Source organism: Salvelinus fontinalis, chromosome 18 (assembly GCF_029448725.1).
Source record: "Salvelinus fontinalis isolate EN_2023a chromosome 18, ASM2944872v1, whole genome shotgun sequence".
Classification (NCBI taxonomy): domain Eukaryota; kingdom Metazoa; phylum Chordata; class Actinopteri; order Salmoniformes; family Salmonidae; genus Salvelinus; species Salvelinus fontinalis.
Genome location: NC_074682.1, coordinates 1,823,397 through 2,107,500, shown reverse-complemented (window position 1 = coordinate 2,107,500; position 284,104 = coordinate 1,823,397). Strand labels below are relative to the sequence as shown.

Sequence of the window (284,104 nt, the reverse complement as noted above, 5' to 3'; positions counted from 1 at the left end):
AGTATGGGGAAGGCCCTTTCCTGTTCCAGCATGACAATGCCCCCGTGCAGAAAGCGAGGTACATACAGATATGGTTTGTCCAGATCAGTGTGGAAGAACTTGACTAGCCTGACCTCAACCCCAGTGAACACCTTTGGGATGAATTGGAACGCCGACTGCAAGCCAGGCCTAATCACACAACATCAGAGCTCCACCTCACAAATGCTCATGGCTGAATGGAAGCAAACCCCCGCAGCAATATTCCACCATCTAGTGGAAAGCCTTCCCAGAAGAGTGGAGGCTGTTATAGCAGCAAAGGGTGGACCAACTCCATATTAATGCCCATGATTTTGGACTGAGATGTTCGATGAGCAGGTCTCCACATACTTTTGGTCATGTAGTGTATGCTACACTTGTGAGAAACAAGTTTTTGTTTATTTCATTACATTTACGAGTTTTGTCAGTTCATTCATTGTCTTTTGTTTGAAACGCTCCCATCAATGTTGAGTAAGGACACGCACCTGATTACGCATATAGAAGTAGGACTAGTCTACCTGGCCTGCGCGCAAATGTAGGCCTATAAATGTGCCCATTTGGGGATGTCTGAGAGTATTTCTGATTGTCTTAACTCACCACCACTAATGAGCTGTGGAGCTTCAGTCTTTTTTTCACCTCAAACAACAAGCAAACAAAATCTGTTTTTCGAATCAATTGAGAATGACAATCGTTCTTCAAAGTATTTGAACAATATTTCTAGCTCCCTTTCAATAACTATTCAGCATGAAAAGGGAAAAATGTAATGCTCTGATCCATTGGAAATGTCATAAAATACCTTGATTCCTTGTCCCTTGCACAAATAGCATACAGCTGTGTCTGTCCCAAGCTCACAGGCACGAGCTGTGTCTGTCCCAAGCGCACTGGCCCAGAATATTTTATACAAATTTGCTAGCACGAATTTTGGGGCGACCCAGTTGATAGTTGATACAATATTTCAAGATCGTTGCAGACAAGCCATGCAATGTGATTTATTTAGGATATTTATTTTATCTGGATATTTTCTGCCTGCAGGATACAATGTTTTTATGTATGTAAACCCCCCCCCCCCCCCCCACTTCTAAATCCAAAGTTGCGCCCCTGCACTGAATCATAGGACCTACTGAAGAGATGAGTGTTCAGTAAAGACTTAAAAGTTGAGGCCGAGTCTGCGTTTATCACATGGATCGGCAGACCATTCCATTAACAACTCATGGTGTAATTGTAATAACATACAGGAACGCAAGTCCTTTTGTTCACCCAAACTAGAATAACCCAATCAATTGCCGACCATATTATCTCCCAAGAGAATTCTCTTCGGTTATTGTCACAGCCGTGTATATCTCCCCTCAAGCCGATACCACGACGGGCCTCAAAGAACTTCACTGGACTTTATGCAAACTGGAAACCATACATCCCGAGGCTGCATTTATTGTAGTAGGGGATTTTAACAAAGCAAATTTGAGGAAAAGGCTTCCTAAATTCTATCAGCATGTCGACTGTAGCACTCGTGCTGGAAAAACACTTGACCATTGCTACTCCAACTTCCAGGATGCATACAAGGCCCTCCCCTGCCCTCCTTTCGGCAAATCTGACCATGACTCCATTTTGCTCCTCCCTTCCAATAGGCAGAAACTCAAACAGGAACTACCCGTGCTAAGGACTTCTCAATGCTGGTCTGACCAATTGGAATCCACGCTTCAAGATTGTTTTGATTTCGAAGACTGGGATATGTTCCGGTTCGCTTCTGAGAATAATATTGACGTGTACACCGAGATGGTTACGGAGTTTATCAAGAAGTGTATAGGAGATGTTGTACCCACTGTGACTATTAAAACCTACCCTAACCAGAAACCGTGGATAGATGGCAGCATTCGTGCTAAACTGAAAGCGCGAACCACCGCATTTAACCATGGCAAGGTGACTGGGAATATGGTAGAATACAAAGTGGTCATTCCCTCTGTAAGGCAATCAAACATGGGAAACGTCAGTAGAGTCGAGTCGCAATTTAACGGCTCAGACACGAGCTGTATGTGGCAGGGTCGACAGACAATCACGGACTACAAAAGGAAAACCAGCTACGTTGCGGACACCGACGCCTTGCTCCCAGACAACCTAAACACGTTCTTTGCCCGCTTTGAGGATAACACAGTGCCACCGACGCAGCCAGCTACCAAAGACTGTGGGCTCTCCTTCTCTGTGGCCGATGTGAGTAAGACATTTAAACGTGTTAACCCTCACAATGTCACGCCCTGATCTGTTTCACCTGTCCCTGTGATTGTCTCCACCCCCTCCAGGTGTCACTTATTTTCCCCAGTGTATTTATCCCTGTGTTTCCTGTCTCTCTGTGCCAGTTCGTCTGGTATGTTTTCGAAGTCAACAAGCGTTTTTCACGTTCTCCTGCTTTTTACTATTCTCCTTTTTCTAGTCCTCCCGGTTTTGACCCTTGCCTGTTTCTGGACTCTGTACCCGCCTGCCTGACCTTTCTGCCTGCCTTGACCACGAGCCTGTCTGCCACTCTGTACCTCCTGGACTCTGATCTGGTTTTGACCTTTAGCCTGTTCACAACCATTCTCTTGCCTACTCATGTTGGATTAATAAACATTGTAAGACTCCAACCATCTGCCTCCTGTGTCTGCATCTGGGTCTTGCCTTGTGTCATGATACACAAGGCTGCCGGCCCAGACGGCATCCCTAGGCGAGTCCTCAGAGCATGCACAGACCAGCTGGCTGGTGTGTTTTACCAACATATTCAATATCTCCCTATCCCAGTCTGCTGTCACCACATGCTTCAAGATGGCCACTATTGTCCCTGTTCCCACGAATGCAAAGGTAACTGAACTAAATTACTACCGCCCCGTAGCACTCACTTCTATCATGAAGTGCTTTGAGAGACTAGTCAAGGATCATATCACCTCCACCTTACCTGTCACCCTAGACCCACTCCAATTTGCTTACCGCCCCAATACGTCCACAGACGATGCAATCGCCGTCACACTGCACCCTGCCCTATCGCATCTGGACAAGAAAAATACCTGTGTAAGAATGCTGTTCAATGACTTGCAAAAGTATTCACCCACCGTGGCATTTTTCCTATTTTGTTGCCTTACAACCTGGAATTAAAATTGATTTTTAGGGGGTTTGTATCATTTGATTTACACATGCCTAGCACTTTGAAGATGCAAAATATGTTTTATTGTGAAACAAACAAGAAATAAGACAAAAAAACAGAACTTGAGCGTGCATAACTATTCACCCCCCCAAAGTCAATACTTTGTAGAGCCACCTTTTGCAGCAATTACAGTTGTAAGTCTCTTGGGGTATGTCTCTATAAGCTTGGCACATCTAGCCACTGGGATTTTTGCCCATTCTTCAAGGCAAAACTGCTCTAACTCCATCAAGTTGGATGGGTTCCGCTGGTGTACAGCAATCTTAAGTCATACCACAGATTCTCAATTGGAATGAGGTCTGGGCTTTGACTAGGCTATTCCAAGACATTTAAATGTTTTCCCTTAAACCACTCGAGTGTTGCTGTAGCAGTATGGTTAGGGTCATTGTCCTGCTAGAAGGTGAACCTCCGTCCCAGTCTCAAATCTCTAGAAGACTGAAACAGGTTTCCCTCACGAATTTCCCTGTATTTAGCCCCATCCATCATTCCTTCAATTCTGACCAGTTTCCCAGTCCGTGCCAATGCAAAACATCCCCACTTCATGATGCCGCCACCACAATGCTTCACTGTGGGGATCATGTTCGCGAGGTGATGAGAGGTGTTGGGTTTGAGCCAGACATAGCGTTTTCCTTGATGGCCAAAAAGCTAAATTTTAGCCTCATCTGACCAGAGTACCTTCTTCCATATGTTTGGGGAGTGTCCCACATGCCTTTTGGCAAACACCAGTTGTTTTCTTTAAGCAATAGCTTTTTCTGGCCACTCTTCTGTAAAGCCCAGCTCTGTGGAGTGTACGGCTTAAGGTGGTCCTATGGACAGATACTCCAATCTCCGCTGTGGAGCTTTGCAGCTCCTTCAGGGTTATCTTTGGTATATTTGTTGCCTCTCTGATTAATGCCCTCCTTGTCTGGTCCGTGAGTTTTGGTGGGCGGCCCTCTCTTGGCAGGTTTGTTGTGGTGCCATATTCTTTCCATTTTTTAATAATGAATTTAATAGTGTTCTGTGGGATGTTCAAAGTTTCAGATATTTTTTTATAACCCAACTCTGATCTGTACTTCTCCACAACTTTGTCCCTGACCTGTTTGGAGAGCTCCTTGGTCTTCATGGTGCCGCTTGCTTGGTGGTGCCCCTTGCTTAGTGGTGTTGCAGACTCTGGGGCCTTTCAGAACAGGTGTAGATATACCGAGATCATGTGACAGATCATGTGACACTTAAATAAATTCCACCTGTGTGCAATCTAACTAATTATGTGACTTCTGAAGTTGATTGGTTGCACCAGATCTTATTTAGGGGCTTCATAGTAAAGGGGATGAGTACATATTTTGAAACAAGTTATTTTTTTCATTTCACTTCACCAATTGGACTATTTTTTGGATGTCCAGTACATGAAATCCAAATAAAAATACTTTTAAATTACAGGTTGTAATGCAACAATGTAGGAAAAACGCCAAGGGGGATGAATACTTTTGCAAGGCACTGTAGCTCAGCATTCAATACCATAGTACCCTCCAAGCTCATCATTAAGCTCGAGGCCCTGGGTCTGAACCCTGCCCTGTGAAACTGGGTCCTGGATTTCCTGACGGGCCGCCCCCCAGGTGGTGAAGGTAGGAAACAACACCTCCACTTCGCTGATCCTCAACACTGGGGCCCCACAAGGGTGCGTGCTCAGCCCACTCCTGTACTCCCTGTTCACCCATGACTGCGTGGCCATGCACGCCTCCAACTCAATCATCAAGTTTGCAGAAGACACAACAGTAGTAGGCTTGATTAACAACAATGATGAGACAGCCTACAGGGAGGAGGTGAAGGCTCTGCGAGTGTGGTGTCAGGAAAATAACCTTTCACTCAACTTCAACAAAACAAATTAGAAGCTTGTGGACTTCAAGAAACAGCAGTGGGAACACGGCCCGATCCACATCGACGGGACACCAGTGGAGAAGGTGGAAAGTTTTAAGTTCCTTGGCATACACATCACCGACAAACTGAAATGGTCTACCCACACAGACAGTGGGGTGAAGAAGGTGCAGCAGCGCTTCTTCAACCTCAGGAGGCTGAAGAATTTAGCTTGTCACCTAAAACCCTCACAAAACTTTTACAGATGCACAATTGAGAGCATCCTGTCGGGCTGTTTCACCACCTGGTACAGAAACTGCACCGCCCACAACCGCAGGGCTCTCCAGAGGGTGGTGCGGTCTGCACAACGCATCACCGAGGGAAAACTACAGCACCCGTTGTCACAGGAAGGCCAAAAATGACAACAACCATCGAAGCCACTGCCTGTTCACCTCACTATCATCCGGAAGGCGAGGTCAGTACAGTTGCATCAAAGCTGGGTCCGAGAGACTGAAAAACAGCTTCAATCTCAAGGCCATCAGACTGTTAAATAGCCATCACTAGCCGGCTACCACCCGTTTACTCAACCCTGCATCACTGATCACTTTAATAATGGAACACTAGTCACTTTAATAATGTTTATATACTGCTTACTCATTTCATATGTATATACTGTTTTCTACTGTATTTTAGTCAATGCCAGTCCGACATTGCTCGTCATAATATTTATATATTTCTTAACTCCATTCTTTTACTTATGTCACGTTCTGACCATAGTTCTTTTGGATTTTCTTTGTTTTAGTGTGGTTAGGGCGTGAGTTGGGTGGGTTATCTATGTTTTGTGTTTCTGTGTTGTTTTTCTCGTTTGGCCTGATATGGTTCTCAATCAGAGGCAGGGGTTAGTCATTGTCTCTGATTGGGAACCATATTTAGGTAGCCTGTTTTCTGTTGGGTTTTGTGGGTTGTTGTTTTCAGTCTTTGTGTGTCTGCACCAGACAGAACTGTTTTCGGTTGTTTCTTTGTTATTTTGTTATTCAGTGTTCTGTTTTGATGATTATTAAACATCATGAACACTTATCACGCTGCACCTTGGTCCTCACCTTCTTCCACCGACGACAGCCTTTACAACTTAACATTTGTGTTTATTGTTGTGAATTGTTAGATATTACTGCACTATTGGAGATAGGAACACAAGCATTTTGCTACACCTGCAATAACATCTGCTAAATATGTGTATGTGACCAATGCATGTGATTTGATTTGATTATACATGGTGTCATTTCATGGGGCTCTGAATAATACGTAATGTTGCTGGCCTTTTACTCTGTGCTTTAAGCGGTGCTTATGGCACCCTTTATAAAGCACAGGTTTATGTCATATTTGACATAGTGTGTTATGTCACATTTGATATTGGTGTTATGTCAGACAGTTATGCCACATTAATGAACCCTTTATAACTCATGATATGGTTATAGATGAACTGTAACACATGTATGTAGTGTTTATGAAGGCTTTATTAAGGCTTTATGAAGTCTTTATCAGCTGCACAGCATTTCAAACCGGACCAAAATTATTAAAATTATTCTAAAAAAATTTGACTCAAGTTCTGATGACACAACTCCCAGATGCCACAAGTCCCGATGACACAACTCATGCTGAGAGTGTCCTAATATGGACACTATAGGGTCAAGCCTCCCTGAAGACAATTTGCTGGTAATACAGTCTCAAACCATGTTTTTACTTAAATTGAGTGTTTATTATTATGTTTGGAGTTCATTGTGAATTGAAATATGAGTTTGTACAGCAACAATACAGCAACTTTATCTCATTTATTGTGTCATGACTTCTGCCGAAGTCGAAGCCTCTCCTTGTTCGGGCGGTGCCTGGCCGTCGACGTCACCGGTCTTCTAGCCTTCATTGATCCATTTTCCATTGGTTTTGTCTTGTCTTCCTACACACCTGGTTTCAATCCCACTCATTACCTGTTGTGTATTTAACCCTCTGTTTCCCCTCATGTCTTTGTCAGAGATTGTTTGATGTTCGGTTGCGTGTTGGTTTGTATTGGTGTGCGACGGGTCCTCGTACCCACTTTGTTTCATTGTTATTATAGTTTTTGAGTTATGTTTTATTTATTGTTATTAAACAACTCCATTACCTTAAGTTTGATTCTCCTGCGCCTGACTTCCCTGCCACCTATACACACGACTCTGACATATTGTCGAACGCTCAAACATTCTCCTGTACTGGGTGTGGTTTCTGAGATATGTGTGGGTGATGGCAAGCGTCGATCCATCTTCGGATTTAAGAGATGCTGGCACAAATCAAAGCAGATGGCAGAGGAAAGAGTTTCTGCTGACACGGCTTTGAACTGTGCAATACATGACATTATAATTTGCTCTGTTTTCCACTAACAGACAAAACAAGAAGAAAAAAAGAGAGAAGAGGTGAGAAAAAGAGAGAAAATTAAAGTTGGAAACTCCTGAACAATGCAACAGTAACCGAACCCCCTGGGGGAAGTGAAGGTTGTAGCACACCATAGCAATACATTACGAGCCGGTTTCACAGACAAGGCTTGAGCCTAGTCCCAGAATAAAAGGCCTGTTTGAGCTCTCTTAACTCAAAGCGACTTGCACAGACTTATCTTAAAATAGTCATCAATTTAGCCTGTTCTGGATTAAACAAAGCCGATTGCAAGAGGGAGGATAAGAGCTACTCGAGTACTATATTAGAACTTAAATTAATCCTTCAGAGGCAGGTTTAACTTCTGCTTAGTGCTGTTTGTGAGGGAGCATTTCACTATTTGGAATATCTAAATGAAGACCAACATGCACTACAGAGGCCAGCCAGACAAGTACTTGTGGAGAGGAGTAATCTATTAAATGACTTTGATGAAATAGCTTTGAGACCGCTTTCTTATGTACAAAGAAAATGCATTGGAGATAATATCTTTGCTTGAGCCTAGACTTCCCTCTCTGTCTCAAAGAGGAAGGCCTTTACCCAATTCTCTCCAAGTTCTGATCACTTTGAAGTTTTTGGCATCTGGAATGTTTCATCTTGAAACTGGTTATTTGTGTGGTGCCAGTGAAGCAACTGCATGTACAGTCGTGGCCAAAAGTTTTGAGAATGACACAAATATTAATTTCCACAGTTTGCTGCTTCAGTGTCTTTAGATATTTTTGTCAGATGTTACTATGGAATACTGAAGTATAATTACAAGCATTTCATAAGTGTCAAAGGCTTTTATTGACAATTACATGAAGTTGATGCAAAGAGTCAATATTTGCAGTGTTGACCCTTCTTTTTCAAGACCTCTGCAATCCGCCCTGGCATGCTGTCAATTGACTTCTGGGCCACATCCTGACTGATGGCAGCCCATTCTTGCATAATCAATGCTTGGAGTTTGTCAGAATTTGTGGGGTTTTATTTGTCGCTTCTTGAGGATTGACCACAATAATTCTTAATGGGATTAAGGTCTGGGGAGTTTCCTGGCCATGGACCCAAAATATCGATGTTTTGTTCCCCGAGCCACTTAGTTGCCTTATGGCAAGGTGCTCCATCATGCTGGAAAAGGCATTGTTCGTCACCAAACTGTTCCTGGATGGTTGGGAGAAGTTGCTCTCGGAGGATGTGTTGGTACCATTCTTTATTCATGGCTGTGTTCTTGGGCAAAATTGTGAGTGAGCCCACTCCCTTGGCTGAGAAGCAACCCCACACGTGAATGGTCTCAGGATGCTTTACTGTTGGCATGACACAGGACTGATGGTAGCGCTCACCTTGTCTTCTCCGGACAAGCTTTTTTTCCAGATGCCCCAAACATTCGGAAAGGGGATTCATCAGAGAAAATGACTTTACCCCAGTCAGCAGTCCAATCCCTGTACCTTATGCAGAATATCAGTCTGTCCCTGATGTTTTTCCTGGAGAAAAGTGGCTTCTTTGCTGCCCTTCTTGACACCAAGCCATCCTCCAAAAGTCTTCGCCTCACTGTGCGTGCAGATGCACTCACACCTGCCTGCTGTCATTCCTGAACAAGCTCTGTACTGGTGGTGCCGCAATCCCGCAGCTGAATCAACTATAGGAGACGGTCCTGGCGCTTGCTGGACTTTCTTGGGTGCCCTGAAGCCTTCTTCACAACAATTGAAGCGCTTTCCTTGAAGTTCTTGATGATCCGATAAATGGTTGATTTAGGTGCAATCTTACTGGCAGGAATATCCTTGCCTGTGAAGCCCTTTTTGTGCAAAGCAATGATGACGGCACGTGTCTCCTTGCAGGTAACCATGATTGACAGAGGAAGAACAATGATTCCAAGCACCACCATCCTTTTGAAGCTTCCAGTCTATTATTCAAACTCAAATCAGCATGACAGAGTGATCTCCAGCCTTGTCCTCGTCAACACTCACACCTGTGTTAACGAGAGAATCACTGACATGATGTCAGCTGGTCCTTTTGTGGCATGGCTGAAATGCAGTGGAAATTATTTTTGGTGATTCAGTTCATTTGCATGGCAAATATGGACTTTGCAATTAATCTGATCACTCTTCATAACATTCTGGAGTATATGCAAATTGGCATCATACAAAGTGAGGCAGCAGACTTTGTGAAAATTTATATTTGTGTCATTCTCAAAACTTTTGGCCATGACTGTAGAATAGTTCACAAAGTCAGCAGGGCCATTTGTGAACTGATGAGTCTTTACATCAAGTTTCCTGATGCTGCTGGCTAAGCCAACTATAAAGTACAATTCTATGAATATCGGCACTTCCCAGGAGTGATGGCTGTATAGATGGATGTCATGTTCCCATCAAGTGTCCATCAACTCCTGATGCTGAGGAGTACAAGAACCGTAAGAACTGGTTTTCCATCAATGTTCAGGGTGTATGCACTCCTAATTTAGAGGTCTCAAACATTATTGCCCGTTGGAAAGGTGCAACTCACGATTCAAGGATTTTTCTCAACTCTTCATTGTGTGCTCAGTTTCAGAGAGGACAACATAGTGGACTACTACTTAGTCACTTCATACATAAATCCCACAACAACTGAGCAGCAAAGATACAACAGAGCTCATATCTGCACGAGAGGGATGGTCGAGCGTATGTTTGGAGTATGGAAAAATCGATTCCAGTGTTTACGCAATACACTTTGTTTTAAGCCAAGAAGATGCTGCAAGTTGATCATTGCTACAGGTGTGCTGCACAACAACCTGAAGCAGCATTGCTGTCCTGTTCCTCCAATGGAAGATCAGGATCATGCAGATGTGCCCATGGCTGAGGCAGGCAATGACCAACGAGGACTTGCTTTCAAATGGCAGCACTTCACTAGATGAGATGCATTTAAATATGGAATGTATTCATTATGGCTTATTTTTGCTTTGGAATTGTTTGTTCTGTACAAAATTCAAAGTGTGCAGCAAAATTAAATGAGTGACTAAACCAAGGCTAGTTTAAAATGTAGTTTGTGGTGGTTAAAATACTCTCACTCGTGAATATCCAAATGACAAGACTTTTATTTTTCACATGTAATGTTGTTCACCATGGCTGGTAATCACAATTGTCTCATTACTGTATCTCTTTTGGATCATACCTCTCTCTTCCAACTTCATATCCAATTCAATCTGTAGAATTCTCATAATTTGGGGGGGGGCCCTATCTGGCATGCCGCTAGTTCGGCATGACGGGAGATACCGTTTCTGGGTCACGAATTTGAAACATATTTTTCAGCAGTTTTTCATGAACATGGCCGAAAATCTTTTTTTAGGCTCTATCCAGCATGACACTAGTTCGGCATGACGGGAGACACCGTTTCTGGGTCACGAATTTGAAACATATATTTCAGTCCTTTTTGAAGATGGCCGAAAATATTTTTTGTGGTAAAGAATCGCCAGCAATCGCCACCAATGTGAGCGCACAATGACGTCTCACATCTGTAACAGCTGGTTACATTTCATAATATCCAACCGATCTCAAGTGATTGGATATCGTTGTCTCGTTCGAATTAACAAGAAAGTTAAATTGGAGACAACCAGGACACACAAAAAAAAGAAGAAAGTGAAAAGATACTGCTAGCCGAGAAACTGCGTTTGAAAACAGAACAATTTAAAGAAATGGCAAAAACTTATGACGACGAATGAGCACAAACTTCAAAAAAATATTCTAGAGGAACAACTCGATTTAGCTCAAAATAAATAAGAAGTCCACGCAAACTAGATAAATCTGATGAGTTAGCTACAAACGGGTGCACAAATTCATAACATGCGTACAGTTGTTGAACAAAGCAATAATGGTCGAGTCCAAATGCTGCAGACCAAAGACGATCAGTTAACGAACACAATGTCCAAGTTGGATGACAAAACAGCGAACTCATTGAAGTCGCTGACCAAATGAATGATGAGGACCCAGGTGAGGAAGATGGAAAAAATTTACTTCAAGCAAGCGGAGAAAATCTCATCACTGAATCTCTTGCTCTGCACCCAAGACCTCTACCTGCAAACCATGACAGATAAGTATGAGGCCAAACGGCGCAAGTGCGTCACTCACGTGTCTAAAATAAGTACTAAGTGCCCAAGTGGACTCTACTATGCAGAAGAATACCACCCTTCGGCACTGAGTAATATGTCGCCTCCTTGCCAACAAAGCCAAAGCTTGGCTTCTCCTCTTGGCCTTTCGGCCCAAAATTCAAAACAGGATGAAGCCAACCCTCTCCGCGCTCTTAGCACGGAGTGCCTTGACAAAATGGTCCATAACTTTTGCACCTTTGACCCCATTCCAGGGAAGCCAAACAACACTGAGACGTTCTTATCAGACATAAAATATGTCTTGGATGGCTACCCAAACGCTACGGGTACTGAAAGGCTTTACTTGTTGAATCAAACATTGAATAGACACGTGACAAGGTTCATCCGTCTACAACTATATTTTAACATTACAGTTACAGTTTTTGGGTAATCCCTTACATGTAACTGTCACACTTACATGTAATCCGTTACTCCCCAACCCTGTCCGGAAGTGGTCATAATTACAATGTACACTACCGTTCAAAAGTTTCAGGCTTTTTCTTTATTTTTACTATTTTCTACATTGTACAATAATAGTGAAGACATCAAAACTATGAAATAATACATATGTTATTATGTAGTAACCAAAAAAGTGTTAAACAAATCAAAATGTTTTTTATATTTGAGATTCTTCAAATAACCACACTTTGCCTTGATGACAGCTTTGCACACTCTTGCCACTATCTCAACCAGCTTCACCTGGAATGCTTCTCCCTACAGTCTTGGAGTTCCCACATATGCTGAGCACTTGTTGGCTGATTTTCCTTCACTCTGTGGTCCGACTCATCCCAAATCATTTCAATTTGTTGAGGTCAGGGATTGCGGAGGCCTGGTCATCTGATGCAGCACTCAATCACTCTCCTTCTTGGTCAAATAGCCCTTACACAGTCTGTAGATGTGTTTTGGATCATTGTCCAGTTGAAAAACAAATGATAGCCCCACTAAGCGCAAACCAGATGGGATGGCGTATCGCTGTAGAATGCTGTGGTAACCATGCTGGTTAAGTGTGCCTTGAACGTGAACTGACGACCGGATGAACCCGTGAGGTATGTTGACTCTGCCTGTCGGTGGTGGATCAGATAATGTTTCCCTTTCTGCTGGTCTGCCTTCAATGACTCGATCTCGATCTTCAAAGTTTGAATCAGATCCATGTGCACCTTCATCAAATGAGCAGAATGGTACCGCCCTGAGCCCCCATCGATTACAGTGGCCTATGATAGAAACGGTAGATAAATTAACAATTAAAAGTGACTCTAACACACAAGTACTGCATACAAATTCGAAGAATCTAGAAAAACTAACCGCTTTCTTGGCAACCATGCGTTTTTTCGGTGCTGCCTGTTGTCCAGCCCTTTGTCCACTGATGTCCACGGATGATTGTCGGCATGGTTGTATGCTCTACAAAAACGCATTCACGTTTTCAGTACACAATGTTTAAAAAAAAAATTATTTGTATTTATCCTGTATTTAATTATCGATTTTATTACACAGTATGTGCCACGGCCGTCGTAGGGAGGAGACCAAGGCGCAGCGTGATAAGTGTACATTCTTCTTTATTTAAAGAATGAACACTGAACAAAATAACAAAACGAACCGTGAAGCTAATATGGCTAGTGCAGACAGGGAACTAAACATAGAATAAGAACCCACAAATACCCAAGGGAAAATGGCAACCTAAATATGGTCCCCAGTCAGAGACAACGATAAACAGCTGCCTCTGATTTGGGAACCATAATCAGGCCACCATAGACATACAAATACCTAGACTGTCAAAAACCCTAGACAATACAAAACAAGCATACCCACCCTCGTCACACCCTGACCTAACCAAAATAATAAAGAAAACAGAGATAACTAAGGTCAGGGCGTGACAGTATGCCTGCACATTGATAGGCTATATACCTTTTTTTAAAGAAAATGCACTGAAACCAAAATACCTTTTAGTTGTGGTGATCCTCTCAGCTCTGGCTCATTTTCAAGTCCTCTGGTGGTTACAGTCCTAACCCTGGAACGGGTAGCACCATAGAAAGAAGCTGGCTTGATGAAAACGATGTCATTTCTTTTTTTTTTTAGCAAAACAACTCGTTTTTGAATGGTAACTGTTGAGGGTGGAGTTTGGGGCGCGATGAGGAGTACTGGAAAGGTGTGACTTTCACACCTACAGTACAGTAGCCTGGCTATAAAGAGTCTATTGTTCTGCTAATCGGGCTACAAGTGTACTTTTAGAGTTTAGGATTTACAAATGTGTGCTTTTCATGTCATTTTTCGTTAATTCCAGTTAGGATTTAAGTATAACATTTGAGTGGTGGCTTTAGTGAGAGGTCTAATGCTTTAATATTTAATAATATCTACCCTCCAAATTCATATCTAAGGGGAATTTTTCACGCCCTTATTAGTTACATTGTTTAAGTCTGAACGTGCAGACTGGCACTAAGAACAGCGGGAACGTTTCCCTAGTCAGCACCATTATTAGCGCAATGCCCTTCCCCATGGGCTAGGTCCGTCTTCTGTGCGCCGCTCTGTGGCCCATCCCATGCCCCCTGCCTTGAAGCTTGCGCGCCCACGGCTATTTCAGTGGATACAGCTGGAGAACTGCAAGGCAATCCCATTGTGCGCCACTCAGGAGCCATGACCTATGAGCCATGACCTATATGACCAATAAATATTGTCCTGCAATAACAGGGTTAATAATATATCTGTGAGAATATCCAAGGGGCTTTTGTATAATTCTAAATTAATCATAATAATCGCTTTGTTTAAAAAAATATATATTTTGGAGATGATTTTGTTTTCAAATAACGTAAAATGAACGGTCATTCTTGAACATGGGGTGAAACATTGTTACTAATTTGTAATTAAAGCCAGTTTGTTATTTAGAATGATTTATTTGGGTTTTTAGAGGAAGAGAAACCAAAAACCTTCAGTCATCTCATGGATCTGCCAGTCGAGGCCGGCATGTGTGTTGAATAAGCAGCATCTGTAGCAACACAGCTTGCACTGCGATGCAGTGTCACCGCTGTGCCACTAAGGTGCTGTACAATATAACCGGTCGGGAGTAGGCCACAGTACTACAGCGACACAGTAGCGCCTTGGGACCCAAAAGCATAATCAGTGCTCTAACGCCCCCTTGCGCTGGTCTGGAGTAATGAAGTAGTGACTCAGGGTACAGTACTAAACCACAAATTACCTCTAAATCCCAGAGAATAGTCACAAAACTTTAAGTGGAGCAGCCACTGTACTTAGCAGTCAAACGGCTCCAATTTTTCCACCATTCATTTTTCCCATAGGGAATTTTAGAAACACTTAAAATAAGGGCTGTGTTTTGTGTAGGTTTACCCTGGCTTGACGTTTTGATAACCATGTAAATCTCTCTCGGACAAGGTGACTTTTATTATTATATTCGGCTCTATTTACGCTATAGATTCGAAAAATGCTAATTAGCGTCAACGTAGACATCATGCAAGACTACAAATCCCTGCAAGCTCCTTGCACATCTTCTCTAGCTGACACCTTTGCTAACAGGTATTGTGTCAATTTAAAACTTGCACAAGACAGGTCAAAGAATTGTCAATTTAATCCAATGAACCATTGCATTTCTGTTCAAAATGTTGTATCAAGACTGGCCAAATGTGCCTAATTGGTCTATTAATAACTTTTCAAGTACACTCTCCTCAAACAACATCATGGTATTCTTTCACTGTAATAGTTACTGTAAATTGGACAGTGCAGTTATATTAACAATAATTTAATTGCCCGTATCAGATATGTGTATGTCCTGTGAAATGTTCTTGTTACTTACAACCTCATGCTAATCGCATTAGCCTACGTTAGCTCAACTGATCCTGAAGAAGTTAAAGAAATGTAGCCAATTTATTAATAATTTATTACTACATGTAACTAACATTAGATAGTTAATCCAGAGATTCTTACCTTTGCCTAGATTCGGCAGTCTCATCCAGATCATCATGGCATTTGCAGCTATTTATGATAGCCACAATAGCATCTAAATAGCGTTTCGGTTTTTTTTTTTTAGGGGGGGGGAATACAGGCGAATATATCGCTATTTTAGAGATATACACGGTTATCAAAATGTCACGCCAGGGTAAGCCTACCTACATGAAACACAGCCCTTATTCTTAGTGTTTCTAAAATCCCTTATGTGAAAAATGAATGGTGGAAAAACGATTGGAACCACTTCCTTGTTTGACCTCTAGGGTTTATGGGTATTATGACTCATACTGTGGTACTCTATTGAGTGTTAACATAGCAATTAATGGTTTTGTCCTTCATATACAGTATATTGATACATACTGTACCATAGATCTGGCAGACGACTGCAATGAATTTTGTCTGGAACGCGACCATAGATTATTTATAGCATGCGTCATTAGATGAGCACGGGGAAAAAGAAGCAACAACAGTGTTTCGCACTCATACATATTTCTCAGCACATCAAGGTTGTTTATATTGTTGTCTGTTTTCACAGTGTATACTGGTTTGGGATTTAAAACATGTACCTTTGAAGTTACATGTAGCCATTGTTAGTTTGTATTAGCAACGTGGAAGAAAAGATATTCGTAGCTTCAAAACGTGAGGCCTGCTAGCTACTGTTTGCTTGTTGCAACAAGAACACGTTTCAAGAAACCCTCACGAGTTGGTCTTGTTTGAGCAGAAACGTTTTCAACAAATTTCAGGTACGTTAATGTTCGCTACTTGTATATCTGAACGTTGTCTTTCGTAACACAACTAGTTAATTAACTTGCATACAGTATCTTAGTACAGTAACTATCTACGTTTGTGGTCGCAGATTGCTACAGTTGTTACCTCCCCTGTCCATCTGTGCTAGCTAGCTAGCTAACGTGGTCAAGTCAAATAGAGGTCTCTGGTCAAATGAACAACCTTAGCTAACCAAGATCAGCCGGTATGTTAAACACACAGGCCGGTCGGATTTAAATAGCTAGTAACGTTAATGTTATGTGGAGTGAACTGAAACGTAACTGTTCGCTAATTAACTAACTATGTTAGCAGCATGTGTTGGCTAGCTAATGTTAGCGTAGGCAGCAAGTTGTGGTTCAATAACTGCAAACAGACTTGCATCAACGGGATGGAAATCCACGGTTCTCGTAATACTAACGTCGTTTATTATGACCGTGTTTAAATGATGTTTATCTTCCCCTCTAGTGCTCAATCATCATGGCTGATGACTTTGACATAGAAGCAATGCTTGAGGCTCCATATCGAAAGGTGGGTTTTGGCCTAAGGTATTGTTTGTGATTATAATGTACTTTATTGTAAATACTGTGGTGGTCTATGTCACTTCTTTGCCCCAGACTCAACATTTCTAGCCTATTATGTGTGTTTCTGATGTGATGCTGCAGTTCCTTTTCAGACTATGAATAAATGCCCATCTATCTCTTTTTGTAGACTTGCCTAACGATATCTCACCTCTACTTCCATGAATTCCAGTGTGATCTGTCAAAAAATGAAGGTAGTAATTGCCCCAATGTATTGCTGTACTGTGGTCCCCTTGGTAACATAATTGTGGTCATTGAATGGCCAGTCTACAAGGCGAATGCAGTGGATGCACAATAATATTTAATTGAGGGACTGGGTTCTTGATCAGGCCTAGTTGGCATTCTCCTTTATCTCAACAACTGGGCTAATGTTTTGTGCATGGACTATGCCGAACCTGTCAGCAAATGCCTAAACCATCTTCTGAGCATGTGGGTGTTAACCAATAATTTGACAGCTGTCAAACAATGTCTGTCACGTGTCTGAGAAGTTTGTCAAAAAGTAGAGAAGTGTTCAGAATAGATTCCATATTTTATCCTACATGGCAGACGATTGTAGGCCAAACCTTCTGACTGTTTCACCTCACATACAGCCTTTCTGCTTTGTGATAAACTGCAGAACGTTAGCCAGGTCGATTAGAAAAACACAAATGCCCATCGGGCCTGGTCGAGAAGCCAGTTCCTTTAATTTAAAAGACATACCATGGAGACAGTATTCAAATATCTGTATGCATGGTGTGGTTGTTCCACATGATTGACTCTACCCCGCTATTGATTGAAGACCGATTTAGTAAAATCGGCCTCTGTAATGATACAGGTTTGGTAAGCTGACACATTATTGAAAACATGATTGCATGTCCTTTACTTTCAATACATGAGATGTGTATGGTTAAGTACAGGAAGCAGGTATGTTATTTCACAATGTTCACTCTCATTTCTCATTCTAGTGAGGGAGGAAGTGTGGATTTTGTCGTTACACTGCATTCATCAACAAGTTATACATTTTACATAACCTGTATAACTGAAAATTGCTTTTTCTCCATGGTTGACCAGAATGTAATTATTTTGCATGCTCATTCACGAGGAGTAAATGTTTATTTAATCATATGTCCATTTGCCACAATTTGATGTAAGGCCTATATTTAATAGAGTACAAACAGTAGGAAACATGGAACTCTTCTATGCTGCTGGCGACAGTACCGACTAGGGAGTTTCATATACCTCATCTTATATTTAATCATGACTTTCCTTGGTAGTTGATATTACTAAGCAGTGTGAATCCCTGTTTGCTTCAGGGCGAGATGTGTGACAGAGGTGGCATCGAGCTCTTACAGTCCACGAACGAAAATTGGTGAAGATCACTGGAATGGCATCCCCCCACTGGAAATCAATCAGTTTTTGGTTGCTAGCATGGCCACATTGGTCTTAGGCAAAGAATAGCCTTGGAACTGATCTGGATGGGGCTGCTTAAGAAAAATGCACCAGAGATATGACTTTAGATATGAATAATTACTCATAGAGCTTGACTAGATGCTAAATGTCTCATCGACAGTATGATTGGAGAGAGAGAACAAGTGAATAGACACTCTTTAAAAACCCCTAACTGTAGATCTCAGTCCCCATGTAAACTTTTGCATGAATACTTTTTTAAACAATTGTTATATTTTCTCTTGTTCCCACCCCCGTTTATCCTGACAACTTGAAATGTTGCCTCTTCGTCCTCATGCTGTTCTTCTATCGACCCTGCTTAGGATGAGATCAAGCACAGTAGTCCAAATGGACACAAGGAACGCAGCAAGAAGTAAGTGAAACAGACATGGTTTAGTAACAAGCAACGCTCACCCAAATCTATTTATTATTTTGACAATTGTTCTAAAATGTTTATTGGTCTTTACTTATTCACTGCCTCACATTGAGTCATTCTCTTTCCTCAGGAAAAAAAAGAGCAGGAGCCGAAGCAGGGACAGGAAGAGAAGCAAAAGCCGGGATCGCAAGAAGAGCCATGACCACAAGCGGAGCCGCAGCCACGAGCGAAAGCGGAGCCGCAGCAGGGAGAGGCGCCGGAGCCGCTCTCGGAGCAGAGAGCGCAGCGGCCGCTACAGGGACCACAAGACCACCTTGTATGTATGCATGCCTCATCTAGTGTCGGCATTTCCCTTCAGTCTGCATTGCCCTAGTCTTAGAGGCAGCTGCCCTATGTACATAGTCATGGAACACTGGTCACTTTAATAATGTTTACATACTGTTTTACCCACTTCATGTATATACTGTATTCTAGTCATGGCCTTTCCTATTTAACTATTGCTGTACATATACTATTCTTCAGATATTCTGTCCATATTGTCTATATATATATATATACAGTGGGGCAAAACAAGTATTTAGTCAGCCACCAATTGTGCAAGTTCTCCCACTTAAAAAGATGAGAGAGGCCTGTAATTTTCATCATAGGTGCACTTACACTATGACAGACAAAATGAGAAAAAAAATTCCAGAAAAACACATTGTAGGATTTTTAATGAATTTTATTACAAATTATGGTGGAAAATAAGTATTTGGTCACCTACAAACAAGCAAGATTTCTGGCTCTCACAGACCTGTAACTTCTTCTTTAAGAGGCTCCTCTGTCCTCCACTCGTTACCTGTATTAATGGCACCTGTTTGAACTTGTTATCAGTATAAAAGACACCTGTCCACAACCTCAAACAGTCACACTCCAAACTCCACTATGGCCAAGACCAAAGAGCTGTCAAAAGACACCAGAAACAAAATTGTAGACCTGTACCAGGCTGGGAAGACTGAATCTGCAATGGGTAAGCAGCTTGGTTTGAAGAAATCAACTGTGGGAGCAATTATTAGGAAATGGAAGACATACAAGACCACTGATAATCTCACTTGATCTGGGGCTCCACGCAAGATCTCACCCCGTGGGGTAAAAATGATCACAAGAACGGTGAGCAAAAATCCCAGAACCACACCTAGACCTAGTGAATGACCTGCAGAGAGCTGGGACCAAAGTAACAATGCCTACCATCAGTAACACACTACGTCGCCAGGGACTCAAATCCTGCAGTGTCAGACGTGTCCCCCTGCTTAAGCCAGTACATGTCCATGCCCATCTCAAGTTTGCTAGAGAGCATTTGGATGATCCAGAAGAAGATTGGGAGAATGTCATATGGTCAGATGAAACCAAAATATAACTTTTTGGTAAAAACTCAACTTGTCGTGTTTGGAGGACAAAGAATGCTGAGTTGCATCCAAAGAACACCATACCTACTGTGAAGCATGGGGGTGGAAACATCATGCTTTGGGGCTGTTTTTCTGCAAAGGGACCAGGACGACTGATCCGTGTAAAGGAAAGAATGAATGGGGCCATGTATCGTGAAACGTGGCTGGGTCTTTCAGCATGACAATGATCCCAAACACACCGCCCGGGCAACGAAGGAGTGGCTTCGTAAGAAGCATTTCAAGGTCCTGGAGTGGCCTAGGCAGTCTCCAGATCTGAACCCCATAGAAAATCTTTGGAGGGAGTTGAAAGTCTTTTTTGCCCAGCAACAGCCCCAAAACATCACTGCTCTAGAGGAGATCTGCATGGAGGAATGGGACAAAATACCAGCAACAGTGTGTGAAAACCTTGTGAAGACTTACAGAAAGCGTTTGACCTCTGTCATTGCCAACAAAGGGTATATAACAAAGTAATAAGATAAACTTTTGTTATTGACCAAATACTTATTTTCCACCATAATTTGCAAATAAATTCATTAAAAATCCTACAATGTGAATTTCTGGATTTTTTTCCCCTCATTTTGTCTGTCATCTTTTTAAGTGGGAGAACTTGCACAATTGGTGGCTGACTAAATACTTTTTTGCCCCACTGTATATATATATACACACACACACACACACACACACACACACACACACACACACACACACACACACACACACACACACACACACACACACACACACACACACACACACACACACACACACAGTTGAAGTCGGAAGTTTACATACACTAAGTTGACTGTGTCTTTAAACAGATTGGAAAATTCCAGAATATGATGTCGTGGCTTCAGAAGCTTCTGATAGGCTAATTGACATAATTTGAGTCAATTGGAGGGGTACCTGTGGATGTATTTCAAGGCCAACCTTCAAACTCAGTGCCTCTTTGCTTGACATCACGGTAATATCAAAAGAAATCAGCCAAGACCTCAGGAAAAAAAATTGTAGACCTCCACAAGTTTGGTTCATCCTTGGGAGCAATTTCCAAACGCCTGAGGGTACCAAGTTAATGTGTACAAACAATAGTACGCAAGTATAAACACCATGGGACCACGCAGCTGTCATACTGCTCAGGAAGGAGACACGTTCTGTCTCCTAGAGATGTGCTTTGGTGCGAAAAGTGCCGATCAATCCCAGAACAACAGCAAAGGACCTTGTGAAGATGCTGGAGGAAACAGGTACAAAAGTATCTTTATCCACAGTAAAACGAGTCCTATATCGACATAACCTGAAAGGCTGTTCAGCAAGGAAGAAGCCACTGCTCCAAAACCACCATAAAAAAGCCAGACTACTGTTTGCAGCTGCACATGGGGACAATGTACTTTTTGGAGAAATGTCCTCCGGTCTGATGAAACAAAAATAGAACTGTTTGGTCTTAATGACCATCGTTGTGTTTGGAGGAAAAAGGGGGAGGCTTGCAAGCCGAAGAACACTATCCCAACCGTGAAGCACTAGGGTGGCAGCATCATGTTGTGGGGGTGCTTTGCTGCAGGAGGGACTGGTGCACGTCACAAAATAGATGGCATCATGAGGAAGGACAATTATGTGAATATATTGAAGCAACAACTCAAGACATCCAGTCAGGAAGTTAAAGCTTGGCCGCAAATGGGTCTTCCAAATGGACAATGACCCCAAGCATACTTCCAAAGTTGGACAACAAAGTCAAGGTATTGGAGTGGCCATCACAAAGCCCTTACCTCAATCTCATAGAAAAGTTATGGGCAGAAATGAAAAAGCGTGTGCAAACCTGACTCAGTTACACCAGCTCTGTCAGGCGGAATGGGACAAAATTCACCCAGCTTACTGTGGGAAGCTTGTGGAAGGCTACCTGACACGTTTGACCCAAGTTAAACAATTTAAAGGCAATGTTACCAAATACTAATTGAGTGTATGTAAACATCTGACCCACTGGGAATTTGATGAAAGAAATAAAAGCCGAAAAAAGTAATTCTCTCTACTATTTTTCGGACATTAAAATAAATTGGTGATCCTAAGACAGGGAATTTTTACTAGGATTAAATGTCAGGAATTGTAAAAAACTGAGTTGAAATGTATTTGGCTAAGGTGTATGTAAACTTCCGACTTCAACTGTATATGTCCTTGGTATTGCATAAAGATCTTGTTTGTGTTTTCAATAGGAAGTCCAAGGACTTGCCAGACAGTGACAAAGTGTGTGACTTTTCAGTAGCATACCGAATTGCATCGATAAGAGAGCTGTTCAATTGGCTTTATAATTTGCATACTGATAGGCTTTTTGGAGATTTCCTGCAGATAAATTATGATGAAGATGGTAAATCCACATCTGCAGGAACATTAGGCAGGCTAGTGGAAAGAGAGCCTCACTTGGGTCGAAAAGATTGAAATGTTTTAAAAGCTATTGATAATTATATGGTATTTTCAAAGATATTGATATATTGTGGGTCTACTGATTTAATCAAAGTGTTGACAATGGAGTAGAAAACTGCTGCTTTTTGCGTAGCAAAGCCAATGTTTAACACCTGCTTCATTCTTCAATCACACCTGTATTGCAGATAGCTGAGATTAATGCCTCTGAAATGAAAGCTTGAAAAAAAGTGCAACTGCCAACCCTACCACTGTGTAGTGAGGTCAAAAACAAGAGCCGCTGTATAGTGGATAGGTACAACAAATGTAGAGGATTTCTTCTTTATCAACCCGTTCTACCTAGAGAGATGTCTATGCTGAACTGGAGAGCGGGTAGGGCAAGGAGCATGGAGTTCTTTGTGAACTGCCTCTTATAGGCTAGGGTGCTACTCCTAGGCTTTCCAGTCCTCCAGCCTACCATGGGTCTTGAGAGGTCAGAATTTCACTGTGATAGCAGCAAAGGACTGTTTGTGTCCGTGCTGCCCTGGTTCTGGGACTTCGCCTGGGTATTAAAAGTCGGCTTCTCCGTTGTCCGCTTCCAAACAACCCCACAGGACCCAAAAATCCGCCACGGTGCCCGTGTCTGCAGGGTATGCAGAACTATAAAACTTTATCCTCTGTCCTACGGATTTTGCATTTCTGACGCATGTCAATGACCGATGCCCCCAAACAACCCACTGGGTGTAATAGGTGCATCATAGAAGCCAGGTTTTTCCTGACCGTAAGACTTGCCAAGTCCAGCCAAAGGGCCCTCTTTCCTACTACCTACAAGGCTCATGTTACGGCCAAACCGTCTCGAGAGGTGCCTTGTCATGTTTTCCAGCATCTCGGATTGATAGGCCGTATGTAAGGTGGACACGTTAAGTGCTCTGACCGAGTGGACTGCATTTCTGTACATCTTATGACAGATGGTGGCGAAAAAGCATCCCATCTTGTCTGTGAGGGAGGTGTTAACCCACTGGAGGAGGCTTTTGGAAACAGGATTCCTCCATATCCTGAATGTTCAGGGGACCATAAGGAGTTAGTCTACTTGAGAAAGGATTTTCCCAGAACCTTTTCACCTCCCTTAAGCAAGCCGCGACCACCGTAATGCTAAGTTTGGTCGGGCCATTTGTGGTGGGAGTCTCCTCCCATCGTACAAATCCCTTCCTCCCCCTTGGTCCGGCGGGACATTGGGCCACTTGATGCTGAGTTTGGCCGCGGCTTGCTTGCAGATGTCGATGAGCGTGTAACCTGGGAGGGGATTGGCAACCTTGTTACTGTCTGTGCCCTTGGCTTGGCGCCTGGGGACAGGTGCTGTGCTTGGGAGGGAGGTTGCGGGGGCTCCCCCTCACTTGCTCAATGTTGGAGAAGCTGCTATTAGCTTGAGCCTCCTATCTCACCTTCTCACGAGATCGTGTCTTCGTTAATTGAGGGAAGAGAATTAAGGTTATCCATCTCCTCTGCCCAGCTTTGTACAGATGAGCGCTTGTCCCCTATCCTGGGGGGTGGCTCGGAGGCGGGGGTGCCCGGAGCAGGAACAATCTTTTTGATTCTCCTTCTCTTGCTAACCTTAGACAGTGTGCTGCTGTGCAGACACAACTCTGGGTAGTCGACTGCTTCTTGAGTATGCTTGTGTCCTAAACAGGCAAAGCATAGAGAATTCTCTTTCTCTGAGATGCGAGAGCAGCAGGGGGTAGAGCTGGGGCTCAGATGCCTGTCTTGGGTCATCCTGGCAAGGGTAAGCGGTAGCAATTACTCTGTGGAGAGGCTACAAGCCTGTTGTAAATGGCACCCAGTAAGCCAGAGAGCCCCGCAAGGTGGAGTTGCTCTGGAGGCTAGCAGTGGTGTAAAGTGCTTTAGTTAAAATACTTTAAAATACTACTTAACTTCTTACGGCTGAAATCCCGTTAATGGGATCGATATGACAACAGCCAGTGAAAGTGCAGGGCGCCAAATTCAAGCAACAGAAATCTCATAATTAAAATTCTTCAAACATACAAGTATTATACACCATTTTAAAGATACATTTGTTGTTAATCCCACCAGTGTCCGATTTCAAAAAGGCTTTACGACGAAAGCATACCATGCGATTATGTTAGGTCAGCACCTAGTCACAGAATAACACAACCATTTTTCCAGGCAAAGAGAGGAGTCACAAAAAGAAATAGAGATAAAAATGAATCACTAACCTTTGATGATCTTCATCAGATGACACTCATAGGACTTCATGTTACACAATACATATGTATGTTTCGTTCGATAAATTTCATATTTATATCCAAAAATCTCTTTTGCTTCCAAAACATCCAGTGATTTTGCAGAGAGCCACATCAATTTACAGAAATACTCATCATAAATGTTGATGAAAATACAAGTGTTATACATGGAATTATAGATATACTTCTCCTTAATGCAACTGCTGTGTCAGATTTCAAAAAAGCTTTACGGAAAAAGCACACATGCAAAAATCTGAGTACAGCGCTCGGAGACCTAAACAAGCCATACCGATACCCGCCATGTTGTGGAGTCAACAAAGTCAGAAATAGCATTATAAATATACACTTACCTTTGATGATCTTCATCAGAATGCACTCCCAGGAATCCCAGTTCCACAAAAAAAATATGTTTGTTAGATAAAGTCCATCGTTTATGTCCAAATACCTCCTTTTTGTTTGCTCGTTTAGTTCACAAATCCAAATTCACGAGGCGCAGGCCAGACAAAGTCAAAAAGTTCCATTACAGTTCGTAGAAACATGTCAAACGATGTATAGAATCAATCTTTAGGATGTTTTTATCATAAATCTTCAATAATGTTTCAACCGGAGAATTCCTTTGTCTTTAGAAAGGAAAAGGAACGCAACTACCTCTCACGGGCGCGCGCCTAACTGAGCTCATGGCATTCTGCCAGACCTCTTAGTCAATCAGCTCTTATTCTCTCCCCCTCACAGTAGAAGCCTGAAACAAGGTTCTAAAGACTGTTGGCATCTAGTGGAAGCCTTAGGAAGTGCAATATGACCCCAATAGACACTGTATATTGGATAGGCAAAGACTTGAAAACCTACAAACCTCAGATTTCCCACTTCCTGGTTGGATTTTTTTCTCAGGTTTTTGCCTGCCATATGACTTCTGTTATGCTCACATACATCATTCAAACAGTTTTAGAAACTTCAGAGTGTTTTCTATCCAAGTATACTAATAATATGCATATCTTAGCTTCTGGTCCTGAGTAGCAGGCTGTTTACTCTGGGCACCTTATTCATCCAAGCTACTCAATACTGCCCCCGCCATAAGAAGTTATTAAGTAGTTTTTTGGGGTATCTTAACTTTACTATTTCTATTTGAAAACGTACTTTTACTTCACTACATTCCTAAAGACAATAATGTACTTTTTACTTCATACATTTTCCCTGACACCCTAAAGAACTTACATTTCAGATGCTTAGCAGGACAGGAAAATGGTCCAATTCACACACTTATCATGAGAACACACTGAACACAGGACTCACTGAACACACATGCTTCGTTTGTAGATTGTCTGAGTGTTGTAGTGTGCCCGTGGCTATCCGTAAAAATATATAAACATATAGTGCCGTCTGGTTTGCTTAATATAATGAATGTGAAATGATTTATACTTTTACTTTTAATATTTAAGTATATTTTAGCAATTCCGTTTACTTTTGATACTATATTTCAAACCAAACTCGTTTAGACCTTACTCGGGTAGTATTTTACTATCACTTTTACTTGAGCCATTTTCTATGAAGGTTTTTTACTTTTACTCAAGTGTGACAATTGGGTACTTTTTACACCACTGTAGGCTGAGGGCTTTCAAGACCGCAGTACCGGAGGGTAGGATCAGTCAGCCTAGCCAGCTGGTAATTAAAAAACCTTTGAACCTTTATTTAACTAGGCATGTCAGTTAAGAACAAATTCTTATTTACAATGACGGTCTACACCGGCCAAACCCGGACGCCGCTGGGCCAATTGTGCGCTTCCCTATGGGACTCCCAATCACGGGCTGTTGTGATAAAGCCTGCTAAGCTAGATGATAGAAGAATACTATTTTGCAGGTAGAGCGAGCTAGCAAAGGAGCTTGTTCTAGTTGTGTGCTTTGCCGATGCTTAGCTGTTTAGCCAGCTAGTCCTGGCGTTTAGCTAGCCAGTTATGTGGAGTTCACCTCGAGGGTTAGTAGCCTAGCTATAGCAAGCCCACAACTAGCTGAATAGAATTTGCATTCTTCATTAGCAAGCTAGGTTAGCTTAGTGTGGCTAACCAAATCTAAAAAGTATCTTTCCTTTCTTTCACCTTGGTGGGAATAGGCAGCACAAAGCAGGTAGCTAAGTGGGCTTGTAGGGCGAGAGCTAGCTGTGTGGCACTAGCTAAGCCAGAGACTGAGAAGTAGCTGTCGTGTGAGCTCAATCCGCTTGACGAGATGCTGCTATCCTACGCTCGGCGGGGGAGTTAATGTGAAGGGGAGTGGTCCAGTATTGGCCGTTGCTCCTGTCTCTACGAGAGATGTGTGATTGGATATTCCTGGACTCGGCTCCTAAAAGGGGACGCTACCCATAATTGAGAGACCTAACGAGTAATTGAAATAGAATGACTCATTCTAGGTAATGCAAGTCAACGTCACACTGGCTTCTTATCTGGTGAGCTCTCATTGGCTATTGCTTACCACCGTTGTCAAAACTTGTCGTTGCACATCTCACACTACAAGAGCATTGCATATTTTGTGCTGATAAAATAAAAGGTTGAAAAATATCTGGACGGTTCTAAGACTGGATCAGTGGCACTCAGATTGCGTCTCTGAGGGAGGAGAATTAACACTTACATTAAACGAGTGTCGGTGACGGCCGCGTGCCTCGAGTAGGCAATGACATGGGGATTTTGTCTTCAATCTCTAAAACTTGTCTGGCAAAAATTGTGCAGTGTACGTCTGACTTAAGGGTTTTGTTCAAGAGAAGAGATACGGAATAAAGAATTCCGACCCTCAGAATTGACTTGGCCAAGATAGAATTGTTTAGAAAGAACAGAGCCATCACATGGTCCCCAATACCCCCCACTCCCGCCTACAGTGTATTGACTGGCATACTTTAAGGTCTGGAGTGCCTTTTCCCTCTTATGAGATCAGAAGTAGTGGACTGAGATTAACCTTGTTTTCAATTGCAGCTCTGGGCTGAAATTTAACGGTGGTTCCAGAGGGAAGATTGGTCCCCCGCCTGTCATCAAGCTAAGGTTTCTATTACACAATTTTTCTGTTGTTTGTGTGGGTAGTTTTTTGCTGTGTCGTTTTGTGCTGTGTATGTGATGAATCAACTCAAATAGATGCTAATGGAACCCTTTCTTTCAGCCGAAGACGTTCCAGAAGCCAAAGCCCTTTCAAGAAAGAGAAGAGTCCTTTGAGGCAAGTGTTCCTTGGGGAGATGACGCAAAAGAGTTCTATCAGGTTGACGTTCCACTTTTAAAGCTTGTGTACCCTTGTTCGACAAAGTAGGCTCACCATTTTGATAATACCTTGTTGACAGACATATGTAACGTAGATGGTATCGTAACATATGTCACCATACTGGGATTTAGAACGTAGGCCCACAGTAGATTTGACCGAAACTTGCAGACAGGAGCAGGCACAAGATTTTAGTTCTGGGTTATCCAGATTACCATTTTGCTGACAAGATATAGTAAAATAAATACACAAATGCTTTTACAGTGCTTTTACAACTTTTACAGTGATAATACAAGATTGGGGCCACTGGAAAACAAAAAATTGCTTTACCACATAAAAGTAATTTAATGCTTCTACAGGCAGCCAATAGACAACCTGACTCCAGAGGAAAGGGACGCTCGCACAGTGTTCTGCATGCAGCTGGCAGCTAGAATCCGACCACGAGACCTGGAGGAGTTCTTCTCTGCAGTGGGAAAGGTGAGTGTCTTTACTTGTAATGTCATTGTCATTCCTGACGAAAAAAAAATGTGGCCACCGATTTGCTGAGCATTTGCACCAGGTGAGAAGTTTGCTCCAGTTTTTTTTCAGAAAGCTATTTAACACCAAAGTAAACATGCAACTTTGCAATTTACAATAGTTTTTAATTTATTTATTCTAACCTTTTTGTTCAAGCCTCAATATTTAATTTAGAAAAGATGGGTGTTTAAAAAAAAAATGTATTTAGGTGTTATTCACAGCCAAATAGCAATGGATTTAGCAATGTCTTCTCTTCTTATGCTCCATCCATTCTAAAACAGATTAATTTGTTAATTTTCAAGGTGAGAGATGTGCGCATGATCTCTGACAGAAATTCGAGGAGGTCGAAGGGGATTGCTTACATCGAGTTTGTGGAGGCCAACTCGGTGCCTCTGGCTATAGGATTGTCTGGCCAGCGACTTCTGGGGGTGCCAATAATTGTTCAGGCCTCACAGGTAATGGTCAGTAATCATCTCACAGAGATTTTACATTTTCTATTTATTTTAGCTAGGGCTGTCAATGTTAACGTGTTAATTACAGTTACATTTTGAAATCTTCATGCCGTAATGAAAAAATAACAAATTTAAATAGCAACTGCCCCTAAAAAACAACTTCTCATTTAGAAAACAGTCATCAATATGAGTCAGAAACATTTATTCTGTCAAAATGGACTACTAAGTGTAAATAGAACAATTATATTTAATTCAAAACCACTACTGGTCTTGACTGCTTCATAACATAAATGAAGGTTGTAATACCTGATCGTAATACCTGTGGTAAATTTGAGTTGACTTTGGATATCCTTATTGGGCTAATTGGGAACCATTGGCAAATTACACAATGTACATGGGACAATGTGTTAACTATAAATTGTAGACATGCTTATACAAATATTAAAAGCATTTAATGAGAACTAAAAGGTGTGCAACATGAAAAGATTGTCTCATATACATTGTGTAATTTATTGATAGTCCTTAACTAGCCCCGGAGATGGTCTCTCCAAAGTTAAATTAATTTTCCCACGGTCGCACATCAACCGGCTGAAGCTAATTAGCTAAATAAGTTGGCTAACTCGTCCCACCTACGAACACACACATGAGTCACCCACATCAAACCACCCCCTGAAACAAACTCACGTTTGAATTGTCATGGCCACTAACTAGCATTTCTCAATTAACCAAATCTCAAACGAGGCCAAATTATGAAGTGCAGTCACCCTTTAATCGCATATCAATTTTTTTAGACCAAAGTCTGTTTCCGCACACATTCCTTTGAGCTCACACACTCTTTGCTCTCGACAGCTAGCAACCTTTCTTGTGGTGGAGAAACCATCCACTATGCGTGCAGCTTTCAGCTACAAATGTTAAGGAAAACTTACATAAAGTTCAACCATAAACACTTTCTCAGGTATTTCTTTAGATCACAGCAAAAACGTATTTGCACAGAAGTAGCTAGTCAGTTATGCTAACATTAGCTAGCTGGCTAACCAAACAAGAATGTTTAGAATGCCATGGCTGATTGCCTCTAGATTCAACACTAATTTCCCACAATAATTAGAATTTAAACAGTACTTCAATTCCATTTAGCTATTGTTTTTGTTGTAGTTCTCAGGTCAAAAGATTTAAGCAAATGATCCCATTTCTAGTACAGTAGCAGCTTGTGACTAGTTCAACGTCGGGCATGGATAAGAAGTAGCCTAGGCAAGATCTAATAGCTGTATGATATTTTACATTTATATCACACGTGAGGCGAGTTACATTTACATTTAAGTCATTTAGCAGACGCTCTTATCCAGAGCGACTTACAAATTGGAAAGTTCATACATATTCATCCTGGTCCCCCCGTGGGGAATGAACCCACAACCCTGGCGTTGCAAGCGCCATGCTCTACCAACTGAGCCACACGGGACCACGAGTTCAACAAGGCTACTGTTTGTGGTGAACATGTTGCCAGAGTAACACTTTTAGTTGAATGAACATTGCAAAATGTTACGGTGAAGCATCAAACATTTACTTTTTGTAATGATTACTGTGACTTTTTAGCGACAATGTTCAAACTGAAAATGACTTCGCTATTCCTACTAAATATCGTGGAAAGTCTACATAGCCAATTTATATATTTTTTTTGTGGCAGTTAAATGGAAGAATGATGGAACCACCAAGACTCTTCCTCGAGCTGGATGCCCGACCAAACTGAGCAATCGAAGGAGAAGGGCCTTGGTCAGGGAGGTGACCAAGATCCCAATGGTCAATCTGGCAGAGCTCCAGAGTTCCTCTGTGGAGATGGGAGAACCTTCCAGAAGGACAACCAACTCTGCAGCACCACCAATCAGGCCTTTATGGTAGAGTGGCCAGACGGAAGCCACCCCTCAGTAAAAGGCACATGACAGCCCGCTTGGAATTTTCCAAAAGGCACCTAAAGACTCTCATACCATGAGAAACAAGATTCTCTGGTCTGATGAAACCAAGATTGAACTGAATGCCAAGCGCCACGTCCCTTGGAAACCTGGCACCATCCCTACGGATCAAGGGAAAGATGAACAGAGCAAAGTACAGAGAGATCCTTGATGAAAACCTGCTCAGGACCTCAGACTGGGGCGTGGCGAAGGTTCCCCATTCCAATAGGACAATGACCTTAAGCACACAGCCAAGACAACGCAGGAGTGGCTTCGGGACAAGTCTCTGAATGTCCTTAAGTGGCCCAGCCAGAGCCCGGACTTGAACCCAATCGAACATCTCTGGAGAGACCTGAAAAAAGCTGTGCAGCAACGCTCCCCATCCAACCTGACAGAGATTGAGAGGATCTGCAGAGAAGTATGGGAGAAACTCCCCAAATACAGGTGTGCCAAGCTTGTAGCGTCATACCCAAGAAGACTCCAGGCTTTACTCGCTGCCAAAGGTGCTTCAACAATGTACTGAGTTAAGGGTCTCAATACTTATGCAAATGTGAAAATTACAAAGCAAATAAAAACGTGATTTCTTCCCCTATAATCAAAATATATTATACTTAATTAGCGTCAAATTTGAACAATTTTTTAAAGTTACGATTAATCTCTGCGGTTAACTCGGTTCATTCTTTTAAATCATTTGACAGCCTTTATTTTAACAGCCTGAGGCAATCTGCACCGTTTCCCTACGTTCACTTTGTGTGTGCTTTCTCTAGGCTGAGAAAAACAGGGCTGCTGCCATGGCCAACAACCTGCAGAAGGGCAACGCTGGCCCGATGAGACTCTACGTCGGATCCTTACACTTTAACATCACAGAGGAGATGCTACGAGGAATATTTGAGCCTTTTGGAAAGGTGAGAGGCATTGTACAATGTACCATAGGCGTCGCATGAATTTCAACTTTGGGGAAGCTGTTTTTTCACACACACCACAAAATCACCTTTCTAATAACGCATTGCATGCATCCATCACATTTGCAGACTAACATAAGGTAAAATGCCTAATGTGATGAGTAGATTTGTGGACCGTAGGCCAAGTCATTGTTTTAAGTATATGTGACTCACTCAATGTTTGCAAAGATTACTGTTCTGAACAGAATGCAGGTGAGCGATTGCAGGTGTTAAAATTCTACATCACTGCAATAAAAATCTCTGGGAGGTGGTTTAGAGATGACAACCTAATCCAGAAGCATCCAGAAACATGTCTGTTCTACAAAATATATTCCCAAATATTTATTTTCTCTGTTAAGCTGTGTACACTGAACTGACATGCGTGAATGTTACTGACGAACGTCTCTTTGCGCAATACCAAGTGTCGGCTGGAGTGGTGTAAAGCGCACCGCCTTTGGACTCTGGAGCAGTGGAAACGCGTTCACTGGATGGTGATGAATCACGCTTCACCATCTGGCAGTCCGACAGAATAATCTGGGTTTGGCGGATGCCAGGAGAACGCTACCTGCCCCAATGCATAGTGCCAACTGTAAAGTTTGGTGGAGGAGGAATAGTGTTCTGGGGCTGTTTTTCATGGTTCGGGCTAGGCCCCCAGTGAAGGGAAATCTTTATGCAACAGCATACAATGAAATTCTAGATGATTCTGTGTTTCCAACTTTGTGGCAACAGTTTAGGGACGGTTCATTCCTGTTTTAGCATGACAATGCCCCCTTGTACAAAGTGAGGTCCATACAGAACTGGCCTGCACAGAGCCCTTATCTCAATCCCATCGAACACCTTTGGAATGAATTGCAATGCTGGCTGCGAGCCAGGCCTTACTGACACTACGATGTTCAGAAGAAGGGAATTAAATAGTCTATAATGTGGCGCTCATCTCAACTGTGTAGCCTACTGCAGCTGCTTGCAAAGCAATTCAAAGCCACTACTTTTAGCATTCAGGTCAGGATGTAACTTTCCAGTGCTACTATTTTTGCCATGTAATACTGTTATTAAAACAAAATCAGACAACCCCATAGTAGAATAGTTTACCTATTTACCTAGTCAGCTTGTTGTGTGTTCTGTAAGATGTATTCCTCTCGAGGCGCATTCAAGTTGCGATAGGGAGGCGAACCTGCATTCTGACAAGCAGTCAATGCACAACAATTCTTAATAAATGTACAAAATGATCCTCTTTCCCGAAAAGCATGATGGTCATCATCACTTTCTTACATGGAAGGGGAGGTTAACCCTGCTCCGTGTGTTGCATAGAGCAGACCTAGAGCTGAGCAGAAGTGTTTATTAGGATATGCATGCAGGGCCTGGGGAAAATATATTAACCCAATTCATCCAATTCTATGTCATTTCACATGACTGGAGACATGAGCATCTTTTTAATACCACAACATGACCGACAAGACAGGCTACCCGACAAACTGAGATAAATAAAAACGACCTAGTCTTGAATGCAACCAATAGCGTAGTCCTACAAAAAGAGGGGGGAGACAGATTGTAGGTCTACAATATATCAGTGCTATGTCGACTTTAATCTGTTATCCATTTCCTTCCACCAGATTGAGAGTATTCAGCTCATGATGGATAGTGAGACGGGGAGATCCAAAGGATATGGCTTCATCACTGTAAGTAGCGCATTCAATCCAGTCAATGGATGCACACAATACTATGATTATTGTGAATACTCAGAATAACAAAATGGTTCGATTAAAACGCTTACATGCTTTGCAAATAGAACAATTTCCCTTACAATCCGGTTTCCATGGACATATATTATAATCTGATGGGAAATAAACGTTATCACAACGACCATATTATTTATGGCTGGGAATTCCCAGGGTTCTCATTTATACGATGTTATCACGATAATTAGATGCTGATACGATATATATTGCGATTCTATATGTATTTAGATTGTATATGAACACTATTTATACAAAAGTATGTGGACACCCCTTCAAATTAGTGTATTTGGCTATTTCAATCGCACCCGTTGCTGACAGTTGCACACATGCAATCTCCATAGACAAACATTGGCAGTAGAATGGCCTTACTGAAGAGTTCATTGACTTTGAATGTGCCACCGTCATAGGATACCACCTTTCCAACAAGTTAGTTTGGCAAATTTCTGCCTTGCTAGAGCTTCCCGGTCAACTGTAAGTGCTGTTATTCTGAAGTGGAAACCTCTAGGAGCAACAACCGCTCCGACCGCGAAGTGGCAGGCCACACAAGCTCACAGAATGGGGGTGCTGAAGCGTGTAGCGCATAAAAATTGTATGACCTCAGTTGCAACACTCACTAACGAGTTCCAGACTGCCTCTGGAAGCAATGTCAGTACAATAACTGTTCGTCAAGAGCTTAATGAAATGGGTTTCTATGGCCGAGCAGCCGTCCACAAGCCTAAGATCACCATGCACAATGCCAAGTGTTGACTGGAGTGGAAACACGTTCTCTGGAGTGATGAATCACGCTTCACCATCTGGCAGTCCGACAGAAGAATCTGGGTTTGGCGGATGCCAGGAGAAGGTTACATGCCCCAATGCATAGTGGCAACTGTAAAGTTTGGTGGAGGAGGAATAATGGTCTAGGGGCTGTTTTTCATGGTTCGGGTTAGGCCCCCAGTGAAGGGAAATATTTAAGCTACAGCATACAACGACATCCTAGACTATTCTGTGCTTCCAACTTTGTGGCAACAGTTTGGGGAAGGCCCATTCCTGTTTAAGCATACCAATGCGCCTGTGCACAAAGCGAGGTCCAATCAGAACTGGCCTGCACAGAGCCCTGACCTCAACCCCATTGAACACCATTGGAATGCCGGCTGCGAGCCAGGCCTAATCGCCCAACATCAGTGCCGACCTCACTAATGCTTTTGTGGCTGAATGGAAGCAAATCCCCGCAGAATCGTTCCAACATCTAGTGGAAAGCCTTCCCAGAGAGTGGAGGCCATTATAGCAACAAAGGGGGGACCAACTCCATATTAATGCCCATGATTTTGGTATGAGATGTTCGACAAGCAGGTGTCCACATACCTTTGTCATGTAGTGTTTCACGATATATGTATTGCAATTCAATACTGCAGTTTTATTGCGGTTCAATGTTCCAAACATATTGCTAGTCTGTTGCGCTCATTGCGGTAAAACCATGTGCCGACATTATAAGCAAGAAAACATTGAATGTTGGGTTCAACTTGGCTTTCCATGGAATGCGTTCCATTATAACATGATTAGCTACCGCTACATGGACAGTGTGTTTGTGTCAGGAGCATCTTCCAGTATAAAAAAAAAAAAGAAAACGCCAAAAATGCATGTAGTCCATTTATAGAGCCCACATTATTCTCACATATTTTAGAATGTAATAATAATGTGATCGTCAATGCTTAATGCCATTGGGAAGAACATTCATTATTATTTTTGTTATTGCATACTTTTTTGCATGCATTTTTGGGTGGGCTGCTTTTTCTAAATTACTACAATTTAAATATATAATTGAGGTCCTTGAAAAGGACAATTAAGTACTTGAGAAACTCCTTGAATTTGACTCTTCAATGTCTTTATGAATCCTGATTAGTGTGCATGTAAACATAGTCAATTCATTTGCATGTGTTTTCTCTCCAGTTCTCAGACACAGAGTGTGCCAAGAAGGCTTTGGATCAGTTGAACGGCTTTGAGCTGGCTGGCCGGCCAATGAAGGTGGGCAATGTGACTGAGCGCACAGACGCCTCCACCGCCAGCTCCTTCCTGGACAGCGACGAGCTGGAGAGGACAGGCATCGACCTGGGCACCACTGGGCGCCTGCAGCTCATGGCCAGACTGGCTGAAGGTAAAGCGAGAAAGAGCCCAGGGCCTGTATTCACAAAATAATTTTGAGGACTCATGTAAAGGATGGTTCAAAATGTACAGAATGGGGATCTGCAAGGAAAGGGGGAGGGTCATGTCATTTGTAATTGATGAAAGCAATGTCAGCACAATAATAATTTCAACATTTCTCCGTGTTTTAGAATTAGCTTATTAGGCCTGATGCCGCCCGTCATCTCTGATTCTGAGCTGGGCACGCAATATCAAGTGCTCCTTTAGGGTATTTAGTGTGGTGTCAATGAAATGATCCATAGGCTATACGAAGTGCATGCTCGGAGAAGCAGAGAGCAAAGTAATATTTTCATGAAAACAAACTTAATTGAGTCATTTGCACTGCTGGTATGGCGTAAATAAAACGAGGCTGCGTTACACACTACAATGGATATTCCAACCCTGAGCCCGGACTGCTTTTTTGCGTGCTGCCTAACCAGTGGCTGTACAGTGTAGGCCTTCAGTGGCAGTTCAGGCGGAGAGACAAAGGTTTTTTCCCCAAATATAAAAAAAAAAGATCATTCTAAAAGCAATATCGTGCTCGCGGACTAGCCTATATATTCTGTTCAGTTTGAGAAGGAGAGCGCTTTAGATGGTAAGTAGGACCGGAGGTGAACTTTGATAGCTTGCTACTACTATAATTGATGTGATTTTAAAAAACAATGTTTCTTGCTCATGATGTATTTATCAGCGTTATTGACCTCACAATAAGCCAGATTCGAGTGGCGAAATCTATCGGAAATCGACAGCTCATCAAATCAAATTTTATTGGGCACATACACATATTTAGCAGATGTTATTGCTGGTGTAGGGAAATGCTTGTGTTCTAGCTCCAAAGGTGCAGTAATGTCTAACAATACACACATCTAAAAGTAAAAGAATGGAATTAAGAAATATAAATATTAGGACGAGCAATTTCAGAGGGCATTGAGTAGAATACAGTATATCACAAAAGTGAGTACACCCCTCACATTTTTGTAAATATTTGAGTATATCTTTTCATGTGACAACACTGAAGAAATGACACTTTGCTACAATGTAAAGTAGTGAGTGTACAGCTTATAACAGTGTAAATTTGCTGTCCCCTCAAAATAACTCAACACACAGCCATTAATGTCTAAACTGCTGGCAACAAAAGTGAGTACACCCCTAAGTGAAAATGTCCAAATTGGGCCCAAAGTGTCAATATTTTGTGGCCACCATCATTTTCCAGCACTGCCTTAATCCTCTTGGGCATGGAGTTCACCAGAGCTTCTCAGGTTGCCACTGGAGTCCTCTTCCACTGGTGGATGTTAGAGACCTTGCACTCCTCCACTTTCCATTTGAGGATGCCCCACAGATGCTCAATAGGGTTTAGGTCTAGAGACATGCTTGGCCAGTCCATCACCTTAACCCTCAGCTTCTTTAGCAAGGCAGTGGTCGTCTTGGAGGTGTGTTTGGGGTCGTTATCATGTTGGAATACTGCCCTGCGGCCCAGTCTCCGAAGGGAGGGGATCATGCTCTGCTTCATTATGTCACAGTACATGTTGGCATTCATGGTTCCCTCAATGAACTGTAGCTCCCCAGTGCCGGCAGCACTCATGCAGCCCCAGACCATGACACTCCCACCACCATGCTTGACTGTAGGCAAGACACACTTGTCTTTGTCCTCCTCACCTGGTTGCCGCCACACGTGCTTGACACCATCTGAACCAAATAAGTTTATCTTGGTCTCATCAGACCACAGGACATGGTTCCAGTAATCCATGTCCTTAGTCTGCTTGTCTTCAGCGAACTGTTTGCGGGCTTTCTTGTGCATCATCTTTAGAAGAGGCTTCCTTCTGGGACCACAGCCATGCAGACCAATTTGATGCAGTGTACGGCGTATGGTCTGAGCACTGACAGGCGGACCCCCCACCCCTTCAGCCTCTGCAGCAATGCTGGCAGCACTCATACGTCTATTTCCCAAAGACAACCTCTGGATATGACGCTGAGCACGTGCTCTCAACTTCTTTGGTCGACCATGGCGAGGCCTGTTCTGAGTGGAACCTGTCCAGTTAAACCGCTGTATGGTCTTGGCCACCGTGCTGCAGCTCAGTTTCAGGGTCTTGGCAGTCTTCTTATAGCCCAGGCCATCTTTATGTAGAGCAACAATTTTTTTTTTTTTTTAGCTCCTCAGAGAGTTCTTTACCATGAGGTGCCATGTTGAACTTCCAGTGACCAGTCAGTATGAGGGAGTGTGAGAGCGATGACACCAAATTTAACACACCTGCTCCCCATTCACACCTGAGACCTTGTAACACTAACGAGTCACATGACACCGGGGAGGGAACATGGCTAATTGGGCCCAATTTGGACATTTTCACTTAGAGGTGTACTCACTTTTGTTGCCAGCGGTTTAGACATTAATGGCTGTGTGTTTGAGTTATTTTGAGGGGACAGCAAATTTACACTGTCATACAAGCTGTACACTCACTACTTTAAATTGTAGCAACGTGTCATTTCTTCAGTGTTGTCACATGAAAAGATGTACTCAAATATTTACAAAAATGTGAGGGGTGTACTCACTTTTGTGATATACTGTACATATGAAATTAGTAAAACAGTATGTAAACATTATTAAAGTGATCAATGATAACAGTGCATTTGGAAAGTATTCAGACCCCTTGACTTTTTCCACATTTTGTTACGTTACAGCCTTATTATAAAATTGATTAAACACACAATACCCCAATAGCTACTTTCAGGTCTCTCCAGAGATGTTGGTTCGGGTTCAAGTACGGGTTCTGGCTGGGCCACTCAAGGACCTTCAGAGACTTGTCCCGAAGACACTCCTGCGTTGTCTTGGCTGTGTGCTTAGGGTCATTGTGCTATTGGAAGGTGAACCTTCACCCCAGTCTGAGGTCCTGAGCGCTTTGTAGCAGGTTTTCATCAAGGATCTGTCTGTACTTTGCTCCGTTCATCTTTCCCTTGATCCTGACTAGCAGGATGGAAGGAGGAGGCGCCGTCACAAGAAAGCCTATAACAACATGGACAGCTGTTCTACCATTTGCAGTACCATTAGAGACAGCTCCAAATTCACAGACTGCTAAATACTTTCATCCAAATACTCCTGCACCTTACAAACACAACTGCTGCCATTTTACCACTGCACTATTCAATTTATTTATGTTAGACACAACTGCACTGGACTTTATTCTTCATTTGGAACCCAATTTAGTACGTGTTTTTTATTTATTTATTCAGGGTCTGAGTGATATCGCATCTGTCATCTAATCAGTTGTCATAGTTTTCCTGTCTGGCTTCTGGGCCTTGCACAGCACCGAAACAGCTCTGTAACTTTAACCAAACTAACTACTGGTGGCTGCTGATTCTGGATCTCCTAGCATCCTCCTCCTCTTAGATCTCAGTGCTTCTTTTGACATCGTCGACCCTATCATCCTCTTGTGGTGTCTCAGAGAGCACACTACAGTCTCTGGAACTGCTCTAAACTGAATCTCTAATAGGAAGCAATACATCACTATTGAAGAGTCCAGATTGGAGGAGTTTGCAGTCACATGCGGTGTCCCACAGGGGTCTGTGCTGGGGCTTATCCTGTTTTTAATTGACACGCTCCCTCACGGCCAAATCCTCAAATTATAACATCAACTTCCACTGCTACGCTGACAATACCCCGGTCTACATTAATACCAAAACAGACACCATCTCTGCCCTTGCAAAACTCAGCAGCTGCCTAGAAGACATCAGGGCATGGATGAAAGACAACTTCCTTTAGCTGAATAGTAGAAAGACTGAGGCTATGCTTATTTGGGACACCCAAGCAGGTTACCAGTGCTGGAAACATCTGCCCTACAATCAATGGCCATCCACCTGTCATGTCCAATCTAAGAGTCAAGATAAAAACAAAATGTAAACCATAATTTTTGCACCTTTTAAAACATTGACCAGGTCATACCATCACTCTCCCAGCCAGATGCAGAGTAACCCATCCACGCCTTCATCTTCTCTTGCATCGTCTACGGCAATGCGCTGTTTGGGGGCATCCCAGCCAAATCCCTACAGAGGCTCCAGTTAATCCAGAATAGTGCTGCCAGGGTCCTTAACAAGAAGTCAGACCTCATCACCCTGATCCTGGTAAAATAACGGTAAAATAAAAATAAAATAAATAAATAAAAATCCTGGCCCAAACCACTGGCTACCAGTCAACTACAGGATCAACTTTAAAATGCTCTCATATTTGTGTTTGATGCCCTGACTGAATCGGCCACCTCATCCCAATCAGTGAGCCACCTAGCACTCTCCACTCCAGCCACTCCCTACTGCTTCAAGTCCCCAAGACACATCTCCGAACTATGGAGGACTGAGCCTTCTGCTTCCTTTCCTCTGGCCTATGCAATGCTGTCCCTGAGCATCTGAAATTCGCTCTGAACTTTTAAAACAGGCCTTAAAACCCACTTCTACACTCTTTCCTAGTCTTAATCTAAAACATAGTATTTAGCACCTAGTACGCTATTGCTATTTTACCAGCCTTCATTCTAAATTTGTTGTTTTTATTGTAAATAATTATAAGAACTCTAATGAAAAGCGCTATACAAATTACATGTATTTTATTATTATATCAGTTCAGTAAAGTTTCTGTACCAGTTCAGTTAAATAAAATAAAATAAAAAGTATACCAGTTTCATATAGATTGCAAATAGTTGGGAAGAGATTTTCGATGTACCGATTCCATGGCACGTGGTAAAACTTCTTTGGGGTATGGGGCAGTATTTTCACGTCTGGATGAAAAGCATGCCCAGAGTAAACGGCCTGTTCCTCAGGCTCAGAGGCTAAGATATGCATATTATTAGAATATTTGGATAAAAACACTGAAGTTTCTAAAACTGTCTGAATGATGTCTGTGAGTATAACAGAACTCATATGGCAGGCAGAAACCTGAGAAAAAAATCCAACCAGGAAGTGGGAAATCTGAGGTTGGTTGATTTTTAACTCAGCTCCTATTGAAGATACAGTGGGATATTTAGTACTGTTGCACTTCCTAAGGCTTCCACTAGATGTCAACAGTCTTTAGAACCTTGTCTAATGCTTCTACTGTGAAGTGGGGGCGAATGAGAGGGGATTGAGTAAGGTCTATCATGAGCTGACCATGCACTGACCATGCGCGTTCATGTGAGAGCGAGCTCTGTTCCATCGCACTTCTGAAGACAAAGGAATTCTCCGGTTGGAACATTATTGAAGAATTATGTTAAACATCCTAAAGATTGATTCAATACTTCGTTTGTCATGTTTTTACGGACTGGAATTTAACTTTTTTAACTTTTCGTCCGTACTTTCCGCTGGACTTGCCCGCGCGTCGTGAGTTTGGAAAATGTACTGAACGCTAGAACAACAAGGAGGAATTTGGACATAAATGATGGACATTATCAAACAAAACAAACATTTATTGTGGAACTGGGAGTGTATTCTGATGAAGATCATCAAAGGTAAGTGAATGTTTATAATGTTATTCTGACTTCTGTTGACTGCACAATATGGCGGAAATATTTGTGTCTTGATTGAGCTCTGAGCGCCGACCTCAGACTATTTGCATGGTTTGCTTTTTCCGTAAAGCTTTTTTGAAATCTGACACAGCGGTTGCATTAAGGAGAAGTGCATCTAAAATTCCATGCATAACAGTTGTATCTTTTAGCAATGTTTATTATGAGTATTCCTGTAAATTGATGTGGTTCTCTGCAAAATCAAAGGATGTTTTGGAACTTCTGAACGTAAGGCGCCAATGTAATTTTTTTTATATAAATATGAACTTTACCGAACAAAACATACATGTATTGTGTAACATGAAGTCCTATGAGTGTCATCTGATGAAGATCATCAAAGGTTAGTGATTAATTTGGCCTATGTTTCTGCTTTTCGTGAATCCTCTCTTTGGCTGGAAAAATGGCTGTGTTATTCTGTGAATAGGCACTCGCCTAACATAATCGTTTGGTTTGCTTTCGTCGTAAAGCCTTTTTGAAATCGGGCACTGGCTGGATTTACAACAAGTGTATCTTTAAAATGGTGTAAAATACATGTATGTTTGAGGAATTTTAATTATGGGATTTCTGTTGTTTTGAATTTGGCGCCCTGCAGTTTCACTGGCTGTTGAAGAGGTGGGACGCTACCGTCTCACGTACCCTAGAGAGGTTAAGTGCCTTTTGGCAAACTCCAAGAGGATTTTCATGTGTCTTTTACTGATGAGTGGCTTCTATCTGGCCACTCTACCATGAAGGCCTGATTGGTGGAGTGCTGCAGAGATGGTTGTCCTTTTGTAATATTCTCCCATCTCCACAGAAGAAGTCTAGAGCTCTGTCAGAGTGACCGTCCCCCGATTGCTCAGTTTGGCCGGGTGGCCAGCTCGAGGAAGAGTCTTGGTGTTGGTGTCTCTGAGCTCTATGGACAATTCCTTTGACCTCATCGCTTGGTTTTTGCTCTGACATTTACTGTCAGCTGTGGGACCTTATATGTGACCAACAGGCTCAAATCGGTCTTATGTAGCAAAATTTTGTTTTTTACTTTGAGCTACAAAATGGAATATCATACACTGCATTTTTGAGGAACGATGGGAAAGTAATTCTGCTTTGAAAGCTGATAAACTTGTAAAATCATTTTTGAGAAAATGGCCTTTGAATGTTTTGGTACCTACTGGAGAGCTCTCCTTTGTCTACACCCATTCAGCATTGTTCACACCCTCTTAAGCCAGCCCTACCCATCGCTATAAGGATTCACATGTGAGCTCATGTGCTAAACAGTTTAGTAAAGATTAAGACTAAAAGTAGTAGCCTACAATAAGGAAAAATTAGAGGTAAACAAAGTGTCCAGATAAAAATCATTTATAGATATTAGATGACGCTTACCCAGACACACTTGTCTAAATTTGATGGGTCATGTGAAAGAAATGCTTTATAACCTCCAGCCACATTTTGCCAAGTGGATGGGTCTCTACATAAGGTGTAAACGGTACAGCCAAATGGTTACTTGCATAGTAGCAATATCAGAAATAGATACTGTATATATATTTTTTTATATTGACACCATGTACAAGAACAATATCAGTGATAGATGAGTAGTAGTAGTTATATGCATACAATCAGGGGTAAAGTGGCTAAGCAGCAGGATAAAAAAATAAAAAATAATTTTAGCAGCAACGTATGAAATCAAATTTTATTGGTCACATACACTTGTTTAGCAGATGTTATTGTGGGTGTAGCGAAATGCTTGTGTTTCTAGCTCAGACAGTGCAGTAATATCTAACAATTTCACCACATATACCCAATAAACACAAATTTAAGTAATGGAATTAAGAGTATATAAATATATGGACGAGCAATGTCAGAGCGGCACAGACTAAGATACAGTAGAATAGAATACAGTATATACATATGAGATGAGTAAAGCTGTATGTGAACATTATTAAAGTGACTAGTGTTTCATTTATTAAAGTGGCCAGTGTATTCAAGTCTATAGGCGGCAGACTCTAATGTGATAGTGATGGCAAATGTGCTAGTGATGGCCTAATGGTGTGTGTGTGTTAGGAGAGAGTCTTTTGAATAGAGGCACTGCAGATAGTGCTGATGACGGGTCCCTCCGAACCACACATGAACAAGGGAATCTATATTCGGAGAGCCTGTTTCTGTCCTGCCCGTGACTTTGGTGAAGGGCATTTGATGTCCATATCCTCTTCGTTGCAAAACTCCCTGATGATCTCCAGAAACATATGTTTGTCTAGCTGTGTCCAGTCCAGGTGGTGCTTGTACAGGCAGACCATCTATGGGAGGGAGGATGTCAGCGTTGCACAGCAGCTGAAACCTGGTCCGACTGAGTTGGAACACTCCTTGCTGTCAACAACACCAGGCTCCAGAGCATCGATGCTGTAAAACAGGAAATAGCAAAAACATGTAGGACATTACAATTCATGACAGTACAACATGACAGTACAACATCAATTCACCGCCCAAGTTTAAATAATAAGAATAACCTCATAATGCAATGAAAATGATATTCAGCTGAAGTGCTGGTACTGCTCGAACTGTGGCATCAGCCTGAAGTACGGAGTCAGGTGTTGTTGCCAGCCGTAGCTTTCCACCAGCACCGTACCATCCTCCAGTCCAACCAGCTGTGGGATGTTGACACCTGTCACAGTGCTGTCCTTCACAACACCAGCAATCTCAGACAGTGTTCACTGGTCTTTCTGAAGTGCTGCTTGATGGGGCCAAAGCACCAGTCAGCGAGCAAACTTGATGTGGCCTGTGATCAGGAAGTGAAGGTCCAGACTGTTGGAGCTTGTGTGTGGTCCGCCAGGCACAAAACCAGAGCACAATTAAAACAATGAAAACGTAAATTAAATAATGAAAACGTGTTGTTCATGCTTTTACATACCAAGTGTTGTCATCGATTCCTTGTAGAGACACACTGCTGCTTTTGTCACATGGGATGGCAGCAGCTTTCCACCAAAGTGTTTGTGTCCTGGGAGGAGAGTCAGGCGTGTTCTACTAATGCTGAAAGACAAATTCCAGATACAAATATTTTCGCATTATTAGCCGTAATCACCGTCAGACACACCTGGCTAACTTGGTGGATCATCTGGCGAGGTGGAGTCTTTTGTTTGTTTAGACATGCTAGCTAAACAGTGAACCCTAATCCATAGAGTACTAGCAAGACAAACCAATTGTCATAGCTAGCTAAAGTTAACAAAATAGGTTCTATTTTTTCATATTCTTGCATACTGAAGTCTTTTGTTTGGCCCTAATGTGTCTGATACACTTTTTTTTTTTTTTACCATCACCCACTATCCTGGCACTACGTCATGTCCCCCCTCGGGTGTTATTCCCCACGCCTCTCTTACTTACTTGTATGCAATAGTTAACCTCACTAGGGTATGTGGGACGCTAGCGTCCCACCTCGTCAACAGCCAGTGAAAGTGCAGGGCGTTAAGTTGAAAACAACAGAAATCCCATAATTAAAATTCCTCAAACATACAAGTATTTTCCACCATTTTAAAGATACACTTGTTGTAAATCCAGCCACAGTGTCTGATTTCAAAAAGGCTTTACGACGAAAGCACACCAAACAATTGTTAGGTCAGAGCCAAGTCACAGAAAAACACAGCCATTTTTCCAGCCAAAGAGAGGAGTCACAAAAGCAGAAATAGAGATAAAATTAATCACTAACCTTTGATCTTCATCAGATGACACTCATAGGACTTCGTGTTACACAATGCATGTATGTTTTGTTCGGTCAAGTTCATATTTATATCCAAAAATCTCAGTTTACATTGGCGCGATATGTTCAGTAGTTCCAAAACATGTTAACCGCGTCGTGAAATCCTTAGCAACAAAACTTTTTAGTTCTGATCAAAATCGATTTAATGAAACAATTTTAGTATAAACAACAAACCGAGTGTAGACAGTACAATGTTCTGTTGCGTACTCTGATGACATATCTGATAACGTATATCCGGCTCTCAAAATACACAGATAATTTACAGGGGATGCTCAAAGACGATCTGGGCTTTATAATACTCTAATGTACTTGTCCTCTTGCTTAGTTGTGCACCGGGGCCTCCCACTCCTCTTTCTATTATGGTTAGAGCCAGTTTGCTCTGTTCTGTGAAGGGAGTAGTACACAGCGTTGTACGAGATCTTCAGTTTCTTGGCAATTTCTCGCATGAATAGCCTTCATTTCTCAGAACAAGAATAGATTGACGAGTTTCTGAAGAAAGTTCTTTGTTTCTGGCCATTTTGAGCCTGTAATCGAACCCACAATTGCGGATGCTCCAGATACTCAACTAGTCTAAAGAAGGTCAGTTTTATTGCTTCTTTAATTAGCACAACAGTTTTCAGCTGTGCTATCATAATTGCAAAAGGGTTTTCTAATGATCAATTATCCTTTTAAAATGATAAACTTGGATTAACTAACACAACGTGCCATTGGAACACAGGAGTGATGGTTGCTGGTAATGGCCCTCTATACGCCTATGTAGATATTCCATAAAAAAATCTGCTATTTCCAACTACAATAGTCATTTACAACATTAACAACGTCTACACTGTATTTCTGATCAATTTGATGTTATTTTAATGGACAAAAAATGTGCTTTTCTTTCAAAAACAAGGACATTTCTAAGTGACCACAAACTTTTGAACGGTAGTGGATGTGGATACCAAAATATGTTTCAATTTCAACCGTTTTCTGGAAGAAATTGTGCATTATTTGGAAAAAGTGCAAGGGTGCCAATATCTTTTCAACAGAAAATAAATCTTCTCTTGGTCGGATTTGAGTTGAGCTAGCTAGCCCAGTTTGAATGCAAATCCGAGGTTCAGTATTTTTGGGCTGGTTTCTAAGGTTATTTTGGTGTGGCAGGTAACCTAGTGGTTAGAGCGTTGGGCCTGTAACCGAAAGGTTGCTGGATCGAATCCCAGAGCTGACAAGGCAAAATTCTGTCGTTCTGCACCTGAACTAGGCAGTTAACCCACTTGCCTAGTTCAATGAAGGTTGAAAAAATAATAATAATGTTTTCTGTTTTTGCCTGTTGGCTCGCCAAAGTTCCCAATTTCTTTGTGTTTGATTGCGCAGCTGCCATAACTGTAAGCTATACACTAGCGAAAGCGAAGACTCTATGGCCCGAATATATTAAATTGCGTCAGCTGAGCTCATAGTGGAACTCATCATTCATTACGTTATTCAGTATGCGCAGCACTAAATCTGGTGGGAAAACTGACAGGGAAAATGAATGGAGCCGTTTCCACGCAGGCTGGTGGCGCAAAATGATCCCAGATGAAACACATTGGCGACTTATTATAGCTTTTGAGCGTTAAAAAATACTAAAAGCTACATAATTCAGCTTTAAGAACCGTATCATAAAGTGTGAACAAGGACGTATGTCGAGCCCAATGTCTTCTGTCTTTCAGGCACGGGACTGCAGATTCCCCCAGCAGCACAGCAAGCCCTGCAGATGAGTGGGGCCATTGCTATTGGTGCCATGGCCGCTGTATCAGGTAATAAAAGGATGATCAATTGGACAAGCCTATCTGACTGCCATGATTGCTTTTCTCTAAGCTATTTGGAGAAGGCCGATATCATCCAGCATTGATCAAATCTGTTGGTTTGCAAGTAAGACACTGATTGGTTGATTTGGTGCGAGGAGCTGGTCTGTTGTGAGACTCGTGTCAGAATTGGGCTGGGTTGAACATACATTTATTCATGTTTCTTATTATTTATTGAACATTTCTAGCACATAGTTCAGTTAGTGTGATGTGTTTTGACACTTTCTTTTTAAACTTTTAGCTGCCATGAATCCTGCTATGAACATGAATATGAACATGAATACAGCGATGAAACTACCCTCACAGCCACTTGCTACACACTGTTTCCAGCTGTCTAACATGTTCAACCCTCAGTCGTAAGTATTTAACATTTAATCAAGTTCAATCTAGCGTATTTGTATCCCAAGGGGGCCAGCTGATGAAAGTACACAAACTTAAGACTTCTTAGACCTTAAGATGTTATTTGTTCCCATAGACTGGTTCCCAATCACTAGTCCATTGTGGGTGATACTTTTCCATCTGATTTTACAGTGAAGATAACCCAGGCTGGGATGTTGACATTCAGCATGATGTCATTGAGGAATGCAACAAACATGGAGGAGTTGTGCACATATACCTTGACAAGAATTCCACTGAAGTAAGACTTTTAAGTGTATTTGAATGGTTTTGAAATGGTGGCCATCTTAAATAGCAACTCATTAAAGTTATTATCATTTTTTTTTAGGGCAACGTGTATGTGAAATGTCCATCCCTTCCTGCTGCCATGGCTGCAGTAAACGCATTACATGGTCGATATTTTGCAGGTAAGAGGGACTGACTAAAGAATGTGGTACTCAATTATGAATTGTCATTGACGCAGTCATTTAAAAAATATATATATATGTTTTGTCTAAACTGTCATCATTTCCTTAACATTTTCTTCACAGGTAAAATGATCACAGCGGCATACGTCCCTCTCCCAACATATCACAAACTTTTCCCTGACTCTGTGAAGGCTATCCAGCTCCTGATCCCTCCTGCTCTCCGATGATCTCCCACAGCAAGACACGAAAAACCCAGATTGGTGGGACACTGTATAATAGATTTCTTTTCCCCCTTCAATTTTCTCTCTTTAAAAGTTAGACTTTTTACAGTCTGTGGTTGTTTTTTCATTCCTGCAAGTTATGGCAGTATGTCTTTCTTTTATGTTAGTAGATGAAGTAAAATCATTTTTTCCCCCCGCAACATGTTTTGTTGGCTTTCCATACGTTGGCTTTCCATACGCAAAAATAATCAAAGCTTTACTTGCATAGTCACATCCAAACATGTGTTGGGCATTGAGGGTGGAGTTTCAGCCAGTCTAATAAAGGGATTGTAGTCCCAGAAGAGTTTTATTGGTTGAGCTGGACAATTTACCATTTTATATTTTGTAAAGCTTATTCTTGTTCATACATTCTTGTGCTTGAAAGCTTTGACGGGCATGTTTTCCCTGATGAAGTATACAACTTACAGTTGAAATCGGGAGTTTACATACACTTAGGTTGGAGTCATTAAAACTCGTTTTTCAACCACTCCACAAATTTCTTGTTAACAAAAAAAAATGATAGACCTTCACAAGTCTGGTTTATCTTTGGGAGCAATTTCCAACAAAATAGATGGAATCATGAGGGAGGAAAATTGCGGATATATTGAAGCAACATCTCAAGACATCCGTCAGGAAGTTAAAGCTTGGTCGGAAATGGGTCTTCCAAATGGACATTGACCCCCAAGCATACTTCCAAAGTTGTGGCAAAATGGCTTAAGGTCAACAATGTATTGGAGTGGTCATCACAAAGCCCTGAACTCCATCCTATAGAAAATTTGTGGGCAGAACTGAAAAAGCGTGTGTGAGTAAGGAGGACTGCAAACCTGACTCAGTTACACCATTTCTGTCGGGAGTAATGGGCCAAAATTCACCCAACTTATTGTGGGAAGCTTGTGGAAGCCTACCTGAAACATTTGATCCAAGTTAAACAATTTAAAGGCAATGCTACCAAATACTAATTGAGTGTATATAAACTTCTAACCCACTGGGAATGTGATGAAAGAAATAAAGCTGAAATAAATCATTCTCTACTATTATTCTGACATTTGTGGTGATCCTAACTGACCTAAGACGGGGACTTTTTACGAGGATTAAATGTCAGGAATTGTATAAACTGAGTTTAAATGTATTTGGCCAAGGTGTATGTAAACTTCCAACTTCAACTGTAGATACCCAGACATAAGAAAAGAGGATAATGAATCTTTTTGGAGAGCAAAAATAAAATTCAAACATTGCAGTTTCGTTTATACATCAGAATATTATTCAATGTTTTAAGCTCCATGAGCTCTGGAAACGTAATGACTGATTTCATTTGTGGTCGTTTAGAGACTATTTGGTTTTTCAGTATGTTTTCTAATCAAGATTAGATTTTATTAAAATGTATTTTAGTTACACTCAAGTAGTTTCTTTCCTTGCTCAATACTGTCTGTAGCACATCATTCTAGTATCCTCCCATTTGGTATAAGCATACATAATATACCCACAAAATACACTGCTCAAAAAAATAAAGGGAACACTTAAACAACACAATGTAACTCCAAGTCAATCAGACTTCTGTGAAATCAAACTGTCCACTTAGGAAGCAACACTGATTGACAATAAATTGCACATGCTGTTGTGCAAATGTGGAATAGACAACCTCCAGCAGTGGTCTGCTGGAGGTCATTTTGCAGGGCTCTGGCAATGCTACTCCTTGCACAAAGGCGGAGGTAGCGGTCCTGCTGCTGGGTTGTTGCCCTCCTACGGCCTCCTCCACGTCTCCTGATGTACTGGCCTGTCTCCTGGTAGCGCCTCCATGCTCTGGACACTACGCTGACAGACACAGCAAACCTTCTTGCCACAGCTCGCATTGATGTGCCATCCTGGAGGAGCTGCACTACCTGAGCCACTTGTGTGGGTTGTAGACTCCGTCTCATGTTACCACTAGAGTGAGAGCACCGCCAGCATTCAAAAGTGACGAAAACATCAGCCAGGAAGCATAGGAACTGAGAAGTGGTCTGTGGTCACCACCTGCAGAATCACTCCTTTATTGGGGGTGTCTTGCTAATTGCCTATAATTTCCACCTTTTGTCTATTCGATTTGCACAACAGCATGTGCAATTTATTGTCAATCAGTGTTGCTTCCTAAGTGGACAGTTTGATTTCACAGAAGTGTGATTGACTTGGAGTTACATTGTGTTGTTTAAGTGTTCCCTTTATTTTTTTGAGCAGTGTATATACACTTCTAAGAAAATCAAAAACTTAATTGGAAAGAATGTCAATGCTGATGAGACATAGAATCCCAAAGATGCAAAACTCGAGCTACGTATTTACTGGTCAGCCGAACAGGCAATATTGAACTGACTGTTATAAAAATAACTTCTGTAGGCAACAGACTAACGTAGAGGTTGCTTTAAAGGGGCAATCTGCGAATATAACTTAGCTTAGTTCAACTGTCATGCCCCATCCCTCATCTCTTTACCAAAACGGTGCTGGGGTGAAACATTTTGTGAGGAAAAAAAACTTGTGAAAAAGCAATATTCGGCTAAACAGTTAAAGCATGTTAACACAATTTAAGGTTTTCCACAAAATGTACTCTGTTCATTTCAAAGTAACAAACATTTCAGTATTACAAACAACTTCCATTACCAACTTATCTGAGATCCTACTGTAATTAAGCTTTGGTATGAATTTGGAGCAAAACTGGACTCTATTTAGGCCGTCATTGTAAATAAGAATTTGTTCTTAACTGAATTGCCTAGTTAAATAAAGGTTCAATAAATAAATAAAAAAATGTAATAAATAAAAATATATATATATTAACAAACCTAGCGCAATGGTCAGTCTTACCGCAGCACTGTCGAGTTGTGGGTGTCAAATATATTTTCTTTTTTCAAAGCGGGAATCATGGGCGCAATAGTTAGTTTGACGAGGGCTTGACCACTTACAGGTCAATGAACGTCCTCTATGGCTTACAGTTTTTATTTATCACTTTGGTGCAATTTTCACAACTCTTCACTAAAAACTCAAAACAGATAATCGAAAAGGCAGTTGCTTCAAAACTCACTTTTTCTCAACTTAATCAGTGTTTCATCTAGAAATACATGTTTCACATTGCAATACCGGATCATATAAAGTAATTGCCTCGAATGTACTACTATGATGATTTAACTTCAAATGAAATCAAAGTTTATTGGTTGCATTCAGAGATTAGCTGGTTTTGCAGCAGGTGCTGTGAAATGCTTGTGTTTCTAGCTCCTACAGTGCAGTAACACAATATCAATACAATATCAATATGCAAATAATCCAGAAATTCCACACTGCTTTCCTAAAATTTAATTGGCCAATACAGTACTGTAATACTGTAATATATGCAATTTACGTAGCAGACACATTTATCCAAGTGATAACAATCCACCATTTTGGTATGTGACCCCAGTTGGATTCAAACCCACAACTCTGGTGTTGCTAGTGCCATGCTCTTATCTACTGAGTCACATACAGACCACTACAATACATGCAGTGTCTTCAGAAAGTATTCATACCCCTTGACTTATTCCACATTTTCTTGTGTTACAGCCTGAGTTCAAAATGGATTAAATATATTTTTGTTTCTCCACCCATCTACACACTACCCCATAATGACAAAGTGAAAACATGGTTTTCATAAATGTTAGCAAATTTATTGAGAATGAAATAGAGAAATATCGAATTTACATACAGTAACAGTCAAACGTTTTTCTTTATTTTTACTATTTTCTACATTGTAGAATAATAGTGAAGACATCCAAACTATGAAATAACACATATGGAATCATGTAGTAACCAAAAAAGTGTTAAACAAATCAAAATATATTCAAAGTAGCCACCCTTTGCCTTGATGACAACTTTGTACACTCTTGGCATTCTCTCAACCAGCTTCATGAGGAAGCTGGAATGCATTTCGATTAACATGTGTGCCTTCTTAAAAGTTCATTTGTGGAATTTCTTTCATTCTTAATATGTTTGAGCCAGTCAGATCTGTTGTGACAAGGTAGGGGTGGTATACCGAAGATAGCCCTATTTGGTAAAATACCAAGTCCATATTATGGCAAGAACAGCTCAAATAAGCAAAGACAAACGACAGTCCATCCTTACTTTAAGACATGAAGGTTAGTCAATCTGGAAATTTCAAGAACTTTAAAAGTTTCTTCAAGTGCAGTCGCAAAAACCATCAAGCACTAGGATGAAACTGGCTCCAATGAGAACTGCCACAGGAAAGGAAGACACCTCTGCTGCAGAGGACAAGTTCATTAGAGTTCATTAGAGTTACCAGCCTCAGAAATTTCAGCCAAATAAATGCCTCACAGAGTTCAAATAACAGACACATCTCAACATCAACTGTTCAGAGGAGACTGCGTGAATCAGGCCTTCATGGTCGAATTGCTGCAAAGAAACCACTACTAAAGGACACCAATAAGAAGAAGAGACTTGCTTGGGCCAAGAAACACGAGTAATGGACATTATTCCCAAGGCAATCTCTCCTTGGGTCTGGAGTCCAAATTTGAGATATTTGGTTCCAACCGCCGTGTCTTTGAGAGACGCAGAGTTGATGGATGATCTCCATGTGTGTGGTTCGGACCGTGAAGCATGGAAGAGGAGGTGTGATGGTGCTTTGCTGGTGACACTGTCAGTGATTTATTTAGAATTCAAGGCACACTTCACCAACATGGCTACCACAGCATTCTGCAGCGATACGCCACCCCATCTGGTTTGCGCTTAGTGGGACTTTTATTTGTTTTTCAACAGGAAAATAACCCAAAACACACCTCCAGGCTGTGTAAGGGCTATTTGACCAAGACGGAGAGTGATGGAGTGCCGCATCCGATGACCTGGCATCCACAATCACCCGACCTCAACCCAATTGAGATGGTTTGGGATGAGTTGGACTGCAGAGTGAAGGAAAAGCAGCCAACAACTGCTCAGCATATGTGGGAACTCCTTCAAGACTGTTGGAAAAGCATTCCAGGTGACTACCTCAAGAAACTAGTTGAGAGAATGCAAAGCTGTCATCAAGGCAAAGGGTGGCTTCTTTGAAGAATCTAAAATACATTTTCATTTGTTTAACACTTTTTTGGTTACTACATGATAACATGTGTAATTTGATAGTTTTGATGTCTACTAATATTCTACAATGTCTAAAATAGTGAAAATAAAGAAAATCCCTTCAATGAGTAGGTGTGTAAAAATTATTGACTGGTAGTGTAAGTATTCACACCCCTAAGTCAATACTTTGTAGAACCACCTTTGGTGGCGATTACAGCTGTTAATCTTTCTGCATATGTGTCTAAAAGCTTTCCACAACTGGATTGTGCAATATTTTCCCATTATTCTTTTCAAAATTCTTTCAGCTCTGTTAAATATGTTGTTGATCATAGCTAGACAACCATTTTCAGATCTTGCCTTAGACTTTTAGGTAGATTTAAGTCAAAACTGTAACTCGGCCACTCAGGAACATTCACTGTCTTCTTGGTAAGCAACTCCAGTGTAGATTTGGCCTTGTGTTTTAGGTTGTTGTCCTGCTGAAAGGTGAATTCATCTCCCAGTGTCTGGCAGACTGAACCAGGTTTTCCTCTAGGAGTTTGCATGTGCTTTGCTCCATTCTGTTTCTTTTTTTATCCTGAAACTCCCCCTGAAACACTCCACGATTACAAGCATACCCATACCATGATGCAGCCCCCATTATGCTTGAAAATAGAAGAGTGGTACTCAGTAATGTGTTGTATTAGATTTGCCCCAAACATAACACTTTGTATTCAGGACAAAAAGTCAATTGCCCTTCCACATTTTTTGCAGTACTATTTTAGCGCCTTCTTTGCAAACAGGATGCATTTTTTAAAATATTTTTTCTTTTGTACAGGCTTCCTTTTTTCACTCTGTCAATAAGGTTAGTATTCTGGAGTAACTACAATTTTGTTGATCCATCCTCAGTTTTCTCCTATCACAGCCATTAAACTACTTACAGGCCTCATGGTGAAATCCCTGAGTGGTTTCCTTCCTCTCTGGCAACTGAGTCAGAAAGGACCCCTGTATCTTTGTAGTGACTGGGTGTATTGATATACCATCCAAAGTGTAATTGATAACTTCACCATGATCAAAGGGATTTTTAATGTTGTTTATTAACATTAATAGGTGTTGTTTTTTTGCGACGCATTTGAAAACCTTACTTGTCTCTGTAGTTGAATCTGTGTTTTAAATTCACTGCTCGACTGAGGGACCTTATAGATAATTGTATGTGTGGGGTACAGGGTTTAATAGGCGACCAATCAGCCTGTTACCAACCCTTAGTAAACTTATCGAAAAAATTGTGTTTGACCAGATACAATGCTATTTTACAGTAAACAAATTGACAACAACATTTCAGCATGCTTATAGGGAAGGACACTCAACAAGCACTTATACAAATGACTGATGATTGGCTGAGAGAAATTGACGATAAAATAATTGTGGGGGCTGTCTTGTTAGACTTAAGTGCATTTTTTGACATTAAACATAGTCTACTGCTGTAAAAACGTATGTGTTATGGCTTTACACCACCTGCTATAATGTGACTAAAGAGTTACTTGTCTAACAGAACACAGAGTGTGTTCTTTAATGGAAGCCTATCAAATATAATCCAGTTAGAATCAGGAATTCCACAGGGTAGGCCCCATGCTTTTTTGATTTTTTACTAACGACTTTGAGTAAAGCCAGAGTTTCTATGTATGCGGATGACTCAGCACTATACACGTCAGCTACTACAGCGACTGAAATGATTGCAACACTCAACAAAGATCTGCAGTTAGTTTCAGTGGGTGGCAAGGAATAAGTTAGCCCTAAATATTTCTAAAACTAAAAGCATTGTGTTTGGAACAAAACACTCACTAAACCCTACACCTCAACTAAATCGTGTAATAAATCATGTGGAAATTGAGCAAGTTGAGATGACTAAACTGCTTGGAGTAACCCTAGATTGTAAACTGTCATGGTCAAAAAATTGATGCAGTAGTAGCTAAGATGGGAGAAGTCTGTCTATAATAAAGTGATGCTTTGCCTTCTTAACAACACTATCAACAAGACAGATTCTTCAGGCCCTAGTTGTCGCACCTTGACTACTGTTAAGTCGTGTGGTCAGGTGCCACAAAAAAGGACTTAGTAGAATTGCAATTGGCTCAGAACAGGGCAGCACGGCTGGCCCTCGGATGTACACAGAGAGCTAATATTAATAATATGCATGTCAATCTCTCCTGGCTGAAAGTGGAGGAGAGATTGACTTCATCGCTACTTTTATTTATGAGAGGCATTGACATGTTGAAAGCACCAAGCTGTCTTTCTAAACTACTGGCACACAGCTCGGGACACCCATGCATACCCCACAAGACATGCCACAAGAGGTCTCTTCACAGTCCCCAAGTCCAGAACAGACTATTGGAGCCACATAGTACTACATAGAGCCATGACTACATGGAACTCTATTCCACATCAAGTAACTGACGCAAGCAGTAAAATTTGATTTAAAAAAACAGATTAAAAAAACACCTTATGAAACAGCGGGGACTGTGAAGCAACACAAACACTGGCACAGACACACACATGGATTTACTAATGTTGATATGTGGTAGTGGTGGAGTAGTGGCCTGAGGGCACACAGTGTGTTGGGAAGTTTGTGAATGTATTGTAATGTTTTAAAATTGTATAAACTGCCTTAATTTTGCTGGACCCCAGGAAGAGTAGTTGCTGCTTTGGCAGCAGCTAATGGGGATCCATAATAAATACAAATACAGATGAAGTAGTCATTCAAAAAGCATGTTAAACAGTATTATTGCACACAGAGTGAGTCCATGCAATTAGTATGTGACTTGTTAAGCACATTTTTACTCCTGAACTTATTTAAGCTTGCCATAACAAAGGGGTTAAATACTTATTGACTTGGGACATTTCAGCTTTACATTTTTATTAATTTGTAAAAAGGAAAAACATAATTCCACTTTGGTATTGTATGTAGGCCAGTGACAAAAAAAAATCTCAATGTTATCCATTTTAAATTCAGTCTGTTACACAACAAAATGTGGAAAAAGTTTTAGGGGCTCCCGAGTGACGCAGCGGTCTAAGGCACTGCATCTCAGTCCTAGAGGTGTCACTTCAGACCCTGGTTTGATTCCAGGTTCACAACTGGCCGTGATTGGGATAGGACGGTGTACAATTGTCCCAGCATCATCCGGGTTATGGTTTGGTCGGGGTAGGCCGTCATTGTAAATAAGAATTTGTTCTTAATGGACATTTTGTTACGTTACAGCCTTTTTATAAAATTGATTAAATAAAACAAAGCCTTATCAATCTACACACAATACCCCATAATGGAAAAGCAAAAACAGTTTTTTAGAAATGTTTGCAAATGTATTAAAAAAACAAACAGATACCTTATTTACAAAAGTATTTAGACCCCAAAATTGAGCTCAGGTGCATTCTGTTTCCATTGATCAGCTTTTTGTTCAGCCTAGAAACAACATTCCATTGATGTTTCTAAAACTTGATTGGAGTACACCTGTGGTAAAATTGAATGATTGGACATGATTTGGAAAGGCACACACCTGTCTATATAAGTTTTACAGAGTTGACAGTGCACGTCAGAGCAAAAACCAAGCCACGAGGTATAAGAAATTGTCCGTAGAGCTCCAAGACAGAATTGTATCGAGGCACAGATCTGGGGAAGGGTACCAGAAAATGTCTGCAGCATTGAAGGTCCCCAAAACCACAGTGGCCTCCATCATTCTTAAATGGAAGAAGTTTGGAACCACTAAGAAAGACTCTTCCTAGAGCTTGCGACCCAGCCAAACTGAGCAATCGAGGGAGAAGCGCCTTGGTCATGGAGGTGACCAATAACCTGATGGTCACTCTGACAGAACTCCAGAGTTCCTCTGTGGAGATGGGAGAATCTTCCGGAAGGACAACCATCTCTGCAGGACTCCACCAATCAGGTCTTTATGGTAGTAGAGTGGCCAGACAGAAGCCACTCCTCAGTAAAAGGCACATGACAGTCCACTTGGAGTTTGCCAAAAGACACCTAAAGGACTCAAAACAAGATTCTCTCCTCTGATGAAACCAAGATTGAACTCTTTGGCCTGAATGCCAGGGACTGGGAGATTAGTCAGGATCAAGGGAAAGATGAACGGAGCAAAGTACAGAGAGATCCTTGATGAAAACCTGCTCCAGAGCACTCAGGACTTCAGACTGGGGCGAAGTTTCACCTTCCAACAGGACAATGACCCAGGAGTGGCTTCAGGAAAAGTCTCAATGTCCTTAAGTTGCCCAACCAGAGCCCGGGCTTGAACCCGATCTAACATCTCTGGAGAGACCTGAAAAAAGCTGTGCAGCAACGCTCCCCATCCAACCTGACAAAGCTTGAGAGGATCTGCAGAGAAGAATGGGAGAAACTCCCCAAATACAGGTGTGCCAAGCTTGTAGCGTCATACCCAAGAAGACTCGAGGCTGTAATCTCTATCAAAAGTGTTTCAACAAAGTGCTGAGTAAAGGGTCTGAAAACGTACGTAAATGTGATATTTGCGTTTCTAAAAACCTGTTTTTGCTTTGTCATTATGGGGTATTGTGTGTAGATTGATGGGGGTGGAAAACTGTTTAATCCATTTTATAATAAGGTTGTAACACAGCAAAATTTGGAAAAAAGTTAAGAGGTCTGAATATTTTCCGAATGCACTGTATGATTGCCATCCCCATCAGCGTACCACCCTCCTTCAGGCCATGGATGAGGCATGCAATGACTTCAATCAAGATCTATCTCAGGCTTAGATTCGCCAGGCCAAAATATTTTTTCCCGGGTGCATGAACAATGAGGATATTTACTGCGATTTCAATGAGAACCTATGGCCAAAGGCTCAAGACAGGCTTGATTCAAACTAGTGCCTGTTAAATTTCTTTCATTTGATTACATCGTGAAAGATGTCTTCAATGATCATTATGGAAATGTGATGCTCAGTAAATTTGTATGGGTAGTTCAAGTGTATTGCCTAATTTGAAAACAGTGTAATGCACTGTAATTTACAGTGCTGTAGCATACTACTTTCAAAGGCCAATTTAGATAATGTTTTGCTATTGGATTAACTGGTTATTACAATAACTTAATTCAAAATATCTAATATTTATTATTATTTATTACAAATGCCATTTTACTGCTTGCATGAGTTACTTGTGGAATAGAGGAATAGTGATGTGGAATAGATGTGATATGAGTAGAGTTCCATATACTGTGCACCTCCCATAGTCTGTTCTGGACTTGGGGACTGTGAAAAGACCTCTGATGTCATTATGTTCTGTTTTGGTGAATAAACCAATGTACTCATTATATTTCACAGTAAACATATGTTTTGGATCAATAGTCGTGTGGTGAAAGATGTCTACAAAGAAATTGAATGCACAATGAAAGGTTTTGAATGTAAGAGTGGCTGCGTTGAAAGTGTTACACGTTTGAAGTTTTGTACAAAGAAGTTCACCACATACTTGTGAAAATAATACCAAAGCGATTAAAAAAACTGTAATACTGATTTGTGGTTGTCTCAAGTTGTGTATGCAATGGACGGTTTGCGTTATCAACTCCAATTTGTCTTGAGGGCACGGAATATTCACATATTAGTGGATTGATGCCTTTATTAAATAGCATACAGTAACGAATAATAGCAACAGTAGAATTGCATCCAGTTTTGCTAAATATGTTTGGTGTTTGCAGTCCACACTGTTAAAGATGGCTTCATTATGTACTGTTGGTATTTTACGCATTACATTCACACATCTCCAAAAGTAAAAATATTAGGCTTCTATAAATGGTATTGTATATGTGAGGTACATTCTCAATAGGCAAGATATATTTTGTTGAAATGGTATTATAGGACTGAACAATGTAAATAAGTTGGATGCACCCCAGCTAGCAATGAGGAATCGGCCCGAAGCCTCTCCCGGGGGGCTGGAACTGATTGAATCGGCCCTAATCGGGTGTCGGACTCGGCCAGGAATCAAGATAAATGACTGCTCAGAATCGGCTAAGTACATCGGGCCGTTTCTGTCTATCGGAATTCAGCCCACTTTGTCCACAACTTATCAGAATCCCATAGCAGCAGCCCGATGCAAATTATCCGATTTAGTCATTAAAAAAATTACTATTAAACCTTAAACTTTTATACATAGAAATTATACCCATCCACAAAACATTTTGTTGGAGGAAACACCATACACCTGGTGACCGTGTCAGCGTGCAGGCACCTGGGCCGCCACAGGAGTCACTACAGTGCGATGGAACAAGGACATCCCGGCCGGCCAAACCCTCCCCTAACTCGAACGACGCTGGGCCAATTGTGCGTCACCTCATGGGTCTCCTGGTCGCGGCCAGCACGGGTCTCGCCATATAACTCACACCGGAATCGGCCCGAGCTCAATCCCCACATCCTAGCCATAAGTAATACTGCCGAAGGCGGCCCAGACTCGGGCCACATGACGTCAGCCGAGTCTGACTCTCAGCTGAGTGCCCCGACTCTCAGCCGGAATCGGCCCAGATCCACTGTGCTAGCTGGGGTGCATATATGAAAATGGGGATAGATGCAGAAACAGGCGAAATGAAGAAGGCTATGCAGGTGTGAAAATTGTCTAAACCTCCAAAACGGCACTCACGAGTAGACAATAAAAAAATCTAAAAATCTTGATAGGCTGCTTGGCACATGCATAGCCAGGATAAAAAAGACGCAATGACGCATTGCTATTGAACACAGCTTCGTTATACTTTTTAATCAAATAGAACAGAAAACAACTGAAATCTTTCAAAAAATGAGGGTCATCGGCATCATCACATCTCTCTTGGAAAATGTCAGAGCCCCAGTTTGACAAGATCGCCGTTCTTAGCGCCAGCTGAAAATAGAGCCCCTTAGCCCCTTTTACGTCTGATCTTTGATTGGCTTACATGTTGGCACTATTTAAATGGATTACAACAATTGTTATGTCATCCCTGTACATCCTTGCCAGGTCCTGAGGCAAGCTGAGCATTTTCGACAAGCGCCTTGAGTCCACAGTACCAAAGCCATCACTCCCTAAAGCATGTCGGATCAGATGTGTTGCAGAGTTCTCATCCTCTAAAGCCAAAATGGCTCTGCTTTTCCTCTCCTGGAGCAACCTGTGCATCTGTCCCAGTGTGAAAGACAGCCCAGATACAGGTTTCTGCCAGTGTAGACCAGTCAGATGTTCTCCTATGACCTGCACCACAGTTTGCCTGTGCATCAGCTCCCATAGTCCATCAGTTGCCAAGATCAGAAACTTGTCCTTTGGCCTCAGTGTGTGGATTGTCACCTCTGGCTTAGCAATGAGATATGGCGGCGTGTGGTAGTTAGGTGGGAGCATCTTAACAAACTCATTGGCCGACAAGATGTCTGGTCTTGTTTCATACACTCGGTTCAACATTTCACCGCTCCATTTAAACTTCATGTCTCCGAACCCTCTGAAGGGCATGAGGAGGCCCAGTAGCCTGTCGTGTTTGACTACCGTCTTGCGTTCGAGCGCAGGGTGCTCAGATAGAACCCTCTGCAACTCAACTGCGTTTTGGGCATTGTGGTCATTACTGATGGTGTGTGCTGACCAGGTCCCGTTCTCCTCTTGGACTCCCAGCACGGCCCTGCTATCCCCCAGGTTGGCCACATGCAGGTCGTCTCCATCCACATGGACGACACATGCTGTGCACCCTGACAGAGCCACTCGAAGAGGGGTGAAGTGGGAAAAGAGGTCCCCAAAGTCCACCTGGGCCTCAAGTGAAATATCATTGTCCAACCTTTTGAATGCATTCATCAAAGCTGTTTGGACGTCCCTGTCCTCGTCCTCCTCTAGATCGATCCTCTCTTGCCAGTACGTCCTAAGGCTGTTGAAGTAAAGCTTCCCAGAGTCTCTGCTGGTATGGTCATTTGGGTGCTTGTGCCACTGTAGCATGGGTAACACCGGCCTTTCATTCTCAACTGCATCCTCAATGTCCATTAAGGTCTTCACTGGGAGTAGAGCCACAGCAATGTAGTAGAAGAGCCTTTCACTGACTGCCTGGGCGCACGCATAACCTGCATGTCCATCGAAAACCCCAAAAAGCATTCCCCTACTCTGGAGACAAGTCGCTGCACTCCTGCGGTCCTCATTCAGAGCATTTGATGCCAAGATGTTACTGTCAAACCCTAAAATTGAGTGAACAGAGTTTCGTCCATCATATCCATTGACTTTATAACTGTACTCATTAGCTTTTAAGATGTGGTTTATTTTAGAAAGAGGCATCTGACTGGTCTGATGGTCGTCTCTGTATTTTCTCCCATTGATTGTTTCTGCTGGGTAGTTGATACTGATCAAATCTACTGGAGGTCTGGAAGAATGACACAGTCTGGTATCAAAGCCAAGTAATTTAATTTGGGTCAAGCAGCTTTTCCTAATCAGTCTTAACCTGTACATGGCCCAGTATTGTTTGAGGTGTTGAAAGCAAAGCGGAGGTACCATCTTCAGAACAATGGAGTTTGCAAACGTCACCTGTCAATAAAGCAAGCATGTCAATAGAATTGAATTGAATGTGCTCCTGTGATTTACAGTACTCTGAGGGTTCACCTCAATTGAAAAATTCCCCCCCCCCCCCCCCCCCCCAGGACTCTTCTTCCAGAGAGCTAAAGAACCATATCACGTTCACGTTAAAATGCCTGAAGCATGGTGGATGCCCTCAATGACACTGCCCGTGCTAAAATGGCCACTCGAGGCCTCTATCATTCTCTGTGGTTAGGGTAGACAAAGAAGTTTGTACAACATGCCTTCCACCGTAAAGTAGCACATGTGCAGAAGGTACAGTTGTTCAGCTATTGGGAAGAGGCTTCGACACAATCAGGTCACGCAGCCACTGCATTGTTTTTGAAGTACATTCTTTCCAAACGTTTTTTTCTATCCAAACTATTTGTTCTCGAAATGATTTCATTGAAAGAATGTGTAAATGATTGCCAATGACCCTTGAGACATGATTAGACTATTACATACTAGACTACATGTAGACTGTAGTAGTAAACCGGTGCAACAGACAACAATTGACAGTTCTGTGTACCGTTACAGCACTTTATTTTACTGTTTGAAGTTGAAGTTCTGTACCCATCCTCGCCACATAATTTTCCATTGACCACAGAGCTTGAACTTTTCAGACATTCAACTTTCGTGTTTTAAATGTCCTTATACATTTCCAAAGTATACACAAGAACACCTTTAGACATTTGGCTCATACTTTGTCACCTTACCTGCTGTAGCCGATCAGTTACTCTGAGCAGTTCTTGAGAACAGAACAGTTAGGTTATATTTTAACTTGGGTAGACTACTTTGTTCCCGTGCTTAATATAACAGATTAATCTGTTTTGTACGATTATAATGTGCTGTCAGAAGCTGATATTTCCTCCCCAAAATGTGACTATAGACAGGCTCTCAATTGTAAGAATTGGTTTGAGTATATACAACACCACATGTGCAATAAAGTGTGACCTTTGAAATGAGCATATTCATATCTGGTCTACAAATAGGTCATCTATAAACCAATGGAAGCTTGAAAGACATGCATGGTAAATATAGCAGAAAATCCATGGGACAATGGACGAATGGCATGTAAGGGCATATCATAGTGAATTTTAAAAGCCTCATATCATCCCAAAGTTCTCTGAATTCTTGACTTCTCTTTTATACTTCTGTACGTGTTTATTCCTTCACTCACACACAAAATAATCAATTTGGCCAATATTTAAGGACGACGAACCAAACAAAGGGGTTTGCGAACTCTGGACGAATCCATATGACCTCTATTTCAATTGGTGGATATAATAAACTTCCGTTAAATGCCACGTCCGTAAACGCACAAACATTGAGAATGGACCAATTAAATGTCTAAATATAAGCAGTCAGTACACCCATGTCTTGTCCTTTCCGTCTTGTGTTGGGAGAGGCGATTCACCTTATTTAAGGGCCCGGAAACAAAACTGCTATGTTTGTTCTTTATATAATGACAAACCGGGGTGTAGGTTTAACTACTTTTAATGAACATATACTTCAGCTAGAAAACTCTATGTTTAGCCATGCAAGGCGTTCTTCAACCACCTGCCCCCCCTGCATAGCCTGCTGGGTAACGTAGTCTAAATGTTATTAACACATAACAACACGTCTTCTTTCCTGTAAAAGGAAACTACTTTTCTATGTAACTACACGTCACATCACATTTGTTTACTCAACCTGCATAACATGCAAATTTCAATAACACACATTTCTTTCCCCCAATTTTTTATTTCTTCATTTTCTTATTTTATATTATTTTTTCAACTAAATATAGTCAGTCCAACAATACTCTATTGTGGCTCTATTTCTTTTCACATAAACAAAACATTCAGTCCAGGTGCCCTTTTTTTGTCCTTTTTGGTCGTTCTGCAAGAGGACTTCCTGAAACAGTTGAACAGCGTTCATTGTCAGTGAGGGTGTTCTGACTGAATTGTTCATTTCTAAAGACATTTGACGCTTCATCAGTATCCTCCTGATGATCCTCAGTCCCTTGAGTTGAATGGCTGAAGCCTTAGATCCACTCTGTTTCGTCTCAGTTGTGATCCATGCTCCGTTTGGATCTCATAGGATTGCGGTGCAACTTCTCTCTGCACACACCCTTGCTGCATCCAGGTTCCTGTAGTGATGTCTCGGAGTCGTACATTATCTCCAGGTTTCAGTTCAGGTAAGTGTCTTGCACTTTTGTCGTGTCGCTGTTTTTGTTTGTCTTTCTGTTTTTCCTTTGCGAGTTTGACTTTGTGAGCACCTCTGGGTGTTAGCAAGTCCTCTTGGATGGGTAGGTTGGTTCTGATGCAACGTCCCATCAACATTTGTGCAGGTGAAAGTCCATTCTGCAGCGGTGCGCTGCGGTAGATCATTAGATTTTTTAGGAAATCCTACTTTCCATTGTGTGCCTTTTTCATCAGACCTTTGACAATCTTGACTGAACTCTCTGCTAAGCCGTTGGACCTTGGGTAGTTGGGGCTGGAGGTGTTGTGTCGGAATCCCCAGTCGTTTGCGAATGATCGGCATTTGGAACTTGAGTACTGCGGGCCATTGTCCGATTACAGTTCAGACGCAATCCCATGTCTTGCAAAGACTGATTTCAGGTAGGTGATTACAGCTCTGCTGGAGGTAGTTGGCAGTGTTGCTACTTCAGGGTAGTTTAAGTAGTAGTCGGTAACAACAATGTGACTTTTGCCAATGTAGTCAAAAATGTCAACTCCAACTTTGTAGTAGGGTCTGTTGGGTACTGGATGAGGCGTTAGTGGCTCTGCTTGCTGCTTTGGCCTGTAGGTCAAACACAGTTCACATGAAGCAGTGGTCTGGCTGATTTCCTGGTTCATTCTTGGCCAGTACATTACTTCTCGTGCTCGTCGTTTGCATTTTTCCTCACACAAGTGGCCTTCGTGTATTTTCTGTAGCATTTCTTTGCGTAGTGTCATGGGAATGACAATCTTGTTGCCTTTGAACACTATGTCATCCACAACGGTGAGCTCTGCTCTGCACATCCAGTAGTCCTGTATTCTCCTTGGACAGTTGTTTTTCTGTGCGGGCCATCCTATCAGTGTTGTTTCTTTCAACTCTGTCATTGTTTGGTCAGCTGCTGTCTCTCTTTTGATCTGCTCCATTCTCTCAGAAAACACAGGAAGTGATGCTACGATCATGTCGACGTAGGCCTGAATCTGTGTTTTTCTGTGTGTCGAAGCTCTCCTTCTTGTCGACTGCTCGAGAAAGAGTGTCGGCGGCGAACATGAACTTTCCCGGGGTATAGATCATCTTCCCATCATACTTTTGCAGTCTGATCAACATTTCTCTGGATTCTCTTTGGACAATCATTCAGTGGCTTAGACATGATTGACACCAATGGTTTGTGGTCGGTTTCTACTTCGAAGTCTCATCCGTAGACGTATTGGTGAAACCTTTCGCAAGCGTATGTGCTCGCCAGTAGTTCTTTCTCTATTTGTGCATACCTTGTCTCTGCGCCTGTCAAGGCCCTGGACGCATAAGCGACGGGTTGCCATATGTCGTCATGCTGTTGCAGAAGAACTGCTCCCAGGCCAAACTGTGACGCGTCTGCAGAAATCCTTGTGCTTTTCTCTGGATCATAGAACCTGAGCACTGGCTCTTCTGTGATTGTCTTCTTTAGGTTTTTGAAGCAGTTTTCCTGTTCATGGGACCATTCCCATTCGTTTTTCTGTTCCAGAAGACATCTGAGTGGAGCGGACTGTGCTGACAGTTGAGGTATGAACTTTGCAAGGTAGGTGATCATGCACATGACGCGTCTCACGTCATCCTTGTTCTTCGGGCGCTCCATGTTGTTGATGGCTGATGTTTTCCTCGGGTCTGGTTTGACTCCGTCCTCTGAAAGTACGTCTCCCACAAAGGTAAGTGTTTTCACACCAAACTCGCATTTGTCCTTGTTTAGTTTTAGGTTAACTTTCCGTGTCATCTCCAGCACTTGTCTAACTCTCGCATCGTGTTCTTCTTTTGTGGACCCCCAGACGATGATGAGCGCTGAAAGAATCCCATATGGTAGACGAAGAAATCTGTACCTGCCCTCAGGTGTGTTGAATGTGCATAGCCTCGAGCTTGCATCATCTAGCTTCATTTGAAGGCATCAAGCTTACTGAACCACTTTGCTCCAGCAAACTGCGACATTATCTCTTCTCTGGTTGGCAACTTGAAATACTCTCTCTTGATTGCTTTGTTGAGATCTCTCGGGTCTAGACATATCCTGAGATCGCTGTTCTTTTCACCAGAATAAGCAGTGAGCTTACCCAGTCTGTAGGTTCATCCATTTTTGTGATGATGTCCATCTTTTCCATGCGTCCGAGTTCCTCTTTAAGCTTTTTCCTCAGTGCAAATGGAAATTTTCTGCATGCACAACTGGAGTAATTTTGTCATCAGTACATATTTTGTGTTCTCCTGGTAAACATCCAAGACCCTCAAACACATCCTCATATTCAGCCAGTAGTGATTCTTGGTCATTTCAGTCTGTGATGTCACTACATACACTCTTTTCAACAAATTGAGCTTTTCACATGCATTGATTTCTAGAATAGGCTGTACACTCTTTTCCACAATCAGCAGCTGTGCTCTGAACTGTTTTCCTTTGTGCTGTAAAGTTACTATGCAGCTACCTTTGACTGGTACGTTCTCCCCAGTATAACCAGTAACCTTCATTTTCACCGAGTGTATTTTGCTCTTCACCTTCAGTGTTTTGTAGTCATCCAGCGATAACAGGTTTACCTGTGCTCCAGTATCAAGCTTGAATGATATTATAGTTTCATTCACAGTCAATGGCACAATCCATTCAGCATTTACTGCATTGCATATTTCCACAGAATCAACAAAGAATTCTCCAATCTCCTCGCCTATGTGAACCTTTTTCTTTGTAGCCTCAGCTTTGCAGCATTTTGAGATATTATTATTTTTCCCACAGTTTTTACATGATTTTCCATATGCAGGGCATTTTTTGGCTTGTGGATAAATACACATTTTCCACATGTAGTGTTTTAATTTCTCTCTTTTGCTTGTTTTGTAAGGCGTTGTGTGTGGTGCTCCTCTCATTTTATTGCATACACTGACGTCTCATCCCTGCACAGCTCTTTAGCTTGTGCTCTGCTGGTTTCAGCTGCTCGACACATATTCACTGCTTTATCCAAAGTAAAATCTTGCTCACGCAGCACTCTCTCCTTGAGTCCATTATCAAGTATGCCACAGACTATCCTGTCTTTCACTAGTGAGTCTTTCAGATTTTAAAATTCACACAAATTTGCTCAGTGTGTTCACCTCAGCCAAATACTGGTCAAAACTGACCCCCTGTTTCTGATCATGAGAGAAAAACGTGTATCTCTCAAACGTGACATTCTGGCTTGGTACAAAGTACTCCTCAATTTTAGCGATTAGCACAGTCAATGTCAAGTTTGCCTCGTCTTGCTGAAAGCTATTGTAAATGTCCAATGCATCCTCTCCAATAACATGCAGAAAAATGGAAGCTTTCAATTTGTCATCATCTCCCCCTGCTCCACTGGCTGCTAGGTAGATATTGAATCTCTGCTTGAAACGTTTCCAATTGTCAGCTAAATTGCCTGTTAACTGCATAGGAATAGGAGGACTAAGCCTTTCCATGACGGAGAACAGGAACAGTGTCAATTTCTCTTACTTCAGTATGTTGCTCATCAACTTGCTCGTCAACAGATTCCAATGCAGCCTCGCTCTCGCTGCTGCGGCTCGTTGCCCTTGCTCTTGCAAGCTAGCATCTTCGACTACTCACGTCACTTGACTTGTGGTAGAATGTAACATTTTCGTCGCGGAAATTTGCAGAGTTACTCCTTTCTTTTCTCTGTCTCGTCATAGCGACTACCAATCTGACACCATGTTATGTTTGTTCCTTATATAATGACAAACCGGGGCGTAGGTTTAACTACTTTTAATGAACATATACTTCAGCTAGAAAACTCCAAGTTTAGCCATGCAAGGCATTCTTTAACCACCTGCCCCCCGCATAGCCTGCTGGTGTAACAGTATAACTTCCGTCCCACTCCTCGCCCCTACCTGGGCTCGAACCAGGGACTCTCTGCACACATCGACATAAGCCACCCTCGAAGCATCGTTACCCATCACGCCACAAAAGCCACGGCCCTTGCTGAGCAAGGGGAACAACTACTTCAAGGTCTCAGAGCGAGTGATGTCACCGATTGAAGCGCTATTAGCGCGCACTCCGCTAACTAGCTAGCCATTTCACATCGGTTACACTGGGTAACGTAGTCTAAATGTTATTAACACATAACAACACAAAAACAATGTCCGAATGTTCTGTTTTGTGGAGGTCTTCCGTCGTGGCGTTCTTGTCGTTTTGCGAATGTCAGCTAGCTAGCTGCAATCTGCAAATCCTGACAACTTTGTGCGGGAGCATCTCTTCCCAAGGTTCCATGGGAACTCAGCAACCACATATGGCAAGGAGAACAAGCAGGTGGCCTGCACCTGGATGGAGAGCTGTGAGTTTAGTCTGGAGAGTAGAGGCACAGTAGTGAGTGGCAAGGAGCCATTGCTTTCTGCAAGCGCCGATGGAGTGTTCAACTCTGAAGAACTTCTAGAAATCAAATGTCCTGTTCTGAGTAAGAAGTGTGAGTCTGACTGAACTGTGTGAGTCTGACTGAACTGATGATGTTATCCCTAAACTGAAGGCATTTTATGTCACAGATATACTACCAAGGATTGAATAGGAGTTCCAGTCAGGCAGACAAACTTTGTGCTCCAAACATGTTCATTTGTGGTATCTGTGCTTGGGTCATAATACTTTGTTTTTGAATAGTTCTTATTTTGTGCCTAGTAAAGCTCACTCTGTTAGCTCCACCTTATTATCTAAGCATAACTCTTGTTTTTTTTTTGTCTTGCACAGTTCTCTTCATGTGCACATTTACCTGATAATATTAGCATAATTCTCCTTGTTTTTTTTCTCTCTTGCCTTGTACAGCTTGCTTCATACATGTTTATCTAATGCCTACAGATAACTCCTTATGATTTATGAATATTTTTTATTGTACCTTGTATAGCTCTTTCTTCTCACATGGCACTTCATGAACTTACCTAAGCATACCGTAACTCATCTTGCTCTTAGCAAATAATGTTGTTAATAAAAACACTGAAATTCCACTTTGTTGACATTTTCTTTGATATTTAACATTTCGAAATGAAGGACGAGAAGACATGTCTAAGGGTTTCAAATGTGTTTTCAGTTTGATTCTGGGTTTGGTTTTCAAGGGCACAAATGAACAAAACAGTGTGGCACTTGATAAACAGTTGTCTTCCTTCTTGGTCTGTTAGACATGTGTTGAAGAAAATGTATTTGAAATAGATTTAAGAAGGCATGATAGTGGCACCTAGTGGATGCCTGTAATTATCAGGAACAGTTACAGTACATTTCAAATGTAGGCCCATTAAAATGATTCAGATGAAACAGGAAATATATATATGTATATATACACACCCAGTATCTTATGTGGATGAAATTATAGTGTATAAAGTTACATTTCAGTTGTATGAATATTCTCACGGTTCAGTCGGCATCCTCATGGATGATCTCACCCTGCATGTTAACAAGTGCTGCACAGATTCTAAGGATTTTGTCCATTTTGTGTGTCAGGTTGATGAGAACAGTCTGGGAGAGGATTTAACACGTGTCGTCTGATAACTCCCTCAACATGTATACGCACATTAGCTATCCTTCTCGTGCTTGTGACATCCTCATCAGACAGCTACGCCTGCATTGTGTTCTGGATCGTCTCCCTCGGGAGTCATGGAATGTAGATCCTCATGTGCTCCTCCATTTGTGTCAATCCAATAGGAAAGGATTCTGCTCACTACTCCCTGGGACACAGCAAAGCGTTCAGCAAAATCACCCTGGAGTAGATTCAGCTTCATCAAGGTTATCAGTATTTGATCAGTGATATGCATCTTGAAGTTAGCCGTGTAGGATTTTAACAGATATGCTACATGGTCAAAGAAAACACCAAGAGGAAGGCCAGTATACAACACTGAGCTAATGTCATTCTTCAGGACGGTGTGGGTCAATGGCTCTGCACCACCACATTGGATTTGTTTGTGGCAGGTGGGCTTGTTGATTGGTTCTCTTGACACATAACTGTGATCAGTCAGTGCTGGAACCTCCCATTAAGTATCAGCATCTTTATGCTGCTGTGGCATTGGCACACTCAGATCAGAATCTGCATCACCACAGTTGTCTTCATCTGTCAAACAAACATAAGAGAGACCACAAGTTTAACAAAATAAAATACACTTAATATAGCTTACTGGTCATGGTTAGGTTGAAAAAAAGAAAACACTTGAACCTTTAATAATTTAGCTAGTTTCATGAGCATCCCCAGTGGCATGCCAGAAATGATGGGGATAATCATGGCATTGGGGAGACATTGTCAAACAGAAGTTGTTGGATAGCTAACACTGTGAGGACTAACTAGCTAGGCTAGTTAGCAAGCAACTCTGTATCAACTCTGTATAGCTAGCTATGTGAGTACGTTAGGCAACAGTTAGCTATTTACAGTATGTTAGGACTTACACCATACCCAAATGGACGCGTGTGTGTGCCATCATGCGCAAATAGTTTTTGTCCCCCCACACCAAACACGATCACGACACGCAGGTTTAAATATCAAAACAAACTCTGAACCTATTGTATTAATTTGGGGACAGGTCGAAAAGCATTAAATATTTATGGAAATTTAGATAGCTAGCTTGCTGTTGCTAGCTAATTTGTCCTGCGATATAAACATTAAGTTGTTATTTTACCTGAAATGCACAAGGTCCTCTACTCCGAAAATGTATCCACATAAAACGGTCAACCAAATCGTTTCGAGTCATCTTTCCTCCTTCCAGGCTTCTTTTTCTTCTTTGGACTTTATATGGCGATTGGCAACTAATTTTCATAATAAGGTGCATTACCACAACCTACCTCAGTTCATCTTTCAATCACCCACGTAGGTATAACCAATGAGGAGATGGCACGTGGGTATATGCTTGTAACAACCAATGAGGAGATGGGAGAGACAGGACTTGCAGCGCGTTCTGCATCACAAATAGAATCAACTTCTTTTTTAGAGCCTGGCAACGCAGATGCTCGTTTGCGCGCGCGAGCAGTGTGGGTGCAATGATTGAATAACATGTATGTGTACATTTATTTTGCAGCGCTCGTGCACGCGACCAGTGTGGTCAGCATGTTTGGAGTCGCTACCTACTACTAATATAGTTAGCTAAGCTAACTTCTGCCTGATTCAGGACACCCCATCTGTGACAATAGCTAATGCGAGTAGCAGCTAGCTAACAGCTGTACAGTACCTGTGTTTGTTAATGTCCTGATGATACGTCGCCTTCTGGTCTGTACTGGAGCATTATAGCCCAGACACTTTTCAGGGAAAGGATAGGCTGGACACATTACATTTTTTAAGCTTTTTTAAAATAAAAACTAGTTCATTGCATCCGCCGTGGAGCCCAGTTTCATAATATGACCATATTTCCCAGATGCTTGCCATCTTTTTGAGGTAATCACGAAAAAACTGGCCTTATTTTAGGACATTTTTCACCCTGCCAGCTCCTATTATTTATATTGAGCACCTTGACACCAACTCGCCTTTCGAACGCTCAATTCCCAGTTTATTGTTCTACGTCACAATGCCTGCTTCGCTATTGTTAGCAATGAGACCTGGGGCCTGTTGCACAAAACTAGGATAAGGGATTAAGCCAGGATATCTTGGTGATCCTGGCTCAATTGATCCGTAATCCGGTTGCACTAAAGATGGATAGGGGGCAGGAGGATATGTTATGGTATAAATTACCATGGAGATTTATTCTGTGGAGCTAGCCTGCTCCAGACCAGGCTAAATTCCAGGATCTATTTAATCTCATCCCTAATGTCAGTCAGCAGTCACCACAAATGGAAACCAATAGTTATTTCACTGCTCACTATACATTGTTATCACATATAACTAGACCCACTGTCATTATTTAAACGTTTGTGATCATTAATTTCAATGATTTTGGATAAAAAATAATTTTTAGATGATGTTGCTATCATTAGATAATTTACAGTTTCCCATAGACTATAAGGCTATATATAAAATGATAGAATATTAGGGCCACAGAGGGGAAAAAAACACAAGTAATAATATTGTAACCAGTTGTTTTAAAGGAGGACAGTTGTTAAAATGACAGATGTGGGGCATTTCGTGAAATTGTACTTCAGTATGGTTTCATAAACAAAGACATGCTGATGTGCCAGAATATTAAGTATCATTGTCATAAGTATCAAAACTGTAAAAACAATGTAGCTTTTCTGCAGAAAAAACCAGCCTCATAAATTTATGACTTTATCCTTTTTCTTCAGTGTGGCCCTAGTACTCTGTCATATAAACAAATACACATTCCATATGAATATAAAAACACAATGTGTAACATTATGTTCCTTTATTGAATAAGGACAAAACAAAGCAGGTAAACCATCAGCTCCTTTCGAAACTGAAGTCACAGTGACTCTATAAGATGGAAAGCACAGAATCCAAGCATATTATACAAAATGATACATACACATTCAAAGGTCTGTATATAACACACCCTGCATGTCTGCACACTAAAATAAATGCAGGACAAATCCATACACATCAACTGAACAGACAAATGAATGGATGCAGTAGCCTCCCTGCAGCCTTGTATTACACACAGTATACCGCACAAACATCATAAGAGGCCAAATTCGTAAAAAAACGAACCCAAAAAAACCCAAATTCCTCTGCCACCGCAGGACATATTTAACCAAAATTGAAAGCACACATACTAACTAAAATAATTCAACACATATTGGTCCCTCAGCAGCCGACCACTGTCGTCATCAGGGAAGATTGCCGGATTGTCCCAGTCCATGGCTGGTGGCACTCTGGGGGCCCTCTCCTTCCTCAGGCAGGCCACATTGTGGAGGACAGCACAAGCCACAGTAATATCACATGCCCTAACAGGGCTGACCCTTAATTTGTGAAGGCAGTGAAAGTGTGCCTTCAGGAGGCCAAAGGTCATTTCAACTCTGGCCCTGGTCCTGGCATGGGCATGGTTGTAGGCCTGCTGTGCTTCCTGGGGGTCTGTGAAAGGTGTCAGGAGAAAAGGCTGGCAGCCATACCCCCTGTCTCCCAGCAACACACCAGAGAATTCACCTGTCAACACAAAATCTCATCATTACTACCTCATAAACACAGTGATATTCTTGACACAGCCAGGATGGTTATAAATAGGGGTTGTGTGGCTTACCTTGTGATAGGCACTGATAGATTTCAGAGGCCCGAAAGATTCTGGAGTCATGGACTGAGCCAGGCCATTTTGCCACAACATTGCTGATCACACAGTCAGCATTGCAGACCATCTGAAATCATAAGATGAGGAATATTACACCAATCAATGCACATCACTGGCAATGCAGAGTGTTCGTCAATGGACAATATCAAAAAGTGATGTTCACCTGAACATTAATGCTGTGAAATGATTTCCTATTCACAAAATCGGCCTCATGGGCACCTGAGGGGGCTTTTATCCTTATGTGTGTGCAGTCCACTGCACCAATGACATTGGGGAAACCTGTCACACAAAGTAATGAGTATCCTACTATGTGTTAACAGTTGTCCTGTAATTTGTAGATCCTCTTACCTGCAATCCTATAGAACTCCTCTTTGATGTCACAGAGTCTTCTGTGGCCAGGGAAGGAGATGAAGACATCTGCTAATGCTTTGATAGCCAGACACACACTCCTTATTGTGCGGCAAATTGTGGCCTTGTTCAGCATCCCCCACTGAGTACAGGAAGGCTCCACTAGCAAAAAAGCGCAAGGCCACACAAACCATTTGCTCCACACTCAGTGCATGGCTCCGTGCAGTGCGGTGCTTAATCCTGGGACCCAGTAGTCTGCATAGATACCTGATGCCATCTGCAGAAAACCTGTATCTTTCATATAGATGGTCATCAGGGAAGGCCAGTGGGTCCAACCGGTCCCTGAAGACCCTTTCTCGCCTGAAGGCTCTCCTCAGCACAAGTGCTTCTTCATCCACCACATCTCGCACGAATGGGCATGCCATTGTCAGAGCAGAAAGGAACACACAATTTTGGGCCTTCATATAGGCTAGTGGCCACACCTGGTGCTGGGGGGGTGGGCAAAAGAGGGCGATGCCTTATAACGATGACTTGGTTGTACTGATTGCTGGGAAAATAAAAAAAACCTTAGAAAGATGCCACCGTCCTGTGTGCTCACAATAAGAGCTCATATGTCATGGCTCACTTGACTTTACGAGAATATACCTAATTTTTATTTTGAGCTGTGTCATCTTCTTGGAGCTGGGGGAGGAAAGAAAAATAATGATTAATACATTTGTGTTACAGTTAGCATACAGTGTACATTGAAGGCATATCTCACCTCCCTCTCAAGTTTTTTTATTTCAAGGTCCAGTTTCCTAATTGTCCTCTTTTTTATTTCGGACTCCAGTGCAAGATTTTCCATCTTTTTCTTCTTGTACTGAATGTCTATGTCTGCCAGTTCTATTTGGCGCCGGAGGTGGTTGCCATACAACTTTCTGATAGCTTGTGAGCTCTGTGAACACAATACAATTAGCGCAGCTGGAATTTGGCAGGATGTGGTGTCCTTTTATTAATACGCACTATGTTGCCAGGCTGGTTTTCCCACTGTATAGCATCTGGGTCCTGTAAAAGAAATTAGATTTTTTGATTTTGATGAGGACTCCTCACCATTGTAGAGTAAATAGTACTTTCACAGTCTTAACATGATACCTCATGCCTTCTGGAATCCAGAGAGATGGTCTCCTCCTCATCATCGTCTCCATCATGTGCTGTTGCTGCTGCACTGGGGCCTTCACCCTATCACATTTAATCGGATTCATATTGAAGCTAGTAGACAAGACATGCCAGGCCTACAGTATGCCTTTGATGGAGTACTCACTGGATCAGCATCGTCTGGTGCTTGTGCTGGTGGCTCTAACAGGAACACAGTGCTGCCAGACACTGCAAGGCAATAGGTAAACCAAAGTCAGACAGTCCAAATTGATTCAATATGAATGTGGTTGTATCCCATGTAGAGATGGAAGGACATACCTTGAATGAAGCGGGTGGCATCTTGGGAGGAACCTATGCTCGTCTCTTTCCCCCCAGGGATCCCCTCTAAGACGGGCCTGCCTTTATTTAGCTCCAAGGCCATGTCCTCTGCTGGGGTAAGGTCAGCCTTTGGTGACCCACCACCCGTGCCTTGTCTGTGGGTATTCTTTTTCACTGCTAAAACAGTACAGACAATGTGTGAGCAGGCACCTTCTGGGTACAATATATGCTTGTGCTTTGTTAAATATTAGTCAGGGACCATACCATTCTGCAGAATGTTCTTGTATTTGATTTTGACCTGCTGCCATGTCCGTTTTGGCCCGTTCATGTTTAATCTACACACACACACACACACACACACACATTTAATGGAGTCACACTGCAAAAAATTACTTGGTATTTTTGTCTTGTTTTCAGTAAAAATATCAAAAAATGTATCATAGCTTTATACAGTGTGATGGAGTTACTTTACACAATTTCACTCATATCTGCAGTGCATTTCAATTAAAAATTTAACCGTTTCATAATTACAGTACAACTGCATTTTTGGAGATGTGAATTAAATATTTGAATTGTAATTGTGATGTTTCAGCGGAGCGGTGACTGTGTAATTGTGCACTACTTACGCATTCAGGCGGTCTGCAATACTTTGCCACGCTTTTTCTCTTTGCTTTATCACTGTGGCGGTGTTGCCTTTCTTCTTAATTATATCTTTTACCTCCTCGTATGCCTCCATGAGGATTTGTGCTTCCAACGGGGAAAAGTACGCGGCTCTAGTTGCCATGGTAAATCAGTTAATCTGTGATCTGTGGCGGGGTCTATTTGAGTGAGCCGTGAGCGCGCACCTATCCAGGATTGGTTTCACCTGGCTTAATGAATCCGTGTCTGCTCATCCTGGCTTGGTCTTTGTGCAACCAATTAAGCCTGGACGCACATGTTTTGGCTTCATTGAGCTCAGCTGAGTCATTTATCCCGGATGTCTTAATTCTACTTTTGTGCAACAGGCCCCTGCTCACATTGTTTATAGTTCAAATGTAAACAATAACAACAACAAAATACTCATGGAACTCTGAGGTCGTCCCATTGTTTCTTATAGGAGAAATATAGGCATGTCTGTCTATTTCGCTAAATATCTCGCAATGTGTATATTTAGATTTTTTCAAGTCGGACGCCATTTTAGTCATGAGAATCTCCTCTTCCTAATTATGTAAGTCTGGGCAGCGAGCTCGGTTGTCATCAAATGCTAGCCCCAAAATTCTTTTTGCCCTTGGAACGCTGAGCTGACCCGATTGTTTTCCTAGGTAGAGGCGTGCCGGTCTATTTCGCCAAATATCTCACAATGTGTATATTTAGATTTTTCAAGTTGGGCACCATTTTAATCAAGAGAATCAAGAGAATCTCCTCTTTGTAATTATGTAGACCAGAAAGTCAGAAGTTTTCATTTTCCCCTACTTTCTCATTACGCAAGCATAAGCACAGTTGACACCATCGAGGTGCGGATGTTACGAACAGATTGTTGTGGTAAAATAAAAAGGGATACATTTTTTTGTGCCATTTAAGCGAAATATAATTCTAAGCATCACTCCAGTCAAAACAGGCTCTGCGAACTTTTGATTCCATTCATTTTCTATGGGCTCGTGCTAGTGTTCCAGCTTAGCCAACATTCTTTTGCTGTTTTTCAGCCTCGTTCTATTGTCCAGTCTAGAAAGGATGCTCTTCAGTCGGCCTCTTGTCCACAAAGTGATAAAAACAGATAGGGTCGGTTTGGTGGTTTCTTCAAGTTCAATGCTCAAAGCCAAGAGACTCCTCATCCTTAGGAGGTGGCTGCAAATCAAAAGGCGCTTCACAACTGCACTCCAATCTCAAAAGAGTTTGGTGGTCAAAACCCTCCTGCTCCATAAACAGCTTCCGTTTCTGCCAGTTATTGTGGCATTGTAACGATCGTCCTGGGAAGAAGGTGACCAAAACGCAGAAAAGTTTGGTAAGTGGTAAGTGTTCATTTTAATTGAATAAATAACCTGAACACTGAAACAACAAAAACAACAAAGAGAGTGAACGAAACGACGAAACAGTTCTGTAAGGTGAAAACACACAAAACAACTACCCACAAAACCCATGTGGGCAAGAGCTACCTAAGTATGGTTCTCAATCAGAGACAACGATAGACAGCTACCTCTGATTGAGAAACACACCCGGCCAAACAACAAAGAAATACAACACATAGAATGCAAAACATAGAATGCCCACCCCAACTCACACCCTGACCAAACCAAAATAGAGACATAAAAAGGATCTCTAATTGTCGGAGTAGAGGACCTTGTGCATTTCAGGAAAAATAACAACCTTATGTTTAAATCCCAGGACAAATTAGCTAGCAACAGCAAGCTAACTAGCTAAATTGACATAAATGTTTAATGCTTTTTCGACCTGTCTCCAAATTATTGTCATTGGTTCAGAGTTTGTTTTGATATTTGAACCTGCGTGTCGTGATCCCATTTGGTGTATGGGGACAAAATACATTTATGTACGATGTCGTACAATGGCGCACGTACGCAGCTGGTTTGGGTTCCGTGTTAGATTGAAGATATGACAAATAGGAGTAGCAACATCGTCCGCTATTATCCTCAGTAATTTTCCATCCAAGTGGCTTGTCATTGTTTATAGACAGCAATAATGTTTTCACCTCTTCCACACTTACTTTACAGAATTCAAAATTACAACTCTTGTCTTTCATAATTTGATCAGTTATACTTGGATGTGTAGTGTCAGCGTTTGTTGCTGGCATATCATGTCTAAGTTTCCTAATCTTGTCAATGAAAAAATAATTAAAGTAATTGGCGATATCAGTGGGTTTTGTGATGAATGAGCCATCTGATTCAATGAATGATGGAGCTGTTTGCCTTTTTGCCCAAAATGTCATTTAAGGTGCTCGTAAGCTTTTTTATCATTATTCTTTATATCATTTATCTTTGTTTCATAGTATAGTGTCTTCTTTTTATTCAGTTTAGTCACATGATTTCTCAATTTGCAGTATGTTGCCAAATGGCCCCGTGTGGCTCAGTTGGTAGAGCATGGCGCTTGCAACGCCAGGGTTGTGGGTTCGTTTCCCACGGGGGGCCAGTACAAAAAAGTATGAATGTATGTACTTGTAAGTCGCTCTGGATAAGAGTGTCTGCTAAATGACTTAAATGTAAATGTAATGTAAATGGTATGTTTGCAGTATGTTTGCCAGACTTATTTGCCATACCTTTTGCCTCATCCTTCTCAACCATACAATTTTTCAATTCCTCATCAATCCACAGGGATTCAACTGTTTTTACAGTCATTTTCTTAATGGGGGCATGCTTATTAGTAACTGGAATAAGACATTTCATAAATGTGTCAAGTGCAGCGTCTAGTTCCTCCTCATTACACACCACAAACCAACAAATATTCTTTACAACATAGGAATCAAAACCTATTGTATGACCTCTTATACACTATATTAGGCCCAGCCACATACTACATACTTTTCTATATATAGTGTACATTTGGAGAAGATAAAGGCCATTCTCCTAACCTTGTTGACCCTGTCATACTTTGATAGCAAGGGAGCCTTGTTACCACATACAGCTGTGGATAACAAGCAATCTAGAAAACATATCAGGATGCTGTGGCTCATGGCAAATTCATGGCTAAAATTACACAGTGAAACATCTATTTTATTATTGTTATTTTCATCTGTTTTACCTTTATTTTACCAGGGAGTCATACTGAGTCCCATATCTATTTTACAGATGAGGCCTGAATTACATAAATTACAGAAAATACACACGTCAAAATATAAATCCAAAACGGAAGCAGAAACAAAAACAGGGTCATAAAAAACAAACACATTCAGTAATACCCGAGAGGGACCAGAACATCACATGTAAGAACATTTTGAAGATTGAGTTTTCTTGCACGTTATTTGTGGAACAAACTCAGTAGAGACCAAAGGAGTTTCCAGAGTTAGCCATCCCTGAGACCAGGTGTGGTAACTCGTATGTCTAAAGTTTAGTAATGATGTAAGGTACAGTGGGACTTTTTGTAAAAGGGCTTAATACATGGTTGTGGTAGGAAGTTTCTGTTGTCAGACTGGAAGAGATGATGGGCAAACTGGAGGCAGACTGTTGGGTTCATCTCTCAATCAGTGGGTAGAGGTTGAGGGTGCTCATGTTTAGCTGCTGTATCTTGGTCCAAGGAAATTCCAGAATGCTCGCTTCTGTATTCCCTCCAATTCTCCAGTCATGGTTGAGGTGTGGTAGTAGCGCCATGCAGGGGCTCTGTATTCTAGTACAGGCCCAAAGTTGGTGGTGTAGATGGTGACTAGGCCGGGTTTGGGAATGGAACCCACGATCCTGGCGTTGCACACCTCATAGGCTTGTTCTACCAACTGAGCCACAAAGAACCACACCATTTTCTGTATTCCAGCAGTTTAATATCCAATGTTGTTTGCAGTGTCCATTTAGGTACAGGGGTTCCAAAGAGGGTGGGTTGTTTGTAAAGCAAACATGCAGGACTTTGCATTTGTTTGGGTTGAGCTGCATGGAGTGTTCATCCAACTAGGAGCACATCTTTTCCAGACCATGTTGAAGGCTGGAGAGCTGCCCCACCCAAGTGCACTCTGCGATGTTCATGCCATCAATGTATTTCCAACTGTGATCGAACTTCTGAAGTGCGTTGTCAGTGAGGGCCAGGAAGATAAGGGGTCCAAGAAGTGTACCTTGAGTCACAACACAGGTCAGACGTTGACACGGTGAAAGGGTGCCTTTGTCCCTCACCTTCTGCTTCCTTTTGCAGATGGAGCTACAGACCCAGGGGATAAGGGACTCTCTGACTCCTAGCTGAATCAAGCACTTTGTTACCACTATAAGGGCAACTTTTTAGTAGACTAAATCTGCTGTTATTATAGTGCCTCTACAGTATATAATGATCTTCACAGCATCAATGGATTTTACATCATGTCCAGGAGGCTGATCAAGACATCTGTCGCCGACCTACCCTTTTTGTATCCAAGCTGTCTTGGGTCAAGCTTGTGGCAAAACTGTCAGCCCCCTTAGCTGCAGTATTACAGAATTGTTCCACTGTTCTACAGCTTTAATGCCTGTAGAACCATTCAGGCTGTTTTCATGGTGTTTCTTAATTATGTTTTCTGAATTATGTTTATGAATTAAGTTCTGGCCAAGAAACAGCAGATGTTCCATTTCTCACGCTGCCAGTCTATTGAAAAATAGGTAAATGTCATTATGTCAAGTATAACAATAAATGTCAAGTACAATATTATTTTGTTATTTGACAGATTTAGTGACAATATAGAGTAGGTCTGTAAAATAATACATTGAGGTTAACAGATAATTTGAACTTATCTAAGAATATGTTCAAATAGAATATAGCCTATATTTGTGAATTTACAAGTGTATTTAGATCACATCGATAAAAGGACAGGATATCTTGTGGTAAACAAGGTCTTTGAAGTCAAAATATTACCCTTTTTGGTAAATGTAGAAAGGAATAACATTCACAAAGTTCTCCAAATTCTCCAAATTAAGGCATGATCATTGTTGGGGTGAGGGTTTGGATGTAATCATGGAGAATATACTACAACATTTGCATTAAATAAGATGGCGCCGGAGAAGAAGGAAGACATTTTACGGGCCCACAATCTATTGTGTTTTTTGTTTGTTTATTTGCATTGTATAACTTATTTTTTTAATTATTTTGTACATAATGTTGCCGCTACCGTCTCTTATGACCGAAAAGAACATCTGGACATCAGGACTGCGATTACTCATCACAGACTGGCAGAATCCTTTTTTTCATTTAACGAGTCTGACGAGGCCGAAGCGAACGATATACTGCTTTCTCAGGAACAGGCCCAGATCCCCGTAATTTGCGTGAAGAGGAGGCAGAGAAAAAGGGGCCGGAGGGTGGGCTGCCTTCTGAGAATTCGTAGGCGATCGAATAAACCCCCACTTCCTTCCATTCTGCTAGCAAACATGCAATCTTTGGACAATAAAATAGATGACCTATGCGGAAGATTAAGCTATCAACGGGACATTCAAAACTGTAATATCTTATGCTTCACGGAGATGTGGCTGAACGACGACACTCAACATACACATGGTTGATAACATTTTCAATGTTACCGAACAAATATGGCTAACATCGAATGACTAACTTCAATTATTCAGTTATACACCAGCTTGATAGAACTATGTATTTTTGTAAATAACAGCTGGTGCACAATATATAAGGAAGTCTTGACCTATTGGTCGCATGAGGCAGAGTATCTCATGATAAACTGTAGATCACACTACCTACCTAGAGAGTTTATCTGTATTTTTCATAGCTGTTTACATACAACCACAGTCAGAGGCTGGCACTAAGAAAGCATTGAATGAGCTCTATTCCGCCATAAGCAAAGAAGGAAACGCTCACCCAGAGCGCCTATAGCTCGAGACATCTTTAGATATCACGCACCACCTGCTATTTACAAAAATACATAGTCCGCCGCCCCTTGTCTTACTAGACACCGCTATTCTATCCTGCTGGTGCAGCGTATAACCAGCCAGCTGTATGTTGATAGTGTCGTCATAGCCGGGGACTTTAATGCAGCGAAACTTGTCTGTTTCACCAAATTTCTATCAGCATTGTTAAATGTGTAACTAGAGGGGAGAAAAAACGAATCGATGACGTCGTCCCAACAGTGACCGTACGTACATACCCCAACCAGAAGCCATGGATTACAAGCAACATCCGCACTGAGCTAAAGGCTAGAGCTGCCGCTTTCAAGGAGCGGGACTTTAACCCGGAAGCTTATAAGAAATCCTGCTATGCCCTCCGACGAACCTTGAAACAGGCTAAGCATCAATACAGGACTAAGATCGAATCGCACTACACTGGCTCAGATGCTCGTCGGATGCGCGGGGCTTGCAAACCCTTACAGACTACAAAGGGAAGCACAGCCGAAAGCTGCCCAGTGACACGAGCCTACCAGACGAGCTAAACTACTTCTATGCTCGCTTTGAGGCAAATAACACTGAAACATGCATGATAGCACCAGCTGTTCTGGAAGACTGTGTGATCACGCTCTCCGCAGGTCAACATTCACAAGGCCGCTGGCCCAGGCGGATTACCAGGATGTGTACTGCGAGCATGCGCTGACCAACTGGAAAGTGTCTTCACTGCCATTTTCAACCTCTTCCTGTCCGAGTCTGTAATATAAACAAGTTTTAAGCAGACCACCATAGTGCCTGTGCCCATGAACACTAAGGTAACCTGTAAATTGACTACTGACCCGTAGCACTCACGTCTGTAGCCATGAAGTGCTTCGAAAGGCTGGTCATGGCTCACATCAACACCATTATCCCAGAAACGCTAGACCCACTCCAATTTGCACACCGCCCCAACAGATCCACAGATGATGCAATCTCTATTGAACTCCACACTGCCCATTCTCACCTGGACAAAAGGAACATCTACGTGACAATGCTATTTATTGACTACAGCTCAGCGTTCAACAACATAGTGCCCTCAAAGCTCATCACTAAGCTAAGGACCCTGGAACTAAACACCTCCCTCTGCAACTGGATCCTGGACTTCCTGACGGGCCAACCCCAGGTGGTAAGGGTAGGTAACAACACATCTGCCATGCTGATCCTCAACACGGGGGAACCTCAGGGGCGCGTGCTCAGTCCCCTCCTGTACTCCGTTCACCCATGACTGCATGGCTAGGCACGACTTCAACACCATCATTAAGTTTGCCAATGACACAACAGTGGTAGGCCTGATCACCGACAACGATGAGACAGCCTATAGGGAGGAGGTCAGAGACCTGGCCGTGTGGTGCCAGGTTAACAACCTCTCCCTCAATGTGATCAAGACAAATGAGCTGATTGTGGACTACAGGAAAAGGAGGACCGGGCACTACCCCATTCTCATCGACGGGGCTGTAGTGGAGCAGGTTGAGTTGTGAAGTAGGCACGACAAAGCCTATTCCCCCTCAGGAGACTAAAAAGATTTGGCATGGGTCCTCAGATCCTCAAAAGGTTCTACAGCTGCACCATCGAGAGCATTCTGACTGGATGCTCTCGATGGTGCAGTTGGGAACCACTATGTCAAATTCTCTAAACATGTTTAATCCATCATGTGACAGCAATCCTTATTTTCATTATATAAAGGGCTGTGAAAACAATGAACACAATATATTTGGGGATGTAAACCAGAAATATGGTTAGGGTTAAGCATGAAATTCCATGTCAAGCTCTTCAAAGCCACGTTTCTCAAGATCTTAGGCCCCAAATGTTGTTAATTAAACATTTTTAAGCTATATTTATTTTATAATATTTTGCTATAATAAGCTATAATTAAGCTATAATATTTTGACAGAAGGCTGAAAGCCTCAGCCAAATGGGTTACAACTGACAATTTCTCACTAGATATCACCTTTTACACAATTTCACAGGCAAAAATTGAACATTCTACCACAAATCAAGTTACGTGAGTAGTCGAAGATGCTAGCTTGCAAGAGTGAGGGCAACGAGCTGCAGCAGCGAGAGTGACAGCAGCAAGAGCGAGGCTGCATTGGAATCTGTTGACGAGCAAGTTGATGAGCAAGATTTTACTTTGGATAAAGCAGTGAATGTGTTGAGTAGCTGAAACCATCAGAGCACAAGCTAAAGAGCAGGGATGAGACGTCAGTGCATGCAATAAAAAGAGAGGAGCAACACACACAATGCCTTACGAAACAAAAACAAAAAAGAGAGAAATCAAAACACCACATGCCAAAAAATTGCCCTGCGTATGGCAAATCATGTAACAACTGTGGGAAAAATAATCATTTCTCAAAATGCTGCAAAGCTGAGGCTACAAAGAAAATGGTTCACACAGTCAAGGAGGAGATTGAAGAATTCTTTGATGATTCTGTGGAAATATGCAATGCAGTAAAAGCTGAATGGATTGTGCCATTGACTGTGAATGAAACTATAATATCATTCAAGCTTGATACCAGAGCACAGGTAAACCTATTGTTGCTGGATGACTACAAAACACTGACATTGAAGAGCAAAATACAACCGGTGAAAATGAAGGTTACTGGTTATACTGGGGAGAACGTACCAGTCAAAGGAAGCTGCATAGTAACTTTACAGCATAAAGGAAAACAGTTCAGAGCACAGCTGCTGATCGTGGAAAAGAGTGTGCAGCCAATTCTAGGAATCAATGCATGTGAAAAGCTCAATTTGCTGAAAAGAGTATGTAGTGACATCAGACTGAAATGACCAAGAATCACTACTGGCTGAGTATGAGGACATGTTTGAGGGTCTTGGATATTTACCAGGAGAACACAATATGTACTGAGGAAAAAGCTCAAGGAGGAACTCGGACGCATGGAAAAGATGGATGTCATCACAAAAATGGATGAACCTAAGCTCACTGGTTATTGTGGTGAAAAAGAACGCCGATCTCAGGATATGTCTAGACCCAAAATATCTCAACAAAGCAATCAAGAGAGATTATTTCAAGTTGCCAACCAGAGAAGAGATAATTTCGCAGTTTGCTGGAGCAAAGTGGTTCAGTAAGCTTGATGCCCCATCAGGATTCTGGCAAATGAAGCTAGATGATGCAAGCTCAAGGCTATGCACATTCAACACACCTGAGGGCAGGTACAGATTTCTTCGTCTACCATTTGGGATTCTCTCAGCGCCAGAGGTCTACCACAAGACAATCCACATGATCTTCGATCACATTCCAGGAGTGGAGACCATGATGGATGACATCATCGTCTGGGGGTCCACAAAAGAAGCACACGGCGCGAGAGTGAGACAAGTGCTGGAGATGACACGGAAAGTCAACCTAAAACTAAACAAGGACAAATGCGAGTTTGGTGTGAAAAAACTTACCTTCGTGGGAGACGTATTTCAGAGGATGGAGTCAAACCAGACCTGAGGAGAACATCAGCCATCAACAACATGGAGCGCCCAAAGAACAAGGACGACGTGAGACACTTCATGGGCATGATCACCTACCTTGCAAAGTTCATACCTCAACTGTCAGCACAGTCCGCTCCACTCAGATGTTTTCTGGAACAGAAAAACGAATGGGAATGGTCCCATGAACAGGAAAACTGCTTCAAAAACCTAAAGAAGACAATCACAGAAGAGCCAGTGCTCAGGTTCTATGATCCAGAGAAAAGCACAAGGATTTCTGCAGACGCGTCACAGTTTGGCCTGGGAGCAGTTCTTCTGCAACAGCATGACGACACAGGGCAACCCTTATGCGTCCAGAGCCTTGACAGGCGCAGAGACAAGGTACGCACAAATAGAGAAAGAACTACTGGCGAGCACATACGCTTGCGAAAGGTTTCACCAATACATCTACGGACGAGACTTCAAAGTACGAATCGACCACAAACCATTGGTGTCAATCATGTCTAAGCCACTGAATGATTGTCCAATGAGAATCCAGAGAATGTTGATCAGACTGCAAAAGTATGATGGGAAGATGGATGGATGCAGCAAGGGTGTGTGGAGAGAGAAGTTGCACCGCGACCCTATGAGATCCGAACGGAGCATGGATCACAACTGAGGCGAAACAGAGTGGATCTAAGGCTTCAGCCATTCACTCAAGTGACTGAGGATCATCAGGAGGATCCTGCTGAAGCGTCAAATGCCTTTAGAAATGGACAATTCAGTCAGAACACCCTGACTGACAATGAACGCTGTTCAACTGTTTCAGGAAACACTTCAGCAGAACGACCAAAAAGGACTGTCAGAGCCCCTGAAAGGCTTTTTGAGAATTGCTAAAAAAAAGGGGCACCTGGACTGAATGTTTTGTTTATGTGAAAAGAAATAGAGCCACAATAAAGTATTGTTGGACAGACTATTTTTAGTTAAAAAAAAATAAAAAATACATCAGGGGGGCGGAGCAGGTGGTTGAAGAATGCCTTGCATGGCTAAACAATGAGTTTTCTAGCTGAAGTATATGTTCATTAAAAGTAGTTAAACCTACGCCCCGGTTTGCCGTTTTACAAGGAACAAACATAACACTTGTCAAAGCAACATTGAGGGTTAGGTGGTTAACAGTCTAATATTGGCTATCAATGTTGATATAAACTAACTATAACTTGTTTTAGCGAGCGACATAAGACACGTTTAGAGTTCGCTTTTGTCAAGTTAAATGGGAAGAACAAGACAGAAAGACAACAGTAGATGGAATATCCAAGCCTCACAGAAGATGGCAGGCATGCTAGCTAGCTACGACGAGAGCCAGCACAGCATGGATACACAAGATGTTGCGAGCTCAAGCAAGAGAAAGAACAAAACTGACCAGGATGAAACCCTTGCAACCTCTTTTCCTCAGACCCCATTTCAAAATGTAAAAAAAGTGAAATAGGACATTTCTACGTCTGAACTTTTCTCTGCAATCCAGTCCCTGTCCACTAAACAAAACGCCACGTTCTCCAAAGTGTCCATCATAGAGCGGGCTACCGAAGAAACATCAAAGAAGGTCGATAATTTGTCAGAAAACTTCAATCAGCTTCACAAAATGATGAGTGAGAACAAGGAAAAGATCATGTTCCTAGAGAATGAGCTGAAGAAACTGCAATCCCAGAATAATGAGCTGTGTGAGAATGTAGCTGAACTTCAAAGGTACTCTCGCAGGTGGAATCTGAAAATCCAAGGTGTAAAAGAGGTAGAGGATATTAGGGAAGCAGTCATTAATATCCCAGATAAGGTCGCTCTGCGCATCAAAGACAAGCTAAGAGACGTGATCGACGTGGTACATCGACTTGGGAAACGAAGATCTGATGGAACCCCTAGCAATGTCATCTTGCGCTTAACTATGCACCATTACAGGGACATCATCTGGAAAATGGCCAAGGGGAACAAGTTTCTGGACGAGAAGAATCAAAGAGGCTCTGATACGGCAGGATCAGACTGACAGGGAGACACTGTGGCCGCTTATACAGAAGGCACGACAAGAGGGAAAGAAGGCTGGGTTCAAGTGCCCGCACACGTTTATCGAAGGAAGAATGATTACTGGGCAACTCTGTTGACATGAACCATACTGGAACTGTGAGTACTGCCAAGAGTACATTTAATGTACTGCCACGAGTTAAGGTACCGTGCGAACTACAATTTATGAACACTTGCCAACAAAAAATATATTTAAAAAAATTGAGATTTGTAATACTGTTAACCACTGCTACCTCGGCTGAGCGTAGTTTTCCATCATAGTAACCCTCTCAAGGTTCACTGTTTGTTTTATTGTTCACGTTACTACTTCTGTTATCTAGTTTGTGTTCTTTCTTTTTTTTAATACAGGAGTTCGTTTCCAACTCACTCAATATTGTTAATCTGAATGCTAGGGGTTTGAGAGATCTTACAAAAAAGGAAAGCCTTATTTTTATATTGTAAACGCAGTAACGCAGATTTTGTCCTTCAGGAAACTCATTCGTGTGAAAGTGATGAAAAATGTGGGAAATCACAATGGGGAGACAGCCTATTTCAGTCATGGATCAAACCATTCTGGTGGTGTTCTGACACTTATTCACGAGTTTAAAGGTGACATTATAAGATCAACATATTCACAGGATGGGAGATGGTTAATAGTAACTGTTAAACTTGACAATGCTATTTTCATCATTTGTAATGTATATGGACATAACTCACATGCTCCAAATAAGACCCTTTTTACCCAATTTACCAGAAAATTACAGGATTTACGCAACAAATACTCAGAGGCTTTTCTAATTATTTCAGGGGATTTTAATGAAACACCTGATGAATCTGTTGATCGTTTTCTTCCTAGTACGAGTCAAAATAGCAAAATGATCACTACATTATGCAAGGATCTTTCTGTTGATGATGCCTGCCGTTATTTCAATCCAGATGCTAAGGGTTATACCTGGACCAACAAAACGATGTCACGTAAATCTAGAATAGATTTATTCCTAATTTCCCCCGTTTTGTTACAATTTCTTATAGATGTAGATCGGTTGGCTCTCTTTTCTGATCATCACTTGATTTCCCTGAATTTACAAGCTACTAAAAAATCTAAAGGTACTCGAGGATATTGGAAATTAAACAATACACTTCTTAAAAATCCTATTCTCACTGGAAACATCAAATCGTTAGCCAAAGATATTTTTGCAAGAAAAGACTTGGGTCATGGAAGTAGATGGGAATTTTTCAAATATAGAGTCAGAGTTGTAGCCATTAAATGCACTTAAAGAGCTGATGCACTTAAAGAGCTGATGCACTTAAAGAGCTGATGCACTTAAAGAGCTGATGCACTTAAAGAGCTGATGCACTTAAAGAGCTGATGCACTTAAAGAGCTGATGCACTTAAAGAGCTGATGCACTTAAAGAACCTTAGAGAAAAATAGTTGATGAGTAAGCTTGACAGTGTTCTAAAGAAAGATAATCTATCTCAAGAAGAAGAGTCTGTATTTAAATCTTTACAACTAGAATTAGAACAGCTTTACACAGATCTGGCAAAGGGTGCCTTTGTCAGATCAAGAGCAAAATGGATTGAAGAGGAGGAAAGAAACAATAGTTACTTTTTTGCACTTGAAAAGAGAAACTTGAAAAGATAATCTATTACTGCACTTAAAATAAATGATGTGTTATGCAAAGATCCCATTACAATATCAACATTTGTCAATTGGTTTTATGAAAACCTTTACAACTCACAATTTCCGGAAGATGGTTGTGAAAGGTACATTTGCCACATTCAGAATTATGTCCCTGTAATTGAGGATGATTTCCACTCAGTTTGCGATTCACCTGTGTCAATTGAAGAAATTAGAGAGGCCATGAATTCAATGAAAAAAGGTTAATCACTTGGCCCTGATGGCCTGTCAGTTGAATTCTATAGACAGTTTTGGGAGTTACTAGAAGACCCTATTCTTAATGTTTCAAGATTGCATTGAAAATGGGGAAATGGTCTCCACTATGAAACACGGCCTTATTTCACTGATTCCGAAGCCCGATAAAGACACTTCTCTCATTGACAATTGGAGACCAATTACTTTATTAAATATTGATTACAAATTGAATGCTCTGGTTTATGCCAAAAGATTAAAGAAAGGAATAGATACGATTTATAAATGAGACTCAAACAGAATTTATGAAGGTCCGTCACATAAGCTCTAACATTCGTTTAGTCTTGGACTTTATAGATTATTCAGATGCAATTGACTCAGATGCGGTTGTCTTATTTTTGGACTTCTGTTAAGCCTTTGACACAATTGAACACAAATTTCTCTTTAGGTCACTTTAACATTTTCACCAAAGCCAAACAGTTTATCTGTAACGGCTGTCCTCCTCCTCCTCTGATGAAGAGGAGGAGTAGGGATTGGACCAAAGTGCAGCGTGATATTTTGACATAATGATGTTTATTAAAGTAAAGACGAAAACCGAAAACACTTCAACAAACTACAAAATAACAAAACAACGTAGACAGACCTGAACATAGAACTTACATAAATACACGAAGAACTCACGAACAGGAACAGACTACAACGAACGAACAAACCGAAACAGTTCCGTATTGTGCAACATACACAGACACGGAAGACAACCACCCACAAACAAACAGTGTGAACAGCCTACCTTTATATGGTTCTCAATCAGAGGAAAAGTCAAACACCTGTCTCTGATTGAGAACCATATAAGGCTAATTACAAATGACCTAAACATAGAAACACAAAACATAGAATGCCCACCCCAACTCACGCCCTGACCAACTAAACACATACAAAAATAACAGAAAACAGGTCAGGAACGTGACATTATCAAAGTCATTCGCATGTTTTACAAAGATATAAATAGTTCTGTGTTACTGAACCTTAACCCATCCAAAATATTCAGTATGAACAGAAGTGTATGACAGGGATGCCCAATTTTGCCATTTTTATTCATTTTGGTTGTGAAACTTCTATCTCTAGATATTCTGAATAATGTAACTCTGTATGGCTTAACCATTTTTAACAAACAAATCAAAATTTCCCAACTGGTTCATGACACTATTATTTTTTAAGAGACAAAGACCAGGTCGCCCATGTCCTTAATGCTATAACTGCATTCTCTATTGCATCAGGATTAAAACTGAATGTTTCTAAATGTGAAATCTTATGTTTATTTGACTGTGATGATAAAGAAATAGAAAATATTCCTGTAAAGGACATCTGTCAACAAAAAAAAACACTTAGACAGACAACATATTAATTTCTCTCCTAAAATTAAGAAAACAAAAAATATGTTTAATAATTGGCTACAAAGATATTTTTATACTTGGGAGAGGACTTCTGTCCAAGGCAGAGAGACTGTCTCTGTCACGCCCTGACCTTAGAGATCCTGTTTATGTCTCTATTTTGGTTTGGTCAGGGTGTGAGTTGGGGTGGGTATTCTATTATTTGTATTTCTATGTTTTGGCCGGGTTGGGTTCTCAATCAGGGACAGCTGTCTATCGTTGTCTCTGATTGAGAACCATACTTAGGTATCCCTTTTTTCCACCTGTTTTTGTGGGAAGTTGACTTTATTTATGGCACATAGCCTTTAGCTTCACGGTTTGTTTTGTAGTGTTTATTGTTTTGTTCGGCGTCTTTTTCAAATAAAAGGAAAATGTACGCTCACCACGCTTCTCCTTGGTCCTCTTCTTTTAACGGCCGTGACAGTCTCGCTTTGTGTACATCTCATTATCTTTATTTGTAAAGAGATCAACAAGACCTTTCTTGACTTCATCTGGAAAAATAAGTCTCACAAACTAAAAAAGTCAGTCCTCTTTAATGAAAGACCTTAAGGTCTGGAAGTGTTGGATTTTGTTGACATAAATAACACTTTCAAGATCAACTGGTTGAAAAGATGTCTGATCAATACTGATTCAATATGGTATTTCATTCCAAATAAAGTTTTTAATAAGTTGGGAGCTCTTCAATTTTTTTCTGAAATGTAATTATATTCCTGAAAGAAAACCCACTAAATTGGCTAGGTTTCAACAACAAGCTTTAATGGCCTGGAAAATGTTTCCTGCACAATTTTTCCCCACATAAAGCTGTTTTTGTGGAATAATTCAGACAACTGTAAGGAACAAGTAATGGTTCTACCCCAGCGGCATGAGAGGAATATTGACTTTGTTCTTGATGTTTTCGACAATAAGGGTAATATTCTTACATATGAACAATTTATAACATTGAATGAGTTTCCAATACATCAGAGAGTTTATTTAAGTGATCAAAGCCATTCCCAGTGGTCTAACTACACTAATGAAAACTCATCTTAGCTTTGGTAATGATCACAAAGCTTATCCAAAACTCAATTTCGAAGGCGTGGGCTTACTTGAGAAATCTTGTTGTAATATATTTATAAGACAAATTCTCCATTCACAGAAACAACTTACGCCTAGAGGAACATTTTTCTGGAACATGCTTATTCCTGACATTGTTTGGAAAAAAGCTTACAAATATTGTAGACCAAACAAATTTAAGGAAGTGCACTTTAAAATTCTACGTAATATCCATGTAATTCTATGTTGTCCAAATTTGTGGCTATTGATGATTTCTGCGTTTTCTGTGAAAAAGGTGAGAATCTGACTCACTTGTTCTTTGAATGTTTATTTGTGTCACAATTTTGGGAAAACCTTGCAGAATACTTATTTAACATTATGAACTCTACCCATGTTCATGCAGGATATATTATGTTACTATTGCAATGACAAGGCCATTGAAATGATTGGGGCAGCAGGTAGCCTAGTGGTTAGCGCATTGGACTAGTAACAGAAAGGTTGCAAGATCAAATCCCTGAGCTGACAAGGTAAAAATCAGGCCTGGTTCCTAGGCCATCATTGAAAATAAGAATTTGTTCTTGAGACTTGCCTAGTTAAATAAAGGTAAAATTAAATTGTGACTTTTTAAATTCTTGTTGCCAAATACTTTATACACAAACAAAAATTCCAGAAATGTATACCAAAATTACACACATTTCTGATTGAATTTAATTATCTTAAGACATTATCCCTAGTGAATAACAACAAGAAAAACATAAGATTTGAGTGAATACAATTGCACTAGAATTGTTTATTTCTTTTTTATGTTTTTAGTATTTTGTTGTTAATGCCCGTTTTGTTTTGTTAGACATGTTTGATGTAGCAATGTAAATATGTATTAAATGTAAATATTATGAGTAAAAACGTATTTAATAATAAAAAATCTAAAAAAGGTATGGAAAGCCGTTTGGGTCTTTGCGTGTAAAAAAAAAAAAAAAACACTATTTGACCCGTTAAATAAGCTTTTCATTTGACACAATCCTATTATAGAATATCGTGTGTGCAAGCCAAGCGCCACCACTATGATCAGTAGCACTGTCAAAGATGTAGAAAAAAAGTGTACACACATCGGCCATGATGTTTACAATACCGCGTTGCATTATTGCATAAGGCATTATTTGTTCGACCGAATAGGGAAAACGTCTGTGTGAGCATTTGAAATAAGAGCAGGATCAAAAATGTGTGCAAATATAGTTGATACAGATGTTATTAGAAACTTCTGGGCTAGCTTATGCGTGGTACCATCCTAGCTTGCACCAATGCAAGCAGCCTGAAAACAATGACAAGAAACTGCAGTCATTTTCAATGTTCATAGCAATGATTTAGGAATCCACGTAAGTATTAGCTAGGTAGCCACTTCCATCTCCTATGGAAATTGAACTTCAGTTTATGAAAAGAACTACCTAGCCAGCTACTAAACCCTTTTACCCAAGCTCACGTTATAAGCACCCAGCTAGCTTCAGTGAGGCTTGACCCTACCTGGGTTATGTGTTGTAAAGGTAACAACAATAAGGATGAACCACAATAGTGGAATTGGCAGTATGCCTTCAAAGTAAAAGTCCCCCTTTGAAAGTGACGCAAATGGTTACTTTATGGAATCAAATCAAATGTTATTTGTCACATGCGCCGAATACAACGGGTGCAAACCGTACCGTGATATGCTTACTTACAAGCCCAATGCAGTTCAAGAAACAGTTAAGAAAATATTTACTAAATAAACTAAAGTAAAAAATAAATAAAATAACAATAACAAGGCTATATACAGGGGGTACCAGTACCGAGTCAATATGCGTAGGTACAGGTTAGTCGAGGTAATTTGTAAATCTAGGTAGGGGTAAAGTGAATATGCATAGATAATAAACAGCGAGTAGCAGCTGACACCGCCTAGTATAAAGGTCCTGGATGGCAGGAAGCTTGGCCCCAGGGATGTACTGGGCCGTACGCACTACCCTCTGTAGCACCTTACGGTCAGATGCCAAGCAGATTTGCACGCCCCTCCCTCCACCACGCTGCTGCTGCTGCTCTCTGTTATCTATGCATAGCCACTTTAATAACCCTAATAACACCGGTGCCCCTGTACCCTGTATAGCCCCGCTATTGTTATTTACTGCTGCTCTTTAATTATTTGTTTTTCTTATCTCTTATTATTATTTTTCTGAAAACGGCATTGTTGGTTAAGGGCTTGTAAGTAAGCACTTCACTGTAAGGTCTACACCAGTTGTATTCGGCGCATGTGACAAATAAAATGTGATATGTCTAGGGTTTCCGGCATAGTGGTGTTGATGTGAGCCATGACTAGCCTTTCAAAGCACTTCATGGCCAGCGTTCTCAGTGCTACTGGGCGGTAATCATTTAGGCAGGTTACCTTTCGCTTTCTTGGGCACAGGGACTATGGTGGTTTGTTTGAAACATGTTAGGGCTTAAAAGTTGTCTTGCTCACTTGCTGCACTTCAAACTCTGGGACAGTGCTGGGAATACAAAAAGGAAGCTAGCTGATGCATGTAAATAATGTTTTTCCCCAAAAACATTGCAACACGACATCTGTTTCAGTAGTTATAGTAAACTAGCTAACTATCTAGCTAGGTGTCTTAATCTAAAATAGCCCTAACATGTTTCAAACAAACCACCATAGTCCCTGTGCCCAAGAAAGCGAAAGGTAACCTGCCTAAATGATTACCGCCCAGTAGCACTGACAGCATCATAACAATCGTTGTGACATATGAAATACGAGGGACAGTGTAATCTATGTGCAATAACTACGTACATTTTTTATGAATGTGTTAAATTATTATGTCATGTGCAGCCATATCCCGGTCCTGATTGGTCAACAAGCTTATGAAACGTCAAACAGGGTTATTTGATGTATCTTTTTTTTTGACACGCAAAGACCCAAATGGCGTTCCAAAGTATGGTAATGAGTATGAATCTCTGTTTACTCCTGCAAAAGTGAATGCTTTTCATATACAGGCTTTATCTACATTCCCAATGAAAATACGAACATATAGTTTATGGAAAAGAGATGTATGTTTCTGGACGATGCACCATGCTGCCTTGTTGACAACATGACCAAGCGGTGCAGATTACTGTTCGATTTGAGATTGGCGCGCCTCCCTCGCCGCTTTTGCCCATTCCCGTCACTGGCCACAGACCGGTGCACCGCGGCTCAGGTTAATAGAACTCCCTCGCTGCCATTTTGGCTATGCCTCACATGATGACTGTGTCGACAAGGATTTGAAGCGTCTTAATAATTAAACCAGCTTGTTAATCGAATAAATTGTTATACCTGGGTCTCACAAAACCAGGCAAACATAGAGATCTGCAAGCTTATTTTCCTCGCTACGAATCCTGTTTGTCACTGGTGAAGGTTAGCTACAACTGTAAAGCAAGGTTAGCAAAACATTACCCTACTGTGAAGATGATGAGGAAGACTGTTACGACGAGGCTTCTGGGATCCATGCGAGGGTTCCCAAGCCACCGAATGAACTATGCTGTGAATGCTGTTGCGAGAGGTATTTTAGTTTATGCTGCTTCTTTATCCAATATTTTATTTGCTAATTATCATCTAGCTAGATCACGAGCTAATGACACTCATTCGATGACGCATCAAGTTAGTTAGATAATGCGGTGTTTAAAATAACTGGGAACTTTGGGAAAAAACGAGCTCCGACTGGGAAAAATCGATTTCAACGGTCAGCCAACTCGGAAACTCTGACCTCTTTTTAGAGTTCAGGTTTTCCGACTTGAAGGTCGTATTTGTCCGATTTCCTAGTTGTTTTGTAACCAGTTACTCAACTTTTATGCCGTTACATCACGTCCGTGTGACAGTGTCTTTCTGCCCTGAATGCATATTAGACATTTTCCAATGAATTCTCAGATCAATGTGTATGGTTTCTGGACCCAAATGACACTTATGGTGTTTTTACAGAATCGATCAAAAGTAGGGAACTGGAGAAAGATGAGTTGCGACCTCTGTACATGGATTTTCAAGCAACAACACCAATGGTATGTGGCTCTTTAACGTTAGCTCCCAGCCTATAGGCTCTCCCACGATAATTATACCAAACTGGTGGCATGTCAAATCTGTAAAACATTGCATTGAAGCGAATTAAAAAGATCCAATGCCATCTTTGAGAAATGCAACCTGCACAGAATCTTCAACTCAATATATTTTTATCTCATGACTCTAGGATCCAAGAGTTCTGGATGCAATGCTTCCCTATCAAGTTAATTATTATGGTAACCCTCACTCCAGAACACATGCATATGGCTGGGAAAGTGAAAGTGCAATGGAAAAAGCTAGAAAGGTAATTAATTTACAATTGAGTAGCTATTGCGTCATGTAATTTGATGATAAGGCTAACATATCTTCATTTGATTTCTCCTTACAGCAAGTGGCAGACCTGATTGCTGCAGATCCTCGTGAGATCGTGTTCACAAGTGGTGCCACTGAATCCAATAATATGTCAATCAAAGTAAGTCTCCCTTTTACCGCTTTAGTAGTCAGATTAACGGCAAGGATTTCGGAGGGTGAATAATACATGCCAAGAACTGCCAGCTGATGGAAAGATTAAGACATAAGAATGAGCTAAGGTCAATCAACTGTTCTGCTGTGTAATTTATTTGTAAATGAGGATACATGCTAACAATTAAGAGGAAAGGAATTGAGTGGTTGTTTTTGTTTCTTCGTACAATGCATTCCTCCTAGGGTGTGGCCCGATTTTACAAATCCAAGAAGAAGCATGTGATCACCACTCAGACGGAGCATAAGTGTGTGCTGGACTCCTGTCGAGTCTTGGAGGCAGAGGGCTTTGACATAACCTATCTTCCCGTGAAGACTAATGGCTTGGTTGACCTACAGGCAAGCTCAATTGTTTGGTTGTTTTACCTAAATGTGGCAATGTGCTATGTTTTATACAGCCCCATTGTATGAATCCACTCCACAATCTGCTCTTGTACCAAGAATAAGATAAATTAAGTTCTCATGGCCTATTTCTTCAATACGTTTGCATGTCTTGAATACCTCACATGCTGATATAAAAATGTTGCTATTTTTTATAGCTACTGGAGGAAACGATTCGTCAAGACACAAGTTTGGTGTCTGTGATGACCGTGAACAATGAGATTGGTGTGAGGCAGCCTGTCGAAGACATAGGTAACCTTTTTAGCCAAAATAGATTCAGAAGTATATCAACTATGAAATTGAGACATTTCATTTGATCTTTGTTTTATCTTTTATAATCCGCTATTATTTTCACACACACTTCTCCAGGTCGAATCTGCCGGTCAAGGAACGTGTTCTTCCACACTGATGCAGCTCAAGCTGTGGGAAAAATCCCCATCAATGTATCTGACTGGAAGGTAGACCTGATGTCCATCAGCGGGCACAAAATATATGGTCCCAAAGGTATATTGTTGAATATCAGATACTATCAGTGTTGGGGTTCAATTCCATTTTCATTTAGGAACAAATCTGAAATTTCTGTTTTCATCACTGAAAAGCAAGGAGAGAAAATGTAATTGATATGTCGGTTTACTTCCTGAGTTGATATGGAATTGACCCCAAGCCCGACTACTACATTGAGCGAACTCTTTTGTCTAGCCACATATTAAACTCCTTTAATTGTTGGTGTTTTATGTAAGAACTGTGCGAGCAATTGAGTGACTATAAATAATTACAAGTGAAATATGTTTATGATTTGACAGGGGTCGGGGCACTGTATGTGCGGCGCCGGCCCCGGGTTCGAATGGAGCCACTGCAGAATGGTGGAGGCCAGGAGAGGGGGCTTCGCTCAGGGACAGTGCCCACTCCTCTGGCTGTGGGACTGGGCGCAGCCTGTGATATAGCCCAGCAGGAGCTAGAGGTAGACAACTCATTACTGCCTGAAACAAACTTACACAGGATGTTGTTCATCAATCCTGGCTTCTGTTTGTTTTTACTGTTTTTTTTATTTAAAAAAAAATGTAGCTTGAGTTCAAAAGACATTGGAAAAAACAGTCGGAATGTTGAGGCTTGCACAGCAAACTGACAAATCCCCACTGCATTATATGAAAGGTTCCATCATATATTTTTTGCTGCATGTTGTGTTGATGGGTAAATGAGAAGTGTTTACTGTAGTAGTATAGTAGTGTATTCTTTATAGTGAAAGAATAAGTTAACATATTATTTTTGTTGCTTATTGATCTTCTCTCCTTTCCAGTATGATCACAGCCGGGTGTCCATGTTGGCAAACCGCCTTGTGAGCAAAATCATGTCAGAGATCCCTGATGTTGTGATGAATGGTGATGCAGAGCAAAGATACCCAGGTGAAGTGCAGAACAAGGGATTTGTGGACAGAATAATAGATACAGGCATATAAGTGTGTGGAAGTGGAATTCATATTTTTCATAATAATCATTTGATGTGATTGGCTGGTAATCTGTTAAATATATTCCTTATGTGTTGTGTATGAGTTAAATCAAGTACTGTGCTGGACATTATCATAATCACATTAGAGCAATAGTATTTTGCATATGCCTACAGATGAAGTGAAACGCATAATAGTTTGTGGATTGTACTTTAGTCAGTTGATGAATCGGTGAAGAATTCCTTAAATGTTGATGCTCTATTATTAACTAGAATTTTTGTCGGACACAGGATGCATTAATTTGTCCTTTGCCTACGTGGAGGGAGAGAGTCTGTTGATGGCCCTGAAGGATGTTGCTCTATCATCTGGCAGGTCAGTAGCAAGTAAAGTGCTATTAGATGCTTTTATTTATATACAGTACCAGTCAAAAGTTTGGACACACCTACTCATTCCAGTGTTTTTCTTTATTTTTTACAATTTTCTACATTGTAGAATAATATTAAAGACATCAAAACTATTAAATAACCCACATGGAATCATGTAGTCACCAAAAAAGTGTTAAACAAATCAAAATATATTTGAGATTCTTCAAAGTAGCCACCCTTTGCCTTGATGACAGCTTTGCACACTCTTGGCATTTTCTCAACCAGCTTCATGTGGAAGCCGGAATGCATTTTGATTAACAGGTGTGTCTTGTTCATTTGGAATTCCTTTCCTTAATGCGTTAGAGCCAATCAGTTGTGTTGTGACCAGGTAGGGGTGGTATACAGATGATAGTCCTATTTGGTAAAAGACCAAGTCCATATTATGGGCCAAAATTCACCCAACTTTTTGTGGGATGCTTGTGTATATATGTGTGTGTGTGTGTGTGCATACACATACATATATTTATTCATTAGAGATGAAACGGTATGAAAATTTCATATCACGATTAGTGACAAATTATCACGGTTATCAGTATTATAGCGGTATTATTAAAGTGTGCTGGAAATGTTAAATGTACTGAAACACACACTGAAATCATTTCACCAAGTTATATTGAAAGCCAACAAACAACAAATAAAATTAGCAGCACTTTGTGCATAAACATTAAAGATGGCGTCATGAGTCAAGTTTCCCTAATGCATGTTTTAATGAACACAACCTTAAGTAAATAAAATTTGCATATAAAAGCAACACAAGCAATGTGCAAGTAAGATCAATACAACTATGTAAACAAGTCCAATGTGCAGGTGTTGACATTAAAATAACACTATGTAAACAAGTCAAATGAACAGCACTGATTGTATGTCTGTTCTCTCCTTCATAAAGAAACAAGGTGCTGCTGGTCTAACATCCTGTATGTCTGTTCTCTCCTTCATACAGAAACAAGGTGCTGCTGGTCTAACATCCTGTATGTCTGTTCTCTCCTTCATAAAGAAACAAGGTGCTGCTGGCCTAACATCCTGTATGTCTGTTCTCTCCTTCATAAAGAAACAAGGTGCTGCTGGCCTAACATCCTGTATGTATGTTCTCTCCTTCATACAGAAACAAGGTGCTGCTGGCCTAACATCCTGTATGTCTGTTCTCTCCTTCATAAAGAAACAAGGTGCTGCTGGCCTAACATCCTGTATGTCTGTTCTCTCCTTCATAAAGAAACAAGGTGCTGCTGGCCTAACATCCTGTATGTCTGTTCTCTCCTTCATAAAGAAACCAGGTGCTGCTGGTCTAACATCCTGTATGTATGTTCTCTCCTTCATAAAGAAACCAGGTGCTGCTGGTCTAACATCCTGTATGTCTGTTCTCTCCTTCATAAAGAAACAAGGTGCTGCTGGCCTAACATCCTGTATGTCTGTTCTCTCCTTCATAAAGAAACAAGGTGCTGCTGGTCTAACATCCTGTATGTCTGTTCTCATTCATAAAGAAACAAGGTGCTGCTGGTCTAACATCCTGTATGTATGTTCTCTCCTTCATAAAGATACAAGGTGCTGCTGGTCTAACATCCTGTATGTCTGTTCTCTCCTTCATAAAGAAACAAGGTGCTGCTGGCCTAACATCCTGTATGTCTGTTCTCTCCTTCATAAAGAAACAAGGTGCTGCTGGCCTAACATCCTGTATGTATGTTCTCTCCCTCATAAAGAAACAAGGTGCTGCTGGCCTAACATCCTGTATGTATGCATCTTTGTTCACTTGAGATTGCAAATTAAATATGCTGACATTTTTACATTTCAATGTAATATGAAAGGGCTGCAGTGAGGTCTTGAGCATTTTGATGTGGGTGCATAAGCAGCCTGCCTTTTTAAATGCTTGCTTGAGGTCCTGTTTCACAACTGTAGATGAGGGGCCAGTAGCATCACTGGGTTTGCCTGCTGCATGCCCATTCTAAACAAGCGAATAGCAAATATATTATTATTATTGTTACATTATAATTATTCACTTCCCCACCCACCCACACAGTCTATCTTCTGTGTTGCATTTGAGTATATGCTATGACCCCATGCACAATTTACATAAATACAAATGAGTCTTTAGACAGTGATAGTAATTGCAATGAGCCCAAACAATTTACATAAATTCAGGAGTCTTGTACAGGAGTCTATAGTGTTTCTCCTGTTGGAACACTTTTACAACCAAGTCGATGACTTCCGGATTTTAAATGAACAAAATGTTGGTTGGGTGACTAAACTACATAACATGTTATCGTGTGCAATGGGCGAATAGACTCTGCAGACACAAGAGTAGGTTCCACTGAAAGCTTCAGTTTACATTATTGACAAGCTATTAGCAAGTTACAGACAAAGCATGACACGTTCCCCCATTCTGAAGTCCCCACATCATGCATTGAGCTAAAAGTTAACTTACCTTGCATTCACTATAAAGTGGAGGTCACAAAGATGACTCGAGATTTGAAGTGTTGCCCCCTTTCACAGCGTTTTCTTTTTGTTGCTTGTTCTGCAGACGGGGTGACCATCTTCAATTAAGTTTCCCTCTGCACTAATGTAAAACCCAAAATACGACCCCACTTCAGATTTGATCCTCTAAGAAGGCTGAAAAATCTCCAGAGCGCTGTCACTGCCTTCCGCCATGTTTTCACACAAAACAAAACCCACGTTGCATGCTGCGCCTGCGTCAGACTTTTGCTAACTGTGGTTGATGCTGGACAGTATTTACCGTGAGTTTTTCAAACCGCGGTAATCAAACACGGTTTTAATCATAATAAAAATGTGAAATTATAATACTAACCTTCTGGAATTTTACCTTGGTTTATCGTGAAACCGGTAACCATTTCATCCCTAATATATACATTGAGTACCAGTCAAAAGTTGACACACCTACTCATTCAAGGGTTTCTTTATTTTTACTATTTTCTACATGTAGAATAATAGTGAAGATATCAACTCTGAAATAACACATGGAATCATGAAGTAACCAAAAAAAGTATTTTGAGATGCTTCAAAGTAGCCGCCCTTTGCCTCGATGACAGTTTTGCACACTCTTGTTCTTCTCTCAACCAGCTTCACCTAGAATGCTTTTCCAACAGTCTTGATGGAGGTCCCACATATACTGAGCACTTGCTGGCTGCTTTTTCTTCACTCTGCGGTCTAACTCATCCCAAACCATCTCAATTGGGTTGAGGTTGGGTGATTGTGGATGCCAGGTCATGTGATGCAGCACTCCATCACTCTCCTCCTTGGTAAAATAGCCTTTACCCAGCCTGAAGATGTGTTGGGTAATTTTTCCTGTTGAAAAACAAATGATAGTCCCACTAAGCACAAACCAGATGGGATGACGTATTGCTGCAGAATGCGGTGGTAGCCCTGCAGGGTAAGTGTTTCTTGAATTAGAAATAAATCACTGACCGTGTCACCAGCAAAGTGCCATCACACAACCTCCTCCATGCTTCACGGTGGGAACCACACTTCCGGAGATAATCCGTTCACCTACTCTGCATCTCACAAAGACATGGCAGTTGGAACAAAAAATCTCTAATTTGGACTCATCAGAATAGAACAGATTTCCACCGGTCTAATGTCCATTGCTCGTGTTTCTTGGACCCATCAAGTCTCTTCTTCTTATTGGTGTCCTTTTAGTAGTTAGTGGTTTCTTTGCAGCAATTCGAACATGAAGGCCTGATTCACGCAGTCTCCTCTGAACAGTTTATGTTGAGATGTCTGTTACTTGAACTCTGAAGCATTCATTTCAGCTGCAATTTGGCTGGTAACTCTCATGAACTTATCCTCTGCAGCACCGGTAACTTTGGGTCTTCCTTTACTGCGGCGGTCCTCATGAGCCAGTTTCATAACACTTGATGGTTTTTGCAACTGCACTTGAGGAACTTTCAAAGTTCTTGAAATGAAATGTATTGACTGACCTTAATGTCTTGAAGTAGTGATGGACTGTTGTTTCTCTTTGCTTATTTGAGCTGTTCTTGCCATAATATGGACTTGGTCTTTTACCAAATAGCCAAATCTTCTGTATATCACAACTGATTGGCTCAAATGCATTAAAGAAAGAAATTCCAAAAATTAACTTTTTGCAGGGCAAACCTGTTAATTGAAATGCATTACAGGTGACTGGCTCATGAAGCTGGTTGAGAGAATGCCAAGAGTGTGCAAAGCTGGCAAAGGGTGGCCACTTTAAAAATCTCAAATATATTTTGATTTGTTTAACACTTTTTTGGTTATTACATGTGTTATTTCATAGTTTTGATGTTTTCACTATAATTGTACAATGTAGAAAATAGTAAAAATAAAGAAATCATGGAATGAGTAGGTGTCCAAACTTTTTTTTTTTCTTCTTCATGTTACACAATACATGTATGTTTTGTTCGGTAAAGTTCATATTTATATCCAAAAATCTTAGTTTACATTGGCACGTTATGTTCAGTAATGTTTTGCCTCAAACATCCGGTGATTTTGCAGAGAGCCACATCAATTTACAGAAATACTAATAATAAACATTTATACAAGTATGAAACATGGAACTTTAGATAAACTTCTCCTTAATGCAACCGCTGTGTCAGATTTCCAAGAACTTTATGGAAAAAGCACACCATGCGATAATCTGAGTACAGCGCTCCGAGCCCAAATAAGCCATAAAGATCCTCCATTTTTTGGAGTCAACAGAAGTCAGAAATAGTATTATAAATATTCACTTACCTTTGATCTTCATCAGAATGCACTCCCAGGAATCCCAGTTCCATAATAAATGTTTGTTTTGTTCGATATAGTCCATCATTTATGTCCAAATACCTTCATTTTGTTTGCGTGTTCCGTCCAGTAATCCACATTCATGAGGCGCAGGTCAGACAAAGTCAAACAATTCCAATACAGTTCGTAGAAACATGTCAAACGATGTATAGAATCAGTCTTTAGGATGTTTAACATAAATCTTCAATGTTTCAACCGGAGAATTCCTTTGTCTTCAGAACTGCGATGGAAAGCAGGTAACTGTCACGTGAGCGCGCATGTTCAGCTTGTGCCAGACACCTGACTCAAAGAGCTCTCCTTCCCTCCTTCACAGTAGAAGCATCAAACAAGGTTCTAAAGACTGTTGACATCTAGTAGAAGCCGTAGAATGACCAATATCCCACTGTATATTGGATAGACAAACCTCAGATTTTCCACTTCCTGGTTGGATTTTTCCCCAGGTTTTTGCCTGCCATGAGTTCTATACTCACAGACATCATTCAAACAGTTTTAGAAACTTCAGTGTTTTTATCCGAATCTACTAATAATATGCAAATCTTAGCCTCTGAGCCTGAGTAGTAGGCAGTTTACTCTGGGCACCTTTTCATCCAAGCTACTCAATACTGCCACCCAACCATAAGAAGTTAAAGTGACTATGCATAGATGATAAGAGTAGCAGCGGAGTAAGGGAGGGGGGGCATCGCATATGGTCTGGGTATCCATTTGATTAGGTGTTCAGGAGGCTTATGGCTTGGGGGTAAAAGCGGTTTAGAAGCCTCTTGGACCTAGACTTGGCGCTCCGGTACTGCTTGCCGCGCGGTAGCAGAGAGAACAGTATGTAACTAAGGTGGCTGGAGTTTTGACAATTTTTACGGCCTAACTCTGATGCTGACTGGTATAGAGGTCCTGGATGGCAGGATGCTTGGCCCCAGTAATGTACTGGGCCGTTCGCACTACCCTCTGTAGTGCCTTGCGGTCAGAGGCATAGTAGTTGCAATACCAGGCAGTGATGCAACCAGTCAGGATGCTCTCGATGGTGCAGCTGTCGAGCCTTTTGAGGATCTGGGGACCCATGCCAAAGTCTACTGAGGGGAAATAGGTTTTGTCGTACCCTCTTCACGACTGTATTTGTGTGCTTGGACCATGTTAGTTTGTTGGTGATGTGGAAACCAAGGAACTTGAAGCTCTTAACCTGCTCCACTGTAGCCTGGTTGATGAGAATGGGTGCGTCCTCGGTCCTCTTTTTCCTGTAGTCCACAATCATCTCCTTTGTCTTGATCACATTGCGGGAGAAGTTGTTGTCCTGTTACCACACGGCTAGGTCTCTGACCTTCTCCCTATAGGCTGTTTCGTCGTTGTCTGAACAGGCCTACCGCTGTTGTCATCGGCAAACTTAATGATGATGTTGAAGTCAGTCGGGCCTGGCCGTGCAGTCATGAGTGAACAGGGAGTACAGGAGGGGACTGAGCACGCACCCCTGAGGTGCCCGTGTTGAGGATCAGCGTTGCGGATGTGTTACCTACCCTTACCACCTGGGGGCGAACCGTCAGGAAGTCCAGGATCCAGTTGCAGAGGGAGGTGTTTAGTCCCAGGGTCCTTAGCTTATGAGCTTTGAGGGCACTATGGTGTTGAACGCTGAGCTGTAGTCAATGAATAGCATTCTCACGTAGGTGTTCCTTTTGTCCAGGTGGGAAAGGGCAGTGTGGAGTGCAATAGAGATTGCATCATCTGTGGGTCTGTTGGGGCGGTATGCAAATTGGAGTGGGTCTAGGGTTTCTGGGATAATGGTGTTGATGTGAGCCATGACCAGCCTTTCGAAGCACTTCATGGCTGCAGACGTAAGTGGTATGGGTCAGTAGTCATTTAGGCAGGTTACTTTAGTGTTCTTGGGCACAGTTACTATGGTGGTCTGCTTAAAACATGTTGGTATTACAGACTCAGACAGGGAGAGATTAAATACCAGTGAAGACACTTGCCAGTTGATCAGCGCATGCTCGGAGTACACGTCATGGGAATCTGTCTGGCCTTGTGAATGTTGACCTGTTTAAAGGTCTTACTTATATCGGCTGAGGAGAGCGTGATCATTCTCCAGAACAGCTGGTACTCATGCATGTGTCAGTGTTATTTGCCTCGAAGCAAGCGTAGAAGTAGTTTAGCTCGTCTGGTAGGCTCGTGTCACTGGCCAGCTCTCGGCTGTGCTTCCCTTTGTAGTCTGTAATGGTTTGCAAGCCCTGCCACATCCGACGAGCATCAAAGCCGGTGGAGTACGATTCGATCTTAGTCCTGTATTGACGCTTAGCCTGTTTGATGGTTCGTCACAGGTCATAGCGGGATTTCTTATAAACTTCTGGCTTAGAGTCGCGCTCCTTGAAAGCACCACCACTAGCCATTAGCGCAGTGCGGATGTTGCCTGTAATCCATGGCTTCTGGTTATGTTGGTAGGTCACTGTGGGGACGACGGCATCGATGCCATTGGAGGAATCCCAGAACATATTCCAGTCTGTGCCAGCAAAACAGTCCTGTAGTTTAGCATCTGCTTCATCTGACCACTTTTATTGACCAAGTCACTGGTGCTTCCTGCTTGAATTTTTGCTTGTAAGCAGGAATCAGGAGAATAGAATTGTCAGATTTGCCAAATGGAGGGTGAGGGAGAGCTTTGTATGCGTCTCTGTGTGTGGAGTAAAGGTGGTCCAGAGGTTGTTGTTTTTTCTCTCTCTTTCTCTCTTCTGGTTGCACATTTAACATGCTGATCGAAATTTGGTAAAACGGATTTAAATTTCCCTGCATTAAAGTCCCCAGCTACTACAGCGCCTCCTCTGGGTGAGCTTTTCCCGTTTGAATGAGCTGTATTCCACCATAAGCAATTATGTCTTCGTGCCAGCCTCTGACTGTGGTGGTATATTAACAGCAACGAAAAATACAAAAACTTTAAGTAGTTAGTGTGGTCTACAGCTTATCATGAGATACTCTACCTCTGGCGAGCAATAGCTAGAGAGTTCCTTATAGTGCTCTGGCCTTTGTCTTACCAGACACCGCTGTTCTGTCCTGCTGGTGCAGAGTATAACCTGCCAGCGGTATGTTGATAGTCTCATCGTTCGGCCATAACTCCGTGAAGCGTAAGATATTACAGTTCCTCGTAAGTCATCTAGTTTATTGTCCAAAGATTACACGTTTGCTAGCAGAATGTAAGGAAGTGGGGGTTTATTAGATTGCCTACGAGTTCTCAGAACGCAGCCCGCCATCCGTACCCTTTTTTTCCCGCCTCCTCTTCACGCAAATCACTGGGAGCTGGGCCTGTTCCTGAGAAAGCAGTGTATCGTTCGTCTTATCAAAGGGAAAAAAGGATTCTGCCAATGTAATCACAGTCCTGATGTCCAGAAGTTATTTTTGGTCATAAGAGACGGTAGCGGCAACATTATGTACAAAATAATAAAAAAATTAAGTTATACAATGCAAATAAACAAACAAACAAAAAACACAATCGGTTGTGAGCCCGTAAAACGTCTTCCTCCTTCTCCAGCGCTACTTGCCTCAGCATTGTACGAGCTCTTCAGTTTCTTGGCAATTTCTCAACAAGAATAGAGCCTGTAATCGATGCTGATACTCCAGATACTTAACTAGTCTTTAGAAGGACAGTTTAATTGCTTCTTTAATAAGCACAACAGTTTTCAGCTGTGCTAACATAATTGCAAGAGGGTTTTCTAATGATCAATTAGCCTTTTAAAATGATAAACTTGGATTAGCCAGCAGCAAACCACCCTGCATACCACTGCTGGCTTGCTTCTGAAGCTAAGCAGGGTTGGTCCTGGTCAGTCCCTGGATGGGAGACCAGATGCTGCTGGAAGTGGTGTTGGAGGGTCAGTAGGAGGCACTCTTTCCTCTGGTCTAAAAAAAATATCCCAATGCCCCAGGGCAGTGATTGGGGACACTGCCCTGTGTAGGGTGCCGTCTTTCGGATGGGACGTTAAACGGGTGTCCTGACTCTCTGAGGTCATTAAAGATCCCATGGCACTTATCGTAAGAGTAGGGGTGTTAACCCCGGTGTCCTGGCTAAATTCCCAATCTGGCCCTCAAACCATCATGGTCACCTAATAATCCCCAGTTTACAATTGGCTCATTCATCCCCCTCCTCTCCCCTGTAACTATTCCCCAGGTCGTTGCTGCAAATGAGAACGTGTTCTCAGTCAACTTACCTGGTAAAATAACGGTAAAATAAAATAAATAAATTAGCTAACATAACGTGCCATTGGAACAATGGAGTGATGGTTGCTGATCATGGGCCTCTGTACGCCTATTTAGATATTCCATAAAAAATCTGCAGTTTCCAGCTACAATAGTCATTTACAACCTTAACAATGTCTACACTGTATTTCTTTCAAAAACAAGGACATTTTCTAATTGACCCCAAACTTTTGAACAGTAGTGTATATCAAATAGATTAACAGCTATTAAGTTGGATCCAAATTAAAATACTGTACGTTGATGATGCTATCTTCCTGCAGTGCCTGCACTTCTGCTTCATTGGAGCCTTCATATGTTCTGAGAGCAATTGGAACAGATGAGGACCTGGCCCACTCCTCAATCAGGTTAGGAACACAACTCAAGAAGCTCAAATGGATGGTCATGGGATTTGAATGATTTAAATGTTTCTTTTTATCATTCCTAATTACAAAAGAGCAGGGTCAAGAATAACATGTTGCAGCTGAATGGTATTATTTTGGTGTTTTACCTAGTCTGTTTTTGTTATTACTCCATAACCTATAGATTTGGAATCGGACGATTTAGCACAGAGGCAGAAGTGGACTATACAGTGGACAAGTGCATTCAACAGGTTAAACGCCTGAGAGAGATGAGGTGAGTGAAAAAGAGTAGAATAGCATACATACAGTGGTTTACCAGACACAGATTAAGACTAGTCCTGGACTACAAATCAAGATTCATGGAGAATCTCCATTGAATGTGCTTTTTAGTCTAGGACTAGGCTTAATCTGTGTCTTGGAAACCACTGCAAAATGTACATGCTGAATGTCACTTAACTAGGCATTTACTGGTGAAAAGACATTTTAATATTTTTTGTACACAGTGTTAATGATCGAATGAAATACTTTATAATAAATAGCCTTTTAACTTGCAATATTATCAATGCACTCATAGGTTAATGTATTCATTGTTGTCCAACTTGTTTTTCTCTTCAGCCCCTTGTGGGAGATGGTGCAAGAAGGAATCGATCTGAAGAGCATCAAATGGACGCAGCACTAAAGAAAGCCTTCAGGAAACATACCTGAGAGCATTGTGAATACTAAACTTGTTTAGTTTGCTGCATACTATGCCACTCCTGTGATGACTGGTAATTATTTCTACTGTCAAGAAACACGCACAACTTCCTGACTTACTTTAGTGTAGGCTTATGACTAGATTTTGTATTGGCAGACCTGAATAATTTGTTCCTTTGTATTTGACAAAGTATTTTTATTGATGCATATATTGTGCTCTTAAGTAGTTAGAAAAGTTTGTGTCCATACGCACATCCTTAATGTGTGTGCTGGGCTAATAAAGAAACCTTGTAAAGAACAGAAAGTCCCTTAAAGCATTGAATTGGGAGCATACATTTGTGTGCATGCCTTCCTGTTCTTTACAAGTGCTCTTAAGTAGTTAACATAATTTATCAGCTGCTTTGACCATGGGATTTCATGACTGAGAGCAAGTTACAGAATGGTTCATTCATGTAGTAGCATGTGCTACATTTCATTTAGTTAATGGAGAAGTCATTATTCGTTGACAACATACAGCATGCTAACAAGGTGAAAGTCAACAGTACAGGTTTCATTCACTAAAGGAGGAAATTGATAAAATATTTCCCTAGGTCTCATTGTGTGAAATTTAATGCCAATCTTGTGGGTTAATAGTCTTCCAATCATGGAAATTCTCCCCAGTTGGTTTGTATACAGTCTCTGGCAAAATGTGTATTGTTTGTATGAATCTTGCATGTTATCATTTAAACTGATTTGAGCATTTTTTGTGAGGGAAGTATGCAAACCAATTTACATGGCCAGCTGTTTTATGACATCAGTATAATCTACCACCACCGTGACTGAACATTTACAGTGCTTGTTGTTTTTGCTTTGTACATGCAGCAGATAGCACAGCAGACTCATTACTCTTCCCAAAATGTCTTTCCACAATGTCCAACAGCAATCTAATCTCACATAATGTATACATACATGCATATGTTTGTAGCTAGCGCTCCAATAAAAATGACTAGGCCTGACCCTGAATTATTGTTAGTATTTTATGTAGTTGGTCGATTGGTTCTTAAATTATTCTCCACGTGCTCTGATTGAATTATAGTATCCTGGGTTAGTACAGCATTTTGACAAAATATAAAATGTTCTGTCTAAAACATCATGTTTGAGTCCACTAGATGGCGGCATTATATCATGAGCGCTGAGAAGTTCTACGTCACCATTCCAGTTCGTCGCGCGACCGACATTTTACTACCAGCTACAAGAAGAGAGAAGAGCACGGAATGGAGAGAACTCAACACAAAATAAAATAAAGATCTTTTAACAGATATTTCGGTAAGGACAAAAGAAAAACAGCAAACAAATGCCACTAATGTTGAAAATGTTATCCATCAGTGAAATATAATCCTGCAGACATGCGGGGACTATAGCGAGAATGAATGGTTAGCTACCTAACAGCGTATTTTTTTATCGGCATTTTAAATGGTTGGCCTGCCCAAATGGGGTAGCTAGCTATGTTCTTCGCAAACAGGATATATATAATGTTAACTACCACTCTGATCCTAGTTATGGTTTACGTTTAGAATGGTTGTGGGGAAAGATTTAGCTAAATTGTTATGTCTTGTTTTGGTTGTTTAGCTAGCTAGCTACTGTGATGTTACTAATCTGAAGTACGTTGAAGTGCAATTGTTCTGTTTTTAGGAAATGTTGCTTCTAGTAACTACCAATCTTGTTTGCCCCAGTTAATTATAAGGATCTTATGGCTAAGTTAATCGTTAGAACCATTAAATGGTTCTAACTATGATCTTAGCCGTAATATACGTTTAGGAAACCAGGCCCTGGTTAATTAACTAGCTAGCTTCTATAAAGCATTTTCGATGAAGGACCAGCGCCATCTTGACTGTGCTCTTTTACATGAATCAGACTAGCTATCTAGCATGACGCTTTTCCATAAGTAAATATCAGTGGTGCACATCCAACTGGACAATAATGGCTAAAATGATTAAACAATTCTGGATGTAATTTGTATGCGGTCTTCCTGTAGTTTTGCAGAATTTGCGGTCTACCTGCAGCCCTTCAGATTGGCAACTGCTTTTGTACTCTGACGGACTGAGCTTTTAGCTAACGGTACGTTACTGGCGAATGTGTTTTACAATGAAGTCTTACAGCGTTGTTCATGTTGACAGCGTTTTTGTGCACATACAATTTCATTGCTGCTATTTCATCAACTTACCTGTGTGTGCTATTTGTCCTGTGTAGAGATTGGGGAACAACAAGTATGGATAGGGCAGCCCAGGTCCCTCTTCAATGTAAGAGGTTTTAACGTCAACTCAAATGCCTTTGGAGACCTCAAGTCTGGGTTGTTGTCTACCACTTATTTGTATGGGCAATAACCTTGATGTTTAATTGTTACTACACAGGCTATTCTAGGTCTAGTTAACATCAAGATGGAATACAGATAGAAACATACTGGTATGTGGATCATCTGAATCAATATGTATCCCTCCAGTTACCCTAAGAATAGGCCAACATTTTGAAATTATTTCATTTGAATGGCAAGACTAGAAGAAAAGCCCATATGCAGGTCTTGCCATTCAGATACATTTGCCAGTGGCACACTGGGCCAGTACCAAGTGAAAAGGAGTGGCCCGAATGAGAAATTAACTTGCCCAGGCCAAGTATACAGGAAAACAAGTTATGAACCAGAATTTCAATCATGGGTTCTTTCATGTTTAATTTGCAGCCCAGTTTTTTTTCTAAAAATGAATCCAAACAACTGTTTGGAAAATAAAAAATACACTCTCCTGAGCCCAATAAGATATTGATGAACACTTTTTTCTTTTTTTTCCGGTGCCTGTACATGGTCCATATTGCAGGCTGGTGTGCTATTTTAGAAATGAGCATTATCACATGTAGGGGAATATTACATTTTTAAACTGTTTTCAGCATAGTGGCCACATGGCTGAAGTATGGGGATGCTCATCTGCATTTACCCCGATCATTAGCTAGATATCAGACTCTAAATATGACCTTGTTTCTTGTTAAATATCCAAAACTTCCACTAGCCTAATAAAATCATGTGATTTTACAGTGTTTAAATTGTGTGAATTTTACATTCTAGGCTTACTGTTTACAAACTCTAATGACTCTGCTTCCTGCAGTTATTTTTTTGTCATGCCAGACACTCGGATTTTAAAACGCTGCAATTGTGCAAAAATTGGAGTTGCGAAATAAAACTGCATGGGGAAAGCTGGGATCCCGCTCTTTTCTATAATTGCCATCTATTTTCCCTAGATTGCATTTAGGAATGTTACACAGTGACTGGGTTTATTAGAACACGTTTCTTTCCATGCAGCAATCGGCTGTATGAGGAGCTGCACGCTCTTGCCACCCGACAGTGGATATTCCGCGGATAAACCACAGCTCATTAACAGCTTCTGTAAATTTAATCTGGTTTTTAAACAATGCTATAGACTACAGAGAGCAGAATTAGAAAATATATTTGTCTTTTATATTTTTTTACCAACAAGTGATTTTGTGTAAATCATTTTCATGTTTGGACAATCAGGCAGCTATATAGTATATGACTTGGCCTACGAATACCTTTCTTTGTTAATAAAGACATTGCTCTGTAGGATGTATGATATGAAAAAGGGGAGGTGGAGGACTTTGATTCTGTGATTGTGGAATGTGCGTGCAGTTGTTCAACTCTGCGGGTCTGGAGCGAGTATCCAGGCCGTACTAAGGCGGGGCTCACTCGAGACGGAGAGGGAAGGCTTTGACGTTCTTGCCTTCGCTTAGGAACCGTATGCTGATTGATAACAAGTGTGAAGTGTCACGTGGGGAAGATTAAATAGACCCCATTTTCTGTTTTGGAGTTTGAAAATGTACTGGCCCAAGCGGGCCATATGAAAGCTTGCTTAACTGGCCCGGTGAGCTCGGCAGATTTTTCTGGGCCAGCGGACAGCCCTGGATGTCGAACCCTTGCCATATGGCATTAGTAGTCGTTTTAAAGTCCTAACAGTGGATATGCACTACTTGAATAGACTGTTACAGCTTATCTTTTGATCTCCATGGTCAACATTTTCAAACAACGATACTTCCTTTTTCTCGATTTGGAAGACACTGTCTTAATTTGTGTATCCAGGAGTGGTGGAACTCCCATAATGAGAGAATATTAAACCCCCCCCACCCCACCCCCCCACCCCCCCCCCAAATGGCGGCATATGCATTGATGGATTATTTTATGGCGCAACAAACCTTTACTTGGCAATACTTCCTTAAATATTAACCGTAGCTAATATTAATCTGTTGCTAATATGGCATGTGCATTAAAGGTAACTTTCTCTCTTCTAGTTTATTTCTAGCGTATTATAGTTGCAAATGACTTCACATTTTGTCATCCAAAGGGTTATGTTCTGCTTTGTCATGTTGGAGTGCACACGTGTTTAAAAGTAAGCCAGTTGATGACCTCTCTCATTGTCCATTGTTGCTGATGTGTACCAGGTGGTTAGGTGCTCTCAGGAGTGACCTTTGTCTCCTGTATGTTTTGTAGAAAGATTCCCACACAATTGAGAGATTGTAGTGTGCTGAAGCTTTGAGGTTACATTGATGAGTGTTAAAGTGCAGGTGGTTGTTTTTTCTCTAACATTTTGTATACGATATAAGGAATATGGGCGGCTGCATTCCATTGTAGGCCCAGGCTTATATTTTTCATGGGGCAGGCTCTGAATACAATCCTCAGTGCGAGACTGACACAACGGGCCTGATTCAGGGTTTGTCCATAGACTGGCTGGTTGTTTAGCAACAAAACCGACTCATGCGCAATAGTGATGCGCGGGTTAACTCATAACTCGCAGTCCCCGTGGTGATGTCCGCGGGGGGGATTGGTTTCGGGTAATTAAATATTGTGTGGCTGAAGGGCGGGTGGATGGCAGGCGAGTTGAATATAGAGCAACAACGCCTTAAATAAACCATAAATGTATCATTGTTGTGCAATTTATTTAGCCTACGTTAATGTTTTTCTTTCATTATTTTAGGCTATCTATTATTAGTGCGTAAGCTTTAGGGCTTAACTGGCAGAAAAAGACAACTTCAATCCACGGTGGCAAAAAGTTTAATTCAATAAGACAAAAGCTGTGAATGGAGAGTTTAAAATAAGGAGAAGGGAGGTCCAGAAAAGTCATGTTCGGAAAATATTTGGTAAAGTGGTAAAAGAGGATCATGTTATGTGTGATGGTTGTGAGGCGCTATACAAATTAGACAGTCACAAGACGGGACTTCAAATAGGCCTGTGACATTTCAAGGAAACAATGGCCAACTGTTTAGATGGGTTAAATGGAAACTGAAATCTGGACATTGACTAACCAGAATAACCTACTGTTTATTGGCAAACTCCAAAGTCCTCTAATACTAGCCCAGTGTGAATCGACATCCCTGTGGTTTGAGAGGTGTTGCTCGCGGTTTGAGCAAGAAAACAATAACTGGTTCAATAAATTGAGCGAAGTGCTGCCTATATATATGACGGGCCTACATGTATTAACTTTTACAGTGCGTGCTTTTGTTTATATGTTTTGTGCAAATTTAATTGAACATCGCCAATTGCATCATTAAAAAAAACATTGCGCCTAAATAATGCAAACCTTGCTGTTAATAGATCGCAAAACAGCATACAACTGAGCTAAACGTTTGGAACAAGTTCACTTTCTCATCCATAGCCCCCCCCCACCCCAAAAAAAACATATGAAGTGCAAGTTAGCTGTTTAGCTCAAATCTGAAGGCTGGGGGGCATTTCGGAAGTCTTCTACTGCGGATCGCTAAAATATCCTAATGATTATGATCACACTTCCTCAATTCAAATTTTATGGTGACACTATACCAAAGATGGTTTAGAAACTTGAGCTTGGTTACCAAGTTATCAGTGTAGCCTGTTGTGGCTTGGATTTGTTGAAATATCTAAACACAAATCTCCAGACTTCCATCAATTTATTTAAAAAATAATAATTTAAGGGGGCAGTTTGGGGAAGAGAAAAAACGTGTCTCGTCCTAATCGTCCACTGGAATGGCAGACATTCTGGAGTAATAAACACATAGCCAACGCTCTCTAATAGTACTAGTCACGTGCGAAATAGGGCTATAGCCTTAACTCCTGCAGAATTAAGCATTTCTTGCAGATTTTTTTTTACACCAAATGTAGGCAAAATTTGGACTTGGGAACAGGAGTGGAGAAATATAATTGATTTATTTCTGTATCTTGAGAGAATGCAGTGCTCAGTTATTAGATATGATCTGTAGAGGTGCTGTCTTCATAAAAGCTGATACTATTTCAACCACATAATATTGCAGTTCAGCTTCGATGCATATTTTTATCAGAAACGTGTCGTTTTCAAAACGTAATTTTTCCTTACAACCAGCCAAACTGTCATTTTTTGACATTTTTTGACAGAAAATCTTTCCTGTTTGTTTTTGCTTTATTGTAATTTCTCCCCGTCCCTAAACGTCTTTGCTCCACAAAAGATGACAGATGTCCAATGTCAGATTACCAATGTCAACTTGATTAAAGCATTCATTCTTTTGATCTATTACATTATTCTGTTGAGCAAGGGTTTATTTAGTAAATAAAATCATCTTAAATTGAGGCAATTAGGGTTAGTTATGGTTATGATAAATTAGGCATTGTTGCTCACTGTTGGCATATACTGTATATCGCTAGAGGTTGGTGGGAGGAGCTATAGGAGGATGGGCTCATTCTAATGGCTGGAGTGGAATTAATGGAACGGAGTCAAACGTGTGGTTTCCATATGTTGGATGCGTTTGATACTGTTCCGTTCCAGCCAGTACAATGAGACCGTCCTCATATAGCTCCTCCCACAAGCCTCAACTGCTGTAGATAAATGCGCAAACACTTTTCCAGTGAGAAAATCCACCCTTGTTCTAAAAACAGCTTCTTTATTATAATTGTTGTACTTGAATTTAAAAAAAGAAAAAATCATGCACGTGCTCAAACAGCCACATATGGTCAAATGCACATCCCTACTCCCGACCAGCAAACAATGAACTGAAAACTCGAAAGAGCCATGGTTCTACAAACCTGTTCACAGGGGGCTTTTTTAGAGGTGTCATTTGTGACTTAGACTTGCAAAACTGTGCTTTAAACAATGTATAGTTGATTGCTAGGCAATCTGCACATTGCTAGGTGAACTGCACATCCCTCATTTACATTTAGAGATGTTATCATTTACGTTTTATATAGAATACTTTAGAAATGTACCTAAGAATAATCTATTCCGTTAGAATGGGGGAAATTCTGTATTTCACTGCTGAAGTTTCTCAATGGCATGCAAGTTTATTTTTTTTATTTTTGCTGTTATGGATTGCTGTGATGAATGAAATGTCTCTTTATGCTTGATGTCAACATGAGAAATGATGAGATGCATGATTTGTATTATTGTTGTGTGGCTTTTGGCAAGGCAGCCATTTCAAAGAGTTTGCTCTTATTGTTGATGTCAATTTACTACATTTCTCTGACCATCTACTGACGCAAAACAGCTGATATGGTGCTGGGGCTGAATCAAGAGTGTTTTGTACATGTTGTTCACTAAGGATGCCTACATTTGCCTGCTGTTTGCTCATGTTTTTGCTTCCATTTCCTATTCTTTTGTTACAGTCTAGAATTGATTTAAATTGCTTGCCGTCAGGATTGGCTTGGATATCCTGTGCCACAGTTTTAACGAAGCACCACTTATTATTACAGGTAAGCTTGTAAATATGTCTTGAACATAGGTTCATTCAATTGACTGCCAGTCCAACTTTCACAGCCTCCTGTGTGCTCTTGGTGTTTTTTTTTACCAGTAATTATTCGCTTTGTTAGGCTATATTCATTGACCTTATTGATTCCCTTTGGGCTCGATGTTCACTCTATTGTGGAAACCTATGAAGGTGAGGAGAGATAAGAATGACCTACCAAGGTATGAGTGGTATAGAGGGAGTGCATGGTATGTTAGTGTCTTTCTTTGGCAAAATACCGCATCCACAAAGCCTTAAGTAAATGTCTCCACTTCATGTCTCCACTGCCTTCTGTGGACCACATTCTCTCTACTTGCTTTTTGTCCAACACTTGCTCTAAACAATGCTTGAGACTCAGGCCTAAGCATAGGCTAATTGTTCTGCTCTTTTAATGTTTTAATATGGTTGGTGTCGTGATCAAACAACATTTTCGACTGGTATTTAAATTATTCATCAATGCCTTTTTATGTTTACCAGTTGCTACTGAGATGGCACAGTGTCGTCCAATGGCTTAGAGATACTGCATTGCAGTAATATCAAATTGACACGCTTTTATATTTTAAAGGTTGAGTAAGTAGTGTTTTCGTCCACAAACGTACCCAAATTCCTATTGTATGTAAATAATTTAGAATTAGTGACTGCCATAGTGTAGGTATTTTGTTAGATACTTTTCCCTATTAGCTGAGGTCTTACTTTTTCAAAGCCATTTTAGCTGTCTTGCTGATTGTTCGAGACAAATCTAGCATAGAATCATGTAAATTTGTCGCTCTGCCAGCATTGTCTCCTTTGAGGAACTCTAGGCAACACTGGGAATTTCCTGTACAGGCCTGCTGACTAAAGACAGTGTGAAAAACGTGCTAGCCAACGTTTGCACTATGTAACTAAATACTGCACTCTGAACCACGGAACTTCTTTGCTACTTTCAAGACAGTGTAGTTAGACAAAGGAAAGTCAACTTCAGAACGTGATGTAGTTTTATTAGGATTTGTCAGCTGTTGTTGTTGGTAAGTAATGCATCCTGCAAGCTTCGAAACTTACTTACTCAGCCTTTAAATTCAGGGACCTTCTTCCACCTGACCTTTACTGGACATAGACCTCACGATGCGTCAGATTGATAAATTGGAAGTAGGGCTACAGGTTAATCCCGAATTTACAGCATTGAAATGTGTGGTACTCTGGGTCTAGTTATGAGCAAGATTTAGGCCTACGAGCTAAATTTCTCAACGATTTGCGTGTTAGACCTTGGGCCTACATAATCTCCTTGAGCCAAGGCTGATGTATGTGGTAAATGAAGCAATGTGTGGATGGCTGTGTAAGAGTGGTGATGAGTGGACCGACGGCCTAATACTTGCACATGTATTTTGAATTCCTCTATTGATGCATTGGCCTCTCATCGAATACCTCAAAAACGTAAGCTGTGTTTCTAAATCATGGTTTGTCTCCTGCTCTTTTTGTTTTGTCTGTTCTTTACTCTCTCCTCTAGTCTTACGGTGGTTGCCTTTTTTCACCTGCAGGTGTGTGTTGTTTCGCCTCAGCAGCATGGCTGTGGTCATCCGCTTGCAGGGTCTCCCGATAGTGGCGGGCACCATGGACATACGCCATTTCTTCTCTGGATTGACTATCCCGGATGGTGGGGTGCATATTGTAGGGGGTGAACATGGTGAGGCTTTTATTGTTTTCGCCACAGATGAAGATGCCAGGCTTGGCATGATGCGTACAGGGGGAGCAATCAAAGGTTCTAAAGTGTCACTTTTGCTGAGCAGCAAGACAGAGATGCAGAATATGATCGAACATAGCCGCAGGCGTTTTGAGACAGGCAATGTGAAGGGAGCCGCGGGAAACGGTAGCAGGCCAGGCCCCACGATAAGCTCAGGTGGGAGGGGCAGTTTACCCACCACTTTACAAGTCTTCAGCAACACCACACCAACCGCAGTCACCACAGCTGCATCTGCACATGAAACTATAAGCAACAAAAATGTGTCCACGTTTGCCACAACTAGCATGGGAAACATGCCCCCCAGTTTCAGCAACAACTTCAGCAGTCCAAATCTTACCATGGGATCCACTATGACAACAGCCATGTCCTCCCTCAACTCTATACCACCACCTATCCCCCCTTTGCCAACCATGCCATCCCTGCCACCCATGCCTTCCATACCCCCCATGCCACTTCCACCACCTGTGTCCTCTATGCCTCCTCTTCCCACTGTGTCACCTTTAACCCAAGGCCCCCCTGTCCTTCCCATGAGTCATCTGTCCCACATGGGCTCAATGCCACCATTTAACCCAGGCATCCCACCCCCTGGTGGACTTGCCTCAGGGCTGCCTCTGGGAACCCCAAACCACATGTTTCTGGGCCATATGAACCCTCTGTTAAATCTCCAGGCACACATGAAGGCAGCAATAGGTAATCCAGACGAGTTATATGTCCACCTTCAAGGCCTGCCATTCTCAGGTACAGAAATGGATATTAGGGAGTTTTTCCGTGGGTTAGCGGTGGACTCCATCCGACTGGTCAGGGACAACATGGGCCGGAGTAGTGGCAGGGCGCTGGCCAAGTTCTTTTCCCCTCAGGACACTTTTGAGGCACTCAAAAGAAGCACCGGAATGTTAGGGCAGAGGTACGTGGACATCTCTCCGGCCACAGAGAGGCAGTGGATGAGTGTCAGCGGTGGTGGCAACGGGGCTGGAGGGCAAGCCCACTCAAAATTCAATAACGAGCCCCAAGACCAGCACCGCCGCAGCAATATGAGTTCAGCGTCCCCGTCAACCAGAGACCGTGCGAGGTCTCGCTCCCCTCACAACCTGGAGTTCTGTGTTTACCTGAAAGGCCTGCCCTACGAAGCAGTAAACAAACAGATCTGTGAGTTTTTCAAAAACTTGGATATTGTGGAAGACAGCATTTACATTGCTTATGGACCCACTGGCCGAGCTACAGGCGAGGGCTTTGTCGAGTTCAAAAATGAAATGGACTACAAAGTTGCCCTCGGCTGTCACATGCAGTATATGGGTAGCCGATTCATACAAGTTCACCCCATCAGTAAAAATGCTATGTTTGAAAAGATTGGTTCAATTCGTCAAAGGATGCAGGGTAGTGATAAGAAAAACAACTCAGAATCAGTCAAGAGCCCTAGAAACTGTGCTCACATCTCAAATATTCCATATAATGTGTCAAAGAAGGATGTCCGTCAGTTTCTAAATGGCATTTCAATATTTGACGAAAGTCTTCAAGTTCTGGTTGACAGCGGTGGTAACGGTCTAGGTCAGGCCATTATGCAGTTCAGGGCAGAGGAGGATGCACTAAATGCTGAGAGACTACACAGGCAGAAGTTAAATGGCAGAGATGCCTTTGTACATTTGGTCACCTTTGAGCAGATGAAGGAAATTGAGAGAAACCCACCACCACAGGTTAAGAGAGGCCAGAAACCCCAAGGGAACACTCAAGGCCCGGCACACAGCCATGTTCAGGCACAGAATCCAGTTCAAGGTCACCCCTTTGCCGGTATGACAGGAGATGAGTTCAACTTCCTCAGAAACACTGTAGGCCATTTAGGCAATGGTCCTTTTACGCCGTTTAATGTCCCAGGTAATGGACTAGCGGGCCCCCCTCCACCCCCACTTGCAGCAAGTCTAGGGGATGTAGCCCTTAGCATTCCCCCACCCATGGTTGCCGGTCACTTGCCTGGAGCAGTTCTGGAACCCCCGGGCTTCCGACCAGGCAGCAACAATGGCCCACCTGGGTTTGGGCCAGAGGGATTGAGGGGCATGCCACCTTTTGACAATGGCCCTAGAAAGAGCAGAGGCCTCAACAACAACAACCGAGGAGGTGGCCATGGGCAATCAGGAGGGTGTCCTCAGTCTGCTTTTGGCCCTGGCTCTGAACCTCTGAGAGGGCAATCAACCGGAGGCCCTGGTAACCCTCGTGGACCTACCATTGTAAAGATCCAAAACATGCCTTTCACTGTAACAGTCGATGAGATTCTAGATTTCTTCTATGGGTATCAGGTGCTGCCTGGTTCAGTCTGTCTGCAGTTCAGTGAAAAGGGCCTGCCCACTGGTGAGGCAATGGTTGCCTTTGAGTCGCACAAGGAGGCAACGTCTGCTGTCATGGATTTAAATGATAGGCCTATTGGGGCTAGGAAAGTGAAGATAACCCTAGGATAAGACTCCCAATTTTCCCCTCTACCAATAATGATTAAGTGAAACATGTGGTTTCATTAATGCAATGGTAAGAACTTGGATTTAGGATGCATTTAATCTCCCAGCTATCTTTAGTTCCTTTACCAAAGTTTGTAGCGTAGGAATGAAATGGGAAACTGCTCTATCGATTTGATGTATAATATGATTACAAAGTAGGGTGTGGATTTTCAAATGGCAAAAAGCCAACTGTTGCCATGTTGATGTAGCTTGAGTCCAATCCTGTTTCGAGCAAGAGCGCTGAAATTAATTTCAAAAGTCCAAATAATATGGTTGGAGTAGGAGGACAGTCTCTTATTGCTGTGCTGAGACATCACTTTCACTTGGAAGCATGTATCATTTTCAAATGCCCTGACACATTTTGTGTTCTTGTATTTCTTCCATAGATTTAACATTCTCTTTTACCTGTGCTTTGTGACGATATTCTAAAGGGGGTACTCACCAAATGCTGCCATGCATGGTGTAAGTACAGAGAACACTTATTGTGCCATGGTTAAAGCGTTTGCTTATTTGCTCTATGCTGTTTTTCACTGTTAATAAATGTTAATGTTAGCTATGATGTGAGATTGTACTGCTTGTTTCTGAGAAAAAAATGTTGCATTTGGTTTAATGGTCTGCAGAGCTCTTTAGAACGTTTTGTATCTGCCAACCCTCCCACTGCGATATGTTATTTTTGAAAGTATGAGCTGTTTGGAATGTCTTAGATTTGTAGTGTTGCCTGACAAGATACATTTTTATGTTTCATTTTTGGGGACGTTCCAGTTTATTATTTCACAAGTGTGTGTATATAGCCTACTGTTTAGCTTACACTTTTGTCAATAAAATGACATTCCTGACATAGATCTATCTACAAGGCATTCTATTTTTCTCCAATGCTTTTTCATTGCTTGCTGATTTTCCATATGAACAATTAAAATGGTTTTGGAAGGGAAGGCACCAAGTTTTTCACAAGCATGTTCCAGGTATGAAAGAAAGTTTAGATAGGCCTAAGTATTTCTGTTAGGGTTAGGTTAACCTTAAAGGGTCATATAGGCTTGGCTATATCTAGGTTTTGCAAGTGAACATATAGGGGTTGAATGGGAAATTCAATTGGATCTTACCAAGAAACCTATTTACCCGGTTTCCCAGACCCAGATTAAGCCTATTCCTGGACTAAAATACCTTTTCATGGCAATTCTGTTTCGAATAATTTTTAGAACAGGACCAAGCTTAATCTGTTATAGAAACCATCCTTTAAAGTAACTCGCCAATGAAAATCTCACTTTTAAAAGTGAATTCTGTTAACTGTACCCAAATAATGTTTTTGACCCGTCTTATACTTGTATTTGTGGCCAAAGCATATATTAGAGAGAGAAAAATGAATCCCCAACTCAAAGTTGTATCTCAAACAGACTGTTTAAAAAATGCTTGCTATTTCCTCATAGAACATGTCATGTTGGCTCATTGGCTGAGCTGGCCAATCAGCGGGCTACTTGCATGAATATTTGAGAAGGGGGGGGGGGGGGTATTTAAGATACTCTTTGAAGAGGTAGGGTTTCAGATGTTTTCGGAAGATGGGAAGGGACTCTGCTGTCCTAGCTTCAGGGGGAACCTGGTTCTACCATTGGGGTGCCAGGACAGAGAAGAGCTTGGACTGGGCTGAGCGCAAGAGACCAGAGGTGGCAGAACGGAGTGCTGTGGTTGGGGTGTAGAGTTTGAGCATGGCCTGACGGTAGGGAGGGGCAGTTGCTCTTGCTGCTCCGTATGCAAGTACAATGGTCTTATGGACCATCCAAACCCATAAAAGCTGCATTTTTAGCAAGGCCCAATGCAGCGGTTTTTAGCTCACTATCAAATCATTTCTGAGTAACAATTACTGTGACTTTTCAATTAAAATTGTCAAAAAGAGCTTCTTAGCAAGCGCAATATCTCAAGCAAGAATTTCGCTTGGAGTGGAGGGGAAAACTAGCTCTTATTGGCAGAGTTTTCGAACTCCCTTATTGGTCTGTTAACTAATTTACCACATGGCAATGTCACCGGGCAGGCAAACTCCATCCCACCAAAAAAGCATGATATTTCAAGAGGTCTTTTCAAACAGCTCTTACACTAAAAGGGCATTCTCTTTTCCACAGTATTATTCCAACCTCGTAGTGTGGAAATATATAACACAGGAAAATCTACATTTAGACTGCACTGGGCCTACAAGTACCTTTTTTTATGGGCAGAACTATTTGGCTCATAGTAATTTTAATAATAGATCAAATTTCATAGAAATCTGGAAACACTGGACAGTTACTTTAAAACACGTGTCAAACTCCAGTCCTTGAGGGCCAAGTTCTGCTTGTCTTCACTCCTCCCTTGTACTTGATTGATCAATTAAGGTCATTGATTAGTTAAGAACTAGTTAAGTACTCACCTCACCTGGTTGTGTAGGCCTTAATTGTACAAGAATGAAAATAAAAAACATCAGACACATGCCTCTCCGGGAATTTAGTTTGACACCCTTGTCTTTACAGGGATACTTCAGGATCTTGGCAATTAAGCCCTGTCTAGTTCCACAGAGTCAGATGAAGCCGTGGGTATTATTTTTGTCTCAGCGTGCAGTTTGAAGTTAGTTGCTAACTAGCGTTAGCACAATTGCTAACTAATGTTACCACAATGACGAAGTCTATGGTAACTGCCAGCATGCCAGTAGATACCATAGACTTCCAGTCATTGTGCTAATGCTAGTTAGCATTTGCTCGCCAAACTACCTTTAACCGCCTTCATACTGGATGTAGAAAGACACACATATCCATCCATGAGTTTGTTCATCTGGGGAAGTAGATAAAGGGCTTCATTGCCAAATCTCAAAGTATCTCTAGGGATCACTTCACTCAAATGTTTTTTGTTTAAAGTATTTAGTAGGACACTTGATATGGTCCCAAACATGTTACATTACAGCAGTAAAATTGTCAAGATGGAGCACTATATATAATTCTGTTCATAAATTGTATCTGTGTTTGTGTTGAGAGTGGAATAAATCGTGTACTGTCACAAGGCCCACTTTCAATCCCACAATAGATGCTAGTGGCAAACATGCCTACTGCAAGGCTAAGAGAGTCTTTGTTTCTTGTGTGTTACAAGCTAGCCTACTGCTAAACCTACATTTTGTCTTGTTTTTATAACGCGGTTTAATGGAAAGTAATAACTTTTTAACTAATAACAGTCAATAGACTGAGTTCCAATAAGTTCTCTGAACATGAATTATATATGTTTTAGATGTCATTATGTATACAGCCTTGTTTTATTTTCGGTCTCCATAAATCAGGCAGAGTAATCATATAGGGTGCTCATCAAATAAGTTGTTTACTTCATGTTTGAAAGAAGAGGGAAATGCTGGGGGTTCTAACGAGTCCACGGATTGAGAAGGGCCTAGTATACAGCACTGGGGTGAAGTGGTGGGTTGTTGGGGACAGACATGACAACCTAGGGCATGGTGTGAACTAAATTGGCCTGAAAGATGCCTTTGTGTCTGTTAGAGAAAGCCGATGGAAAGAGCTGATGAATTGCGATGCAAAGCAAGTTGGGACTTACCAGTCATTCAGTATTCATACTTGCCTATTTTGGTTTGCTTCCTTTCAAAGTCACTGAGTGTGCTTCTGGATTGAACTTTTTGAATATTATGCATTACACCTACTTTTTGTGTTCCAAGCTGTTGGGTATAAGGCAATATTAGCCACTTGGTTCACTATTGGATTTACATGCAAAGGTAAGTACTAGTTATTTTTTTATCAATCGTGCGAGGTGACACGTGGTGTGTAATAAATTAAGTATTTGAGCCATTATGCTTATCTAGGTTTGCTGGACTTGCTTTATTGTGGTTTGACATAAGATGGGGAAAGCAGGAATATAGTTCTCACACTCTTGAAAAGAAGCAGTCAACCGGATTGTTACCTAAAGCAGTAAGCTACACTATATATACAAAAATATGTGCACATCCCTTCAAATTAGTGCATTCAGCTATTTCAGCCACATGTATAAAATCAAGCACACAGCCTTGCAATCTCCATAGCCAATTATTGGCAGTAGAATGGCCTTCGTGAAGAGCTCAGTGACTTTCAACGTTGCACCATCATAGGATGGATCAGCCGCAAAGTGGTAGGCCACACAAGCTCACAGTACGGGACCACCGAGTGCTGAAGTGCGTAGCGTGTAAATATCCTCAGCTGCAACACTCACTACCGAGTTCCGAACTGCCTCAGGAAACAACGTTAGGACAAAAGATTATCATTTGCAATGCTAAGTGTTGGCTGGAGATTCTGTGCTTCCAACTTTGTGGCAACAGTTTGGGGAAGGCCCTTTCCTGTTTCAGCATGACAATGCCCCCGTGCACAAAGCGAGGTCCAAACAGAAATGGTTTGTTGAGATCGGTGTCAAAGAACTTGACTGACCTGCACATACATATCCCTGGCCGCAACCCCATTTAACACTTTTGGGAGGAATTGGAACACTGACTGTGAGCCAGGCCTAATCGCCCGACATCAGTGCCTGACCTCAGTAATGCTCTTGTGGATGGATGAATGGAAGCAAGTCCCCGCAGCAATGTTTTAACATCAATCTATCAAATGTATTTATAAAGCCCTTCTTACAACAGCCTATGTCACACAGTGCTGTACAGAAAACCAGAAAAACCCCAAACAGCAAGCAATGCGGGTGTAGAAGCACGGTGGCTAGGAGAAACTCTCTAGAAAGGCCAAAACCTAGGAAGAAACCTAGAGAGGAACCAGGCTATGAGGGGTGGCCAGTCCTCTTCTGGCTGTGCCGCTGGCGATTTATAACAGAACATGGCCAAGATGTTCAAATGTTCATAAATGACCAGCATGGTCAAATAATAATCACAGTGGTTGTCGAGGGTGCAACAGGTCAGCACCTCAGGAGTAAATGTCAGCTGGCTTTTAGCCGATCATTCAGAGTACCTCTACCGCTCCTGCTGTCAATAGAGAGTTGAAAACAGCAGGTCTGGGACAAGTTAGCACATCCAGTGAACAGGTCAGGGTTCCATACCTGCAGGCAGAACAGTTGAAACTGGAGCAGCAGCACGACCAGGTGGACTGGGGACAGCAAGGAGTCATCAGGCCAGGCAGTCCTGAGGCATGGTCCTAGGGCTCAGGTTCTCCGAGAGAGAGCGAGAGAGCATACTTAAATTCACACAGGACACTGGAAATACTCCAGATAAAACAGACTGACCCTAGCCCCCCGACACAAACTATTGCAGCATAAATACTGGAGGCTGAGACAGGAGGGGTCAGGAGACACTGTGGCCCCAGCTGTCAGATACCCCCGGACAGGGCCAAACAGGCAGGATATAACCCCACCCACTTTGCCCAAGCACAGCCCCCACACCACTAGAGGGATATCTTCAACCACCAACTTACTATCCTGAGACAAGGCTGAGTATGGAAAGTATGGACACGAAGAGTGGAAAGCCTTCTCAGAAGAGTGGAGGCTGATATAGCAACAAAGGGGGACCAACTCCATGTTAAAATTTCACATTTACATTTTAGTCATTTAGAAAACACTCTTATCCAGAGCGACTTACTCTGGATAAGACACACTTATCCAGAGTGCATCCATTTTTTTGTTAATGCCCATGATTTTGGAGTTTGGTGAGCAGGTGTCCGCATACTTTTGGTCATGTAGTGTATATCGAATATTGCCATAGCTGGTATTTGTTGATATAATAGAGGGCCACACAATCCTAAATCCTGATTGAATCTGACATGGGACACTAGGACAGCCTTCTGCAGAATAAGCCACGGTTCCATCACTTCCAACTGACACTGGATTTCAAATGGGGATTTTTTTTCCATTAAATTATTTTCCTTATGTGTCGTTCCCTATTAGAAGTCTCAATCAAGTCTACAACGAAATAAATGTATAAATGTAACAGTGTTGGTCCCATGTTTCATGAACTGAAATAAAAAATCCCAGCATGATCATTACAGAGGTGCACCTTGTGCCGGGGACAAAAAAAAAGGCCACTTTAAAGTGTGCAGTTTTGTTACACAACAGAATGCCACAGATGTCTCAAGTTTTGAGGGAGCGTGCAATTGGCATGCTGACTGCAGGAATGTCCACCAGAGCTGTTGCCAGAGAATTTAACGTCATTTTTGAGAATTTGGCAGTATGTCCAACCGGCCTCACAACCATAGACCACTTTCATGGCGTCATGTGGGGGAGTGGTTTTCCGATGTCAACGTTGTGAACAGAGTGCACCATGGTGGCGGTGGGGTTATGGTATTGGCAGGCATAAGCTACGGACAACAAACTCAATTAGCATTTTATCTAAGACAATTTTAATGCACAAAAATACCTAGATGAGATCCTGAGGCCTGTTGTGAAGCTCACTTTTTTAAGGTATCTGACCATGGATGCATATCTGTATTCCCAGTCATGTGAAATCCCAAAATTAGGGCCTTGTGAATTTATTTCAATTGATATATACAGTTGAAGTTGGAAGTTTACATACACTTATGTTGGAGTCATTTAAACTAATTTTTAAACCACTCCACATATTTCTTGTAAACAAACTATAGTTTTGGCAAGTCGGTTAGGAAATCTACTTTGTGCATGACACAAGTCATTTTTCCAACAATTGTTTACAGACAGATTATTTTACTTATAATTCACAGTATCGCAATTCCAGTGGGTCAGAAGTTTACATACACTAAGTTGACTGTACCTTTAAACAGCTTGGAAAATTCCCAAAAATTATGTCATGGCTTTAGAAGCTGCTGATAGGCTAATTGACATCATTTGAGTCAATTGGAGGTGTACCCATGGATGTATTTCAAGGCCTACCTTCAAACTCAGTGCCTTTTTGCTTGACGTCATGGGAAAATCAAAAGAAATCAGCCAAGACTCTGAACCAGACTCTCTCGAGTCTGGTTCATCCTTGGGAGCAATTTCCAAAGGTACCGCTTTCACCTGTACATACAATAGTACGCAAGTATAAACACCATGGGACCACGCAGCTGTCATACTGCTCAGGAAGGAGACACTTTCTGTCTCCTAGAGATGAACATGCTTTGGTGCGAAAAGTGCAAATCAATCCCAGAACAACAGCAAACGATCGTGTGAAGACGATGGTGTAAACGGGTACAAAAGTATCTATATCCACAGTAAAAGGAGTCCTATATCGACATAACCTGAAAGGGCTGCTCAGCAAGGAAGAAGCGACTGCTCCAAAACCGCCATTGACAAGCCAGACTACGGTTTGCAACTGCACATGGGGACACAGATTGTACATTTTGGAGAAATGTCCTCTGTTCTGATGAAACAAAAATAGAACTGTTTGGTCTTAATGACCATCGTTATGTTTGGAGGAAAAATGGGGATGCTTGCAAGCTGAAGAACACCATCCCAACTGTGAAGCACGGGGGTGGCAGCATCATGTTGTGGGGGTCCTTTGCTGTAGGAGCGACTGGTGCACTTCACAAAATAGATGGCTTCATGAGGAAGGAAAATGATGTGGATATATTAAAGCAACATCTCAAGACATCAGTCAGGAAGTTAAAGCTTGGTCGCAAATGGGTCTTCCAAATGGACAATGACCCCAAGCATACTTGCAAAGTTGTGTCAAAATGGCTTAAGGACAACAAAGTCAAGGTATTGGAGTGGCCATCACAAAGCCCTGACCTCAATCCTATAGAACATTTGTGGGCAGAACTTAAAAAGCGTGTGCGAGCAAGGAGGCCTACAAACCTCTGTTACACCAGCTCTGTCAGGAGGAATGGGTGAAAATTCACCCAACTTATTGTGGGAAGCTTTTGGAAGGCTACCTAAAACATTTGACCGAAGTTAAACAATTTAAAGGCAATGCTACCAAATACTAATTTAGTGTATATAAACTTCTGACCCACTGGGACTGTGATGAAAGAAATAAAAGCTGAAATAAATCACTCTACTATAATTCTGACATTTCATATTCTTACAGTAAAGTAATGATCCCATCTGACCTAAAACAGGTAATTTTTACTAGGATTAAATGTCAGGAATTGTGAACATCTGAGTTTCCCTACACCTTAGCCAAATACATTTATTCTTCCGACTTTTAAGGTAAACTCTAACTTTGGAATTGTTGCATGTTGCGTTTTATTAATTTTGTTCAGTATACATTGTGCAATGTTTCCAACAATGTTTAATGTCTGTTTATTGAGCGAAGTTGATAGGCCTACAATGGCTACATAATTATTATTGAGAAAAATAATTTGCCTCCTCAGTAATGCAGTGAAAGGCTAACACTACAGTATTGCTTGTATTTCATGAACTTAATTCCTATACTTATTTGTAAAGTAATTGATGTGCTAAACTTGCTGCACTGTCTGTTGCCCTGTATCATTAGAGCTGAATAGACCAACTGTCCAAGGATATGTGCAGAAATGTATGTATAGCTATCAAATGTATACTGTAGGTGTGGAGAAATGGATGTGTGGGAATGTTAGTAGGCCTACATAGGAAATGCAGCCTTGCTATATACAGAAAGTGAATTGTTTGCCCATTGTGTGTGGTATAACATAACACTAACTGTTATTTGTAAGTATGAATATTGTCCTTTATTGAAATGTGATAAGATTGTTTTTAACATTTAGACGAGTAGTAGTGCAGAAATTTGTAGTTTCACGATCTCTGTTATTTGTATTAATGATTTTGATAAGGACCGAATTAATTTGCATATTCGCAAAGCATGAGTGATCCAACAATAAAATAAATATTACGCATACATTTGTATCTGGTTTAGTATCTACGTTTCCAACGGTGATTATGGCTGTTTATTGAGCAGAGTTTATACGTTAACATTGTATACCAGAACATCGGCTGTATCGGCTAATTGTAAAAGGCTACATTGGTATTATCTCTAGGGGTGCAACAAAATATTTGAGTGCAGCCTGAATAAGGTATGTGTGTGTGTGTGTGTGTAGTCACTTCCTGCACTGGGGGCACAGCGTGAGTCACGTTGCCTCTTGTCCAATAGGAACGTTTTTATGCTGGCGGCTTATCCAATTGTTGAGCTATCATGCTCACTTGACCATCTGCCACACCTTTTTGTCAGATAGCAAATTTAGTAAATCTTAGCTCGACTCGACATTTATATCGCGTTACGGCGGAGTGTAGTTTAGAGTTGCATGGCAAGTACAACTGTTTCATAGGTCACCCGATATATTGCCGTTTCGTGCGACAAGGTAATATTTGTAACATTTGCCTACTTATATTTCGAAAGTTAACCAAAGCTTGATTTGAGTTTGAAGAGGCACATCCGGTGATTGTTCTTTTATGGGCGTTCATGTGACCATGGAATTCTTGTCAGTCTCTTCAAAATGGGTTTTTGATGAAAAATGGTTGTTGCCTTCATAGAAAGCTCTCACTCCTCCAAGTCGAGTCTTTACTGTAAAATACGCACTTGGTAGGTTGCATACAAGGTGTCTGGTTCAATGACAAGTTGACAGATGTGAACTAGTAGGAAGTAGGCTACCTGTCCAGTTTTAATTGTCCCTGTGCTTATCAGGGTGAGAACCGTTTATTCGCAAAATTGCGATTTTACTGAGTAGTGTACGTTAAAGCTTAGCCTGGGATATGGGAAGCTATTTTAATGGTCATTTCAATTCATAATTTTATTTTTTGTATTTAACCTTTATTTAACTAAGCAAGTCCAGTTAAGAACAAATTCTTATTTACAATGATGGCCCACACCGGCCAAACCCAGATGACTTTGGGCCAATTTTGTGCTGCTCTATGACAGTGGAAACGCGTTCTCTGGAGTGATGAATCACGCTTCACCATCTGGCAATCCAACGGGTGAATCTGGGTTTGGCGGATGCCAGGAGAACGATACTTGCACGACTGCATAGTGCCAAATGTAAAGTTTGGTGGAGGAGGAATAATCGTCTGGGGCTATTTTTCATGGTTGGGGCTAGGCCCCTTATTTCCAGTGAAGATAAATCTTAAAGCTACAGCAGACAGTGACATTCTAGATGATTCTGTGGTTCCAACTTTGTGGCAACAGTTTGGGGAAGTCCTTTTCCTGTTTCAGCATGCCAATGCATCTATGCACATAGGGAGCTCCATACAGAAATGGTTTGTCTGCATAGAGCCCTGACCTCAACCCCATCAAACACCTTTGGGATGAATTGGAATGCCGACTGCGAGCCAGGCCTAATTGCCAAACATCAGTGCCCGACCTCACTAACGTTCTTGTGGCTGAATGGAAGTCCCTGCAGCTATTTTCTGTTATAGCAGCAAAGGGGAGACCAACTCCATATTAATGCCCATGTTTTTGGAATGAGATGTTCGACGAGCAGGTGTCTACATACTATCTATGCATTTGAGAGGATTTTCCTTTCCCTGGCCCTATCCCTCAGCTTTATACCAAAACAAGTGGCAGGGCCCCTATTGTTTATAATTGCATAGAAGACTGTGGATTTAATATACAGTCATCATAGATCCATTTTTTTCCCCCCTGTGTTTTTCAGATGGATACTCAATGTGTGTCAAAAGTAGAGCTTTCCATCTCATGCAGCAATCTCCTCGACAAAGACGTTGGATCCAAGTCCGACCCCCTCTGCGTGATGCTGCAGAGCATCGGGGATGACAAGTGGACCGAGGTTAGGGAGAAGGCACTAACTAATTCAAACATCTAATAATTGTTCATGTATATAATGAAATGGCCTATGGTTTGTTCATGAAGATGCCTTCTGTCTCACTATACAGTTGGACCGCACGGAGAGGGTGAAGAACTGCCAGGACCCTGAGTTCTCCAAGAAGCTGCTCCTGGACTACCACTTTGAGAAAGTGCAGACGTTGAAGCTGGGTGTCTATGACATAGACAACAAGTCTGTTGATCTGAATGATGATGACTTCCTGGGGGGTTTTGAGTGCACACTGGGACAGGTTAGGATAAAAGAAAGTGTTAACCAATTATTCTCACATCATTTTGTCCTTGTGTTGAATCTTTTATTTTCTCAGGTATTAACTTAACCAGTAGATGATGCTGAGGGGAGGACAGCTCATAATGTTGGCCCGGAACGGAGCAAATGGAAAGGCATCAAACGCATGGAAACCATGTTTTTGATGTATTTCATACCGTTCTGCTCCAGCCAATACCACGAGCCCGTCCTCCCACATTAAGGTGCCACCAACCTCCTGTGAACTTAACCCAATGTTATTTTGGAATTTCTTTACGTATGGTGGTGTGCCTCCAACGAACAACCATTTGCCTTTCAGATTGTGTCCAGCAAGAAGCTTACCAGACCTCTACAAATGAAGAAGGGTAAGCCTGCAGGCAAAGGCACCATTACTGTAAGTATTTAAGTGGCTGTGTAAATGTAAAATGGTCCCACTTATGTAAATTGTGATAACAGCCATAAGGCGAATGCAAACAGTGTCTTGAGATGATCGTATGAATTCCCTAATTTGTGCTTTATTGTGTGTGTTAAAGATTACTGCTGAGGAGATAAAGGATAACAGGGACATAGTGCTGGAGTTGGAGGCTAAAGGCCTGGATAAGAAGGTACAATAAATGTTCTACATTTATTAAGGAGTAATAAACAGTTTTCTGAATTCTCTTCCGCCCATTATTCATCTGCCAGTGCTCCTATTTGTCTCTCTCTTGCAGGACTTGTTTGGGAAATCTGATCCATTCCTAGAGTTCTTTAAGCAAGAAGATGATGGCAAGTGGCAGCTGGTTCACAGAACAGAGGTACTTAATCACAGTATTTGTTTGTCTTAAGTACCCAGTGGCTACCGTTGACTGGAGGTGTCGAAAGAAATGGGGGTGTAGAATACAGGTGTATCGAATGCGCAAATGTAATTGGTCTGACTTTGTCAGTTCTTGCCAGCGAGGGCAGAGATTTGTGGAGACCAGGCTTGTAGAGAAAGGCGCATCAAAATAAAGTTGTGGAAACTCAGAATGAACTTGTCATAAAATCACTCATACTGTGGGAAAACAAGCATGTAAATTAGCACTGACCCCAATTAGTTGACTGGATGATATACAGTACCAGTCAAAGTTTGGACACAGCTACTCCTTCAAGGGTTTTTCTTTATTTTGTGACAATTTTCTACATTGTTGAATAATAGTGAAGACATCAGAACTATGAAAACACAGAATCATGTAGTAACCAAAAAAGTGTTAAACAAATCCAAAAATATTTTATATTTGAGATTCTTTAAAGTAGCAACCCTTTGCATACTCTTGTCATTCTCTCAACCAACTTCATGAGGTAGTCAACTGGAATGCATTTAAATTAACGCGTGTGCCTTGTTGATTTGTGGAATTTCTTTCCTTAAAGCGTTTGAGCCAATCAGTTGTGTTGTAACAAGGTTGGGATGGTATACAGAAGATTGCCCTATATGTTAAAAGACCAAGTCCATATTATGGCAAGAACAGCTCAAATAAGCAAAGAGAAATGACAGTACACCATTACTTTAACACATGAAAGTCAGTCAATCAGAAAATGTCAAGAACTTTGAAAGTTTCTTCAAGTGCAGTCTCAAAAACCACCAAGCGCTATGATGAAACTGGCTCTCATGAGGACCGCCACTGGAAAGGAAGACCCAGAGTTCCTCTGCTGCAGAGGATAACTTCATTAGAGTTACCAGCCTCAGAAATTGCAGCCCAAATGAATGCTTCAGAGTTCAAGTAACAGACATCTCAACATCAACTGTTCAGAGGTGATGTGCGTGAATCAGGCCTTCGTGGTCGAATTGCTGCAAAGAAACCACAACTAAAGGACACCAATAAGAAGAAAGGGCTTGCTATGGCCAAGAAACACGAGCAATGGACATTAGACCCCAGGAAATCTGTCCTTTTGGTCTGATGAGTTGAAATATGAGATCTTTGGTTCCAACCGCCGTGTCTTTGTAAGACGCAGAGTACGTGAACGGATGATCTCCGCATGTGTGGTTCCACCGTGAAGCATGGAGGAGGAGGAGGTGTGATTGTGTGGGGGTGCTTTGCTAGTGATACTGTCTGTGATGTATTTAGAATTGAAGGCACACTTAAACAGCATGGCTACCACAGCATTCTGCAGTGATACACCATCCAATCTGGTTTGTGCTTAGTGGGGCTATCTTTTTTTTTTTTTACGGGACAATGACCCAACACCTCCACAATCAATTGTGGCCTCCACAATCACCCGACCTCAACCCAGTTGAGATGATTTTGAATGAGTAGGACCGCAGAGTGAAGGAAAAACAGCCAACAAGTGCTCAGTGAATGTGGGAACTCCTTCAAGACTGAAAAGCATTCCAGGTGAAGCTGGTTGAGAGAATGCCAAGAGTGTGCAAAGGGTGGCTACTTTGAAGAATCTCAAATGTAAAATATATTTTGATTTGTTTAACACTTGTGTGTTATTTCATAGTTTTAATGTCTTCACTTATTCTACAATGTAGGAAATAGTAAAATTTAAGAAAAACCCTTGAAAGAGCAGGTGTGTACAAACTTTTGACTGGTACTGTGTGCATACGTGCATATACACTGCTCAAAAAAATAAAGGGAACACTTAAACAACACAATGTAACTCCAAGTCAATCACACTTCTGTGAAATCAAACTGTCCACTTAGGAAGCAACACTGATTGACAATACATTTCACATGCTGTTGTGCAAATGGAATAGACAAAAGGTGGAAATTATAGGCAATTAGCAAGACACCCCCAAAAAAGGAGTGATTCTGCAGGTGGTAATCACAGACCACTTCTCAGTTCCTATGCTTCCTGGCTGATGTTTTGGTCACTTTTGAATGCTGGCGGTGCTCTCACTCTAGTGGTAGCATGAGACGGAGTCTACAACACACACAAGTGGCTCAGGTAGTGCAGTTCATCCAGGATGGCACATCAATGCGAGCTGTGGCAAAAAGGTTTGCTGTGTCTGTCAGCGTAGTGTCCAGAGCATGGAGGCGCTACCAGGAGACAGGCCAGTATATCAGGAGACATGGAGGAGGCCGTAGGAGGGCAACAACCCAGTAGCAGGACCGCTACCTCCGCCTTTGTGCAAGGAGGTGCACTGCCAGAGCCCTGCAAAATGACATCCAGCAGGCCACAAATGTGCATGTGTCAGCATATGGTCTCACAAGTTGTGAGACCATATGCTGACACATGCACATTTGTGGCCTGCTGAAGTGGTCTGTGGTCACCACCTGCAGAATCACTCCTGTTTTGGGTGGTGTCTTGCTAATTGCCTATAATTTCCACCTTTTGTCTATTCCATTTGCACAACAGCATGTGAAATGTATTGTCAATCAGTGTTGCTTCCTAAGTGGACAGTTTGATTTCATAGAAGTGTGATTGACTTGGAGTTACATTGTGTTGTTTAAGTGTTCCCTTTATTTTTTTGAGCAGTGTATATATATCTGAACTAATGCATTGCAGAAGCCTAGACTAAAAGCCAATTTTTGTTCGGTTCGAAAATGTGGACGGAGGCTCCATATGGAGGGTGTGACGCAATTGTGGAGCCTCTAGAGGAATGCGGAGGCCAAATCAAACTCTTTACCGCATTGCCATGCGCCTCCTAAATTGTGTAACAATGCGGAGGGCTCTGTATAGCTCCGCATTGACATGATTGGTTGACGGTAGTTGGGGGCGGTACATCCTGTATAAGCTCACTCCCTTGACAACAGCTCAGCACTGCTCCGCGAAGCACAAGTAGTATGAATGCCCTGACTTCTGCTTAGGCCATACCACCGTAAATGCTGCATGGCCAATGCAGATGTCGGATTGACCATGCGCCCAGAATGCACTTCTCTCTCCAGAATGCGCTCTCTCCCGCCAATTTGTGCACATTCATTGTTTAATAACTTCGTAGTGTGAATTGTTTGCATTTCATTGTTAGTGTATATCAATTCCCCATTTACATATATCACCAGTCGTACATTTACTGTTAATTCCTGTAATTTGTAATCTACAATGTTTGCAACTTTGGTTATGGTCATTTATTTTAATGCATTCAATATTATTATAATTATTATTATAATTAGTCTTCCTGTTCTCATTGCAAACAATGTGTCCACTCAGACAGAGTGCAGAACCTATGCCACACTTGTGAGAAACAAGTTTGGTTTTATTTCATTTAATTTACAAGTTCTGTCAATTTAGTCATTGTCTTTTTGTTTGGAGCGCTCCTGTCAATGTTGATGCATAGAAGTAGGCCTATAGGCTACCTGACCTGCACGCAAATCTCGGCATATAAATGTGCCCATTTGAGGATCTGATAGTGTTTCTGATTGGCTTACCTGTGGAGCTTCTCAAAGTAATGTTTTCTTCACCTCAACCAGCAAACAAACAAAGTCTGTTTTTACATCCATTGAGAATTACAATAGTTCCTCAATTTAAACTCTTTTCGATAACCACTCAGCGAGAAAGTGAAACATGTCGAGCCCTGATCCAGTGGAAACGTCATAAAATAGGCATCTTATCAGTGCATGATTTGGACTGAAATAGGTTCCGGTACTCATTTTGGGTGCTGGTACTGTTTTTATATTTAGGTGCAGGAGCTCCACAATACCTTTTAGCTAATATTCTATAAGAGGCTCCGATGAGCTCCTGCCAAATTCAAGCATGGATTCTTATCCCTTGAGCAAACAGCCTACAGCTGTGTCTGTCCAGAGCTCACTGGCATGCTAAACTGAGGGCACAGAATATTTTATGTGATGTTGCAAGTTCGCTAGTGCAAGCTTCAGGCTGGACCCAAGTTAATAGTTGATCCAAAGTTTCAAGTTCTTTGCAGACAGGCCATGTATAGCTAATGTGATTTATAGGATGTTTATTTTCATCAGGATATTTTCTACTTGCAGGCTGCAATGTATTTCTTTGGCTTTATGTAGACTATCTTTACATAGTTGGCAATATAAGTTACTTTTTTAGGTATTTCATTTTTGATAGAATTTTGATTAACTACATGACAATGATTTTGAGATGTTATACATTTTAATTAAACTGTTTTACGAAAATGTGCATATGAATACCGTAACTGGCACGCAGATCGGTAGAAATGGTAAGATAAATTGGCGTTCACATGAGGAAGGTTGCCGACTCCTCATGTAGCCTATTACTGGCAACTTCTGGAGAGTAATGGCAAGAGTCTGTGAAAGCCAACAGGAGCAGTAGGATGGTTAAGGTTTTTTCTTCTGGTTATCTAGATCTCTGGCGCCCTCTTGAGGCATCAAACTGTAAGCTTAAATGGTCAGACAAGCTCAATGCGTACAGTTGATTTTATTTTATATGGAAAACTACACGTTAAAAAAATGTACAGAAATTGATGGGTCGAAAGAACAGACGACTTTCGGTCGAACAATATATATATATTTTTTTGTCGGGGCAGCCCAATTTGTAAATGCTCTTACCGTAACATGCTTTGGTGTTGTGAACATTTTACATTATCACGTTTCATTGCGGTTGTGTAGGTTACTGTGCCTAATGTTGAAGGTTAAACTTGTCAATGTCCCATTTCTAAACACCACTAGCAAGCTTGCGCAAGGGCAGACCTATTGGTTTGCCTACCAGGCTAGAAGTTTGCTGGCAGAAATATCCTACCGTCTGATATCAAGACATTAAAATTAGATTACACATCTTCATGTTTCATCACGATTGTGTTTTTTTTTTTTTTCATTTTTTTTTTTTCATGTGAACTCATCCTCTTTAGCAGTCATGCATTTCCTCAAGGAAATTGACTAGGGGACTGAATAAAATACTCTTCGGATGTTCATGATGAATAGTGTACCGGTAATAATTTGTCATGTTTGCTTTCATAAAAGTTTGAGTTGTGTATGTAATTAAAACTGCTTTTGGCAGTTAACCTCCATGCATTTCATTAAGGAGAGGGAACAAAATAGGAGACTCTTCTGAGCAGTGATAACAATGTTCAATCAAGAGACCATCCAATAACGGTGCGCTTTCGCCACGCCCATTTCTTTTGATACACTCGCTTCTTTCCACCCGCCCATTACTCCAAGACCAATCAGGGACACAGCTACCGATACTGTATTTTTTTATTATCTTTCTGATGAAGTTACTTTGACTTGAACGGTGTGCTTGAAACATTCTCTAATAAAGTGGAATTTGTTTTATGGTAAAGCGTATCGTGCCTGACCTTCTAATTTGTCTGTATTGTTATTTTGGCATAGTACAATTTGTAATTTCTATTTGTTGTGACGTGTTGCTCTCAGCCATTTTGTAAAAAAAAAAAAAAAATTACTTTTTTTTTTTTAGGTTATCAAGAATAATCTGAGTCCATCATGGAAGAAATTCAGTGTGGCTTTGCAAACATTCTGCAATTGTGACATGAGCAAACCAATCAAGGTAAAAGACCATGGCATTTAGACCACATACCCACCCAAGCAAATCATGTAGAGACCTCCCAAAAAAACTTATGGTGTCCTATAGAACCTGTTGAATGACAGATATTGTGACTACTATGTTATGGGGAAAATGAGATTCCTCAAAGTTGTGTGTGCCTTTTTGACTTGACATAACCTACAGCCCTTTTGTTATGTTACTGGCAGGTCACGTGTTACGATAAGGACAAAGACACAAGTTCAGATATTATAGGCGAGTTTACTTGCACAACCGCCCAGCTTTTGCATGCTAAAGACCGTCCAGCGAACCCAAGGGAACCCCTCTCCGTCCTTTCTTCTCTCTTAAACTCCCTCTCCTGTCTCTCTTTCTTCGCCAGGTCCACTGCTCTGATTATGATAGTGATGGCTCGCATGAACTTATCGGTGTTTTCCAAACTAATGTGTCGGAGCTACAGAAAGCTGGTTTGCCGGTGAGACCATTTCTTCCTTTTTCTTCTAGCAATCTTAAACTTTTTGGTTACCTGGGTCCCACTTGACATTAAGTTGTAAAGATACCATGTTACGTGCATTTTTAAAGTTGTATGTGTAATTATAATTACACAAACTTCACTATTTACAAATTGGGACAGTTTCTGTTTACAATTGAATTATTGTTCTATGTGCCTTTTACAGTATAAATATTATATGTTTTACATTGCGTTTGGAAAGTATTCAGACCCCTTGACTTTTTCCACATTTTGTTACATTACAGCCTTATTCTGAAATGGATGAACTACTTTTTAATGACCAAGAAAACTGTTTTTTTTAGATAGGTTTGCACATTTATTTAAAATCTAACTGAAATATCACATTTGCATAAGCACCTTTGGCATCGATTACAGCCTCGAGTCTTCTTCGGTATGACGTTACAAGCTTGGCACACCTGTATTTGGGGAGTTTATACCATTCTTCTCTAGAAGTTGACCGAATATGATTTTTCAACGCCGATACCGATTTATTGGAAGACAAAAAAAGGCGATACCAATTAAATCGGTCGAGAGATATATATATATATATATATATATATATATATATATATATATATATATATATATATATATATATTTGTAATAATGACAATTACAACAATACTGAATGAATGAATGAATTTTAACTTAATATAATACATCAATAAAATCTATTCAGTCTCAAATAATGAAACATGTTCAATTTGGTTTAAATAATGCAAAAACAAAGTGTTGGAGAAAGTAAAAGTGCAATATGTGCCATGTAAGAAAGCTAACGTTTAAGTTCCTTGCTCAGAACATAAGAAAATATGAAAGCTGGTGGTTCCTTTTAATTATAGAAATTATAGGACTATTTCTCTATACCATTTGTATTTCATATACCTTTTGACTATTGTATGTTCTTATAGGCACTTTAGTATTGCCAGCCTAACCTCGGGAGTTGATAGGCTTGAAGTCATAAACAGCGCAATGCTTGAAGCACAGCGAAGAGCTGCTGGCAAATGCAGGAAAGTGCTGTTTGAATGAATGCTTACGAGCCTGCTGCTGCCTACCACCGCTCAGTCAGACTGCTCTATCAAATATCTAGACTTAATTCTAATTATAATAACACACAGAAATACGAGCCTTAGGTCATTAACCTGTTGGGGATGGGGGCGCTGTTTAGACTATTTATGCTAATTTGGCTAATTTTTTAAACGGCTTCCCACAAAATCCTTGATCGTACAATATGCATATTATTATTATTATTGGATAGAAAACAGTCTATAGTTTCTATAGGAGTTGAAATTTTGTCTCTAAGTGGAACAGAGCCCATTCTACAGCAATTTCCCTGACATGGAGTCAGATTTGAGAAATGTTGGCCACTCTTCTGAAGTCAGTTATAAGGGCACTGTCGTTGCTATGACTATACGGACACTTCTTACGTCTTCCCCTGGATGCCTTTACGTGATGACGATTCCAACGGGGTCGATTGCGCGTTCACAGGCCCTACAAATGAAAAAACCCTGAAGCTAGTCATTCTTTGGGAGCTGCGTCATGAGCCTAGAGGACACCGGCGCGCACCTGTTCCAAGCGTTAGTTTAGCCTGTTATATTTCTCCGGTCATCTTTTCACTCGTTATAGGAGTTAAAAACATCATAAGGTAGTTAATTTAAAGCGTTTTATAGCAATTTATATCCGTTTAGTGCGATTTTGGGACATTTATTTTTGCAACGATGTGAAAAGTTGGGCACGCTTTTCAGTTCATCCCGAACGCAGTTGACATTTCCACATGGCAAGAGGACAGCTTTCCACCAAAAGACGATTTCTCCCAAGAAAGGATCCTTTGCCCAAGATACTGATGGAAGAACAGCTCAAGGTAGGACATTTTTATTATGATAAATCGTGTTTCTGTCGAAACATTTTAGTGGCTTAGGACGCCATGTTTTTTGACGTAGCTTCGCTTGGCGCAAACTGTATTGAAAAGTAAGGATAAATTAAAAAATGTAATAACGCAATTGTATTAAGAATTAAATTGTCTATCAATCCCTGTCCACCCTATATTTTTTAGTCACGTTTATGAGTATTTATGTATAAGAGTAGATCACTGTCTAAGTGGCGCAAGGACTTTTTCTTTACCAGCTTGTCTACATTTCACATTGTCTAACCATGATTTTGGTGGCTAAATATAAACATTTTCGATCAAACTGTATATGCATGTTGTAATGTGATGTTACAGGAGTGTCATCGGAAGAATTCTGAGAAGGTTAGTGAAAAAATTAATATCTTTTGGCGATGTTGACTTTTATCGCTCACTTTGGCTAGAATCAATGCTGGGCTGCTAATTGCTATGTGCTAAGCTAATATAACGATTTATTGTGTTTTCGCTGTAAGACACTTAGAAAATCTGAAATATTGTCTGTATTCACAGGATCTGTGTCTTTCGATTCGTGTATGCTGTGTATTTTTACGAAATGTTTGATGATTAGTAGTTAGGTAAACACGTTGCTCATTGTAATTATTCTAGTCCATTTGTGATGGTGGGTGCAATTGTAAACTATGCCATCTACCTGAAATATGCACTTTTTTCTAACAAAACCTATCCCATACCATAAATATGTTATCAGACTGTCATCTAATGAGTTTTTTTGTTGGTTAGGGGCTATAAATATCTTAGTTTAGCCGAATTGGTGATGGCTACTGGTGTTGGTGGACAAATAAAAGATGGTGGATTATGCTAATGTGTTTTTAGGTAATAGATGTACATCTTTACATATTGTGTCTTCCCTGTAAAACATTTTAAAAATCGGAAATGTTGACTGGATTCACAAGATCTGTGTCTTTCATTAGCTGTATTGGACTTTAATGTGTGAAAGTTAAATATTTAAAAAAAAATTTTTTTTTTGAATTTCGCGGCACTGGTTTTTCAGTGGGGGGGGGGGGGGGGGGGTGCCGCTAGCGCCACGCTGATCCTAGACAGGTTAATATGGTCGAATCCGGAAACTATCATTTCGAAAACAAAACATTTATTCTTTCAGTGAAATACAGAACCGTTCCGTATTTTATCTAACGGGTGGCATCCCTAAGTCTAAATATTGCTGTTACATTGCACATCCTTCAATGTTATGTCATAATTATGTACAATTCTGGCAAATTAATTACGTTCTTTGTTAGGAAGAAATGGTCTCCACACAGTTCGCAACGAGCCAGGTGACCCAAACTGCTGCATATACCCTGACTCTGCTTGCACAGAACGCAAGAGATGTGACACAATTTCCCTAGTTAAAAGAAATTCATGTTAGCAGGCAATATTAACTACATATGCAGGTTTAAAAAATATATACTTGTGTATTGATTTTAAAATAAGGCATTGATGTTCATGGTTAGGTACATTGGTGCAACAACAGTGCTTTTTTCGCGAATGCGCTTGTTAAATCATCACCCATTTGGCGAAGTAGGCTGTGGTTCGATGATAAAATAAACAGGCACCGCATCGATTATATGCAACGCTGGATAAGCTAGATAACTACACATGGTTGATGATATTACTAGTTTAACTAGTGATTATGTTAAGATTGTTTTTTTATAAGATAAGTTTAATGCTAGCTAGTAACTTAACTTGGCTCCTTACTGCACTCACGTAACAGGTAGTCAGCCTGCCACGCAGTCTCCTCGTGGAGTGCAATGTAATCGGCCATAATCGGTGTCCAAAAATGCCGATTACCGATTGTTATGGAAACTTGAAGTCAGCCCTAATTAATCGGCCATTCCGATTTAATCGGTCGACCTCTATTCTTCCCTGCAGGTCCTCTCAAGTTCTGTCAGGTTGGTTGGGGAGTGTCGCTGCACAGCTATTTTCAGGTCTCTCCAAAGATGTTAGATCGGTATCAATTCCGGCCTCTGGCTGGGCCCTTCAAGGACATTTGAGACTTGTCCCAAAGCCAATCCTACATTGTCTTGGCTGTGTGCTTAGGGTTGTTGTCCTGTTGGAAGGTGAACCTTCGCCCCAGTCTAAGCTCCTGAGTGCTCTGGAGAAGTTTTTCATCAAGGATCTCTTTGTACTTTGCTCTGTTCATCTTACCCTCAATCCGACTTGTCTCCCAGTCCCTGCTGCTGAAAAACATCCCCACAGCATGATGCTGCCACCACCATGCTTCACCGTAGGGATGGTGCCAGGTTTCCTCCAGACATGAAGCTTGGCATTCAGGCCAAAGAGTTCAATCTTGGTTTAATCAGACCAGAGAATCTTGTTTCTCATGGTCGGAGAGTCCTTTAGGTGCCTTTTGGCAAACTCCAAGCGTGCTGTCATGTGCCTTTTACTGAGGAGTGGCTTCCATCTGGCCACTCTACCATAAAGGCCTGATTGGTGGTGCTGCAGAGATGGTTGTCCTTCTGGAAGGGTCTCCCATCTCCACAGAGGAACTCAAGAGCTCTGTCAGAGTGACCATTGGGTTCTTGGTCACCCCCCTGACCAAGGCCCTTCTCCACCGATTGCTAAGTTTGTCTCGGCAGCTAGCTCTAGGAAGAGTCTCGGTGGTTCCAAACTTCTTCCATTTATGAATGATGGAGGTCACTGTGTTCTTTGGGACTTTCAATGCTTCGGAAATGTTTTGGTACCCTTCCCCAGATCTGTGCCTCGACACAATACTGTCTTGGAGCTCTACGGACAATTCCTTTGACCTCATGGCTTGGTTTTTGCTCTGACATGCACTGTCAACTGTGGGACCTTATATAGACAGATGTGTGCCTTTCCAAATCATGTCCAATCAATTGATTGAATAATGTATTCATATATTAATTTGCTAAAGGTATAACCTGTTTTCACTCTGTCATTATTGGGTATTGTGTGTAGATTGATGAGGAACATATTTAAGAATAAGGCTGTAATGTAACAAAAAAAAAAAAAAAAGGGAAGGGGTCTGAATACTTTCCGAATGCACTGTATTAACTACATGTATAAGATCTGAGCAACTTAATGTAAAGGGTTTCCACCTCATTTATCTAATCATGGTGAAGGTAGTTTATTATTTGAGTTAGGTTTATATTAAACCTTTTTTATTGACGTTTAATCAGGTGGAGTTTGACTGTGTCCATCCAGAGAAACAGAAGAAGAAGAAGAGTTACAAAAACTCTGGAATAATCAGTGTCAAGTGCTGCCAGGTCGGTTATAATTCATTGCACAGTAGCTTATCATTAGCCCTTAGATTTGACCTTCTAAATTGTGTTACTTCTAAAGCTATTTGTAATTTCCCCCTAGATAGAGGCACGGTACACATTCCTGGACTATGTCATGGGAGGTTGCCAAATAAATTTTACGGTAAGTGCAAGCTCTTCGGCCACAATTAGAAATAATAGGTTGAAGTTGTGCTTATTAGTTAATGTCCTAAACTCAAGCATTATATTTGATGGATTGAAAATGCACTAATGAAGATAGGTTAAAGGGGCAATCCGGGGTTCAAAAAAACACCCCACCATTTGTCTTGGTAAACAGCTGAGGGATGGGGCTTTGGAAATGTAACCACTCTCAAAATCATAGTCTGAGTACAGTTTTTGTTTACAATTACATTGATTATAAACAATGGAGTAAAACAAGCTTATATTTTGGGTTCTGATGGGGTATGACAAATGGACTAAGATCGTAAGGTATTTACACGTTATATTCTTTAAAGGGCAATTTCATAATTTTTCAACCTCCTTTTTAAGTATCTCCAGCACAATACCAGTGTTTACATATGTGAAAACGGTGCATTTCTACATTGTGCCGAAAAACTATGAAGTTCTACCCGAAGACACCATCAAAAGTTAAAACATTTTAGAAGCACTGTGACATGGGGAGCAAGAAAATACCCTCGCTCTGGCTAGAAACTCGTTGCAGGTTTTGAAAGTCACTGTGTAAGTGGGACCACTGTCTTTCTTTCTTTTAATCCTACCCTGTGAGCTGGTCAGAGGATGGATGGGAGGGAGGGAGGGAAGGAAGGAAGGAAAGGGGGATATCTAGCCAGTTGTACAACTGAATGCATTCAACTGAAATGTGTCTTCCGCATTAACCCAGTGAGGAAGTCCGCTGATTGTCTTGTGGAGGGCAGCCACTTGACTTCTAACCACAGATCATAGAACCGTGTTGTTTTCACGTATGTAGACACTGGTTTGGTGCTAGAGATAAATAATGAGTATGAAATGTGGCGGAATTGCCCTTTTAAGAATCAATGGCTACATCTTTTAAACATTGCTTATTTTAAATTAGTATTTTATATTTTTTGTGCCAATTGGACTTCATCACTCAGGGTTCCTATATTTCTCTAAGGTGGGCATTGACTTCACTGGGTCGAACGGCGACCCTCGATCCCCACAGTCCCTGCATTACCTGAGTCCTGACGGTCTGAACCAGTACCTGGCGGCCACCTGGTCAGTGGGCCTGGTGGTCCAGGACTATGACACGTAAGAAGAACACTCTTTCTGCTCTGTAGAACGCCCAAGAGGGAAGAGTCCATGAGTAAATGAATAGACGTTCCCATGCTTGTTCAATGAACCATAAACAATTAATGAACATGCACATGTGGAACGGTCGTTAAGACACTAACAGCTTACAGACGATAGGCAATTAAGGTCACAGTTATGAAAACTTAGGACACTAAAGAGGCCTTTCTACTGACTCTGAAAAACACCAAAAGAAAAATGCCCAGGGTCCTTGCTCATCTGCGTGAATGTGCCTTAGGCATGAGGACTGCAGATGTGGCCATGGCAATAAATTGCAATGTCTGTACTGTGAGATACCTAAGGCAGCGCTACAGGGAGACAGGATGGACAGCGGATCATCCTCGCAGTGGCAGACCACGTGTAACAACGCCTATACAAGATCAGTACATCCGAACCTGCGGGACAGGTACAGGATGGCAACAACAACTGCCCGAGTTACACCAGGGACGCACAATCCCTCCACCAGTGCTCAGACTGTCCACAATACACTGAGAGACGCTGGACTGAGGGCTTGTAGGCCTGATGTAAGGCAGGTCCTCACCAGACGTCACCGGTAACAGCGTCGCCAATGGGCACAGACCCACCATCGCTGGACCAGACAGGACTGGCAAAAAGTGCTCTTCACTGACGAGTCGCGATTTTGTCTCACCAGGGGTGATGGTCGGATTTGCGTTTATCGTCGAAGGAAATAAGCGTTACACCGAGGCCTGTACACTGGAGCGGGATCGATTTGGAGGTGGAGGGTCTGTGTCATGGTCTAGGGTGGTGTGTCACAGCATCATCGGACTGAGCTTGTTGTCATTGCAGGCAATCTCAACGCTGTGCTTTACAGGGAAGACATCCTCCTCCCTCATGTGGTACCCTTCCTGCAGGCTCATCCTGACAAATACAAATATTTACACATGTTAAGTTTGCTGAAAATAAATGCAGTTGACAGTGAGAGGATATTATTTTTTTTTTTTAATTGCTGAGGTTTATACTCCCATAGTAGCCTCCCATAGTCTGTTCTGGGCTTGGGGATTGTGAAGAGACCTCTGGTGGCATGTCTTGTAGTTTAACAGAGAGCGCGGTGCGTTCAACATGTCATAACACTGCATAGAGAGAAATCTAAGACGACAACATAGCATGGCAGCAACACATGAAAACACATGACAACAGCATGGCAGTAGCACCAAACATGGTACAATCATTATTGGGCACATACAACAGCACAAAGGGAAAGAAGGTAGAGACAGCAAACCATCTTGGCTACTGTTGCATCAACATGTTTCGACCATGTAACACTGCATATCTAGCACTACATGAAGAGAGACCTAAGACCACAACACAGCATGGCAGCAACGCATGGCAGCAGCACAAAACATGGTACAAGCATTATTGGGCACATGCAACAGCACGAAGGGCAAGAAGGTAGAGACAACAATACGTCAGAGACGACAAACCATCTTGGCTACGATTGCGTTAACATGTTTTGACCATGAACGTTTACAGTCCAGGGTTACTCCCAAGCAGTTTAGACACCTCAACTTGAACAGTGTCCACGTTATTTATTTCAAGGTTTAGTTGAGGTTCAGGGTTTAGTGAATGATTTGTCCCATATACAATGCTTTTAGTTTTGGCACTAACTGTTGTTGTTTTTTGCCACCCGTTCTGAAAACTGACTGCAGCTCTTTAAGTGTTGACTGTTGAGTCCTCTGGACACACACAGGCACACTGGCTTTACTCAAAGTTCCATTATAGAACACCCTTTTGTGTTCTGTTAGACAGGTAGTTCTTCAACAATATAGCAGGAGGTGTAAAGCCATAACACATACGTTTTTCCCAGCAGCAGACTATGATCAATAATGTCAAAAGCCGCACTGAAGTCTCACCAAAAAAACTCCCACAATCTTTATAATCAATTTCTCTCAGCCAATCATCAGTCATTTGTGTAAGTGCTGTGCTTGTTGATTGTCCTTCCCTATAAGCATGCTGGAATTCTGTTGTCAATTTGTTTACTGTAAAATAGCATTGTATCTGGTCAAACACAATTTTTCCATAGGTTTTCAGAGGGTTGGTAACAGGCTGATTGGTCGGCTATTTGAGCCAGTAAAGGGGACTTTACTATTCATGGGTAGGGGAATGACTTTTGCTTCCCTCCAGGCCTGAGGACACATACTTTCTAGTAGGCTTAGATTGAAGAGATGGCGAATAGGAGTGGCAAGTTGTCAGACCCAGGTAGCTTGTTATTGTTGATAGACCACAACAAAAAATGATCCTCTTCCACACTCACTTTACGGAATTCAAAATTTCAACGCTTGTCTTTGATAATTTGGTCAATTATACTTGGATGTGTAGTGTCGGTGTTTTTAGCTGGCATGTCATGCCTAAGCGTGCTAATGTTGCCAAAGAAAAAATCTAAGTAGTTGGCAATATCCAGTAGGTTTTGTGATGAATGAGCCATCTGATTCGATGAAGCCAAAATAACCGATTTCAACCTTAAAATAAATAGTAAGGGGAAACAATCCTCTGTACATAAAACATGAAATAAGATAAAGGATGTGTTCAGAACACATTCACACAACGTGGGGAAGGAAATGTACGTTTGATCACATGAAGTTCAATCAACAGATTGAAATGGGACATGACACTTTCTAGCGGACCAAACTAATGCACAGTACACTGGCCTGAGCCAGTTATCACTTTTGTTTTCTATTCTTTTTAAAAACGTTTTTTAATAAGTAGTAGAAGGTGGTGTTGAGTTTGCCTTTTTGCCAAAAATGTAATTTAAGGTGCTCCAAAGCGACCTGAGGTCGCTGCTTTCGATTTCCACGGCGAGTGACATATCCATGGCTGGATGGTAGGATTGATGTGCTTTTATTTTTATCCCAAAAAACGGCCTAGTCCTTGATGACAAGCATACCCATAGCATGATGCATGCACCACCATGCTTGACAATATGAGGTGGTACTCAGTGATGTGTTAGATTTGCCACAAACAACGACTTGTATTCACAACATAAAGTTAATTATTTGGCTCATTTTTCTACAGTTTAGTGCCTTATTGCAAACAGGATGCCTGTTTTGGATTTTTTTAAATTCTGCACAGGCATCCTTATCACTGTCGTTTAGGTTAGTATAGGGGAGTAATTGCAATGTTGTAGATCCATCCTCAGTTTTCTCTTACCACAGCCATTAAACTCGAACTGTTTTAATTGGCCTGAAGGTAAAATTCCTGAGGGGCTTCCTTCCTCTCCAGCAACTGAGTTAGGAAGGATACCTGTATCTTTGTAGTGACTGGGTGTATTGATACACCGTCCAAAGTGTAATTAATAACACCATGTTTTAAAGGGATAGTCAATGTCTGCTTGTTTTCTTTTTACCCATATACAAATGGGTGCCCTTCTTTGCAAGGCATTGGAAAAAACCCTGGTCTTTGTGGTTGAATATGTTTGAAATTCACTGCTCGACTGAGGGAGTCATTAAAAAATCATGTTAAACACTATTATTGCACACAGTGAGTCCATGCCAGTTAAGAACCTTTTTACTCCTGAACTTATTTAGGCAAATGAACTTATTGAACTTATTTGCCTTATTTGCCTAACTTATTTGCTTTAGGCAAATGGGTTGAATACTTTTTGACTCGAGACATTTCAGCTTTTCATTTTTTAAAATTAATTTGTAAACATTTCTGAAAACATATTTCAACTTTGACATTATGGGTAATTGTGTGTAGGTGACACAATCTCATTTTAATAAATGTAAAATTCAGGCTGTAACACAACAAAATGTGGGAAAGGTCAAGAGGTGTGACTAATTTCTGAAGGCACTGTAAATGGACTAACATGGCAAGTTTGCCCTGTTACTGTGTTCCTCTCTTGTATTGAGGAGTGGACAACATCCGTCCAATGTTTTCATGTTTCCTCTGTCATTGTGATAGTCTACTCAGATCTCATGTTGTTTTATCTGCTTTCTCAGTGACAAACTCTTCCCTGCCTTTGGATTTGGAGCTCAAGTGCCCCCAGAATTCAAGGTAAAAAATAAACTATTTAACTAAAAAAAGAGAAAAACAGGTTTTGTAAGTTAGTTAATCATTGTGTTATTTACCCTGCAGGTATCCCATGAATTTGCACTGAACTTCAACCCAAGTAATCCTTACTGTCAAGGTAAATATTTTCCTTCCGTGAAGTGTTTGTTAATATAATGCATGTCTATCGCCTCATGTTTTTTTAATCTAACCTGGCTAGATACAATTTAAAATTGAACCCATACTCGTTGCTTGTTGTTAGGCCAGATGCAGAATTATTTATTCATTATTTTTATTTTTTTTGCCATTTGCAATTTTTAACAAATATACCTACAGGTGCCATACTCAATGCGGACCATACCCAATACGGGCCGAATAACACTGGGTTTTGTGTTTTCTTCAGTCAACTGAATGCACCGATTAGTTCATAGAACCATGGTTTCTTTATGATCATTCCTCATGTTTTCCTGAACTTTCCAGTAACTTTCTGTGCATTTTAATCACCCAGGAACAGGGTTTGTTTACTTCATAATATGCTTACTTTTGGCACAGAGAGGAGTTAGCATTATTAGTATCATCCCAAAAATGTATGTAATCCATGGTACCGACGTTAGCAAAACTGCATAGCAGGCCGAAACTTACAAAGTTTAGTAGCATTGATACTCGAGAAAAACCTGTTCAAGTTTTCTTCCCTCAGAGAATGTCGTTATTTTTGCAGTAATATCTGAATATTCCAATGGTCTGTTAGTTCCATCAAGCCAGCTGAAATTTGTTCACAGCTGGTAATCAATCTAATCTAAGTGCCCAATGGAAGATTAAATTACAATACAATAAAATTGTATTGTCCATGTTACAGCAAACAACAAACAGATGTGGCTGTGAGACTACAGGAATAAATAGTTTGTTTTGAATAACAAAATTACAGCAATTATTCCAGCAGTGTAGGAAGAGCTAGTTAAAAAGCTAAGATTTTTCCTAATCTTCTTTAGAAACAGATCTTGCATCTCTCTAAACAGCAGGAAACAGATTGTACAATTAACGTTCTTTCCAGTTTTGGACTACGGTGACACCATTTATCAAAATGTAGCAGACCTAGGGCTGTTACGGTGACTGTATTACCGCCACACCGGCGGTCATGAGTCATGACAGCCGTCAAATTCCATGTGACTGTTTAGTCACGGTAATCAGTCATTTCCAAGCCCCGATGCTGCTTTTGGTCATTAGTAGCAAACCAAACTTGATAACTGCCTGGTCCTCTGCACTCTTGTCCCTCTAATCACTCTGACATCAATGCAAATGTAATCGAATATCTAATCAAACACTTAATGTGAGCTCATGTTGGTCAACATTTCTATAGGCTATGCAATTGTGTGAGAAAACAGAGTGATGGCTTCTATTGTCGATTATGGCAGCCTCTCTGAATCAGAGAGGTTGGGTTAATGAACTGCATATGTAATGCATAATGTGTTGCAAAGAAAGAGCCATATCTCAGACTGGTCAATAAAAATAAAAGATTAAGATGGACAAAAGAACACAGACACTGGACAGAGGAAGTCTGCCTAGAAGGCCAGCATCCCGGAGTCGCCTCTTCACTGTTGACGTTGAGACTGGTGTTTTGCGGGTACTATTTAATGAAGCTGCCAGTTGAGGACTTGTGAGGCGTCTGTTTCTCAAACTAGGCACTAATGTACTTGTCCTCTTGCTCAGTTGTGCAGTGGGGCCTTCCACTCCTCTTTCTATTCTGGTTAGAGCCAGTTTACGTTGTTCTGTGAAGGGAGTTCAGTTTGAAGATCTTCAGTTTCTTGGCAATTTCTCGCATGGAATGGCCTTCATTTCTCAGAACAAGAGTAGACTGACCAGTTTTTCAGATTAAAGTCTTTGTTTCTGGCCATTTTGAGCCTGTAATCAAACCCACAAATGATGATGCTCCAGATGCTCAGCTAATCTAAAGAATGCCAGTTTTATTGCTTCTTTAATCAGCATTAATCAACAGTTTTCAGCTGTGCTAACATTATTTCAAAAGGGTTTTCTAATGATCAATTATCCTTTTAAAATGATAAACTTGGATTAGCTAACACAACGTGCCATTGGAACACAGGAGTGATGGTTCCTTATAATGGGCCTCTGTACACCTATGTAGATATTCAATAAAAAATCTGCTGTTTCCAGCTACAATAGTCATTTACAACATGTACAATGTCTGCACTATTTCTGATCAATTTGATGTCATTTTAATGGACAAAGTGACCCCAAACTTTTAAACAGTTACGTATTTTTTTAGTGATCATTTTGTATTGCTGTGCTGGTCTCAATGGGTTTCCCCTGACTAAAAAGTAGAATAAATGTGTTTTTTTTAAAGTTAGAAGTATGTACGTTAATAAATCCCTGCAAACTCCAACTACCGAACATAGATTTTTCTAGGAAGTTCTGGCTTGCAATGCGGCTTTGTTAACATCGGTACCATGGATTACATTCATTCTTGTGGACAATGCAAATCATGCTTACTCCTGGTTGTGCCAAAGTAATTTATTGTGCATGCTGTCACTATTTGGACCTTCTCAAATAGTGTTTTGGTACCATTGCTCTACAGTATATACAGCAGTTCTAGCTCAAACTAATGTGGCCCTACATGTTGTGTTGCAGGGGTCCAGGGGATTGTGGAGGCCTACCGCATGGCCCTACCTCAGGTGAAGCTCTACGGTCCCACCAACTTCTCCCCCATCATCAACCACGTGGCAGGCATCGCGTCAGGGGCGGCACAGCAGAACAACGCATCGGTGAGTCTAGACCACTTTAGAATCCTGCATCGGGTTTCGACCCACAGAAAATGACAACGTTGGCTCGCGGTTAAGAACAATTTTTGCACGTCGGAAACGTTTTAAATAAAGGTTTTAAAAAAATAACACAGGAGCTTGTTGCATTTTGTTGAGAATTCCATCCTGTGAGAGGTGTGGCAGACATATATGCTACCAGCCATGAAACTTATGTTTCACCCCCCCCCCCCCCCCCCCCCCCACGTGAGAATACGTTGCCAAGTTTATTTTCCCTGGCTAGCCTAACATCTCACACAAATGGCTAACGTCAACGCAGAAATAAAAAAGGTGATGATAGGGAAATAGCCTACACCCCTCAAGCTCAACTCCAGACTTCGAAGACAATTACACTGCATTTTGTAATTGTTTCCTTCTAATGAGAGATAGATTTAGACCTGGGACACCAGGTGGGTGCAATTATTTATCAGGGGGGGGGGGGGGGGGGGGGGGGGTTTATTTACACAACATGCCTACCACTTTGAAGATGCAAAATATTTTTTAGTGTGAAACAAACAAGAAATAAGGCAACCTGAGTGTGCATAACTATTCCACCCCCCCAAAGGTAATACTTTGTAGAGCCACCTTTTGCAGCCATTACAGCTGCAAGTCTCTTTGGGTATGTCTCTATAAGCTAGGCACATCTAGCCACTGGGATTTTTGCCCATTCTTCAAGGCAAAACTGCTCCAGCTCCTTCAAGTTGGATGGGTTCCGCTGGTGTATAGCAATCTTTAAATCATACCACAGATTCTCAATTGGATTGCGGTCTGGGCTTTGACTAGGCCATTCCAAGACATTTTAATATTTCCCCTTAAACCACCCAAGTGTTGCTTTAGCAGTATGCTTAGGATCATTGTTCTGCTGGAAGGTGAACCTCCATCCCAGTCTCAAATCTCTGGAAGACTGAAACAGGTTTCCCTCAAGAATTTCCCTGTATTTGGCGCCATCCATCATTCCTTCAATTCTTACCAGTTTCCCAGTCCCTGCCAAAGAAAGTATCCAAACAGCATGATGCTGCCACCACCATGCTTCACTGTGAGGATGATGTTCTCGGGGTGATAAGAGGTGTTGGGTTTGCACCTTACATAGCGTTTTCCTTGATGGCCAAAAAGCTAAATTTTAGTCTCATCTGACCAGAGTACCTTCTTCCATATGTTTGGGGGAGTCTCCCACATGCCTTTTGGCAAACACCAAATGTGTTTGCTGATTTTTTTCTTTAAGCAATGGCTTTTTCAGGCCACTCTTCTGTAAAGTCCAGCTCTGTGGTGAGTATGGCTTAAGGTGGTCCTATGGACAGATACTCCAATCTCCGCTGTGGAGCTTTGCAGGTCCTTCAGGGTTATCTTTGGTCTCTTTGTTGCCTCTCTGATTAATGCCCTCCTTGCCTTGTTTTGGTGGGTGGCCCTATCTTGGCAGGTTTGTTGTGGTGCCATATTCTTTCACTTTTTTTATAATGGATTTAATGATGCTCTGTGGGATGTTCAAAGTTTTGGATATTTTTTTATACCCAAACCCTGATCCCTTGCTTAGAGGTGTTGCAGACTCTGGGGCTTTTCAGACTTAGATTGCACACAGGTGGACTTTATTTAACTAATTATGTGACTTCTTCTGAAGGTAATTGGTTGCACCAGATCTGATGGAGGGGCTTCATTGCAAAGGGTGTGAATACATATGCACTCACCACTTTTCCGCTTTTTGGGGAATTTTTTAAATACAAGTTATTCTTTCCATTTCACTCCATCAGTTTGGACTACTGTGTATGGCCATTACATGAAATCCAAATAAAATTAAATCTAAATGACAGGTTGTAATGCAACAGAATAGGAAAAACACAAAGGGGGATGAATACTTTTGCAAGGAATTGTTTTATGTTAATTCCGGCATTTGTTCATTTAGACCAGGGATGGGCAACTTTGTAGGGGGTGGGGGCCACAAAAAAAAGAATCGGGGCTGCAGTGGCTCGTGGGTCTTCCTACATTTATACCCACTCATGCAGTCAGAGCCGACCGTAGCCTTTTGGAGACCCTAAGTGAAATTTAGTTGCGAGCAAAACATTTTTAGAGTTAATTTCCTGCAATTCCACACATTTTGTCGTAGACGTAGAGAGGATTTAGCCTTTTTTTTATTTATTTTTTATTTATTTTTTTAACCGCTGCGGCCCCTGCCATTTCTATTTAATTTCATGCAATTCTACAAATTTTGCCATGGATCTGAGAGAGAAAATTTGCAGCACATTCGCTGCAATTCTATACATCTAAAAATGTTTTGCTAATTGAGTGACTGTCAGTGGTTGACACACAACAACAGAAACTGCTGATGCACAACCACATTTCGAAATTGCACCTTGTGTATTCTAACTCTCAACATTAAGTTGAGAACCACAACTGAGTTCCAAATAAATAATTCATAGAACGCCATTTGCCCATCCCTGATTTAGACCATATCAATTTGAAACCGGTGTGCGGCTGGTAACGGTGTGAGTAGGCAATAGCCTTCAAAATACATATTTTTGATTATCTAAACAAAATGGTGGTGTTTTATGACGGCTATAGGCTTTCTGTGAGAATGATGACGCGTCCTCACTAAAATACGGAACATTCCACATTTTGTGTGTGAATTTTTTATTGTTAAAGGGCCCTGTTTTCAGTCATTTTTCATATCCTGCCATAAACACGTTAACCACTACAAGAACGGTGGGTCCCCCGCAGGACGGTTGAGCTAACGTAGGCTAATGTGATTAGCATGAGGTTGTAAGTAACAATAAAATTTCCCAGGACACAGACATCTGATATTGGCAGAAAGCTTGAATACTTGTTTATCTAACTGCACTGTCCAATGTACAGTAACTATTACAGTGAAAAAATACCATGCTATTGTTTGAGGAGAGTGCGCAGTTATGAACTTAAATGTATTTATAAACCTATTAGGCACATTTGGGCAGTCTTGATTAAAAAATTTGAACAGAAATGCAATGGTTCATTGAATCAGTCTGAAACTTTGCACATACACTGCTGCCATTTAGTGGCCAAAATCTCAATTGCGCCTTGGCTGGAATAATATATTTAGGCTTTTCTCTTGCATTTCAAAGATGACGGTACAGAAAAAATACCCCAAAAACAATTTTCTTTGTATTATCTTTTACCAGATCTAATGTGTTCTATTCTCCTACATTAATTTAACATTTCCACTAACTTCAGTGTTTCAAATGGTATCAAGAATATGCATATCCTTACTTCAGGTCCTGAGTTACAGGCAGTTAGATTTGGGTATGTCATTTTAGGCAAAAATTGTAGGAACAAAAAGGGGCGGATCCTTATTAACCAGAACTGGTCCTGGACCAAAAAATTGCTGCCCCTACAAGAATAGTCCCAGTAAGAAGAATTACGTATTTTCCCAGATGTTAAAGTTAGGTTCTGAATGAAAGGTGAAAATACTTATTTTCCGGATTTTGAAATCTGGTTCATTTTCGATTCTGAATGAAAGTTGAAAATATGTCATTTGTGACCCGATTCATGAAACTAGGCGTATGTTGCAAGTCACTACATCACAGGAGAGCTGTTTGAACAAAACATTTTTTTTGTTTTTACGTCAAAATGCGTTTTTGGCAGAAATGTCTTCTCGAACATGTGAACTTTCATGTGCCTTAATATCAAACTTGTATGTCATCTGTAAATACGAATACAATTGTTAAATTACGAGCCTAGTTTGTTTAGCCACAGAAAAAGAGCGGAACCTTCCCACGAGCCAGGGTTGGCTGAGATAATGAGTGGGCTGGACATTACGAGAGATGAGTTTGTATTGGTCTGCCATATAGCACATGTCTGTCTATTGGAGCTGGTCAGTATGTATAGGTAATCGTGTCAAACACAGCCTTTTTTCAATTGTATCGCGTAGTAAAACTGCATAAACCTAATGTCAAGTTAAAGTGTAATGTTAGCTAGTTAACGTTAGCTGGCTGGCTCGTTGGCTAACGTTATGTGTATGCTCTCCACTTTCTGGAAGACCGAGTTTTGAAATCAGTGGAATTTGAGTATGATAGCTAAGGAGATGGAGAGAACACCAGTCTGGATTACATCGTCAAACTAGTAAGGGCAACCATGAATGGCATCAGACAGGAGACGCGTCCAACCATGATGTATACTGGTAAGATAGGCTAGCTAGCTACATTTTCAGATATTACACGTTTCTAATTTTGACAGTGGTTTCATTTCAAGTGTACTGTTAGATAGCTAATGTTAGCTGATGGGGTTGCTAGCTAACGTTATGCGTATGATCTTATTCTTCGTATCTCAGACACATTTGCTTGATTAGTTATAGCCATATAACCTGGTTGGTTGGTTAGAATAACTGATTAATTTTTGAACGCTCAACACCGGTTGAATATGTCCTGTGTCAGTAAACGTTGGCAACAAAGCGTAATTAAATTGTAGCCAGCAGCACTGTTAGTCACCAACACTCTGGGTAACATGAAAACTGCCTAACCAGCTCTGCTAGGGTGAGTAAAATGGTCAGAGTGGGGTGTTCTCTCATTATGTGTATGGAAGTAGCTAGCCAATGTTAGCCAGTTAGCTTGGGTGCTTGACTGTAGTTGTGAGGTCAGAGCTTTTGGAACAACCCTACTTATTGGCCAGAGCGTCCAGTGTGAGCTTTCAACGCGAAGCGCTCTGAATTTACGAATGGACAATCTGACAGCACAGTTGCAGTCACCAACGCTCTGGATAACAAAGCAGCCTAACCAGCTCTTCTAGGGCGTGTAATGTTCAGTGAGCTGTTCACTCACTCACTCATATATTTATATATAGTAGCTGGCAAGTTAGTACAGAACGCTCGGATCAACCCTTAAAGAGATTGGTGAGGCTAAGGCTTAAGAGGGTGTGAACAATGCTGAATGGGTGTAGACAAAGAAGGGCTCTCCAATAGTAGTACTAAAACATTGAAAGACTTTTCTCAAAAGTGCGTTTACAAGTTGATCAACTTTTAAAGCATAATTACGTTCCCATTGTTTCCTCAAATGCAGTGTATGATATACCATTTTGTAGCTCTGCGTCTATTTTTATCCAATGTAAAAAAACAGATTCATATGTTGCTACATAAGACCGAATCCAGGCGGTGAGTCATATTTTTTTAGGAATGCCCATCTCTGTGGTAGGCCTACCTTTTGTAAAAAAAAAAACAAAAGACGTCCAGACAGTACCAAAAAAAGACGTCTGTCTATGCTTCCTGGGGTCTAGCCTACCATGTCGGTCCGCAGTTACATTTTATGAATGCCCATCCATATGGTAAGCCCACCGTTTGTAAAACAGGCCATTGCATTGGCTTTATTAGTCCTGATTCCTGTGACTAATCAATTTGGCTATTTAAGCTCTGAATATCAGCAACCCAACTTTATCAGAAGGAGTTATCTTGAGCAATATGTTTACACGTGGGAAATGCAGACTTTAAAAAAATATTTTTCTCTATGATCAGCTCGTAAAATATTTATGGATACAAACTTGAAACCACTGATCATGACAAAGTAGCCCACTAGATGAAACCCACTAGATGAGTAGCCTGATTGTTCATTCCATATTGTAAATTTTTACTTTGTCCTGTTTTTAGGATATGTTAGTTAACATGTCAGCTCGTGTTATATTTCATTGGGCACCATTTCAGGTTAGGCTATTTGATCGTAGAAACCTGCATGATGCAAAAAGTTTCCGTCTCATTACATTGACATACATTTTATCTCCAGCGTGTAGGCTACAGAAAAGGCCACATTCTTTCTACCATATGCTATACGATTTATGGTCATTTCTTTGACGGAATGTTGGTCTCCAACAGCACCCTGGAGAGGCGCGCTGGGAATGGACAAGATAAATCATTTGCATCCCTGCCTTTGACAAAGTGGGCAATGCTTATCATAGAACATCAACACTCACCTAAAAAGCCCATATGCCACTGGTTGAGAGAAATGAAAAGTTGTTGTTGGAGGTGCGTCTTGGTCAGTTTAACCCTGTTTAACATGTTTAACATGTTTTTTCACCATTTCACCTGCAGCAGTTAAATGGGTCAATTGAATGTGTGTGTAAAATCAGGATTGGCTGATTGTAACTGTGTGCCCCTCCCACCAATTTGAGTTGATGAAATACAGGTCTATATGTCTTTGGAAGGAGAGAGGTAGTTGGAAGCAAGGATAGAGGAGAGCGGTAGTTGGAAGCAAGGATTGAGGAGAGTATGTTTGCTAGATTGAGCTTTTTGATCTTCTAATCCTTGTTTTAGCTCTTAGCCTAATTTTTTACCTGTTGTATTGATCTAATTAATGACAATATATTAGATGTTTTTGGAGTAAAACTGTTCCTGACTTCAAGGAAACTTTTTTATGTGTACAAGGTATCCGCCAACTTTGTCACACTTTCTTTAGTCAAGAAGGCTAATTTAAAAAGCAATTTTTTTCCTAAGCGTTTTGAGTTGTCAATGTGGCGTATCTCATTGTGATATATATATATATATATATATATATATATATATATATATATATATATATATATATATATATATATATATATATATATATATACCAAATGTTGAATAGACATGCAGGGAAGAGGATTAATAGCCAACTAAATAATACATTTAAGGGTTCACGGATCGGCTCTCGGGAAACAATTCTATGTGAATGGGTCGGGTTATGGAGAAAAATCTGTCCTGATGTCGGGTTTTGGGTGGTGCTTGAAATGTGGGTGCGGTTTAAAACAAAACGGACCCATGCAGGACTCTAGACCACATGCAACACCTCTCTTCCCCCCTCCTTCCTCTCATGAAAGAAAATAGACTGGAGACCAGGAGAAACCGTCATCCATGGTTCCGGTTTTCGTAAACTGAGACTCTGGCATATGATGTTGCCACGAGCAGCATGATACTGTACATGAGTGTGATGTAAAACGTTGCAATATCAAAATACGTGCGCGTCATGCTTTTTGAAAAGTGATGGCCGCAAGGCCAAAACAGTTGACGTTTAGCCCCGCGCTTCAACACTCTTAGTCGTTTTGGAAATCGACCCAATGTTGCGGTTTACTTTGCATTGCTGGCTCTACCTTTTAAATGGCTACTGCTAAGTTGAATAAACTTTAGCCACTGCTAATCAAAAAATAATGGGTGTGCGAAGAGCAGAGGCAGAAGGACAGTGGCAAAAAATAAGTAAAGGAACCTAGGAGGAAAACCTAGAGGAGAGAAAGGGAGCTTGATCAGCACGGGTCCGGGATATGGTAGCACGTACTCCGAAGTCAGGCCATGGTTTCGAAGCTGCAGTTGGAACAGCAGCACGGGATCAGCAGCACGACAAGGTGGATTGGGGACGGGAACAACCAGGAATCATTGTGCCAGATTGTCCTTAGGCACGGTCCTAGGTGCTCAGCCTCCTGGAGGGGAGACTGGGAGAGAGCAAAATAGAGTGGATTGATTTATAGTTACTGTTTTGGCCACACAGTTGGAACATAATGACTTCCAATCAATCCTATTGTTTTTGTGCAGTGTTGGATAAAGTTGACTCAAGTTAGCGGTGACTATTTCAAATAATCCAAACCATGAATGAAAGTTTATCGTAGCGCTATAGACCCTCCCTTCAAAAAATAAAATATGTTCTTTAGCTATCTAATAAACTGATCATGGCTGGGGTCATATTTTTCCATTTAGAAAGAGGATGCCCAATGCAGATGACCCTCTTAGTGCCTTTATGGTAGTCAAACAATAGATAGATTTTGATATATAGTGCCTTCATAAAATATTCACACCCCTTGACTTTTTCCACATTTTGTGTTAGAGACTGAATTTAAAATGGATTAAATGTTGTCACTGGCCGACACACAATACCCCACAATGACAGAGGAATCATGTTTTGTTGAATTTTTACAAATGAATAAACCATTTAAAGCTGACTCAATAAACCCCTTTATGGCAAACCTAAAAATGTGCTTTAATCAGTTGCAATAATAGTATATCTTTTTTTTAACATACTTTTACCCCTTTTTCTTCCCAATTTCGTGATATCCAATTGGTATTTAGTCTTGTTCCATCGCTCCAACTCCCGTACAACTTCAGGAGAGGCGAAGGTCGAGAACCAATGCGTCCCCCGAAACATGACCTTGCCAAGCCGCACTGCTTATTGACACACTGCTCGCTTTACCCGGAAGCCAGCCGCACCAATGTGTCGGAGAAAACACTGTACAACTGGTGACCGAAGTCCACTTTCAGGCGTCCTGCCCGCCACTAGGAGTCGCTAGAGCGTGATGGGAGAAGGACATCCTGGCCGGCCAAACCTTCCCCTAACCCGGATGACGCTGGACCAATTGTTCGCCGCCTCATGGGTCTCCCGGTCACGGCCGATCGAACCCGGGGCTGTAGTGACACCTCATGCACTGCGATGCAGTGCCTTAGACTGCTGTGCCACTCGTGAGGCCCCAATAATAGTGTTTAACATGATTTTTAATGACTACCTCATCTCTGTACCCCACACAATTATCTGTAAGGTCCCTCAGTTGGGCAGTGAATTTCAAACCGATTAAACCACGAAGACCAGGGAGGTTTTTTTAATTTTTAAAGTAGACATTTGAGCATGGTGAAGTTATTTATTACACTTTGGACTGTGTATCAATACACCCAGTCACTACAAAGATACAGGCGTCCTTCCTAACTCGGTTGCCGGAGAGGAAGGAAACAGCTCAGGGATTTTACCACAAGGCCAATAGCAACTTTAAAACAGTTAGAGTTTAATGGCTGTGATAGGAGAACTGAGGATGGATCAACAACATTGTAGTTACTCCACAATACTAACCTAATTGACAGAGTGAAAAGGAAGTCTGTACAGAATAAAAATATTCCAAAACATGCATCCTGTTTGCAAAGAAGGTACTAAAGTAAAACTGCAAAAATGTGCCAAAGCAATTCACTTTTTGTTGTGAATCGAAACTATTATGTTTGGGGAAAATCCAAGACATTACTGAGGAACACTCCATATTTCCAAGTGTAGTCATGGCAGCATCATGTTATGTGTTTGCTTGTAATCTTTAAGGACTGTGGTGTTTTTCAGGATAAAACTGAATGGAACAAAGCACAGGCAAAATCCTAGAGGAAAGCCTGGTTGTCTGCTTTCCAACAGACACTGGGAGATGAATTCATCTTTCATCATGACAATAACCTGAAACATAAGGCCAAATCTACGCTGGAGTTACTTATCAAGACACTGAATGTAGGGCTGGGCGATATATCGAATTAGAGTGTATATTTTTGCACGATATTCCAAATGCCTCTATTGCAGAATACATTTTTCGTTTTTATGAGCGTTTATTATATGTCCGCTTGTTCTCATGTCTTTTTGGTCTCGTTCGCTCCTTCTGTGCTGGGCACCCTCCCATTTACACCAGAGATATGTATATAATGACAAGAAGCCCATGTCTCCGCCCTAACAATGGGAGTCGTTGTCCGAAAGGCAAGAAAGCAGGTGACCAGCTTAGTTTCAAAATAAGCGCATATAAATAGATTGGGCTTATTTTGAACAGATTTTGGTGAGAGTGAAACCTCTGGCTCCTCCTCCCAAGCTCTCCCCCTACCACTCACAAATCAAATCAAATCAAGTGTATTTTATATAGCCCTTCGTACATCAGCTAATATCTCGAAGTGCTGTACAAAAACCCAGCCTAAAACCCCAAACAGCAAGCAATGCAGATGTAGAAGCACGGTGGCTAGGAAAAACTCCCTAGAAAGGCCAAAACCTAGGAAGAAACCTAGAGAGGAACCAGGCTATGAGGGGTGGCCAGTCCTCTTCTGGCTGTGCCGGGTGGAGATTATAACAGAACATGGCCAAGATGTTCAAAATGTTCATAAATGACCAGCATGGTCAAATAATAATCAGGAATAAATGTCAGTTGGCTTTTCATAGCCGATCATTAAGAGTTGAAAACAGCAGGTCTGGGACAGGTAGGGGTTCCATAACCGCAGACAGAACAGTTGAAACTGGAACAGCAGCAAGGCCAGGTGGACTGGGGACAGGACTGGGGACAGCAAGGAGTCATCATGCCCGGTAGTCCTGACGTATGGTCCTAGGGCTCAGGTCCTCCGAGAGAGAGAAAGAAGGAGAGAATTAGAGAGAGCATACTTAAATTCACACAGGACACTGGATAAGACAGGAGAAGTACTCCAGATATAACCAACTGACCCTAGCCTCCCGACACATAAACTACTGCAGCATAAATACTGGAGGCTGAGACAGGAGGGGTCAGGAGACACTGTGGCCCCATCCGATGATACCCCCGGACAGGGCCTAACAGGAAGGATATAACCCCACCCACTTTGCCAAAGCACAGCCCCCGCACCACTAGAGGGATATCTTCAACCACCAACTTACAATCCTGAGACAAGGCCGATTATAGCCCACAAAGATCTCCACCACAGCACAAACCAACAACAAAGATGAGCGATCACGGGGAGGCGCTAGTGCGCACCACATGGAGTAGACGCTTCTCCAACTAACTCCTCTTCACCCTTGCTTAAATTTGATTTAAATTCTATTTTTACACGAGGGGCCAAGGGGAAACTAATTCATCCAAAAACAACCGGAAAGAAACACGGCAAGTCTCCACCACAGCACGAGGAGGCTTGCGTTAGCCTGGCCGTAATGGCTAGCATGGCTAACCCTGACTCGGAGCCCTCACCGACTATTATACACTGCTCAAAAAAATAAAGGGAACACTTAAACAACACAATGTAACTCTAAGTCAATCACACTTCTGTGAAATCAAACTGTCCACTTAGGAAGAAACACTGATTGACAATAAATTTCACATGCTGTTGTGCAAATGGAATAGACAACAGGTTGAAATTATAGGGAATTAGCAAGACACCCCCAATTAAGGAGTGGTTCTGCAGGTGGTGACCACACACCACTTCTCAGTTCCTATGCTTCCTGGCTGATGTTTTGGTCACTTTTGAATGCTGGCGGTGCTTTCACTCTAGCGGTAGCATGAGACGGAGTCTACAACCCACACAAGTGGTTCAGGTAGTGCAGCTCATCCAGGATGGCACATCAATGCGAGCTATGGCAAGAAGGTTTGCTGTGTCTGTCAGCGTAGTGTCCAGAGCATGGAGGCGCTACCAGGAGACAGGCCAGTACATCAGGAGACGTGGAGGAGGCCGTAGGAGGGCAACATCCCAGCAGCAGGACCGCTACCTCCGCCTTTGTGCAAGGAGGAGCACTGCCAGAGCCCTGCAAAATGACCTCCAGTAGACCACATGTGCATGTGTCTGCTCAAACGGTCAGAAACAGACTCCATGAGGGTGGTATGAGGGCCCGACGTCCACAGGTGGGGGTTGTGCTTACAGCCCAACACCGTGCAGGACGTTTGGCATTTGCCAGAGAACACCAAGATTGGCAAATTCGCCACTGGCGCCCTGTGCTCTTCACAGATGAAAGCAGGTTCACACTGAGCACATGTGACAGAGTCTGGAGACGCCGTGAAGAACGTTCTGCTGCCTGCAACATCCTCCAGCATGACCGGTGGGGGGTGGCATTTCTTTGGGGGGCCGCACAGCCCTCCATGTGCTCGCCAGAGGTATAGGGTACCGAGATGAGATCCTCAGACCCCTTGTGAGACCATATGCTGGTGCGGTTGGCCCTGGGTTCCTCCTAATGCAAGACAATGCTAGACCTCATGTGGCTGGAGTGTGTCAGCAGTTCCTGCAAGAGGAAGGCATTGACGCTATGGACTGGCCCGCCCATTCCCCAGACCTGAATCCAATTGAGCACATTTGGGACATCATGTCTCGCTCCATCCACCAACGCCACTTTGCACCACAGACTGTCCAGGAGTTGGCGGATGCTTTAGACCAGGTTTGGGAGGAGATCCCTCAGGAGACCATCCGCCACCTCATCAGGAGCATGCCCAGGCGTTGTAGGGAGGTCCTACAGGCACGTGGAGGCGACACACACTACTGAGCCTCATTTTGACTTGTTTTAAGGACATTAAATCAAAGTTGGATCAGCCTGTAGTGTGGTTTTCCACTTTAATTTTGAGTGTGACTCCAAATCCAGACCTCCATGGGTTGATAAATTTGATTTCCATTGATAATTTTTGTGATTTTATTGTCAGCACATTCAACTATGTAAAGAAAAAAGTATTTAATAAGAATATTTCATTCATTCAGATCTAGGATGTGTTATTTTAGTGTTCCCTTAATTTTTTTGAGCAGTGTATTAGCAGCTATCAAGAAAATGGAAGAGGACATGAACGCTCGGTTTAATCATCTCGACTCATCCATACAATCAGTGCAAGCCTCCCTGGCTGAACATACAACCCGCATTATTGATCTGAAAGAAAACACAGGTGACCACGAGACACGAATCACCACCCTCGAGGGACAGTATGAAAAGCTACTAACAGCAAACAAAGCTATGAAACTCAAGCTAATTGACCTAGAGGGACGTTCAAGGCGTTCGAATATCAAAATCACAAGCTTGGAAGAAAAAATTAAGAAGGGCAGACTAACACAGTTCGTGGCAGAATTTATACCAAAACTGTTAGGGATTGACAATTTCCCCCAAGGCCTAAAAGTGGACTGAGCGCACCACATCGATGTGCGCTACACGGCCTCACGTCATGATTGCCAAAATACACCACGACCCCGAAAAGGACAAGATTCTGCGCCTGTCCCGCCAGCAATTCCCCGTCCTTCAACGGAGCTCAGGTTAACATATACCCAGACTACACTGCTGAGGTAACCAAGCAGCGCCAGGAGTTTGATGGAGCTAGGAAGAAACTCAGAGATGCGGGAATCAGACACGGTCTCCTCTTCCCTGCTTGGCTGATTCTTACCCATGGTACGGTAGAGAAGGTGTTTGAAAAACCACAGAATGCCTAGTCTTTCATTGACAGGATTACTACTATAGCCACCAACTCCTAGGACCGATAGGGCTGTCCCGAGTAGCTGTTCACTGTGATGCGTAGGACGGATTATCCCACCATTTTCAGATATGACAGCGCTGTCATAGTCCTACCGGTGGGTAAAACTGCACCTGACCGATTTCCCTGTTCCACTAGGGACATGTTGACTACATTGTTTGGCTCAATTCAGTTATTTTATAAGAGCAATTGTTATTGACATAAGGGTGAGGGGGCCCAGTCGGTCCACCTGAAGGTACGCTAAATTAGTTTAATTATAAATTGGTTAGCAAGCCTATGCCTCCCTGTAGTGTCCAGCAGTTCCACATTGTTTATGGCGGAATTTATATTCCACTTCGTTTGTGTTTTTCATTTGTCCTTTGCTCTTTACGTGTTGCTCCAACACTTATGCTACAATTGTAATGTATTTGAGGAGCAAATAATAATTTCTTATGGCTATTGATATCTCTACTACTTCGCCACAGTGTGGCGACACTAGCCTTTCATGGAATGTACGAGGTTTGAGAACGAATTTGAAAATAGTTTTTTTCCCCATTTGAAATCTTTATCTAGAGATGTTTCTATAAGAAACTCAAATAAAGCATAATGAGCAATGGAGATTAAAATGTAGTTGGGTATCACAGATTTATCAATCAACTTTTTCATCCAAGGCTAGAGGTGTAGCCATATTATTTCGAAAAACTGTCTCCTTCAAACAAATTTCAACTAGAAGCGCTTTATTATAGTAATAGGCCATATTCTATCACGACATGTAACATTTTAAAATCTTTATGCACCGAACTTTAATGACCCAGGGTTCTTTCGGAATGTCTTCAATCGCTTACCAGATTTAGCAACCACACGTTTCATTATAGGCGGAGATTTTAACTGCATTTTGGATCCTTATATGGATAGGCTTCCTACTTGCCCTACCACTTCAAAGAATTCCACTACTGTCTTGAATTATTTAATTGGCGACTCCAGGTTGCTGGCCTTCTAGGCAGAGTCGTGAAGAAAAAGCCATATCTCAGACTGGCCAATAAAAATAAAAGATTAAGATGGCCAAACGAACACAGACACTGGACAGAGGAACTCTGCCTAGAAGGCCAGCATCCCGGAGTCGCCTCTTCACTGTTGACGTTGAGACTTGTGTTTTGCGGGTACTTTTTAATGAAGCTGCCAGTTGAGGACTTGTGAGGCGTCTGTTTCTCAAACTAGACACTCTAATGTACTTCTCCTCTTGCTCAGTTGTGCACCGGGGCCTCCCACTCCTCTTTCTATTCTAGTTTGCGCTGTTCTGTGAAGGGAGTTCAGTTTGAAGATCTTCAGTTTCTTGGCAATTTCTCACATGGAATAGCCTTAATTTCTCAGAACAAGAATAGACCGAGTTTCAGAAGAAAGTCTTTGTTTCTGGACATTTTGAGTCTGTAATCGAATCCACAAATGCTGCCGCTCCAGATACTCAACTAGTCTAAAGAATGCCAGTTTTATTGCTTCTTTAATCAGGACAACAGTTTTCAGCTGTGCTAACATAATTGCAAAATGGTTTTCTAATGATAAATTAGCCTTTTAAAATGATTAACTTGGATTAGCTAACACAACGTGCCATTGGAACACAGGGGTGATGGTTGCTGATAATGGGCCTCTGTACACCTATGTACAATAGAAAATCAGCAGTTTCCAGCTACAATAGTAATTTACAACATTAAAAATTTCTATACTGTATTTCTGATCGATTTGATGTTATTTTAATGGACAAAATATATATATTTTTTAATTAAAAAGCAAGGACATTTCTGAGTGACCCCAAACTTTGGAACGGGAGTGTATATATTTTTGTCTTTGTTAGAACAGACTCTGGCACACTTATTTAATGTTTACACTTTTTTTTAACCATTTATAACAGTGTAATCTAACAGCAACCGTTCGGCGAACATAATACTCAAGAAACGCTTGCTTGTATACCCTCCTTTTTCTTGATCTCCAGTATTTTACTTAGTTTCCACAACAGTCTTCCACAGATCTGACTTCCCCATTCCCTCCTGAGCAACCAGTAAACATACACCCGCTTCGAGTTTCTTATTCACGTCCTCCACATCCATTTTGCTGTCACTTGTTAAAGCATGTGTTTGACGTTTGTGATAACCAATTTATCGATGTGATTATGACAGGATAGGACAGGACCTGTTGGTCACATGCATGCGATGCTTCCATGTTTCACGTAAAGAGCCGAGGGTTGCGGGAATAGGAATTTCTGCTATTTGGAATTTATGTTGCAGCTTCAGCATGGACAGCACAATAAACACTTGCAGTGGTGCCTTTTTTGCTGCAGTAGGGAGGAGAGCAAGACAATTCATTATTTAAACAAACAGTGTGCTTCAAGCATCAGACAAGCTCAGTGCATATGTAGTTGATTTTATTCAAACACATACTGTGTGTGTCTATATATGGAAAAATATGTTTAAATATTTCGACCAATCAATTGGTCGAAAGAACAGAACGACTCTCGGTTGACCTAAGATTTTTGTTGTTGGGGACAGCCCTAATGTACAAACATGATACAAATCAGACATTTGCAGGAGACGGGCTACGCAACCATTTTGAAAATAGTGTCTCAGAATGAACACAGTGGATAGCGGAAGAATTTGCCTTGTCTACCTGGTGTTCATTGCAAACTGAATGAAATTTAACAAACTTTTCTGTCCGCTGCTTTTAATTTCCCTCAGCAATACTTTGTCCTGCTCATCATCACCGATGGGGAGATCACGGACATGGACCAGACCCGGGACGCTATCGTCAAGGCCTCACGCCTGCCCATGTCCATCATCATCATCGGGGTGGGCGAAGCCAACTTCAAGGCAATGGAGCTGCTAGATGGAGACGAAGGCATACTCAAGTCCCTGAGTGGCGAACCCGTGGCCAGGGACATTGTACAGTTTGTGCCCTTCAGGCAGTTTGGCAATGTATGTTTCTTTTAGTCTGTGGTTGTGTTATTGTGCAGTGTGTTGTCAGTACCACTGAGAAGATTCTCGATGGAACATCACTTTAAGTCTGTAATAGTATCAGTGGGTAGTGAAGCACCATTCCATACCACTTTGGTAAAATATTGACAGATTTGACATACTTTTCTATCTTGAGTTTGTTTTGTTGCCCCGCTGTTGGCACTCTTCCCATCACACTGTTATTCTGTCCTCTGCAGGAACCTAAGGAAGCCCTCGCCCAGAGCGTCTTGGCTGAAGTGCCAAATCAACTCGTGTCCTACTTCAAGATGCTGAAACTAGATCCAGTCAATGTTGCTGCCCTCAAGGCTTAGTGGAGCAAGCAGAACTGCAGCGCTTCCCCCTCCTAGCCACACGAGGGCGCCAACACACCACACAGGGAAATGAGTAGGCCCACTATCAGAAGTGTAAATCACATCCTGGAATTCCTGTGTCAATAATCATTGTGCCTTTTTGATACCAATTATGACCACATGTAACTGTATTTTCTATTTTATTTTCTACAATCATAGATATTTCTTATTATTTTCTGCTTCAGATATTCTTCTTTCATTCCTCTGAGTCTGGAATTAACAAGGAGTTCAACAAGGGTGATGATCCAAAATTGGGGAAAAGGAGGGCTTTAATGCATTTCATGAAATGCACCTTCAAAACATTTGATGGAATAAAGTAGGCTACTCGCGCAACAAGAAAGGTTTAACTGGTGCTGTGTGTGTGTGTGTAATATATGCACTACCATTCAAAAGTTTGGGGTCACTTAGAAATGTCCTTGTTTTTGAAAGAAAGGCACATTTTTTGTCCATTTAAACTAACATCAAACTGATCAGAAATACAGTGTAGACATTGTTAATGTTGTAAATGACTATTGTAGCTGGAAACGCCTGATTTTTAATGGAATATCTACATAGGCGTACAGAGGCCCATGATCAGCAACCATCACTCCATTGTTCCAATGGCACGTTGTGATCGCTAATCCAAGTTTATCAGATTAAAAGGCTAATTGATCATTAGGAAACCCTTTTGCAATTATGTTAGCACAGCTGCAAACTCCGCTACCAGATGCCTCACAAGTCCTCAACTGGCAGCTTAATTAAATAGTACCCGCAAAACACCAGTCTCAACGTCAACAGTGAAGCCTTCTAGGCAGAGTTCATCTGTCCAGTGTCTGTGTTCTTTTGCCCATTTTAATCTTTTCTTTTTATTGGCCAGTCTGAGGTATGGCTTTTTCTTTGCAACTCTGCCTAGAAGGCCAGCATCCCGGAGTCGCCTCTTCACTGTTGACGATGAGATTGGTGTTTTGCGGGTACTATTTAATTAAGCTGCCAGTTGAGGACTTGTGAGGCGTCTGTTTCAAGTCCGTTAAGATCAAGTTCTTACAATGACTGCCTACCCCGGCCAAACCCGGACGTCGCTGTGCCAATTGTGCGCTGCCCAATCACGGACGGTTGTGATACAGCCTGGAATCGAACCAGGGTCTGTAGTGACGCCTCTAGCACTGAGAAGCAGTGCCTTAGACCGCTGCGCCTCTTGGTAGCTATCTTATGTGCCTTTTACTAAGGACTGGCTTCCATCTGGCAACTCTACCATAAAGGCCTGATTGGTGGAATGCTGCCGAGATCGTTGTCCTTCTGGAAAGTTCTCCCATCTCCATAGAGGAATTCTAGAGCTCTGTCAGAGTGACCATTGGTCACCTCCCTGGTCAAGGCCCTTTTCCCCCGATTGCTCAGTTTGGCCAGGCGGGCAGCTCTGGGACGAGTCTTGGTGGTTCCAAACTTCTTCCATTTAAGAATGATGGAGGCCACTGGTCTTGGGCAGACATTTTTTGGTATCCTTCCCCAGATCTGTGCCTCGACACAATCCTGTCTCTGAGCTCTATGGACAATTCCTTTAACCTCATGGCTTGGTTTTTGCTCTGACATGCACTGTCAACTGTGGGACCTCATATAGACAGGTGTGTGCCTTTCCAAATCAATTGATTTGACTCAAATCAAATTGTAGAAACATCTCAAGGATGATCAATGGAAACTGGTTGCACCTGAGCTCAATTTCAAGTCTCATCGCAAAGGGTCTGAATACTTATGTTTTATTTTTTTAAACATAAAAATAAATACTTATGTTTTATTTTTTATAAATGTGCAAAAATATCTAAACCTGTTCGCTTTGTTATTATGGGATATTGTGTGTAAATTGATGAAGGAAAACATCTATTTAATCTATACTGAAGTGTCATACCTACAAAAATGACTGTCCCCAGTTATGTTTACATGTTGGCGTTTGTGACGTATCCACTTTCCAAGCATATTAACTGCAAGGTGGTGTATAACATCAGCTCTCATACAGTGCATTCAGGAAAGTAGTCAGGCCCCTTGTTCTAAGTTGTGGAAACAGTCAAGGAGTCTGAATAGTTTCTGAATGCAGAGAGCTGAGCTTATACACCACCTTGCAGTTAATATGCTTGGAAAGTGGACGTGTCACAAATGCCAAAATGTTAACCTAACTGGGGACACAGTCATTTTTGTAGGTTTGAAAGAATAGCTAGCAAAATAATACAGGTAACTAACTCGAAATCAATCTAGCCAGCTAACTAACTTTGCTAACTGAAACAAAACTGACGATGAAGTGAACGTTTTGGATGTATCCACTTTACAATGGTGTTCTCATGCTTGAGTTAGAATATCATAGAATGCTAAATCATTTTCATACATCTGCTGCAATAGAATGTATGCCATGGATTATACCAAAGATGAATGAGAATTGCCTTAAGAGTAGCACTGTAGAACTTTTCATGGAATGTGTACTACTCCCATTAAAAAACATATCATTATCAGGAATTGCTATTGGTCCAGATGTTGTTAGATACTTTCACCCATTCTATTGTCTTACTTTATAGAGTTGTTCCACATGAATTAAAGAAAGTGGCTATGTTTGAGCGTGCCCCATTTGATTAGAACAGAACTTGCACGCATATTTACTAGGGGTGAAACGGTTCACAAAACTCACGGTTCGGTACGTTTTCAATATATCGACAAAATAAATGCCTGAGAAATATGTCATTTGTATTTAGATTTTCCATTTGTTGTGATGGTGAACATGGGTAGCTTGAATTCCCAGGAGCATATGGAAACAAAGGGACATCAAAAGACAGCAGTGCCTGCCTTATAATGTGAAATAAGATCGTAATTTAAAACAGAACTTCAACAAGAGCAGCATATATCAAATAACATTTTTATCAGATTTTCAAGTTTTTCTTTTAAGAAGATTAGTTTATCCACGTTTAGACCCCTCGCTTTTTTTCAATTTTTACTAACGACATGCCACTGACTGAGTAAAGCCAGAGTGTCTATGAATGCGGATGACTCAACACTATACACGTCAGCTACTACAGTGACTGAAATGACTGCAACACTCAACAAAGAGCTGCAGTTAGTTTGAGTTGGATGCACAGAATAAGTTAGCCCTAAATATTTCTAAAACTTAAAGCATTGTATTTGGAACAAAACACTCACTAAACCCTAAATCTTGTAATAAATAATGTGGAAATTGAGCACGTTGAGATGACTAAACTGCTTGGACTAACCCTAGATTGTCTAAGATGGGGAGAAGTCTGTCTATAATAAAGCGATGCTCTGCCTTGTTAACAACTCTATCAACAAGGCAGGTCCTACAGGCCCTAGTTTTGTAGCACCTTGACTACTGTTCAGTCGTGTGGTAAGGTTCCACAAAAAAGGACTTAGGAAAATTGCAATTGGCTCAGAACAGGGCAGCATGGATGTACACGGAGAGCTAATATTAATAATATGCATGTCAATCTCTCCTGGCTGAAAGTGGAGGAGAGATTGACTTCATCACTACTTTTATTAATGAGAGGTATTGACATGTTGAATGCACGGAGCTGTCTGTCTGAACTACTAGCACAAAACTCGAGCAGCCAAGCATACCCCACAAGACATGCCACGAGGTCTCTTCACAGTTTCCAAGTCCAGAACAGACTATGGGAGGCACACAGTACTACATAGAGCCATGACTACTTGGAACTCTATTCCACATCTATTAACTGATGCAAGCAGTAAAATTTGATTTAAAAAACAGATATAACAACTTATGGAACAGCAGGGACTGTGAACACAAACATTGGCACAGACACGAGATAACATACGCTCTATACAGGTACATGGATTTAGTACTGTAGATATGTGGTATGTTGTGAAATCTGAATGTATTGTAATGTTTTAAAAATTGTATAAACTGCCTTAATTTTGTTGGACCCCAGGAAGAGTGGCAGCTGATGGGGATCCATTACAAATACAAATCTGCAGTGAGCACAGATTGACTTGCTGTGACAATGTCAGCAGCTGTGGAGAATACTTTTGCTAGGGACAGAGGTCCCAGGTACAGCCAGGGCAACATGAGGGTATATTAACTCTTTGGTCTTCCACCATGTAAGTGGATCAGCATCCAGGGGAATTACAGTCCACTTCCCTGTATGAGGACACCTCTATGACCTTGACCTTTGACTTGGTTCCTGTCAAGAGAATTATGTTCTCGATGTTCATAAACTGAACTTCGATTAACTACTCAGTCTGCTAATCAGGATTTGTAAGATACTGATTGAAATGAAACAGATGGAGGCCCAGCTAAAATAGTCAATAAGGTATATTCAAGAGAGCGCTGGTTAGTTGTACAAAACCATTCATTTTATACCAGCTCCTTACGCACATACTCTTGCAATCAAACAGAATTTATACGCACATACACTGTCCTGCTACCCAGCCGACAAAGATTAGGGGAGTCCGTGAGAATCACTCCCCGTCCTCCCTCACGATAGGAAGACCCTGGGAAGTACTCTGGCCCCCAGCCAAGGTCGGCACCGAATCTTGCTCAGTCTGTTTTTAAGATACTATAATAGACATATTGTACCGATATATTGTTATACCCTAATTCTGACTAAAAACTACACTCACAGATATATAATTCTACTGACTAAAACCACACCCATCATTAATTAATTATGATTCTAATCAATTTCATACAATTATATGGTTTCAGGGTGGAGTATTCTAATCATTAATTTAAACCTATAAATTCCATCAACAGTTCCCTGTGTAACCGATGTGAAATGGCTAGCTAGTTAGTGGTGGTAAGCACTAATAGCGTTTCAATCGGTGACATCACTCGCTTTGAGACCTTGAAGTAGTGGTTCCCCTTGCTCTGCAAGGGCCGCGGCTTTTGTGGAGTGATGGGTAACGATGCTTCGTGGGTGACTGTTGTTGATGTGTGCAGAGGGTCCCTGGTTCGCGCCCGGTTCGGGGCGAGGGGACGGACGTAAAGTTAAACTGTTACACAGCTACACTCCCAATCCAACCTGACAGAGCTTGAGAAGATCTGCACAGAAGAATGGGAGAAACTCCCCAAATACAGGTGTGCCAAGCTTGTAGGGTCATACCCAAGGAGTCTCATATGTAATCGCTGCCGAAGATGCTTCAACAAAGTGCTGAGTAAAGGGTCTAAATACTTATGTAAATGTAATATTTCAGTTTATTTGTAATACATTTGCAAAAATTTCTAAAAGCCTGTTTTTGCTTTGTCGTTATGGGGTATTGTGTGTAGTTTGAGGGGGGGGGGGAACAATTTAATACATTTTTGATTAAGGCTGTAGACAGTGATGTACCCATTAGATTAGAAAAAAGCACTTACTGACTTGTAATTCCACAGTAGCTCAATCACCCAAATCAGTGCTGCTATGAATATGTGTCACGTTCGTCGTTTGGAGGAAGAGAGGAGGACAAAGGCGCAGCGTGATAGTAATACATTCTTCTATTTATTTACCGAAACGAAGAACACTTGACAAACTATACAAAAAACAACAAAACGAACGTGAAGCTATATACGAAAAGTGCAGACACAGGCAACTTACACATAGACAATAACCCACGAAATACCCAACGGAATATGGCTGCCTAAATATGGTTCCCAATCAGAGACAACGATAAACAGCTGCCTCTAATTGAGAACTAATCTAGGCAACCATAGTCATACAAACACCTAGACTAGTAAACAAAGAAGGGGAGGGTCCGGGTGGGCCTTCTTACGGCGGCGGCTCGGGTGTGGGACGTGGACCCCACTCCACCATAGTCATTACCCGCTTTGGTGGCGCCTCTGGAGCGGGGACCCTCGCAGCGGGACTGAAGACCATCGTAGAGAGCGCCACTGGACAGAGGGGCAGCTCCGGACTGAGGGGAAGCTCCGGACTGAGGGGCAGCTCCGGACTGAGGGGCAGCTCCGGACTGAAGGACAGCTCCGAACTGAGGGGTAGCTCAGGACTGAGGGGTAGCTCAGGACTGAGGGGTAGCTCAGGACTGAGGGGTAGCTCAGGACTGAGGGGTAGCTCAGGACTGAGGGGCAGCTCAGGACTGAGGGGCAGCTCCGGACTGAAAGGCAGCTCCAGACTGGCGGGCGGCTCTGGCGGCTCCTGACTGGCGGGCGGCTCTGGCGGCTCCTGACTGGCGGGCGGCTCTGGCGGCTCCTGACTGGCGGGCGGCTCTGGCGGCTCCTGACTGACGGACGGCTCTGGCGGCTCCTGATTGGCGGGCGGCTCCTGACTGGCGGGCGGCTCTGGCGGCTCAGGACAGACGGGCGGCTCTGGCGGCTCAGGACAGACGGGCGGCTCTGGCGGCTCAGGACAGACGGGCGGCTCTGGCGGCTCAGGACAGACGGGCGGCTCTAGCGGCGCTGGACAGACGGCGCTGGACAGACGGGCGGCTCGGACGCCGCTGGACAAACGGGCGGCTCAGACGGCGCTGGACAGACGGGCAGCTCAGGCGGCGCTGTACAGACGGGAGCAGGAACAGGGCATACTGGACCCTGGAGGCGCACAGTAGGCCTGGTGCGATGTGCCGGAACTGGTGGAACCGGGCTGAGGACATGCACCTCAGGGCGAGTGCGGGGAGGAGAAACAGGGCGTACAGGGCTCTGGAGACGCACAGGAAGCCTGGTGCGTGATGTTGGCATTGGTGGTACTGGGCTGGGGACACGCACCTCAAGGCGAGTGCCAGGTGCTGGAACTGGAGGCCTGGTTCGTGGCACCGGCACCGGAGGACTGGTGCGAGGGGCTACCACAGGAGAGCTGGTGCGTGGGCCAGACATTTTCCATATTTTCCATATTCCATTCCAATACTTATTTCTCTCATTTTGTCAATTTTTATACATCCCCGTTAGTGAGTATTTGACCTTTACAAAAATAATCCATCCACCTTACAAGTGTGGCATACTAAGAAGCCAATTAAACAGCATAATCATTACACAGGTGCACTTTGTGCTTGGGACAATAAAAGGCCACTCAAGTGTGCAGTTGTCGTCACACAACACAATGCTACAGATGTCTCAAGTTTTGATGGAGCTTGCAATTGGCATGCTGACTGCAGGAATGTCCACCAGAGTTATTGCCAGAGAATTACGGGATTGTCTGAAGAGGGGAAGTGGGGGTGCTCAGGAGTATTTCTGTCTGTAATAAAGCCCTTTTGTGGGGAAAAACCTATTCTGATTGGCTGGGCCAGTAGGTGGACCTGGCTCCCAAGTGGGTGGGCCTACCCCTGCCCAGTCATGTGAAATTCATAGCGTAGGACCTAATGCATTTATTTAAATTGACTGATTTCCTTTAATGAACTGTAACTCATTAAAATATTTGAAATTGCTGCATGTTGCGTTTATATTTTTGTTGAGTATATTTATGAACTCAAGCCTTGAGGCGAAGGAAGCTGTATCTCCAGTCATAACTTTAAAAAAAAATGTTTTTATGTGTTTACACCAGTTGTTCTAATATGAGCAACTTAATTTATTCTAAAAACATTATTTGGAATCCAGTTGACATGGACAGACCCTCAAGGTTTACACAGGCAGGCAGCCCAATTCGGTACCTTTTTTTTATTACTATTTGGTCTTTTGATCAGATCAGCTCTTGTGTCAATAATTGAGCAAGAGATCAGAATTGTGCTGCCTGTGTAAACGTAGCCTATGTGTTCTGTCTGATTGTGACTAACCAGGCTGGGCAACTCCTACCTCACATTCCTCAAACATCAGGAACTTCCCCTTTAGAAAAAATACACCGTTATAGTCCCTCATTGAATCAACACCTATGTGGATAGGAGATTTTGTTCGAGGTTCAGTTGACAGCATGTGAGCTACTGGTCTCCACACTGAAACAGATCAGAGCTGTACGATGATATCTATTGGATACAGTTACATACTCAAACAGAAACATGTCTATCACTGTCAACCTGAAGAGGATCACCAATTTACCTGGGACGTATGATCGAAAAGTGGAGTTATCCTTTAGAGGTACATACGTGCAGTTATTTTGAGCTTTCAGGGATTCATCTTTCATGAATATGTTTGATGTGATTGTTTGCCATGAATGCAACTTATCCTCTGAACATTTATTGTATTTGATTGACATGAAAGTAAATGTTTGCTTTACCTGGATATGAAACCTGAGGTTTAACTAGATGAAAGAGGATAGTTTCATATTGGGTGGTGGTGTACATTTAGTAATCTTGTAGATCCACAAGTGTATTACAGTTGTTCTTGAATTCTGGTGACATTTGAAGCCATAAAGTGTTTGTTTATAATTACATTGTTAACAATGGAGTGAATGCAACTTATCCACAAGCTTTTGGGTTCTGATCAAGTTAGACAGTTGAACTAAGTTATATTGTTTAAGAATCAATGGCTATATACAGTTGAAGTCGGAAGTTTACAAAAAACTCGTTTTTAAACCACTCCACAAATTTCTTGTTAACAAACTGTCATTTTGTCAAGTCGGTTAGGACATCTACTTTGTGCATGACACAAGTAATTGTTCCAACAATTGTTTATAGACAGATTTCACTTATAACTCACTGTATCACATTTCCAGTTAGTCAGAAGTTTACATACACTAAGTTGACTGCCTTTAAACAGCTTGGAAAATTACAGAACATGATGTCATGACTTAAGAAGCTTCTGACAGGCTAATTGACATCATTTGAGTCAATTGGAGGTGTACCCATGGATGTATTTCAAGGCCTACCTTCAAACTTGGTGCCTCTTTGCTTGACATCATGGGAATATCAAAAGAAATCAGCCTAGACCTCAGAAAAAAATTGTAGAGCTCCACAAGTCTGGTTCATCCTTGGGAGCAATTTACAAATGCTTGAAGGTACCACGTTCATCTGTACAAACACTAGTACACAAGTATAAACACCATGGGACCACACAGCCGCCATACCGCTCAGGAAGGAGACACGTTCTGTCTCCTAGAGATGAACGTGCTTTGGTGCGAAAAGTGCAAATCATTCCCAGAACAACAGCAAAGGACCTTATGAAGATGCTGGAGGAAACGGGTAGAAAAGTATATATCCATAGTAAAACGAGTCCTATATCGACACAACCTGAAAGGCCGCTCAGCAAGGAAGAAGCCACTGCTCCAAAACCGCCATAAAAAGCCAGACTACGGTTTGCAACTGCACAAAGATCGTACTATTTGGATAAATGTCCTCTAGTCTGATGAAACAAAAACACATCATTGTGTTTGGAGGAAAAAGGGGGAGGCTTGCCAGCTGTAGAACACCTTCCCAACCGTGAAGCACGGGGGTGGCAGCATCATGTTGTAGGGGTGCTTTGCTGCAGGAGGGACTGGTGCACTTCACAAAATAGATGGCATCATGGGGGAGGAAAAGTATGTGGATATATTGAAGCAACATCTCAAGACATCAGTCAGGAAGTTAAAGCTTGGTTGCAAATGGGTCTTCCAAATGGACAATGACCCCAAGCATACTTCCAAAGTTGTGGCAAAATGGTTTAAGGACAACAAAGTCAAGATATTGGAGTGGCCATCACAGAGCCCTGACCTCAATCCTATAGAACAGGGGTGTCAAACTCATTCCACGGAGGGCCTAGTGTCTGCAGGTTTTTGGTTTTTCCTTTCAATAAAGCCCTAGACAACCAGGTGTGGGAAGTTCCTAACTAATTAGTGATGTTAATTCATCAATCAAGTATAAGGGAGGAGCGAAAACCCGCAGACACTCGGCCCCCCGTGGAATGAGTTTGACACCTGTGCTATAGAAGATTAGACTCAGTTACACCAGCTCTGTCAGGAGGAATGGGACAAAATTCTCCCAACTTATTGTGGGAAGCTTGTGGAAGGCTAACCAAAACGTTTGACCCAAGTTAAACAATTTAAAGGGAATGCTACCAAATACTAATTGAGTGTATGTAAACTTCTGACCCACTGGGAATGTGATGAAAGAATAAAAAAGGAAAGAAATAATGATCGCTACTATTATTCTGACATTTCACATTCTTAAAATAAAATGGTGATCTTAACTGACCTAGACAGGGGATTATTTACTAGGATGAAATGTCAGGAATTGTGAAAAACTTAGTTTAAATGTATTTGCCTAAGGTGTATGTAAACTTTTGACTTCAACTGTATCATTCATTTAAAACTCAGAACATTTATGTAGATAGCAGATTGCCCCTTTAAATGACGATCAAACCTAAGGTCATTAACCACTTAAAAATAATTTAATAGAGTGATATGATTAAGAATTTTGCTCACAATGTAATTTCCCTTCATTTAAATTGAGTTATACCAATGGCAATCAATTAAGACATCAAATGATCAATGCGATTAGCTAATAATCCTCTTTAATATAGACACCTCCCCCGATAACAGTTTGCCACTCAAGGTCCTTGTATATCTTTGTAATAGGTGATTTTCAAGGCGATAACACCAACAACAAAATTAAGGGATGATTTATATTTTTTAAACAAAGGTATTTTTAATAGGATTTTGTTTTTATTGATCTGTACAATACTTACTTTCTTGCATTCAAAATGATAGATATACTATAAATTCCCTAATGTCAGTACAACTGTACTGGATTACTACTGGGATGAGCCAAGTACCTTAAGTAAATCATAATGTTTTGTAGTTTCAAGGACCTTCATTATGTTGTATCAATGGTAAACAGTTAAATATAAACAAAAACATGTATGATGTGTAACTATTTGCCATTTTAAAGTGTGTTTCATGGTTGCAAAGGAGGGGGACGCAAATGCCACTGCAATTCAAGAACTACCCATTCAATTACTTACAAGAAAACAGTGTCTTATTAAAACTACGGTGGTTAATATACTTATTTTCGAGTTTTTCCAGTGTAATTATGTCTACTGTTTGTTTTCTGTCCTACAGTATATTCATACAGTGTGTGTAATATGTCTCCAGTCTTCTCAGCATATTTATCCATTTTCTAGGTTTTACCCACAAAACCAAGATTCTTCAGTGTGAAAATTTAGCCATTTTCAATGAGGTAAGATCCTTCTTGAATTAAATATTTGGCCCAGTATCAGGGTTGTAGTCAATTTGACTTGGAATCATTCAATTCAGGATTTTCAAAACATTTTTTAAATCTCCTTTTCAGTTTATTAAAAAGAGATGCCTTTTTCAATTATTGTAACGGAATTTCAGTTGACTTCCTAAATGGACTTCAATTCGAATTGACCCCAACCCCAAGCCTACAGTAGGTACCAGTCTCTTTAGCTTATCCACTCCCTGTAATCCATGTCATGTGTCAAAGAGACTGGCCTTTCTGCCATCGTTAAATATAAACATCGATTATCCAAAAATATTTGAACTCATCACTTTTTTTCTCCACAGAACACGTTGGTATCTGGTTGCGCTAAGCAACCATTTGCTTGTCCAGACGAAACCAGTTTGTCAAAAGTTGCTAGCTCACGTTTTAATTCTCAAACAAAATAAATACTGCAATTCCAACCACAAAACGTCTTAGTTTTAAGCCTCAAAATACAGCTTAATCCATCAGCCAAGCAATTTATTAACTTGATCTCCACTATAAAAAACATATAGACATGATCTAACACTTATTTTAGACTAATATTTAGTTTTCAACAGCGGATTTGTATAAAACTTGCTGTCTATCTCCGACATTTTCAACATTGTTTCAAGATTCAAATTCGATCTCCAGCTGTCCCATAGTAATGAACGAGTCGGGACGAGACATGCAGGCAGCGTTTCTCAGCCAGTCGAAATCATGAATCAACAGGCATAATTTTTATGGATATATACAAATAAATGTAAATTGAAAAAAGGTCAAGTGAAACAAAGTGTAACTAGTTTGCAGTCTCCAGCATCAGTTTGAAGTGATTGTGTTAGCTGTGTTGTTGGCTAGCTCCTCGGAACAACAGTGTCCTGACGAATGAGCAGATTTTCTACGGCAGGCGAAATTGCGCCTCATTAGCTCATTGTAATGGATGTATCCAAATAAATGTCACTAGAAAACAGTTTAAACAAATGCAAATGCAGCTACTTTGCTGTTATTCTGGCTGTACTTTTTGACGTGACTAAGTTAGCCGTGGTTGGCTAGCTACCAAGCAAGGGATAAGAACTTTGCCAGCAAGTATATCAATGGAATTTTTAGCCAAGATTTAGAACGAACGACTGGGATACAGTCCATGGATACAGAACAAAAAGACTGAAAGACTGGGTCGCTTCTCTGGCAACCAGCCGGCTTGGGTAGCAACCCTAGATTTGTGTCGGGACTATATATTGTGGACGGATGTATGTATGAATACATCGAATAGTATGAATACATTTATCAAAATAACGTTTTTAATGAAAATATGTCTATCATTATTTGAATATATTGGTAACCCGTTGTATAAAAGTGATAATGCCCTTGGAGCTGGTGTTTGGAGGATATATTGGCACGGTTTGCCGCACACCCGTGCCAATATATCCAACCAAACACCTGCTTTTCGGGCTTTATCACATAATTATATCATGGTATTGTTGAATACTCGTTTCTGATTGGCTTGAAGGGAATTCTAGAGCATGCAATATTTCCCGATAACGCACAGTATATCAGCACGGTAGAATTCAATGGCTTTAGTTCAATCTTACATGTTCTATGTTTAAGCTGCTTTTGAAAGCAAAAGTCGGATTGAAAACATTATTGGCATTGTTGAATTCAATTTCCATAATAGCAAGCTAGGACTGATGGTTTGGTTACCAAAACAACTACTGTAGCTAGCTCTCTAGTGAACCTGCTACCTACTTCAGTGGATGTTGAACACATTTTTACCTGCAAAATAAAAAAATTCTTGCAGCAAATGTGTTCAATTATAGCCATGGTATAATGAGGATAATCAACTCGGGGCTCTATGCGTTCTCTGGAAAATAATGCAACTTCTGTGGAAAGTTAGTTCCACTCCGTTATAGTGTTGTGGAACACCTTCCAAATGGTTCATTATTTTCCATAGAACACATAGCCAGCCCCTCGTTGATTATCCCTAACGCCTCATGTCCACCAGATGCATCCAACTCTTTGCCTTCAGGTGGAAGTCATTCATTGTCAATGGAGCAGTCCAAAATGCTACGTAGCACTAGTCGCGGTGCTTTCTGTGCCTGCATGAATTCAATATTTTCAACTTGTGCATTGTTTTACCCTGCGGTGGTACAAACGGATATACACACACAGACTCCAACTAGCTAGCATTTAGCTAGTTGATAAGCAAAGCATGTGCGTCGTACGGAAAATGTGGGTTAGACATCTGGCAGAACAAAACGCATAAGCAGCTGGTGAACATCGAGGATATTACACGACGCAACTTGCACACAAATGTAGTTGCTTTTTGATTGCTATGTGAAACACCCCCCTGCAACTAATAAGCAAATTATCTGCAACTTGGTTGGATTCAGTTGAAACTTTTCAACTTTGGGCAACTAGTTCCACTACTTTAACCTGATCCTACCCCAGGCCAATGGTCTGAGAGGACAGGACACTACCACTCAACACACTCTGTAACTCTTCTTAATTAAAATCTTGTACCCTGTCACGATAATTATGTTCTCAGTGTTTATAAACCCAATTCAATTAACTACTCAGTCTGCGACCCAGAATTTGTAAGATACTGGTTGAAATTAAACAGACGGAGACCCCTGCTATGATAGTCAAAATGTTTATTCACGGGCGTGCTCCCTCGTTGTACAAAACCATTAATTTTATACTAGCTCCTTACGCAAATACTTTTGCACACAAACAGAATTCATACGCACACACATTTGCACACAAACAGTAGGTATCCTACGCACATACTGTATCAATACCCAGCCGACAAAGATTAGGGACCGTGAGAAGCACTCCCTGTCCTCTCCCAAATCTCTCAGTGGCCCCTAGCCAAGGTCGGCACCGAATCTTGCTCAGACAGTCTGTGTCTAGAACACCTTAGAGACGTATTGTACAGATATATTGTTTTACCCTAATTCTGACTAAAACTACACATATCATTTATTATAATTTTACTGACTAAGACTACACCCATCATTAATAATAATTTGATGATTCTAATGTATTTCATTAATGATTCTAATCAATTACATACAATTATATAGTTTCAGGGTGGAATATTCTAATCATTCATTTAAACATATAAATTCCAACAACATACCCCCAAGTACTTCTCTGCAGCTGCCACAACAACACCTAGTTTCTGTGATTTAAGTTCCATTCCTGCTATAAACGCTAAGAAGCCAACCTTACTGAAGCATATTTCACTCATTGGCTTATCCCTCTGTGTTCGCACAGATCTACTATTCACAGGGATCCTCTCAGAATCCCTCACCCTTGACGTATCATCCTCTACTTTCATCACTGCTTCAGCACTTTTTGCACTACTCTGACTTTAGCCACCTCAACCTGCCTCTCTCGCTCCGATAACTTCCGATCCCCAGCAACATGTGCAGTTGACACACACAAATTTATCCACCGAGTCTACACAGTCCTCTATCCCATGCCCTCCTGCACACTTCCCACATCTTAGAATCTCCCTCCTACACACTCCTGTGACATGACCATAAACGTTGCCCTGAAACAGCGCAGTGGATTCGCCACAAAAGCTTTAATAGGATAATTGATATGTCCTAACGTGACCTCTTCTGGTAAAGACTGACTCAAAACTCAAAAGGACTGCCAGTGACTCCTCTGTTTCACCATGCTCCCCACCGGGTCAAACGGTGGGCATCACCAACATCAGGAATCTTCAACTTGAATTGTTCCACCTCCACACTTAACACTACCACAGAAATCTCCCCTCAATGGAGCCCTGTACCTAAGCGCAAAGCAAGATGCAGGTCTTTCCCCAAGTTACATCGCACGGAGCGCCTGCTCCCTCTGATCTGAAGACACACAAACAAACATCACAAGTCCACTTTGGATTTGTGCAACTAATTGCAAGCAACAGCCAATCAAAACGAATGTTTTGTCACATGATCCATTCAAAGGTTCGGAACTCCGGCCCAGTTGTCATGTCAACAACACAGCTGTCAGTGCTGCAGAACCGTAATCAAGGTGGACATATGAGACATTACCCAAACGGAAGCTGTATAAATAAATACTGGCATGAGGGCTAGTGAAGGTTTATGTACATGGTTTGGAAGTCAGTAGCTTTCCATCCAATTGGCGACGGATTTTCATGAGAATATTCTCGAATCTGCATAAAGAAAATATGAGCACTTTCCACCAAATGAACTTGTTGCAGATAAAATCAGTGCGTTACGTTCGATATGCTTCCATTGTATTTTAAAGTCTACCGATAGTTTTGTCACAAAAACGGTTGCATTAAATAGCAAATGTGCCTACTCTGGTCTTGGCACTTGCGCTCTAGACAGTAGCCCGCAGATACAGTGCGGGTAGGCTGTGCGGGTTGTCTAGTCTACATGGGGATATTATTACATATCTGACTGTTAATCTAACTGCACTGTCCAATTTACAGTAGCTATTACAGTGAAAGAATACCATGCTATTGTTTGAGGAGAGTGTGCAATTATGAACTTGAACAATAAATCAATTAGGCACATTTGGGCCGTCTTTATACAACATTTTGAACATGTATGCAATCGTTCATTGGATCAGTCTAAAACTTTGCGCATACACTGCTGCTATGTAGTGGCCAAAATCTAAATTGCGCCTGGGCTGGAATAATACTTTATGGCCTTTCGCTTGCATTTCAAAGATGATGGTACAAAAAAATATATATATATATTTTTTTTCTTTGTATTATATTGTCTTTTACCAGATCTAATGTGTTATATTATCCTACATTAATTTCACATTTCCACAAACTTCAAAGTGTTTCCTTTCAAAATGTATCAAGAATATTCATACTTGTTACTTTTATCTCTTATTCTTATCCGTATTTTTTAAAACTGTACTATCGGTTAGGGGCTCGTAAGTAAGCATTTCACTGTAAGGTCTACACCTGTTGTATTCGGCACATGTGACTAATACAATTTGATTTGATTTGAAGAATATGCATATCCTTGCTTCAGGTCCTGAGCTACAGGCAGTTAGATTTGGGTATGTCATTTTGGCGGAAAATTAAAAAAAATGGATCCGATCCTTAAGAGGTTTTAAGCATTGGTCATCATGACATCAAAAAGTATTGGAAAGCAGCATCAAGCTGTATTTACAATGGTGTTTGTTCTTCACTGGTTGCCAATTTCTTGTGTGAACAGGTCACAAATCTTGCTGCCGTGATGGCACTATGGGAGTTTATCAAAATGGGGTTTGTTTTTTAATTCTTTGTGGCTCTTTGTAATATGAGGGAAATATGTGTCTCTGATATGGTCATACATTGGGCAGGAGGTTAGGAACTGCAGCTGTTTCCACCACATTTTGTGGGCAGTGTACACATGGCCTGTCTTCTCTTGGGAGCCAGGTCTGCCTACGGTGGCTTTTCTCCGTTGCAAGGCTATGCTCACTGAGTCTGTACATAGTCAAAGCTTTCCTTAAGTTTTGGTCAATCACAGTGGTCAGGTATTCTCTCTGTTTAGGGCCAAATAGGATTCTAGTTGACTAAGTTTTTTTGTTAATTCTTTCCAATGTGTCAAGTAATTATCTTTTTGTTTTCTCATTATTTGGTTGGGTTTAATTGTGTTAATGTCCTGGAGGTCTGTGGGGTCTTTTTGTGTTTGTGAACAGAGCCCCAGGAACAGCTTGCTCTCTCTCTTCTTACTTCTCCAGGTTCTTTGTATGATCTTTTATTAGCAATGCTATCACTACTTGTAGGTTGGATGGAGCTCAAGGCTCTTCTCTGTGTGAGTCATCAAGTTGTCATTTACCTTACTGGTAATGGGTGGACATTCTCCACACATAGCAAACACGGGTGTTACGCTCACAGTGGCACTGGGTGACACAAGCATGCACACACCAATACAGACAGAGAGAGAGAGAGACTGGGGTTAACCTTTCACAAACACAAATGGAAGGTGGTACTGAATCAACATCAGGAGTCTCCATGTCCCTCGTAAAGAAACAGTTTCAGTTTCTTGTTTGCATTCGCAGTTGTTGAGGGTTAGTTAGTGGCAGTTAGCGACTGCCAATGATGTTTGATTGATGCTATTATACAATTTGAACAGACACATGCATGATCCCATTTTTATGGTGTTACTGTTTTCGTGAACAGTTTTTTTACAAATATATTTACAGCGGAACAACAATGAACTAATGCCTGAAAAGTTTTGCAGAAATTCCAATCATGTTGGTCCCTCTTTAGCAAAACTTTAAATACAGATGTCATCAGTGACTTTTAAGTGTTTTGTTTACAAAATACAAAGTTCACTTCTGTCCTGGGATACTGGAAAGGGCAAGCAAATGTGTGATTGATGAGAGAATATCGCCCCCTCACAAATTACTAACAGCTGTTACTCTTGAATGTCTCCATTTCTGCAGCACTTCAGGTGGCCACACTATGGGAAGGTCATCAAGCACGAGGTACTCTCTGTCAGTGTGTACAACTGCAGCAAGGTTTTCAGCAACAGGTCAGTCTACAGATCATATGACGTAACTGTGAAATGCAAGGCCACACATATCAATAGTGGTTCTCTTTCAAATAATTGTTCGATATCTCACAATATCTCTCTTTGGGCTATCACCACTTCTGTCGAAGACAGACAGGCTGCGCTGCGACCGGGAGGGACCCTTCTGACCCTCCTCCTTTATAAGTCGTTGCGTGTGAAACAAAGAGGCTCTCGAAACTAGGCTAGCTAACACTGCAAAGTTAAGATAACTAGGCTAGCTAAAACTGCAAAGCGAGCTAACCAAGCTAGCTAATTCGTCAAGGCAAACTAGCTAACGTAAACTCACCCCATTTCGTACAAATGTGCGCAACCGCGACATTCAAACGAGGCTGCAAAGAAAACTAATGGGACTGTAGCGACTGTGTTGACTTCAAAATCTGGGGTGTGAACTACGCTTCTATTCAAGCGTTGATCGACATGGTAATGGTTCTGTAGTATTGGAGAAAAGTTGAAAAAACTGACCGTTACATTGTGATGTGTCATGCCGTAACATACAGCACGCAAAAGGCAACTATTTCTTACAATCTCTCTCCACCAGGTGTAGCACTTCTCTCATTGTTTAAAAACAAGAAATGGACAGTGACATTGGTAAGGGGGGGGATACCTAGTCATGTTTTGCATCATCACTGCAAGCGATCAGGACTCTCAAAGCCACTGTTTACTTCTGAAGATCACTTTAGCATCGCCCTAAAAACCCAATTCAAATTCATATTGACACATTATATAAACTCTTTATAGTGTTTTATTTACATTTTAGAGGCGATAAGGTGATAAGTTGGACAGATCGAGTGAAAAAAAGACGTTTCCCCACACGACATCTCTCCTTCTCAATATTATGCATTAGTTTTGCTTCCCCACCCGCCATTTTTAAAAAGACACGACGGAGCTCATTGCCTTCCTGTATCATGCAGAAACAGGCAGCGTGGAGGTCTCGACATTGATTTTGTTGGAAAGGGGAGAAATTGTGCTTTACAATGGTATTGACATTACAGTTGATCTGGAAAGTTATGTTTTTTGGGAGCTAAAATAAGGTAAATTGTACGATGTACAAAAGTGAGTGAATTTACGTTACCGCTTCTAGCTAGTCCTACCCACCAATGGTGGAATTACTATCCAGCTCCCTTGTTTAGTGCACCTAGCATTCACTCATTTTGTGCTAACTGCCCTGTCCAACCGGTGCTACAGTCAAAGGGACATGCAAGACCAGAGAAAGACGCCACCTACGCGGCTTTCTTCGGCTAGCTTTGTGCTAGCTCAAGCTAGGCTACTAGCAGTTTAATTAACTAACAGCTTAGCTAAAACTAAAGCCTCACAGCTAACCTTGCGCTTACTAGACTGACCCACCTCATGGTGATAAGGTCAGAGAAACTCCAAAAGTGAAGGAAGATGCAATCCATGTTGCTTTCCCGCGGCTTAAGCTAGGCTACTAGCCCACACAGCTAACATCAGCCAGCTAACTGCTGTCTAGCAACTGATAGCTTAGCTCTCGTACTTATTTCACCTAGCAATCAGTTGCTTTGTGCTTACTAATGGAACCAGTCCCATCACCCGGTGATCTGGTCTGACGAGATTACGAAAAACAGGCTAGCTAACGCACCAAGGCGAGCTGTGCCACTGCTAGCTTAAGCTAGGCCAAATGCGCACACGGTTTACCTCTGCTAGCACACTACTAGCTTAGCTTTCTTGTATGGGCTAAAGCCCACACGGCTAATGTCAGCTAGCTTACAAAGCTACCAAACTTTCTCCCTGCTATATGGCTACCCTCACCCCATTCACAAGTCAACTCTAACAAGGCTAAGGACCCTGCACCTCGTCCGTGCGCATGCAGGTCTTTGATTTCAGACAAGGATTCATATCCCTTTTGTATTTCATGTCTGGGGATTGAGCAGGGCCAAGTCTTGTTCAATAACCCTGAATCTTGCTCACATTGTAGTGTGCTGCTAGAGGAAAAAGTCTACAGCTTTTTTTTTACCAACAGAGTCCCTGTCAAGGGCTGCTCTAGTTCGGATATGTAATTGAATAAAAGAGCTCAGACTGCTGACAGCTAGCTAAATACTGCTAGCTCAGCTAAATTAAACGCTGTGTGTTACCACGCTCAAGCCCATGGGTAAGGGCATGTTAAAACAGCCCCAGGCTAACACTAGCTGGGCTAACATCACAGTTGTCACCAAGCACTGTTCCTACTCCAAGGGCCTAGTTATTTAAATGTAGAGGGTTAATCTCTAGAACGCCACCAGAGTGTAGGAGCACACCATCTCTGTCATCAAGCTTGTGGACCGCTCACTGCCAAAAGGGAGAATGGATGCGCATGTGCAGTTCATCCCTGTGCACTATCCACGATTGCGAGGGGATGCAGGGTTCAGTTCGCCATTAAACCACCCCTTTTCTACTAGATAAATCTTCCATCCTCATCCAGATCAGCTAGCCCTCTGGACCTGTGTGGCTCAGTTGGTAGAGCATGGCGCTTGCAACGCCAGGGTTGTGGGTTCATTTCCCACGGGGGGACCAGGTTTCAATTCCCAAGGGGGGACCAGGATGAATATGTATGAACTTTCCAATTTGTAAGTCGCTCTGGATAAGAGCGTCTGCTAAATGACTTAAATGATGTAAATGGACCTGGCCCGTGAATGGATGAATCTAAATGTGTCAGGCCTGCCACTTAAGGTTGTTGTGGGTGCCAGGGCCCCTTTCACATGTTCACTGTATGACAATAAGTGCTGTGTATCCGAAGTGATATGCTTTTTACAAAACAATACAGGAGGAAAACATCCACTTGTATGCCATTTTATGAAGGGTGTGCATCGTTTATGCCAAGTATAAAGCCTTTAGTCCCGCCATGGGACCCCAAGCCGAATACAACAGGTGTAGTAGACCTTACCGTGAAATGCTTACTTACAAGCCATTTACCTACAATGCAGTTTTAAGAAAAATTAGTTAAGAAAATATTTACTACATAAACTGAAGTAAATAAATGTAACACAATAAAATAACAATAATGAGCTATATATAAAGCATTGGGAAAGTATTCAGACCCCTTGACCTTTTCCAGATTTTGTTACATTTCAGCCTTATTCTAAAACTGATTAAATAAAGAAAGATCTTCATCAATCTACACACAATACCCCATAATGACAAAGCGAAAACAGTTTTCTAGTTTTTATTTTAGCAAATGTATTAAAAATAAAACCAGATATACCTTATTTACATAAGTATTCAGACCCTTTGCTATGAGACTCGAATTTGAGCTCAGGTGCATCCTGTTTCCATTCATCATCCTTGAGAATTTTCCTCAACTTGATTGGAGCCCATCTGTGGTAAATTCAATTAATTGGACATGACCTGTCTATACAGTATAAGGTCCCACAGTTGACAGTGCATGTTAGAGCAAAAACCAAGCCACGAGGTCAAAGGAATTGTCCGTAGAGCTTGGAGACATGATTGTGTCGAGGCACAGATCTGTGGAAGGGTACCAAAACATTTCTGCAGCATTGAAGGTCCCCAAGAAAACAGTGGCCTCCATCATTCTTAAATGGAAGAAGTTTGGAACCACCAAGACTCTTCCTAGAGCTGGCCACCTGGCCAAACTGAGCAATCGGGGGAGAAGGGCCTTGGTCAGGGAGGTGACCAAGAACCTGATGGTCACTCTGACAGAGCTCTAGAGGTCCTCTGTGGAGATGGGAGAAACTTCCAGAAGGACAACCATACCTGCAGCACTCCACCAATCAAACATTTAAGGTAGATTGGCCAAACGGAGGCCATTCCACAGTAAAAGGCACATGACAGCCCACTTGATAGCCCACGCAAGAGCCCGATCGCACATTTCTGGAGAGACCTGAAAATAGCTGTGCAGTAACGCTCCACATCCAACCTGACAGAGCTTGAGAAGATCTGCAGAGAAGAATGGGAGAAACTTCCCAAATACAGGTGTTCCAAGCCTGTAGCGTCATACCCAAGAAGGCTCAATGCTGTAATCGCTGCCAAAGGTGCTTCAACAAAGTGCTGAGTAAAGGGTCTGAATACTTATGTGATATTTCATTTTTTATTTTATAATAAATGTGCTAAAATGTATAAAAACCTGGTTTTCTTTTGTAATTATGGGGTATTGTGTGTAGACTAATGAAGAAAATATACAATTTAATACATTTTAGAATAAGGCTTTAACATAACAAACTGTGGAAAAAGTAAAGTGGTCAAGTCAATTTGCGGGGTTATGGGTTAGTCGAGGTATTTGAGGTAATATGTACATGTAGGTAGGGGTAAAGTTACTATGTATACAGTTGAAGTCAGAAGTTTACATACACTTAGGTTGGAGTCATTAAAATTAGTTTATCAACCACTCCACAAATTTCTTGTTAACAACTATAGTTTTGGCAAGTTGGTTAGGACATCTACTTTGTGCATGATACAAGTAATTTTTCCAACAATTGTTTGCAGACAAATTATTTCACTTATAATTCACTGTATCACAATTCCAGTGGGTCAGAAGTTTACATACACAAAGTTAACTGTGCCTTTAAACAGCTTGGAAAATTCCATAAAATGATGTCATGGCTTTAGAAGCTTCTGACAGGCTAATGTTTAAATGTATTTGGCTAAGGTGTATGTAAACTTCCGACTTCAACTGTAGATAATAAACAGCGAGTAGGAGCAGCGTAAAAAAAAGGGGGGGGGGGGGGGGGGGTCAATGCAAATAGTCCAGACAGCCATTTGATTAGATGTTCAGTAGTCTATGGCTTCGGGGTAGAAGCTGTTAAGGAGCCTTTTGGACCGAGACTTCGTGCTCTTGTACCGCTTGCCATGCGGTAGCGGAGAGAACAGTCTATGACTTGGGTGACTGGAGTCTTTGAAACATGTTTGGGCCTTCCTCTGACACCAACTGGTATAGAGGTCCTAAATTGCAGGAAGCTTGGCCCCAGTGATGTACTGGGCCGTACGCACTACCCTTTGTAGCACTTTGAGGCGGTGATGCAACCAGTCAGGATGCTCTCGATGGAGCAGCTGTATAACTTTTTGAGGATCTGAGGACCCATGATAGTTTGTTGGTGATGTGGACACCAAGGAACTTGAAACTCTCAACCTACTCCACTACAGTCCCGTCGATGAGAATGGGGGCGTGCTCGGCCCTCCTTTTCCTGTAGTCCGTGATCATTTCCTTTGTCTTGATCACATTGAGGGAGAGGTTGTTGTTCTGGCACCACACTACCAGGTCTCTGACCTCCTCCCTATAGGCTGTCTCAACGGTGTCGGTTATCAGGCCTACCACTGTTGTGTTCTCAGCAAACTTAATGAGGATATTGGAGTCGTGCTTGGCCACAGCAGTCATGTGTAAACAAGGAGTACAGCAGTACAGGATGGGACTGAGCACACACCCCTGTCTATTGTGCTCTAAGCTACAGTATTTCACAGCGGCCTTTAGAGCCGATGGAAAGCGAGAGTGCCTCTCTTTCAAAACAGCTTTGCTACTTGCCCTTACTTCTGCAAATCAATACGTGTGTGAGCTGCATGCAGTTCATCACTCGTGTCTGCAATTTGCCCTGGGGTTATCTAAGGTTACCCTACAGACTGTCCTACAATTGCTTCAGATTAGAATGCTTTTCACCCACCGCCTTTCTCCTCTCTGGAGGAAGAACAGCTCTATCATTTTTGTCCAGTGCGCACTTTACGCATCTATATGGACAGGAGGAGAGTTTTAAGGAGGAGTAACCAGCTTTTTGTCTCCCCGGCACCTCCTCACACAAGTAAACCTCTCCGCTGTCCAACCTGTCAACCTTACAGTATGTAGAGTTTGTGACCAACCTTTCTTCACTGAGGGGAAAAATAAATCCCAACAAAAGACAAATGCTGAATTTAATCTAATGTTTAATTCAATTGATATATATATAATATGCATATATGGAGGGGTGGTCCAACGCTGTTTGACCGTGATGTCTCCCTCAGGCTCCTGGGTAAATTAATCATCAGCCTCCAGCATGTGGTGACCTCTGGGAGACTGATACTCCGAGAGCCACTGACAGACAGCAACCACAGCCTGACAAATGTAAGTCAAACACATACACCAGTGGAGGCTTCTGCAGGGAGGTTACCGAGAATGAACCTCCACTTCACTGTAGAATGCATTTTTTAAACGTACGATCCTGGTACACACATACACAACACATACACACACACACACACATGTTTATTTATCTATAAAGGCCCTTTTTTATATACTTCATGTGTTCAGATATACATTGAGCTGGACGTACGATACCACCCTGTGCAAGGTGCTGCCGGTGGATGGGAGGGTGAGGAATTCCTCAATGTGGAAGACAATGATGAGTGAGTGAAAGAATAGTATGTAGAATACTGCACCATTTCGTCCACCATATTTGTCTATATTTGATAACAGATTGCATACTCACCGACGTTGTTATGTTATTCCTAATGTTGATGAATTAATATATCATTATATTTCAAAAAAAATCTTCAAGTCACATATCAAACTCTCTTCTCATTTTCTCTCCTTTCCCCCTTTCTCAGCTCAGGCCTTGTTATCAGAAACTCAGGTTTTGCTGAGCCTAGGTAAGTCCTAGACACTGTAATTGAGAGATTATTGAGGAGTGCTCAAATTTGATTGATTGATGCCATTCTGAGATTAGATCACATTCAGTGAACTCTAGTCATATGGAAAGTTTCTGTGGACGATTTCTCAAGTTTTAGACATTTTGTTCATTCGTCCAGACACCTGTATTTGAAATTCTTGTTGTGTTTCATATGACAATGATCCAAATTATAATACTCTGACTCTCAGGTCAAAGCAGAGTCTGCGACCCGAGAAACTCGACCGAGAGACCAGGAAATTAGGGCGCGGTCTGGTCAAAACCGGGGACGAGGATGATGAAGACGATGACGAGGATGATGACGATTATGATATATCAGACATGGAGTCTGCCAACATAATTTTCACTCCCATTTTAAGGTGGTTTTTTTCTTTTCATGTTTCTGTAGAGGGATTTTTAGACACAGTTGAAAACGATTATATTTTTATGCTGAGTTGTCTGTGTTTTAGTCGTTGCAGACCTCTTTCAAAGCATGTGCTTGCCGCCATACCTCGAGTACAGAGCTTCCAGGTGAGTGATGGAGGAGAAGGCAAAGGAAAAGTTTCCCCCAACACCATTATTAAGAGATGCTTATTTCACCATATAAAAAGCACTGGTTTATGTAATATTTGACATTGGTGGTTATGTCACACAGTTATGTCACATTTATGAATCCTTGCTAGAGCATGACATACAGTTCTAGATGATTTGTGACACAATAATATAGTGATTTTGAAGCCTTTATTAATGCTTGATAAGGCCTTCGTGAATTGCACTTCATTTAAAGCGGGACAAAGTTGAGTCCATCTAATCTTTATGATCACACCATTATTTGTCCCATGAAAAACTTAATTTCAAGACCAGCATCTTAAAGTCTCTTTCGCTCTTTCTCTCAGGTTAATGTGAATGTGTTGGAGGCCCAGAAACTGGTGGGCGTGAACATAAACCCAGCCGTATACATCAGAGTGGGAGAAGTGAAGAAGAAAACCGCTACACAGAAGTCCACCAACTGTCCATTCTACAATGAGGTGGGCTATTTAACCCTGCGTCTCAGGGGTGTAGAATATACACTCAACACCATTTGTATTTGGACAGTGAAGCTAAAATGTTAAATGTGTCTTTATACTCCAGCATTTTGAATTTGAAATCAAATATTTCATTTGAGGCAACATTTCAGAATGTCACCTTTTATTTGAGGGTATTTTCATGCATATCTTTTTCACCAGATATTGTTTTGCTCAATAGGAACTGAATGGTGAATAATGTATTGTGTCATTTTGGAGTCACTTTTATTGTAAGTAAGAATAGAAGATTTTTCTGAACACTTCTAAATTAATTTGGATACTAGTGCTACCATGATTATGGATAACCATGAATGAACTGTGAATAAGGATCAGTGAGAAAGTTACATGGGCACAAATTCACAATTTCAAATTCACAAATTCCCCCCAAAATGCTAAACTCCTCTGTCATCATTATTCATGATTTATTCGTGATTTTTCTTAATCATGACATTATCAGGATGTCACGCCCTGGCCTTTATATCTTTGTTTTCATTATTATTTTAGTTAGGTCAGGGTGTGACATGGGGAAGTTTGTGTTTTTGTATTGTCTAGGGTGTTGTATGGTTTAGAGGGTTTAGGTGTATAGAGGGTTTAATGCTGTGTGTAGTTGTCTAGAAAAGTCTATGGTTGCCTGAATGGGTTCCCAATTAGAGACAGCTGGTTTCTGTTGTCTCTGATTGGGAGCCATATTTAAGGTAGCCATAGGCTTTAGTTTGTTGTGGGTAATTGTCTATGTCTAAACGTTAGTAGCTTGTGTGTGCACTTTCGTTTTGTAGCTTCACGGTCGTTTGTTGTTTTGTTAGTTTGTAAGTGTTTTGTTTCGTTTTTTCCTTCTTCACAATAAAAAGAAGATGTGTTATTTTTCACATGCTGCGTTTTGGTCCGTCTCACCCCCACACGATCGTGACACAGGATTAATTTGTGTTCAGAAACATCTTATCTACCAAACGTAGAAAAAAAATGACCAGTCATTATTCACCGATCAGCTCCTATTGGGAAAAACATAACCTAAAACACAACTAAAACAAATTGCAAATACTTATGACTTCTTCAAATGGGGGGACTAGATAATGCTTTCATTTTGAAACAGTAAAACCGATATGTATGAAAATACCCTCAAATAATACCCTCGTATGCAACATTTGATCTCAAACCCAAAATGCTGGAGTATAGAGACAAATAAAAAATGTTTGCTTCACTGTCCAAATACATATGATGTTGAGTGTAATCGAATAAGATAATTTACTTTATATGTGGAGGTGTCCAAGAGACTCTTTACTTAAGGTTTCAATTCCCCACACGTTACTTCAATGTTTCTTTCCTCTCTCAGAACTTCATGTTTGAGTTCCAGGAGACACAAGATGTTCTGTTTGATAAAGTTATTGAGATAATGGTAAGTTGTCAAATTTGTAAGTTGTATGTCTGGACTTGACATTTTTGATCATCAGAATTTGATTCAATATACAGTGGGGAGAACAAGGATTTTGCAGGTTTTCCTACTTACAAAGCATGTAGAGGTCTGTAATTTTTATCATATGTACACTTCAACTGTGAGAGACGGAATCTAAAATAAAAATCCAGAAAATCACATTGTATAATTTTTAAGGAATTAATTTGCATTTTATTGCATGGCGTAAGTATTTGATACATCAGAAAAGCAGAACTTAATATTTGGTACAGAAACCTTTGTTTGCAATTACAGAGATCATACGTTTCCTGTAGTTCATGACCAGGTTTGCACACACTGCAGCAGGGATTTTGGCCCACTCCTTTTGGCCCACTCCCTCCTTCAGGTTTCGGGGCTGTCGCTGGGCAATACGGACTTTCAGCTCCCTCCAAAGATGTTCTATTGTGTTCAGGTCTGGAGACTGGCTAGGCCACTCCAGGACCTTGAGATGCTTCTTACGGAGCCACAGGAAAACCTGCAAAATCGTCAGTGTATCGAATACTTGTTCTCCCCACTGTATATATCAGTGTAAAGTGAAAGGAGGTATCTTTGTCCTGAAGCAGCATTTGCACACTGGAACCACAGGATCATGTGGTGTGATACATAATGTCCTGGGCTCACCGGATCAGTTAAGATAATGTGATGTTATCCTTGGATATACTGAGCCTTTGTTTTACCACATAGGTTGTTCACAAAAAGATGCTGGGATTTATGATGACACTTATCGGCACCTTCAAAATTGACATCAGCACTGTGTACAGTCAGCAAGGTAAACAGGATATGATACAAAAACTTGGAAGCATGTATTAAAGGGAAGATAAACTCTGTGGTGCCCTGATAAGACTAGGATTTAAAGGTTACAGGGAATAGTGCTTATTCTTTCAATATTGTAATTTTAGGGAGTTGGGATAGTCATTCATTTTGACATCACTATTCAATAGAAATATCAGCCCTGTATTTTTTTACTCATTAAGAAGTGTATCTTTCTGTCGCAACAGATCACAGGTTCTACCAGAAGTGGGCTCCCCTTACCGATCCCAGTGACACCCGGACAGGGATAAAAGGCTTTGTGAAGTGCACCTTGGGTGTTGTGATGAAAGGAGACGCAATGGGAATGCCCAGTTTGCCTCCTTTAGGCAGTCAGAACAATGACATTGAGACGTAAGTCATATGCCTCCTAAGACAAATGCTTAACATTTTATTAGCCATGTAGACTACTCCTTGGTGAGTGTTGTTTATAACTCACTTTAAGCTAAACGCAGCAAAAAATGAAACGTCCTCTCACGGTCAACTGCGTTTATTTTCAGCAAACGTAACGTGTGTAAATATTTGTATGAACATAACAAGATTCAACAACTGCGAAATAAACTGCACAAGTTCCACAGATGTGACTAACAGAAATGGAATAATGTGTCCCTGAGCAAAATCAAAAGTAACAGTCAGTATCTCGTGTGGCCACCAGCTGCATTAAGTACTGCAGTGCATCTCCTCCTCATGGACTGCACCAGATTTGCCAGTTCTTGCTGTGAGATGTTACCCCACTCTTCCACCAAGGCACCTGCAAGTTCCCGGACATTTCTGGGGGGAATGGCCATAGCCCTCACCCTCCGATCCAACAGGTCCCAGACGTGCTCAATGGGATTGAGATCCGGGCTCTTCGCTGGCCATGGCAGAACACTGACATTCCTGTCTTGCAGGAAACCACGCACAGAACGAGCAGTATGGCTGGTGCCATTGTCATGCTGGAGGGTAATGTAAGGATGAGCCTGCAGGAAGGGTACCACATGAGGGAGGAGGATGTCTTCCCTGTAATGCACAGCGTTGAGATTGCCTGCAATGACAACAAGCTCAGTCCAATGATGCTGTGACACAGTGCCCCAGACCATGACGGACCCTCCACCTCCAAATCGATCCCGCTCCAGTGTACAGGCCTCGGTGTAACGCTCATTCCTTTGACGATAAACACGAATCCGACCATCACCCCTGGTGAGACAAAACCGCGACTCATCAGTGAAGAGCACTTTTTGCCAGTCCTGTTTAGTCCAGTGACGTTGGGTTTGTGCCTGTAGGGCGACGCTGTTGCCGGTGATGTCTGGTGAGGACCTGCCTTACAACAGGCCTACAAGCCCTCAGCCCAGCCTCTCTCAGCCTATTGCGGACAGTCTGAGCACTGATGGAGGGATTGTGCGTTCCTGGTGTAACTCGGGCAGTTGTTGTTGCCATTTCTGTACCTTTCCCGCAGATGTGATGTTCGGATGTACCGATCCTGTGCAGGTGTTTTTACACATGGTCTGCCACTGCGAGGACGATCAGCTGTCCGTCCTGTCTCCCTGTAGCGCTGTCTTAGGCGTCTCACAGTACGGACATTGCAATTTATTGCCCTGGCCACATCTGCAGTCCTCATGCCTCCTTGCAGCATGCCTAAGGCACATTCACGCAGACGAGCAGGGACCGTGGGCATCTTTCTTTTGGTGTTTTTCAGAGTCAGTAGAAAGGCCTCTTTCGTGTCCTAAGTTTTCATAACTGTAACCTTAATTTTATTTATTTATTTACCGTTATTTTACCAGGTAAGTTGACTGAGAACACGTTCTCATTTGCAGCAACGACCTGGGGAATAGTTACAGGGGAGAGGAGGGGGATGAATGAGCCAATTGTAAACTGGGGATTATTAGGTGACCATGATGGTTTTGAGGGCCAGATTGGGAATTTAGCCAGGACACCGGGGTTAACACCCCTACTCTTACGATAAGTGCCATGGGATCTTTAATGACCTCAGAGAGTCAGGACACCCGTTTAACGTCCCATCCGAAAGACGGCACCCTACACAGCGCAGTGTCCCCAATCACTGCCCTGGGGCATTGGGGTATTTTTTAGACCAGAGGAAAGAGTGCCTCCTACTGGCCCTCCAACACCACTTCCAGCAGCATCTGGTCTCCCATCCAGGGACTGACCAGGACCAACCCTGCTTAGCTTCAGAAGCAAGCCAGTAGTGGTATGCAGGGTGGTATGCTGCTGGCTTGCCCACCGTCTGTAAGCTGTTAGTGTCTTAACGACCGTTCCACAGGTGCATGTAAATTAATTGTTTATGGTTCATTGAACAAGCATGGGAAACAGTGTTTAAACCCTTTACAATGAAGATCTGTGAAGTTATTCAGATTTTTACGAATTATCTTTGAAAGACAGGATCCTGAAAAAGGGATGTTTCTTTTTTTGCTGTGTTTATTTTGAATTCATTGTCTGATTTCCCATTTTATTTTCCTTCTGCCCGTATTGTTCATTCATTCAACAACAACAAAATATTGATGCAGGAAAGCTATAACTGCTCACTATTCCTGGATTTGCCTTTCTTAATTGCCTCTGAGAGGATAAGTTAAGTTGTATTGATTTGAATTGAAATTGGGCTCATGTTGCTTTCCTCTCTGTGTAGGAACCTGCTCTTACCCAAGAGAATGCCAATGGAGAGGCCCTGGGCTAAGTTCCTGGTGAAGATCTACAAGGCAGAAGGTTTACCCAGTATGAGTGCTGGCTTCCTGGGTAGCTTCTCTAAGATGATGGGGGACAAGAAGGTCTTCATTGACCCTTACGTGCAGGTCACATTCGCAGGCCAACAGGTACAGGTTCTTTTAGATTTTGAATAACAAGGTTTTGATCAATTACATTTAAATTCAGTCAATTCAGGAAGTAAACTGAAATTCCAATTCCATTTTCGTCATGAGGAAAATTGACTTCCTGATTTGACTGAATTTAAATGGAATTGACCCCAATCTGTTGGTTATATGCTAGAAATAAGGTATATCAAATCAATTTCGGTCGCATTCATATAACAAATAGTCTATTAAATGGTTTTGTTGGTTTTGTGTATTCAGTCATTAGTGTAGTATAGTGTAGTATACCATTTTTTTTAACCTTTATTTAACCAGGGAGTCATGGCCTATTTTGCAGATGGGCCCTGCATTTAAGTACTGTAGTATTCACTGTAGTGTTTTTGCTGTACTGTAGTGTTTTTGCTGACTTTACTGTAGTATAAATAAATAAAAGAAAACTGCAATATATACTATAGTAATTAATGTAGTGTTTTTGTAGTATACTGTAGTATTACAGTTAACAGTTAACGGTAAACTATAGTATAAATAATAAATAAAATAAATTAATAAAAGAACTGTAGTATATACTATAGTGTAATGTAGTGTTTTTGTAGTATACTGTAGTATTTCCAGTTATCAGTTAACTATAGTATAAATAAGAAAATAAATGAATAAATAAAAGAACTGTAGTATATACTATAGTGTAATGTAGTGTTTTTGTAGTATACTGTAGTATTTACAGTTAACTATAGTATAAATAATAAATAAATAAATAAAAGAACTGTACTATTGTGTAATGTAGTGTTTTTGCAGACTGTAGTATAATCTAGTATTTACTGTAGTGTTTTATTATATGTGACATAGAAGTGGAGGCTTTCTCCTTCAGGAAACCTACTGGAGAAATACTAAAATAGCACATTTTCTATAACCTGTAAGTAGGTTTTGGACATTACTGTAGTATATACTACAGTGATTGTTTTGCGTGGATATTCTACAATATACTGCAACATTCTATAGTTTTTATTTTTGTATTTTTTATTTAACCTTTATTTTGACAGGGTGTCAATTTTTTATTACATTTTTTTATTTAACTAGGCAAGTCAGTTAAGAACAAATTCTTATTTACAATGACGGCCTAGGAACAGTGGGTTAACTGCCTTGTTCAGGGGCAGAACAACAGATTTTTACCTTGTCAGCTCGGGGATTCGATCTAACAGCCTTTCGGTTACTGGCCCAACGCTCTAACCACTAGGCTACAACTATCTCCTGTGATAAAACGGCATCCAAGGGATTACAATTAAAAGCAGTTGCACTATGATAAATAGTATCACCATAATCAAGACCAGGTAGAAAGATTGACTGCACAATCTGCTTCCTGCTGACTAGAGAGAGACAACATCTGTTTCTGTAAAAAAAAATAACTTTCAATCTTAGTTTCTAAACAAGCTCAGTCGTACGTTGTTTAAACAATAAATCATTGTCATTCTACATACCAAGGCATTTGTATGCAGGGACTCGTTCGATTAAAGAGCCATCCGATGAGTAAAGATGTAATCCAGCTGAGACAATCTTACATGAACTTGAAAACAACATGTATTTGTTTTGCACGTATTAAGTACGAGTTTTAAATCAGTAAGGACTTCCTACAACTGAAAAATCAGACTGTAGTCTTGCCACAGCCAGGTCAGCAGTTGGGTAAATTGCGTACATAATAGTATCATCTGCATATAGATTCAATTACATTTTGATTCAATTACATTTTGATTGACCAATAGCATTTATATAAAAAATGAAAAGAAGAAGTTCTAATTTCAACCCCACGAAACACCTTTACGTACTTTAAGAATTTCGGACTTCGGAATTTCGGAACATTCCACCCAAAACGATCTTTTGGTATTTGTTTCATTAGTCCATTGTTGACATAGTCCACAATAATGTTTTGCTTGTCAGCAATCACGTTTTCTAAAGAAATAGAAAAACATTGTTTTTGGGTGGAGGTTTCCTTTAACCCCATCAATCACGATGGCGTGAGATCTGTCACTAAGATAATCATGAAACCATGAACAGGCGTCAGAGCTCAGGCCTATCGAGGACAACTTATTTAATAAAATGTTCAATAGTATCAAAAGATTTTGACAGGTCCACAAACAAAGCAGCACATTTCATTTTAGTGTCTAAATCATTGACAAGATCATTAACAACTAAAGTGATTGCTGTAATAGTGCTATGCCTAGGCCTAAACCCTGATTGGTTTACATTCAAAATACATTTCTCAGATAGAAAAGAGAAAAGTTGTACATATACCAAGGATTCAAGAATCTTAGCTAGACAACGAAGCCTTAAATGGGGCTATAATTAGGGCCCGAGTGGCGCAGCAGTCTAAGGCACTGCATCTCAGTGCTAGAGGCGTCACTATAGACCCTGGTTCTATTCCAGGCTGTATCACAACCGGACATGATTGGGAGTCCCATAGGGCTGCGCACAATTGGCCCAGCGTCGTCCGGATTAGGGTTTGGCCGGGGTAGGCTTTCATTGTAAATAAGAATTTGTTCTTAACTGGAATGCCTAATTAAACATAATGGAGTCTCAGCACAAGAGCTGATTTCCATACTTTTGGAATATTTCTTGACAACAATGTTAATTTAAAAATGTGGGTTATTGAGCCAACATTGATGAGCGTTGCACACTTAAGCAGACCAGGATCCAATTTGTCAATAGTAAGTTCTACACATGAACGAGGGACACTACAGTGTGTAGTATAGTATTCTACAGTATACTACATACTTTTCTAGTAAGTACAGCAGTATTATATACTAAACTGTAATATTTTTTAATATGGGATGTCTCTTCCTTATTTGAGTTCCTCTCAACTCTACCCGCCTGGTGTCATACACGCCATCTATGTCCTCCCTGTGATATGCTTGTGTTTCTATGACTCAACTCCCAACAACACTCACTCTTACAATACATCCACTATTTGTTTACTGGGTTGTGGTCCCTTTATTTGTACAGTACACTCAGCCTTTCCTGGTAAGGTAATGGCAAACACACCACGGTTTCCAAACAAATGGAGTGTGTCACTGTGGCTGCCTTGTCACCTCATTCACATCATGGCACAACCCTATATTTCCTTTACTGCATTCCTTCTCTTGATGTACTGTTAGACTAGGATTACAATAGCACTAAACCGCTCTCCGGCTTTTGGGAGTTTTTTAAAAATCAAATAATTAACCTTTATCTAAAATGAAATTAGCCTGATTTTTATAATTTAATTGTAAGACCTACAGTATGTGAATGTATCAATGGACTGCTTCAATTGAGAAATACTGCTTTTTATTAAAGGGTGAGACGTCAGTGGAGTCCAACACCAACACTCCTGAGTGGAATGAGCAGATCTCTTTCATCGAGCAGTTTCCTCCCCTTGCCCGGCGAATCAAAGTGCAGATCCTGGATGATGCCAACATTGGCGATGTGGCAGTGGGGACACACTTTCTTGACATGCAGCAAATCTCCAACCCCAACAGAAATGGTAGCGTCTGCAGCAGAAGACCTAAACTCGCCATAGCTTCTTACCACAAGTTGGATCCTGACCACAACTAGGATATTGATGGGACTTTGGGCTTAGATGGATCCTAGTTGCGTGAGGTGACAGTGCCTGCAGTCCGAAATCAATACAGACCTAAAGTGTGAAAGGTTTCATCCCCCCAAAAATCCCTTCAACAAAGGCATATCCATAATCTCTAGGAACAATACTTCCCACCAAGCAGTTTTAAATTGACAGGCTTGAAAATCAGTTCAGTTCGCTACCCAAACCAGATCAAACCAGACACATCTGGTTTCAAGTGGCCAAGTCACGTCATGTGATCTGCTACTGCGGTTAGTGGACGCACTGGGAATTAGACATGAGATCTGATTACATCAGTGATTACATCAGCTTTTCTTCTATGTACTGTCATTCTTGTACTACGAAAGATTAAGGCATGGCTCGTTGTACAAGCCCTACACCTATGGGAACTGTACATGTTTAGAGCGCCACCATGAGTTAAAAGATGTCACTTTTTTTCCCTCTTAAAAAAAATCTACAATCCTTTTAGAATAGTGATTTACCCTATGCTAAGCCGCGCCCCAGAATTTGTGGCAACCAATCAACTGTTGTTGAGTCCGACACCTTGGGAAAGCTTACATTTTAAACGCATGGAAGCCATTGAGGGCATTGCAAAAATTGATTCTTTGTCATCCAAAAAACGAATTGTTTAAATGGCTAAATAATTAAACGGTGCACCAGGGGTACATGCTACTGGGATTCCTGAAATATTCCTGGAATATTTTTTAGAATCCGAAATTATACTTTTGTTACATTGTTTGCTAGCTCAGCTGGTTAGCTAGCTCTCAGTCTTATTGACCACCCAATGTTGCTAACACTAGCTAGCTAGCCAGTTAATATAACTTATAAAAAAAAAGAAGTATATTAGCTAAGTTATTCATGTTATGAATACAACTTTTATCTGCTGTCGACATTAGGATACAATTCGAGAGTCCCAGTTAGCTCCAAAAGTGGTTAGTAACTTTGGCTGGATGCTAAGCACAAACCAGATGGGATGGCGTATCGCTGCAGAATGCTGTGGTAGCCATGCTGGTTAAGTGTGCCTTGAATTATAAATGATTCACACACAGTGTCCTCAGCAAAGCACCCCTAAACCTTCACACCTCCTCCTCCATGCCTCACGGTGGGAACTACACATGCGGAGATCATCTGTTCATCTACTCTGCGTCTCACAAAGACGTGGCGGTTGGAACCAAAAACCTCAAATTTAGAATCATCAGACCAAAGGACAGATTTCCACCGGTCTAATGTCCATTGCTCGTGGCCCAAGCAAGTCTCTTCTTCTTATTGGTGTCCTTTATTAGTTGTTTCTTTGCAGCAATTCGACCATGAAGGCCTGCTTCACGCAGTCTCTGAACAGTTGATGTTGAGATGTGTCTGTTACTTGAACTCTGAGGCATTTATTTTGACTGCAGTCTGAGGTGCAGTTAACTCTAATGAACTTATCCTCTGCAGCAGAGGTAACTCTGGGACTTCCCAGAGACAGTTTCTTCATAGCGTTTTGCGTTTTTTTAAACTGCACAAAGTTCTTGACATTTTCCGTATTGACTGACCTTTATGTGTTAAAGTAATGATGGACTGTCATTTCTCTTTGCATATTTGAGCTGTTCTTGCCATAATATGGACTTGGTGTTTTACCAAATAGGACTATCATCTGTATACCACCCCTACCTGGTCACAACACAACTGATTGGCTCAAACGCATTAAGGAAAGGAATTCCACAAATTAACAAGGCACACCTGTTAATCGAAATGCATTCCGGCTTTCTCATGAAGCTGGTTGAGAAAATGCCAAGAGTGTGCAAAGCTGTCATCAAAACAAAGGGTGGCTACTTTGACAAATCTCAAATATATCATATATTTTGGTTTGTTTTAACACCTTTTTGGTTACTACATTTGGTTTACTATGTTACGTAACCCTGAGTCCAGGTTGAAATTCCAGCAAAATTTGGAAAGGACAGTTACTTCTGACTAAGAGCTACCAACGTAAGTACATTTAGACTGAAAGACAAGTTAATTTTGTCAAACTTGTGAGGCTCTCCATGCTCATTAGTTGCTCATTCAACCTATTTGCTGCTACTTTACTCAATCCCATTTCGAACGGCTCCATTCCTAACTGTTTTACATTCCCTGAGACCAACCAAAAATATTTCCTTGGCTAAATATTCCCAGATTTTCATAAAACAGCCACACGCGGTCTCTCGTTTCTGTATCACCAAATTTTGTGCAAGGCAAAATAGTAGTACTTGGTGCTCATCAATTAGCTTGTTTGGTGCAGCAGGAACAGGGGTGTGATGCTCCTGGAGCGCACTGCACCCTCACAATGGTGCTCATTTAGTAAAGTTAGATCAAAGCTGAATCAATGTCTTGGAAGATCACATAATGATTATGAGTGTTCTACATAACAGAATCAGATATAATAGCATAGCCTTGCTGTTACATCAAAAACACCACCTCGTTTCTAATTATATTTTAGGATGGTTAGCCGTATAGTCCAAAAATTATTTGCATGCATCCAAAACCACTAAAAACCGCCACTAGGCAGAATGTGCTTTAATTTAAACAAAATACATAAAGGCTATATAAGTTTGTTAACGCCATCTGCTCTAATTGGCTTACAAAACAGTAATTCCAAGAAGATCTAAATGCATATTCCCATAAAAATGATTGAGATCAAATGATTGGCATGCAGATGTAGCTTGGATGTTTCACAGCAAAACGTGAAGAATTATCATTTTGAAATTAGGTATGCCTTATTTGGGGTTTGAGCATGTCTTCTTATTTTAAATATATTTTTTTACTATGTTTCGGCATAGGCAGACGTTGCAATATATGTATGCGTTTTATGCATCTTCCAACGGGGGGAGTGCTGCTTCTAAAAATTATTCATGTTGGATACACTGGCCCATGAATGTCCCACAATATCATCCTGTTGTCCCCCATTTGGGTATTTTAAATGTGGTCACCCTAAATTAGTGAGATATTTTATTTAAAGCCTAGACTTTCAACAACAAAAAATTCCCCAACATGGTGACAAAAATGTTTAAAAAAATTATAATAAATAGCTTTTCTTTGCCTGCTGTTGCTCTGGCTCTGTAATAGTCAAGTTGTGGGTGACACCTGTATCAGAATCCCATGGTTCTTACCTTTCTAACAGTACTAAGCATGTTTTGATACGATTTATATAATCTAGATGTATCTAATGAGTCAGAGTTGAACATGTTGCCTGGTGGTAAGTATTGTTCTTGGAGATTATGAATATGCCTTTGTTGACAGGAAACATTTTTTGGGGTGAAACGGCATACTTTAGGTCTGTATTGATTTCAGACGCCAGGCACTGAAGCTTCGCACAACTATGATACATCTAAGCCCAATGTCCTGTCAAGATCCATGTTGCGGTCCAAAGCTACTATCGACAGAATGATAAAGGTCTTTCTTGGGGGAAGGGATTTACTATAAAAATATAGGAATTGTCTTAAGTAACACTTACCTTATAATAACTTCTTTATAATGCACATTTATATTGTAATCTGCATAATGCTATGCATGCACAACATGGGTGTTTATAACTGCGGATAAAGATGTATAATCAGGGGTGGAAATGGAGAAAAAAAATACTCTGGGAACCAATTCTTACGAATCAAAATTATTTCACTAATTGATTTCAATGTAGAATTCCCATTTCTTTTTGCATGTCACAAGGATTTCCCAGGGTTCTCCCTGGGATTTCACTCCCAGAACCCGCCCCCCCCCCATTTCCACCCATGTATAATACAATATGTACTGTCATAATGCCTTATAAAAATTATAATCAAGGGATATATTCACATTCCACCCTCTTCCTCAACAAATATGTATCACAATGTTAATTAGGCAAAATTTTGCCTGTTCATAATGCTGTATGATAAAATTACATAACGGAATTATTATGCTGTGTATTATATTGCATTATGCATAGCTCATAACATTAATGCACTTATAATGCATGATGGAGATGGTATTTGTAGGAGGTGTTACCGTCTTTGGTCCTGTCTATTACAAATTTGATGTAAACATCCATCTGTCAATTATACTGCATCGCTCAGTAATGACATTATCATTCCCCTCTCTCTGGTGTGGTCTCCCTGGGTTCATCCTTTCCATCCTCTCCAGGGTTCAATCCCACCTTTGGCCCGTCCTGGATCAACCTGTACGGCTCCCCTCAGAACTCTGCCCTGGGTGACATCCACCAGGTTCTGAACGAAGGTCTGAGCGAGGGCATCTTCTACCGGGGCCGCATGCTGCTGTCTCTCAGTGTGGAGGTCTACTCCTCCCCCAACACTGCTGCCGGGGAGAACAGCAAGGCCACATCCGGTGCCAGGAGCGCCCTTGGCAAGCTCTCCCTCAAGAAGAAAAGCCGGAAGTCCAAGGAAAAGAAGCAAGAAGGTAGCAAACAGTTATTGTACAAGTTACAATGGTTGTTGTATTTTGCATTGCAGTTTAGTATGTTGTTAGTTGGTCTGTGTGATGTTGTTTTATGGTATAGTGCGGTGCCATCAGTTAAAGGCTAAGCATATGAAGGGATGTGTTGTTCTGCAAGCTTTGGTGATTTGTTGTTGTTGGTGTGATGTGTAGCAGCACCAGGCTCTGGGGGGCCTGCAGAGGAGTCTGAGGAAGCAGGTACAGAGGTACCCGGGGCTGTGACTGTGGAGGTGGAGGAGATTCATCCCTTGCCTGAGGTCAGCACCGCCTACATCCCCCAGAAACCTAACACGATAATAAACCCACTCTGGCATACCATTTGCTGCATTATTAGTGCCTGATTGTTTAAGTTTGAGTACTTAAGACCCCTCTTCTTGTGTTCTTGTTACAGGAGACTACCTGGTGTATTTGACAACTTGTCTTATTTTGTCTTACAGAATTTCTTTGGAGAAAAGGAAGAATTTTTGCTGTTCGCATCTCTCTTTGAAGTGACCATGATTGATCCCATCATTGGAAGCAAGCCAGTGACCTTTGAGTTGTCCATTGGTAATACTGTGACATTTTGCCCACTTTTTCAAGATAAGAAACTAGACATTGCTGGGATTAGTGCCAAGTTAATTAGCAATCATCTAACTATAACCTATGTAATGAAATACATTACTGAAATCTGCCCCTGGTGGTGCAGTTACATCCACCTTGAAGTGTTGCAATACAGGTTCACTTTTCAGTGCCCATAATTGTTTTTCTATCAAACATGGATTTTGTCAAGGTCTTTTCACTGAGATATAGTCTGTGTGTTGTGTATTTTTGGATGTGAACAGGGAACTACGGTAAGGCAGCAGAGGTGGTAGTGAATCCAAAGAAGAGTCAGAGCAGAGAGGATCTAAGCAGTGAGAGACAGTCTCTGTTGGAATCATCAGAAGATGAACTGGAGAGGGAGGATATTCCAAGCCCTGGGTCACAGAATAGTTCTATCACTGCTCCGAGAAGACCACAGTTTACTGAGTATGACAGGTAACTCAAAGTCTTATTCGTCTGATAAAATATCAACAGACAAACTAACAATGGATGCACCCCAGCCATCTTCCAGATAGATACCAGGGCAGTGTAAATCTTATTTTCTTTATTTTTTATTTTTTACATTTACAGATCATTTAGCTGTGTCCCGATGGTATATGAGAAGCCTTGTATGTTTCTGTGGACCCATTTCGAGGACCACTGCTTCCGTTACCACAATGTCAACTGGCTGCACAAGATGGCTGATAGGCTGGTAAGTGATCTCAGATCTAAATACTGTAACCTGTGCTTAACTTGTGACCTGATCTCCATCGGTTCCCTGGAAGCCGCAAAGATACTGAAGTTGAGGGCTGTTCTCTCTTCGTTAGGAATATGGCATTGATGAGGTGGAGAAACTTCTAAAGAGACCAAGGAGCAATGCCAAGGAGCGCTTAGGGGAGGTGCTTTTGGAGTTTGTCACGAGTTGCAAGTGAGTTGCCACAATACCATCTCAGCATTTGGAAACAACAAGTGGACAACCTGTAGCATTTTAGTCAATTGCTTACAGTAGGTTACCATGATGCTTTTAAATGTTTATCAATCATCCCCAGCTGACAATTGGCTCATTCATCCCCCCCTCCTCTCCCCTGTAACTATTCCCCAGGTCGTTGCTTTATATGAGAATGTGTTCTCAGTCAGCTTACCTGGTAAAATAAAGGTAAAATAAATAAAACTATTTAATAATAAAAATAACCATGTCTCTCGCTGCCCTGAAGGCAGTACAACTCCAACTCAGATAGGAAGACACCGGCGAAGCGCAACAACCTGGACAAATTCCGCAAGGAGTTTATCAAGAAGAACATTGTGAGTGAGGCAAAAACATGAGCCACTAATCTCATCCGTTATTATCTCAATCCACATTACAAACACAATTCTCACGGATTATATTGATACTATGTTTCTATCCTGTGATATGGTATCTATGAAGAGACATACACAGGTACAGACACATGCATACGCACTCTACACACACGTACATTGTAATATTGTTGTATGGCGGTATTATGCATTTTGTATTGTAGATATGTAGTAGTGTAATAATGTTATACAGTGGGGCAAAAAAGTATTTAGTCAGCCACCAATTGTGCAAGTTCTCCCACTTAAAAAGATGAGAGAGGCCTGTAATTTTCAACATATGTACACTTCAACTATGAAAGACAAAATGAGAAAAAAAATCCAGAAAATCACATTGTAGGATTTTTAATTTATTTATTTGCAAATTATGGTGGAAAATAAGTATTTGGTCACCTACAAACAAGCAAGATTTCTGGCTCTCACAGACCTGTAAAAATACTTTCTTTAAGAGGCTCCTCTGTCCTCCACTCGTTACCTGTATTAATGGCACCTGTTTGAACTTGTTATCAGTATAAAAGACACCTGTCCACAACCTCAAACAGTCACACTCCAAACTCCACTATGGCCAAGACCAAAGAGCTGTCAAAGGACACCAGAAACAACATTGTAGACCTGCACCAGGCTGGGAAGACTGAATCTGCAATAGGTAAGCAGCTTGGTTTGAAGAAATCAACTGTGGGAGCAATTATTAGGAAATGGAAGATATACAAGACCACTGATAATCTCCCTCGATCTGGGGCTCCACGCAAGATCTCACCCCGTGGGGTCAAAATGATCACAAGAACGGTGAGCAAAAATCCCAGAACCACACGGGGGGACCTAGTGAATGACCTGCAGAGAGCTGGGACCAAAGTAACAAAGCCTACCATCAGTAACACACTACGCCGCCAGGGACTCAAATCCTGCAGTGCCAGACGTGTCCCCCTGCTTAAGCCAGTACATGTCCAGGCCCGTCTGAAGTTTGCTAGAGAGCATTTGGATGATCCAGAAGAAGATTGGGAGAATGTCATATGGTCAGATGAAACCAAAATAGAACTTTTTGGTAGAAACTCAACTCGGCGTGTTTGGAGGACAAAGAATGCTGAGTTGCAGCCAAAGAACACCATACCTACTGTGAAGCATGGGGGTGGAAACATCATGCTTTGGGGCTGTTTTTTTGCAAAGGGACCAGGACGACTGATCCGTGTAAAGGACAGAATGAATGGGGCCATGTATCGTGAGATTCTGAGTGAAAACTTCCTTCCATCAGCAAGGGCATTGAAGATGAAACGTGGCTGGGTCTTTCAGCATGACAATGATCCCAAACACACCGCAACGAAAGAGTGGCTTCGTAAGAAGCATTTCAAGGTCCTGGAGTGGCCTAGCCAGTCTCCAGATCTCAACCCCATAGAAAATCTTTGGAGGGAGTTGAAAGTCCGTGTTGCCCAGCAACAGCCCCAATACATCACTGCACTAGAGGAGATCTGCATGGAGTAATGGGCCAAAATACCAGCAACAGTGTGTGAAAACCTTGTGAAGACTTACAGAAAGCGTTTGACCTCTGTCATTGCCAACAAAGAGTATATAACAAAGTATTGAGATAAACTTTTGTTATTGACCAAATACTTATTTTCCATCATAATTTGCAAATAAATTCATTAAAATTCCTACAATGTGATTTTCTGGATTTTTTTTCTCATTTTGTCTGTCATAGTTGAAGTGTACCTATGATGAAAATTACAGGCCTCTCTCATCTTTTTAAGTGGGAGAACTTGCACAATTGGTTGCTGACTAAATACTTTTTTGCCCCACTGTATGTTGTACTGTTTTATCTTTTTTTTTTTTTTTAATTTTTTTTTTTTTTTTATCCCCGTTTCTCCCCAATTTTCGTGGTATCCAATCGCTAGTAATTACTATCTTGTCTCATCGCTACAACTCCCGTACGGGCTCGGGAGAGACGAAGGTCGAAAGCCATGCGTCCTCCGAGGCACAACCCAACCAAGCCGCACTGCTTCTTTAACACAGCGCGCCTCCAACCCGGAAGCCAGACGCACCAATGTGTCGGAGGAAACACCGTGCACCTGGCCCCCTTGGTTAGCGCGCACTGCGCCCAGCCCGCCACAGGAGTCGCTGGAGCGCGATGAGACAAGGAAATCCCTACCGGCCAAACCCTCCCTAACCCGGACGACGCTAGCCCAATTGTGCGTCGCCCCACGGACCTCCCGGTCGCGGCCGGCTGCGACAGAGCCTGGGGGCGAACCCAGAGATTCTGGTGGTGCAGTTAGCACTGCGATGCAGTGCCCTAGACCACTGCGCCACCCGGGAGGCCAGTTTTATCTTTTTTTAATGTAAATATATACATATCTTTCCTCAGATTGTCCTAGCCAAGCAGTCTCTGCGAGTGAAGCGGAAGGTGACCAGACGTACAGTGAAGGAAAGACTGACAGACACCAAGAGGATCCTAAAGAGGCTACAACTCCTGACGAAAGAAGTGAGTCGAAGCGAGGGCTTTGCAGGGGTGGGATTGGGTCTTTCAATCGAATTCAAACAAATGTATTTATAAAGCCCTTTTTACATCAGCAGATGCCACAAAGGGGACAGCCAGGAGTAATTAGGCCAGATAGTCCTGAGGCATGGTCCTAATGCTCAGGTCCTCTGGGAGGGGAGAGAAAGAGAGAGAAATGGGAGAATTAAGAGCATACTTAAGCTCACACAGGACACCAGATAAGACAGGACAATTTCACCAAATAGAATAGACTGACCCTAGCCCACCGGCACATAGACTATTGCAGCATAGATACTGGAGGCTGAGACACAGGGGGGGTCTGTGGACACTGAGTTTGACAATACCCCCCGGATAGGGCCATCCAGGCAGGATATAACCCCATCCACTTTGCCAAAGCACAGCCTCCACACCACTAAAAGGATATCAACAGACCGCCACCTTACTACCCTGAGACAAGGCTGAGCATAGCCCACAAAATTCTCCTCCACCGCACGAGCCCGAGGGGGCACAAAACCGGACAGGAAGATCACGTCAGTGACTCAACCCACTCAAGTATAGTGTATAGTGAAGAAAACCTGGTGTGATGCATCCCTCCTAGGGACGGCATGGAAGAGCGCTAGTAAGCCCCCTTAATAGGTTCAGAGGCAGAGAATCCCAGTAGAGAGGGGAGACGGCCAGGCAGAGACAGCAAGGGCGGTTCGTCACTTGCCATTCACCTTCGCACCACTGGACCAGACTACACTCAATCATAAGACTTACTGAAGAGATGAGTCTTCGGTAAAGACTTAAAGGTCGAGACCGAGTCTGCGTAACTCACCTGGATAGGTAGAGCATTCCATAAAAATGTAGCTCTACAGGAGAAAGCCCTGCCTCCAGCTGTTTGCTTATAAAATTCTAGGGACAATATGGAGGCATGTGTCTTGTGACCATAGTTTACGTGTAGGTATATACGGCAGCACCAAATCGAAGAGAGACACTACATGACCAAAGGTATGTGGACACCTGCTCGTCAAACATCTCATTCCAAAATCATGGGTATTAATAAAGAGTTGGTGCCCCCTTTGCTGCTATAATTGTCTCCACTCTTCTGGGATGGATTTCCACTAGATGTTGGAACATTGCTGCGGGGACTTGCTTCCATTCAGCCACAAGAACGTTAATGAGGTCGGGCACTTGATGTTGGGCGATTAGACCTGGCTCGCAGTCGGTGTACCAATTCATCCCAAAGGTGTTCGATAGAGTTGAGGTCAGGCCTCTGTGCAGGCCAGTCAAGTTCAGAAACAGGGAAAGGCCTTCCCCAAACTGTTGCCACAAAGTTGGAAGCACAGACTCGTCTAGAATGTCATTGTATGCTGTAGTGATTTCCCTTCACTGGAACTAAGGGGCCTAGCCCAAACCATGAAAAACAGCCCCAGGCCATTATTCCTCCTCCACCAAATGTTATAGTTGGCTCTATAAATTTGGGCAGGTATCGTTCTCCTGGCATCCGCCAAACCCAGATTTGTCAGTCGGACTGCCAGATGGTGAAGCGTGATTCATCACTTCAGAGAACGTGTTTCCCCTGTTCCAGAGTCCAATGGCGGCGAGCTTTACATCACTCCACATAATTTTGTATTTACACTACCGGTCAAAAGTTTTAGAACTCATACTCATTCAAAGTATATTTTACTATTTTCTACATTGTAGAATTATAGTGAAGACATCAAAACTATGAAATAACACATATGGAATCATGTAGTAACCAAAAAAGTGTTAAACAAATCAAAATATATTTTATATTTGAGATTCTTCAAATAGCCACCTTTTGCGTTGATTGCACACTCTTGGCATTCTCTCAACCAGCTTCATGAGGTCGTCACCTGGAATGCCTTTAAATTAACTTCTTATGGCTGCGGGATCAATATGGGGATCGATAACGGGATCGATATGACAACAGCCAGTGAAAGTGCAGGGCGCCAAATTCAAACAACAGAAATCTCATAATTCAAATTCCTCAAATATACACTTATCTTATGCCATTTTAAAGGTAATCTTGTTGTTAATCCCACCACAGTGTCCGATTTCAAAAAGGCTTTACAGCGAAAGCACCACAAACGATTATGTTAGGTCACTGCCAAATCACAGAAAAACACAGCCATTTTTCCAGTCAAAGACAGGAGTCCAAAAAGCAGAAATAGAGATAAAATGAATCACTACCCTTTGATGATCTTCATCAGATGACACTCATATGACTTCATGTTACACAATATATGTATGTTTTCTTCGGTAAAGTTCATATTTATATCAAAAAATCTCAGTATACATTGGCGCGTTATGTTCAGTAGTTCCAAAAACATCCGGTGATTTTGCAGAGAGCCACATTAATTTCCAGAAATACTCATAATAAACATTGATCGAAGATACAAGTGTTATACATGGAATTTAAGATCCACTTCTCCTTAATGCAACCGCTGTGTCGGGTCCAAAAAAAAAGAAGCTTTACGGAAAAAGCAAACCATGCAATACTCAGAGCCCAATCAAGACAAAAAGATATCCGCCATAGTGTGCAGTCAACAGAAGTCAGAAATTACATTATAAACATTCACTTACCTTTGATGATCTTCATCAGAATGCACTCCCAGGAATCCCAGTTCCACAATAAATGTTTGTTTTGTTCGATAATGTCCATCATTTATGTCCAAATAGCTACTTTTGTTAGAGCGTTTTGTAAACAAATCCAAAGTCATGAAGCGCGTTCACTAGGAGCAGACGAAATGTCAAGAAGTTACGTTACAGTCCGTAGAAACATGTCAAACGATGTAGAGAATCCATCTTTAGGATGTTTTTAACATAAATCTTCAATAATGTTCCAACAAGAGAATTCCTTTGTCTTCAGAAAAGCAAATGGCACAGAGCTCGCTCTCACATGAACGAGCGTCACAAGCTCAAAGCATTCTGCCAGACCTCTGACTCATTCCCCTCTCATTCGGCCCAATCCACTTCACAGTAGAAGCATCAGACAAGGTTCTATAGACTGTTGACATCTAGTGGAAGCCTTAGGAAGTGCAACATGACCCATATCCCACTGTATCTTCAATAGTGAATGAGTTGAAAAATGACCAACCTCAGATTTCCCACATCCTTTTTGGATCTTTTCTCAGGTTTATGAGTTCTGTTATACTCACAGACATCATTCAAACAGTTTTAGAAACTTCAGAGTGTTTTCTATCCAAATATACTAATACTATGTATATATTAGCAACTGGGACTGAGTAGCAGGCCGTTTACTCTGGGCACCTCTGTGCACCTTTCATCCAAGCTACTCAATACTGCACCTGCAGCCATAAGAAGTTGACAGATGTTTGTACTCCGACGTCCTTGGGTAGGCGGAGGGAGTCTGGAAGGCCGTCTTGGAATCTTTGGCTTGTCCAATAATTTATAGCGCAACTTTTGATATTCCTTGGTTGGGGGTCAGAGCAGATTATTTGTTACGATTTCAAAATTAATAAAATGGTGGTCCAGGTTTATGAGGAAAAACATTTAGATCCACAATATTTATTCCATGGGACAACACTAGATCCAGGGTTTGAATGTGGCAATGTGTAGATTTGGAGACAGTGGGTTTTGTCCGATGATGATGGCTCCAATAGCTTTTTGGAGTGGGTCTGTGGACTTTTTCATGTGAATATTGAAGTCATCAAAAAGATCTGCCATGACTACGAAGTCCGAAAGGAATTCAGGGAACTCAGTGAGGAATGCTGTATATGGCCTAGTAGTTCCCTCTATATTTATTTCTTCAACGAAGTCATAGGTTTTCCCATATGTGGGAGTCTGACCAGCTGCTGCATTTTGACAGGCTTCCTTTTCTCTGCAAGATTCTTCCTCCCTTCTTCCTGCTGCCAAAGCAGCAGCTACTCTTCCTGAGGTCCATCAAAATTAATTAACCTTGTTGATAGTTTTTTTTAGAAGGCAGAGCATCGCTTTATTATTGACAGACTTCTCCCCATTTTAGCTACTACTGCATGAATATGTTTTGACCATGACAGTTTACAATCTAGTGTTACTCCAAGCAGTTTAGTCATCTCAACTTGTTCAATTTACACATGATTTATTACACGATTTAGTTGAGGTTTAGGGTTTAGTGAGTGTTTTGCTCCAAATGTTGATTTGTAACAAAGGGGTTTAGGGTTCAATGAGTGTTTTGTTCCAATGCTTTTAGTTTTAGAAATATTTAGGGCTAACTTATTCCTTGCCATCCACTCTGAAACTAACTGCAGCTCTTTGTTGAGTGTTGCAGACATTTCAGTCGCTGTAGTAGCTAACGTGTATAGTGCTGAGTCATCCACCTACATAGACACTCTGGCTTTACTCAAAGTTAGTGGCATGTCGTTAGTAAAAATGTAAAAATTTAAAAAGCATCAATATAATAAAAAAAAAATAATTATAATTTAAAGTGACCCAAAGCTTTTTACTGTCATTCTTTATATGATTTATCTTTGTTTCATATTGTAGTTTATTTTTATTTAGTTTAGTCACATGATTTCTTAATTTGCAGTATGGTTGCCAATCAGTTAAGCTGCCAGACCTAATTGCCATACCTTTTGCCTCATCCCTCTCAACCATACCATTTTTCAAGTCCTCATCAATCCAAGGGGATTTAACCGTTTTACAGTCATTTTCTTAATGGGTGTGTGCTTATTAGTAACTGGAATAAGTAGTTTCATAAATGTGTCAAGTGCAGCGTCTGGTTGCTCCTCATTACACACAACAACATAGGAATCACTACAAAACTTACTGTATGACCTCTTATACACTAGGCCCAGCCTTTGGAACTTTGGTTTTCCTATATATGGCTACTATATTGTGATCACTACATTCTATGGGTCTGGATACTGCTTTTAAGCAAATATCTGTAACATTAGTAGAGATGTGATCAATACATGTTGATTTCATTCCTGTGCTGTTTGTAAATACCCTGGTAGGGTGACTGACAACCTAATCCAGGTTGCAGGCACTGGTTAGAGTTTAAAGTTTTTTCCTGAGTGGGCAGCTTGATGATAGCCAGTCTATTTAAAGCACCCATAAAATATACTTCTCTGTTGATATCACATACATTATCAAGCATTTCACACATATTATCCAGATACTGACTGTTAGCACTTGGTGGTCTATTGCAGCTTCCCACAAGAATGGGCTTTTGGTGAGGCAGATTAACCTGTAGCCATATTACTTCAACAGTATTTAACGTCTGTAATCGTCTGTAATCTTTACAGGATGTGGTTCTGAATATAGAACGCAACGCCGCCTCCGTTGGCATTTCTGTCTTTTCGGTAGATGTTTTAACCATGTATTGCTACCACTGTATCGTCAAAGGTATTATCTACTGTAAGTAAGTTTCAGAGATAGTCAGAATATGAATGTCATCAGTTACAAGCAAGTTATTGACTTCATGGACCTTGTTTTATAGGCTACATATGTTAAAAACCTCTTTGGGCTAGACGTGGCGCTAGCGACCCACCTCGACAACATCTGGTGAAATTGCAAAGCGTAAAATTCAAATTTCAGAAATAGTCATATTTAACATTCATGAAAATACAAGTGTCATACATCAGAAAAAAAGGGTAACTTCTTGTTAATCCAGCCGCTGTGTCAGATTTCAAAAAGGCTTTACGGTGAAAGCACACCATACGATTATCTGAGGACAGCACTCAGCAAACAAAAGCATTTAAAACATTTTCCAACCAGGCAGGTGCGCCACGAAAGTCAGAAATAGCGATCAAACTTAAGACGGAGAATCGTTATTGTCTTTACCGGAGATAATCAACAAAGTACTCGCTCTCATCCATGCGTGTGAAAACACTACAGCCAAAATGGGAGCCACTTAGAACAACTACAAATTCTAGCTCATTTTTCCAAAAACAAGCCTGAAACTCTTTCTAAAGACTGTTGACCTCTAGTGGAAGCCCTAGGAATTGCAATCTGGGAGGTTTTCCCTTCATATTAAAAATGACAGCCATTGGAATCAGTGGTGGGCTGAATTATTATTGTTTTTTCCTGGATGGTTTTCGCCTGCCATATCAGTACTGTTATACTCACAGACATTATTTTAACAGTTTTAGAAACTTTAGAGTGTTTTCTACCCTATTATATGCATATCCTAGCTCCTGGGCCTGAGTAACATGCAGTTTACTTTGGGCACGCTTGTCATTCAGACGTCAAAATACTGCCCCCTAACCCAAAGGGCTATTTTTAGCACTTTACTGGGTTGCTTGATTGTTTTTATTGCTTTACTGAGAAGCTTATCAGAAGTAGACCTACTCATGGTATTTACATTGGAGCCGATAGTGCAGGGTGAGCTGCATCAAGTGGTCTTCCTACTATTGCACACCGCCTCAGTGCTAACAGTGTATCTCTGGATTATAGGCTCATGATTACTGCTTACAATAGCTGTAGGATAAACAGATGTATTCGGTGCAATTAGCGGTACATAAATTTAATTACTTACATTGTGTTTGCCAGTGCCCCTAATATCATGTACATTTGATGCAGCATTATGACGACTCATTGTCACAATGGTAGGGATTAACTGAGCTGGTCTTGGATCATTTACCAGTCATTGTTTCAACGCAGCCTTGAAATGCGTGGACAGAGTCCAGGAGCCAAGATGATTTGGATGGACTCTTCTGTTTCCAGAAGATGTCAAATTTATCAACAAAAGTGACTCCAGCAGAGCAACAGTAGTCTTTTAGTCAGGTGTGTAATGTCAGCAGTCTACTGAATCTTTCACACCCGCGGCCCAACGATGGTACTGGACCATTTGCATTAAAATGAAAAATAAAAAAATACTTTTGGAGACTATTAATTCTAAAATCAGTTCTTTAAATCAAATGAAATCAACGTTTATTTGTCATGTGCTCCGAATACAACCTTACAGTGAAATGCTTACTTACAGGCTCTAACCAATAGTGCAAAAAAAGGTATTAGGTGAACAAAAGGTAAGTAAAGAAATAAAACAACAGTAAAAAGACAGGCTATATACAGTAGCGAGGCTATAAAAGTAGTGAGGCTTCATACAGACACTGGTTAGTCAGGCTGATTGAGGTAGTATGTGGTTAAAGTGACTATGCATAATAATGAACAGAGAGTAGCAGTAGCGTAAAAGAGGGGGTGGTGGGTGGCGGGACACAATGCAGATAGCCCGGTTAGCCAATGTGCGGGAGCACTGGTTGGTCGGCCCAATTGAGGTAGTATGTACATGAATGTATAGTTAAAGTGACTATGCATATGTGATAAACAGAGAGTAGCAGCAGCGTAAAAAGAGGGTTTGGGGGGGGGCACACAATGCAAATAGTCCGGATAGCCATTTGATTACCTGTTCAGGAATCTTATGGCATGGGGGTAAAAAATGTTGAGAAGCGTTTTTGTCCTATACTTGGCACTCCGGTACCGCTTGCCATGCGTTATTAGAGAGAACAGTCTATAAAGGGGTGGCTGGGATCTTTGACAATTTTTATTGCCTTCCTCTGACACCGCCTGGTGTAGAGGTCCTGGATGGCAGGCAGCTTAGCCCCAGTGATGTACTGGGCCATACGCACTACCCTCTGTAGTGCATTGCGGTCAGAGGCCGAGCAATTGCTGTACCAGGCAGTGATGCAACCAGTCAGGATGCTCTCGATGTTGCAGCTGTAGAACCTTTTGAGGATCTCAGGACCCATTCCAAATCTTTTTAGTCTCTTGAGGGGGAATAGGCTTTGTCGTGCACTCTTCACGACTGTCTTGCTGTGTTTGGACCATGACAGTTTGTTGGTGATGTGGACACCAAGGAACTTGATGCTCTCAACCTGCTCCACTACAGCCCCGTTGATGAGAATGGGTCCTCCTTTTCCTGTAGTCCACAATCATCTCCTTTGTCTTGGTTATGTTGAGGGATAGGTTGTTATTCTGGCACCTCCCGGCAAGGTCTCTGACCTCCTCCCTATAGGTTGTCTCGTCGTTGTCGATGATCAGACACTGTTGTGTTGTCTGCAAACTTAATGATGGTGTTGGAGTCGTGCCTGGCCGTGCAGTCGTGGGTGAACAGGGAGTACAGGAGGGGACTGAGCACGCACCCCTGGGGAGCTCCAGTGTTGAGGATCAGCGTGGCAGATGTGTTGCTACCTACCCTCACCACCTGGGGGCGGCCCGTCAGGAAGTCCAGGATCCAGTTGCAGAGGGAGGTGTTTAGTCTCAGGATCCTTAGCTTAGTGATGACCTTTGAGGGTACTATGGTGTTGGTTGCTGAGCTATAGTCAATGAATAGCATTCTCAGATAAGCGTTCCTTTTGTTCAGGTGGGAAAGAGCAGTGTGGAGTGCAATAGAGATTGCATCATCTGTAAATCTGTTTGGGCGGTATGCAAATTGAAGTGGGTCTAGGGTTTCTGGGATAATGGTGTTGATGTGAGCCATTACCAACCTTTCAAATCACTTCATGGCTACGGACGTAAGTGCTACAGGTTTCCTTTGTGTTCTTGGGCACAGGGACTATGGTGGTCTGCTTGAAACATGTTGGTATTACAGACTCAATCAGGGACAAAATCAATTTTCAACTGTTTTGAACTAGCCCTCCTGATGTCGTTTGACCCCACATGGACTATGACAGTGTCAGCTTCCAGCATCTGTGATAGAACAGTCGTAAGCATCCTTGTTATGTCCTGTACTCATGCTCCTGGGTAGCACCGGGTTTTTGCCTTGGGGACCGAGATGTTTCTCACTATAGAGCTGCCTATGATGACGGCTGGTGATGTTGAATGGGCCGATCTCTCAGGCAGCCTCACGGTCCTGTGAGGCTGGGAGCTCCGAGGATCTGAACCCGCGGTAGAAGCCAACGGAGAGGGAGACAGAACTGAGGACGAATACGCAGGTACCTCCGGATCCGATCTTGATTGGGAAGCCACCAAGGACGAAGGCGCCGGAACCTCTGGATCCAGCGCGGCAAAGCTGTTTCTGGTCTGTGTCAACATCTCCATGGAGAGCCCTGTTGCCAGAGGACGCCTTCTTCGATTTCCATGGCGTGTGACATACCTCCATGGCTGGTTGGTTGGGTCGAGATCAGCTCTGTTCTCCAGGGAAGGAGGAGACCCCTTCGGGATGGAACTCTGCCTAGCACCGGCCAGTCAGCTGTGGAGAGCCGACATGGCGGCAAAACTTCCACCAGACCAGAGCGGCGTCCGGCTACTTGGGTGGAAGAAAAATAAAAAGTAGGTGGGCGTGGGTTCCCCAGTAGCTTATGTAGGTTTTCTACTTGCTTGCTAAGATTAGCTACTTTGCTCCTGTAGTCCTCCAAGCAGTTGCTACATTGAAAGTCAACGCGGTCCACATTGTCCAGGAACAAAGCAAAGTAAACACAGCTCCTGCAACGCTGGAAACGTTCAATAGCGGCCTCCATCTGAGACCGCCGAGCCAGTTAGGCTAGCTGGGCTTTCGCATCTCTCCCCTTATATGGAATCTGACAGGATCCCGGGACGGATAGCAGCGCTCACAGCAATTTAGCCCAACAGAGCCACAGGATTGAAAATATAATACAAGTATAAAAACACTGTCAGCTTTTAAACCGAGGTCTTTAGTTCAGGTTTCAGCATAAGACAGGTTTCAGTTTCGGCGTTTGACAACGTTGAACAACAACAAACATACGAGGCGCTCTGACGACGTGCTCATGTTATTTATAATGAGAGACCTCATTTAACACAGTAAATTAATTAGGCTTAAGCCATGTTTCAGTCAGGCCAATCACATCAAGGTTAGGATCAGTGATTAGTTCATTGACTGTGACTGCCTTGGAAGTGAGGGACTCTTCAGCAGACCAGGCTTGGTCCTGTTTGTGTGGGAGTCCCAGAAAGAGGGACAGTTATCTACTAATTCTGTCTTTTGGGAGGGGCAGAAAACAGTTTTCAACCAGCGATTTGGTTGTGCAAGTCTGCTGTAGTGCTCATCACTTCCCCAACTGGGAGGGGGCCAGAGACAATTACTTGATGTCAACACATCTTTTTAGCTAAGTTACACACTAATGTTATGTTGCGCTTGGTGACCTCTGACTGTTTCATCCTAACATTGTTAGTGCCGACGTGGATAACAATATCCCTATACAATCTACACCTGACAGTTTTAGCCTTAGCCAGCAACATCTACAGATGAGCCTTTATTTTGGTAGTCCTGCCCCCTGGTAAACAATGAATGATCGCTGGATGATTTTTTTAAAAGCATAATATTGCGGGTAATGGAGTTGCCAATGACTAGGGTTTTCAATGTCAGAACTAATGGTGGGAGGCTTCGGTGGCTCAGGACCCCGTAATGGGTGGAGAAGGCTCGGGCTCTGAAACCGACTCCTTGCTTAGTGGGGGAAATCGGCCTTTGCCTAACGGTTGCGTCTGAAGCCGAGCTTGCAACTCGGCTATCCTCACCGTAAGGCGATAGTTCTCCTGTATATTAAGAGTACAGCAACTGCAATGAGACGGCATCATGTCACTTAGCTTTTTTTCGGCCTGAGGACGCCCTGCAGATCTATGTTCAGATCAAGCGCCCAGGGTGAAAAAGTGTAATTAAAAAAGTTGTGTGAGGACAAAACTAAGACATTGGTAACCTTGTTAAATAAAGAGTTTGATTAAATAGTTATTAAGAGTAAAAAAAGCCACTCAAAAAGTTGGGCAGGTCAGGTAGCTAAGTAGCAGCAAACAGTACAGCAGTAAGGAGACAATGAGGAAGTGCTCACGTGACCAACAGCTCTTACTGACATTTAGACTTTTAACTATTTCTATGTGGGGACCTTTTTTTTCTCACTCTATTTCTATTTTTGTCTTCCTGCCTGTCTGCCTCTATCTCTTCCACTCTCTATCTGCAGCCTCAGAGCACCCTGCCAGATGTGTTTGTGTGGATGATGAGTGTAGGGAAACGGGTGGCCTTTGCCAGGATCCCCTCTCACTCCATCCTCTTCTCTTTGGTGGAGGAGGAAAGGGGGAAAGACTGTGGGAAACTCACCACCATATACTTGAAGGTATCTCCCAAATCTCTATATGGTGTTCTATACTAACTGTATTAATGTACAATATGTATCACTGTTTAATTTAATTCATACAAGTATCATATTACATTTGAATGTTATTCTATGGAATTTCGAGAGCTTTTTATTCCTGTGTGGAACAATCAACAAACTCCAAATCAAAGTTCTCTTGTGTCTTTAGGCTCCAGGTTACCCAGTGGGGGAGATCTTTGCTAAGCTGGAGGTGTATCTATGGCTTGGTATCACCAAATACTCCAAGAACTGTGTTAGCAGCCTGCCAGCTGAGTTCAAGCCTGTGTACGAGGAGGCTATGGGCATCATCCCTGTCCCTATGAACATGGCCCCCATCAAACTCTCCTGCGAGGGTAAGAGTTCCACCTTTACCTCTGATGACTCCCTCGGATGCAATACACACACACACACTCAAACTCACTCACACACATATGCAGCCTGACACATGTAGTGGACATGAGTTGAGCTCATGGTCTCGTGATGAGGTAGCCCGCCTTGCGACTTCAAAATCAGTGTCACCCTCGGCCCAAGGGGGAATTCCCTCTTGGACTAATGGTCAAGATATTGTTATTCACCCACACACACCCTTACATTGGCATGCACGGATGGGCACACATACAGATGTCGGATCTTAATTAGACCAGTTTTGTTGCACAAGTAAAATAATCAGTTTCTCCGTCTTTTCTGTATTTCTAGACAGCCGCTATTTCCAGTTGCGTGCCCATATCTACCAGGCGCGTGGCATCGTGGCAGCAGATGACAATGGACTGTCTGACCCCTTTACCAAGGTGGTGTTCTCCACACAATGCCAGGTCTCACGGGTGAGTGAGTCACAAACTGGAGGCACTTGTTAACCCACCGCTAGAGTACCACCTGAGTTTCAATGGGAGGAATGGAGCTCCTATACTTCCGGGATAGAAGATAATATACAGTGGAAAATTAAACAACTGTAGGATGGCCAGACAGAATACAGGACGAATTGAACAGTTTACCATCATATAAATGATCTATCATGGTCTACTGTAAAGGGGATATTCAGGTGAACAAAATATATTGTCAATCATAAATCAACCTGGTTTAATACAAGTTGCAACAGGGAGACACCTCTAGCACGGAAGCAGAGAAAATGTCTGACTCGCCTTCTCTCAGCAGGCCTTTATATTTTAATCTCACAGTACCAATGTTCTGTAAACGTCAGCCCGAGAGGCTGACACAATCAACACAATCAACACAAAAGACACTGACGACTTTGCCAGCTGCTACAGAATCAGTGTTCAGTATCACACAAGGTCATCAATACAATCACATATCGGTGTCCTTGTACAGCCAGTCTGGCGTCCGTCGCTATCAACAGATATTAGTTTAGTACATAACATACCGCATCGAGTCTCGTGAACATCAACCCCGAGAGTCACAAATAGAACTCTGGAAATCATGTGTATTACAGAAAGGGAAAACAATATATGCTTCGCATCGTGTTAATCATTCTTAACCGAATATGAACTTTTACTCATCTTAAATATTCCCCATTTCATCTACTATCTACTATCATGATCTACTATCATGGAAAAGCAACAGTTTGTGCACTAACAAAATCCCAATTCAACCTTCGAAATCATGGAACAATCTGGAACAATGCAGTTTACAATTGGCTTTTGGACGATGTGTTTGAAGTCTGGCAGTACCAATAATAATACAGTAATGATGTCTTTAGTAATGAAATGCAAACATGCACAAATAAGTACCCATGTATGTACAGTAGGTCTATATGACTGCCTTTGTTGTTTTTTTGTGGTTGTATTTTAGGTGATGGAGGAGACTCTCTCCCCGACCTGGTGTGAGCTGCTCCTGTTTGACCAGATCCTCATGGAGGGTAGTAAGGACCAATTAAGAGACGACCCTCCAATAATCATCATTAATGTCTATGATTACGACAAAATGGTAAACACTGTTAATGCTATGAATCCAGTATGGCTCTTTTTGTAAACTTGAGTGTTGTTGTGAATTATTTATCCTACTGCCTGGGTTGAGTGCTAAATGTCTGACCTCTTTTGTATACGTGAGGTGGTAGAGAAATAAGTGGAGCCGATCCTATGCCAACACATATTTAAACCAGAGCACGGGGAGCTTTGCCTAACCGTACAATACAGGTTCTTAGATCTGGTGGCGGGGAAGAGGCTGAGACTGGAATGACATTCTGATATTTATTATATATAAATATTTATCTTCATAAAATGTATAGAAAGTATTTCAATGATTGGCAAAAGAAAAATAATTATATGAAACAATGAAAATACAATACTATTAAGTCCTTGTTGACGCTGCCACTGTAATTTAGGCTGTAGTCCAGATTAGCAGTAGTGCACTCAAGGAATGGGCCGTGGCAAGAGTTAAGAGTTCTAGGGGAGACGCGTCTATACCACCCGCAACATCTGCTCAAAGAACTGCAACACAGACAAAACTGGTGAGAGTATGATGCCTGAATCACTGAATAACTCCTATCAGTCCATGTTCAATTGTCAGGAACAAAAGCAATACATTATGCCCAAGGACTAAGGCAAACCAAAAGAGTAAAGGCGTCTGCATACTAGGTTGGATTGCTTCTAGCAGAACTCGGCTAGGCGAAGTGAACGTCTATGCCTCGCATACTCCCTTAAATGACATTTGCTTAAAAAACTATTTAAAAAATGCAATAGTACTGTTGGTCCCTCTTGAGACACTGTAGCCAGTATACTGTACACCTCCAAAAAAGTCAGAATGAATCTAATATAGCTCAAGAAATCTGTAATACATTTGGACATTTTTGCCAAGGAGGTCTTAGTCGCGCAAAAGTACATCAAATGTATTTATATAGCCTTTCTTACATCAGCTGATGCCACAAAGTGCTGTACAGAAACCCAGCCTAAAACCCCAAACAGCAAGTAATGCAGGTGTAGAAGCACGGTGGCTAGGAAAAACTCCCTAGAAAGGCCAAAACCTAGCAAGAAACCTAGAGAGGAACCAGGCTATGAGGGTTGGCCAGTCCTCTTAAGGCTGTGCCGGGTGGAGATTATAACAGAACATGGCCAAGATGTTCAAATGTTCATAAATGACCAGCATGGTCAAATAATAATAATCACAGTAGTTATCGAGGGTGCAACAGGTCAGCACCTCAGGAGTAAATGTCAGTTGTCTTTTCATAGCCGATCATTGAGAGTATCTCTACCGCTCCTGCTGTCAATAGAGAGTTGAAAACAGCAGATCTGGGACAGGTAGCACGTCCGGTGAACAGGTCAGGGTTCCATAGCCGCAGGCAGAACAGTTGAAACTGGAGCAGCAGCAAGGCCAGGTGGACTGGGAACAGCAAGGAGTCATCATGCCAGGTAGTCCTGAGGCATGGTCCTAGGGCTCAGGTCCTCCGAGAGAGAGAGCGAGAGAATGAAAGAAAGAAAGAAAGAAAGCGAGAATTAGAAAGAGCATACTTAAATTCACACAGGACACCTGATAAGACAGGAGAAATACTCCATATATAACAGACTGACCCTAGTCCCCCGACACATAAACTACTGCAGCATAAATACTGGAGGCTGAGACAGGAGGGGTCAGGAGACACTGTGGCCCCATCCGATGATACCCCCGGACAGGGCCAAACAGGCAGGATATAACCCACCCACTTTGCCAAAGCACAGCCCCCACACCACTAGAGGGATATCTTCAACCACCAAATTACCATTCTGAGACAAGGCCGAGTATAGCCCACAAAGATCTCCGCCACGGCACAACCCAAGGGGGGGGCGCCAACCCAGACAGGAAGACCATGTCAGTGACTCAACCCACTCAAGTGACGCACCCCTCTTAGGGGCGGCATGGAAGAGCACCAGTAAGCCAGTGACTCAGCACCTGTAATAGGGTTAGAGGCAGAGAATCCCAGTGGAGAGAGGGGAACCGGCCAGGCAAAGACAGCAAGGGCGGTTCGTTGCTCCAGTGCCTTTCCGTTCACCTTCACACTCCTGGGCCAGACTACACTCAATCATAGGACCTACTGAAGAGATAAGTCTTCAATAAAGACTTAAATGTTGAGACCGAGTCTGCGTCTCTCACATGGGTAGGCAGACCATTCCATTAAAATGGAACTCTGTAGGAGAAAGCACTGCTTCCAGCTGTTTGCTTAGATATTCTAGGGACAATTAGGAGGCCTGCGTCTTGTGACCGTATCGTAGGTGTAGGTATGTGAGACAGGACCAAATCGGAAAGATGGGTAGGAGCAAGCTCATGTAATGCTTTGCAGGTTAGCAGTAAAACCTTGAAATCAGCCCTTGCCTTAACAGGAAGCCAGTGTAGGGAGGCTAGCACTGGAGTAATATGATCAAATATTTTGGTTCCAGTCAGGATTCTAGCAGCCGTATTTAGCACTAACTGAAGTTTATTTAGTGCTTTATCCGGGTAGCCGGAAAGTAGAGCATTACAGTAGTCTAACCTAGAAGTGACAAAAGCATGGAGGAATTTTTCTGCATAATTTTTGTATAGAAAATGTCTAATTTTTGCAATGTTACGTAGATGTAAAAAAGCTGTCCTTGAAACAGTCTTGGTATGTTCGTCAAAAGAGAGATCAGGGTCCAGAGTAACGCCGAGGTCCTTCACAGTTTTATTTGAGACGACTGAATTGTCAGATTCAACAGAAGATCTCTTTGTTTCTTGGGACCTAGAACAAGCATCTCTGTTTTGTCCGAGTTTAAAAGTAGAAAGTTTGCAGCCATCCACTTCCTTATGTCTGAAACACAGGCTTCCAGCGAGGGCAATTTTGGGGCTTCACCATGTTTCAATCGAAATGTACAGCTGTGTGTCATCCGCATAGCAGTGAAAGTTAACATTATGTTTTCGAATGACATCCCCAGGAGGTAAAATACACTGCTCAAAAAAATAAAGGGAACACTTAAACAACACAATGTAACTCCAAGTTAATCACACTTCTGTGAAATCAAACTGTCCACTTAGGAAGCAACACTGATTGACAATACATTTCACATGCTGTTGTGTAAATGGAATAGACAACAGGTGGAAATTATAGGCAATTAGCAAGACACCCCCAATAAAGGAGTGGTTCTGCAGGTGGTGACCACACACCACTTCTCAGTTCCTATGCTTCCTGGCTGATGTTTTGGTCACTTTTGAATGCTGGCGGTGCTTTCACTCTAGTGGTCGCATGAGACGGAGTCTACAACCCACACAAGTGGCTCAGGTAGTGCAGCTCATCCAGGATGGCACATCAATGCGAGCTGTGGCAAGAAGGTTTGCTGTGTCTGTCAGCGTAGTGTCCAGAGCATGGAAGCGCTACCAGGAGACAGACCAGTACATCAGGAGACGTGGAGGAGGCCGTAGGAGGGCAACAACCCAGCAGCAGGACCGCTACCTTCGCCTTTGTGCAAGGAGGAGCAGAAGGAGCACTGCCAGAGCCCTGCAAAATGACCTCCAGCAGGCCACAAATGTGCATGTGTCTGCTCAAACGGTCAGAAACAGACTCCATGAGGGTGGTATGAGGGCCCAACGTCCACAGGTGGGGGTTGTGCTTACAGCCCAACACCGTGCAGGACGTTTGGCATTTGCCAGAGAACACCAAGATTGGCAAATTCGCCACTGGCGCCCTGTGCTCTTCACAGATGAAAGCAGGTTCACACTGAGCACATGTGACAGACGTGACAGTCTGGAGACGCCGTGGAGAACGTTCTGCTGCCTGCAACATCTTCCAGCATGACCGGTTTGGCGGTGGGTCAGTCATGGTGTGGGCAGGCATTTCTTTGTGGGGCCGCACAGCCCTCCATGTGCTCGCCAGAGGTAGCCTGACTGCCATTAGGTACCGAGATGAGATCCTCAGACCCCTTGTGAGACCATATGCTGGCTGGCCCTGGGTTCCTCCTAATGCAAGACAATGCTAGACCTCATGTGGCTGGAGTGTGTCAGCAGTTCCTGCAAGAGGAAGGCATTGATGCTATGGACTGGCCCGCCCGTTCCCCAGACCTGAATCCAATTGAGTACATTTGGGACATCATGTCTCGCTCCATCCACCAACGCCACGTTGCACCACAGACTGTCCAGGAGTTGGCGGATGCTTTAGTCCAGGTCTGGGAGGAGATCCCTCAGGAGACCATCCTCCACCTCATCAGGAGCATGCCCAGGCGTTGTAGGGAGGTCATACAGGCACGTGGAGGCCACACACACTACTGAGCCTCATTTTGACTTGTTTTAAGGAAATTACATCAAAGTTGGATCAGCCTGTAGTGTGGTTTTCCACTTTAATTTTGAGTGTGACTCCAAATCCAGACCTCCATGGGTTGATAAATTTGATTTCCATTGATAATTTGTGTGATTTTGTTGTCAGCATATTCAACTATGTAAAGAAAAAAGTATTTAATAAGAATAGTTCATTCATTCAGATCTAGGATGTGTTATTTTAGTGTTCCCTTAATTTTTTTGAGCAGTGTATTTTGTCTTGCCCATTCACCCTCTAATTGCACACCATTCCATGTCTCAATTGTCTCAAGGCTTAAAAATCATTATTTAACCTGTCCCCTCCCCTTCATCTATACTGATTGAAGTGGATTTAACAAGTGAAATCAATAAAGGATCATAAACTTGCAACTGGATTCACCTGGTCAGTCTATCTAATGGAACGAGCAGGTGTTCTTAATGTTTTGTATACTCAGTATATATATATATATATATATATATATATATATATATATATATATATATATATATATATATATACTTTTTTTAATGAATATTACTAACAGATTAAACAAATGTATCCATGGAATAATGTAATCTTAATCTACAATATATGTTCTTAACCCTGGGCAACATGGGCCTTGGAGGCTCACAGGGATATTGCTTTCCGCAGTACTGTTTGTTTTTTTAAACACATAAATGCACTGTAATTGAAGCTTTAAAACTGCAATTTTTTCTCTTTGCCTCATGGAAAAAGGTGTAGAATTACAGGGTATTAGCTTTAAAGTTGCAACAACAAAAAATCTCTGCCCCCTGACAAAATGTGTAGAATTGCAGGAAATTAGCTTGAAAACTACAAAAATGTTCTCTCTGATATCAAGAGGTGGGTCTTTAAAATGTTTCTTTCCCGGGCCCCGAGACTTGATTTGTCTGGCCATGCTCTGCCGAAGTCATAGTAAAACATCTTGTATGCTATTTTTTATCTCACTTGAGTTGTGTACTGATTATGACTGAGGGGTCTCTGATGAATTTGTGATCACAAAAGGACTCAAAAAGTTTGATAACCCCCAGGTGTAGGCCACAGTCGCCGCACTCGTCCTCCTAAGGCACGCCAGCCTGCAAATAGTAAGGGACAAACATTTATACCTTGGGCCATGTTCTTAATTACTACGAGGCACACCTGGGAACCAACAGGCCAGAGACAGGTTCAAGCATACAATTAGGAATTAGAATAGGATCTCCATGGGTTCAAGAAAATTCAGCAGTTCTACCCTGTTACATCTTTCACATATACAAGGACATTTGCCGACCCTAAAATGACAGGACATCATGATGCCAAATAAGTTATCCTAATATCCAATTAGGATAACAGTTTGTCAATAAAATCCCTTAAAAATAACTATCAGTTGAAAACATGCATACACAGGTGGTCATCAGGCACTTCACCCAGGTCTCATGTATTTCTCTGTGTTAACGATGTCACAGGGGAGTCCCGAGCCCCTCGGCCGAGCGTTCGCTGAGCCGGAGCTGAAGTTTGTGGAGGAGCCATATAAGAAGCCCATGCTGAAGTTCTTTGACATCAGCCGAGGCAAAACCTCAGCGGGGGAGCTCCTGGCGGCCTTTGAGCTGATAGAGCTGGACTACTCAAGCTTTGGAGAGGTCAGACACTTAAAGCATTCATTTCTTATGGAAATAGCAAGGTCAGAAGCCCTGCTTTATCAGGAAAACAACATAGTGAGTGAATGAGTGAGTGAAACTGGACAGGGGGAGATGGAGAGAGAGAGAGATTGGAATGTCAAAGCAAATAGAGACTAAGAAATACTATCTTATACGTTATTAATCCACTATGTTTACACTTATGGTGTGGTAAATAAATAAATAATTTAGATGTATATAGGCCCCACGAAGGTAGCATTGCTGCTGTGGTTGGGAAAGTATACTCTTTCTGACTTTATTTCTCCTCTCTATCTACCCAGCCGTCACTACCTGCTGATGTGGACCCCAGGGAGCCTGAGTATCTAAAGGAAGAGAAGTATTACATCATCCCAGATGGGGTTCGGCCTGTACTGAAGAAATTTCGTATAGAAGTAGGTGAAAACCTTTCCTCTATAAAATGTGTATGACATTATAATATATGTCACTTTATAAAAGCTTTTTATCCAAAGTGACTTATACAGTACAGTAAGTGCATACAGTATTATGTGTATGTGATCCCTGTGGGATATGAACCCAAAACATTTGTGTTGCTAGCGCAACACTCACCAACTGAGCTATATCACTGAACAATGTGATGTGGGACACAATACCTTTTGATGGCTGCTGTACTACAGTATGTTGAGTGTGTTTCCTATCATGTGATGCTGCTGCCTCAGTGCTATGGTGTGTTGAGTGTCAGTTGAAACCACTGTGATGCTTGTGTCCATTTGAACCTCTTGGCCATATTCTGTTATAATCTCCATCCGGCACAGCCAGAAGAGGACTGGCCCCCCCTCATAGCCTGGTTCATCTCTAGGTTTCTTCCTAGGTTCTGGCCTTTCTAGGGAGTTTTTCCTAGCCACCGTGCTTCAACACCTGCATTGTTTGCTGTTTGGGGTTTTAGGCTGGGTTTCTGTACAGTTGTGACATCAGCTGATGTAAGAAGGGCTTTATAAATACATTTGATTGATTGTGTTCAGGTGCTGTACTGGGGTGTGCGAGACCTGAAGAGGGTCAACCTGTTTGAAGTGGAGAGGCCTCAAGTGAGAATGGAGTGTGCGGGACAAAGGATCGAGTCAGAGGAAATCGAGGGCTACAAAGTCCTTCCCAACTTCAAAGAGGTTGTCAAACACTTTGATGTGGTAAGTACTTATTTTCCACTGCCAAAACTGGCCCACTGTGTTTAATATTGAACTGTAGCTCCAGGTTTTATTTGTGACTTATTAACATGAGTACTTGTAGTACAAGCTAAATTGACCAGAAGGATTACTTCAAGTGGGGTTGGACACATTTGCTGCCTTTAGTCCAGCCATTCATTTAGTGTAAGAGTGCAAAAGTCTGATGCTTGATGATCAGATTGAATGCTGGTTTTTGTCCCCATCTGGCGTCTTTTAATCAGAGACCAAATTATACCGATCAATGACACTAATTGATCAATTAATCTCATAGACAAATGACAAACAGAACTGTGGCCCTCAAGGGACAATTTTTTTTTTGACCTTTATTTAACTAGGTAAGTCAGTTAAGAACAAATTCTTATTGACAATGACGTCCAAACCCTAACCGAACGACGCTGGGCCAATTGTGCACCGCCCTATATGGGACTCCCAATCCCGGCCGGTTGTGATACAGGCTAGAATCGAACCAGAGTCTGTAGTGACGCCTCTAGCACTGAGATGCAGTGACTTAGACCGCTGCGCCACTCGGGAGCCCCCAACTAGAGTTGTGCAACCCTGATCGCCATTTTTTTGTTTTATCCCCCTATAGGACCTTCCAGAGCTGACGTACCTTCACCCTCCTCTCACCATCTTTGTGATGGAGCAGCGGGCGTTCGGCAGGCTGGTACTGGTGGGCACACACGTGGTCCAAAGTCTGATGCAATTTGCACCAAAAAACCTGGAGGAATGGGGAGACGATGAGGAGGAGCCTGAACTTTTGGGTACGAGTGACTAACATTTTAGTCCTATCTTTTACACTAGGTCTTTTTTTGTTTACAGATAAACCTATCAGGACTTAGGATAAGACTGAGATGCAGACACAGGAGGCGGATGGTTCAGTTCTCAGATCATTCACTATAACACAGGGCGCAGGCAAAGAGCAGGTCGAAGAGGCAGAGGTTCGTGACCAGATCAGAGTCCGACAGGTACTGGACGGCAAGCAGGCTCAGGGTCAGGGCAGAACCGGAAAAGCTAGAAACAAAAAACTAGAGAGCAGGGAAAACAGGAAACACGCTGGGGGGGCCTTGACATTACAAGACGTACTGGCAACAGACAAACAGAAAACGCAGGTATAAATACACAGGAGATGAATCAAAATCAAATTGTATTGGTCACATACATGGTTAGCAGATGTTATTGCGAGTGTAGCGAAATGCTTGTGCTTCTAGTTCCTAGTTCTAGTTGTCGTTCTCAACTAACATCAAGGCGGTGACCCGTTCCTGTAGGTTCATGCTCTACAACATTCGCAGAGTACGACCCTGCCTCACGCAGGAAGCGGCGCAGGTCCTAATCCAGGCACTTGTCATCTCCCGTCTGGATTACTGCAACTCGCTGTTGGCTGGGCTCCCTGCCTGTGCCATTAAACCCCTACAACTCATCCAGAACGCCGCAGCCCGTCTGGTGTTCAACTTTCCCAAGTTCTCTCACGTCACCCCGCTCCTCCGCTCTCTCCACTGGCTTCCAGTTGAAGCTCGCATCCGCTACAAGACCATGGTGCTTGCCTACGGAGCTGTGAGGGGAACGGCACCTCCGTACCTTCAGGCTCTGATCAGGCCCTACACCCAAACAAGGGCACTGCGTTCATCCACCTCTGGCCTGCTCGCCTCCCTACCTCTGAGGAAGTACAGTTCCCGCTCAGCCCAGTCAAAACTGTTCGCTGCTCTGGCACCCCAATGGTGGAACAAACTCCCTCACGACGCCAGGTCAGCGGAGTCAATCACCACCTTCCGGAGACACCTGAAACCCCACCTCTTTAAGGAATACCTAGGATAGGATAAAGTAATCCTTCTAACCCCCCCCCCCCCCCCCCCGCTTAAAAGAGTTAGATGCACTATTGTAAAGTAGTTGTTCCACTGGATATCATAAGGTGAATGCACCAATTTGTAAGTCGCTCTGGATAAGAGCGTCTGCTAAATGACTTAAATGTAAATGTAATGTAAATGTTCCGACAGTGCAGCAATATCTAACAAGTAATATCTAACAATTCCACAACAAATACCAAATACACACAAATCTAAGTAAAGGAATGGAATAAAATATACGGATGAGCAATGTCAGAGCGGCATAGGCTAAGATGCAATAGATAGTAGAGAATACAGTATATACAGTGCTTTGCAAAAGTATTCATCCCACTTGGCATTTTTCCAATTTTGTTGCATTACAACATGTAATTTAAATATATTTTTATTTGGAATTCATGTAATGGACATACACAAAATAGTCCAAATTGGTGAAGTGACATGAAAAAAAATTACTTGTTTAAAAAAATGTAAGTGTTGCGTGCATATGTATTCATCCCTTTGCTATGAAGCCCCTAAATAAGATCTGGTGCAACCAACTACCTTCAGAAGTCACATTATTAGTTAAATAAAGTCCACCTGTGTGCAATCTAAGTGTCACATGATCTCAGTATATTTACACCTGTTCTGAAAGGCCCCAGAGTCTGCAACACCACTAAGCAAGGGACACCTCCAAGCAAGCGGCACCATGAAGACCAAGGAGCTCTCCAAACAGGTCAGGGACAAAGTTGAGGAGAAGTACAGATCAGACTTGGGTTATAAAAAAATATCCGAAACTTTGAAAATTCCACAGAGCACCATTAAATCCATTATTAAAAAATTGAAAGAATATGGCACCACAACAAACCGCCCACCAAAACTCACGGAAGAGACCAAAGATAACTCTGAAGGAGCTGCAAAGCTCCACAGCGGAGATTGGAGTATCTGTCCATAGGACCACTTTAAGCTGTACACTCCACAGAGCTGGGCTTTACGGAAGAGTGTCCAGAAAAAAAGCCATTGCTTAAAGTAAAGAATAAGCAAACACGTTTGGTGTTCGCCAAAAGGCATGTGGGAGACTCCCCAAACATATGGAAGAAGGTACTCTGGTCAGATGAGACTAAAATGGAGCTTTTTGGCAATCAAGGAAAACGCTATGTATGGTGCAAACCCAACACCTCTCATCACCCCGAGAACATCATCCTCACAGTGAAGCATGGTGGTGGCAGCATCATGCTGTGGGGATGTTTTTCATCGGCAGGGAATGGGAAAGTGGTAAGAATTGAAGAAATTATGGATGCACTAAATATAGGGAAATTCCTGAAGGAAACCTGTTTCAGTCTTTCAGAGATTTGAGACTGGGACGGAAGTTCACCTTCCAGCAGGACAATGATCCTAAGCATACTGCTAAAGCAACACTCGAGTGGTTTAAGCGGAAACATTTAAATGTCTTGGAATGGCCTAGTCAAATCCTAGACCTCAATCCAATTGAGAATCTGTAGTATGACTTAAAGATCGCTGTACACCAGCGGAACCCATCCAACTTGAAGGAGCTGGAGCCGTTTTTCCTTGAAGAATGGGCAAAAATCCCAGTGGCTAGATGTGCCAAGCTTATAGAGACATACCCCTAGAGACTTGCAGCTGTAATTGCTGTTAAAGGTGGCTCTACAAAGTATTACACGCTCAAGTTTTCAGTTTTTGTGTGTTATTTCTTGTTTGTTTCACAATAAAAAATACTTATTCAATCAAAATATTCAACAATATCAAAAGCTTTTGACAGGCCCACAAACAAAGCAGCACTTTTATTTTAGCGTCTTAAAGCACTGACAAGATCATTAATAACTAAAGTGATTGCTATAATAGTGCTATGCCCAGGCCAAAACCCTGATTGGTTTACATTCAAAATGCATTTCTCAGATATAAAAGAGCAAAGTTGAATATTTACCAAGGACTCAATCTTAATTAACTGGACAAGAAAGCCTTGAAATGGGGCGATAATGATCAATACTATCCCCGCTCTTATGGAGTGGCAGCACAAGAGCTGATTTCCATAATTTGGGAATATTTCCTGATAACAATGTTAAATTAAATATATGGGTTATTGAGCCAACCATGATGCACACTTAATCAGACCGGATCCAATTGGTTGTTCTCTGTTGATTTCTTGTTGTCTATTGCTAGCAAAGCATCCAGGACTTATTTTTCTGTAAATATCCCCCCCCAAAAAAGCTTTGACTATCATTTCTCTGATCATTCAGCAAGTTTCCCATATCAGCATCCAGTCCAGTATCATTGTGAATAGACTTAGCAGTTCTTTCAGAGAGCCTGCTGAAATAAAATTATTAAATGCATCAATGATGGCATTTTTTTCCAGAATGAGGCCAGTGTCTGAATTAATTTGTTGTGGCAGAGAGGAGGAAGTAGAAACCTGCAGTGATTTGACAGTTTTTCAAGAATTTAGCAGGGTTCCCATTACAATACGAAAGAGCGGTTACATAATAGTCATATTTAGCCTTTCTGATTTGTCTTACACAATGATTCCTCAGTTGCTTAAAAGCTTACCAGTCCTGTCCTAAGCCTGTGTTCCTAGCCTTGACCCAAGCATAATTTATTTTATTAATGACTCAGATCAATCAGAGTTGACTTTGAGGGATCTTCAGGGTTGAGCCGTGTAGGCTTAGTCACCAGCTGGGTTAGGTTTAGGTCATTACACGTCTTTTAGATTGTCTGAAGCCTGCATTTCCCAATCATAATTTAGGTCACCCAGGATAATAACTTCTGATTTAGTAAAAAAAAGACAACAAAAAAAGAAACGTCCTCTCACTGTCAACTGCGTTTATTTTCAGCAAACTTAACATGTGTAAATATTTATATGAACATAACAAGATTCAACAGCTGAGACAAAAACTGAACAAGTTCCACAGACATGTGACTAACAGAAATTGAATAATGTGTCCCTGAACAAAGGGGGGGGGGGGTCAAAAGTAACAGTCAGTATCTGGCAGAGGTGGGACCAAGTCATTGTTTCACAAGTCACAAGTAAGTCTCAAGTCTTAGCACTCAAGTCCCAAGTTAAGTCCCAAGTCAGGACAGGCAAGTACGAGTCAAGTCTCAAGTCAAGTCTCAAGTCCTAAACTTTGAGTTTCAAGTCCTAAACAAGTCATAATGTGCTCTTCACCAAATGTAATACCATTTCATATTTAAGTAATAGTTAATATATTACATTAATGCAAATCATGAATGCTTCAAATCATGAATGCTTGATTAATCCAAATCATGGATCTGTCTCATCCATTACCGGAGTCTACGCAGACCAGTGCACCATAGCCAACCAGAACTAAAGTAGGCTTTTTTGCAAGCAAGCCATTTGTCACACAGGCCTGCCATCATTCACTTTGAACTTGACTGTGTTTACAGACAGTTGCGTGACTTTAGATAATACAAACTCATTCGCCAAAAGCCACAATACCACGGGAGTCCTCTTACATTTGAGAACTTTAAAGACCTACTGACCATACAACCATAAAAAGACATTTCCCTGTATGCACATCAACAAGATCAACAACTAATGCTAGCCAGAGTAAGATGAGCTAAAATCTAACGAATGAACATTAGATAAACCTCTCAAACTTTTCCAGCTAGTTGGCTGTCAAAATTGCACTGATAAACAATGGGGAATTGTAGCCTACTCATCCTTCTGCAGCTTGCATGCAACCAAGCAGCCAAGCTAACTGACCAGCTAGTTACTTTCAGACACAAATGAGAGAACATCTCACTCTGACCATTTTACTCACCCTAGCAGAGCTGGTTAGCTAGGCTGTTTACATTTTATAATGTTCATTTAGCAGATGCTCATATTCAGAGCATACATTTTCGTACTATCTCGTACGGGTCCCCAATGGGAATTGAACCCATAACCCTGGTGTTGCAAGTGGCATGCTCTACCAACTGTTATCTAGAGTGTTCATTACTTTTTTTGCCTGTGTTTACTGACACGTTCATATTCAGCGAATGTTGCGTGTTCGTAAATGTATAAGTTATTGCTCTGGCACACTCAGACGAGAGTGCTCTGAAATCCGAGTAGATAGCCAGAGTGAATTTGTGAATGCAAGAGATATGCTATCTGGATAAGTCATTCAAGTTCTTGCTAGCTAACCAATTAACATCTGCATCTCTAGCTGTGTATAGCCACCGAAAAACAATGAGGGGAAAAAGTCAGTAACTCACCCACTCCTCCAATGACATGACATGATCCTCCTAGCAGCTAGATAGCTAGCCAATGTTAGGCTCCGTGTTTTTAGCTTGCTACATAAATAGATACGCTAGCTGATTAGCTACATTATGACTGACTTGTGATCATTGCCCTTGCTAGTTTGATTGTATTGACATTCTCAGCCTTATTTACTGTACATTTGTCTGTTTTTGTCCAAAATATTCAGTGTTTGAAACTGAAACGAATGTACCAGGCCAGCTATGATTTACAACCTGATAGCAATATTTTTTGGAATACCAAGAAATGTATTGGTGAATTATATTAATCATGCATTGAACTGCATTCATCTATTCTGCCGACAATGCCTTAGTGTACGTCATGGAATGTTAAGTTAGATACAACCTATTTTTAAAACCTCTTATGAAATTTGGAATTTGATATTTTTATATTTTTTTATATTTTTTGACTGATATTATGATTGTCCCTTTGTTTCATATCTGCAAAGTAGTTAAAACGCTGTCAGCTCCACTTTAAAGATAGTGACTAATACTTTTTGGACAAGGGAAATGGATTTCAGTAAAGAGACAGAAATGATTTTGAATGAGAATGGCCACTTAACCACCTATACCCTGTCTGTTAGCTCTGAACACATGAATATCCTCAACATTAATATCAGAGTCCAGAATGTCCACAGATATCCAAGTTTCAGTCAATACCAGAATGTCCGGATTTGTCTGCATAGCCCAGATCTTGATGTAATCCAGTTTAGGAAGTAAGCTCCTAACGTTCAGATGCATCAACCCAAGTTCTTTATGATTTTTAAAGTCACATGGAGTCTCCAACTCAATGATGGTTGATATTGATAAAGTTGGTATGGCTATACGGTTGCATGCAACTGCACCATTTGGTTTATTCTTATTTGTAATAGAGGAGAGAGGAGACATTGAAATTACTTTTCCAAGATTGGCACCAATGGGGCCTGAGGCCGCAGCCAATGTCAGTATGAGGAACTCTGAGTAACCAATGACGGAATGTTTTACACTGACTTACAGTACCAGTCAAACGCTTGGACACACCTACTCATTCCAGGGGTTTCCTTTATTTTCTGTATTGTAGAATAATAGTGAAGACATCAAAGATATGAAATAACACATATGGAATCATGTAGTAACCAAAAAAGTGTAAAACAAATCCAAATATATTTTAGATTTTAGATTCTTCAAAGTAGCCACCCTTGCCTTGATGACAACTTTGCACACTCTTGGCATTCTCTCAACCAGTTTCATGAGGTGGTCACCTGGAATGCAATTCAATTGACAGGTGTGCCTTGTTAATTTGTGGAATTTCTTTCCTTCTTAATGCGTTTGAGCCAATCAGTTGTATTGTGTCAAGGTTGGGGTGGTATACAGTAGTAGATAGCCCTATTTGGTAAAAGACCAAGTCCATATTATGGCATTAACAGATCAAATAAGCAAGGAGAAACGACATGTCCATAATTACTTTAAGACACGAAGGTCAGTCAATACGAAAAAAACGTTGAAAGTCTCTTCAAGTGCAGTCGCAAAAACTATCAAGTGCTATGATGAAACTGGCTCTTATGAGGACCTCCACAGGAATGGAAGACCCAGAGTTACCTCTGCTGCAGAGGATACGTTCATTAGAGTTACCAGCCTCAGAAATTGCAGCCCAAATAAATGCTTCACGGAGTTCAAGTAAAAGACACATCTCAACATCAACTGTTCAGAGGAGACTACATGAATCCGGCCTTCATTGTTGAATTGCTGCAATGAAACCACTACTAAAGGACACCAATAAGAAGAAAGGGTTTGCTATGGCCAAGAAACACGAGCAATGGACATTAGACCCCAGGAAATCTGTCCTTTGGTCTGATGATTCCAAATTTGAGATTTTTAGTTCCAACCGCCGTGTCTTTGTAAGACGCAGAGTACGTGAACGGATGATCTCCGCATGTGTAGTTCCCACTGTGAAGCATGGAAGAGAAGGCATAATGATGTGGGGGGTGCTTTGCTGGTGACACTGTCTGTGATTTATTTAGAATTCAAGGCACACTTAACCAGCATGGCTACCATAGCATTCTGCAGCGATACACCATCCCATCTGGTTTGTGCTTAGTGGGACTATCATTTGTTTTTCAACAGGACAATGACCCAACACACACCTCCAGGCTGTGTAAGGGCTATTTGACCAAGAAGGAGAGTGATGGAGTTCTGCATCAGATGACCTCACCTCCACAAACCCATTTGTGATGGTTTGGGATGAGTTGGACTGCAGAGTAAAGGAAAAGCAGCCAACAAGTGCTCAGCATATGTGGTAACTCTTTCAAGACTGTTGGAAAAGCATTCCAGGTGAAGCTGGTTGAGAGAATGCCAAGCGTGTGCAAAGCTGTCATCAAAGCAAAGGGTGCCTACTTTGAAGAATCTAAAATATAGTTTGATTTGTTTAACACTTTTTTGGTTACTACATGATTCCATATGTGTCATTTCATTGTGTAGAAAACTGTCATGGTCAAAACATATTGATACAACAGTAGCTAAGATGGGGAGATGTCTGTCCATAATAAAGCGCTACTCTATCTTCTTAATAGCACTATCAACAAGACAGGTCCTACAGGCTCTAGTTTTGTCGCATCTGGACTACTGTTCAGCTGTGTGGCCAGGTGCCAGAAAGAGGGACTTAGGAAAATTGCAATTGGCTCAGAACAGGGCAGCACTACTGGTCCTTGGATGTACACAGACAGCAAACATGAATAATATGCATGTCAATTATCCTGGCTCAAAGTAGAGGAGATATTGACTTCATCACTACTTGTATTTGTGAGAGTTATTGACATGTTGAAAGCACCGAGCTCTGTTAAAACGACTAGCACAGTACTACATAGAGCCATGACTACATGGAACTCTATTCTGCATCAGGTAACTGATGCAAGCAGCAGAATCAGATAAAAAAAACGTGAAAAAAATAGACCTCATGGAACAGGGGGGACTGTGAATCAACACAAACATAGACACTGACACATGCATACACACACATGATAACATACTTACTATACACACAAGTACACATGGATTTTGTGTTGTAGATATGTGGTAGTGGAGTATGGGCCTGAGGGCACACACTTAGTGTGTTGTGAATTCTGTAATGAATGTATTGTAATGTTTTTAAAATAGCATAACTGCCTTCATTTTTGCCAGACCCCAGGAAGAGTAGTTGCTGCCTTGACAGCAGCTAATGGGGATCCATAATAAATACACATAATCAGTCCCATGTCCTCTCTTTATTGCCTTCAGAAAAGAACCCCCTCGTGAAGACATCCCTTCTCAGTACAGTGAAGCAAATGGACCTGAGTGGCCTTCCGATCAAAACTTCCAAGATTCCCATCAACCCCCTAAACTTCACTGTGAGTAGTTGTACCTTAGCCCATCGCATCTGTCTGCTCAACTGAGCCTTCTGCAGCTCCTCTCTTTACCGATCAATCAACCCACCTACAAATGCTTTTTCCCTCCTCCATAAAGACTAAAAAGGACAAAGGTTGCCATTTATGCTAAAGCCCTGTTTATACCTGGTGCTAACATGCATCCTTTGTCCTGATCCTGTCCACATTCTGATTGTGCCCAAATGTGTGCCTGAGCTAGCCAGACGTTGTGCAGTGGGGTTCGCTGTAATACTGGTGCCAGTCGTTTATCTCAGAGGTCACTGATTACTGTTGGATTAAATTCACATCATGCTCACAGCAGGTGTCCTGTTGATTCCCCGCTGAGGAGCAGTCAATCCGTTTCACACTCTCTCGCCCTGCACCTCGGCTGGGTGTCTGTGCTCGGTGGACTGTCAATGCTTGTTTGTTTACCGTCGCTTTGGTAGTCCCACCGTGACGCTGGCACGTTTTGGACTTCTAACCCCTTTTTAACATTGTGTGTTTGAGCTACAGACTATCTATTTCTTCTGCATCCATTGATTTCATTAGTATGTGTGATTATAACAGGGGCTGAGCTAGAGTGGTGTTTGTGAGAGAAGGGCGGATCCCGAAAACAGTTATTATTCTCACAAAAACATCTGTAAATTGGTAACGGTTTAAGCCACAAACAATCAAGACCCATCTATGAAAAGCTGAGACTCAGGAACGCTTAACTGTTTTTAGTGGTGGCAAAAATACCCAATTGTCATACTTGAGTAAAAGTATAGATACCTTAGTAGAAAATGACTTTAAGTGAAAGTCCTCCAGTAAAATACTACTTGAGTAAAAGTCTAAAAGTATTTGATTTTAAATATACTTAAGTATCAAAAGTAAAAGTATAAATCATTTCGCAACCCTTATATTAAGCAAACAAGATGGCACGATTTGCTTTATAAATGTTATACAGTATATATACAAAAATATATAATTTGTGTTTTTACACCTTTTTTCTCCCCAATTTCACGGTATTCATGGTGGTAGTTACAGTCTTGTCCCATCGCTGCAACTCCCCTATGGAGTTGAAAGGTCGAAAGCCGTGCACTCCAACACTCAGACATCATTTACAAAAAAAAGCTGTGGTGTAAAGTACTAAAGTAAAAATACTTTCAAGTACTACTTAAGTGTTTTTTTTGGGTATCTATACTTAACCTTACTATTAATATTTTTGACAACTTTTACTTTAACTTCACTACATTGTACTTTTTATTCCATACATTTTCCCTGGCACCCAAAAGTACTAGTTACATTTTGAATGCTTAGCAGGATAGGAAAATGGTCTAATTCACACACTTATCAATAGAACACCCCTGGTCATCCCTACTGCCTCTGATCTGGTGGACTCACTAACACATGCTTTGTTTGTAAATTATGTCTGAGTTGGAGCGTGCCCTTGGCTATCTGTAAATAAATAAAAAACTAGAAAATGTGTCCATCTGCTTTGCTTAATATAAGGAATTTGAAATTCTTTATACTTTTACTTTTGATACGTAAGTACATTTTAGCAATTACATTTACTTTTGATACTTAAGTATATTTAAAACCAAATACTTCTAGACTTTTACTCAAATGGTATTTTACTGGGTGACTTTCAAGCACTTATTTTAATGGGTGACTTTCAAGTATTTAGTGAGTCCGCCAGATCAGAGGCAGTATGGATGACCAGGGATGTTCTTGTAATTAATAAGTGCATGAATTGGACAACTTTCCTGTCCGCCTAAGCATTCAAAATGTAATGAGTACTTTTGGCTGTCAGGGAAAATGTATGGAGTAAAAATTACATTATTTTCCTTAGGAATGTAGTGGAGTAAAAGTTGTCAAAAATATAAATAGTCAAGTACAGATACCCTAAAAAACTGCTTAAGTAGTACTGTAAAGTATTTTTACTTAAGTACTTTACACCACTGCCGGTTGTTGGGGAATCGGCAGAGGTGAGTACCCTACAGCCAGAAGTTCTGGTTTTCAGGGGAAATGGAAAGAGAGCTTGTTATGAGATTTCTGCTTTTGGACAAGGCGACACTCAATCTTAGCTCCTCTTCCACATTTACTGGATTGGTTGAACAGTGCAGCAGAGAACCTCCACCAAAAAGTTTTTTCTTCTTCTTGTCAAGAGCATTATGTAGGCGATCTAGTTTCAGGTGTTTCTTTAACACCTGCTACGTTAGGTTAGAGGTTCTTCGACAGTACACAGTTAAAATATAAGCACCCCCCTATTTGACCTTCAACCTTTTTTGAAGATCATAGGAAATCCCACGACAGAGTGTCTATAAGTTCACATAGTTGCTGTCACAAACTCCACCATTGTCTCTGACTAGTTGGATATTTATATGTACATACGGCATTCTTATAAATGTATATTTTTTTTGTCAGGTTTTTGCTGACATCATTTGTGAAATGTAAGCAATGCAAGCAATGAATGAAAGAAGTGAATTTCACTGTGGTATTTCCTGGGACTGATAAGGTGAAATGTTCCTACTACTGCTTGTTTTGAATAATACAAAGCAGCAATATGGTAGTATTGTATATTTCCATATTTTACTGCAAAGGCACGGGGTCTTATAGTGCAGTATGAGATTTGTGACAGAATAAATCCACTTTCTCATCCTCAGTCTCCACTGAACAAACTAAAGAAGAACAAAGTGGAGGAGCTTGAAGAGGAGACCCCAGAGAAGGAGGAGCTGGATTGGTGGTCCAAGTACTATGCGTCAATGGAAGAGCTTAGAAACCAGGTATATAGTGAGTGTAACTAAGCAATGTTTTTATACCAAGGGTGGGCTTGGTGTGCTGAAATGTAATCCAACAGTGAGCTGCAGGCCAACAAAAAAAAAGACAACATTGTTCATAATTACATCAGATGTTTCTGGAAGTCTCTGGTGGGCCAAACCAACATTTGTTGTTGAGGGCCAGGTTTGTTGCAACTTTATACAGCATCAGCATACAATCAAATCACTCTTTTAATTCGTTTTGCAATACATTTTTCATTCACAGGAAATGTCAATATTTGGTTTTGCTACAGTACTATCATAGTATTGAAGCCAGTAATGTTGATCTGTTTTGATGATAGTGAGACATATTTTTTATTATTTCCAGACTGAGAACGAGGAGGACATGGATGAACAACAGGAAACAGGTACTCCACACAACTGAGAGTTGTTGTCTGTCTAATACAGATGTCTACGGCCCTGTCCCAGTTAGATGCATAGGGGAATGAAAATCGTCACAGACTATTTGATTTTATTCTTACCACTTATGCTCAGAATTGCAAGTCTATTTTGTGTGAACTCCTGCTTACAATTGTTCAATTCAACTGGGGTGAGTTTCCCAAAACCTCATAGCTACAATGGGAAATGCAACCATTTTAAAATCAATATTTGACTGTCAATCTTAATGAAGTCTTAAGTACTTTGCTGCTCTACCAGTGATGTAGGTGTGGTTCATCAAGAAAAACAGTACCTTTTACTTACGAAGCTTTTGGTAAAATCACCCGAGAGCTTTTTGAAATTAAATAATTCTATCTTTCTTATTTGTGCCCTGTTCTTCATACATTTTTGGCGATTCTAATCTTTTATACAAGAGTTTAATATAATGACATTCCCAGCATCCATTAACACAATGTTAGGTTCTAATTTTCAGAGTAAAAACTCTACGGACACTATGAAAGCTCAACCAAGTTTATTCTTCCAAAAGGATCAAGACAGCTGCATTAGACAACATTTTTAACACAAGCACTGATATTTAACCCTTTCTCCTAGGCTGAGTCTCCACCTACCCATCTGAACAAACATTATCTTTACTGCTAGGCAGGAAACTAAGAAATAGGCCATACGCTTTTCTTTCTCCCTTAATGTGACCTGACCTCGACCCCCTTCATCACTAATCCATGGCTCTCTGCCCAATGCCTGCCACGTGATCGCTTCCCTGCACTCAGCACATTCCAAGCTTAGTTGCACCCACTATATACCTTCCTCCTACAGATAACCATTAACTTCTGGTGTAGACCCTCTAACCCTAAGCACTCAATATTTCAATAGGATCGCTGATATAATGTAAACGTTATACATGACCCCCTCTCCCTCAGTGACATGGATAAGTGTGTTTGATGTTCTCAGAACCCAACAGCAGTAATGCATCAGCCATGTGTGCCAAGTGATCCTTTCCCCATCTCAGTGTGGAAATCTGCACACGCTGTATCTCATTGAAATCTTCAATGCACAGAGCAATTGTAATCTCTGTGTTAAAAGTCATGTTTTTTTCAACAGATGTTGGCACATTAGAGGCAGAGGAGGAGGATGCTGTGATAGTGGAGATAGAGCCACCGCCCAAACCGAAACGAAAAAAGATAGCAACTCTGCAGGTGACAATTTTCTCTGTGAGAATTTGATGACGCCTGTACAGCACTATGGCAGGTGTAAATGGTGGTGTAGATTCAAATCCGGCCACGCCCTTCTAGCACACCACACCTCCTCCTTACTTTCTTCTATCTCCCCATTGTGTCTGTCCAATATACTTGGAAATGTGAGCAAAAAAATACTGTGAGGCTACATTAATAACCTGGGTGTTTTCTCAGCTCTATAAATCAGAACTGGAGGATGAGTTTAGCGAATTCATGGATTGGCTGCACACGTTCCCCATCTACAAAGGCAAAACCAATGATGACGAGGACGAGGGTGAAGAGGAGAGAAGCATGGGGAAGTACAAGGTGAGCGAGATAAGAACAAATTGTTACTCTAGACCTAAAAGAGATGTGTCTCCCTCAATATATCAAATCAGAGCGATTTTTACTGTCATAAGTGTCTTAGAGAGTGACACGATTGTGTCAAAACCACTCTTCAGTACTGATACTGTGTGGTGGGTTGAGACAGTGTTAGTAAAAAAAAAGTGTTTTTTTGTTGCCACAGGGTTCTTTTTTGATTTATCCCATCTCGCCTGAGGACGAACATGCAGAGCGCCAGATTACCAAAGGAATTCCCCAAAATACACCCATTAAAGTACTAGTGCGGGTGTATGTTGTGAAGGTAGGCTCATAAGCTAGCATGCTTCTGTTGCTTACGTTTTCAAGACATGTGACCTGAATTCGAAAAACCTCAGCACAACTCCATTGCTATGCAATTTCAAAGTAATTCATAAATTACTTTGAATATGTGAATACAATGTTATTACTCAAGTAATAGCAACCTTACTACATAAGAGCAAATTAAAGGAACAATTGTTATCAATCTCCCCCATGAATTTCCAGGCCACCAACCTGGCTCCTACTGACCCTAATGGAAAGGCAGATCCCTATGTGGTGGTGAAAGTTGGTGGACAGAGCATGGACAGCAAGGAGAGCTATATTCCCAAACAGCTCAACCCAGTGTTTGGCGAGTGAGTGGCAACAGGAAGAATTATAAATATTCAACTACCGAATATGATTACACAGAGTTAAATCAAACATTAAACCAAAAACTCTTGCTTGTCGAACTGCTGACATGAATGATGTTATTGTGTTTTTTAAGGCGGGAACCATTTTCAAGGAGTATTGCAAGAAACGATCACTATTTAACAAACACGTTAAAGGCCCAGCGCAGTCAAATTCATATTCATATCCTCTTTGTACAATAGCTGAAGAATCTGTGAAAGTGTGACAACATGATTAGCGTTATTTTACCATCGTTTCCGAAAGTTCGCTTACACAGGTCCTTTTTCAGGAGGTTCTGCATGTATGGAGTTTTTACATGTTGCACTTCTCCTGTAGAGTGTTTGAGCTGACCGTGTCCTTCCCACTGGAGACGGAACTTAATCTGATGGTGTTTGACCACAACATGGTGGGCTCTGATGACCTCATCGGAGAGACGCGAATCGACCTGGAGAACCGTTTCTACAGCCACCACTACGCAGGCTGTGGCATCGCCCTCTACTATGACACGTGTGTCTGATATTCCTGTCCATACAGGACATTACATCACAATAATGGCACAAGATATTACGGTGCATCAGAATGGCAAAACCTCATCACTGGTCTCCGCAGTATCATTTAATGCAGCTGTTTTTCTGTGATTGCAGAGACGGATACAATAAGTGGAGAGATGCCAAGAAACCATCTGCCATTCTGGCAGAGCTCTGCAGGAAAAATGCGATTCCCTCTCCGGAATACCGTGAATGGGAAATCAAAGTTCTAAACAAAATCTTCAAAGTGCCTGATGAAGCGTTTCCTGAAGGTATGTTTCCTTTAACATGTGGGTCGTTCTGTACGAAACTGAAGACAAAAAAGACCATGTCCAGGATTCAATCAGATCAGCGGTAACCCGGGTTAGCCGACAAACGCGTAGCTTTTCATTGCTTTTGTTTAGGCGGTGTCGGAAGTGTAATTGCATTGGAACTGTCAAATTGGTGAGCAGTTGCTCTTGTGGCCGTTGTCACGAAACCACAGTCGTCCTTATATGCCACAAGCGTTTGAAGTTTAGGCTATATAGAGACAATGATACTCAAATTGAAAATCATTAGACAAAATAATAAGGATTTAAAATAAGGATTACATCACACATTCCAGTTGTCAAACTTGTAAGGAAATGAAATGTTGTAGAGTATAGACCAAATATCCTTGCTCCAGAAGACATTTTCATGTATTACATTTCAGAATGATCCAAAAAGTCATTCGCTTTTTTTTTTGAGTTTCGTATGGAACAACCCATAACTGATTTACACAGATAGCAATCATGTGCCCATAGACAATATTTGCAGCTGCATTACTAGCATGTTAATAACTAATCCTTAACATGAACAAGTGGCACTATCATAATCACGTTTTTTGTCCAAGGTGGCTTAGCAGTTCAGACGTCTTTTTCTGTTCCGTATTGTCGTGTCCTGTATATATATATATTTACACCTTTCTTCGCATATCTTTTATTTATTTTATTATCCAATAACTCAACTACAAAAGCTTTCCTGCAAAAGCTTTCCTGCAACCCGCTTCACCAATTACAAAAAGTATTATTTATCTCAATCTGAAAATCCTTCGTGGAAGCTAACCAGGGGCTAATTCAGAAGCTAGCCTGAAAGCTAACCAGAAGCTACTCCGATAGCTAGCCAGAAGCTAATCTGTAGCTGCCCCGAAATTAGCCGGTTTGCTGGCTAGCGTTGGTGTTTCAGCTGTCCACGTTTAGTGGTCATCAGCTATTCCTTTAGCTCGATAATCTACCGGCACTTTTGTGCAACGCGACTCGGACCGGAGCATTCCGGGACTCTTTTTCTCTCAGTTTCCCCGGATTCCAGCCGCAGGCTCTGGACACTTGCACCTTGATTTCGCAGCTAGCTAGCTGCAAACCGTGTGACTATTGGCTTACGTCGAACCCGGAGCAAACTCAAATCATTCTGGAGCTAGCCAGCTGAGGAGTTCCATCACCATCCGGACCCGTTTCTTTTATTGCTGCTGCAGATACGGAACCCCACCGGGCCTTCACGACTGACTGCCGCGACTGACTGCCGACGTTATCTGCCCGAGGGATTTATCCAACTGGCACCTCCGTCCCGACGTTACCTGAACGCTCATCTGAGGCCCGCTAATCGTTAGCTGTCTTATCGGCTATATCGGACAAGCTGTCTTATCGGCTATATAAGTATATCGGACAACTATTATTATTATTATTATTTATTTATTTTATTTTTTTCCTTGGGTCACTATATCTATTTTGCCAATTCGGATTGATCCCCTCTACCACACGGAACCCCACTACACGGAACCCCACTAACCTACCGACGGAAACGCACGAGGTATCTACAAACAGACCTCCATCCTATGCTGCTACCGATAGCCATATACCCGGCCAGCTGTCTGGATCGCCACGACCCCAACCAACCTCTACTCACTGGACCCTTATTGATCACTCGATTAGCATGCCTCTCCTTAATGTAAATATGCCTTGTCCATTGCTGTTCTGGTTAGTGTTTATTGGCTTATTTCACTGTAGAGATTCTAGCCCTGCTCTCTATACCATATCCAACCTCTCAGTTCCACCACCCACATATGCGATGACATCACCTGGTTTCAACGATGTTTCTAGAGACAATATCTCTCTCATCATCACTCAATACCTAGGTTTACCTCCACTGTATTCACATCCTACCATATCTTTGTCTGTACATTATTCCTTTAAACTATTTTATCGCCCCCAGAAACCTCCTTTTACTCTCTGCTCTAGTAGCTCTAGGCGACCAATTCTCATAGCTTTTAGCCGTACCCTTATCCTACTCCTACTCTGTTCCTCTGGAGATGTAGAGGTGAATCCAGGCCCTGCAGTACCTGGCTCCACTCCTATTCCCCAGGCGCTCTCTTTTGATGACTTCTGTAACCGTAATAGCCTTGGCTTCATGCATGTTAACATTAGAAGCCTCCTCCCTAAGTTTGTTTTGTTCACTGCTTTAGCACACTCTGCCAACCCGGATGTTTTAGCCGTGTCTGAATCCTGGCTTAGAAAGACCACCAAAAATTCAGACATTTTCATCCCCAATTACAAGATCTTCAGAAAAGATAGAACGGCCAAAGGGGGCGGTGATGCAATCTACTGCAAAGACTGCCTGCAGAGTTCTGTTATACTATCCAGGTCTGTTCCCAAACAATTTGAACTTCTACTTTTAAAAATCCACCTCTCTAAAAACAAGTCTCTCACCGTTGCCGCCTGCTATAGACCACCCTCTGCCCCCAGCTGTGCTCTGGACACTATATGTGAACTGATTGCCCCCCATCTATCTTCAGAGCTCGTGCTGCTAGGCGACCTAAATTTGAACATGCTCAACACCCCAGCCACCCTACAAACTAAGCTTGATGCCCTCAATCTCACACAAATTATCAATGAACCTACCAGGTACCACCCCAATTCCGTAAACACGGGTACCCTCATAGATATCATCCTAACAAACTTGCCCTCCAAATACACCTCTGCTGTTTTCAACCAAGATCTCAGCGATCACTGCCTCATTGCCTGCATCCGTAATGGGTCAGCGGTCAAACGACCTCCACTCATCACTGTCAAACGCTCCCTGAAACACTTCAGCGAGCAGGCCTTTCTAATCGACCTGGCCGGGGTATCCTGGAAGGATATTGATCTCATCCCGTCAGTAAAGGATGCCTGGTCATTTTTTTAAAATGCCTTCCTCACCATCTTGAATAAGCATGCCCCATTCAAGAAATTTAGAACCAGGAACAGATATAGCCCTTGGTTCTCTCCTGACCTGACTGCCCTTAACCAACAGAAAAACATCCTATGGCGTTCTGCATTAGCGTCGAACAGCCCCCGTGATATGCAACTTTTCAGGGAAGCCAGAAACCAATATACACAGGCAGTTAGAACAGCCAAGGCTAGCTTTTTCAAGCAGAAATTTGCTTCCTGCAACACAAATTCAAAAAAGTTCTGGGACACCGTAAAGTCCATGGAGAATAAGAACACCTCCTCCCAGCTTCCAACCGCTCTGAAGATAGGAAACACTATCACCACCGACAAATCCACTATAATTGAGAATTTCAATAAGCATTTTTCTACGGCTGGCCATGCTTTCCACCTGGCTACCCCTACCCCGGACAACAGCACTGCCCTCCCCTCTGCTACTCGCCCAAGCCTTCCCCATTTCTCTTTCTCCCAAATACAGTCAGCTGATGTTCTAAATGAGCTGCAAAATCTGGACCCTTACAAATCAGCCGGGCTAGATAATCTGGACCCTTTCTTTCTAAAACTATCTGCTGAAATTGTTGCCACCCCTATTACTAGCCTCTTCAACCTCTCTTTCGTGTCGTCTGAGATCCCCAAAGATTGGAAAGCAGCTGCGGTTATCCCCCTCTTCAAAGGGGGGGAAACCCTTGACCCTAACTGCTACAGACCTATATCTATCCTACCCTGCCTTTCTAAGGTCTTCGAAAGCCAAGTCAACAAACAGATTACCGACCATTTCGAATCCCACCACACCTTCTCCGCTATGCAATCTGGTTTCAGAGCTGGTCATGGGTGCACCTCAGCCACGCTCAAGGTCATAAACGATATCGTAACCGCCATCGATAGGAAACAATACTGTGCAGCCGTATTCATTGACCTGGCCAAGGCCTTTGACTCTGTCAATCACCACATCCTCATTGGCAGACTCGACAGCCTTGGTTTCTCTAATGATTGCCTCGCCTGGTTCACCAACTACTTCTCTGATCGAGTTCAGTGTGTCAAATCGGAGGGTCTGTTGTCCGGGCCTCTGGCAGTCTCTATGGGGGTGCCACAGGGTTCAATTCTTGGACCGACTCTCTTCTCTGTTTACATCAATGATGTCGCTCTTGCTGCTGGTGATTCTCTGATCCACCTCTACGCAGACGACACTATTCTGTATACTTCTGGCCCTTCTTTTGACACTGTGTTAACAACCCTCCAGGCGAGCTTCAATGCCATACAACTCTCCTTCCGTGGCCTCCAACTGCTCTTAAATACAAGTAAAACCAAATGCATGCTCTTCAACCGATCGCTGCCTGCTCCTACCCGCCTGTCCAACATCACTACTTTGGACGGCTCTGACTTAGAATATGTGGACAACTACAAATACCTAGGTGTCTGGTTAGACTGTAAACTCTCCTTCCAGACTCACATCAAACATCTCCAATCCAAAGTCAAATCTAGAATTGGCTTCCTATTCCGCAACAAAGCATCCTTTACTCATGCTGCCAAACATACCCTTGTAAAACTGACCATCCTACCAATCCTCGACTTCGGTGATGTCATTTACAAAATAGCCTCCAAAACCCTACTCAATAAATTGGATGCAGTCTATCACAGTGCCATCCGTTTTGTCACCAAAGCCCCATATACTACCCACCACTGCGACCTGTACACTCTCGTTGGCTGGCCCTCGCTTCATACTCGTCGCCAAACCCACTGGTTCCAGGTCATCTACAAGACCCTGCTAGGTAAAGTCCCCCCTTATCTCAGCTCGCTGGTCACCATAGCAGCACCTACCTGTAGCACGCGCTCCAGCAGGTATATCTCTCTAGTCACCCCCAAAACCAATTCTTCCTTTGGACGCCTCTCCTTCCAGTTCTCTGCTGCCAATGACTGGAACGAACTACAAAAATCTCTGAAACTGGAAACACCTATCTCCCTTACTAGCTTTAAGCACCAGCTGTCAAAGCAGCTCATAGATTACTGCACCTGTACATAACCCATCTACAATTTAGCCCAAACAACTACCTCTTTACCTACTGTATTTATTTATTAATTTATTTTGCTCCTTTGCACCCCATTATTTCTGTCTCTACTTTGCACTTTCTTCCACTGCAAACCAACCATTCCAGTGTTTTTTTAGTTTTTATTTGACTTGCTGTGTTGTACTCACTTCGCCTCCATGGCCTTTTATATATTTTTATTTTTATTTATTTATACATATATTTGTTTGCCTTCACCTCCCTTATCTCACCTCACATGCTCACATTGTATATAGACTTATTTTTTTTTTCACTGTATTTTTGACTATATGTTTGTTTTACTCCATGTGTAACTATGTGTTGTTGTATGTGTCGAACTGCTTTGCTTTATCTTGGCCAGGTCGCAATTGTAAATGAGAACGTGTTCTCAATTTGCCTACCTGGTTAAATAAAGGTTAAATAAAAAAAATAAAAAAAAATGTTTCCTTTGTGTCCTTCAGAGTTGCTGAAGAAGAACAAGAAGACAGAAGAGGATCTGCATGAGCTGGATGAGCACAAGGCCCTGAGTGTATTGCACCGGTGGGGGGAGATGAGAGAGTTTTGTGAGGGGGCCTGTCCCCTTGTACCAGAGCACTTGGAGGTGCGCTCCCTCCTCAACTCTGAGAAACCAGGACTGCCTCAGGTGAGGGCACATTTCTTGCCACAAATGCAGTTCAAAGTGCTTAACAACAAATAAAATAAAAGGTGAGAAATATAACAAAAACTTTACGTTTCTATACAAATATAAAATTAAGATATAACAAGATCAAGATCACAATAGTATAACAATAGTAAAATAACAGTGAATATGAGAGACTAATGCAGCAATAAATTATAGGTGATAAAATAAATAAGATATACAGTATGGGATAAAATAAATAAAATCAATTATATGGCTAAGACAACTAAGAACACCCTTGGTAAAAGCACAGCTAAAGAGAAGCTTTTATTTATTTATTTAAAAACATTTTTTTTACAGTTTCTGAAGCCATCAAAATAGTCCAAAGGCCAGTGGAAAAATGTGTCCACTTTGGGGGATAACCAATATATGAAATTTGGCCGGCGGGCCCATGGACTATCTGGCAGGCTGTTCCAAAGGCTAGGACCATAGTGACTAAAGGCAGCCTCACCAAAAGATTTTGGATAATCCTAAATGAATCGTGAATAATGATGAGTGAGAAAGTTACAGATGCTCAAATATCATACTCCCCCCCCCCCCCCCCCCCCCCCAAAATTGCTAACCTCCCCTGTTTTGTAATGGTGAGAGCTTAACATGTTTTGGGGGTATGATATTTGTGTGTCTGTAACTTTCTCAGCTGACAGTCTGCACTTTAACATCATAGTCTTTGTATCATTTAAAATCTAAAGTGCAGGAGTACAGAGCCAAAACAACAACAAGATGTGTCACTGTCCCAATACTTTTGGAGCTTACTGTATCTTAAGCCTTGTTCACACTGGCAGTTTGAAGTAACTCAAATTCTATGTTTTTTTGCATATCTGATTCGAATCGGAACTTTTTCCTGCAGAATGAACAGCCGATACGCACATATAATCAGATATTTCAAGACACATTTTAAACTACCTTCATAGGTGGTTTGAAATCAAATACAAGTCTGATTCCTGTCAATACGATTTGTGTCTGAACTGTCAAATCTGATTTATTTGCCATCAAGTGTTTTTCTTTTACTGTTATTTGGCATATCTTGACACTTGCTAGCTACTCTGTTGACAGTTTGACAAGAACACGTGGTAGCTAACTAGCTTGTTAATTGTTTACAAACAAATGTGTGAATGTTCTAGCGAGCTAAACAGCTAGCTTTAAAAGTGATCTTAAAAGGCCTTTGCAGACTGTATGTCGGATTCAATCTTTTACGATTATCCCGACACACTGTGCAATGTTACCAAATGAAAATCTTGCTATCAACCTAGTCAGTTCTGTCAGCGATTGGCTTGCAAGGCTACGCCTGCCGATGTATTTGATCTGCGCATGTGCCAGCAGCGTAAGCATCACTCTATTCTTATGGGCGAGTGAAGTGAGTTCGGAAAAACTGAAAGTATGCACCTTATATGTTCGAACTCAGAATCAAATAGGCTTCCCCAAAATAACATGTGGGAGAACGTGTATTTTCATTGCTGATTTTGTGCATTTATCAAAATCCCATCAGGTAGCCTGATTTCAGATGTGTCTTGTAAACAAGATTAGTAGGGAAATGGTTATTCTGGCACAGCATGTAGGCTAAACGTTTAAATCAAGCTATTATATTAATCGGACTATTCATAATAATCGTATTATTGTGCGCATACTCAGTGCCGACCGTGTTCCTATTGGCCAGTCACTGGATTCGGATCTCAACACTAGCCACACTACACGATAAAACGCAAAAGAAATCTGACACTGCTAGGACTTTGTCGGAGCCTACGACTGCACACGTCGGTACTTCATCGGCAGACCTAGACCTTGTCACACTGAACGAGCCAAGGAGTTACAACCTAAGAATTTGCCTACGACAGAGACATCTTGGCTGGGACAGCAAAATCGCTGCATAAGACGGCTAAAATCATACAGTCTGCGAAGGCCTTTACACTATGATTTCGAACATGCAACGCAACTGGGAAACTTCCATGGCAGGCATTGTTGTCACCTTAGCTTGCTACACAACAACTTCTGAGTGAGAGCACCACCACCAATCAGCCTACACAACTGCACACACACCACCAGTACCATGACATGTAGGGTAGCCATGTCAGCAAATTACTACAGTCTGAACACACACATATTCGATTTGGTCACTTGTAACTAAAAGCATATCAGATATGTATTCAAATACATAATCTTGAAACAAAGTGCTGGTGTGCTTTCCTCCCACGAAAACAAAGTGAAAATTGCAATGCAAATAAGCCTTGTCTGGGAATTTTGTGACTGAAATCAACTACTTTTAAGAACTTTGCGTATGGCCGCCTTGCTCGGTCTCCTTTACCTCTGCTCCTTGGTAAGCCACATGTCACATGAACAGATCAAGGAAGCGGTATACAAAGGGCTAAAAAGTTGTTTATTTAGGAATTTTGAGAAATGACACCCCAGCGCCTAGACAGAAAAGTTTGTCAGCATTCTAGCAACGTTTTATTTATTTAACCAGAAAAAAAACCTTGTGGGCGTACATAACACAAGAACACAATGCAATACATGGTCTTAAACTCAGCAAGCGACACCCTCTCGTCCAGTTTTAAAGTACTTTGCAGATCGTTCCAAGACCAAGGAGCAATAAAGGAAAATTGTATTTTCCCATATTTAGTCCTGGCCTTAGGAACAGTGAAAGATAGTAGTATCTGAGACAGAGACTATACGTTTGTGATGGCCTTGTTAATAAGGAGCATAGATAAGTAGGCAGTAGTCCTTCTTGTGGGAAGGGAGGGCCACTTCACCATGTCGGATAGATCACAGTGATGGGTGTGTAGTCTTGCATTTGTTGGAAATCTAAGCGTCCCTTGATGCACAGTGTCCAGTATCTTATGAGTGAATTCAGTCCCAAAACAAAATTCCTCTATGGGGCATTACGTGAGGTGCTTCATGGTGCCTGGGAGACATAAACCTTTTACTGCAGTGGGCTAAATCAGGGTCGCAGTGTTTCTTGGTAGTCTTAAACATTTATACTTTGAAACAGAAGTATACACCTCACACACACATGGTTATGGGATAAAAAAAGAAGACAACTGCACCATGTCAGATATAGAGTTGAAATGTATTGAATTTTGAGTTTGCATCCCAATATTACACTTTATATACATCGTTAGAAGACTGAAATATAACAAAACCATTTGACATGGGAACATTAGATTTTTTGGCGTTTACATTTTTGGTATGTTTATTAATTATGAAAGGATGAAAACGATTAATACAATTATACCCATGAGGCCATGGGCCAGTTGGCTGCAGGAAACGGCTACAAAAGCTGCACATGACGGCCTGGACCAGAGGTAGTGGATGCCCTGATTTGTGTTTAATGTAACCACAAGTTTTAGACATGGCGATATTGGTGTTCCAGTGATTACCCCTGAACACTGGTTCAGGTTTCTTTCATGAGTCCTTGTCCTGACTGCTCTGTGCCCGGTGCTTTCAGGGCTACGCTCACATGTGGATCGATATGTTTCCTATGGACGTACCAGCACCTCCACCTATCGATATCAAACCACGGCTGCCTATAAGGTAATCCAGACTAGTGTTCAAAGTTAAATGTTAGTGTCTGTGAGACACCATGTCATACTACATACTAGGATCCACAACCTGAAGGTAACTCAGCAACACCCACTTTTCTCTCTCACTAAAGCTATGAGTTGCGCGTGATCATATGGAATACTGATGATGTCGTCCTGGATGATGTCAACCCCTTCACTGGAAATCCATCCAGTGATATATACATGAAAGGGTTGGTAAAAATCACACATACACACACACACACTCACACACACACACACACACACACACACACACACACACACACACACACACACACACACACACACACACACACACACACACACACAGTACAGTAACTGGATTTAGATTTTATGGATGATATATAAAGATTATTTGTAGAAGGTTGTGTGAATTGACGTTGAATTGTTTGTCACTCTGAATACAGCTGGATTAAAGGCTTAGATGGGGACAAACAGGAGACTGATGTCCACTTCAACTCCTTGACTGGGGAGGGGAACTTCAACTGGCGTTTTGTCTTCCGGTTTGACTACCTCCCCACAGAGAAAGAGATCACCTTTACAAAAAAGGAGTCTATCTTCTCTCTGGAGGAATCTGAGTTCCGCCAGCCTGCCGTTCTTGTCCTTCAGGTCTGGGACTATGACCTCATCGCTGCAAACGACTTCCTGGGTGAGAGGTCATGATGAGTTTGTATCTTTGTGGTTCTGTTGTCCTGTGTGAGCATGGAGCTTGCAATGCCAAATGTCGTGGGTTCGATTACGCTGGAGCCACCCATACGTATAATTTATGCAGACATGACTGTAAGTCGCTTTGGGTAAAAGTGCCTGCTAATTGGCATAATTATTCAATTATTTAGATTTTTTGTTTTTCCTCTTCTCAGTTCATATTGGCTACGAAAACAATACCAGAACGACTGATGAACGTACCAACTACTAGTAAACATAAACTATAAATTAGCACTTCATTTTTGTATATATTTCTTTTTAACCTTTATTTCAACAGGGAGTTGAGACCAAGGTCTTTTTCACAAGGGAGCCCTGCATTTTACAATGCTTACAGCTTTTACAAAATACAGGAAAATACAAAAATATAGATGGATTCAAGAAAAACAATCACATTTCTCAATAAAGAGGTCCTCTACATTTTTATTTGCCCGAGAGGCACCAATGTATCCAGTTTAAATTATTCACTGGCCCAGGCACTAACGTAACAACTTAAAGTTTTTACTGGCCCAGGCACTAACGTAACAACTTAAAGATTTTACTGGCCCAGGCACTAACGTAACAACTTAAAGATTTTACTGGCCCAGAACTTTTAATGATGACTTAATTAAGTATTATCTGCTTGTAATGAAGTAGAACAAAAGCAAATGTGAAGAATTAATGGTTCTGATGACAAAAAAAATCAAATATTTTTCATAATACATAATGGTTTGTTTCTAGATTGCTTAATGGAATTCAACACAGTATATCCCTTACAAGTACATAACATATACTAATAGAGAAATGAAGGCAAAGGCTGCTAAAGGTTCAGATCTTAGTCGTGAGAGTTGGCATGACAAACATTGGTCTATATTCATACTGTCCAAGCAGAAATTCATAAATAGTCATACAAAACAATTACCTCAAAGTGACAGCTTCCTGACATCTTAACCATCGTCTTACCTCAGAAGGAGACCATGAACGATTTATCTCAGCAATCAACTAATGTTTTTAATTACAATAGTTTGTCACGTTAGCATAATGTGACCAGTTAAAGGTTGTAGCCGCTACATCACCACTTTGGAGAGGCGATCGGTCCTCTGATAATTACGTTAAGATCTAAAACACTATAAAGCACACAGGTTCTTTATCAACAGGGGTGGAACCTGGAAATAACAAGCACACAACGAGATTGCAAAATATGTCATTTTATTTTCAGCAGCAGCAATTCATAGTTTTAGCATCAGCTTTGTATTCAATAGATTTGTAGTTTCACCCATCAATAATCAACATCGGAGTGCTCAGCATATAAGCATAGATAACCAAATCTTCAGTGCTGTAACGCGTACAATTATTCGGTCACCATAGTTAACTTTATACAGAGTAAATAGATGAGGAAGTGCCCAAGGAAAAGGTGAGCGGATCCTGGCTGAAGGGCACGCTCTTGCCAACCACATACTTGACATACGATTAGGCTACCAAGCTGCCACACTGGAATTTGGACTAAAGGCACAGTCACCGCTCTCGTCCTCCCGAGGCACGTCAACCTTCACAGGTAAAGTGAAACTGCTGAGCACATGGAAACACTGGCATTTCTAAGGCAATCAGTCTCAGGCAATCTACCCAATAATAAGATGCAACTGGACGCAATCAGTCTAGATGTGACGCATGTCACATATTCCCCCTGCAATTTCAAAATGTGTCCTCACATTTTGGACAATGATAAAAAATAGCATGCAATAAAAATAAGAAAATATGCATGCAAAATATTAAGAAATCAAATCTACACTTTTTTCTATACACGAGGTGACCTCAGGGTTAAACTAAAACACACAGGTTCTTTTAATCAGAGGTGGCACATGGGAATAGCGATCAACAACGGTCTTTTTTTTGCATGGGTGTCCGAGCTATGTGCTAGTTGTTTAGACAGACAGCTTGGTGCATTCAGCATGTCAATACTTCTTTAAAAATAAGTAGCGATGAAGTCAATCTCTCCTCCACTTTGAGCCATGAGAGATTGACATGCATCCTACTAATGTTAGCTCTCCATGTACGTTTAAGGGCAAGCTATGCTGCACTGTTCTGAGCCAATTGTAATTTTCACTCTTTGTGGCACCTGACCACACAACTGGAAAGTAGTTCAGGTGCGGACAAAACTACGGCCTGTAAGACCTAACTTATTGATAGTGTTGTTAAGAAGGCAGAGCAGCGCTTTATTATGGACAGACTTCTCCCCATCTTAGTTACTATTGCATCAAAGAAATTTGACCGTGACAGTTTACAATCCAGGGCAGCGGTGTTAAATACTTAAGTACAAATAATTTAAAGTACTACTTAAGTAGTTTTTTGGGGTATCTGTATCTGTTTTTACTCCGTACATTTTCCATTTCCATTTTACTCAATTAGTATTTTACTGGGTGACTTTTACTTTAGTAACTTTCTATTAAGGTATCTATACTTTTACTTAAATATCACAATTGGGTACTTTTTCTACCACTGATCCAGTTACTTGAAGCAGTTTAGTCACCAATTTCCACATTATTCATTTCAATATTTAGTTGAGGTTTAGGGTTAGTGAATGATTTTTCCCAAATACAATGCTTTTAGTTTTTGAAATATTTAGGATCAACTTATTTCTTGCCACCCATTCTGAAACTGACTGCAGCTCTTCGTTAAGTGTTTCAGTGATTTCACTCGCTGTGGTAGCTGATGTGTATAGTGTTGAGTCATCCGCATACATAGACTCACGGGCTTTAGTCAAACATATACAGTACCAGTCAAAGGTTTGGACACACCTACTCATTCAAGGGTTTTTATTTTATTTTTACTATTTTTACTATGGCACACTATTTTCTACTTTGTAGAATAATAATGAAGACATCAAAACTATGAAATAACACACATGGAATCATGTAGTCACCAAAAAATGTGTTAAACAAATCAAAATATATTTTATATTTGAGATTCTTCAAAGTAGCCAACCTTTGCCTTGATGACAGCTTTGCACACTCTTGGCATTCTCTCAACCAGCTCATGAGGTAGTCACCTGGAATGCATTTCAATTAACAGGTGTGCCATGTTAAAAGTTAATTTGTGGAATTTCTTTCCTTCTTAATGCGCTTGAGCCAATCAGTTCTGTTGTGACAACTGATAAAGAAGATAGCCCTATTTGGTAAAACACCAAGTCCATATTATGGCAAGAACAGCTCAAATAAGCAAAGAGAAACGATAGTCCATCAGTACTTTAAGACATGAAGGTCAGTCAATCCTGAACATTTCAAGAACTTTGAAAGATTCTTCAAGTGCAGTCACAAAAAAACATCAAGCACTATGATGAAACTGGCTCCCATGAGGACTGCCACAGGAAAGGAAAACACAGAGTTACCTCTGCTGCAGAGGATAAATTCATTAGAATAAACTGCACCTGCGATTGCAGCCCAAATACATGCTTCACAGAGTTCAAGTAACAGACATCTCAACATCAACTGTTCAGAGGAGACTGCGTGAAATACCCGCCTCCATGGTCAAATTGCTGCAAAGAAAACACTACTAAAGGACACCAATAATAAGAAGAGACTTGCTTGGGCCAAGAAACACAAGCAGAGTAGGTGAATGGATAATCTCTGCATATGTGGTTCCCACCGTAAAGCATGGAGAAGGTAGTGTGATGGTGCTTTGCTGGTGACACTGTCAGTGATGTATTTAGAATTCAAGGCACACTTTTTATTTATTTATTTTAACCTTTATTTTACCAGGTAAGTTGACTGAGAACACATTCTCATTTACAGCAACGACCTGGGAAATACTTACAGGGGAGAGGAATGAGCCAATTGTAAGCTGGGGATGATTAGGTGCCCATGATGGTATGATGGCCAGATTGTGAATTTAGCCAGGACATGATATGTGCCATGGGCTCTTTAGTGACCACAGAGAGTCAGGACATCCATTTAATGTGGGCGGCAGGTAGCCTAATGGTTAGAGTGTTGGGCCAGTAACCGAAAGGTTGCTGGATTGAATCCCCTAGCTGACAAGGTAAATATCTGTTGTTCTGCCCCTGAACAAGGCAGTTAACCCACTGTTCCCCGGTAGGCCGTCATTGTAAATAAGAATTTGTTCTTAACTGATTTGCCTAGTTAAATAAAGGTTATTTAAAAATTTTAATAAAAGTCCCATCTGAAAGACAGCACCCTACATAGGGCAATGTCCCCAATCACTGCCCTGGGGTATTGGGCTATTTTATTTATATATTTTTTGACCAGAGGAAAGGGTGCTTCCTACATGTGTCCAGCACCACTTCCAGCACCATCTGGTCTCCCATCCAGCAATAACCCTGCTTAGATTCAGAAGCAAGCCAGCAGTGGGATGCAGGGTGGTATGCTGCTGAATAACCAGCATGGCTACCACAGCATTCTGCAGCGATACACCATTCCATCTGGTTTGCGATTAGTGGGACTATCATTTGTTTTTCAACAGTACAATGACTCAAAACACACCTCCAGGCTGTATAAGGGCTATTTGACCAAGGAGTGTGATAGAGTGCTGCATCAGATGACCTGGCCTCCACAATAACCGGACCTTAACCCAATTGAGATGGTTTGGGATGAGTTGGACTGCAGAGTAAAGGAAAAGCATCCAACAAGTGCTCAGTTTATGTAGGAACTCCTTCAAGACTGTAGGAAAAGCATTCCTCGTGAAGCTGGTTGAGAGAATGCCAAGAGTGTGCAAAGCTGTCATTAAGGCAAAGGGTGGCTACTTTGAACAATCTAAAATATACAATATATTTTGATTTGTTTAACACTTTTTTGGTTACTACATGATTCCATATGTGTTATTTCATAGTTTTTATCTATTCATTATTATTCTACAATGTAGAAAATAGTAAAAAATAAAGAAAACCCCTTGAATGATTCGGTGTGTCCAAACTTTTGACTGGTACTGTAAATATACATTTTGTATGGGAAAACTATTTCTAAAATGCATACTTTTTCCGAACTTACTTCAATCATGCATAAGAGGGAGGCTTGCGCTGCTGGTGCTGGCACATGCGCAGATCAAATATACCGCTTGAACTCCGATTAAGCTGTTTACATGACCTAATAAAAAGAAAGATTGCTCAGAAAAACAGATGTTTTAATCGGTGTATGCTTACTTCAATTATGACATTACGCCGATTAAGATAAGCAAAGTAAGGTGTTTACATGACTAATGCCATACTCGGCCTATTGCCATAATCAGTTTAATATCAAATTACTAGTGTGCATGGTAACATACTCAATCGACAACCTCTCCTTTTCCTTGATCTCCATCTTATTCTTAAGATTGCCTATTATGATTATCATTATAATAATACGTAATGTCGTTATCACTAGTAGGCTTTGTATTGTAGCCTTGTACAACCACCATCGAGCTGTAGGCCAAAGAGCGTGTATTGTTTAGTTTTAATACCGTAACTTACTTAGGCTTGTATTTCAATATATAGGCTACGGTATCAATCAATCATTCATTCATTCATTCGATCACACAGCATACGAGACATCCATGCTTTGAAATGCAGTCAAGCATTTTAGTTTTAAAATTAAATAATAAAAGGAGCTTTGAATAATTAGCCTAAACAATAAATAAACCGCAATTCACAAATACATGCAACTGTTTTCAGTCTGCTGTAACAAAGGCTTTCTATATATTTTTTTCCCCGTTAGAACAGGCTCTCTGTGTTCGTGCGTATATTATGACTATATTTTGGGGAGTTTTCCTTTCGGCTGTTCAGGCACACAACATATTTTTTGGAGGTAACGCCCCTTCGTCAGTGATTGGTCAACAGTAGGGATTCTTCAATAAAGTCTTTGTTGTCATTCAACGAGAGACGACTACTTTTCAAGCAACTTTTTCCATTGAGAAATACTGCACCAAACATCTTCGAGATCTTAGTCGTGCAACTTTATGTCTTTGGCAAAAAACGATAATTAATGATAGAGTTCTTGAGTCATCTTCGATTCATTCTGACTATTTTGAGGAAGTGTATACTGGCTACGGCGTCTCAAAATGGACAAACAGTACTATTGCCACTTTTTTCAAATTTTTGAAGCGAAGGACTTTTAAGGGAGGACAACTTTGAAAAGGGGTGGATCCCGTTTGTGAAGTCGGTCAACATCGTTGGTCACCCCTTTTCAAAGTGTGTTGCATTATGGTTATAAAAATTGTCCAGCATGGCCTTTACAAAAGTCATGTGATCAAAGGTCATGCAGTTTTCGATTAAGCCAAGGTGCTTCTCACCAACTGCACCCATCACCTATATTGTGGGAGGCACTATTTGTCAACCAAATCATTAGTGTGTTTTGTTTGACCCATTCGAACATGGCCAAAGAGGTGACTGAAACAGGAACCAACTTTGCAGCTGTTCTAAAGCTACAGCAGATCCAAATGAAAGTGATATTTCAGACCTCTCTCTAACCAATTCATTGTAGACATTTTATGTTTTCAGTTTGTGATATGGGGGTATAGAAAAGTTTATTTCAACATTTATACAGATACGCTTTTATAAACAATAGCGGATATGTTGAAACTGCCATATTGAACTGAGCCTGGCTGTTGGAAAACCACTACAGTGTCCAACTAACGGCTGTCGCAAATTCACCTCCCCCGAACTTCACTCCCCAACTACAGTTGGCTTCGTTAGGATGACCACTCAAACAAACCATGGTTAAAAACATGACCTTTGGGGCCTCCCGAGTGGCGCGATGGTCTAAGGCACGCTTGAGGCGTCACTAGGGACACAGGTTCGATCCCAGGCTGTGTCACAGCCGGCCCTTATTGCTGTGATGTCGACTCCTTTTGGTGGTGTGTAGATATTAAAATGGCAGGAAAACTATTGCTTAGCTTGATACTCTTCAGCTGCTAAAGGTTGCTCTCGCCCCTCTGTCACCTCTCTCCCAGGCTCCATTGAGCTGCGCCTGAACGACATGGTGCGGGCAGCCAAGACCTCAGGGCAGTGCAGCATAAAGATGGCCAAGGACAGGGCCAGTCCCCGCTTCTCTATCTTCCTTAACAAAAGGATGAAAGGATGGTGGCCCCTCATCAAGCTCAAGAGTCAGGAGGACATTGAGAGGGAGGAGAAGGAGGCTGAAGAGGCAAAGAAGAACAAGAAAAATACCAAGCACCGAAAGATGAAGCCGGAGGACCTTCAGTTTGTAGACAGCAGTGGGAACACGTATCTCCTCATGGTAATGCATTATGAGATTGTAATTTACCTGGAGGGTTGGGCAGGAGTAAATCCTGTTGTGGGTCATACATGAATAACTGAGGTTATGGGGAGGATCCTAGTTAGCCCAAACTCCATGCAAGTTTGGTATTTTATACATTACCTTCCTCTTAATTGTCGTCCACTTAATTATGCCGTTGTTGAACTTTCCAGACACTTTTAAAGTGCATGGCAGTTATCCTTAAGAGTCTATTGACGCCCGTGCGTCATTCTAATCCACATCAAAATCCGACAGTTTAATCAGCATGACTATCTTGGCAAAGGAGAAATGCTCACTATCAGGGATGTAAACAAATTTGTACACAAAAGTTAAGAGAAATACGCTTTTTGTGTGTATGGAACATTTCTGGGATCTTTAATTTCAGCTCATGCAACATGGGACCAACACTTTACATGTTGCATTTATATTTTTGTTCAGTGTAGTTAAGGCCAAATTAAATATAAATAAACATATTTTTATACCTGAAGCAGTCCTAAAATTAAAAATCAAATAGCTGAATGTGAATTACTTCCAGCAGCTTTGGTTGAGCCTCCAATGACTATGGTGGAATCAGATTAGAGTGAGGGTATGGGTTAGTCTCGAATTGGTGGTAGTGATAAGTGTAGAACTTACATATAACCTTTCTGTATGTGTGTTGTGATTAGGGCCCTGTGTTTTGCGCAATCATCTGACATAGTAAGATTGTATCCTGTATTTTAAGCCTTATCCCAAAATTTGAAGTACACAAAAAATTCAACCAATTGTCTGAGAATGGTACTGGACCATCTGAAATAAAATGAATAGTGGAAAAAGCTTTAAATAGGGTAAAAGGTTAAAGTCCAAGCATGTCACATGATTGTGCAAGACACCGGACCCTATATGATAACTCTTTGTATTTTCTTTGTTGTTTAGGGAAAAGTGGAGGCAGAGTTCCAGTTGGTGAAACTCGAGGAGGCAGAGCTGGCTCCTGTGGGAAAAGCCCGCAAGGAACCTGAGCCACTTGAAAAACCAGAGTAAGTGACTAAAATGATGTTATTCAATCAAAACAATTGTGCAACAAGCTCTCATGGTCATATAAAATGAAATGCCTTCCTTTTTTTAGAATGTGCTGAGTGCGTGGGCAGACCTTTAAGCAGTAAGGCCAGAGGGGATGTGGTATATTTAAGCAATAAGGCCTGAGGGGCTGTGGTATATGGCCAATTTACCACGCCTAAGGGCTGTTCTTAGGCACAACATGTTCTTAGGAACGACGGCTAAGGTTTGGATACAGCCCTTAGCCGTGGTATATTGGCCATATACCACAAAACCCCAGAGGTGCCTTATTGCTATTATAATCTAGATACCAACTTAATTAGAGCAGTAAAAATAAATGTTTTGTCATGATTGTATGGCCACAGGGCAATTCCATGGTAACGGAATTTTTACATCCGGTAACAGAATTGCATTAATGGAATTTCATCATGGGTCCCTGATCTGTAGTAAACAGAAATGCATAATTATGGATATGAATGTCATAAATGGGTACACCAAGGCAGAAATCTGCAATATCCTCCTTTGCATATTTGGGTATTATTCTACACAATGGTTTATTTTTAAGACCAAATTTGGTTGGTACAGACCGGACCAAACCTGAACCAATCATAGATGTCCATGTTTCACAACTTTGGACATCAACATACAGCACAGTATAGTTCTGCATAGAACAGTAAAGTAGAGTTCAGTTCAGTACAGTATTGTTCAGTACAGTAGTGTATAGTACAGTACATTATAGTGTACTAAGCTCTAGTGTGATCCACTGTGTACTATACTGAACTCCACTCTACAGGACTGTACTGTACTGAACTATACTCTACTTTTATTTACCATACTGAACTATACACTACACACTACTTTTCTTTATTGTACTCTACTGTGCTGCAATGTTGCCGTACAATTGCCGTTGTAATTCCCATTATAATAATCTTTCTGCTTTGGAAACCTTTTAATGACGACTTTATTAGCCTACAAGCAAAACAATAGTGGAATTTGCAGCGATTATTATTATATGAACTTGCATTTGATCATGCCGGGTAGGTCACGTAACCCTAACATGCAATATTTGCTTTGGGGACTTTACCAGATTTTTCTCTACGGTTTTAACTGTGATAAACACAAATAGCCTAGGCTATGTGGTTGAATTTATTCCGCCACTCTTTAGGCCAACTGGAACAGTGTTTGTAAAAGCCAGGTCACCTGTGATACAAGTCAGTATTCGATCTCCATCCATGGATGTTGGGAGATGATGTGGAGACAAGCCCGTATGGGCAACAGTAAGCACTGTTACCTTCAAGTAGGTTTTGGTTTTGCTGGGGCATTGTGGACAGGGATGGTGAATGCATTTGCCTCTGTTGCGAGTTCGAATCCAGCAATAGAAAGTTGTTTTTCAGAATTGTATTTTAAGTCTATACCAAACCTTAACCCTTACCTTAACAATTCGCAGTTAATGTTAATGCCTAAACCTAAGCTTAAACACTACAAAATGTGACGTTTGCAACAACTTTTGAAATTTGACATTTGAGTAACATGGATGAACATCTAATTCTGATGTGAGACTGTGAGAGCTAGATAGGTCTCTAAACGATGTATGGCTTGTCGGCCTTACTGTACATAGCACGGTGGTGTATGAATGCAATTGTAATGTATTATAGAGAAAACAACGCAATTATCACAACCGGTTGTATATTTTAATATTCATTCCATTGTGTTTTTGTAGGTAGGATAGGTAGGATAACTGTCTTGTCCCTAAAAACGTAGGCCTGATCAGTAGGGGACTTTTATCGGAGTCTGGAAGCGCAGCCTGGAGAGCTCACACAATGCACTTGTCATTTCATGATCTGATATCTTTTTTTTATTGCGACAAGATTATCTGCAGTAGGCCTAGTCTATACTCTTTCAAAAATACCTATATCAAAATATCAGAAATAACATTGCCAATAGGTTACCGGATAATGCGAAGACAAAGTGTTGGCATTAAGAAAGCTTGCTAGACCACCCAAGAGGTGGGGCAAGTACTGGATTGAGCAGAGTAGAGTGATGCTGCCACCACCTTTGTTTGACCGGTATGGTCCAGCATCAAAGTATAGGACACCAAAACTCAATACAGATACCAGCAAACAATTATCTTTATTAACTAAACAATTTCAAAAGAAAGCATGCATGAAATGCTAGATGACCTACTAAATTCCTGCAATCTCTGTAACCCAATCAGAAGTGCTGCTATGACCCGAAGAAGGTGCTAAAAAGTGACACTACACACATCAGTGGAGAACTGAACATCCAAGGTTCTACTACTATTCACTGCAAACCGGGCCTAGCCCAATGAAACACAATTGAAAAAAAAAAAGAAGCTAATTCACTGCACAAAGGGTCATAAAAGTTTACACACGGACCAGAGGCCCACACCTGATTCAAAAAGTAATAAAACATTTAAGGTTCTACTACTGCTTCACTGCAAACCTGGCTATGAAATGCAATTGTACAAACATGCAAATTCACTGCACACGGGAACAATAGCCAACAGAAACAAAAAGATTATTTACGCATATTTTAGGGTTAGGAAAGTATGTATGAATCATTAAAAAAACTGGTTTGGAGAGCCTTTACGCACTAAATATATTGATGAATCAAAAACACAGTGGTTTGTTGTCAAGTTGTCATAATCAAGTTCAATCCCATGAAATATTGTAAATGGAAAAAAGTGTACAGTTGTAACGGCTTTCTTCCTGGGGTGAAAGAGAGGACCAAAATGCAGCGTAGCCAGTGCTCAACATGTTTAATATAATAACAAGTGAACACTACAAACAACAAACAAAAATAACAAACCGTGAAAACCGAGACAGTCCTATCTGGTGCAGAACAAACACAGAGACAGGAAACAAACACCCACAAAATCCCAACACAAAACAAGCCTCCTATATATCATTCTCAATCAGAGACAACGACTACCATCTGCCTCTGATTGAGAACCCACACTAGGCTGACATAGAAACAGACAAACTAGACACACAACATAGAATTCCCACCCAGCTCACGTCCTGACCAACTAAACACATACAAAACAACAGAAAACAGGTCAGGAACGTGACAACAGTAGTCATATAAATCTGCCCTAATTCTCACTAATCATGGAACTATAGGACAAGGGTCCAGTTGTGGTGACCCAGGCTTCAGGTTCAACCTGCTTACATGTGATCTTGAATTCCATAATGATTCAAAAAGGCTACTTGTCCCGAATTATTGCACAACGTTAGCCTAATATAATCCAGTAATGCTAGCGACCCACAGGAATAATTTACACGGAAGTGAGAGAGGAAGTAAAAGGTAAACAGAATGGAATGATGCAAAAAATGTAATCTACAAATGAAAAATGAACACGGAAGTGACAGTTATAAATATATGTGGGTATTACTGATGGTAGCTAGTATTTAACAAATTGTATGATACAAATTGTGAAATAAAATGGAGAAAAGCCTGGGCATACTGTAGACTATCATTAAAACATTCTAAAGCGCATACATCAATTTGGCAGGTTCAGCCCTACAGAAGCCTATAGCTTGGGTGTGCAGATTTCATCCATTCAAATTATGAGGGCACACAAAAATTCTGTACCGGCACAGCTACAGTGCCTTTCACTTTTTCCACATTTTGTTACTTATTCTTAAATTGATTAAATTGTTTTTTCCCCGTCATCAATCTACACCCAGAAAATCATCATAATGACAAAGCAAAAACAAGTTTTTAGAAATGTTTGCTAATTTATTAAAAATCAAAAAACATATCACATAAGTATTCAGACCCTTTACTCTGTACTTTGTTGAAGCACCTTACAGCATCGAGCGATTAAAGCATGTCTTCTTGGGGTATGACGCTACAAGCTTGGCACGCCTGTATTTGGGTAGTTCCTCCCATTCTGTTCTGCAGATCCTCTCAAGCACTGTCACGTTGGATGGGGAGAGTCGCTACACAGCTATTTTCAGGTCTCTACAGAGATGTTTGATTGGGTTCAAGTCCGGGCTCTGGCTGGGCCACTCAATGACATTCAGAGACTTGTCCCAAAGCCACTCCTGAGTTGTCTTGGCTCTGTGCTTAGGGTCGTTGTCCTGTTGGAAGGTAAACTTTTGCACAAGTCTGAGGTCGTGAGCGCTCTGGAGTAGGTTTTCATCAAGGATCTAGAGTTCCATCTTTGTTGAATCTTGTTTCTCTAAGAGTCTAGATGCTTTTTGGCAAACTCCAAGCAGGCTGTCACGTGCCTTTTACTGAGGAGTGGCTTCCGTCAGGTCACTCTACCATAAAGGCCTTATTGGTGGAGTGCTGCAGAGATGGTTGTCCTTCTGGAAGGTTCTCCCATCTCCACAGAGGAACTCTAGAGCTTTGTCAGAGTGACCATTGGGTTCTTAGTCACCTCCTTGACCTTCTCACCCGATTGCTCAGTTTGGCCGGGCAGCCAGCTCTAGGAAGAGTCTTGGGGGTTCCAAACTTCTTCCATTTAAGAATGATGGGGGCCACTGTGTTCTTGGGGACCTTCAATGCTGCAGAATTGTTTCGGTACCCTTCCCCAGATCTGTGCCTCGACACAATCCTGTCTTGGAGCTCTACAGACAATTCCTTCGACCTGATGGCTTGGTTTTTGCTCTGACTTCCACTGTCGTCTGTCGAACCTTATATAGACAGGTGTGTGCCTTTCCAAATCATGTCCAATCAATTGAATTTACCACAGGTGGACTCCAATCAAGTGGTAGAAACATCTCAAGGATGATCAATGGCAACAGGAAGCACCTGAGCTCATTTTCGAGTCTCATAACAAAGGGTCTGAATACTTATGTAAAACATGTGAATGGTATGTGCATTTGTATTCACTTAACAACAAACACATGTTAATGCAAGATCAAATGCGCTCAATGGCCCCGATTAAGCACATGTAAATGTAACATTATTCCCTTTTTATGCACTCTATGCGTATTCTGACCTTGATCTTAAGCTATTCACCCGCTATTCGTTCAGGGTGGAGATCTATGAAATTAAGGTGTGGTAGAGGTGTCTTCAGATAAGCCGTATTCTGACTTTAACTTAATTCCACCACCTTTACGCACAAGGAAACCATGAATAAGGTTTTGCGAACCTACCGGTTCCAAGTGGAAAAAGCATATACTTTATTTTTCCCGAAACAAATAACAGCATTCTCCATGCACTGTCATTTTTAAATGGTTAACAGCTATTGGTAAGAGCTAGGTAAATGAATAATCGGTTTGGAGAATGGGGATCATAAATACACATAGCAATTGTTTTAGATGATTTTTCCTTGTTCTAAAATAGATTAAATAAATAAAACATCTCTACAATCTACACACAATAGCCCCTTAATGAAACAAACAAGGCAAAAACATTTTTTATTGCAAATTTATTGAGAAATAAAAACAGAAATACCTTATTTATACGGTGTATATGTATATGGGTGTATATGGGGTCACAGACTGCATTTAAACATTGCTACAGTTTAGAAGGTTTGATTGAATCTGATCCGTGGGCACACTTTGTGCAATTCGCTAAGTTTACACTGAAAACAAAGCTAAAACATGAACATGTATTCATTTATTATTTACCTTAATGCCTTATTCCTTTTATTCTACTTTTACTTGACCTTTTTTCCTATCTTCTATTCCCCCTGGAGAAATCGGTGCACATTTTTCACATGAGTCCTACTGCTCACACTATGTCATAGCCTACTGTATAAAAAAATGTAATTAAACAAATCCATGAAACTGGGAAACATTACTAACTTTTTTGTTCACTTTGTCTCTTTCCTCATTCTACCTTCTATTAGTCGCCCCAAGACCACCTTCAACTGGTTTATCAACCCCATGAAAACCTTCATCTTCTTCATTTGGAAAAAATACAAGAAGTACATCATCGCTCTACTCATCCTGGCAGTCCTGATGGTTTTTCTCATCCTCATCCTCTACACCCTCCCTGGACAGATCAGTACGCTCATCGTAAATGGATGAACAGTCCATTTTGTGCATAAGGATCAGACAGAGAATGAAACATCGATATGAGAAATGTACTTTGTTATCATTAAGTTCCATTTAATTTGTGTTAGGACATTGTGTGTGGTAGATTTGCTATTGTGATATACTCTATGCAAGTGCTAATTTCCTTTGTACAAGTCTTGTAATTTTCAAATACTTGGTAATTATTAGACCAATCTTAAACATATATTGAACAATCAAAGCTACTGATGAGGAATTCTTTGCACTGACTTGGCTCAGAACAGAGCAGGGCGGCTGGCCCTTAAAAGTACACGGAGAGCTAAGATTAATGACATGCATGGCTCAAAGTGGAAGAGCGATTGACTTCATCATTACTTGTTTTTGTAAGAGGTGTTGACAAGCTGAATGTACCGAGCTGTACCGAGCTGTCTGTTTAAAATACAGCGCGGACACTCATGCATACCCCACAAGACATGCCACCAGAGGTCTCTTCACAGTCCCCAAGTCCAGAACAGATTACAGGAGGCACACAGTACTAGATAGAGCCATGACTACATGGAACTCTATTCCACATCAGGTAACTGATGCAAGCAGTAGAGTCAGATTTAAAAAGAAGGTAAAAATACCTTATGGAACAACGGGGACTGTGAAGGGACACACACAAAGGTACAGCCACATGCACAGGCACACATTTTGATATCGTTGTATGGTTGTATTGAACATTTTGTGTTATGGATATGTGGTGGTGTAGGGATGTTATATGATGTACTGTTTTATCTTTAGCTCATTCAGTACAAACATAGTTGACTGTTTTCTCTTTTGTTTCATATGTAATGTGGGTGCTTTGATGTGTTTGGACCCCAGGAAGAGTAACTGCTGCCCTGACAGGAACTAATGGGGATCCATAATAAATACAAATACAAAAATACAAATACTATTCAGGAATTTCCGGAGTTCCAAATTAAGCAGCAGCAGCTGAAAAGATGAGCTCCTACAAATATTGAAATTTAAATGTTTTTTTAGAGTAAAGTACATCGGAAAAAAAATCAAAAGAAAACTGCAAACTGAATAGGAGACCAAACAAGCAGCAAACAAAGAAGAAAGGCTTTTGAAAAAGTAACAATTTTTTCATAAAATTATACCGTTTTCTTAGCTAGCTAAGTTGTTTACCTGTTGCTAGGCAGTTGCTAGGGACATTCCTGGAAGAAGCTAGCTAGCTAACAAGGAGTGTCTAGTTGGCAGAAGAGAAGAAGGGACAAAGAAGGGACAAAGTGGGACAAAATAAGGACAGAAGAAAAGGGAAAGGGGGGAAAGGGGACATTAAGGTGAAGCAGTCCTCTAAAGACACAAAAGACAATAATACAAGAAACAACACTTCTATTGCCTCTCCCTCTACGATACGCACTTCCGGGTTGGAGCGAGTAGTTGCATTCCGCTTTGCTCCACAGGTAGTATTACATTTCATTTCATTACAGTACAACAGTTTGATTTGTTTGATCTTAGCTGGCTACATAGCCGTCTTTGTATCCAAGATAATTGTGTACTCTAGAGTAATTGTCGAGGTTACCTAGCCAGTTAGAGGTTACCTAGCCAGCTACACTTTCAAACAAAGTCAACAACGCAGCCACTGCTAGCTAGCCTATTTCACCAGCCAGCAGTACTATATCATTTTAGTCAATAAGATTTTTTGCAACGTAAGCTTAACTTTCTGAACATTCGAGACGTGTAGTCCACTTGTCATTCCAATCTCCTTTGCATTAGCGTAGCCTCTTCTGTAGCCTGTCAACTATGTGTCTGTCTATCCCTGTTCTCACCTCTCTGCACAGACCATACAAACGCTTCACACCGCGTGGCCGCTGCTACTCTAACCTGGTGGTCCCAGCGCGCACGACCCACGTGGAGTTCCAGGTCTCAGGCAGCCTCTGGAACTGCCGATCTGCGGCCAACAAGGCAGAGTTCATCTCAGCCTATGCTTCCCTCCAGTCCCTCGACTTCTTGGCACTGACGGAAACATGGATTACCACTGATAACACTGCTACTCCTACTGCTCTCTCCTCGTCTGCCCACGTGTTCTCGCACACCCCGAGAGCTTCTGGTCAGCGGGGTGGTGGCACTGGGATCCTCATCTCTCCCAAGTGGACATTCTCTCTTTCTCCCCTGACCCATCTGTCTATCGCCTCCTTTGAATTCCATGCTGTCACAGTTACCAGCCCTTTCAAGCTTAACATCCTTATCATTTATCGCCCTCCAGGATCCCTTGGAGAGTTCATCAATGAGCTTGACGCCCTGATAAGTTCCTTTCCTGAGGATGGCTCACCTCTCACAGTTCTGGGTGACTTTAACCTCCCCACGTCTACCTTTGACTCATTCCTCTCTGCCTCCTTCTTTCCACTCCTCTCCTCTTTTGACCTCACCCTCTCACCTTCCCCCCCTACTCACAAGGCAGGCAATACGCTTGACCTCATCTTTACTAGATGCTGTTCTTCCACTAATCTCATTGCAACTCCCCTCCAAGTCTCCGACCACTACCTTGTATCCTTTTCCCTCTCGCTCTCATCCAACACTTCCCACACTGCCCCTACTCGGATGGTATCGCGCCGTCCCAACCTTCGCTCTCTCTCCCCCGCTACTCTCTCTTCTTCCATCCTATCATCTCTTCCCTCTGCTCAAACCTTCTCCAACCTATCTCCTGATTCTGCCTCCTCAACCCTCCTCTCCTCCCTTTCTGCATCCTTTGACTCTCTATGTCCCCTATCCTCCAGGCCGGCTCGGTCCTCCCCTCCTGCTCCGTGGCTCGACGACTCATTGCGAGCTCACAGAACAGGGCTCCGGGCAGCCGAGCGGAAATGGAGGAAAACTCGCCTCCCTGCGGACCTGGCATCCTTTCACTCCCTCCTCTCTACATTCTCCTCTTCTGTCTCTGCTGCTAAAGCCAATTTCTACCACTCTAAATTCCAAGCATCCGCCTCTAACCCTAGGAAGCTCTTTGCCACCTTCTCCTCCCTCCTGAATCCTCCTCCCCCTCCTCCCCCCTCCTCCCTCTCTGCTGATGACTTCGTCAACCATTTTGATAAGAAGGTCGACGACATCCGATCCTCGTTTGCTAAGTCAAACGACACCGCTGGTTCTGCTCACACTGCCCTACCCTGTGCTCTGACCTCTTTCTCCCCTCTCTCTCCAGATGAAATCTCGCGTCTTGTGACGGCCGGCCGCCCAACAACCTGCCCGCTTGACCCTATCCACTCCTCTCTTCTCCAGACCATTTCCGGAGACCTTCTCCCTTACCTCACCTCGCTCATCAACTCATCCCTGACCGCTGGCTACGTCCCTTCCGTCTTCAAGAGAGCGAGAGTTGCACCCCTTCTGAAAAAACCTACACTCGATCCCTCCGATGTCAACAACTACAGACCAGTATCCCTTCTTTCTTTTCTCTCCAAAACTCTTGAACGTGCCGTCCTTGGCCAGCTCTCCTGCTATCTCTCTCAGAATGACCTTCTTGATCCAAATCAGTCAGGTTTCAAGACTAGTCATTCAACTGAGACTGCTCTTCTCTGTGTCACGGAGGCGCTCCGCACTGCTAAAGCTAACTCTCTCTCCTCTGCTCTCATCCTTCTAGACCTATCGGCTGCCTTTGATACTGTGAACCATCAGATCCTCCTCTCCACCCTCTCCGAGCTGGGCATCTCCGGCGCGGCCCACGCTTGGATTGCGTCCTACCTGACAGGTCGCTCCTACCAGGTGGCGTGGCGAGAATCTGTCTCCGCACCACGTGCTCTCACCACTGGTGTCCCCCAGGGCTCTGTTCTAGGCCCTCTCCTATTCTCGCTATACACCAAGTCACTTGGCTCTGTCATATCCTCACATGGTCTCTCCTATCATTGCTATGCAGACGACACACAATTAATCTTCTCCTTTCCCCCCTCTGATAACCAGGTGGTGAATCGCATCTCTGCATGTCTGGCAGACATATCAGTGTGGATGACGGATCACCACCTCAAGCTGAACCTCGGCAAGACGGAGCTGCTCTTCCTCCCGGGGAAGGACTGCCCGTTTCATGATCTCGCCATCACGGTTGACAACTCCATTGTGTCCTCCTCCCAGAGTGCTAAGAACCTTGGCGTGATCCTGGACAACACCCTGTCGTTCTCAACTAACATCAAGGCGGTGACCCGTTCCTGTAGGTTCATGCTCTACAACATTCGCAGAGTACGACCCTGCCTCACGCAGGAAGCGGCGCAGGTCCTAATCCAGGCACTTGTCATCTCCCGTCTGGATTACTGCAACTCGCTGTTGGCTGGGCTCCCTGCCTGTGCCATTAAACCCCTACAACTCATCCAGAACGCCGCAGCCCGTCTGGTGTTCAACTTTCCCAAGTTCTCTCACGTCACCCCGCTCCTCCGCTCTCTCCACTGGCTTCCAGTTGAAGCTCGCATCCGCTACAAGACCATGGTGCTTGCCTACGGAGCTGTGAGGGGAACGGCACCTCCGTACCTTCAGGCTCTGATCAGGCCCTACACCCAAACAAGGGCACTGCGTTCATCCACCTCTGGCCTGCTCGCCTCCCTACCTCTGAGGAAGTACAGTTCCCGCTCAGCCCAGTCAAAACTGTTCGCTGCTCTGGCACCCCAATGGTGGAACAAACTCCCTTACGACGCCAGGTCAGCGGAGTCAATCACCACCTTCCGGAGACACCTGAAACCCCACCTCTTTAAGGAATACCTAGGATAGGATAAAGTAATCCTTCTAACCCCCCCCCCCCCTTAAAAGAGTTAGATGCACTATTGTAAAGTGGTTGTTCCACTGGATATCATAAGGTGAATGCACCAATTTGTAAGTCGCTCTGGATAAGAGCGTCTGCTAAATGACTTAAATGTAATGTAAATGAATGTTTGTGTTCATCAACCACATTATTTACAATATGTACTTTTTCAATACATTTCTATCAGTGAAATAACCTGCCTCATGTCATTCTTAATATATGGAATGTTTAGGCTTTGCTCTCTTCTGGTCCACTACTAGGTCATGAAGGTTATTGCATAATTTCTGTTAAAGGAAAATGGAAATACTAGGCTTTAGAACACCAGCTAACTGTAACCATGGAGATCCTATTAAATAACTTTTTGTATATATTGTTTTATTCTAATTCCTAATTCCATGACTAACTGTAAATCGCCATTTTGGTATTTTTGCATCATCGGTAGAAGAGTTTTGGAATTCCTGAATTTATTGAGACCATGACCCCTGTGTACATTAATTAGCCTACTTTTCTGGTGTCAAACCACATATGAAAACATTATACATATTTTTAATGCTGAAAAACAGCCCTTTCAAATTATATGGCATACAATGGCACCACATCAATCAAATGGCAATCAGTCAAGAAAGTACACCATCTTATATGCTTTTTTTCAAAACAACTGCCATTTACACAACTTCCTAATGTAGAGCATACTGAGGCTTCCTTATTTTCTATGGATTGATAATCTGCGACCAGCATAGCAATTCCTTTTACTGTGAATGAGTTACAGCAGTTTTAGTGACCGGTGGTATTTTTCTAGAATTCTATGGAATGTTCTGTGATCAGACACTTTCTTATGTGGATAGTATATTAATTATATATTTTGGGGCGGCAGGTAGCCTAGTGGTTAGAGCTTTTGGCCAGTAACCTAAAGGTTGCTAGATCGAATCTCCGAGCTGACAAGGTACAAATCTGTCATTCTGCCCCTGAGCAAGTCAGTTAACCACTGTTCCAAGGCCATCATTGTAAATTAGAATTTGTTCTTAACTGACTTGCCTAGTTAAAAAAAATAATAATAATTAAACACATACACTGAGTGTACAAAACCTTATGAACATCTGCTCTTTTCATGACAGACTGACCAGGTGAATCCAGGTGAAAGCTATGATCCCTTATAGATGTCACTTGTGAAATCCACTTCAATCAGTGTAAATGAATGGGAGGAGACAGGTGAAAGAAGGATTTTTAAACCTTGAGACAATTGAGACGGATTTCGACTCTCTCAACCTGCTGTCTCGAACTCTGAATGCTTGTCTATGAAAAGCCAACTCACATTTACTCATGAGGTGCTGACCTGTTGCAACCTCTACAACTACTGTGATTATTATTATTTCACCCTGCTGGCCATCTATGAGCGTTTGAACATCTTGGCCATGTACTGTTATAATCTCCACCCGGCACAGTCAGAAGAGGACTTGCTACCCCTCAGAGCCTGGTTCTTCTCTAGGTTTCTTCCTAGGTTCCTGCCTTTCAAGGGAGTTTTTCCTATTCACCGTGCTACTACAATACATTTGCATTGCTTGCTGTTTGGGGTTTTAGGCTTTGAACGGGGTATGGTAGTAGGTGCCAGGCACACTGGTTTGTGTCAAGAACAGCAAAGCTGCTGTGTTTTTCACGCTCCCATGTGTATCAAGAATGGTCCACCACCCAAAGCACATCCAGCCAACTTGACACAACTGTGGGCAGCATTGGAGTCAACTTGGGCCAGCATCCCTGTGGAACGCTTCAACACCTAGAGTCCATTCACCGATGAATTGAGGTTGTTCTGCAACTCAATACTCTGAGTGTAAAATAGTTATCTCTGCGGCACGGATTCTATTGCTATGTAGAGACTTAGCAACAGAATCTGTGTTGCAGAGACAACTATTTACATGGAGGCTTCCCAGTTCAGAGGAAAATTTTTGCTTTTGTGCGCTGCAGGAGCTGTATTTACTATGCTCTCTTCTGGAACAATGTGGACAAACTGGAGCTCCAATGCATCAATTGTTTACTAGCAGAGGACTATAGAGAAGAAGTGGCTACTCTTAGCAAACAGATTAAGAACTTACACAATCTACCAGGGAAAGCACCCCGCCTACCTTCTCTACTCCACAGGCTGGACGCCGTTCTGATGTGTTGAGAGTATTACCGCCATGTCAACATTCAATGACTGATTGGCCATTGCCTTCCAGGGACCCCTTCCCGAAGAAGTCTCCCACTTCCCTGGAAAATGGAGCAGGACCGTCACTTCTGATGGATATAGTAGATGATACTGTCACCATGGAAGCATGTCACCCACCGTAGGCCAAATGGAGGGAAGCTGCTTGGGCTTCTCCGGCTTTGGAGGTTCCAGCGCCATCATCCCCTATCCTGCCTCGGATTCTGCTTTGGACTCGGATCACCAGACCTCGGATCACCGGACTTGGACTCGGATCACCGGACCTCAAGGGTGGCTGATGCACCGGCTCCTCCGTCAGCCATAATGGGTTTTGTGACCAGCTCAAAGTGCAAAAACTGCCGTACCTCCTTTGCCACCTCACCAGCCATTTTAATCAATCAATCAAATTTATACATCAGACGATGTCACAAAATGCTATACAGAAACCCAGCCTAATACCCCAAACAGCAAGCAATGGTGACACAAATCTTGGTTCCTGGGGCAAAAACCTTGTGCTATTCTGGGGCTCGGTACAGGACATTACTAGGCTGCTTCTTACCATTTTATGGCCGTTGCTATCGTAATCCATGTGGGATCTAATGACATTAGGATGGCTAGCTCAGCTCTTCTGAAACTGAATTTATAGAACTGATTGGCACTCTGAAAGACTCCAATACATGTCCAAGATTCAGTAGGTTGCTGGCAGTACACGACTGGCTACTTTAGCTCTGTTGGAGTTACTTTTGTGGATAACTTTGACACCTTTTGGAATCAGAAGATGTTCTACAGAGAGGAGGGGGTCCATCCAAATCATCTTGGTGCCTGGATCCTGTCCTTGCATTTCAAGGCTGCGCTGAGACAATGACTTATCAACACCCCAAGTCCCGCTCTCGTAATCCCAACCATAAGTTATCAGCATTATCATCATACAGCAGGCCCGCAACAAGTACCATCACTGACTCTTGTTTTAACCCACGTCCTCGCTCGAGGCATCGGCCTAATGGTACAGGTCGACAATCTATGCCAATTCAAGGTAGCCCTATGGTATTTTCAAATTAGGGGTTACCAACTGAGCATAGTTCAATGCATAGGCCTACTGGTTCAGTTCTAGGCAATATCGTATCTATTCCAATTCAAGTCAACTCCATGGTATTTTTTAGTAGGGGGATACCTGTTGAACATGGAATGTGTGTATAAGAAACTCTGTTTGATCTGAAATCCCACAGCTGGACTGATTCATGTAAATGCAAGAAGTTTGATTTCAAACTTTATTTTATTGTAACTCTGGCTTCTCAAACCAACGCGGACTTTCTGGTTATAACTGAATCTTGGCTAAAGAAGTCTATGCCGGACTCTGATGTGTATCTGACTGGTTATAATGTTTTTAGATCTCATAGAGTTGGTAGAGGAGGGGGTGTCACCATATAGATAAAAAGCTATTTAAATGTTTCTATATCCACCTAAATGTGAAACTTTATCGCCCTCCCTCGGCCTCCATATGTGCTCTCACCAAATTGTCTAACCTACTGTCGAACTATGATCAATCTGAATTACTGATAGTGGGTAATCTTAATTGAGATTGGTTGATGCCAATATCTGGGATATTTGTACTGAGCTAAATCTAACTCAGCTGATAACTAAACCAACTATCCTCAACTTTAAACACCCCGAAAAATCTACTCTATTACATATGATTCTAACTGATGCCTCTTAAAGTTTTTCAGCCAATAGGTTATTTGTGACCAACCAGCTCGATTCCTAAGTCTTATGTAGCAAAATTTGAAATTGTGTTTTTTATATTGAATAAAAGTAGAGACTCAGAGCTAGAGAATGTTATATCATACACTACAGTTGATGAACAATGGGAAAGTAATTCTGCTTTGAAAGTTGATCAATTTGTAATCTCACTTTTGAGAAAATTGCCCTTGAATGTTTTGGTAAACCTACTGGGGAGCTCTTCTTTGTCTACACCAATTCAGCATCATTCACACCCTCTTAAGCCTTAGCCCCACCCATCTCTTTAAGGATTCACATGTGAGGCCATGTACTAAACAAACAAAGATTTCAAGACTAAAGACTGGTTTATCCTGTTGAGGATAGAGGGCGCTATTTTCACTTTGGGGAAAAATCGTGCCCAATTTAAACGGCCTCGTACTCTATTCTTGCTTGTACAATATGCATATTATTATTACTATTGGATAGAAAACACTCTCAAGTTTCTAAAACCGTTTGAATTATATCTGTGAGTAAAACAGAACTCATTTTGCAGCAAACTTCCTGTCAGAAAGTGAAAAATCTGAAATCGAGGCTCTGTTCCAGGGCCTCCCTATCAATTTGCTTGAAATTATGACTATACATGCACTTCATACGCCTTCCACTAGATGTCAATAGGCTGTGAGAGGTGAAATGGGGTTTCTAGGTATTTCTATGGTCAAAAGAGAGAGCTTGGAATGACATGACCCCGAATTCCTTTATTCAGGAAGACGCATAAAGGTCATCAGTATTGGCTTCTGAAAAGCATTCGCTACAGACGTCTAATATCTCCGGCTTTGATTTTATTTGATAAATGTGATAATATCATCGTAAAGTATGTTTTTTCAATATAGTTTTATCCGATTATTGAATTTTTTTCGGGAGTTTAGGCGTGTTGCGTTCTCTGCGTTTGGTGACGATGGACAGCTTAGCGCCACTTGGCTAGTTTTGCTTGCAAATTCGAGAGGGAAAAAGGCCATTCTAAAACCAAACAACGATTGTTCTGGACGAAGGACCCCTTGTACAACATTCTGATGGAAGATCATCAAAAGTAGGACCCATTTATGATGTTATTTCATATATCTGTCGAACATGTTTACTATTAGTTTGCGCCCAGATTTTGGGCGCTCTCTCCATATAACGTAAGCTGCATGTCGTAATGAAGTTATTTTTAGAATTCTAACACGGCGATTGCATTAAGAACTAGTGTATCTATCATTTCCTATACAACATGTATTTTTTAGTAAAGTTTATGAATAGTTATTTGGTCAGAATAGGTGAGTGTCAGAAATATATTCGGACATTCTGGGAAAAATATGCTAAGTTTTCACAATGTATAACCACGGATTTCAGCTCTAAATATGCACATTTTCGAACAAACCATATATGTATTGTGTAATATGATGTTATAGGACTGTCATCTGATGAAGTTTATGAAGGTTAGTGAAAAAATTAATATCTTTTGCTGGTTTATTCGCCATCGCTAACGTTGCGTTGAATGAATGGGGTTGTGTGGTAGGCTATTGTAGTAAGCTAATATAATGCTATATTGTGTTTTCGCTGTAAAACACTTAAAAAATCGGAAATATTGGCTGGATTCCCAAGATGTTTGTCTTTCATGTGCTGTACACCATGTATTTTTCAGAAATGTTTTATGATGAGTATTTAGGTATTTCACGTTGGTGTCTATAATTACTCTGGCTGATTCGGTGCTATTTCTGATGGTAGCTGTGATGGTAGCTGCAATGTAAAACTGATTTATACCTCAAATATGCAAATTTTTCGAACAAAACATAGATTTTATTGTATAACATGTTATAAGACTGTCATCTGATGAAGTTGTTTCTTGGTTAGTTTGGTTGGTTCTTGGTTAGTTTGGTTGGTTATGTGCAAGCTATCTGTGCTGTGAAAAATGTCTGTGCTTTTTTGTATTTGGTGGTGAGCTAACATAAATATACGTGGTGTGTTCGCTGTAAAACATTTTAAAAATCGGACATGTTGACTGGATTCACAAGATGTTTATCTTTCATTTGCTGTATTGGACTTGTTAATGTGTAAAAGTTAAATATTTCAAAAAAATATTTTTTGAATTTTGCGCTCTGCCTTTTCAGTGGAATGTGGGAGGAGTGGCGCTAGAGGAACCCCTGTCCTAGACAGGTTAAACTATGGGTGCGTTCGTGAATTCAATTTGGAGTGCCTGAGTGCGCTCTTGGCGTTCGTAAGCTCACAGTGTTGTCAGATTGTTCGTTTGTAAATTCATAGCTTTTCGCTCTCGGAGAATTCAGAATGCACAGTGGATGCTCTGGCTGTGGAGGAGGGTTGATCCGAGCGTTCTGACCTTACAACAGCAGTCAAGTTGGTATGGCAACTGCTTGGCATCTGACCGTAAGGCGCTACAGAGGGTAGTGCGAATGGCCCAGTACATCACTGGGGCCAAGCTTCCTGCCATCCAGGACCTATATAATAGGCGGTGTCAGAGGAAAGCCCAGAAAATTGTCAGAGACTCTAGTCACCCAAGCTATAGACTGTTTTCTCTGCTACCGCACGGCAAGCGGTACCGGAGCGCCAAGTCTTGGACCAAAAGGCTCCTCAACAGCTTTTACCCCCAATAGCCTTCTGTGTGTTCTCTTTTCGACTCCCTCTGCATAATTTTCTCCATCTCCTTAGCTATCATACTCAAATTCCACTGATTTCAAAACTCGGTTTTCCAGAAAGTGGAGAACAACACTTTTGCAGTTCTACACTACTCGATATCTTTCAAAAAAGAAGCAATAGAAAGGATTACCTACACATACTGACCAGCTCATGTTATAGACAGAAGCAGGCTACATAGCAGTCCAATCCAAACTCATCTCTGGCAAGTCCAGCCCATCCATTATTTGAGCCAATCATGGCTAGCAGGAAGGTTCCTGACTTTTTCCAAGGCTCAACCAACTAGGCTCGTAATTTAACAATTTTATTTGCATTTACAGATGGCATACAAGTTTGTAATTAACGAGTCAGACGCAAGGGATTTACTCTAGACACCTGACAAGGCCCTCATCCCGATCATTCGCAGGACAAAGAGATGGAGATATTGGGGACGAAGGTCGGGGTGCCTCGTAAGGATCCGGCAGCGAGTGGGTAATGTGCCTTTACCATCGGTCCTATTAGCCAACGTACAATGATTGGATAATAAAATAGACAATCTACGAGTACGTATATCCTACCAACGGGACATCAAACACTGTAATATCTTATGCTTCACCGAGTTGTGGCTGAAGGACGACATGAATAACATACAGCTGGCAGGTTACATTTACATTTAAGTCATTTAGCAGACGCTCTTATCCAGAGCGACTTACAAATTGGTGCATTCACCTTATGATATCCAGTGGAACAGCCACTTTACAATAGTGCATCTAAATCTTTTAAGGGGGGGGGGGGGGGTTAGAAGGATTACTTTATCCTATCCTAGGTATTCCTTAAAGAGGTGGGGTTTCAGGTGTCTCCGGAAGGTGGTGATTGACTCCGCTGTCCTGGCGTCGTGAGGGAGTTTGTTCCACCATTGGGGTGCCAGAGCAGTGAACAGTTTTGACTGGGCTGAGCGGGAACTGTACTTCCTCAGAGGTAGGGAGGCGAGCAGGCCAGAGGTGGATGAACGCAGTGCCCTTGTTTGGGTGTAGGGCCCGATCAGAGCCTGAAGGTACGGAGGTGCCGTTCCCCTCACAGCTCCGTAAGCAAGCACCATGGTCTTGTAGCGGATGCGAGCTTCGACTGGAAGCCAGTGGAGAGAGCGGAGGAGCGGGGTGACGTGAGAGAACTTGGGAAGGTTGAACACCAGACGGGCTGCGGCGTTCTGGATGAGTTGTAGGGGTTTAATGGCACAGGCAGGGAGCCCAGCCAACAGCGAGTTGCAGTAATCCAGACGGGAGATGACAAGTGCCTGGATTAGGACCTGCGCCGCTTCCTGTGTGAGGCAGGGTCGTACTCTGCGGATGTTGTAGAGCATGAACCTACAGGAACGGGCCACCGCCTTGATGTTAGTTGAGAACGACAGGGTGTTGTCCAGGATCACGCCAAGGTTCTTAGCGCTCTGGGAGGAGGACACAATGGAGTTGTCAACCGTGATGGCGAGATCATGGAACGGGCAGTCCTTCCCCGGGAGGAAGAGCAACTCCGTCTTGCCGAGGTTCAGCTTGAGGTGGTGATCCGTCATCCACACTGATATGTCTGCCAGACATGCAGAGATGCGATTCGCCAAATGGTTATCAGAAGGGGGAAAGGAGAAGATTAATTGTGTGTCGTCTGCATAGCAATGATAGGAGATAGGAGGTTATACACTGTATCGGCAGGATAGTAGCCTCTGGTAAGACAAGGGGTGGCGGTCTATGTATATTTGTAAACAAAAGCTGGTGCACGATATCTAAGGAAGTCTTGAGGTTCTGCTTGCCTGAGGTAGAGTATCCCATGATAAGCTGTAGATCTCACTATTTACCAAGAGAGTTATCATCTATATTCTTCGTAGCTGTCTATTTACCACCATAAACCGATGCTGGCACTAAAACTGCACTCAAGTGAGCTGTATACAGCCATAAGCAAACAGGAAAACGCTCATCCAGAGGCGGCGCTCCTAGTGGCCGGGAACTTTAATGCAGGGGTACTTAAATCCGTTTTACCTAATTTCTACCAGCATGTAAATATGCAACTAAAGGAGAAAAAAAATAACTCTAGACTACCTTTACGCTACACACAGAGACACGTACAAAGCTCACCCTCTCCCTACATTTGGCAAATCAGACCATAGTTCTATCCTCCTGATTCCTGCTTACTAGACTGACTAGACTTAATAGACTGTTCTCTCTGCTACCGCATGGCAAGCAGTACTGCAGCACCAAGTCTAGGTGCAAAAGGCTTCTTAACAGCTTCTACCCCCAAGCCATAAGACTCCTGAACACCTAATCAAATGGCTACCCAGACTATTTGCATTGCCCCCTCCCCCTTATTTTATGCTGCTGCTACTCTCTGTTTGTTATCTATGCATAGTCACTTTAACTCTACCTACATGTACATATTACCTCAATTACCTCGACTAACCGATGTCCCAGCACATTGATTGACTCTGTACCGGTACCTACCCCATATATAGCCTCAGTACTGTTATTTTACTGCTGCTCTTTAATTATTTGTTACTTTTATTTCTTATTTTTTACGTATTTTTCTTACAACTGCATTGTTGGTTAAGAGCTTGTAAGTAAGCATTTCACTAAGTTCTACACCTGTTGTAGTCGGCGCATGTGACAAATAAAGTGTGGAATTCAAGTTTTTTTCTGTCAATAATGTTTGGCTTGTGATGTGATTGGTCTGAAGCCAAATCCAAACGGGCTTCTCTTGACCCTTTTTTTTTTTTTTTTTTTAGGTGCACCAGGACTATTCACAGCTGAGCTCACTCAGTTTAGTGCATTGCTGATTGGCTATTATTTTATATATTTTTTTTTATCAAGGGACGCCAAATAGATATGCTACACATACTAAGACAGAAGGTCGCTATTTTGTTTGCTTGGATGCTTTCGTCGGTGAGAAACATTCATCCTCCTGTGAACTGAAGAAAATGTATGAAACACAGAGATACTAAAGATAAATAATTTTGTATGTTTTTTTCTTTATACATTTTTGGGGAAAGTCTGGCATCCCTTGGCATCCGCTGTTGATGAGAGGAATCATTTGAAGCCATTGCGGTCTGGTCAGTTCTTTCAGTTTTGCCCAAAGGATTTTGGGTGTGTGAGTCCGCTTCCCTTTCAAAAAT

The 284,104-nt window shown here is 41.7% G+C and overlaps 7 protein-coding genes and 1 long non-coding RNA gene across 16 annotated transcripts; 5 read left to right on the top strand and 3 right to left on the bottom strand.

Annotated features, from left to right (window-relative positions):
• Positions 1-11,847: 11,847 nt before the first annotated feature.
• Positions 11,848-15,775, bottom strand: LOC129814808 (uncharacterized). The gene is made up of 4 exons (XR_008753353.1): positions 14,746-15,775; positions 13,496-13,563; positions 12,861-12,956; positions 11,848-12,769 (listed from the first exon to the last, which is right to left on the bottom strand). It is a non-coding gene; the product is annotated as an uncharacterized LOC129814808 (long non-coding RNA).
• Positions 15,760-49,214, top strand: rbm39a (RNA binding motif protein 39a). Of its 5 annotated transcripts, XM_055867845.1 has the most exons (17): positions 15,761-16,252; positions 16,740-16,802; positions 16,983-17,046; positions 18,601-18,650; positions 18,784-18,969; positions 27,671-27,736; positions 27,852-27,947; positions 28,304-28,421; positions 28,763-28,921; positions 31,623-31,760; positions 33,407-33,472; positions 35,462-35,666; positions 46,618-46,704; positions 46,994-47,108; positions 47,284-47,389; positions 47,477-47,555; positions 47,679-49,214. In XM_055867845.1, exons 3-17 carry the CDS (start codon positions 17,014-17,016, stop codon positions 47,780-47,782), a joined length of 1,608 nt encoding a protein of 535 aa, XP_055723820.1. In that variant the 5' UTR covers positions 15,761-16,252; positions 16,740-16,802; positions 16,983-17,013; the 3' UTR covers positions 47,783-49,214. The 5 variants fall into 5 exon arrangements, with proteins under 5 accessions (XP_055723818.1, XP_055723820.1, XP_055723823.1 ...); XM_055867843.1 differs by lacking the exon at positions 16,983-17,046 and having other exon boundaries at positions 15,760-16,252; XM_055867848.1 differs by lacking the exon at positions 16,983-17,046 and having other exon boundaries at positions 27,852-27,909; positions 28,308-28,421; positions 28,763-28,915.
• Positions 49,215-59,562: 10,348 nt separating this feature from the next.
• On the bottom strand, positions 59,563-61,353 carry si:ch211-15p9.2 (uncharacterized protein LOC562650 homolog). Its single transcript, XM_055867842.1, has one exon. It carries the CDS (start codon positions 61,331-61,333, stop codon positions 59,771-59,773), a length of 1,563 nt encoding a protein of 520 aa, XP_055723817.1. The 5' UTR covers positions 61,334-61,353; the 3' UTR covers positions 59,563-59,770.
• A 10,480-nt stretch (positions 61,354-71,833) lies between these two features.
• On the bottom strand, positions 71,834-73,633 carry LOC129815939 (putative nuclease HARBI1). Its single transcript, XM_055870151.1, has 3 exons — positions 73,094-73,633; positions 72,701-72,812; positions 71,834-72,606 (listed from the first exon to the last, which is right to left on the bottom strand). The coding sequence occupies exons 1-3, from the start codon at positions 73,160-73,162 to the stop codon at positions 72,236-72,238; spliced, it is 552 nt and encodes a 183-aa protein (XP_055726126.1). The 5' UTR covers positions 73,163-73,633; the 3' UTR covers positions 71,834-72,235.
• Positions 73,634-94,060: 20,427 nt separating this feature from the next.
• Positions 94,061-108,679, top strand: nfs1 (NFS1 cysteine desulfurase). Its single transcript, XM_055867841.1, has 13 exons — positions 94,061-94,401; positions 94,818-94,894; positions 95,080-95,196; positions 95,281-95,364; positions 95,598-95,750; positions 95,951-96,044; positions 96,162-96,296; positions 96,596-96,753; positions 97,090-97,195; positions 97,527-97,608; positions 106,907-106,990; positions 107,169-107,258; positions 107,600-108,679. Exons 1-13 carry the CDS (start codon positions 94,308-94,310, stop codon positions 107,661-107,663), a joined length of 1,338 nt encoding a protein of 445 aa, XP_055723816.1. The 5' UTR covers positions 94,061-94,307; the 3' UTR covers positions 107,664-108,679.
• Positions 108,680-108,891: 212 nt separating this feature from the next.
• Positions 108,892-169,551, top strand: LOC129814803 (copine-3-like). 4 transcript variants are annotated; one of them, XM_055867838.1, is made up of 16 exons: positions 108,892-108,982; positions 130,120-130,251; positions 130,358-130,537; positions 130,871-130,945; positions 131,085-131,156; positions 131,262-131,345; positions 136,852-136,941; positions 137,315-137,407; positions 142,496-142,582; positions 142,680-142,739; positions 143,727-143,860; positions 147,856-147,910; positions 147,992-148,043; positions 150,548-150,681; positions 166,350-166,586; positions 166,823-169,551. In XM_055867838.1, exons 2-16 carry the CDS (start codon positions 130,120-130,122, stop codon positions 166,934-166,936), a joined length of 1,599 nt encoding a protein of 532 aa, XP_055723813.1. In that variant the 5' UTR covers positions 108,892-108,982; the 3' UTR covers positions 166,937-169,551. The 4 variants fall into 4 exon arrangements, with proteins under 4 accessions (XP_055723813.1, XP_055723815.1, XP_055723812.1 ...); XM_055867840.1 differs by lacking the exon at positions 108,892-108,982 and adding an exon at positions 109,692-109,774; XM_055867837.1 differs by lacking the exon at positions 108,892-108,982 and adding an exon at positions 115,321-115,400.
• On the top strand, positions 108,899-120,471 carry rbm12 (RNA binding motif protein 12). Of its 2 annotated transcripts, none has more exons than XM_055867836.1 (2): positions 108,899-108,982; positions 116,947-120,471. In XM_055867836.1, exon 2 carries the CDS (start codon positions 116,972-116,974, stop codon positions 119,594-119,596), a length of 2,625 nt encoding a protein of 874 aa, XP_055723811.1. In that variant the 5' UTR covers positions 108,899-108,982; positions 116,947-116,971; the 3' UTR covers positions 119,597-120,471. The 2 variants fall into 2 exon arrangements, with proteins under 2 accessions (XP_055723811.1, XP_055723810.1); XM_055867835.1 differs by lacking the exon at positions 108,899-108,982 and adding an exon at positions 115,314-115,400.
• A 5,198-nt stretch (positions 169,552-174,749) lies between the features above and the next one.
• fer1l4 (fer-1 like family member 4) lies at positions 174,750-270,782 on the top strand. Its single transcript, XM_055867834.1, has 46 exons — positions 174,750-174,956; positions 177,915-177,970; positions 184,409-184,497; positions 190,474-190,573; positions 190,760-190,854; positions 191,056-191,097; positions 191,327-191,494; positions 191,585-191,645; positions 192,011-192,142; positions 193,509-193,571; positions 194,310-194,394; positions 194,624-194,786; positions 197,053-197,236; positions 200,552-200,738; positions 204,966-205,238; positions 205,428-205,531; positions 205,712-205,820; positions 206,096-206,288; positions 206,424-206,544; positions 206,660-206,760; positions 207,047-207,134; positions 209,539-209,655; positions 220,524-220,676; positions 220,864-221,047; positions 221,391-221,515; positions 222,501-222,635; positions 228,384-228,557; positions 228,875-228,985; positions 229,574-229,735; positions 230,361-230,532; positions 239,110-239,219; positions 241,880-241,999; positions 242,361-242,400; positions 243,530-243,624; positions 243,838-243,969; positions 244,169-244,285; positions 244,507-244,634; positions 245,005-245,175; positions 245,313-245,467; positions 250,917-251,098; positions 254,574-254,659; positions 254,781-254,879; positions 255,096-255,337; positions 262,303-262,589; positions 263,520-263,620; positions 269,467-270,782. Exons 1-46 carry the CDS (start codon positions 174,878-174,880, stop codon positions 269,645-269,647), a joined length of 6,072 nt encoding a protein of 2,023 aa, XP_055723809.1. The 5' UTR covers positions 174,750-174,877; the 3' UTR covers positions 269,648-270,782.
• The last annotated feature ends 13,322 nt before the right edge of the window (positions 270,783-284,104 follow it).

Excerpts from the sequence above, each read along its gene's own strand:
- rbm39a (XM_055867843.1), top strand. The coding sequence starts at position 16,752 with ATGGCTGATGACTTTGACATAGAAGCAATGCTTGAGGCTCCATATCGA. Across the intron at positions 18,970-27,670 it reads AGGGACCACAAGACCACCTT|CTCTGGGCTGAAATTTAACG; the intron begins GTATGTATGCAT and ends TTTCAATTGCAG. Across the intron at positions 47,556-47,678 it reads ACATGGTCGATATTTTGCAG|GTAAAATGATCACAGCGGCA; the intron begins GTAAGAGGGACT and ends TTTTCTTCACAG.
- si:ch211-15p9.2 (XM_055867842.1), bottom strand. The coding sequence starts at position 61,333 with ATGGTACCTCCGCTTTGCTTTCAACACCTCAAACAATACTGGGCCATG.
- LOC129815939 (XM_055870151.1), bottom strand. The coding sequence starts at position 73,162 with ATGTCTTCATCTCCTTCCCTGGCCACAGAAGACTCTGTGACATCAAAG. Across the intron at positions 72,813-73,093 it reads GGAGTTCTATAGGATTGCAG|ATGGTCTGCAATGCTGACTG; the intron begins GTAAGAGGATCT and ends TTATGATTTCAG. Across the intron at positions 72,607-72,700 it reads CTATCAGTGCCTATCACAAG|GTGAATTCTCTGGTGTGTTG; the intron begins GTAAGCCACACA and ends TTGTGTTGACAG.
- nfs1 (XM_055867841.1), top strand. The coding sequence starts at position 94,308 with ATGATGAGGAAGACTGTTACGACGAGGCTTCTGGGATCCATGCGAGGG. Across the intron at positions 96,045-96,161 it reads GCAGCCTGTCGAAGACATAG|GTCGAATCTGCCGGTCAAGG; the intron begins GTAACCTTTTTA and ends ACACTTCTCCAG. Across the intron at positions 96,754-97,089 it reads TAGCCCAGCAGGAGCTAGAG|TATGATCACAGCCGGGTGTC; the intron begins GTAGACAACTCA and ends TCTCCTTTCCAG.
- rbm12 (XM_055867836.1), top strand. The coding sequence starts at position 116,972 with ATGGCTGTGGTCATCCGCTTGCAGGGTCTCCCGATAGTGGCGGGCACC.
- LOC129814803 (XM_055867838.1), top strand. The coding sequence starts at position 130,120 with ATGGATACTCAATGTGTGTCAAAAGTAGAGCTTTCCATCTCATGCAGC. Across the intron at positions 130,252-130,357 it reads GGGATGACAAGTGGACCGAG|TTGGACCGCACGGAGAGGGT; the intron begins GTTAGGGAGAAG and ends CTCACTATACAG. Across the intron at positions 136,942-137,314 it reads ACATGAGCAAACCAATCAAG|GTCCACTGCTCTGATTATGA; the intron begins GTAAAAGACCAT and ends TTTCTTCGCCAG.
- fer1l4 (XM_055867834.1), top strand. The coding sequence starts at position 174,878 with ATGTCTATCACTGTCAACCTGAAGAGGATCACCAATTTACCTGGGACG. Across the intron at positions 205,239-205,427 it reads CAAGGAAAAGAAGCAAGAAG|CAGCACCAGGCTCTGGGGGG; the intron begins GTAGCAAACAGT and ends TGTGATGTGTAG. Across the intron at positions 229,736-230,360 it reads TTGTCAAACACTTTGATGTG|GACCTTCCAGAGCTGACGTA; the intron begins GTAAGTACTTAT and ends ATCCCCCTATAG.